We start from the raw sequence: 288,358 nt of genomic DNA on the forward strand, positions 1-288,358 counted from the left end.
GATACCGACTTGCAAAATAGGGATGGTACATTGTACAAGGCCATTTTGTGGTCACAAACAGCAAAACTGCGTTGTACATCTGGCCTTAGGTCCAGGCATGCACTTACATGTGTACCTGGACATGGCCAGTAGGCCATTCCGGCAGTGGCCAGGTGCACCAGATATGACGCTTTTCACACCGCTATGCAATTGCTATCAGTACAGAAATACAAGTACCATATTTTTATCTGAACATAAGTGATATCCAGCTTTATCTTAGCTTTCTCTGAACTACTGCTCACCTTGTTGGTCTCTCTGGGGATTTTGTAACGTATTCGCCATGGTTATCTACCCTACATCCCACTACTGGAGGTTCTTTGTTTCAAACATCATAATGCCCCTACCCTTCTAATCTAAGTAGGCTATATAGCCACTGACATGATAGTGGTTGGTTGGTTGGTTAGTTTTCATTATTGTTCTCAGCATAGTCATAAAAATAATATCAAACTACAGATCATTCATTCATTAAACAATACATATATTTCAGGAAAACAATATGACAAAATGAAGTTTAAAAACTTCATAAATCGCTGCTCCAATTAACACTTAAAAATATTTTAAAACAGATTCAACGTGCACACAAATTCCTGCATGACTAATCTCTTTAAAGATAAAAGCTGCAAAAAAATACGATACAATAGTACACCCATTCCCCAAACCCTGTGCCCAGCCAGATCCGAGGAAGCAAAGCATTTTTCCTGCAGGTTCATTGTTCCAAACAGGTATTGCTGAATCTCATGCAAAGCCACGACAATCAAGTCTTAAAGAGCGGTTTATATTCAGTTTACGCCATCCGCCTTAAAGCTGTACCATGAGGATAAAGCGATTGATAAATGTAATGGCTAATAATAGTCTGTAGCCACCTGATGATTTCTCCACTCACAGAATCATTGAGCATACAGCCCTGGCCCACACCTCCTGTGCAGGTTGCATCACAGGAGACAGGGTTATTCCCAAATTGGAATATAATGAGGTAGGTTTAATCCTTTACCCTTTATCCACAACCTCCAATGCCCAACCATCTGAAAAAGACCTTGCCCGGGCCATCAAAAACAGCTGAATCAGCACATCAATGGGTACTTATGCCTCACCCTCGATCAAGTCATAGTTAGGAATTATGAACTTTGAGGAATGAAGGACAGGAGAGGACCACATGACTCTTTATTTCCTCGTTTGGGCTGATTATGCTGTGCCCACCTCAAACTATCAATTGATGTTGGTGAGTGGCGTATCCTCTATAACAATGGATAGGATAAATTCTGCACCAAGTGGCATGATGATTTTCCCCTAACAGTGTAAGCTTTCTATTTTTAAAGGCCCTAGTCACCGATTATTTTACTAGTCACTTTCCTAGAAAGGGGAGGTGTATGGTGCAAATCTGGCATTTCCGCATGGTTGCATCAGATTTTTTGCTATTTTCTGGACCCTATTTTTGCTGACCTTAAGACTCTGTGCACTTTACCAAAGCTAAACAGTAGTAAAGTGACCGCTCTTTCCCTTTAAAGCAAGTGCTTAGCATTGGAACTTCACATTTGGTCTATTTACTTCCCTATAAGGCCATTGTATATAAGGCCTAAAGTGTACCTGTGGCCTGAAAAGATAAACATCATAAGTGGGTTGCAGTGTATTTATGCCACAAACAGAGATGCCAAAAATGTCTGCTAGGAGCATCACTGTGCCCAGACTGGGCTCAGCTTGAATACACCCAAGTAAATACATGGCAGAGAAACATTTATTTTCCATGTAGGCAAAGCCTATGTTCATGTATTCATAAATCACCCCTAAGATGTGCCTTATAGGCCCAGGCCCAGGAGGAAGAGTGCTGGTATATAAAAATAGGGCACATACATAGTTGGTGAGCCATCACTATGAAATAAAGCTGAAAAGCTGTTTTATTGTTTAGGTCTGTCTAGATCTTTCCCTAATGGGCTTACGCAGGATTAAAATCTTTTTTTCCAACCTTCACTTAGGAAAGTGCTAGGGCCATCTGACTTTTAAAATCTTACTTGATGGTGAAATCAGATTTTTGGTAATCTAAACAGAAATGTATCTTACTAAAAATGTACTTTAGTCTATCTAGCCAGAACTGGCTTAAACCCAGTTTTGGCACTCATCACACCTCTAGTGCTGGAATACAACCCCACCCCTAAAATTACCGCGACCCCCCATCCCCGCCCCTAAAACCTAAAACCACCCCAACCTCCCACCCCTGCCCCTAAAACTACCCAAACCCCCACCCCGCCCCTAAATTACCGCAACTCCCCACCCCACCCCTAAAACCACACCAACCCCCCCACCCCACCCCTAAAATTACCACGACCCCCACCCCGCCCATAAAACCTAAATCTGCCCGACACCCCATCCCCTACCTAAATTACCGCAACTCCCCACCCCCACCCCTAAAACCACCCCAAATCCCCACCCCGCCCCTAAAACCTAAACTACCCCAAATCCCCACCCCTAACACCTAAAACCACTCCAACCCCCCACCCCGCCCCTAAAACCTAAACTACCCCAACCCCCATCCCTAAAACCACCCCAACCCCCACCCCTAAAACCACCCCAAATCCCACCCCACCCCTAAAATTACCGCAACCCCCACTCCGCCCCTAAAACCACCCCAACCCCCACCCCAAAAGTAAAACTACCCCAACCCACACCGCACCCCGCCCCTAAAACCTAAAACCACCCCAACCCCCCACCCGCCGCTAAAATTACTGCGAACCCCCGCCCCTAAAACCTAAAACGACCCCAACCCCCACCCCGCCCCTAAAACCTAAACTACCCCAACCCCCCACCCCAAAAAGTAAAACTACCCCGACCCCCCACCCCCGCCCCTAAAACAAAAAATACCCTGACCCCCTCACCCCAGCCCCTAAAACTAAAAATGCCAGGCCCCTCCTCCCCAACCCCTAAAGCTAAACCACCCGACCCCCCACCCCCAAAAACTAAAAATACCCCAGCCACCAACCCCGCCACTAAAACTAAAAATCCCGCCCCTAAAACAGCCCCAGTCCCAGCCCCACTTACCTGATCACGTCGTCCTCCGAAGCCGACTCCCTTCTTCTGTGCCTTAACCACGCATGTGCGTGGTTCAGCACATGTGTGGTTAAGGCACCAAGCAAGGAAGTTGTGGTTAACGAAAGCGTTGTTCCGCTTTCGTTGTTCATGACTTCGTTGTTCGGGAGTTGTGGTTTAGGCTGCTTCCCGTACAATAGTCTACCTCTGAGCTGAGAATAAACCAGTGAGTGTTAACTGCTGACAATTTAGATATTTGGGAGTGGATATAAGCAGCTGGCAGAAAAAAGGGCAACATTTCCACTACCTCTTTTGACTTGGGGAGGCCAGGGAGGGCATTTTTCTATTCATTCCAAGAACCCAGTGTCCAGTCACAGTAGGAGGGGAAAACAGTTATGCAACTATCACATCTCCACAGCTGGAATACACATCCTTCGCTAGGACAATGGCTTGACTGTTGGCCCAGAAAAAGGCAAATGGGTGTTGACCACTAAGTGAAGATTAGTCATCTGGGAGTGGACAGGAACAGTTGGCAGAAAAAGGGGTGGTTTTAGCACTACGTGTTTTGACTTGGAAATGCCAGAAAGGGGTTCTCCTATTCATACCCACCACCCTCCAAAACAGTCAGGCTCCAACTTCAGTAGTAGAGAAAATCATTTTTGTCCCTGTCAGGTAGGGGAGTGTCCACAAAACTTTACAAAGGCTTGCCTGGTGCCAGCTAGGGCCTGCCATGGAGAATCAGGATACATTTTACAATAAAGCAAAGAAGAACTGCTGCAAAATGAGGTGGAGGCAACAAGGAAATATTTAGGATTTGGTGGTAGGTTTTCTTCAGTCACTGGCTAGTGCACAGGATAACAATGCCACCTCAACCACCACTTACTCAGAATGTTCCTGGAGCTGAGAAGGCTGCATCTGAAGACGAAGCAGGAGATGTTGGGATCCCTCAATTGTCATTTCATTACATTGACAAGACAATGAAATCAAATATATTTGCCTCTCCTCCAGAAGCAATACACATTTGGGAAGACACTGAACAGAAAGACCCTACAACAATGAAGGGGCAATTCTATTAATTCCTCTCAAATACCAGAACTAATTCTGTTAATTGAAGGAAGAACAGTCAGTCATATGCTATTCACCACAAATTAAACTATTAGCAAGTATTTAAATAACTTATCTTCTTTTTTATTGGATTTTAACAGAATAACTGCTGATGGAAAATAAAGGAATAGAAAAACACAAAAGTTAATCTAACAGCCAAAAAAACAACTAACATTCTGTGGGATCTGCAATAAACAAATCTCCATTTCAAAGTATTAGATCAAGCTATTCTGCATACTCAATGCCACTTAAACAGGGAAAGAAGATCAATTAGCTCCAAAATTAAAGAAGATGCTTCTTGTTGTAAATACACTCTTCTCTAAGGCCACTTGGGAAATTGGGTCACAGGCCCTCGCCTCATCAGAGGAGTATCTCATAGTGTTCTATAACATTAGGGTAATTGTTTCTGCCATTAACAATGCAGTTTTACCAAAATTGGTGTCAAATTTATGGAGACATCAGATTTGTCATTCAAAATCTATGGTTATTATTTTATCTTAAATTATAGACTCGTTTTCCTGTGATCTGTGAATGAACTTCGTTTCCTCCGGACATTACTGAAATTTTTTATCTTAGATGAAAAGGTTCATTTGCACACTGTAGCAAACTGTAGTAATGTCAAACTTATGGCAATGAAAACAGATGGGGAACTCAAATCTTGAGTGAACATAGGTGTTTGAAATCCTTTTGAAAAGGAACTCAAATCCTTATAAACAAGTGTTAAGTGAATAAGTGTGTGTGTGAAATGTAAATTTGAGAGAAAATGTAAGACATACAGCTGGCTGGAGAGAGGTAAATTACTGAGATACATCTGTCAGTTCCCTCTTATGACAAATACATTAAACCCTCCACATAAACATGTTGGAATTGAAGCCAGCCTTTGAAGGGTTACAAGTCGTCTTTTTAGGCCAAGTGCTCTGCTGTCCTCGTCATTCGCAGCTAGCTTTACCAGGTCTGGTCCTCTTTTCTACTGCAGCTCACTCACTGGAGGCCACATGTCCTTTAGCAAAGCAGGACTTGCTGACCATAATAGGGGAGAGATGTGCACTGATTGCAACTATCGATCAGCTTGACTACTTGGTTCCTGAGAAGCTAGCCTTTTCTCAACTAGACCTCTCCTCCAATAATCTGGAAATCTTAGCAGCTGCCAAGAAATACACCACCATGTTTTACTAGAAGAGTAAAAAGCTGTTTTTGCTATTTGGTCTTGCTTACAGTAATCAACTATCTAACTTGCTCTGCAGCTACTTAAGTGTTCTCTACCAAGCCCTTTGGGGAATCAGAGGTTTAGGTTAGCACATGGAAGGCTACTTTGGCTGCCATTTGCACCTGCACAAATATGCAGGAAGGTGTATTTTCCACTGTTAATGAGGCCAGAAAACTTAATCCGATTAATCTCCTGCATCCACACATGAGAGTGCCTACCATGAGATAACACCTCAAAGTTGTTCACGCACAAGCCCTTTGAGATGATGTTGGCATGTCATGGAGCTACTCTCATGGAAAACAGCCTTCAAGACTGCCAATACATCAGCAAGTCACATTATTAACCTCAATGCCTTATACGCTGCTCATTCACACACATTTTTCCAATAGGATAATGTTGCTTAGAAAATAGCTGCTCTTTATCTGGTTTTGATTGGCTGACTATGACTGGAAAGAGGAACTGTCACTCTAGTTTTCTAACAGCACCTGCAGTCTCTTCAGCCGAAGAGGTGTGGTACAACATTGGTGTCAGGTACGCTCTTCGCATTTTATCTGGATAGAAGAATGGATCCATGTTCTAGTGATCAGCTGTTCATCATCATCACCTTTGGTGGCCAAATGCAACCAAATCTGCATCCTAGATGTCTATTGATGAGCGTCTACATCTCTGAGTTTAATACTCTGTAGGGTAAATCCCTTCCTTTAAGTGTCTGAACGCATGTTTTCAGAGCCAAGGTGGAACCTGTGGCATTCTCAAGGCATGATCCTGTGAGGGAGATTTGCAAAGTAGCTGGCTGGGTCAACTAATATGCATTTTGCAACACTGGCGTAACACAAAATGATGGGCCCCCCTGCAGAATGTGAAGATGGGGAATTTACTATCCTACGTCTCACACATACTCATTGGGCTTGGGCTGAATGGAGGCCCCTGAAGGGTTGGTGGATCCATTGAAAGGTTGAGGCTCCTCCTGAGATGTAGGAGCTGTGGAGATTTGTGTTCTCCGCGTGTTCTGTAACCTTTTGATGCTCCACCCATGGTAAGTCTCAATTCAGCCAAGTGGGCCTGAAAAACTTTTTTAAGACTCTGGCTGCACAGTGCTGCTTTCTTTCCTTTCTTTTTTTGGGGTCTGGATAGACCTTAGCCTTAGATTTAATGTTTCCATTCATATCGAAAGAAAGGCAAAGTGCCAGCCCACCACAGTGATTTGTTGTTCTGTCTTTCACATATTGATCAGCCCAGATTATTGAACCATACAGCCAATGGTTCATTGTAACCATTAGCCATGATATTTGGACTTTATGTTTTACCAGCACGTATCTATTTCATTACAACTGTACTTGTATGAATTTGAAAGAGGGAAGAGTCATCTTTTTACATTGTGACTTGGGATCCAATGACAGAATGTCCATGGCACTGCAATGGAGGCACACAAGTACTGCCTTTTCCAGTTGCTGGTCTGAACCAACCAAGCCTGCCAACCACAACATGTGATCAACCACTCCCACAATGCTACTGCTGTTTTTCTCACTACCGCCCCCCTGTCACCCATTAAACGGAAAGCTTTGCTCAGCTGCATCTCCATGACTATATCAAGAAGCAGCTTCAGGCAATATCAGTTGTGATTCAATTGCCATACTCAAAATGGTGGATGGTAAGAACGAGGCATGCGTATAATCTTCCAGATGTTTGGCTAATACTCAGAAATTATTCAGATGATTGTTTAATAGAGGTTGACAGGCACAGCGGTGTTGACCGCTATGAAAGGCTGTGAACATTTCTACTAAACCGTAGACAGGTGGCTTGTGGGCCTGCGAATCTTTTATTACCCATTCACCATGGATGAACTAATGAGTTAGCATACCCAGCTACCCCCTACAATATGGCCCAGAAGGGGAGGCCGCCATTACCTCAGCCCTCAAAGCAAAGCCTTAATTTGCAAGTAGTTGACGCTCAAGCTCACCGACTGCATTGGGCTCCTATCCAAACTTGTGGTGAACTTTGGCAGGGGGTTGCTGTGCTGCAGACAATGACTGTTATTGACTGTGCACACCATCAACCCCAGGCATCTGTTCCCATAATCACTAAGAACAGTATTCTGCTGTCCCCTACATTCCCAGGGCCTTCAGATGGATGAAGTACCAGCTTCCAGGAGGTGCACAGTCCATGTGGGAACCAAGGATGGAGGTGGAAATGGAATCTGGTGAGGGCTTGCAAAGCCTGCCCTGGTTCCTTAATGTATAATTTACTTTGCATGTCTTCCTCTGGTGCACGCATTCCCTCTCCTATGCACCCAAACTCAATCACAAAGGTTGGTAAAGAGGGTGGAATTATGATGGGAGCAGTTGTATTTTGGCGTGCCTGAACGTCGTAACTGTTGCTGCCATGCACTTTCTAGGTTCCTGGGCCAGTGATGAGCTACTAAATCGATCCCCAACAGAAGTATTTGCATTCAATACACACAACTCAAAATCTGGGGCTGCAAACAAGCCACCAGAGGCGGTTCATTTAGGTATACTGTTGTGCAGTATCCAAAACAGTCTAGTAAGTGCACATCATAAATAACAGTCAAAACTCAACAAATGACAGCATTCTTCAAGTTTCAGGATAAAAAAAAAAATATAGCATAACATAGCTTCCTGAAATCCATGGCGTAAATCAATTGCTGCCAATATTTCAAAAATAGTTTAAAAATCAAAACATTAATGTTTTAATGTTTTCTGCTAATACATAATAACCGTTTTTTTTAAACTCTGCAGAGACACTGCTCGCACATTCATATGCAATCTTTTGGGAGGTAGGGGGTGAAGGGTCAGACCCCCTCAGATACTGTATTGGTTGTAGTGTTATTCACATGTTGATCATCCCACATTCATAAGCCACATCAGCCATTCTTTGAGTGTAACAGCCATTCATGATGTACAGTTTGTCCTCATCATCAGCATACGGGCCATTTAGTTGCCACAGCAGTAGTACACATAGGCATAGGTGTTCTAATTTTTTATACTATGGCCAGGGCCACTGGAATTATGCAACTGTGCAGGCGCAGCAATTTTTGCATAATAACAGGTTTGCCGCACTTGCCACATAATGCACCATCTACCATATAATCTACAGATTTTAACAAAAAACATGTTTCCAGCTCAAATGGTTAAAAAGTTACAAAAATGCAGCGCATGCATTTCTTCAGGCCCTTTGCAAAGTTATATATATATATTTTTGCTATATTATATACGTTTGGGTGTTAAACTGGCACTGAGATCCAGCAATGCCCAAACAATGTTAACAAGTTTGAAAATGACAGAATAATGAAGTAATAGTATCACAAAATGTGCCTCATTATGCCGCATAATTTGCCTTTTCTTGCCACATAACTAACACAACCCTGATGCATAATTTGGCCTGCCCCTGCCTCATAATTCCAGTGACCCTGATTATGGCTACCATTACAATGTATAGAGGACACAGCATCCATCAAGTACAATGAAGGTGCATGGATATCTATATAATCACTAACGGTGTGGGGTAGGCGGAACTGAGGGTAGGACTAGGTCAGTCTTCCTTCAGTGACCGGTATTAATTAAGTCGCTTTAGATCCTGAAGCGGGGAATCCATGGTTGGAAAATGTCCAAGCAAGGGGGTGCTGTGTTGTCCTACAGGGGGAGGGGGGATTTCCCTTACTGACTAGGTGGTCTCACACACATAATAGTGTCTTGCTTCATCATTTGACCACCTAGCCCCACCCAAGTAAGATGATACTACTTGGGCGGACTCAACCTCTTGGTTAAAAGAACCAGAGGGAGTGCTGAAATTAAACTGACTGGATAATTACAGAGATCCAGAAAGGGTGAATAATAAAATTACCAAACATGTCACCAGTAGCTACTGCTAGTTTTAATGGGGGTGCATGCTGGTAAGGCTAAGAACAGGGGGGGGAGGCTCGTTAGAGAATAATGTCTCTTGGAGTCTAAAAAGAAATACGTATGACCAACATGTTTCTGCCCTCACTAAGTGCTGGTAGGTCAGGGGCATTCGTCAGGGTCGGAGCACACGCAGTAAGTGGGGTGCTCAAAGTGAATAATGTATGTCCTACCTGAACAAGTAGTTCACGGAGGGGTAGGTCTATAATAGATGATACATAAACCACAAATTATTCAGAGTGAAAAAAGTGGCAAACCACTGCACACAACACAGCAATAGGTGATAATGTAAAAAAGCACTCACACACGCATGCAAATGTGACTTACCCCGGGTTTGGGGGCGATTTGCCTCTGGTCTGGCTAGTGCCGGGGGGGGTTCCCTTGTAGTCACACTCTGAGGAGATTAAAGGTTTAGCAAGGGGGAAAGAATGAAAGAAATAGAACGAGGGCGCACAGAGCGCTAAGGAAAGTAGGAGACAAAGGGAGAGAAGTAAAGGAAAAAAGAAGGGGACCAAGTTTAAGAAAAAAGGAGGACAAAAAATGAAAAAAGGGGGGTGGAGAGAGAGGGAGAAGAGGAGAGAAAGGAACCAAAAAGGTGAAAGCCAGGCCAGGGGGGAACTGAAAGCTACCAGAGAAAGGGATAACAGGTAACAGAGGAAAAGAGATCCAAGGGGCCAGGGAGGCCCACACTTACCACTCCAAAGGGAATACCATGGGGGGTACCTACATGCCAGAGCCAGGCCGCTCTGGTACTGACTGGAAGGCTGGCCTGGTATTTATGTAAAACAACTGCCAATCGGTATGAGGCTGGGGGCGGAAGCCGTCCCCCATAGGAATGTATATCAGGTGTACCTGGCGTCATTGTATGGAGGCGTCCCGACTCGTAAGAGGTTTTACTGCCACGCCCAAAAACCGGCGCGCCCTCTCGGGGGTTGCGCCGGATCGGGAACCAAGCGGGGCCCTAATAGGCCCTGGTGAAAGCGCGAACGCCCGCAGGACCTGTGGGTAATGGAGTCCCGCGGGGTGGGTCGCGCCTGGAAATAGTGTGGTTATGCAGGGCGCTTCCTCCGCGGCGCGGCTGGCGCACGCGGGAGAGCGTCCTGCAATGACGCGTCGCGGATAGCGCGTCGCGTCACTAAAGACCACGGGACTCTGGGAGATCGAGTCCTGTGAAAAGCGCCTGGTCATCCAAGAGGGATGACCAGGTGGGGGAGGTGAAGAAGGAGGTGAGGGGGTGGAGGGGGGGCCCAGAAAAACAAGAAAGGGGGAGCGAGGAAAAAGAAAGGCAAGAGGGGAAAAAGAAAAATGAGGCAAAAAAGACGAGAAGAAAGAAACGGACAAAACGGAGATATGAGCAGACCAAAGGAGGGAGAAGGGAAAGGGCAAGAAAAACGCTAGAAATGAGCAAGGGGGGGGGGGGATAGTGAACGTGAAGGAGGGGATAAAGCAAGGGAGGGGGTGAAGCCAGGGGGTCTGGATAGATAACAGAGGAAAAGAATAAAGAAAGGGAAGGAGCAAAGATGCTGGGGGCCATGGGGGGGAAGGGGAGGGTGTTAAGGGAAAGAAAGGGACACAGGATATGTATGGAGACGCAGGGATAGAAGAAAAAGAAAAAAGGGGAGGTAGAGGGGGGAAAAAAAGAAAAGGAGGAAGGGAGGGGAAAGGGGAGGAACAGGAGGCAAACAGTAAGAGAAGGGGGGAGAGAGAAGAGAACTAAAAAGATGCTGGAGACATACTAGAGGAGACTGAAGTGATGTGTGTAGATAGAGGAAAAAGGGGAACAGAAAAGGTGTAAGAAGGGGAGAGCAACAATAGCTTTAATATCTGGGGAGTCAGGGAAACTACTCAGGTAGGCGGGATTGCTATACTGGGTCAAAGACATAAAGGATGATACGTAGTGAATCCCACAGTGGGGCATTTCAGGGCCCGTGGAATGCGGGATCCGCAACGAAGTTATCTAATCCAAATTATGTGCTTAGAGGGGATTGTACGGGGTCTCCCATTGAAGGAAGGAAACCATGTTGGTGTCTGGTCGTCAGCCTAGGGCCGACCACTGGATGTTGTCATTCAATCCTATAGTATCCGTTCGCAGCCTCCATATCCATCTCTGTTCGTATAGTAGGAGTTTGTGTTTGGCATTGGTTGTTGTGGATTTTAATTGGTCCAATACCACCCACTGCATGCGATCGGGATGGTGATTACTGGAGATATAGTGCTCTGTGAGTCTTGTGGCATCTCTTTTGCAACGGATGGTGCTCCTATGCTCGCAGATGCGTGTGCCCACTCTTCTTGTCGTCATCCCAATGTATCTCTTATCACAGGGGCATGTGATCACCATGACCAAGCAAGTCAACGCCGTGTCCTCCGCCTGCTTCCTCACCCTCTGCAAGATCTTCCGCTGGATCCCCGCCGACACTAGAAAAACCGTGACCCACGCCCTCCTCACGAGCCGCCTGGACTACGGCAACACCCTCTACGCCGGGACCACAGCCAAAATCCAAAATCACCTGCAACGCATTCAAAACGCATCGGCACGCTTCATCCTCGACGTACCCCGCAACAGCCACATCTCCGCTCACCTGAGACACCTGCATTGGCTCCCAGTCAGCAAAAGGATCACCTTTCGACTTCTCACCCACGCACACAAAGCCCTCCACAACAAGGGACCGGAATACCTCAACCGACGCCTCAGCTTCTACGTCCCCACCCGCCTCCTCCGTTCCTCTGGTCTCACACTCGCTGCCGTCTCTCGCATCTGCCGCTCCACGGCGAGTGGGAGATCTTTTTCCTTCCTGGCGGCCAAGACCTGGAACTCCCTCCCCACCAGCCTCAGGACCACCCAGGACCACTCCACTTTCCGGAGACTCCTAAAAACCTGGCTATTCGAGCAGCAGTAATCCCCCCCCCCTTTCCCCTAGCGCCTTGAGACCCGCACGGGTGAGTAGCGCGCTTTATAAATGTTAATGATTTGATTTGATTTGATCATGTACACCACATTTTTGCTGTTGCAGTTCGTTAATTGTCTAAGTTCCCAGGGTGTTTGTAATCCCGGGTCTAGTGTGAGTTTTGTTTTGGTAAAGGCGCAAACACTGCAGCTACCGCATGGGAAGTGTCCTTTGGGGGGGAGGAAGGTCACAGAGGGTCTTTTGTCTGCTTGTGGTGGGGTTAACCTGTGGGCGGATATGTACGATCATATCCCGGATGCTTTTTGCCTTTCTGTAGGCATTCATTGGGATCTGAAAGGGAAGACCCCCAGAAGTGAGGATTTTCCAGTCTTCGTTTATTATTTTTTTGATCATATTGGACGCTGGGTTGAACGTGGTCACACAGATCAAAGGGTCTCCCTTATTGGTTCTGCTACTAGGGTGCAGTAGAGTCTCCCTAGGGCTCACACGGACACGTTTGTCGGCTCTCCTCAGTAGGTGATCCGGGTATCCTCTTGCTCGAAGTTTGTCAGTGAGTTGTTGAGCATGTTTTTTGTAGTCCGTTAGTTCGGTACAATTCCGCCGCAGGCGGAGAAACTGACCCACATGGATATCGGCTGCACCAGCTGCTGCTTTGTGGTAACCTATCTGGTCCCCCAGAGCATAGTCTGCCTCTCACTCAGCATACCGCCTCCACCTCCCAGTGTTGTGTAGCTCTTACTTCTGCCCACCATACACTTCGGATAATATTGCTCAGCAGTGGCTCAATGGTTCCATCAAGAAGGATCATCAGCCAATATGAGCTGCAATGTAATTGCTACACTCAGAATGGTGGAAGGGATGATATACAAACAATCTCATTGCTGGCTGGTCTAGTGCTGGGTCATTATTCTGATGATTGGTTAAAAGTAGTGTTATAGGTGTGATCTTTTTCTAAGTGTGGTGATAATGCAGTAGCCTCCAATGTGAGGAGTGTTACTTAGAATGGACCTAGTGATGGAACTCTGAATGTGTCAACAGACAGAACAGCAGCTATAAGGCTGGTGGTTTCCTTGTGGATGATGCTTGAAAAAAAATCCCTGGATCAACATCATCATGTACTGGAGTTGTAGTTTACAACACTGGTTCCAAGCTGTGAACTGGTCACACTCTGAACTACCAATTTCCTAATTTTAGAGCCCACCAAAAAAAGGCCCGTTTGGAAGCCTCAAAAGTTGAGGTTTGACTTCTGAATTTGTCACTTCTTCATTTTTGGTATCAGCAATCCAAGAAGGAGGTGCACTGTATATTAAGACAGCATTTTACATCCCAGTTCCTCTCACCGTTGTTGAGTAACGGATCGACTCATGCCTGGTCAAGCGTGGGAGCTTCTAAACTAGTGCCCCTGAAGAAAGTGAGGGTATCAGCCCCTGTTTCACCAACAGCGCGTGTGGATTCAGCTCGTGCACGGAGGGAACTGCTTTGAATCAAAATGGACTACAAGTAGTACAGATACATCACATGGTCAGTGCCACCCACACTGCGTTGCATCTTACTGTGGGCCAATCATGTGCGGTCTTTACACAATTCATACCGAGACAGGATACGTCACATATGGATATAGTTTTAGTATGGCGGATGTAATTCAATATTTAGGTACTGCTTTCCTCTTCTCTGTTGTGTACAGTTTATATTAACAATTGAGGCAACACTGGAAGAACACTGTTTTCTCGCTTGTGACAATTTAGCTTAACCCTGCGCACAGCAGCCAGTCAATTTTTTTTTTCCACAGTGCGGCTGTTGCACAGTTGATATCTTTACATGGATATCAAAGAACGATCAACTGTTATTCCCTTGTCTGTGGAATGAAGTTTATACAACCAATGGACTACTGAGAACACTCATGTAAATATTTGTCTAAATGTGAATAGAAAAAGAGATAGCTTTTCGTTTTTCTGCATTTCTGTACTCAGTATTATATTCCCATATCTCATCTCCTTCTTTCCTTTCCGAGAAAGGGAATCCTATTCAGCTTTGGATGTAATAGAGTCAATTATCTGATTCATATCTTAATCCATAGGGGCTGAAATATTCTCAGTGGTTAATAAATAAGCCATACTGTTATATCATTTATGATTGGAGGGTGGGATATACAAATATGAAAGCTTAGATGAAATATCTGTAGGGAATGCAAAAGGTGAACCTGTCAATGTGTTCAAGGTGTATATTCCAATGTAAGATAAGCATACGGTTCGCAGATTAATGTGGTGTTAGAGAAAAACAAATTATTTGCTAGAACTCAAGGAATATCTGAAAGAATAACAACTCTAAAAGCCTTAGGGAGGACATGCAAGTTTGGGGATCTCACTGATCCCTTAATTAGGGGTCTATTGGACAAGTGTACCAATAGACAAAGTGTACAAAACATGTTACTGTATAGAAGTCCTGATTTAAAGGAAGCATGGATGGAGAATACCACTAGCTGGATAAAGGGAAAGAGAGATGGCAAGAATGAGGAAACGTCTAAGAATCATTATGTGATCTTGCAGTAGACGGTGCTAATTGTTGCAGTGTACACGATTAGGGACATGATAACAAGGCCTCATCTGATTTAAAGGATAGCAGGGAAAACAAAAGCAAATGTTACAAATGTAGAAGTGAAGAAAACAAAGGCCCTCATTACAACCCTGGCGGTCGGTGTTATAGTGGCGGTAATACTGCCAACAGGCTCGCTGTAAAAAAAATATATATATATATTGGGGTTTGGACCATGGCGGTTACCGCCATCCAAAACTGCCGTTTTAACACACCGACCGCCAGGGTGGTAACGGGTGCTGGGCTGGAGACTGCGGTCTCCAGCCTGGCGGCCATCACATTCCCACCCTCGGGATTACGACCCGGCCTACCGCCAAGGTTTCTGTGGTTTCTGTACCGCCACAAAAACCATGGTGGTAGGCTCTATCAGTGCCAGGCGATCCGTTCCCTGGCACTGATAGGGGTCTCCCCCGAATCCCATACCCCTCCTCAAAGACCTCCCCCACCCACCCCCACCCGCTCCTGCCCCCGCACATATACACATCGACATGCGCACCCATATACACACATGCACACACGCATACCCACCACCGCCCATGCAAGCAGACATACATACCCACACGCCACAACATACACCAAAAGACCTTGACACACACATGCATCGACAACACACACACACATTCACTTTTTCATGCACGCATCCACCGTGACTCACACCCGCATGCACGCATCCCAAAACATAAACCCCCCCCCAATACACACAACACCCCCACCCCCCTCTCCGGTCCTCCGTCTGGAGAGGGTCCACGGCCCTGCTGGCAGCAGCTGCGTCCGTAGCAGAACACCGCCAGGCCGTATCATTGCTTATGATACAGTCGGTGATGTTTTGCTGGTGTAGCTGTACTGCTGGTAGCAGTGCCGTCTTACCGCCGACTGCCACCATGGTGGCCGGCGGTGGCCGGCTGGATTTCTGGCGGTATACCGCCGGCGGTCATAATACGCGTTGCCGGCTGGTAGCCGCGGCAGCGATATGTTGGCGCCCGTCGCCGTGGCGGTAGGCGGTCAATACCGCCAATCTTGTAATGAGGGCCAAAGTCTTAATTGATAGTAGAGAGAACAAAGAAGGCAATGAAAGGGTGTTACAAGTGTGGAAGTGAAAGACACAACTCAAATAGTCCAGGATGATGTAACATGCAAAAATGTAGCAAAAAGGGCCACTATACAAGGGTGTGCTAAGGAGTAAAGTTCAAAGAGTTGGAGTTGAGAGTGAAAGTAAAGTTGTTCTGAGTGTTAGGGGGTACATTAAAGTTGACAACCATGCCTGAGTGAAATTTTTCTTGGTGGAAAAATAGTGGTAATCGTGGATTCTGGTTCACCTTATACCATGATTGGTGTTAAGAATTGAGGAAAACAATTTGGCGATGAAAATATTGACTTACTTCCCCCAGAAATCACTGTGGGTTACGGGGAGCCAGGATCGAAGTACTTGGGTATATCAATCAATCAGTATTTGTAAAGCGCAGCAACTCACCCGTGAGGGTCTCAAGGCGCTGGGGGAGAGGAGAGGAGCCTCATCCGAAGAGCCACGTCTTGAGGTTCTTCCTGAAGATGGTGAGCAACGGGCTTTGTCTGAAGTGCAGGGGGAGGTTGTTCCAGCTCTTTGCTGCAGTGTAGGTGAAAGATTGTCCTCCAGCGGTGGTTTTGCGGATGCAAGGGACAGTGGCCAGGGCCATTTGGGTTGAGCGGAGGGATCTAGCGGGGGGTGTGGAAGGAGACGCGGTTGTTCAGGTAGGCTGGTCCTGGATTGTGTATGGCCATGTACATGTGGGTGATTCGCTTCTCGACCGGTTGCCAGTGGAGGGTTCTCAGATGTTGGGAGATGACGTTCTCAGCAAGGGAGGTCCAGGATGAGTCTGGCGACAAGGTTCTGGATGAGTTGAAGTATCTTGATGTTCCTAGTTGAGGTGCCGGAGTACGGAGCGTTTCCGTAGTCGAGCTTGCTTGTGACTAAGGCGTGGGTGACTGTCCTGCCACAGTCTGCTGGGATCCATCTGAAGATCTTCTGAAGTTTGCAGGGTCTGTGCCAGCAGGAGGAGGTGACAGAGTTTACCTGGCAGGTCATGGATAGGGAGGAGTTGAGGATGATTCCTAAGTTGCGGGCGTGCTTGGTCAGTGCAGGGGGGCGCTGAGGGATGTGGGCCACCAGGAGTCGTCCCAAGCTGAGGTTCCATTTCTGAAGATGATGAGCTCAGTTTTGTCGGAGTTGAGCTTCAGGCAGCTTTCCCTCATCCAGGTGGCAACGGCTTCTATTCCTGCGTGAAAGTTCCTTTTGGCCGTGTCCGGGTCTTCGGTGACAGAACTGATGAGTTGTGTGTCATCGGCATATGACACGATGTTCATACCGTGGCTTTTGGTGATGGCAGCAAGAGGAGCCATGTATACGTTGAACAGTGTGGGACTCAGTGAAGATCCTTGGGGGACTCCGCAGTTGACTCCTGTGGGTCTGCGTCCTCCTGGAGAGGAAGGAGAGGATCCATTCCAGGGCTCTTTTGCGTATTACTATGTCGTAAAGTCTGGTGCGCAGAGTGCTGTGGGAGACCATGGGCAAAGCTGCTGAGGGGTCGAGGAGTATGAGTGCTGCAGAGTGGCCACAGTCTAGGAGTAATCGGATGTCGTTGGTGGCTGCCAGGAGTGCTGTCTCTGTGCTGGGATTGCTGCGGAAGCCGGACTGGGAGCTGTCCAGGGAGTTGTTGGCCTCGATGAAATTCCGTTCTTAAAATTCAATTATGGGAGAGAGAAACGGTTGGAAAAATCTCTGTTGCCACACATGGAGACAATCTTTTAGGCTTATGACATGACATGGGCATTACATTGTGTTCTTGTGCTTTTGAGCAAATTTTATTTTTGGCTAACATTAATTTGGGAGAAGCAGTTTCCTGATGTATTTCAGAACGTGTTGGGTTTATTGAAGGGTTTTGAACACGGGATTACCTTGAAGAAGAATGCAATGCCATGTGTACATAAGGTAAGTCGTTTTCTGCATTTCATGTAGGGTCCTCTCAAGGATGAATTACAGAGAATACTAAGACTTGGTGCGATTGAGGAGACTGGGTCTTCTGAGTAGCTTGCTCGAATTCTACTGGCGCCCAAGGGTGGTAATGCCAAAATAAGAATGTGTGTAGCTCTATGTGATCTTAATAGACAGATTTGGGTGGACCGCTATCCCCTACCAATTATTTTGGAAATTCTCTCTATGCTCAAAGAGGCTGAGTTTTTCAGTGTGATAGATCTATCCTCGGTCCATCACCAGGTGCAATTACATGCTGAGTCTGGGCATCTTACCTTGCTTGGCACACCTTTGGGCACATACAGATTCATATGAATGCCCTTTTGGTTGGCTTCTGCTGAGGCATGTTTCCAAAGGGTGATGAAGATAGGATGCCAAAAAACCTATTCTTCTAAGATGACATCCATTTATCAGATAGGGATAAAAATGGAGCATGATGCACTTGTAAGAGAAGTGTTGAAAAGATTACAAGACGCTGGACTGACCCTCAAAAACAAGCATTGTATGTTTGGAGTGACTTTAGTCATGTATTTGGGCCAGACGATATCCAGTGAGGGGATAAGTACCAAGATGATATTGACTAAGAGCATTGTAGAGGCACCAGCATCAAAAGACTGATCAACTATGACCTTTCTTGGGTCTTGTTTTTCAGAAGAATGTGCCAAAGTGTTTGATTCCATTAAAAAGGTATTTGCACTATGCCAAATCTGGGACATTTAGATGCTTGCAACAAAACCATACTGTCTACTGGTGTTAGTCTTTGTGGATTAGGAATAATGCTGTCACAGATGGTGAATGGAGAGAAGAGAATGATTGTGTTTACTTCATGTTCGCTCAAAGGATCGGAAGAGAGATACTGTGTAAATAAGAGAGAGGCTTAGCTATTTCCTGGTCCATTCATCACTTCAAATTCTTTTTGTGGGGAATAATTTTCACGGTAAGGATAGATCATCATCATTTGGTGCAGATCTTCCTATGTAGGGAAGGTGGAAGTTTAACTCCCAGGATATGTAGGTGGTCAGAAGGGTTATCTGATTTTAACTTTGTTGTGGAATGTCTGCAGGGAGTAAGTAATCAGACTGTCTTTCTCATTGTATGGTGAATAATGCTATGGACTGTCATTGGCTAAGACAGCGGATACCTGTGTGGCAGCAACTGACTTAGTGAGATGGGTGAAGTGTCATCAATATGGAAGAATCAAAAACTGCAAGGGGCAATTCTAAAGAGTTGAAATTGGTGTGCGATTATGTGATGAATGGTTGATCTGACGTCTGTGATGTTTCTGATTCGGGAAAGGTATACTGGAATGTGCACAATTAACTGAGTTTGGTGGAGGGTGATCTCCTTAAAGGAGAAAGAATATTAGCACTGTTAGGCTTGAGAGAGAAAACAATTAATCTGGAACACGAGGGACATTTAGGAAGGAGTTTAACAAAAAACAGATTGTGTGAATGGTATTGGTGGCTTGGATTAGATCAAACAGAAGATTTTGTGAGAGGCTGTTGTAGGAGGCTGGCCTGGCTTATAGTAGGTACCTGATGGTACTTACACCTTGTGCCAGGTCCAGTTATCCCTTATTAGTAGATTAGTAGTGTTCTAGGAGCTTAGGCTGATAGAGGTAGCTATAGCAGAGCAGCTTAGGCTGAACTAGGAGACATGCAAAGCTCTTACTATACCACTTATCTCATATAAGTACTATATATCATAAGAAACACAATACTAAGGGTTACTAAAAATAAAGGTACTTTATTTTAGTGACAATGTGCCAAAAATATCACAGAGGATATACTCACTTAGGAGGTAAGTAAAATACACAAAATATACACACAAACCAAAATCAGGTAAGTAAAACAGTCAGAAAGTAGTGCAAACACTGTAGAATACAATAGGATGCAATAGGCCTTGGGGCAACACAAACCATATACTAAGAAAGTGGAAAGCGAACCACGTAGGGACCCCAGGCCTAGTTGAGTGTGTAGAGGGTCGCTGGGAGTGTAAGAAAACACTAAGGGTGTCCAAGATACCGCACCCCAAGACCATGAAAAGTAGGAGTAAAGTGCTACTACTTCCCCAGAAACACACTAAACTCGTGATAGAAGATTCTGCAAAGACCACAACAGACCGCAAAGCACTGAAGACGGATTCCTGGACCTGAGAACCTGTAAAGGAAGAGGACCAAGTCCAAGAGATTAAACCCCGGATGAAGGTGCAAAATGTCTGCCTCCGGGTGGAAGAAGCTGAAGATTCTGCAACAACGAAAGGTGCTAGGAACTTCTCCTTTTTGCATAAGATGTCCCAGTGCTGGAGGATGCAGAGTTGTTTCTTTGGAGAAAGACCGCAAACAAGCCTTGCTAGCTGCAAAGGTCGCGGTTGAAGAAAAAGGGTGCTGCCGAGGCCCAGGAAGGACCAGGATGTTGCCACTTGGGAGAGGAGACAGAGGGGGCCCTCAGCAACACAGAGAGTCCACGCACAAGAAGGCAGCACCTGCAGAAGTCCTTGAACACGGGTTCAAGAAGACTGAGCACAACGGTCGTCTCAACACTACAAAAGAGAGTTCCATGAAGCCGGTGGTCAACTCAGCGAGTTGAGCAATGCAGGATGGAGTGCTGGGGACCTGGGCTTGGCTGTGCACGAAGGATTCCTTGCAAAAGTGCACAGAAGCCCTAGCAGCAGCAGTTCACGCAGTACACAGGATTACTGTCTGAAGAGGGGAGACTTACCTCCTCCAAATTTGGACAGTTGGACCACTGGACAGTCTGGGTCACTTGGGTCCACCACCTGTGTTCCAGGGGCCACGCTCGTCAGGATGAGAGGGGTCCCAGAGTACCGGTGACGCTGAAGTTTGGTGCCTGCTGAAGTCGGGGGAAGACTCCATCAACCCACAGAAGATTTCTTCGTGGCTTCAAGTGGGGGATGAAGGCAGGCAGCCCCCAAAGCATGCACCACCAGTAAACAGTCGAGAAAGCCGGCACGATTAGGCGCTACAATGTCGACGGTAGTCTTCTTGCTACTTTGTTGCAGTTTTGCAGGCATCCTGGAGCAGTCAGCGGTCGATCCTTGGCAGAAGTCGAAGAGAGAGGTGCAGAGGAACTCTGGAGAATTCTTGCAAGTCGTTATCTGCGGAATAGCCCACAGAGGAGGATTGGCCACCTAGTCAGGTAAGCACCTATCAGGAGGGGACTCTGACATCACCTGCTGGCACTGGCCACTCAGAGGCCTCCAGAGTGCCCTCACACTTCTGAATCCAAGATGGCAGAGGTCTGGGACACACTGGAGGAGCTCTGGGCACCACCCCTGGGGTGGTGATGGACAGGGGAGTGGTCACTCCCCTTTCCTCTGTCCAGTTTCACGCCAGAGCAGGGTCTGGGGGATCTCTGAACCAGTGAAGACTGGCTTATGCAAGGAGGGCACCATATGTGCCCTTCAAAGCATTTCCAGAGGCTGGGGGAGGCTACTCCTCCCCAGCCCTTAACACTTATTTCCAAAGGGAGAGGGTGTAACACCATCTCTCAGAGGAAATTCTTTGCTCTGCCTTCCTGGGACTGGGCTGCCCAGACCCCAGGAGGGCAGAACCCTGTCTGGGGATTGGCAGCAGCGGAAGCTGCAGAATAAACCCCAGAGAGCTGGTTTAGCAGTACCTGGGGTCCATAGTGGAGCCCCGGGATGCATGGGATTATACTAGGGAATTATAAGGGTGTTCCAGTGTGCCAATTAGAATTGGTAAAATGGTCATTAGCCTATAGTGACCATTTTAAAGGCAGAGAGAGCATAAGCACTGAGGTTCTGATTAGCAGAGCCTCAGGGTTACACATTCAGGCCACAAACTATGAGCACTGGGGTCCTGGCTAGCAGGATCCCAGTGAGACAGGCAAAAACAAACTGACATACATGTACAAATGGGGGTAACATGCCAGGCAAGATGGTACTTTCCTACAGCTGTTGGCAATGTTCCATTAGTGAAAAAAACAAAGTGATGCGATCTACACCCCTAGTTCTGGTGGAAGTGCCATTAGAACCATGGACCAAATAAAGTTTAGACATTACTGGTCCATTCAAACTCCTTTCTTCAAGTGATTGATATGTTTTGATTAGTGGACTACACCTCCAAATGAGTGGTAAGCCAATCTGTACACTCAGTAAATATAAGAACATATATTGAGTTTCTTAAGGATACATTTGCTTGGGAAGGGATGCCAAATCCCATCTTAAATTATATTGGATTAAAGTTTGTTTTATAGGAGATGTGTGAGTTCTTAAAGGATTAGTCAATCTGAAAACTGAAATATATTCTCCACAAGCCAACAGGCTTGCTGAGAGAATGAACAGGATAGTAAGAGTGTGGAATAGAGAGTACCATTCAAGGATGTGTCATGTAAGACTTGGCTCTCTCCCAAAAATACTGCTAATAGTAGTATTGAAGTCTCCTTTTTCTGTCTTGAAAGAGAGATTATTAGATTCTTACCGTAGTCCTGCATGGCTAAAAACTGGGAAAAAAGACTGAAACCAACATTTTAGATTAACAAGGAATCATTTCCAGAGGGAAGAAATACTAGGAAAAGTATAAAGTGATGTTTGATAATCAGAATTCTGTGAAGCAAACTTCCTGGAAGATGGGTTTTGTGGTACTACTAGAGAAACCTAGACTGATTAAGAAAGACGTTTCTAAATTCATGGGCCCATTTATTATAAATTAAGAGAAATGTGGTTGTTTTAGATCAGGTGTCTCCAACAAGTAGATCGTGAGCTACCAATAGCTCCCAGACACCATCAGAGTAGCTCACAGCCTAGAGTTCATTTTTAAGCAAGCACAGGGTTACATTTTTCCTTCTAAAATTAAGGCAAGGCTGTGTCTATTTAACATTATTATCATCAGGCTGCAGATAGCAGGGCCTGGTAAGGAGCAGGGCTAAGGTCAGATTTATGACCTAGGTCACAGAAGTGAAGAATTGAAGCACTAAGCTATTTAACTCTTAAATAAAAGTCCCTGTCAGCTCAATATTGGAGGTAGGAACAACATTATGTTTCTCAATGCTTTTAAATCAGAGAAAATTAAAATGAAAAGTTAACAATCATAAAGTGATTGTTAACTTTTCATTTTAATTTTCTCATTTTTTTTCAAAGTGTTGCATTTACAAACAGCAGGTCTTTTTAATCCAGTGACCAGTGGAGCACTGTGCCATATTTATATCTGAAAAATACAGTCATTTTTTAAATGGGAGAAGATTATAGTGCAGAGAATATGTCCACATTATGAACATTTTTGTACTTTAAATGTCTCCAATTAAAAAAAATGGTTGTATGTTTGTGTTATATATGTAACGGTGCCTCATATGGTGAAAGGTATGTCCTGTGCCACAAGTACATACGACACAGTCTCTCAGTTACCCATACACGTATATCCCATTCATACGCATACATGTTCATACATCCACAAAGACCAAGCTCTCACTGACACACATGGCAGCCACTAGTCAAAGTATTTTGTTCAAAACATACTATCTGGCTCTATGAACAAAAGGTTTATAGTCAAGAAAGCTGGGCGTGAGGGTGTCTGGTGACAATGCACAACTTGTTTATCCTTCAGTAGCTTGCAATGATTTTCACTGATCAGATGTAGCTCTTGCTACAGAAAAGGATGGAGACCCCTGTTTTAGATAGTATAAATGCATGGCATATGTCCAGATGGGAAACAGCCATTAAAACGCGGTCATAACCAAGCATGACTAATATCACAAAGCCATTAACAGACATATGCCTTTACCACTTGTGGCTTTACCACAAATATACCTTTACCACCCATGCCTTTAAAGCGAATTTCGTTCTAAAGGCATGAATAGTATAGGCATATGCGGGGTAAAGGTTTTAATGGTATAATGGTAAGTATTATTTTTTTAAATTTTTCAAAGGCATGAATGGTAAAGGCACATGCGTGATAAAGATTTTACAAGTAAGTACAGGTAAGTATATATTTGTGTATATGGATGGTAAGGGCATGTTTAGGTTTTAGGATAGATATGGGTATTTGGGTGGTAAGGGTGTTTTAGGGTGGGTATGGGTTTTTGGATGGTAACGGCACGGATTATTGGTGAGATATATATATATATACACACACATATACAGATATATATATATATATACGCACACATATACATACATATATATACACACACACATATATATATATTTTTTTTATTACCTACTGGCAGTCGCCAGTATGTAGGTACGTAGGACCTAGTTTCCAGAGGAAGAGCGTTTATTCTTTTGCCAATAACTTTGGCGCCGTTTGACGAATCTTCACAAAGTTTTCAAAACGTATACTTCAGTGGGTTCAGCTGCTGTCTTGAAAGTTTCGGGGTGATCCGTCAAGCTGGGGCCAAGAAAAAGGGGAGTCCTAAAATGAGTTTTCCCCATGCATTTTCCCATCGGGATTTTGAACATGACTACAGCCCGAACAGCTGAATGGCATTACACGAAATTTGGCAGAAAGCTAGCTCTTGCTACAGAAAGCATGCTTTTTGGTGATTTGGTGTAAATCCGTTCAGACGTTTTGGAGTAATTAGAGATTTAAAAATATAGATGGCTAGGAACATGGATACTTCGCAGATCCAACTGTCCCCGTGCTGATATCTGATTCGCTGCCAACCCTTCAACAAGGAAGTGCTTGGCAGTCATCTTGGGACTCAGCTTCAGCTGAGTCCCACAGAAAAAGTAACAAGAAGAAGAAAAGGGGCCAGGGTAGGGTCAGCCTGAGCCCCTAGCCTTGGTCTAGGGGTCCCGTACAGACCCTGCCAGGGCAAAAAAGCATTTTTGTGAAAAAGATCTCGGAAAATCCATTTTCTAACTTTTTTTTTAAAAAGGGCGGTCTCCCACCCTTTTTGTTTATTTTGCCCCTGGGTGGGCCAGGTCCCCTGGGCATTGGGTGATTGAAAAAGTAGGGGGGAACACAGGGTCCAGCGCCTCCCCAAGGCTAAATGAAGGAGGTCCCCCCTCATGGAGGCAATAATAGCGCTCAGGACTAACCCTCCCCACCCCCCGCCCCCATGGCCTGCTCTTGCTATGTCCCAAGGTGCCCATCCCCGGGACATAGCTGTTTGCTCTAACTTGGCGGCAGCTTTGACTGCTCCCACCAAGTCAGAGCAAACAACTTCGCTCCCAGTAAGCGAGAGCTGTCAAGCAGCTCTAGCTTGCTGGGAGTGAAGGTTTTCTCTGTTTCCCTGCCTGCAGACATGCGGGCAGGGAAACAGAGGAAACTATTGCTGTCACAGTCAGGGAGTTGCATGTTTAGCAGTTCCCTGTCTGTGACAGCAATGCCGGCTCCCGCAGGAGACAAGGAGCCAGCTGGGACTGCGGGGCCTTGCGGCTCCAATTGCACACTGGGCGCCCTGGAGACGCACAGGAAAGATGACCGGGCCCAGGGCATGGGGTCCCCAGGGCTGAGATCAGCCTGGAGCCCCCTCCTCCATTTATTCAAGTTGGGTCCCAGGGGATGGGGCCCCCGGGGCCACAATTGGCCTAGGGATGGGAGCGTGTATCCTGCCTTTCCCATTGAATAGAGGTGGACCTAACGGGATGGGACCCCCGGGCCGAAATCGGCCAGGGTGGTGCACATGGCCCTCCTACCCATGGTTCTCACTTTAAATTATTAAGAGTATGCAAATGTGCATATCAACTTGAAGCTGGGCCCGCTTGGCCCTACACTGTCTACCTTGGCAATATGCATATGTCTTCCCAGCTTCCTAGAGGGCCCCCAGTGTGATTCCCACTGATTTTGATGGCGCATTCTCAATGCCAAGGAATAGGACGAGTTCTCCACAAAGCAAAGAAGAACTTACATCATATAGATAAGAGGTAGGACCCTGGTTTGATGGAGATTTACGTATTTGTAGTCTTGTTGGCCTCTCTATAGGAAGATTCATCTTATTATAGAATTCTGAAGAAAGATGCACAAGGAACAGTCACATTGCCAAACACACACAAGGTCACTGGTAACATTTTATTGTGCCCCATTACACAGCTGTAGTGTAGAATACATACTGGACATTTACCCAAGGAGGCAGAAAGAACTGCAGGTGGGTAGATAATTCATGCAAAGCTGTGGACTCTTGTTGAATTAAAGGGCAGGTGAGGGTCTTTTGTGGCAGAGTCACTCACACAACTACTGGCACACCCACAAAAACACCCACCCACTCACAGACGCACTCAGACACTCACCATCCACTCACAGACCCACTTACACACTCACCCACCCATTCACAGATCCATTCAGAGACTCATGCACCCACTCAAAGACTCACGCACCCACTTACATACCCACTCAGAGACTCACGCATCCACTCACAGACCCACTTACACACTCACCTACCCATTCACAGATCCATTCAGAGACTCATGCACCCACTCACAGACCTACTCAAAGACTCACGCACCCACTTACATACCCACTCAGAGACTCACGCATCCACTCACAGACCCACTCGGAAACTCATGCACTCACTCACAGACCCACTCAGAGACTCATGCACCCACTCATAGACCCACTCAGACACTCATGCACCCACTCACAGACCTACTCAAAGACTCACGCACCCACTTACATACCCACTCAGAGACTCACGCATCCACTCACAGACCCACTCAGAAACTCATGCACTCACTCACAGACCCACTCAGAGACTCATGCACCCACTCATAGACACACTCAGACACTCATGCACCCACTCAGACTCACACTCTCAAACCCACTCAGACTCACGCACAGACCCTCTTAGACACTTATGCAGCCACTCATAGACCCACTCAAGCATTCACGCATCCACTCACAGACCCACTCAGACTCACACACCCACTCACAGAGACACTGTCACACTTAGAGACACCCTTTCACACCTATTCTCGCACCCAGAGAGACAGGCCATGTGGCCTACTCCCACCGCACACAGCCAAAGGCCGTGTGCAGCATAGGGTTGGGTGGTTAAGGGGTGTGACCGCAGGGACTGGCCACTTGGGTAGATATTTCAGGCAAAGCAGTGGACTCTTGTTGGATAAAAGGGCAGGTAAGGTTCCTTTGTGGCAGAATCACTCACACAACTACTGACACATCCACACAGACACTCACACACTCACTCACAGAGGCACTCAGACACTAATTCACCCACTCACAGACCCACTCAGATTCACGCACCCACTCACAGACCCACTCAGAGACTCAAGCACCCACTCACAGACCCACTCAAGCACCCAGTCACAGACCCACTCAGAGACTCAAGCACCCACTCAAAGACCCACTCAGGCACTCACAGACCCACTCAGAGACTCAAGCACCCACTCACAGACCCACTCAGACACTCATGCATCCACTCACCGACCCACTCAGAGACTCAAGCACCCACTCACAGACCCACTCAAGCACCCAGTCACAGACCCACTCAGAGACTCAAGCACCCACTCAAAGACCCACTCAGGCACTCACAGACCCACTCAGAGACTCAAGCACCCACTCACAGACCCACTCAGACACTCATGCATCCACTCACCGACCCACTCAGAGACTCAAGCACCCACTCACAGACCCACTCGGGCACTCACAGACCCACTCAGACTCAAGCACCCACTCACAGACCCACTCAGACACTCATGCACCCACTCACAAACTCACTCAGAGACTCACGCACCCACTTACAGACCCACTCAGACTCACATACTCATTCACAGATCCACTTAGACACTCACGCACCCACTCACAGAACCACTAAGACATTCACGCACCTATTCACAGACCCACTCAGACTCTCATACATGCACTCACAGACCCACACAGACAATCCTACACTCACTCAGAGACAATCTCCACCCATTGTCACACCCAGAGACACCCTCTTATACCTACTCTCACACCCACTCTCACATAGATCCTCTCACACTCACTTTCACACCCAGACAGACACTCGCACACTCAATCTCACACCTATTCTCACAGCCAGAGAGATAGACCCTGCAGCCAAGTCCTGCCACACATAGCCAACAGCTGTGCGCAGCATAGGATTAGATGGTTGGCTCCAGGGACTGGCCGCATGCCAGGCCCTGCCGCCAACCCTTGCCACGCACGGCTGAAAGCCATGTGCAGCTGTGGTTGGATTAATGTATAGTAATGAAAATTACTTTAATTTAACAAAACCATAGAAAGTAAAAAAAAACAAAGGTTACAGGGACGCTATAGTTAGGAAACAATTTTAAAAAACATGGAAATTCACTTAAAAAAACAAAGGTTACAGGGCGTTATAGCTAGGCTCACATTTTGAACGTGCCAAACCACAGCAATTCACCAATTATAGTTGGAGTTATCTCAAGTAACTATTACTTGTGCCCTAAGGTAACTATAACTCGCGCCCCCGCCATGCACAGTTTTTTCCTCAAAACATTTACTGCAAATATTACATTGATATTATCAAGAATGTTGTCAAAGATACCATGAGTGCCATAATTTGTGGGGTAATTATCAGTGCATGGCAAGGGCGTGAGTTATAGTTACCTTAGGACACGTGTTATAGTTACTTGAGATAACTTGCTGAAGCATTTCATCTCTGTCCTCTGCATGCGTGCAGGGGACAGAGATGAAGGCTTTGGATTTTGACAGCGGGACCTGCTGTACAGGGGCAGCGGAGAGGCCATGCGGCCCCCAGCAAATAAATTGCATTTTGCCCCGGGGAGGTGGGCCCTGGGGCACAAGGGAGACCACAGGCCCCCTGCTTATTATTACCTGAACGCCTAGGGAAGGTGGTGGACCCTGGGGTAGTGGGAGGGGGCCAAGCACCCCCGCACATTACATAACAGCCCTGGCAAAGTGACGGTCCCAGGGTAGCAGGGGGCACAAGATCCCCTGCATAAAACTAGTAAGCCCTGGGGAGGTGGCGATACCCAGGGCAGCAGGAGGGGGCCAAGAGCTCACCCCCCCAACACACTTTTTTTTGTACAAAAGCCCCGAAGACTTGCCCCACCTGGGGGCATTATGGTAATGAAGCGTAGAAGTCTGTGCTTCTTTTTAAAAAATAAAATTACACCGGATCCACGATGCTCTATTGCTGTTCATAATCCCTATGGAAAAATGAATTAAGAAAATGTGTTTTGCCCCCTCCCCCCCCCCCCCAACAGAGGGATCACCCCAAAACGTTCCAGGCAGCAGCTGACAGGATTGACAAATTCTTTTGAAAAGCTTTGTGGCGACCGCCACTAGGTAATACCATAAAACATTTCTTACTCAGAAGAATCGCCGCACACCAAACTTTTCAGGAATATTGGCCACTTTATTCAATGCACAAATTATGGCAGCGCTTTTTCAATCCTTTCACCCTCATGTGTTTTGGCTTATGGTGAGCCTTAATCACAGGTGAGTTTAGTCTCTAATTACCAACGTGAACTATTGATTGATTTTTAAAGAGTCCCAGACCACGTAGTTATTTTGTGGCCTTAAAGTCATACCATCATCGGAGCGTGCATTCAAAGCGTATCTCCACATTCTGATTCAGAACTGCAGCATAATTCCCTTTCACTTTTCTTTCAAAGGCGCTGCAGTCATTCGTACCATTCTTTACTTTAAATGTGCCTTACTGGTTCAGCTCCTAAAATAGCCGTGTTGCCACAATATTTACTGTAGGAAAGCACCCTCTTTCTTGGCATGGTTACCCCCATTTCTGCTTGTTGTCAGTGTGTTTGACTGTGTTCACTGGGACCCTGCTAACCAGGTCCCCAGTGATTATGTTCTCTCCCTTCTAACATGGTAACTGGTACCATTTTTACCCTCATGTGAGTGCCTAGTACACAGTACCCAGGGCATTGAGGTACCAGGGGATCTCCATGGGCTGCAGCATGTATTATGCCACTCATGGGAGCCCATGCAAAGTGTTCTGCAGGCCTGCCATTGCAGCTTGCGTGAAAGGGTGCATGCACCCTTTTTCACTATAGGTCACTGCACCAGGTCACTGTAAGCCACCCATATGGCAGGCCCTCCTAGCATAGAGGGCAGGGTGCAAGTACCTGTATGTGAGGGCACCCCTGCACTAGCAGAGGTGCCCCTACAAACTCCAGTTCAATTTTTCTGGATTTCATGAGGGCGGGGACGCCATTTTATGCGTGTACTGGACATAGGTCACTACCTATGTCCAGCTACATAATGGTAACTCCAAACCTAGGCATGTTTGGTATCAAATATGTTGGAATCATAACCCAATACTTTTGCCAGTACTAGAAGAATCATTCCATGCACTCTGGGGGCTCCTTAGAGGACCCCCAGCATTGCTCCTACCAGCCTTCTGGGGTTTTCTGGGCAGCCCAAGCTTCTGTCACCCCTCAGACAGGGTTCTGCCCTCCTGCTGCCTGAACAGCTCAAACCCAGGAAGGCAGCACAAAGGATTTCCTTTGGAAGAGGGGGTAATACACTCTCCCTTTGGAAATAGGTGTTACATGGCTTGGGAGGGGTAGCCTCCCCAAGCCACTAGTATGCTTTGAAGGGCCATTTGGTGCCCTCCGTGCATAAACTAGTCTACACCGGTTCAGGGACCCCGAGTCCCTGCTTTGACACGCAACTGGGCAATGGAAAGGGGAGTGACTATTTCCCTCTCCATCACCGCCCTGGGGTGGTGCCCAGAGCTCCTCCAGAGAGTCCCTGGGTTCTGCCATCTTGAATCCAAGGTTGGCAGGGGGCTCTGGGAGCATTGGAGTGGCCAGGTCAGGCAGATGACATCAGAGCCCCCTCCTGATAGGACTCTACTGCAACCTTACTTTGACTTCTAGCCACTGGAATCACGACTGGACCCTCCACGAACCAACAATATGCATCCACAATGAAGACTCTGCTTGAAACATTGTTTCCATGGCTCCTTCCAGCTTCTGCAACATATTCCCAGCTGTGCATCCTCTGAGGGCAGCAAGTCTTCAGTCTGCATGAGAAGGAAGAAGGAATCTCCCTTGGAGTGGAGTCACCTCCCTGCATCTGCAGGCACCAACTGTAACAACGAATGGCTGCGTGGATCTCTTCTCATACTGAACTCTGTGGATCCTGCATCACAGGCGGTGGTTTGGAGTTGTCCTCTTGGTCCTCTCTGCCAGCTGTCCAACTTTGGTGGAGGTAAGCCCTTGCCTTCTTGCGCAGGACTGTACATCCATGCACCGCGTCTCTTGCAGCTGCCAAGGCTTGTTTGCATCTCCTCCAAGGGATCTTCAGGCTTCGTGTAGCTCAAGTTCCTGTGACGCAAAGTCCTCTGCGTGCTTCTTCTGCAGCATGGGACCCCTCTCCAGTAGTGCTGGGTGGGCTCCTCTGTGACTTCTGGTTCTTCATCCAGTGGGTCTCCTGTGGGGCTGCCTCTCCTTCTGTTGACTCTCTGCCTTGCGGAGGGTCCGCCTTGGACTCCCCCCATGGGTTGAGTCCTCCTGGACCTTTCAGGCCCCGGCAGCTCCTCTTTTGCTTCTCTGCAACTTCTGCCTTTGCCAAAGGCTTGTTGGAGGCTTTTCCATGCCACTGACTGACTGCAATCCTCCATCCGGTGTAGGACGATGACTGCATCCTCCAGGAACTCTTCACCTGCTCCAGGGCTGCATTCCTGACCATCTTTCTCTCACCGTCAACCAACCCCTGCATCCACAGCTGGGTGGGTAGTAGCTCCTACTCCTCCTGGGCTCCTCTGTGACTTCTGGACTTGATCCCCTTCTTCCACAGGTCTTCCTCTTCAGGAATCCACTGCTGGTTTCCTGCGGTCTTGTCTGGGTTTTGCAATTTCTTCATTTTCTTCCTTCTGGGTGGTTTGGGGAAAATCTAGTAATTTACTCCTTTTCTCCTGCTCGCTAGGGGGCACTGTGGTACTTACCTTTGGGGTTTCCTAGTACCTCCAGCTTCCCTCTACACATTCAACTTACCTAGATGGGGGTCCTGTGTTCGCATTCCATTTTTTTGCACTGTTTTCTATCACTTTCTATGCCTATTGCTAATATCTCGTGTACATATTTAGTGTGTATACTTACCTCCTATTGGAGGTTTGCCTATCTAGTGTTTTGGTACTGTGTTACTGTAATAAAGTCCCTTTATTTTCATAACACTGAGTGTTTTCTTTCATGTGTGTAAGTGCTTTGTGACTACAGTGGTATTGCATGAGCTTTGCATGTCTCCTAGATAAGCCTTGGCTGCTCATCCACAGCTACCTCTAGAGAGCCTGGCTTCTGGACACCGCCTACACTACACTAATAGGAGATGCCTGGACCTTGTATAAGATGTAAGTACCTTAGGTACCCACCACACACCAGGCCAGCTTCTTACATTGGTGGTGCAGCGGAGGGATAAGCACTTGACATTGCCTTACCACCCTGTCACTTGGTACTTTCCACAGGAAAGACCACTTACTGACTAGGGGTACACAAGGTACTTAGTGTCAGGGAACTAGTCTCTTACGTTTAGGTAAGCTAGAGGTCAAGGCAGAGCCCTTGCTCTAAACTTCTTTTGAGAGACTAGGGTTTAGGGTAGTTTAGGTCCACCTACAACATAACACACACAAAACCATATCTTCAGAGCAGACCACATCCCAGGCCATGGACTCACAATATGTGGGCCTCACTTTTCAAGAGTTGAGGGGGATGTGCTCAGATATTAACCTGAAGACAGGTAGGAACCCTAATAAGAGTCTGCTCTCTGGCCTGTTCCTCCAGGATGACCAGGGCCATACTGGTAACCAGGAGGCGGAAGAAGCAGACTCTAGTCCCCCAGTGTTAGAAAGACAGGATCTAGACACTGAGGAGGGTCAGCAGGGTCCCTCTGAGGATCACAAAGTCCCTAGTAAACCCTCTAGCCTAGATGGGAGCACTTCAGGTAGTGGGAAGGAAAGCCATAACAGTAGGGCTCCCTTTGTGCCCAGAGGTCTAGTTGAGAGGGTCACCAAGAAAAGGGACAGATCCTCCTCTGCCCACTCTCATTTCACCTTAGCCTCTGAGGGAACACTCTGCTCATCTCCAGGAGAAGGGGAGCTCAGACAGCTGAGACTGGAGGAGGCCAAGCTAAGGCTGCAGCAGCAGCTAGCCTTGGACAGGGAGGCCTTAGCACTGGAGAGACAGGGAGGAAGGGTTTGGGGTCACCACCCCATGGGAGAAGCACCTTTAGTTTCAGAGATCCTAGGGTAAAGGAAGACTCTTGACTCCAGAAACTTAAACAAGGTTGTTCCCCCCTACATGGTGGGGGATGACATTTACAAGTGGTTCACTGCTCTGTAGAGGGCTTCTAAGGTACAAAGGGTCCCTCAGAGACAGTGGGCTGCTATCCTGTGGCTCTCCTTCTCTGACAACGGAAGAGATAGACTTCTCACTGTCAGAGAAGAAGATGCTGACAACTATGCTGTTCTGAAGTCTGCACTCTTAGATGGGTTTGGTCTCACCACTCAACAATATAGGATCAAGTTCAGGGAGACCACTTTTGGTAGTGATTATGTAACTTCTAGTGTGTGAGGCTGCTCCTATTTCACCACCCCACCTAGTCCTTAGTAATTGTCTAAAATCTTAAAGATGGTTTGAAGGGGTTGTGCACCTGGGTGGGGTGAAAGGAGCATCGCCCATATATGCCAAGAAGCAAACACACCACCGGCAGCACAAACTCTGAATTAAACAGTTTTGACAAACAGCTTACAATTTCGCCATGAGGCAGCTGGTTACCCAATGTATGGGCACAGGAAAGACTCTGTGGAATAGGAATGACAGATAAAACACAAATTTCTGTGACTAAAAAGTCGGTGTATCTAAATTTACTAAGCCACTAATTAGCACTATCACGCCATCATTGCAAATGGCATCGCGTGGTTTTAGGCTCCATAATGACATGAAAAAAATCACATTACAACACTGGAACCCAGATCAGAAAAATGACTGTAACTTTAGACCCAGGTGACATCAAGAGAAATGACTGACATGAATGATTGTGAGCACTATGGCCAGCATATCTTCGCCAGTGTATATTCCATTTCAGAGTAGTGCTGTCAATCAATAACACCGGAAGCTGCTGCAGAGCATGCATTTCGAAGTTCTCGGGGGCTTTTGGTTAGTTGTTGGTCATTCTTTTCTTGCATAGGGTGGTGGTTTCACCTCTTAGGTTCAATCCACAGTTTTTCCAAAAAAGGTACTAGGTACAATAAATCTGTAGGTTCGGTCTATAATTTGTGTTAACCAAAAGTAGCATCCCTCCTAAGTCAATGAGGTTGACAAGTGTGCTCTACCATCATTCACGACCGTGGCTGGCAAACTTTTGGGCCGTGTTCGGCGTCACCTGGTAAAAAAAATGGGGTGTCCATACCAATAACGGGCGGTTTTACCACTGTAATATAGACTATTAAGAGTTATGGGTCTAGAAAGAGGAATAACATGCGACACACAGAATTACTGAACGGTTTGCTACATATTTTTTCAATTACGAAGCTCAATTTTGGCCATAAATCCCACCTTTATACTTATAGAGTATGTGTGAAGCAAGCCAGGTGGTGTTATCAGGTGCAGAATACCTCACAGTAATATCGGGTGGAATTTCACTCAGTCCAGCTACACACATGCTAACAGGCCGACTCGAGTGGGAGTGTCCAGATTTATTGAGACTTTATTTCAGCTGTCTCCCACCTAAAATTGCCTTTGATTCAATGTACGCCAATAGGGAAAATGAAATCCCCTCCCTCTTTCTAGTTTCAAAATGTTGGCATGTGTGCAACTTGTAATTGGGCGGAATAGTTAAACCTGGGAAATGCCAATAATGTCACTGATTCTAATAATGTCACCCTTTGTGGGCATGGCAGGACAGGGCAGCGTGATCAGAAAATGTGGTCTTTCGGGCAGTTCCATCTAGGTGGATCTCCACCCCTGGGATGTCGTGGCGGGAGGCGCAGTCCAGGCCCCTGGGGCTCTGTGTTGACTAGTGAGATGCCAGCGGTGTTTACCTGCCCTATTAAATCAGCCTGTTGCTGTCTACATCAGCCTGGTTATTGTCCCGCCCGAAGCATACAGTGTAACAAATTAAAGTGTTGACCTTGGCATCCTTTCACGATGATGTGTGAAGCGCCTGAAACAGCGTTTAACTCATACGGAAGCGAATTCTCATTCCCTCAACCTCTGGTGCTGCTTCTGCATTTCCTCCAGGGTCGGACTGGGGCAGAAAATAGACCCGAGCAGCACAATAAAAGTGACTCCAATCAGTGAATCAGCGAGGTAAAAGAGTTACGTAAATTCTGCAAATTGGGACAGTTTTAACGTGTAAAGGCACGCTGTGGAGGAGTTTTGCAAGGTTTGGGAGTCTGTGTGTATTTGTGCTTGCTGCATGCAACGTCTGTGCTAATAGCAGTGAAATGGACAGTTAAAGCCGGCCACCAGACCATAAAAAACATACCCAGATCTGTCCAAAAAAATGGTCCACATAACTGCCCTTCAGATTAACCGAGTAGGCGTGCGGGGTTGTCCCATATGCCAGCCCGGGCGAAACTGGTTTCTCCACAGTCTCCACTTCCAAGGCACCGTTCTCCACAAACGAAAGGAATACAAAGTGGCGCGAAGGCAGGTTGTTTCGAAAAATGTAATTCATGGTTAGGAGACATTTTAAGACACAGTACCTTTGGCCTAACAGTAGCGACAGACTTGTAAGGCGAGCAGGATGTACCTCGCCTCACACTCAATCTGCGGACGGGAGCTCTGCACTCCACTGCCCGTTCCACCTTAAAAGTATTCACTGGGAAAACACCGAAGGTCACGCCCACTAGCTTCCGATTGGTCTGCTGAGCGGAAGAGAACGGAGGGACCAGCTGCCATTGAATGAATAGCATGTGACGCAATGATACACAATTTAAGGCTGTTGCGCTGGAGCAAGTTTTTTCTCAGAAGGTGCAGGGGATCGGGTCTCGAGCAGGTGAGTGACTGGAGCAGGGATGTGAGACAGTCTATATTGCGTGTGCTTTTTTTCTCTCCAGATAATAACTAAACGAACACATCCTTTTTATGCGTTTGAAATGTGTGTTGTATGTAATCGAGTCCTTCTTTTCTTACAGGGAAGCGATAACTTTTTTCCCATTCACGTTCAACGTCATCTGTGATTTTTACGTCAAAAATGGCTTCAGAGGTAAGGGCTGTTCACCTTTTTCCAGTGTGTGAAGTTGGTGCTGTAATGTGCTTTTACATCTGATGATGAGAGCTGTAATAATAATGATTTGTTTTTATGGCACAGTGGTCACACAAGTTCAGCTATAACAAATATTCATTAACTGAGTAATATAATTCTTGCTAAACCCTCACATTCACCTTTTATTTTTAAAGAAAAAGAATATGATGGCAGTATTTGTAATAATTTATTGTAAGCACCGATGGCGTCACATTTGCCCCTCCACTCAACTCTAAAATGGAAAGGATGGCATGAGAGCTACTCGCTGGGACTGTGCAAAGGCCTGTAGAACTCTTGCAGTGTTCTGACCTTTAGCAGTGAAAAGCATTGAAGGGGTTAATCATTTAGATTTTTGCATGGTGTCCTCGCACAAACGGTTTGTGTGTATAACATGAGCAGAAGCAGTGTAACATCCAGGCCAACATTTCCACACTACAAAGAGAGAGATTTCGAAAAATACACTGGAGGAATTTATTACCCCCATTGAAGTACATTAAAGCACAGTCAATTTTATTAAATCGCGAGTCTCCCGCCGGAATAGGGTCTGTTCTCCTTTATGTTGTAAGGGTCTCTCCATAGGACAGTTACAGCATGTGTAGCAGCAGTGCAACTCTCCCTAATTTACTCAAAAGAGTTACTACAAAGGCAACAACCGTGCCATAGTAGGCAGGCCCTCTCAGCAGGAAGTTGCCTTTGCTGCAGGCATAATAACCTTGGGTGACAAGCATCCCTGCTAGGGGTTTCCAAAAGTTAAAGAGGGCCTTTCTGGGTGTCAATCTGAGCTTACGCTCATGGGATAACATAAGGAGGACTCTACTCAATGGGGCGTAGGGCTTCTGGAGCGAATGGAACCAAAAGAGGCTGCAGGAGGTGACCCACCAGTGACACACTTACATGTTGAGTGGCTCTTACAGGCCACAGAAGATGTGGGGGATGTGGTCAAAATGTAGTGAAAATGAGCCCTTGGGGAAGAAGCCTGCTCATTATCACTGACCCGGTTGGCATGTACATCGTAGGACGTCTGGCTTCCTAACGTCTGGGCGTGGGCTCACTAATACAAGCAGAGTTAGTCACCCAGTAAAGACGCAACATTTCCATGCTTATGTCTCTTGGAACTTGCTAACTGACAGAAGAGATTGTGAAGCCTCTAAATACTGTGCCAGGGCCAAAGAACTGTACTGACAATGAAGAAATGACAACCCCACTGTGCCAATCCCATGACAAAGAGTTCCTCCAACCATTCCAGAAACACTACACTTTCCCACCAATAACAAAATATGTTTTCCCCTACCTCACTAGTTGTGAGAATCTGGATGCCGTCACTGAGCCGCTGCTTGCACCATGACCTGTAGGCCCTGCACTCCGCGTCGCCTTGCTCACACTGCAGCCTTAGTATCCCGACAATGACGCTCTATGCTGACACCAGCACTGGTGTCTGCACCGTGGCCTGAGGACACTTCTCGTGAGGTACACAAAGCACCTTCCGCACCGCAGCCCCGGTCCACCGACGCCAGCACCATTGACTCCAGCATCGTCAACACACACCCCTGTCTGCACCGCAACCAGTGGGCTCTGCACGGAGCCCGCCCCGCACTGCCGCCTTGGGTCTACCGACGACATCGCCTCTGCAATGACAACGCCGCTGCCTGCACCGCGTCTTGAAGACACCGCTGCCCTGGTCTTACCGATGCAACCGGACGCCATCACCGAGCCAGTGCCTGCACTGTGACCTGTGGGCACCACACGTCGCATCGTCCTGCTTCGCACCGCGGCCCGACGCCATCAACACCAGCGCTCCTGACTTCGACATCGGCTTGGAGTTCAGTCTGCAACGCATGTGACTTCCAGGGACGGACGACCCCTGCACCGGCCTCCAGAAGTGATGTGGGCAGACGCCAGCGAACGCGGGACTCTGGATCTCATTCCAAGGATCACAACGTCCTACATTTCCAAGGTACTGTTTGCGAGTCTTCCCAACACCGTAGCTGGCCCGCGACAGGCCTGAACTGTTGGATTTGTTATTCACAATGCCATGATAGCCCTAGACGGAGCTATCGACTTCAAGGAAATGTATTTTTCAGTAATTCTTGCAAAAGTCAAATGTTTATTACTGTATGTTTTGGTTTTTCTTGTTTTGGTCTTGTTTTACACGGATAAATATTGGCTATTTTTCTAAAACTGGTGTGGTGTCCTTTTCCAGTGTTCTCACTGTTTTACTGTGTGTTATGTGCAAATGCTTTACACATTGCTTCTGAGATAAGCCTGACTGCTTCTGCCAAGCTACCAAGGGGGTGAGCAGGGGTTATCTGAGCTGGGTATTCCCCCTTACCCTGGCTAGAGTGAGGGTTCCTACATGGACAGGTTGTAAACTGACTGCCAACTAGAGATCCCATTTCTAACATTATACATTAAGATAGTTTATACAGCTGGAGACTTGGCCCCATATGATTGTATTTACAGAATCCTACAGTTCAGTTTTAAGGAGGATGTTAGCACGGAACCGAAAATGTACCACAGTTTCTCTTAGACATGCTGACCCTAAATAACTGCAATTCTACATAATAAATCCCACTCTCAGCACACCTCTATCTTCACCAAAAGTTACAATAAGCAAACAAACACACCATACCTCCTACCCAACTTCTATTCACCTCCAGCTACTCTCTGTATACTTACTGCTATAGTCTGCACACTTTCAACCACACGCCATGCAACTTGGAATGTGTTGCAGTTCATCAGGTCATTCCTGCCTCTTTTTATAGAGGTTATTAATATTGTTGTTTTTACTAACAGTATAGCTATCATATATATAACATTTCGAGACATTGATGTATTTGTCAAATGCATGAAACTATGCACAAGGACTCATCTAAAAGCCACATTGTGCAATAGCTCATGCTTATAGTGGCCATCCGAAAAACCTCAAATGGAGGTTTGGGGATATGTTAAGAGTCGAGCAGAACTGCTTTGAACCTGAGGACCTGGAAGAACAAATACAGGAAATATGAACCAGATTCTTATCTAGAGGTTACCCAGCGAAAGTGCTCCACAGTGCGATGGAAACAGTTAAGACTTGATCAAAAGATGAGTTACTGGTAATCCACAGAAAAGTGCAATCAGAAGAATATAAATTCCACACAATCATGGACTTTAATTGTAGGCACAAGGAACTTAAAGACATGTTTAGGAAAAAACTGAAGATACTAAAAGTGGATGAAACTCTAAATGAAGCCCTCACAGATCATCCCAGCATAACCTACAGAAAAGGCTCATCAATGGGGGATCTTTTGGCACAGAGCCTTCTCCTGCCGGAGAAATTGATTAGCACAATTTGGCTTACTCAACCGGGCTGTTGGAAATGTGCTAAATGTAGGACATGTGAGCATGGGATGAAAAGTACATACAAGCTCCACAATGGTAAACATGAGAAAATCGAGGAGTACATCACATGCAAAACAAAATTTGTGGTCTGTGTTTTGGAGTGCTCCTGTGGCAAACAGTATGTGGGAAGTACCAGTAACAAATTGAAATTGGGGATCATACAATATCTACGGGCAATAAAAAACTGTGACTTCTATCCCATAGAAAGAGAAGGGGGGTAATCATTTGCCTACAGGGCAGCTGTATTGTGGAATGCTCTTCCACTCAAGCTTTGGTCCAATAGTAACCTACTGAGCTTTAGAAAGCAATTAAAAACTCACCTATTCGTATAGGGCTGTTTCAACTCTCTAAGATAAACGTGGTTCCTGTGCTTTTTTAATAGAGCTGGGTTGCCCGTGAGTTGGGTAGCTGCTTGCACTTTACAAGAGCATTTAACATAGTCAAACATTTTTAGGAAGAGCATGAAGGAAATAGCAAAGAGCTCCAATATTTTGAGATCTAGCATATCAGAATGGAAGAAAGGGGTGGTGACAGAAAATGAACACTGAGAAAAATTAACGCCTGATTGATTATACTGATGGGAACAGAACCCACCCTGAGACATAATTTAGATGCTGAGTTGTGTATATACACTTATGATGCATTTATGTTTGATGATCATGTGGCACTGAATGAGATCTGGAAATGCCTCTATAGAAGGAACCATGGCAGTGTATCAGGAATTTGTACAGACACCAGAGACCAATTTTCTAGATTGTCATTATTACCTGACGATTTGCATTGAATTTACATCATTATGATTCGTATACATTAAATAAGATTGGCCCCTGTCTTGGACGTCCAGCACATCATCTCTCACCATGACTTGGTGGCTATGTCTTTTCTAGACAAATCGCATATAGACATCCTGGGATTAAGGGGAAGATAGTAATTGAGAACAAAGTGGTGCTGTTCACACATCCTGTCTTGTTAGAGATTGATAGAAAGCTGACAATAATTTTTGCTGAGAAAGGTTAATTGATGCATGATTTAAATACAAGTTTAATTGAGACTGATTGGTCTTGTTGTATGCACATTACAAACATGATATAGTAGGACATGTGTTCACGCATTTGATAGGACCACACTGTATGCCCACAATTGGAGAGTCATACAGGCATGCTGTAGAATTGTTACTGACAGAATAGTTTGACAACTGTACAACTTAAGCAGGACATGAGTGGTATCATCCCACCCTTCAACAGCTCTGTACTTTACATTTGATGACTTGATACACCTTTGCCAGCTAGAAGCTTGGTAGACACCTTAATTCAGGTAACGCCTTCAGTACTTTCACAGTTGTCCTTTAATTTCGTGAGCACGAGCACTTTTATAAATATTATAGGCACATCAATATGTGTGCAAGTAGCACTATTTGCACAACCCTCTCCATTTGTCCCTGGAATACTGTGTTCGATGGCATATGTTGCTGCAGATACACATGTTTGGCACAGTCCGCTGCCTGGTGTTGGGCTCGGAGTATTACAAGTTGTTTTTCTTCGAAGAAGTCTTTTTGGTCACGGGACCGAAGGACTCCTCCCTCCTCGGCTCCATTGCGCATGGGCGTCGACTCCATCTTAGATTGTTTTTTTCCGCTGTCGGGTTCGGACGTATTCCTTTTCGCTCCGTGTTTCGGTTCGGAAAGTTAGTCAGAATCTCGGAAGAAAGCGTCGGTATTGTTCCGTTCGGTATCGGGATAGTTAGGTACATCGACACCGATCATTGGAAGACTTTGGGGTAGTTTCGATCCCCCATCGGGGCCTGGTCGGCCCGACCGCGTGCGACATCGAAGCCGATGGAACGGACCCCGTTTCGTTTCTGCCCAAAATGTCACAGTAAGCATCCTTATACAGATCAGCACTTGGTCTGTAACTTGTGCTTGTCCCCCGAGCACAAGGAGGTTACCTGTGAAGCCTGTCGAGCCTTCCGGTCCAGAAAAACACTCCGGGACCGAAGAGCCAGGCGTCAACAAATGGCGTCCACGTCGACAAAACAACGTTTCGACGAGGAAGAGGAAACATTCTCGGTTCCGGAATCAGAATCCGGAGACTCCGACGTCGAACAACAGCAACAAACTGTGAGTAAGACGTCGAAAAGTAAATCCATCGACAAACCGAAAGCCCAAGGGACGCCACTGCCAACAGGCCATGGCTCGACCCATAAAACAGGCGACCCGTCGAAGGCGCCGAAAAAGGGCACGCCCATAGCGAAGACACCCGACTCCGGTCGAGGGACCGCCATGGAGCAACCTCGGAGCCGAGAAAGCGGCTCCGAGAGACAAAAACAAGATACCGGCACCGAAAAACATCGGCACCGAGAATCCATGCCGAAAGGAACAAAAATTCTGTCGGTGCCGAAACCGAAAAAAGATTCTCTCTCGGCGCCGAAAAATACCACACCTTCATCCTACTCAGAGGAACAAGGAATGAGTGGCCAAATGCACAAATTTGGACAAGAGCTCCAAAGTGTAGAATCGGACTACACACAAAAGAGACTGTACATCGAGCACGACACAGGGAAGATATCAACCCTTCCCCCAATCATGAGGAAAAGAAGGATCGGACTTCCAAAGGATGACGCACAACCACAAGCCAAAGTGGTTAAAAAAGTCACGCCTCCGCCCTCTCCACCACAGGCATCGCCGGCACAAACACCGCCACAAATGCACTCACCAGCGCAAACTACCATAAGTCATGACGATCAGGATCAAGACGCTTGGGACCTGTATGACACCCCAGTGCCGGACAATGATCCCGAGTCATACCCCACAAAGCCGTCACCGCCAGAGGACAGTACCTCATACTCGCAACTGGTGGCTAGGGCAGCAGAATTCCACAATGTCCAACTGCATTCCGATCCTATAGAGGATGATTTTTTATTTAACACCCTCTCGGCTACACACAGCCAATATCAATGTCTCCCAATGCTACCAGGGATGTTACGGCACGCAAAACAAATTTTTGAAGAGCCCGTAAAATCAAGAGCCATTACCCCAAGGGTGGATAAGAAATACAAACCACCACCCACAGACCCAGTGTTTATTACTTCGCAGTTACCACCTGACTCCGTGGTAGTAGGGGCAGCTCGCAAGAGAGCAAATTCACATACATCTGGCGACGCCCCACCTCCGGACAAAGAAAGCCGAAAATTTGATGCGGCAGGGAAAAGAGTAGCATCACAGGCAGCCAACCAGTGGCGCATCGCAAATTCACAAGCGCTGCTGGCCAGATATGACCGCGCACACTGGGACGAGATGCAACTTCTCGTAGACCATCTTCCCCAGGAATACCAAAAAAGGGCGCAGCAAATAGTGGAAGAGGGACAAACGATCTCAAACAATCAAATCCGCTCTTCACTAGACGCAGCCGATACTGCAGCAAGAACAGTCAACACTGCTGTCACCATAAGGAGACACGCTTGGCTACGCACTTCAGGCTTCAAACCTGAAATCCAGCAGGCTGTCCTTAATATGCCCTTCAACGAGAAACAACTTTTTGGCTCTGAAGTGGATACAGCCATTGAAAAACTTAAAAAGGACACAGACACGGCCAAGGCCATGGGCGCACTCTACTCCCCGCAGAGCAGAGGCTCTTTCAGAAAAACTCCATTTAGAGGGGGGTTTCGTGGCCAACCCACAGACACCACCAGCCAACAAACAAGAACCACACCATATCAGGGTTCCTTCCAAAGGGGAGGTTTCAGGGGATATCGGGGGGGGTCAATTCCCAAGGAGTAGGGGAAGATTCCAGACTCCAAAAACACCTCCACCTAAACAGTGACTTTCAAGTCACGCAACCCCTTCACTCAACACCAGTGGGGGGAAGACTAAGCCAATTCTACCAATCTTGGCAACAGATTACAACAGACAATTGGGTATTAGCAATAATCCAACATGGCTATTGCATAGACTTCCACAACTTCCCACCAAACATCCCCCCCAAAACACGCAAAATGTCACCACAACATTTAGAACTTTTAGGACTAGAAGTTCAAGCACTACTGCAAAAGGATGCAATAGAGTTAGTACCAGTACAACAAAAAAACACAGGAGTTTACTCCCTGTACTTTCTAATTCCAAAAAAAGACAAAACATTAAGACCAATATTAGATCTCAGGACACTAAATACCTACATCATATCGGACCATTTTCACATGGTCACACTACAAGACATCATTCCACTGCTCAAACAGCAAGATTACATGACCACATTAGACCTAAAGGATGCGTACTTTCATATACCAATACACCCTTCTCACAGAAAGTACCTACGGTTCGTATTCAAAGGAATACATTACCAATTCAAGGTGTTGCCATTCGGAATAACAACTGCACCAAGAGTGTTCACAAAATGTCTAGCAGTAGTAGCAGCACACATCAGGAGACAACAGATACATGTGTTCCCTTACCTAGACGATTGGCTAATCAAGACCAACACAGTAAAAAAATGCGCAAACGACACCACATTTGTCATACAAACCCTTCACAAACTGGGGTTTTCCATCAACTATACAAAATCACACCTAGAACCGTGTCAAACACAACAATATCTAGGAGCAACCATCAACACATCAAAAGGAATTGCCACTCCAAGTCCACAAAGAGTGCAGGCATTCCACAAGGTAATAAGTGCTATGTTTACAAACCAAAAGATACAAGCAAAATTTGTGCTAAAACTTCTAGGCATGATGTCATCATGCATAGCCATTGTCCCAAACGCAAGACTACACATGCGACCCTTACAACAGTGTCTAGCATCACAATGGTCACAAGCACAGGGTCAACTTCAAAATCTGGTGTTGGTAGACCGCCAAACATACCTCTCGCTTCTATGGTGGAACAGCAAAAATTTAAACAAAGGGCGGACATTTCAGGACCCAGTGCCTCAATACGTTATAACAACAGATGCTTCCATGACAGGGTGGGGAGCACACCTCAATCACCACAGCATTCAAGGACAATGGGATATACACGAAACAAAATTTCATATCAATTACCTAGAACTGTTAGCAGTATTTCTAGCGTTAAAAGCCTTCCAACCCATAATAACACACAAATACATTCTTGTCAAAACAGACAACATGACAACAATGTATTATTTAAACAAACAAGGAGGAACACACTCAACACAATTGTGCCTCCTAACACAAAAAATTTGGCAGTGGGCGATTCACAACAACATTCGCCTAATAGCACAATTTATTCCAGGAATACAAAACCAACTAGCAGACAACCTTTCGCGAGACCACCAACAAGTCCACGAATGGGAAATTCACCCCCAAGTTCTGAACAAGTACTTTCAAATTTGGGGAACACCCCAGATAGATTTGTTCGCAACAAAAGAAAACTCAAAATGCCAAAACTTCGCATCCAGGTACCCACACCGCGAATCACAAGGCAATGCTCTATGGATGAGTTGGTCAGGGATATTTGCGTACGCTTTTCCCCCTCTCCCTCTCCTTCCATATCTAGTAAACAAGTTGAGTCAAAACCAACTCAAACTCATACTGATAGCACCCACATGGGCAAGACAACCTTGGTATACAACTCTACTAGACCTTTCACTAGTACCGCATGTCAAACTACCCAACAGGCCAGATCTGTTAACAGAACACAAACAACAGATCAGGCATCCAAACCCAGCATCATTGAATCTGGCAATTTGGCTCCTGAAATCCTAGAATTCGGACACTTAGACCTCACACAAGAATGCATGGCGGTCATAAAACAAGCTAGAAAACCTTCCACTAGACACTGCTATGCATCTAAGTGGAAAAGATTTGTTTACTACTGCCATGCCAATCAAATACAACCATTACATGCCTCTACTAAAGACATAGTAGGATACTTACTACATTTGCAAAAAGCAAATCTCGCTTTTTCATCTATAAAAATACACCTCGCAGCAATATCTGCTTACCTACAAACTACTCATTCATCGTCTCTATTTAGAATACCAGTTATTAAAGCATTCATGGAAGGGCTAAAAAGAATTATACCACCAAGAACACCACCAGTTCCTTCATGGAATCTTAACATCGTCTTAACAAGACTCATGGGTCCACCTTTCGAACCCATGCATTCCTGTGAAATGCAATATCTAACCTGGAAGGTCGCATTTCTCATTGCAATCACATCCCTCAGAAGAGTAAGTGAAATACAGGCATTTACCATACAAGAACCATTTATTCAAATACACAACAATAAAATAGTTCTAAGAACAAATCCAAAATTTCTGCCAAAAGTAATCTCACCATTCCATTTAAATCAAACAGTAGAATTGCCAGTGTTCTTCCCACAACCAAATTCTGTGGCTGAAAGGGCACTACATACATTAGACATCAAAAGAGCACTAATGTATTACATTAACAGAACAAAGCTAATCAGGAAAACAAAACAACTGTTCATAGCTTTTCAAAAACCACACATAGGAAATCCAATCTCTAAACAAGGCATTGCTAGATGGATAGTCAGATGCATTCAAACATGCTATCTTAAAGCCAAAAGAGAATTGCCTATTACACTAAAGGCACACTCAACCAGAAAGAAAGGTGCTACAATGGCCTTTCTAGGAAACATTCCTATGAGTGAAATATGTAAGGCTGCAACCTGGTCTACGCCTCATACGTTTACTAAACACTACTGTGTAGACGTACTAAATGCACAACAAGCTACAGTGGGCCAAGCTGTACTAAGAACATTATTCCAAACTACTTCAACTCCTACAGGCTAAACCACCGCTTTTAGGGGAGGTAACTGCTTTATAGTCTATGCCAAACATGTGTATCTGCAGCAACATATGCCATCGAACTGAAAATGTCACTTACCCAGTGTACATCTGTTCGTGGCATTAGTCGCTGCAGATTCACATGTACCCTCCCACCTCCCCGGGAAGCCTGTAGCCGTTTAGAAGTAGATCATAAATCTTAAACATCTGAACATTTGTAAATAATTATTAGAAACTCTTAACGTACATACATATTCACTCCATTGCATGGGCACTATTTATACCAAACAACTCCATCCTCACCCTCTGCGGGGAAAACAATCTAAGATGGAGTCGACGCCCATGCGCAATGGAGCCGAGGAGGGAGGAGTCCTTCGGTCCCGTGACCAAAAAGACTTCTTCGAAGAAAAACAACTTGTAATACTCCGAGCCCAACACCAGGCAGCGGACTGTGCCAAACATGTGAATCTGCAGCGACTAATGCCACGAACAGATGTACACTGGGTAAGTGACATTTTCATTATGATTGATTAGCTCTTCATATGTATATCCTTTATAACTGTTTTATAGTTATTTTGAAATTTGTTTAAGATGCGATGAGATATGTCTGAAAATGGATTGCTTTCTACCCCTCCCGCAGTGATTATAATGGTGATATTGGTGGTATTTTCACCTGTTCTAGGACCTCTGTAGTGTGGGGTTTCACTATATTTGTCATGAAACTGTCTGCTTATGATTGTGTTACTGTGAAATTAAAATCCAGCACATGACTGACTTATCACTATTAATGTACTTTACAGCAACAATAGATTGAAGATGGGTTATGAATTTGACAATATGATGAAAGGGATATACATGTTCTAGTTGTTCTTTTTAACAGTGATGATGGACAGTAATGGTGTGAGCACTTCAAAAGGACTCTCTAGTTGGCGGGACTCTATGGGCCAGTAGAAGGCATAGCGCCAAAACGCGTCGACCATCCTTTTTATTTTCCACACTGTAGGTGAATGCAATTTAATAAAAGAAATTAGGTGAATCTCCGGTGACTGTGTTGCTCTTTTTCCTCACTGCGGAGAAATGGGAATTGTAATCTTTTGTGTTTTTGTGTATTTTTATATATGTATTGTGTGTGTGTGTGTGTGTGTGTGTGTGTGTATATATGTATATATATATATATAGTACATTTTTTGTCTGTTGGAGATTATAGTGCATTGTGATTGACACTCTGTACATCATGTATGGAGCTCCGTGGCATTGTACTTATTGGTCAGCAACACAGGCCTCTGACATGAGCCTCACCCCACAAAGCCTTCAACTTGGGTAATTGCTCACAGACTGGAAATGCGAGGAGTCTGCTTGACTACCTGAAGGCACCCTGGGCTATAAATGAGCTACTTACAATATGAAACTCATTATGAAAAATCTTTGCAAAAGCTTTTTTGTGCCATGAAGCCGTAAAGGTTGCTCAACTCTTCAGGCCCCAGCCTTTGCAGTCACTCTGAAATTAAAACTACCTTCCTGTGGTCTTCCCCATATTTTGGCTGATAAGTGGTTTGGGGGCCCAATATGTATTGTGACATGTATTTACTTCACCCATGTTTGGGGAATGAACTCATGCAAAAGGCTGCGCCTCATGCTAATGATTGCATGCCCTGCATACGATTTGTGCTGTGTGACACACATTTGAGCAGTTCCTTGGGCACGTAGTAGTGCAAATACTCGCTCCCTAGATTGTACTTTGGCCAAAAGTTGGCATCTGGCAATATCCGCTTTGCGTTCCTTTTATATAATAAACCCCATGGTGTCTGGCAAACTGAAATGAAGATGCGCCATGTGTACAAAGGCTATTGCATGTGTCACATCATTTGCCCGTATAACACCAGTCTTGCATATCTTCGTGGACTTGCTGCTAATCAGACTCAACGACACCAAGCAATGTGCATTTTGTCTCTGAAGAGCAACAGATGTGCCTAGCTGTTTCTTCTCCTCTTAAGTTCACCAGACATCCAAGCTCTGCACCCTGTGGGTTCCTGGTAACTTCATGTGGGGGTACAGGTGGGGGTATAGTGGCTGTGGGGTTGTTAGTTTATAGGGCCCATGGATAACCTATCCTATCCAAGTTTGATCAAAAGCTCCTACACCAATGGTCACTACTGAGACTACCTTAAATTTATGTTCTCAGCGTCTGCCTTGCCCCCCACTTTCTTTCTATTCCCGGTGCTGTAAAACAGCTTTTGCAGCGTCTAGCACTTAATCCGTTTTTGATGACATAGCATTGCCAAGCAGTGGATTTTTTGTGGATTTGCTGTAACGCCGTAAAATCGGCAATTAGGTTGAAAACAATGTATAAAGCCACAGGCCCATAGGACGTGCATATTCATAAATTGTGGCTGCTCTAAATTTAGCAGGTAAATGTTAATCCTCTCTCGAACCGCTTTAATGAATGGCTGCAGGTAAAAGTACACATTTCGATGTAGATATTTAAACATATCTGTAAATCAGTTTTTGTTGAAAGGGTACCATACAGCACATAAATCCATTGTAAAGAAAGATCTTTAATTTAGAGCACATTTAAGTTGATACACACTGAACAGATAGCATCTGGACCAGGGCTGCGGTCCAAGACAGGCAGAGTGACCAAAGTCCCTCCAGTTAATGGCACAAACTGCAGTCATGAGCTTTCTGTCCCAAACAAAAAGCGGTCATGTACCTTTGTCCAAAGAGAAGCTGAAGCACAGAATCATGCAGCGTTTGCAGTTTGGATAATGTTTCCACAACGTAACCTCTTTGCATTGTTCATCTAACTTTGATCCCACTAAGTATGAACTCGGCGATCTTTCCGACAAACCAGGAAAAAAAGAAGGGTGCTTTGGTGTAAGAAGACTAGCTTTACAAAAGCTGCACATTGAAAGTCTCTTCTCTTTGAAAACTAAAAGTACAATAGCACCACCGGTCTGCCTTCCCCTTCCTACTGCGCGTACCCCTAATTCCACCTTTGCATTTGCCCCGACCCCCATCACCACCCGCCCTATGGCAGTCTGCAGCAACTCTACCATACAAGTCTTACTTTTAAAAGTGTGAAAGATCTGCAACCAGACACAGAGGTAGTGACTGGAAGGCAGAGCTTGGCCATAGCTGTGCATGGCCTCAGTGGTGAGAGAGCACGTTTGACTGGGCAGCCTAACAAATCATATGCAGGCTGAAGGCGTAGACACCCATTTATGCCACTCAAACTGGCTTAATTTCTCTCCTTCTCTATCCCGGTCACCATGGTTAGTAAGTTGTGCTCCCTCGCAGTCAATTAGCTGAATACTAACAGGCTAGTACTGAAAAGTGACAGCAGGACTGTGTGTATTTAGGGAGATCCCATCTTCATATTGGCCATGCCGTACATTTGCACATTAGAACTGAAAGGGAAGATACCAAAGATAAATATTTGGTTTTCTGCTGCTTGGCATCTAAGCCTCAGCCAACAAGGCCAGTGCGCGTGACCCTCTCCCCAAACCCCTCATTCACAAAACAGTGAGTTGCAGAGGTGGGTTAGGGGGGCAAGAGAGCCTTCACACGCCGGGCGATGTGGTTACATGCACAGCAAGAATGAATGGTTTGGGTATCTCGCAATGTCTGAACTGTCATTCCAGAATATATTTTACACCCCGAGGCAATAAAGAACCTGGAATTCCAGTACAAGGGCAATGTGGAAGCGATTACTAGATGTTATAAGAGAAACACAACTTTGCCATACTGTGCAGCACCCTGTTTACAACCTCGGCCTTCTGTAAAAGAAGTACATGGCATGATAATGTTATGATGTAATGAGAATTTTTCTCCCTTTCGTTTTTTATTTTTTTTATTGAACCGCCACATTCACAAATGAGAACTTTACAGAATTAATTGAAGCTATTTTGTACACGACTAAAGAAACGTAGCAGAAAAGTGACGGATACCACCATAGCAGAAACCTACTATTTTATCTGCAGTATCCACAATAAACGTTTTGGAATGAAGGAACCGATGACAACTTATGGCACAATCCATCGTCACGTCGATGCAGGGGAGTTGATCCCCAAATGATCAGGGTTACCGCTACTTAGGAGAATTTATATTAATTGTGAAGTAGGGATAATGAGGATTATAGGAGTTCATCCTAGGATGGAGATTGGGCCAGGTGATTTAAAACATCTCCTTAAAAAATAAACTTTATTGAGAAATAAATCAATATTCTCCAGTTTTGGATTGGAGGGGAAGCAGTGGAGTTCTTTTTGGGGGACTCTTTAGAGTATTGGATAGCCTCTTGTTCCTGAGAGGATGTGTAGCTTGGAATTGGAGGTGTCAAGGAAGGCAATGAGCAGGAAAATAGCAAGTGAAGAATGTCAGAGAAAACAAAACACATTCTCATTGAATAGGTGTTAACCTGGACACAAACATTTGTTTGCTAGTGGACCAACTTCCTCTGTTGAACAGTGACAACAGCTGAGAGAATCTAACAGCTTAGCGGCACAGAGTTTCACAGTAGACTACGTATGCAAGAATAAGGCAGTTAAGGCCTTAAAGCAAGTTCAACAGTTGTAGTGGAGTTAATAATACTGAGTTTCCTGTTATTTAAAAGGGTACAGAATTAATGGGGGTTCCCGTTTTGAACATGGAAGATCCCGTGAGCCATGAAAAATGGCCCTGAGAATTAGTAATTACAGTTCCTATTCATCCACTAATTCCTTATTCTCCCCTACACCCCCCTTCTCCCCCCCCCCCCAGAAATTTCAGGTTCTCTCAGCAGCTGAAATCTAAAGAGGAAGCATGAGAGGTCCATGGTAACTCTATGGACCTCATACTTCCCTTCCGGAATGATAGGCCTCTAGTAATCAGGGCCTTAATTGGCACACAGAAACTGGTGGTAGTACCTTGATATTCGCAAGACTTAAGTTTTGATGGAGGCAATCTGTAATTGAGATGGAAAGATAATTCAAAACCCATAATGTGGGCAGACTCTATCGAACCAGCCCTAATAGCTTTTAGGAGTATTTCTGGACTTTGTTAGCCATTCTTTTCTTTCTTGTCTCCCATTGGATTGACATCAAAATCTCATCGGGCCCCTGGCTTGTTTCTGAAGGCCCAGTGTATTATGGTCGCTGTAGCTGTTAATTCTTCAGCACAAAACTTTACTGTCTTTGCATTTATTAGTGTGCAATAGATGTCCTTATATTTTGCTTTAATGCAACTCCTGATATGTATTTTGCTATACATTCCACACCAGACGAGGAAGGGAGGATACCAGCACGGTATCTTTCCTTTGCCTATCATCAGAATCCTATTCAAATTGAAAGAATGGGATATATATACTTCGATTGAGTCAGAGATCCCCTGGATGCATGATCGGCCAAGAACACACAGACTTACTGTAGTTCAGGAGATTATCAGATGCGAAGGCATTCTTTTGAGTTACGTTGAGGATGGAAGGATCAAAGATACTGAACAATCAAACATCCGGCCTATAAAGTGTATCCATGTATGCTGATAATTTGATCATTTTATTCCCTGTAAGTTAGCATTAACCTTAGAGTAGTGAGCAATGGCTCAGGTCAGCGGGCAGGAGAAACCTAACATATGCCTCTGAACAAGCTGAGGTTTGCAAAGATGAAGACTAATGGATCAACATTTAAGGCTTTTGTCATTGCGACAAATATCTTCTCAAAGTCCAGCCAAACTATGGTTTTGTATTGAAAAGCTCATGAGATGCTAGGAGAGACTTTTTAGATATTGATCACAAGGAGGCCCAATGCGATTGTCAAAGAAGTGGTCAGACACTAACATGGCACACAATATGAGCATTTCTTTAAAAATGACTCCTAAAGAAACCCGCCTGGTCCTGATACATGACCAGTAAGGCAAGTATTAGCTACTTGGCCAATGTTTTGTAGTCCAGGTTTAGCTGTGTGTGTGATATTTCTCAGGTATGACTTTGACTACCTTGCTGAAGGGCTCTGTGGCCACCCCCTTCGAGGCTACTGGGGGATACATTGTGCAGGTTGTGGACTCGAAGTCTGCTGCCTGCTCTTGAGTAATTAGCAGGTATTTCATCTAGGGACAGGATAGTCACAACAGTCGGTAAAACGATTCTAGGTTTCTTCAGGTGAATTTCAGCCTTGCATTCTCTTTGTAAACCTTCGACCCCCTGTCCCTTTCCTGAATGTTGATTATTTCTTCCGTTGAACTTCAGTTTGGGCATACAGCTTACCATAGACAGTTTGTACCTCCTTAGCTAAAGCGTTTGTCAAATGATGCTGCAAACCACTGGTGCCTTATTCTTGCCTTGTTTTAGTTTTGGCTCTTCTGGTTTTCCCTTCCCTCTGTTTGACATAAATCCTAAACTTTTTAACATAACATCATTCAAGTCTGGATATGTCCCTAAGCAGATGTCAGATGTCCAACCAACCTTAAAAAAATAGTTGCGTTTACTTGTGCTGTCCCACGATGAAGATGGCTGACCCTCGCAGTGAAGCTTGAAGGCATCTCAGATGTGATTTGTCTAATCTGAAATTGTCTTTGAAGAAGTACTTAATGATGTTCTCTCACCTCCCTTTATAGGGCTAGGTTAATAAAATATTCAAATACATTCTACCACCTGGAGCTCTGAGTTATTATATCTACTGCTGATACAGGTGCACGAATGACTGGGGATTCTTTTCAGATATGGCCGTAGAGGTCGAGATTAGATGAACAAGGTTTCTGGAGTCTGCTCTACAAGTGGAATTATAAAGATTTGAAAAGAATGTGATTTGCTGCTGTCAGATATGTTTAATTCTCGGAGCAAATTGTGAAATTCGTTTTGGCACTTAAGTTGTGTGGATGGAGCTTAGACTGTTCGTCCAAAAGTATTATGAACAATACACAGAATTATAGATATCATACCAGATCCACAATTCCACAGAAAATGATCAATGAAATGCAGGGCTGTCTGCTGCTTACTTGTTTACATTTAGCTACCTCGACCTTGATGGTTGGGTTTGAATTTAGAGTCAAACCAATAAGCCCCGTTTGGTTCCAATAGTCTACAAAATATCAGTTTGATGAGTTCTGGGCTGAACTTTACCAGGGTTGCCTGGCACATTTAACCCCTTCCTTGAGATCAAACATCTAAACATTATTTTGCCTGTTCTGGTTCTGAAGATCAGTCAAAAACATTATTCTGAATTAAAATAGCGCCTACCAGTGGTATCATGTCACCTGCCACTATTCTTGTTTTCCGTATCGAAAGCCCTATGTGTATCATGGCCTTACAGAAGACCACCATGGCTGTGTTCATTTGGTCATTATTGTCTTTAACTGGCTGGATCTCAGTGAGGATGGTGTCCACAGCAGTCTTCCTACTGCCTTGTGAGCACAGCTGAAAGCAAGCAGCAACAATGGAGAGGTCCAAGAGGACAAGGCACTGTGGGGGATCAGTGTATATTGAGCACTGCACATGCTTAGCGGTGCTCTTTAAGGAAAATCTCTAATGTACGGACCCAAGTTTGCAAAGTTGCACAACGCAGTATTCAGGAATTAAACAAAACACAGTAATAGCAGGAGTGTCACTAGTACGCGGAACTCGGAGAATAACACTGGATTTAGGGTTTGAGGTGAGTAGGGTACATGCCTTTGTGCTTCTGGATGGAGTAGTATCTCACAGGTGAGACTGGCTTGGAGCTCCTGGACAAGCAACAGAGCTTTGGCTCCTCCACTCGAGGGGGAATGGGGAATGTGGAGTCTCTACAGCAGTGTAGGAAGGATGCCTGTATGACAAACGTAGACAGAATGGTCTGGTCATCCACAGAAGGACCGCACTTCGGTGTTAGCTTGAGAACCAGCATTCAATTGAGTCAGAGTCTTCAGTGAGCAAGGGACAGATGTCAGAACTGCAGACAGGGCAGCAAGAGGGATTATCTGAGGCATCTAGAAGAATAGGAGCAAGTGCCATTGCATGCATGCACCAGGCTGAGACTTATATGAGTTCATTGCATTCTACCTAAGATTAAGGTAAAGGTTTTTGATTTAAAAAAAAAAGACTGCTTTACCTTAGAAAGGCAAACCAGGAAGCAAGGAGCCTTGTCGCGCCGGTTCCTTACTTGAAAGAGAGACAAGAACCTCTGTGTCTTTGGCATCCATCTGAAAATTTGAAGCCATAGTTGTGTCTGCAGGTAAATATTGAACAAAAGAAGCTAAAGTTATTAAGCCTGTGGAAGGCGCATTAAGAAGCCTACAAGAAGTCTCATAATGTCAGTCACAAATGATGGAATGGTGATGGGCTGGCCTCTGCTGAAAATATGCGATCTACATCTCTGCGAATATACATCCCCCATGAGGCAGTCAAAGGCCGATGACAGCTCCAGCAGCATCAGACATGGTCACAGAGGAAATCCATTTCCGTGTAGAGGAAAAGAGAAGTGCAAGTTCAGTCAAATGGCTCTGCACGGTTGTAATTAAAAATTAAAGTTTCCCCGTAGTGCGCTTGGAAACCTCTGTGAGTTCTAAAAATGTGTAGCTCTGTACCTTCGTGAGGTGGTAAACCTGCGGGTGTAGGTTTACAAACTGTTCTGTGAATCAGGCCCTGCACGATGATTTCTGTATCCCCGAGTAAGGGACGCCCATGCAAGAAAGAGTTGTGCTGACAGGGGAGTTTGTCCCATTTGGGGACCGGTCAGTACCTCAAAAAGTTGAGGGCTGGGGAAAAATCAGTCATATGTCAGACCTGAGCCTCCTTAATTTGGTATGCTGAAAATTCTACCTCAATACCGTTTACTATTTTCCCCCCCAACATTTTTGCATACCCTGAATTAATGTCCTGCGTCTGACGGAGTCAAAATTGAATTTCCCGTGTTCGCATGCTGTTCCTGTTCCATTACTTTGCATAATCTCTGGGGTCTCGTGACACTTCTTGCAGCACAGTGACCCAGGGGACCTTTGTCCGGTTCTCCGGTGGCCAGTGTCATGAGTGTAATTGCAGCATCGGGGGTGAACAAACATCCATGAAGAGGCCGCCGGCGGTATTTATCTTTCGAGATCAGGACTCGGTGTCCAAAACCGTGGCCTTCGATCAGCAGGTCAGAACCGCCCACATTTTATTCTGTGACCGAGGCCATCCAGGGCCGCAGCAATGACGTGCTGTCTTCACAAAGCGGCATTTTGCTTCCCACCTGCCCTGGCAATGGCATCATATCTGATGCGTCTAAGGGCAATCTCTCATTGCATCGCTGGGTCGTCTGCCACCTGCTCTGTCTGTGGCACGTCAGGTGGTGGGGTGATGATACCCTGCACTCGTACTCTGTCTTGTAACACATGAGTAATTTATTTAAACTGGTGTAACTGCAGGTCATTGTCGAAGAAGGTTATGGCACGGGGCACTGCCCATGGCACACTGGCACCCCTGTGGATACTCGTGCAAATCAAGCAGGCATAAAATAGCCTTGTAGAGAGACTGAGACAGTGGTTGAGACTTTAGCACTTAAGTGGCAAGAAAGGAGAGAGAAAGGAATACGGGGTAGCGAGGCATGTAGTGATGGCTGCAGTCCACGCTGTACCGGAGACCGCGGCCGTCCACCGTCAGGCAGCCGTCCGCATCAGTTGACATAATTTAATCAGAATCCCAGCGATGGCAAAATGGCGCCGCGCCTTGTCTTTTGACACCTGATGATATCACGGGAAATTACATCACAGGAAGTGATGTCACTCAACAGTGGACCCGATAGACTGCTGTTTTTTTTTTCGTTTTTAACAATCTTTATTGCAAATCGATGCTGCAAAATGGTATTAGATAGTGTTGTACACCCATTAGTTACTAGCAGTAGCAACCGCACGCGTAATCCATAAATGGTCACAAGTCAGATTGATTAAACCACGTGGGTTGTACGGCAGTACACAGGGGAGCAATAGCCACTATATCTGTCTGCCTTAAATAGCACGCCTGAACAAGATGAGGTTTTGGGCAGAATAGAAAAACTTTGTGACTCCCTGAGACTTACCAGGGGCGGCCACAGACAGGCTAAAGCATACGCTGCACTCATTCTAGTGCGTGCAAAAATCACCTGGGGAAATAACGTTAGTTACAAACTAACTGTGGATTGGACATAGTCGTTCTTGGATACAACCAGGCGGAGAAACCTCGCTGACACAATTATACCCAGAGGTTGAGCGTTGCGTCCACGGGCTCTCACCGTATAGGATGAGGGGGATGTTCAATACCAAGCAAGACTCATAACCACCCCACATTGTGCATGGCGCAGTTGAAAGGCTTGTGTGAGCTATTTGGGACCTGCAGTGGTGGACTATATTAAAGTCCTCCAAATTGTCCAATAAAGTGTGACAGAGCTCTTCACTTATTCCATGCCTGTTCATTTGTGATGGTTGTTTTTTGGATGAACAGTGCTGGTGATGGACAATACTCACAGCAGATATGTCTTATGGGAATTTAAAAAACATGAGTTACAATTTGTTGCTCCCCACTATGTATTTTAGCTTCAGTATTATCGTAGGCCATAACGGATATATATTGTAGTATATAACTATATAATTGCACTGCGAACCATGGGTCAGCCCTTCTTAGCTTACCTGCATATCAAAAGCAGTTTTCTGGTTCAGTTATTTGCGGGTTGTAAGCTGTGGATTGTGCTTGTGGGTGATGTGACTGTTTTCTGGGCTCTGTTGCCGGGGTGCGGGTGGTGCAGTTATCTAGGAAGAAACTACATTTTCAACTTCAACAGTCTTTGGAAGTGTATGTGGTCCTGGGTGCTTCTAATGTTGTCTAGTAGTTTGGGAGCTTGTACTGAGAAAGCAGTGCCTTCTACAGGGTTTTTATGGTATGGTGGTATGATGAGAAAGGTGCAAGCCTGTAGCATAGTGTTCTAGGAGGTTTGTTTTGCTTAATTTTAACTTGTAGGTATCCCTTTCCTTTGGAGCAATACAGAGTGCTTTGAACATTGCCCTTCTAGCTTTAGGTAGGCAGTGGAGCGATTGCAGGACTAGAAGGCTGCATTCTCTTGGGTGAAGGCAGGGAGTAAGCCTTCAGGCAGTATTTTTAGATATGTTGTACTTCCATATAAGGAATGCTGGTGCACCAGGGTGTAGGCTGTTGGCATAATCAAGCTTGGAGATTACAACTGTGAGGATGAGTTGAAGTTTATGTTGCAGTGCAAGGTATAGGAAGATACATCATAGTTTTTTTCATTTTGTAGAAGGCACTGTAGGAAGTTGGCTCTGTATATACTATTTCAAAGTAAGAAATAGTGTGCACAGAGTTCCCCGTAGAGGTAAGATAGTGGCAAAATTAGATAATTCTAATGCTCTATTTTGTGGTAGTGTGGTCGAGCAGTAGGCTTATCAGAGGGTAGTGTTAAGCATTTGTTGTACACACACAGGCAATAGATGAGGAACACACACTCAAAGACTTACTCCAGGCCAATAGGTTTTTATATTGAAAAATATATTTTCTTAGTTTATTTTAAGAACCACAGGTTCAAGGTTTACAGTTAATCCTTTAAGTGACTTCACTTAGATACTTTAGGAACTTTGAATGAAAACAACATCATGTACAGTCTTTGTAAAAATGGCAATAAGCTATTTTCAAAGTGGAAACAGAGCAGAAATCAACAGTTCCTGGGGGAGGTAAGTAAAGGTTAGATTAGGAGGTAAGTAAAACACTTACAAGTCTCAGTCCTAGGGCAAAGGCAGCCCACCGTTGGGGGTTCAAGGCAACCCCAAAGTTACCACACCAGCAGCTCAGGGCCAGTCGGGTGCAGAGATCAAAGAGGTGCCCAAAACACATAGGCGCCTATGGAGAACAGGGGTGCTCCGGTTCCAGTCTGCCAGCAGGTAAGTACCTGCGTCCTCGGGGGGCAGACCAGGGGGGTTTTGTAGAGCACTGGTGGGGACACAAGTAGGCACACAAAACACACCCTCATCGGCACAGGGGCGGCTGGGTGCAGTGTGCAAAGCAGGCATTGGATTTTAGATAGAAAACAATGGAGGGACCCGGGAGTCACTCTAGCGGTGGAGGCAGGCACAGGGGGGTCTTCTCCTCGGGACAGCCACCACCTGGGCAAGGCAGAGGGTTGCCTGGGGGTCACTCCTGCACTAAGGTTTGGTTCCTTCAGGTCCTGGGGGCTGCTGGTGCAGTGTTGGTTCCAGGAGTCAGGTCCCTTGTTACAGGCAGTCGCGGTCAGGGGGAGCCTCTGGATTCTCTCTGCAGGCATCGCTGTGGGGGCTCAGGAGGGTCGTCTCTGATTACTCACGGGCTCGCAGTCGCCGGGGAGTCCTCCCTGAGGTGTTTGTTCTCTGGATCTCGAGCCGGGGGCGTCGGGTGCAGAGTGTGAAGTCTCACGCTTCCGGCGGGAAACGTGCAGTCTTTGAAAGTTGCTTCTTTGTTGCAAAGAAGTAGCTGGTTTTGAACAGGGCCGCTTTTCACCGGAGTTTCTTGGTCCTTTAGTCCAGGGCAGTCCTCTGAGGCTTCAGAGGTCGCTGGTCCCTGTCGAATGCATCGCTGGTGCAGGTTTTTGAAGTTGGAGACAGGCCGGTAGGGCTGGGGCCAAAGCAGTTGTCGTCTTCCTCCTTCTCTGTAGGCTTGTAGGTCACCAGTCCCTCTTGTTTCTTCAGGTTGCAGGAATCTAATTTCCTAGGTTCTGGGGAGCCCCTAAATACTGAATTTAGGGGTGTGTTTAGGTCTGGGAGGGCAGTAGCCAATGGCTACTGCCCTTGAGGGTGGCTACAACCTCTTTGTGCCTCCTCCCTGTGGGGAGGGGGGCACATCCCTAATCCTATTGGGGGAATCCTCCAAACTCAAGATGGAGGATTTCTAAAGGCAGGGGTCACCTCAGCTCAGGACACCTTAGGGGCTGTCCTGACTGGTGGGTGACTCCTTGTTTTTCTCATTATCTCCCCAGGACTTGCCGCCAAAAGTGGGGGCTGTGTCCAGGGGGCGGGGATCTCCACTAGCTGGAGTGCCTTGGGGCATTGTAACACGAAGCTTGAGCCTTTGAGGCCCACTGCTAGGTGTTACAGGTCCTGCAGGGGGGAGGTGTTAAGCATCTCCACTCAGAGCAGGCTTTGTTTCTGGCCTCAGAGGGCACAAAGGCCCTCACCCCAGGGGGTCAGAAACTCGTCTCTCAGCAGCAGGCTGGCACAGACCAGTCAGTCCTGCACTGAAGGATTGGGTAAAATACAGGGGGGAATCTCTAAGATGCCCTCTGCATTTTTTAATAAATCCAACACTGGCATCAGTGTGGGTTTATTATTCTGAGAAGTTTGATACCAAACTTTCCAGTATTCAGTGTAGCCATTATGGAACTGTGGAGTTCGTTTCTGACAAACTCCCAGACCATATACTTAATATGGCCACACTGTACTTACAATGTCTAAGAATGGACTGAGACACTGTAGGGGCATATTGCTCATGCGGCTATGCCCTCACCTGTGGTATAGTGCACCCTGCCTTAGGGCTATAAGGCCTGCTAAAGTGGTGACTTACCTATGCCACAGGCGGCATTTTGTGTGCATGGCATCCTGAGGGGGTGCTATGTCGACTTTGCCTTTTTCTTCCCACCAACACACACAATCTGCAATGGCAGTGTGCATGTGGTAGGTGAGGGGTCCCTTAGGGTGGCACAACATATGCTGCAGCCCTTAGGGACCTTCCCTGGTCACAGGGCCCTTGGTACCACTGGTACCTTTTACAAGGGACTTATCTGTGTGCCAGGGGTGTGCCAATTGTGGAAACAATGGTACATTTTTATGGGCCTGGTTAGCAGGGTCCCAGCACACTTCTCAGTCAAGTCAGCATCCATATCAGGCAAAAAGTGGGGGGTAACTGCGACAGGGAGCCGTTTTCCTACAGGCACTCTTTGTGACATTGTTAACATGCAGTATCAAGGATATGGCTGAATCCATGGTTACTCCTAGGTTTTTAACTTCTCTTGATGTTGTTGGAAGGGCTTCAAGTTCTTTAGACCATATGGCGGTAGGCTGGTAGTTTTGCTATTGTATGCAAGTTATAAATCTCTATCTTTGTGATATTGGGCTTTAGATGGTTGTTATGTTATTATGTTTATTTTGTCCCTGCACTTACATTGTTACCCCAGTTATTCTGTTTTCTGATTCCTCCTAGGGACTAGTCCACACTGTAGAACTGTTGTACTCTTTCCTTTTTGGTATATAAAATATATGATTTTTGTTTTATGCTCTTATACCCACTAGAGAATGGTCAAAATTGTAAAACAATCCTTTGCAAAGCTGATAGATGGGTCGGTCTTTTTTTTAATGGAAATAAAACGGAAAACAGCACATGCAGCCATTTGAATGGGGCTGACATATGTTCATACTGAACATTTTAAACTTACAAAAACATTATCTGAGGTAGCCAGTTTACTAATGATGTTTTTAAATACGTTTTTCAGCTGTGCATTCATTATTATTATTATTATTACTACAAAAATAAATGACCACTAAACCAAGTGCTAAAAATGCATACAGGTACAGAGTTACAATGTTACTTGAGCACTTTATTAAAGCAACTTTGAAAAGCAAACAGAAAATAAATCACCACCTAACAGTGGACCCAAAGTACCAGGAGAATACATACCCAGAATTTAAAGTTAATGTAAAATATAAATAAAGCATACTTTGAACCTGCTTTTTCACTGAAGAGAAGAACTCTTTTTAGGCAAATGTGAACAAAGCACACAGGCTTTGTGCAGTCACTCGAAGACAAGGGAGTACGTGGGTTAAATGGGTTGACCCTTTGCCTCAAGCAGTGCCCTGCAAATGGATGGAAGCAAAATGTGAATTACAATTTAACAGACCAATGGTTGAGGCCCACAGACTATAAGACCCTCCCTCTATAATGTGCAACTTTAAAAAAAAAAAAAACGATAGTTTTGCCAGACATCTAAAGCTCCCTCAATGTCCAGACCTAAAAAACAAAACATGGGGCTACGGAAAATGCCAAACATGTAATGCACACACCACTGACGGGCTGCATCCTGAACTCTCAGCTCTGCAGTTTCACAGGTATCCTACCCTTCCCTTGTTGCTGGTAACTGATTTCACCCATGGGCACTGCCAAAACAGTTTTGAAAGACTCTGCGCTTCTCTTATACACTTATGCCACAGGGGCAGCGCTGCTCGTGGAACACTTTATGGTACGGCTTGTAATCAGTAAGTGTACCCAATGCCACCTGACTACTTCTATGGCTCAAGGCATCCAAACTCGTTTGTTTGCTTACTTCATCTTTGTGTGACGTTTTAAGTGCTTGGTTGATACGGGCATTATTACATTGTGTTTGCCTCTACTTGCCATGTGATGGCTAATTTTGTTGAGCGACCATTTAGGAAAAGTGCACAAGGAGGAGCGGCATTCAATGCAGTTTTTTTTTTTTCAATCTAATTGTTTGTATACTGACTCTGCCAAACATACTTCAAAAACTAGTTTGCTTTTGCAGAGCACAAACTCCGCTCAAGGGCATTAAGCACTTTAATAAGTTCAACTAAATCACACAAGGTCAGGTTCATGTTTGTCTTTGAAGGCAGGAAGAGATGAATGTGATGTGCCCACTATCGCAGGATAAGTGATGTTAATGCAAACGCTGTGGGCTGTACTCATTGGTCAGAGTGAGACCCCGGCCAGTCTCCACAGTTGCTCAGGATTCAACTGTACCTTGAGGAATTTAGGAGCGCCATCGCTCTCATCCCAGACCCCACCGTAAAGACTTCCAGTGACCTGAGGGATTGATTTTGGCTCCAAGATCCACTATCTGGAGACCTTTTAGTTGTTTTAAAGCTTAAGGATCGCCCTGTAGCTCCACCTTGCGACGGTGATGGGAACTTCTGTAAAAGAAAGTTATATAACATACACATGCCTGTCTCTATGACCATAGATATATTTTGTTTTTTTATACATTCGTTCGTATTATTTTTATTTGTTTCGGTCGCCAAAGAGGCCCAGACCTGGGAGCTGACCCCTTATGAGCCCTCCTGGCCCACTCCTCCCCTCCTGACGCTCAGAGCAATAAAAGAGGGGTGACCCACCCTCTCCACCTACTGTAGCTGCTTGAGCTCAGCTTCTATTTCCATCCTAGCAGGGGAGCAATACTAGGATGCTGTCCCCCTGTCTCCCCCTTCGTGCGACGTGTCCAGCCACATTACCTTTGGGTTCCAAGCCACTGGCCAGGTGTCCAGTTCATCGCTTCAACGTGTAACTATTGAGTTACTAGCCCTCTCTCTGACTGGCGGGCCCCCCTTGTTGCCTCTAGTTTGTGGTCGAGTTTACTTCCTGGATTCTACGTTTTGCTGATTTTCATTTAGTTGCCAGCAGTCGAAGAATGAGCTAACCCTGTTTGAAACCGAACATGTTTTTAAAAATGTTTTTCTTATTTTTTTTTGCTTGTTTGTTTCTTTGTTTTTTAAAGAGGAGAAGGCAGCTGGTGTGCCATGTCTATTGTGCCACATTATGTTTATGGCATTTGGTCTTCTGGAGGGCTGTGAGCAACACTTGGGTCTGTCATACATCATTATGATAGAAGCCGTCCCCTTTGTACTCAAGTACACACTCAAACCCTGCACTAAAAGGAGGGTAGTGTTTCTATGAGTGAAGCGAGTTGGGTCTATGTGAGTACCTGTGGAAATGTACTCTGAGGGGCCTGCCTGTCTGAGTGCAGGGTGAGGGCTGTGTCTCTGAGTGCAGGGTGAGGGCTGTGCGCCTGCGTGCAGGGTTTCAGTGTGTACTGGGAGTACAAAGGGAAGGGAGGGTTTCAATGAGTGCAGCAAGTTGTGTCTATGTGACTACCTGTGGGAGTGTGCTTTGAGGGGCCTGCCTGAGTGCAGGGTGAGAGCTGTGCGCCTGAGTGCAGGGTTTCAGTGTGTACTAGGAGTACAAAGGGAGGAGCGTGTTTCTATGAGTGTAGCGAATTGTGTCCGTTAGTTCCCGCAGGAGTGTACTGTGAGGGGCCTGCCTATCTGAGCGAGGGGTGCAGAGTGCTCGTTTGTAAGTGTAGGGCAGTGGTTTCCAAACTTTTTAATACCGCGCCCCCCCAATGGGAATAATTAAATCATCGGCCCACCTCAGAATTTTTCATAATTATTCTATTAAGGTGGCAATGTTTAAATATGTCTAGACTTAAACATTGAAGTAAAGTTTGTAACATTTAAAAAAACTGCAATAAACATTTTTTTTTACCTAAAACAAACACTATTATCTGCATAATCCTTCTTTTGGCCATACCCTTGTGCCCCCCCCCCCCCCCCCCCCACCCTCCGGGATCACTTGAGGCCCCCCAGTTTGAAGACCCCTGGTGCAGGGTGAGTATTGTGCGAAAGTGCAGGGTTCCAGTGTGTGACCGCAGGATAAGGGATGCACCTGCTTGAGTTCAGAGTGAGGGCATTTTCTGATTGCAGGTGTGGGTGTGCCTGTGTGAGCACAGGGTGGGCATCGGGACTGTATGACAGTATGAGTAATTTTCCTAATTGCAGGGTTTCAGTGTGTATTGTGAGTGCCAAGTTGGAGGGAGGCTTGTGTAGGTGAGGAGATGTGGGCATGTGTCTGAGTGCAGGTTTCAGTGTGTATTGGGAATGGTGTGTTTCTGTGTGTGTAGAGAGTTGTATCTGTGTAAGGTGATGGGTACATTTGTGTGAGTGTAGGTCGAGGGGCATGCCTGTGTGAGTGTGTGGTGTCCATATGTCAATGGAGGGTGCGTATGGTGCCTAAGTCCGGGGTTTGAGTGTGTATTCTTAGTGGAGAGGGAGGGGTATGCCTGCGTGAGTGCATGATAAATGTTGTGCGCTGTGTGTGTGTGCAGGGTGAGCTGGGTACAGCAAATGGGTGCAGGGTGAGTGGTATGTATGTGTGAACACAGGGCGCAGCACATTAAAGCAAGGCCTATTGGGATTGCCAGTGCTTGTTTTATATTTATATGCTGTTGTGTGGGCTTGTGTTTCCTCCACTGTGCTGAACACTTTATTTCCTGAATGTATTTCAGCTAATATGTTCAAGCCAGATGGCCTCTTTGCCTGAGTGGAGATCTAAATATTGTTTGCAGGCAGGTTTCCCGGATGCCTGCTGGGCAGCTGCTTCCTGGCTAATCCGAAGTTATTATGGTGGTGTTATTTGTCCAGATTCCAGTTTTACAGTAGTGGGACTGGTGTGAGGGCTTAATTGCTTGTTATGTTAAAGTTGTCCGGCAGGTGCTTGTGGTGGGAGTTCGACATAGGAGGCACTGGAAGAGGCAAGAAGAATTGCTTCCTCGAATGGGTATTCAGGGACACAATGAGATAAATTGTCTCTAGGCGCTTAGGAAACAAGGTAAGCATCCATAAAATAATATCACTTAGGTAACTTTCGTCGTGTTAAGTGGCATTTTAGGTAAAACACATATTAGCTTGTAATAGGAAGCATCACACTTGCAGAAAACTGTAGACTTTCAAATAATTCTTGAAAATACTTTTACAGATAATATTGTGTAATTGCTTTAACTTCTCAGTGATCTATGCGAGATGGCGGAACCATTAAGGGTCCTTATATATAAAATATTTACTAATTAACATTAGTGTCTAACTAGGTTTAGGAAGGGGCCATTGGCAAGGGCCTGGAGCAGTGCTTAATTTGTAAATAAAAACGTACCATGCCCAAAGTTCTCCTCTAAAACACGCGGCTGCTACAATTAAATATGGGAGCACGGAATACAGAGGGAGCATAATCCTGAAGCCATTTTGTGTCTCTTTAATCTAGTTACAGCCACTTCCTGCCCCTTCAGCTCATGCTTGCAGCTTTCTGCTTTCTCTCTTTGTGGCGCTTTTTCGTTTTTATCTTCTTCCATCTTTCCCATACATCTTTTGCTCGTAGTAAATGCTTGAGGCAGAAAAATAAGTACTGGTCCTCATAAATAAATGCCAGTACCGCGCACCGGAAACCACCGGCTCAAATTAAGCTCTGAGCCCTGGAGATATGGGAAGGTGAAGGGTTCCCAGAGGAGGTAAGAGATTATCCCAAATATGGTAGATGTGTGTCTGGGAGGGGTGGATTATTGGCTATCATACTGTGTTTGACATTTGCTTAGCGGAGGAGCCGCCCCGGCTAGATACCAAGGATGCTTATTCCTATCAGACCTTCTTTTTGTATGCCCTTGTGTCGGTGATCACCTAGGGCTCTGATAGATTCACAGCCATTATGGATGAGCGGGGGGACAGAGAGAGAATGTATATTTCACCCATGCATGGGAGAGAACCATCTCTTCCACTGTTCCATTGTTGTACAGATATCAAGTCGTAGGGGCCTTACCTGCTTCTGATTCAGCCTAGTGGCCAGTGGTATGACTTCTTTCCATGTGGAGCTCCGCACTAGGGAAGTTTCAACGCTGGAGGCCTCCCTGCTAATCTGGGCGGTAGACTAGACGAGTACCAGGACACTCCAGACGTGGATGATGCCTAGACATGTGAAATGAAGTAGAGTACTGCAGGACGATGTTTCAGATGCTCTTTATTTCAAGTCTAAGTCAATACACCTCAGCAACCACATTTGTCTCTCTTCCCAACCGCTCTCTCTTTTCAAATGCCTCATCAGAGCTCCATGGAAACTGTCAGGAGCATTCCTATAGAACCTCCATGTCACATTCCAGAGACAAGTGAGATAAAAATGTACATATATAAGGAGGTTACCACATATCTCCCTTTCCTTAACACAACAAAACTGAAGATCTCTATTACAAAAAACAAAGATTATAAGTAAAAACATTACACGTGATGAGACCAACACTTTTGAGAACATAACATATGTATAAAGTTTGAACTAATTAAATTCCCTTTTTTTAAAAATAAAATTCTCGAGAAACTTGGGCTTCCTACTCAACCTTGAGTTTCTTCTTAGCTCTTGACTAGTCCTCATACCATTTATATTACTGATGTTCTTCTAATTTTTTCTTACAATTACTTCCTGTTCCATTGATGCATCCATAGAAGTACCTACCCTAGGAGATACTTTCTCCACTCTTCCCAAATTCCATATCTTATGTTCCTCAGTCTTAACAGCATTTTCAAAGACCTTAATAACTTTCTGGCAAGCAAAACATTTTGAATGTGTCTTTGAAAGCCCCACCCAGGGATACTTAGGGCCAGATGTAGGTATATTCCAATTTGCGACTTGCAAATTGCGAGTCGCAAATTGAAATGTAGGATGGTGACCCTGACACCATCTGCGACTCGCAAGGGGGTTGCAAAGGCCCACCTCATTAATATTAATGAGGTGGGTCGCAATTTGCGACCCCCTTGAGACTTGCGGCACTCACAGGGATAGTGGCCTGCTGGAGACAGCAGACCACCATGTCTGTGACTGCTTTTAAATAAAGCAGTTTGTTTTTTTTGTAATGCAGCCCGTTTTTCTTAAAGGAAAATGAGATGCATTACAAAACTAAAAAATGAAACGTTTTCGTTTCATTTTTTCAGAGCAGGCAGTGGTCCATAGGACCACTGCCTGCTCTGGAGAAATGTTTTTAATGCCATTCACAAAGGGGAAGGGGTTTGAAATGGGTGCTAACTGCGATTGCTTTGCGACCGCGTTCGCGGTCACAAAGCAATCTGGCATTGCACTGCGACTCGCAATTAGGAAGGGGACTCCCCTTCCTAATTGTGACTCGCAAACCCGTTTTGCGATTCGGTAACCAGGTTACCGAATCGCAAAAGGGGTTTGGTGCATTGCCAAGTGCAGTTTGCACGTCGCAAACATGTGCAAACTGTTTGCTACATCTGGCCCCTAATCTTAACTATGTCACCAACCTGATTTATAGTTTTCTTAACTGCTTTTCGGTTATCAAATCTGTTTTCCCTTACGGACATCCCCATTCGCTCTCAATTTTCCTTTATTCTTTCATTCCTTTCTAGGTTGACTTTTTGTCCAGATTTTTCATTTACCCAGGGTGGACAAACTAATGTGTTAGGTTTCATCCTTTAAACAGTTTGAAAGGGGAAATGCCTGTGGTGGAGTGAGGCGTCAATCTATAGTTTTTTTTTTATCTTACACAGTAATTCTCTTCTCCAACACTCGTTGTTAACAATAACTGTATAGTTTATTTCAACACTCTGTTCAGCCATTCCACCATGCCATTAGTCTCTGGATGGTATAATGCAGACTTTTTGTTTTTAATACTTATGTCACCAAGGTATTGATCCATGTCATGTGATACCAGTTGGACTCCATTGTCAGAATGGAGGTGGGAAACCCCTCCCTTCCAAACACTATTTCAAGAAAATTCTTCACATCCTGTGTTTCTACTGAGTTGGTAATTCCCACCCCAGGCCACCTTGAGAACATGTCTATTAGAACAATTACATAGTTGTCCATATTAGAGTGTTTAATTGGATCTAGAATGTTTAAAGCAACCTCAAGCCATGTTTATATTGGTATATCTCTTATATTCATCGGTTGAACCCTGCACAAGAGTGTTTTGTCAGCATTAATACACTTAACACAATTTCTCACACACCTCTCCACTTGAACATCCGTGCCCAGCCACCAGTACATTGACCTTAGTCTCTCTTTCGTTTTAGAGAGGATGACTCTCGTGCCAATGATATAAGGCCTTCTCTTAGAGACACAGGAGGAATTTATCTAGACCCTCTCAAAACTATATCACCCTGTAAAGACAATTCATCCTTAACTTTCCAAAATCCACACAACTGGTCATTATGCTTATCACGTCCATTCCAAAAATTTATAATCTTCTCAATCACTTGTATCACTACATCTTTGCTTAATTCCTCCATCCACTCTTCTTCCTTCACAATCCCTTCTTTGATCAAACATGCTTAAAAATTCTCGCTTTCACATTAACTCTCCTCTTGTTCAGAAATACTGTCTTTGTCTACCAGATGTGTATAGCAGTCATCTATATTATTCATTGCTCCAGGCACGTATAAAATATCAAATTGAAACTCTTGTAATGTAACAGCCTACCATCTAATCCTCTCTGATACAACATCTAACCCTTTTCTCTCAAAAATTTCCCTAAGGGGCTTATGATCAATTTTCACTTGAAACATAGTGCCCCAAACAAATTTCCTAAGTTTTTGTATAGGCCAAACCACCGCCAGTGCTTCATTCTCAATGATTGAATAATTCTGTTCTGCTCCTTTCAATCCTCTTGAAATAAAAAGGGTTGTTCTTTGTAAATCATTGTGTTTCTGTCATAAGACTGCTCCAAGACTTTTCACACTGCCATCACACATTATGATTGTTTCTTGTCCCGGCTCAGAGGTTTGTAAACATGATGTTTTTCGCAAATCCCGATTTATTTCTTTGAATTCAGTTTCACATACTTAACACCACTTGAAAATGACTAGACGTCACATATTTTTTGTTTTCTCAGCAAACGTACTGATGAATTTATTATAGTACTCCGTCATTCCTAGGAATGTAATTACTTCTTCTTTAGAAGTTGGACTACACAAATCTTCAGTGGTTTCAAACAACTCGATTTTGGGCTCAGTACCCTCAAGAGTTATTTCATGTCCTAGGTAATTAAATCTATCCAGGTTGAACTGACACTTCTCAGATTTTAAAGCTAACCCATCTAGTCTCTGGAGCACATGATGTACACTCTCATTGTGTTCAGCTTTTCTAATTCAGTTTTCATTTTATCCTTGACCATCAAGGGTACACTTCTAACTTTGCTAACAACCGGTGTAGACCATTTCTTCAACTTTATTTTGTGTACATCATTTTTTAAGCAACCCAGTTTATCTTGGAATATGCCAGGAAATTAATATTCATAATGCGGTCTGCCAGTGAGTACTTTACCCTCATTGGCTGTTTTAGCTACTTGTAACTTTTTAACTCTGACAGAAGGACTCTCATTTGGGTCAAGACATAGCATTGAATTCCTTTAGTGAAACCAACTAATAAGTGAATCCCCTCTCATAGGAACGTAGACTTTCCCTACAAATGACAGGTCTTTGAACTGTATGGGACCATTGAAGTATCCAAGCAATTACTCCACAGAAGCCCCTTGGACGTATGTCAGGCTTGAATATTTTAACTTTACTTGCTAATTTATTCTCATACATTTCTTGGGAATCAGAGTAATTTTTGCTCCTGAATCAAACAACATGGAGACTGATTCTTCCTCTTGTACAATCTCCATTGGTCCACTCATGCCATCTTTGATTTGAAGAACAATCTCCTCACCTGATGTGTCATCTTGATCAACTGTGACTTCTTGAACCCTTTTTTTTTTAATTTCGAACTTCTGCAACATTTGGTTACATGACCATTCCTACCACAACTTCTGCAAACAGCTTTCCAGCCTACACAATCCTTGTAATTGGCAAAATGTCGAAACTCTCCACATCTGTAGCATTGCCCTTGATTTTTCTTTGTACCTTTCACATCCTTTACAGGAAAATTTGTCTTTTTCAAATCTGTACTTTGATCATATGTGTTGTGTTGTGCAACAGTTTGTACAGTATTATCTTTGTCACCTTTTTCTATTTCTTCTACACACGCTTTACTATGTTCACTAGTTTTTGCTATGGTGATTACTTCAGTGAGTGAAGGATTATCTATCTACCAGAATTACTCTTTGGCATTTTCTAAATTACAACCTAGCATGAACTGCTCCTGCAGTCGTTCTTCCGTGCTTCCACCAAAATTGCAAGTAGAGGCTAACTTGTGTGAAACAGTAATGTAATCTTCTACAGACTCACCAGGACTTTGTAATCGCTTACCAAACTGATATCCCTCTAAAACTGTCAATATTTTAGGTAAGTAGTGTAGATCTCATTTTCTAGGAGTATTTCATAGTCCTTTAAATCACGTGATTCCTTAGTTGTAAGCTCAGGTACATTTTCAAATACTTCTTGCGCTTCAGAACCTAAACAGTGCATCAGTAGCAACATTTTCCGTTCTGCACTCAGAGAAGTGCCACACACCTCGCATAAGTGCAAACACTGATTTCCATTTTTACAACGTACGGGGGGGGGGGGAGGGGTTCGCCGGGATACACTGAGAAACATGGAGGGGCTGTTACATTCTGCATGTTAAAAAAACAAAACAAAATCTTTAAAAAAGCACACTCAGAAGAAGATAGTTAATAATTCTCAGCGCTCAGGCGTAGGTAAGTATGTCACACAATATTGGTTTGCATTAAGATATGGCTTAGGAGAAAGAACGACAGATTTATGATCAAAATTGTTTCTACAGTAATGATGTGTGTATACAATCCTTTCTAAAATAATGGCTTGCGCACCGCCGCTTGGCACGTTAGAGAGACACAGAAGAGGTGTGCGCTATTGATTAACTCAAGTTATTTTCAGACTGGGGTGTGCATCACCACCAGACACGTCAGGATAATCCAAGCGCACCAAGCACACTGTAAATAATTTTTTTTAAAAATGGTGTCAGAACGAAAGCAGTGTTACTAAATACCAATCATGCACATCAGAAGTCAAAGGCTGGTATTACTCACAAAATAGTGGTGTCCGCATCCCCGCGCCACAGATGATGTGTGCGCTAATATGTCATTGACCACAAAACTGACACTGATCTAGTGTGCATACCAGGCAACTGCCAGGAGCATTCCAGTAGAACCCCCATGTCACATTCCAGACACAAGTGAGATAAATATATACATATATAAGAAAGAGGTCACCACACCGGGCCAAGAGCTCCTGTCCATGAATAGGGCCGTGGAGCTTCAGATAGGCCAAGGTGGTTCTAGGAAGAGATGGAAGGGAAGCAAGCTCTGTGCCCGCTAGGTGGCTCCACATCCGCGATGCAGGGGGCCACAAATGATTATTTGTTCAAGGTCGGTCCTGTTCCACCTGCGTACATTTATCGCAGCTAGCTGCAGCAGGTGTTTTAAGTGTGCGTCTCACTCGCCTACCTGGGGTCCTTGTGGGCTTGCATAAAGGTAGACCGGGTCTCGTATTGGTCATAATGGTTCCCATTGGAGATGGGCAAGCTCTCATATAAGTCTTACCATACTGCTCCTCCACATGCTACGGGTTTCGTGGGGAGTTTTGAGCAGAGGAAACAATCGTTTCAGTTCGTATCGTCCTTCCCCACTCCTTTCTCAGCATCCGTGGCAGGCACCGGCCCAGTCTGTATCTAAAGCACTGGCAGTCAAAAGGTGTCCCAGTAACGCCCCGCCTCCCCAGACCCTTCCATCTCCTCTCAGTTTAATGTCTCCTCTCCTTCCTCTGTGGCATCATCAGGGCCGTCTCTGAGTTTGACGATGACGAGGATGAAACCTTTAGTGAAGGCTCCGCTCTTAGAAAGTAGATGACACACTTGTTTATTTGTCCTCCCACCTTGAATTACCTCCTGACGAAGACCCACCCAATTCTAGTGGCAAGTGTTTGCACCAGTTTCACAGACCCTACTTCATGTGAGCGCAGCTTTTAACATAGTTTAATTGTGCATTAGAAGGTAAAGTCCGTAACTGTTAATGCACAGTTTTTTTACTGCCTACCTCCATGAGACTCACATGGTATGTTCATAGGTCTTCAAGCCACTTACTCCTACATTAATAGCTCTGCCAGCAGCTGCCTTTCAGCATCACCATAAGCGACCAAAAAAGGGCACAAGATTGTACTAGATGGCAAGCTTAGTTGCTAGGAAAAAAGGGAGCTCCCAATGGCAAAATATAATTTTTCTTTGTGCATGAATAATCCTAATGCAGTATCTCCTTTAGTCTGTGCCTGCTCAGGTGAAGTTTTATCAGATTACTTCAAATTGAAGTGGCAATTGTGTGACACAATGACCGAGGAACAGACATTCTAAGGAGTGTTATCTAGTATAGCTTGAAGAAAGGTGGCTTATAGAGCTCTGGATATTAAAACTAAGGTGTGCGTGGATATTAAAACTAAGCAGGTCTTTAGACTAGTTTGTTGCAATGGAAGCAGCACCAAAAAAACGTATTTCCGCCCACCCTCTCAGGCGTGCGATCCCTTTGTCTGATTTAGAAGTGGGCGAACTGCTGGATTTACAGGAATGGGGCCTTCACTGGCTTTTTTGGGTTTACAGCAGTGGAACCTCAATTGGCATTTCTGGGTTTACAACAGTGGAGCCTCCACTGACGGTTTTCGGGTTTATAGCAGTGGAACCACCACTAACTTTTCTGGGATTACAGATGTGGAGCCTTTCCTGGCTTTCCTGGCTTTTCTGGGTTGACAACAGTGGAGCCTCCACGGGCTTTTCTGGGTTTACAACAGTGGAGCCTCCACTGACGGTTTTCGGGTTTATAGCAGTGGAACCACCACTAGCTTTTCTGGGATTACAGATGTGGAGCCTTTCCTGGCTTTTCTGGGTTTACAACAGTGGAGCCTCCACAGGCTTTTCTGGGTTTACAACAGTGGAGCCTCCACTGGTTTTCTGGGTTTACCACAGTGGAGCCTTCACTGACTTTTATGGGTTTACCACAGTGGAGCCTCCACTGGCTTTTCTGGGTTTACCACAGTGAAGCCTTCACTGACTTTTCTGGGTTTACCACAGTGGAGCCTTCACTGACTTTTCTGGGTTTACCGCAGTGGAGCCTTCACTGACTTTTCTGGGTTTACAACAGTGGAGCCTCCACTGGCTTTTCTGGGTTTACCACAGTGGAGCCTTCACTGACTTTTCTGGGTTTACAACAGTGGAGCCTCCACTGGCTTTTCTGGGTTCACCACAGTGGAGCCTTCAATGGCTTTTCTGGGTTTACCACAGTGGAGCCTTCACTGACTTTTCTGGGTTTACAACTGTGGAGCCCCCACTGCCATTTCTGGGTTTACAACTGCAGAGCGTCCATCGGCTTTTCTGGGTTTACAACAGTGGAGCCTACACTGGTTTTGCTGTTAGAAACCTTTGACCCAGAGGTCCATTTGCCACAGGACGCCCGGGTCACAGTTATGGTAGCTCTGCCCTATTTAGAGCTAGCCTGATGCCACTGCTTTTTCCTGGCATGGAAGTCCAGGACAGGACAAATCAAACAATGTGCAGGCTTAACTTTTGATTCAGTCCATTACTAATATCATCCGTGGCAATTGTTGAGGATGCAAAGTACAGGTTTCAGGTAGGACTGAAGAATTCCTGTTGCTCTGTGGCATGAGGGAGTAAGGGTGTGCCCTGGGAGGGCTGCCAAGATCCTAAAAGCGGAGAGGTTGGTGGACACATGGGTGATGTAATGTTTCAGGGTGTTTTAAGGAAGTGATAAATTAAAAAACTAGCTGGTTATGAAAGAGCAAGTACAACACGTTATATCAGTGCAACTTGCATATGGATTTAGTTTAAAACATTGGAGATGAGTAGCAGGTACGTCTGCCTGCAGGCATTGTTCTCTCACACCCTGTGGGAAACAAATGCAGAGAACTGTGAACGTCTGAGAAGGAAATACAAAGTTAATCTGTTGGAGTTCCCCCGCCAACGTACACGATAGGGAAAACAGCCTCTACAAAGAAGTCTTTAAGCAATACCTTAACCACGCATTTAACTAGCTTGCAGGTTGATATTTGTACCTTTACCACGCATGCTTTTACCTGGCAGGTAAATATTTTGTCAATAATATAAGAATTATGTTATAAAAAAGGGTTTAGGTGCAGGTAGTGGTTAAGGGAGATAAGGGTAATTTTAGGGTTTATGGATGAGCAGTGCTAAAGGGAGATAAGGGTAATTTTAGGGTTTATGGATGAGCAGTGCTAAAGGGAGATAAGGGTAATTTTAGGGTTTATGGATGAGCAGTGCTAAAGGGAGGTAAGGGTAATTTTAGGGTTTTGGTGTGGACAGTGGTAAAGGATTTGAGATTTCCTCTGCATTGAAAAGGGAGGTGGTTCCCATTACCGCACACATTAGGGCACCCTCTCTAATGAATGCAAGGAATACCTTGCTTGGCGTGCTCCTGCACCCTCGGATTTAAAGGGAAACCAGGAAATTCCCTAGCTGACACTGCACAAATCGCATTTTGTTCCAGACTATTGCGTAGTATTGTCAGGGGAATTCCCAGAATGCTTTCCTTTGTCGGGGAGAGGGGGTATGCATGCAGTCCTAGGGAAGGTAATCCTTATGTACTGCAAGCCCTTGAGGGGATCCACTGGTAATCCCTTTCTGAGACTATGCACATGTGCAGTTCCTGGAAAGATGTACCTGGGTTTCCACAGGGGTGGGGGGCCTCCACAAATCACTCTTCCCACCAGGCCATCTTGCAGGACTGACAGGGAGAACAGGGACACGTGCTTCGCGATGCTGTTGTTCCCTATAAACTAGAGTGGGTTCAACCATACTCCAAGGAGCTCTTTGAATATTATTCCTAGTGGGATCTAAAAGATTAAAAATACCTTAAGGCCACCCCAGTTTCCCTTTTACTCACGGGTGCTTTTAGTATATTTAAAAAATGTTTGTGTGTATGTATGTGTTCTTGGAGGGGGTTAACTTTTCGTCAGCATGTTTAAGCCATCTGAATGGCCTGTCAAAAGGCCTCTTACCTTCTTTATGACAAACCCTATATATATAGATGCTGTACAAGTGTTGAGTAAGTTTTTTGTCTTTTGTTTTTTTGTCCCAGTCTTTATATGCCAGTTGGTGGGCTCTCGGGCAGGAAAGTAGATGGCAGCAGTTGGGGATCCCAAGATGCTGTCCCTGAGCCAGCCTCTGGGGATAGGGTCCCTGGGGTCATTGAATGGCTCTGGGAGGGAGGCCACACACCCCTTTCCCCATTTGCAAAGTGGCAGCCTCAGAGAATGAGGTGTCAGGCCTTCTGAGGCTTGGAGAGGGAGAACAAAAAAATCCCTTTTCTCTTTAATAAATTGTCAGGCCTGAGGCAGTGGGGTCGCAGGGATCTTTTAGTTGCTCGGGGAAGGGGACCATGCAACCCCTCCCCCTTTATTTTTTATGTGGCCTGGGGGATGGGTCTCTGGGGCCTTTTGAGGCCAAGGGGTAGGAGGAGGCCACATGCCCAGCCCCCCCTTTATTAAAATGTTGGGCCCAGGGGATGGGGTCCCCGGGGCCTCTTAGAGGCTCGGGGAGGGGTCCACACACTCCACTCTCCTCCCCCTAAATAATAAATGTGCTGCCTTCCGGGCCCTGGCCCTCCTCAGGGTGGTGTTTTTTAACACACGTTTTCATTTATTGTACTTCAGATTCGCGAATCTTCTATAAATTTATGTTACAAGTAAAAAAACAATGTTTTTTGCTCCAGGGCATTATTGTATCCCTACCCTGTTGCCTTTTTTTTGTATTTTTAAAAAAAAATGTTTTTACCTTTTTCCTAGAACTCTGGACTGAGTACCGAGTCCTAAGATGGCTGCCGCCATATTGTTGTTGATGTGGTGGCAAATAGATGTCATCATGAGATCTGTCGGCCCGCAGATCCTCTATTGTGCGATATATACAGTTATAATTATTTTGACCCTTAATTGCTCGAATAACTACTGAATGAATTGACTCCAAATTACAACAAGCATTTGCAATGCAATGGGTCTTGCGTTTGCTTGCGTTAGATCTATTAGCGTTGTAAACCCCTAACCAGACTTTTCTTGCCACATAAACTACTAATGAAAAGTAAAACAGTTTCATATACGCGAGCGGATTGTTGTGATGGTTGCACAGAAAAGGAAACAGAAGTTCGCTGGCAGTGAAACTTATAGGCAAAAGTGCATTAATCCATGTTACCAGCAAAAGTGCAATTATCCATGTAACAGGATCGATGTTATGCAAAACGCTCGACTTCTGCCCAGCGAGATTGCGCTGCGCAGGAAATGAAAAGATAAAGTACTCCTGAAACCAGCTGAAAACATGGAGCCTCGTATGTTTTCAGTAGTTTAACGGTGCGCTCAAGGAGGGCTAAACACCAGAAAAGGCATGACATATGCATGCCTTTTTACAAATGAAATCAATTCATTTTTAAAAGGCAAGCCGAAGAACTAATGAAAGTGGCGGGTGTGACATGGGCGTGGTTAGAAGTCCACAGAGAGGTTACAACATGGTCCAGAGCAATTGTGCGCGCTCAACCCTAAAAAGCAGTCTTTCTGGAATTAGATCTAGCTTTCTGCCAAATTTGGTGTGAATTCGTTCAGCTGTTTGGGCTGTAGGTGTGCCTAAAATTCTTATGGAAAAATGAATGCGGAAAACACATTTTGGGACTCCCTCTTCTCCTCGACCTCAACTTGATAAATCACCCAAAAACTTCCCATGCACAAACTGGAAAAAAGAGTACTTTTGAGGAAAGTTTTGTGAAGATTTGTCAAATGTCGCCAAACTTGTTAACCATACAAAAAAGCATTTCCTATGGAAACACGGTCCTAACTATACCTACCCAATGGTGACAAACACATATATATCTATAGATAGATAGATATGCAAAACATAAGAGAGCACTCTGGGTAGTTCTCAAGTTTAGTTTGAGAGCAGCTGCAGTATAGAGCACCCAACAATACCAGCAACACTCTAGATTTGCTCACCTCAAATGTCTGTTTTTCCAGCAAAGTTTTTAAGCATAGTGTTAGAAATGGGGTTTTTGGTTGGCAGTCAGGTTACCCTCTGTCCAAGCAAGAACCCTCACTCTAGTCAGGGTAAGTCACACACAATCCAAAATCAGCCTGTGCCCACCCTCTGGTAGCTTGGCACGAGCAGTCAGGCTTAACTAAGAAGGCAATGTGTAAAGTATTTGTGCAATAAATCATACAATACCATAATATAGCAACACAAAAATACACCACACAGTGTTTAGAAAAATATATAATATTTATCTGGGTATTTGCAGGTCAAAACGATCAAAGATGCAATATGAATTTGGAAAGATATCACTGAAAAGTGATATAAAGTGTCTTAAGTCTTTAAAAAGCAAACAAAGTCTCTTTCAAGCACAAAGTACCTGGTTTGGAGTGGAAAATCTCAGCAAAGGGCCGCAGAAGAAGAGGTACGTGGAAAAATGGTGTGTGCGTCGATTTCTCCCCAGCACACACGGACTTGCGTCATTATTTTTCACGCCGGGAAGTCGTGTGTCGTTTTCCGGTGCGCAGACAGTCTCTTTCTGTGGATCGCGGGGATTACCAGATGTCCTGGGTCTGTGCGTGGATTCTTCTGCTTGTTTTCCATCTGCGCGTCGTTCCGCGGGGCTGTGCGTCGAAGTTTCGCTCTCACGGCAGGCATCGCGTCGATTTCTCCTCTGGAAGTCGGGCGGCGTTGTCCTTGCGAGGCCGTGCGTCGAAGTTCTGGTCGTCCCGAAGGCGTCGCGTCGATCAGCGTCGGAGTGCAGCGTTTTTCTCGCTGCAGAACAAGCTGTGCGTCGAATATTTCGGCACACGAAGCGTCCAAGTGAAAAAGAGAAATCTTTTTGGTCATGAGACTTCAGGGAACAGGAGGCAAGCTCTATCCAAGCCCTTGGAGAGCACTTTTACAGCCAGACAAGAGTTCAGCAAGGCAGCAGGCCAACAGTAAGGCAGCAGTCCTTTGGAGAAAGCAGACAGGTGAGTCCTTTGAGCAGCCAGGCAGTTCTTCTTGGTAGGATGTAGTTTCTGGTTCAGGTTTCTTCTCCAGCAAGTGTCTGATGAGGTAGGGCAGAGGCCCTGTTTTATACTAAATTGTGCCTTTGAAGTGGGGGTGACTTCAAAGAGTGTCTAAGAAATGCACTAGATCCCCTTCCAGTTCAATCCTGTCTGTCAGGGTCCCAGTAGGGGGGGTGGCAGTCCTTTGTGTGAAGGCAGACCCTCCACTCTCCCAGCCCAGGAAGACCCATTCAAAATGCAGATGTATGCAAGTGAGGCTGAGTACCCTGTGTTTGGGGTGTGTCTGAGTGAATGCACAAGGAGCTGTCAACTAAACCTAGCCAGACGTGTATTGAAGAGCACAGAAAGATTTAAGTGCAAAGAAATGCTCACTTTCTAAAAGTGGCATTTCTAGACTAGTAATATTAAATCTGACTTCACCAGTCAGCAGGATTTTGTATTACCATTCTGGCCATACTAAATATGACCTTCCTGTTGCTTTCAGATCAGCAGCTGCCACTTCAACAATGTATGAGGGCAGCCCCAATGTTAGCCTATGAAGGGAGCAGGCCTCACAGTAGTGCAAAAACAAATTTAGGAGTTTTACACTACCAGGACATATAACTACACAGGTACATGTCCTGCCTTTTACCCACACAGCACCCTGCTCTAGGTGTTACCTAGGGCGCACATTAGGGGTGACTTATATGTAGAAAAAAGGGGAGTTCTAGGCTTGGCAAGTACTTTTAAATGCCAAGTCGAAGTGGCAGTGAAACTGCACACACAGGCCTTGCAATGGCAGGCCTGAGACAAGGTTAAGGGGCTACTGAAGTGGGTGGCACAACCAGTGCTGCAGGCCCACTAGCAGCATTTAATCTACAGGCCCTAGGCACATATAGTGCACTCTACTAGGGACTTATAAGTAAATTAAATAGCCAATCATGGATAAACCAATCAATAGTACAATTTACACAGAGAGCATATGCACTTTAGCACTGGTTAGCAGTGGTAAAGTGTCCAGAGGTCAAAAGCCAAAAACAACAGGTCAGAAAAAATAGGAGGAAGGAGGCAAAAAGTTTGGGGATGTCCCTGTCAAAAAGCCAGGTCCAACACATAGGATTAGCACAGTCCCATCCATGCCGAGCTAAAATATGACGAAGTCTTTTGCTATTCATACAGAGAAGTCTTTAAGCACAGGATTAGCACAGTGCCATCCTTGCCAACCTGTAAATGACAAAAGCCTTTCACCACTCCAGGCACAGTATTACAGCTCTGAATTGGTAAAATCCATTCAAGCCAACCTGGAATGAGCAAAAGCAACCCCTGACATATGTTTCTCTATCATTATAGCTCTTCAGAGAGGTTTAGCTGTGTTCAGACACAAGGAAGCACCCAGTATAAGTCAAAACAAAAGTACTTTCAGAGTTAGAGTGATGCATAAATTATGCAAAAGAGAAGAGAGAACTCTGGGTAGTTCCCAAGTTTAGCTGGAGAGCAGCTCCAGTGTAGAACACCCTTCATTTTGCATCTTAGCATAGAGTTTAGATGCCTGTCATGATGGTTACTCGAGTGGCCCTGCATGTGTAGTGTTTGCCAATGGAGAAGTACCAATCCCTGATCTTTCCCTTTTATGTTCCACCTCACAGGCCAGGCTAGGATGAAAGTTAGACGTCCGCAGCAGTTGATTATGGAGTTCAGTTTGCAAGGCGGAGTATTAGGAGTCTTGGACTGTTGAGTGGGATTTAGAAGGTGATGGGAAAGTTGTATGCACTGGTATAGGGACAGGGACAGTCTTCCCAGGAGATCATGACCTGAAGAACATTTTGGAACTGGAATGGAAACCGGAGGTAGAATCGACAAGCTCCTGACTTTTGTAAGTATTGTGGGTTGCATAGTCTATATTATGTATAGAATGATATGAAAAGCACATGCAACTTGCTTTAAAAAAAAAAAAAAAAAAAAAAGACGAACATGCACTTTTGCAGTGATGGTGCTTTTCTTTTGGCTAATTTATATTTGTAATTAATAGATTTGTAATTCATGTAGGTGGCTTCAGCAGAATAATACGATAATGTTTGTTGGAATTAGTTGGTGCTTAATTTGTTTAACAATGAGTGCCGGTGCCCAAAGCTCTGCTCAGAAGCCATGACTAGTGCAACTAAATGTCTGCACGCCAAACACTGCCAGGCACTCCCTGTCCCTTTCTCAAACAAATTCCTGTTTTCTCCCTTTATGACAGTTTCTCCATCTTTCTCTTCCTCCTTCATTTGTTTTTCCACCTCTTTGTCTCCGTGAATGTCTTGCACAGAAAAATAAGCACCAGTCCACAAAAAAGAGTGCTGGTGGCCCCCACCCACAACCACCAGTTCAAATTAAGCACTGAAATCAGTGAAGTTCCCTTTATTTGAGAGCACTTATCTCATGCCTGTGCCAAGGACCATATTTCACTTTGCAGATAACATCAACTATAACACAAGGATTTCTACATTGATAGAATGCATTTAGGTTCACATCATTTTGTTTTATTTTGTTACTCTAATGAAAGCAGATGGCTAATCATCTTTAAAAAAAAAATATTACTAAAGAAAATTAAAACACTTTTTTAGAAGACTGTAGCCTTATTATAACAATGTTTTCCCTCCTGTTTAGGGGAATAAATTATGGGGCGGGAGATTTGTTGGTGGCATCGACCCAATCATGGACATGTTCAACTCCTCGATTTCCTATGATAAGCGCATGTGGGAAGCAGATATCCAAGGAAGCCAAGCTTATGTGAAAGCACTGGAGAAGGCAGGGCTGGTGACCAAGGCTGAGATGGAACAAATTATTACTGGACTTGATCAGGTATTTTTTTCTTCCTGTTTGCTACTGTGGTTGTGAAAATGTTAATATTATGGATAATCATAGACTATTGCCCAAGAGTCACATTCACAACTTCTTCACAACCTTTGAATGCATTGTGGCCATGCTTCTTCTAATGTTGGAAAAGTTGTGGCAGCCCATTACCCAGCTGATATCTTCTTTAGGAAGTAGTTCTCTAGTTGTTCTATCACACAGCAGATCAGATTAGTTTGTGATGGATTTTGCTACAAAGTGGCCACAAAACTGCACAGTAAACAATTTAAGAGTGCACACAGTTGTGTTCTCTTGTCTAGACTCCTTTATGAGCATGTACATAGGCCAGAGAAGACACCTTCATGAACACTTCAGTTGTTACAGAACAAAGCAGACAAGTTAGTCATAGCTGCAGATGATCGGACCACATAAAATCTGCCCTGATGATCCCTGGCTTTGGCTGGACGGTAGCTTTCAAAATGTTGTGTCAGGCTAGTAAGGACTATAATGTCTGAGGCTTCGAAAGTAGATTAAAAAATACCCTTCTCTGCAGAGCCCTTGCATCCAAAGTCACAGGTGCGACAGTTGTATTGTTAACTAGTTGTAAACAGCTTTTACTGTTTAATTGTTAATAGCTTTGATTTCTTTCTTACACACTGGACCTCATTCCCACATTCACTTCTTGGAGCTCAGAGCAGATTACGGGCACCTGCAAAATCCCCAATATGTATAGGAATAACATTTAAATAAACATAATTCAGATAAAACTGAGCCAAAACCGAACATTCACCTTCGTCCTGGCCAGAAATGTTTTGGGAGAGAGGCTTCAGGGTTATGAATTTTATTGATTTGTGAAAAAACATTTCTATCATAGTAGGTGGATGAATGGTCCAATTGATCAGTGGTGGAGGTGATTGATAGTGAAATGGACAATACAGGAAGAGTACATTACATATGATTTACATTACTTCAATGTGTGCAGTCGGACTAAATAAATGTATTTGTTTTTTTTTTAAGATCATACAGGTGTAACAACCATCCATAACAGTTTACTTCTCTTGATTAAGACAGTTGAAAAATGTACAGTTTGTAAGAAATAGTGCTAGATTTGACATTATAAAGCAGTGATTGCATCATTAATTTTATTAACAATATGCTACAGTAAAATACATTTTCCTTGTAAAGCAAAAAGCTGAGCAAATTAATAATACTTGTATAAACTCTTGAATCATAAAAAGTGCACAGTGGACATACTTGTTCCCTATTGTGTATAGAACTCAGCACCTTCCCTTAGTCGGGTGAGTAAAGGCAATCCATTGTCAACATTGTGAGTCATTTCAGTTGATTAAAACAAATTGCATTTTTTGTTGACCCTTTGCAGCCTATTTTGTTCCTGATAAAATGACAGTATCTTCTTAAACACTTTCCTAGTAATCGCATCTTTCAACACAAGGGGCCAGATGTACAAGGCTTTTTTAGGTGGCTGACGGGCCTATTCACAGAGTCGGGCCGTTTGCGGCCAGAAAAAAGCATTTTTAAATGTACAAAGGCCCTGTATGCAATTCGGTAACCTATTACCGAAACACAAATAGGGTTTGCGATTCGGTACTAGGCAGGGGGGTGTTTAGGGCTGCCCTTCTTAATACTGACTCACAGTGGTATGTGTGAATGTTTTGCGACCGAAATGTGGTCGCAAAACTTTCACATTTTACCAGCAACTCCAAATTGGTGGTAACCCGAAGGGACCCCTTCCCCTTTGTGAATAGTTGTAAAAACATTTCGTAAGAGCAGGCAGCAGTCCCACAGACTATGCTTACACTTAAAAAATGAAAAGAAAACTTTTCATTTTCATTTTTTAAACGCATCCTGTTTTCCTTTAACCCCCTGGGTGCCTGGAGCGAGCTGGTCTTGTCCTGGCACACAGTTCCCGTGTGTAGGAGGCTGGCCTGGCTTATAGTGGGTACCTTGTGGTACTTACACCCTGTGTCAGGTCCAGTTATCCCTTATTAGTAGAATAGAGGTGTTTCTAGCAGCTTAGGCTGATAGAAGGTAGCTATGGCAAAGCAGCTCAGGCTAAACTAGGAGACATGCAAAGCTCCTACTATACCACTTATATCATATAGCACAATATCATAAGAAAACACAATACACAGGGTTACTAAAAATAAAGGTACTTTATTTTTATGACAATATGCCACAAGTATCTCAGTGAGTACCCTCAGTAAGAAGGTAAGTAATATACACAAGTTATATGTACACAAACCCAAAACAGGTAAGTAATAGTCAGAAAAGTAATGCAAACAGTGTAGAATTACAATAGGTTGCAATAGGAACACATAGGTATAGGGGCAACACAAACCATATACTCCAAAAGTGGAATGCGAACCACGAATGGACCCCAGACCTATGTGAGCTTGTACAGGGTCGCTGGGACTGTAAGAAAACAGTGAGGGTTACAAAAATAGCCCCAAGACCCTGAAAAGTAGGAGTAAAGTACACCTACTACCCCCAGAGAGCACAGAAGTTGTAATAGGGGGATTCTGCAGGAAGAACAAACACCAGCAATGCAACAACAGTGGATTTCCGTACCTGAGTACCTGTAAGACAAGGGGACCAAGTCCAATAGTCGCGACAGTGTCGAGAGTGGGCAGGAGCCCAGGAAAAAGGTACTTTATTTTTATGACAATATGCCTGGACCTGAGGACCTGCAAGGCAAGGGGACCAAGTCCAAGAGTCGCAATAGTGTCCGGGGGGGCAGGAGCCCAGGAAACCTCGGATGAAGGTGCAAAGAAGCTGCCTCCGGATGGAAGAAGCTTAGGATTCTGCAACAACGAAGAGAGCTAGGAACTTCTCCTTTGGAAGGAAGATGTCCCACGGCGTGCTTAAGGTTGCAGAAGTGTTCCCACGCAGAAATACTGCAAACAAGCCTTGCTGGCTGCAAGGGTCGCGGTAGAGATTTTTGGGTGCTGCTGGGGACCAGGAAGGACCATGATGTCGTCCCTTGGAGGAGGAGACAGAAGGGGCGCTCAGCAACTCGGAGAGCCCCCACAGAAGCAGGCAGCACCCCCAGAAGTACCCGAGCAGGTACTTAGAAGATTTGTGAACCGGAGCTGGCTCAGAGTCACAAAGGAGGGTCCCACGAGGTCGGAGTCCAACTCAGAGGGTTGAGCACTGTAGGACGGAGTGCTGGGGACCCAGGCTAGGCTGTGCACAAAGGAATCCTTGGAGAAGTGCACAGAAGCCGGAGCAGCTGCAAATCAGGCAGTACACAGGTTTGCAGTCTAGCTTGGGGAGGCAAGGACTTACCTCCACCAAACTTGGACTGAAGAATCACTGGACTGTGGGAGTCACTTGGACAGAGTCACTGCACCACCAGGAAACAGTCGAGAAAGCCGGCAGGATTAGGCGCTACAATGTTGCTGGTAGTCTTCTTGCTTCTTAGTTGCGGTTTTGCAGGCGTCCTGGAGCAGTCAGCGGTCGATCCTCGGCAGACACCTCAGAATCCAAGATGGCAGGGGTCAGGGACACACTGGAGGAGCTCTGGGCACCTCCCCTGGGAGGTACTGGTCAGGGGAGTGGTCACTCCCCTTTCCTTTGTCCAGTTTCGCGCCAGAGCAGGGCTGGGGGATCCCTGAATGTGTGTAGACTGGCTTATGCAGAGATGGGCACCATCTGTGTCCCTTCAAAGCATTTCCAGAGGCTGGGGGAGGCTACTCCTCCCCAGCCCTTCACACCTACTTCCAAAGGGAGAGGGTGTAACACCCTCTCTCAGAGGAAATCCTTTGTTCTGCCTTCCTGGGCTGGGGCTGCCCAGACCCCAGGAGGGCAGAAACCTGTCTGAGGGGTTGGCAGCAGCTGCAGTGGAAACCCTGGAAAGGCAGTTTGGCAGTACCCGGGTTCTGTGCTAGAGACCCGGGGGATCATGGAATTGTCCCCCCCGATACCAGAATGGTATTGGGGTGACAATTCCATGATCTTAGACATGTTACATGGCCATGTTCGGAGTTATCATTGTGACGCTATACATAGGTAGTGACCTATGTATAGTGCACACGTGTAATGGTGTCACCGCACTCACAAAGTCCGTGGAATTTGCCCTGAACGATGTGGGGGCACCTGGGCTAGTGCCAGGGTGCCCACACACTAAGTAACTTGGCACCCAACCTTCACCAAGTGAGGGTTAGAGATATAGGTGACTTGTAAGTTAGTTATATGCAGTGAAAAATGGCTGTGAAATAACGTGGATGTTATTTCACTCAGGCTGCAGTGGCAGGCCTGTGTAAGAACTGCCTGAGCTCCCTATGGGTGGCAAAAGAAATGCTGCAACACATAGGGATCTCCTGGAACCCCAATACCCTGGGTACCTAAGTACCATATACAAGGGAATTATATGGGTGTACCAGTGTGCCTATGAGAATTGTTAAATTTAGTCACTAGCCTGCAGTGACAAATTTAGAAAGCAGAGAGAGCATAAACACTGAGGTTCTGGTTAGCAGAGCCTCAGTGATACAGTTAGGCACCACACAGGGAACACATACAGGGCATACACTATGAGCACTGGGGTCCTGCCTAGCAGGATCTCAGTGACACAAGGGCTAAAACAACATACTTACAGTGAAAATTGGAGGTAACATGCCAGGCAAGATGGTACTTTCCTACACCGTGTGCCTGGGACGAGACCTGCACCCACCCCACGGGGGAGCGCTAGTGCTCGCTACCCCTGTGGACCTCCCTCCCACACCCCCTAGTTGGGGATGGAAGGGGAATCGCTTATAATATAATATATCATATAATATAATATATCATATAATATAATATATCATATAATATAATATAATATGATATAATAATATAATTAGGCCGATCTGCCCCTGAGGGGGCAGAAAACCCCTAGACACCAGGGATAATTATTTATTTATTTTTTATATATGTGGGGAGCGACCCCTTAGGCAAGGGTCACTCCCCAGGGGGGGCAAATTATTTTTAGGCCATTTCTGCCCCCCTCCCCCCACCTTAGGGCAGAAACCACTAGACACCAGGGATTTTATTTTTATGCTTACGCATAAGGGGAGTGGCTCCTTGGGCAAAGGCCGCTCCCCATGGGTGGCAAAATATTTTTAGGCCTTTCTGCTCCCCGGAGGCAGATCGGCCTAATATAATTAGTGTGATCTGCCCCCCAGGGGGGCAGAAACCTCTAGACACCAGGGGTATATATATATTTTATTTACTTTATGTTTTTATGTATAGAGAGCGACCCCTTAGGCAAGGGTCTCTCCCCTGGGGGGCAAATTGTATTTTGGCCATTTCTGCCCCCCTTGGGAGCAGATCAGCCTATTTTTGGAAGGCCCATCTGCCCCCAAGGGGGACAGAAAGCCCACCAGAGACCAAGGAATCTTTTTTTTCAAAATATGAGAGTGGGGGAGTGGCCATACCCCCACCCCCAAATAAATGGGGCGAACGTTGTTCGGCCCACCAATGGGCAGATTGGGCAATTACCCCCAATCCATACCCCGGGGGGAAGAAAGTCTACTAGATGCCAGGGAATTGAAAAAAACTAAATATAGTGGGATGGTGGCTACCAACCAGTATGGGCATGGTTATGCGCCCACCCCAACTGAAGGGGGTAACAGTCTTTCAGCTCTCCCCTGCACACTAAAACATCTTATCCCACGGCAAGGCAGAGGACATTTGATTATTTTGGGGTTTTGGTTTTACATATGGGCCATGAGAGCTTGGTAACTCTCAAAATCGTCCCACTTGGAATGGTGAGGGCTGCACTTTTTTGACTTTGGGACGCTGCCATGTAGAAAAACCCCAAGACCTAGACACATCTGAAAATTAAACATCTGGTTGATTCCAGGGTGGTGTGCTTCACATGCACCCCGCACCATTTTCTTACCCACAATGCCCTGCAAACCTCTAACTTTGCTGGAAATCACACATTTTCCCCACATTTTTGTGATGGAACCTTCCGGAATCTGCAGGAATCCACAAAATTCCTACCACCCAACATTGTCTCATCCATACCGATAAAAGTTCTTCTGCACTTGTAAGCCTAAAAATGTTTTTTTTCAAACTGCCCTTTTAGACCCGCTTTGGTTCCCCCTCAATTTCAACATGTTTTTGGCTCTTCCTTGTCACAGGCACTTGTCCCAGCTACACAAGTGAGGTATCATTTTTACTGGTAGACTGGGGGTAACGTTGGGTGAGAGGAAATTTGTCCCGGTGCAGTGATCCCACACAGAACTAAATTTGAGGTTTGCTGAGGATTCTGGGTAAGAAGACATTGGGATCAATGCAAGTCACACCTCCCTTGACTCCGTTGGGTGTCTAGTTTTCAGAAATGTCTGGGTTTGGTAGGTTTCCCTAGATCAGTGGTTCCCAACCTTTTGACTTCTGTGGACCCCCACTTTATCAGTTCTGGAACCCGGGGACCCCCACTGAATCATTATTGGAATCTGGGGACCCCCTACTGAGTCATTACTGAAAGCTGGGTACATAATCTGTTCATATTATTATATTTTCTGAACAGCTGCGGACCCCCTGAGGAGGCTTCGCGGACCCCCCAGGTGTCCCCGGACCACAGGTTGGGAACCACTGCCCTAGATGGCTGCTGAGCCCAGGACTAAAAACGCAAGTGCCCCCCGCAAAAAACAGGTTGTTTTGTATTTGATGTGTCCAGATAGTGTTTTGGGGCATTTCCTGTCGTGAGCACTAGGTCTACCCACACAAGTGAGGTACCATTTTTATCGGGAGACTTGGGGGAACGCTGGGTGGAAGAAAAATTGTAGCTCCTCTCAGATTCCAGAACTTTCTGTCACCGAAATGTGGGGAAAAAGTGTTTTTTTGGCCAGAGTTTGAGGTTTGCAAAGGATTCTGGGTAACAGAACCTGATGAGAGCCCCACAAGTCACCCCATCTTGGATTCCCCTAGGTGTTTAGTTTTCAAAAATGCACAGGTTTGGTAGGTTTCCTAGGTGCCGGCTGAGCTAGAGGCCAAAATCCACAGCTAGGCACTTTGCAAAAAAACACGTCAGATTTCAATGTAAAAATGAGATATGTCCATGTTGCGTTTCCTGTCGCAAGCATTAGGCCTACCCACGCAAATGAGGTACCATTTTTATCGGGAGACTTGGGGGAACACAGATTAGCAAAACAAGTGTTATTGCCCCTTGTCTTTCTCTACATTTTTTCCTTCCAAGTGTAAGATAGTGTGTAAAAAAGACGTGTATTTGAGAAATGCCCTGTAATTCCCATGCTAGTATGGGCACCCCGGAATTCAGAGATGTGCAAATAACCACTGCTTCTCAACACCTTATCTTGTGCCCATTTTGGAAACAAAGGTTTTCTTGATACATATTTTTCAATCTTTATATTTCAGCAAATGAATTGCTGTATACCCGGTATAGAATGAAAACCCATTTCAAGGTGCAGCTCATTTATTGGCTCTGGGTACCTAGGGTTCTTGATGAACCTACATGCCCTATATATCCCAGCAACCAGAAGAGTCCAGCAGACGTAATGGTATATTGCTTTAAAAAATCTGACATCGCAGGAAAAAGTTAGAGTAGAACGTAGAGAAAAATTGCTGGTTTTTTCACCTCAATTTCAATATGTTTTCATTTCAGCTGTTATTTTCTGTAGGAAACCCTTGTAGGATCTACACAAATTACCCCTTGCTGAATTCAGAATTTTGTCTACTTTTCAGAACTGTTTAGCTTTCCGGGATCCAGCATTGGTTTCACACCTATTTCTGTCACTAACTGGAAGGAGTCTCCTTCAGGGGAACCCACAAACTTTGGGTACCTCTAGAATCCCTAGTATGTTGGGTAAAAAGGACGTAAATTTGGCATAGGTAGCTTATGTATGTGGACAAAACGTTATGAGGGTCTAAGCGCGAACTGTTCCAAATAGCCAAAAAAAAGGCCTTGCACCTGAGGGGGAAAAGACGTGGCAGTGAAGGGGTTAAGGAAAACAGGCTGCATTTAAAAAAAATGCATTATTTAAAACCAATCACAGACATGGTAGTCTGCTGACCCCAGCAGGCCACCATCCCTATGATTTTTGTGATCCACAATGGGTCGCAAAGCAAGACCTACCTCAAGAATAATAATGAGGTAGGTCTATTTGCATCCCAATGTGACTCACACAGTGTGTTAAACACACATTGGTGCATGGGTTTTTGTGATTACCAAATAGTGAATCTAAAAGATTTGGTAATCGCAAAGTCAAACCTATCTACATTTGGCCCCAGTTCCTTTTTTTAGAAGCATTGTTCAATTTGCAGTTTGCCTCATTTAAGTTTTTATAGATCAAATCTGTTTATTAATTTCCAAGTATAAAACATTGCATACAAACCACATCTCGGTGTGCCATTAGGCTCATAGTTAGCTTACTTCATGCGAAACAATAAGAAAAAAACAAAAACTATTAAATACAAAATACAACAGTATTTCCCCACGACTGGCTATTAGTGCAAAAATCAGACAATCTCAGGCTCCTTTACAATATAATCTTGGTCATGTGTGGACCTCCCCTTTAAAGTTCGCTCTCTATACTCAAGTCAAATTCAAGACTCTCAAATAGGTTGGGCATGTCAATTCAGAAAACTCCCCAGATAGAATACGCAAGTATGGTTGCCAGAGTTCTTTAAAGTCCCCACTCCCATGCAGCGAGGCCAGGGTAAGCTTTTCCATAGCGAGGATAAACCAGAGCTTATGTAACCATGAAGTCGTTGTCGGGATCTGCTCAGACCCCCAACCGGAGAGCAACAATTGTATTGCGGCATTTAAAGCTAAAGCCATCTGTCGTCCCCTCAGTGACCTCAAAGGAAAGGTGATAGGGTTGGGAAGGCCCAGCAAAATGTATGCAGGGAATCGGGGAATCTGAGTGTCAAAAGCCATGTCAACAGTGTCCAGTATATATTTCCAGTACCGGTGTAGCTTGGGACAGTGCCATAATAAATGCACAAGCAACCCTCCACCCCCCCCACCCCCACACCCCTTCCAACATAGACTGGATTTAGTGGGATCCCAAGCATGTATCCTTGTTGGGGTGTAATACCAGGAGGTGGCCATTTTATAAGCTGTCTCTGTACCTGCTGCGTTATAAGCTGTGTGGTGCGCTCTATTAAAAACACTCTCCCACTCATCCTCCGATAACTCTCTCCCCAACTCCTTCTCCCATCTCAGTTGACCCTTAGTCTTGGGCAGGAGGGCCTCCCCCCGCAAGAGGGCATAGAGTTCAGAAACCACTCGCTTATCACCCTTTTTCGTGAGAATACATTTTTCAAACGGTGTTAACGGCCTGTCAATTAATGCTCTATTGGCTGGTTGCAGGGCCCAATGTCGAATTTGATAGTACATCATCCTATCCGCCTCGGTCAAACCATATGTCTCCCTAAGCTGGTCAAAGGGGATAACTCCCTGCTCATCAAATAAGTATCCCACCCTTTTACAACCTCCCTCATACCATTGACGTAATGCTTCCGGCTGTAGTCGTGGACCAAAATCGGGATTCGCACATAGGGGGGTCATTGGGGACGGAAAGGTCGTCAAGCCCCCTCTGCCAGCGACCCAGTCCCACACCCTCATCGAAACCTCCGTGACCGGGGATATGTACAGCCCTCATGCTCTATGACGACGCCTAAGCCAGGGTTCCTTCCATATGTGAGAGCCGGCCACCGCCTGATCCATGAAACACCAATGCTTCTCGGAAGACGGACGGCTCCATTCCAAGAGGAAACGCAATTGTGAAGCTTGAAAATACCGAAGGAGGCAGGGGACCGCCAACCCACCCTGCCGCTTAGGACGATACAGTACCAGTCGAGGTAGTCGCGCCGCCTTCCCCTCCCATATGAATCTTAGAACCGCCGATTGGAGGGTCGCTAACGTTCGTGGCGGAGGCTCCAGAGGAAGCGTTTGAAACAAATACAATATACGCGGTATGATGGTCATCTTAACTGCTGACACTCTACCCAGCCAGGACAATTTAAGTCTCCCCCATGTCTCTAGGTCGCGCTGCACCTCCCGGGTCAATTTCGCGTAATTCAACGACACCGTGCGGGCAACTGTGGAACCCAACTCCATGCCCAGGTATGGGAGCCCCGAGGGAGACCATATGAAATGGAATCGGGCCATCAGGTCCCGTTCATGCTCAGCACTGATAAACTTGCCCATAGCCTGCAACTTTAGCATGTTAATTCGGAACCCCGAGACCCAACCAAATTCCTCTAAGACATCCATTAGCTCCGGCAGCGAGGTCATAGGCTCCGCCAAGGTAAGGATGACGTCATCCGCGTATAAAGATATTAGATGCTCGTCCCCTCCAAATCTCACACCCATAATCCGTGGTTTGTCCCGGAGCCTCTGTGCCATAGGCTCCATGTAAAGCGCGAACAGGAGGGGCGAGAGCGGACAGCCCTGCCTAGTCCCCCTCTGGACTGCAAAGGGCAAAGAGAGCATCCCATTAACTCGCACCGCTGCTCGAGGCGCCTGATAAATGCAGCGAATCCATGCCATAAAGCCCGGACCCAGTCCGAAGCGCTCAAGCACCTCAAACAGGTACGGCCAGGAAACCCTGTTGAACGCCTTTTTGGCATCAATAGACAGAAAGAGCGCTTCCCTATGAGAGCGCTCCGTTTTATCCAGTAGATGGAGCAATCTCTTGGTATTATCGCTACACTGCCTGTGCGGTATAAACCCTGCCTGATCAGGATCCACCAGGCCCGGCATATAATAATTGAGGCGGTGTGCCAAGATACCGATATTCAGGAGGGAAATCAGCCTGTAGGAGGTGCACTCCCCAGGGTCCTTCCCCGGTTTCGGGATAACCACGATAGTGGCATCCAACATGCTAGACGTGAGGGTGCCCGTTTGACGAAAGGAATTAAAGAGTCGCACTAGGACGGGTGCGAGTTCCACACAGAAGGTTTTTATAAAAAAGCGCAGAAAAACCGTCAGGGCCAGGTGACTTCCCAGTCTGCAGTCTAGCAATTGCCGATATAACCTCCTCTGCCCTTATAGGTCGGTCTAACGAGTTTGCCTCTTTTACTGTCAAGGAAGTAATAGCTATATCCTGTAAAAAAGATTCTGGTGTTGAGACGCCAGGCTCCTCAGCCCTATATAGGCCTTCATAAAATTCCGCAAAGGCCTCTGCTGTTTGATCGCTCATATGGGCTTCTGCTCCCGAGGGGGAGCGGACCATTTTTATCAGTGACGCTGCCCGCTGCGCTCTCAACCTATGTGCCAGCAGCCTCCCGCACTTGTTACTTCCTAAATAATACTTTTGTTTAAGGCGGATTACCGCATATTCTGCCCTGTCCCAGTCCAGCCTCCTCAGCTGCTTCCTCAATTTCTCGAGCTCATGCCATATTCTAGGAGCACCAGTATGTTTATGTGAACGCTCCAAAACCCTCACTCGCTGCTCTAGCTCCTCCCTAAGTTGTCTCCTTGCCCTATTGTCCCTAGAAGAAAGCGACATCACCTCACCCCTCAGAACAGCCTTCAGTGCCTCCCACAATGTTGCAGTACTTATGGCCCCATCATCGTTAAACCTAAGATATTCGATAATTGCCCTTCGGATCGCCTCTACTGTTCAATTGTTCTGGAGCATCGAGTCCATGAGTCGCCACCCCGGTGTACCCACCCGCACCACGTCCATGTGAATCTCAACTGAAACTGGGGCATGATCCGACAGGGCCCATGGCTCAATCGCTGAATTTCTAACCGGGGGGAGAAGCTCCTGAGTTGCCAGGAAAAGGTCCAACCAAGCATATGTTTTGGTTGCCGATGAATAAAAGGAATAGTCCCTCAACGAGGGGTGCGCACTCCTCCACACATCCACCAGGCCACACTCACTCAGCCACTGCCGACCAGCATGCGACAAAGACCCTGTCTGCCCATACCGTTGGCCTGATCGGTCCAGATCCCCGTCCATCACCATATTAAAGTCGCCCTCCAGCAATACGGCTCCATCCGGGGATTGGAGCAACGGAGTCAAAACTTGTCTTAGGAAGGTTTCTTGTTGGGAATTAGGCGCGTATAGTGAAACGATCGTAAAAGAAAAACCGCCCAATCTAAACCTCATGGCTAAAAGCCTCCCCGGGACCTCATGCAATTGTGATACCACTTCCCCAGGGAAGGAGCGCGAGAGGAGTATCGCCACCCCTGCATGCTTTGATGGTAGAGAAGACCAAAACTGCCTGGGGAACCACTTCGCATACGATAGGTGTCCTTATGGACCAGGTGCATCTCCTGGAGGAGACATATATGACTCGCAGATCCCTCCAAGGCAGACAGGATGGCAAGCCTCTTGGTGGGGTTATTGAGCCCCCTGACATTTAAGCTTATACATTTAATGGTCATAACCCATGCGGAGGGGATCAAGCAAAGGAGCAGAATAGCACCAGGGGACCACCCCCACATAGAACTCTAGACCACTTAAAACCCCCAGGTCCAGGAGCCAGGAGTGTCACCACAGAGAGCCAGTATCACAGGGAAACCCAGCAACAAATAACTAGCAAGCACAACAGGTGCCTACAACACAATAGTCCTCGATCATTGAACTCCACGAGGTAAAGTCTCCACGGGGCAGTATATCCACCCATGCCAAGTAACCAGGTCCATCGCCTCCGCCGCCCGACCCTTTCCGACAGTCAGCATGCTGTTAGCAGCGCTGCCCAAAGCAAACCCAGACACCCCCGAGCCTCCTCTTAGGACGATGTTCCGGTGGCCACATTGTTCAAGGCGGATTCTCTCTCCGATCTCAGCTCCGAGGCCGTTGGGCGCTGCACCTTCATTCTCTTCTCTTTTCTCCACCAACGAGGGAGACCCCCCGACGGAAGAGCCGCCTTCTCACAGGCCTCTCGGCCTATATCCTCCAGGCCCAAGAAACGGCTAGCCTCCGGGATGGATTTCACCTGCCGAAGCTGCTCCTCCCAGCAGAAGACCAAGCGGAACGGGCGGCCCCAGGAATACGACACGTTATGCGCTCTCAAGTGATCCGTGATCGGTTTGAATTCTCTCTGCCTCTGCAGGGTCCGCACAGATAGATCGTGGAATAGCTGTAGATCATGCCCTCGAAAGGCTACGTGCTGAAGATTGCGGGCCCGCTGTAGAATCTTTTCTTTAAGAACAAAGTTATGGAGGCAAGCTAGAATGTCTGGGGGGCGACCTCCGGGGCCCCCAGCACGCCCAACCCAATGGACCCGATCCAGGACGACCTCCTGCGTCTCCTCCGGGCCCAGCAAGGAGCGGAACAAGTCCACCACGTAGGCTCCGATGTCCTCCTTTTCCGCGCCAACCGGGGCCCCTCTAATACGAATATTTTGTCGCCTCTACCAGTTTTTCAAGTCCTCAACCGCCATCTGGAGGAGGTCCTGCTGCTCACGGAGGCGGACTACCTCTTGCTGCAGTCCCGCCCCCTCCTCGCCACGAGGGATCTCATTATCTTCTAGCTGTGACACACGTTCACCCAAAGAGGAAACCTCACCTCGCAGCTCCCTCACCTTCTGTGAGATGTCCCTGCGTAGCTCCTGAATGTCGCCCCGGAGCGAATCAAACAGGGAGGTCAAAAAGCCCTTCGTGACCGGAGAGCTCTCCTCTGAGTCCATCTCCGCCTGCCTCTCTGGGGCCCTCGTCCCAGACACCTCCTCCGGCGCAGTCCCCGATGTCAGGCGCGTTCCGGCAAGCATGTCCCTCACTGAGCGCTTGCGTTTTGATTTTGCCATCGCCATTTCGCAAAGACCTGATCACGACTCTCCAGCTCAGTCCCACAGGGCCCCCAAAGTCTCCGTCCAATGCCGCTCCGCTGCTGCCTCCCCTTTAGGGACCGCACCTGGCCCAGACGACAGGAGTCACTGCTCGCAAACTTGTTCAGGAGTCCATCAGTCGCGAGCAGCAATGCAGGGCCTGCCACCGGGCCCTCAGCCTCCGTCAGGGTCCCGCGCTCCACCAGGCCTCAATCAGCCAGTCCGCAGCTAGGAGCTCCAGCCCTGGGCCCCCGAGCCAAAGGCACAGGCCGGGGCCCCCACTCCTCCAGGGCGCCCAGTCAGCCGAGGGCCAGCACCCGCGACACAAATCCACTGTTCAGGGGCCCGAAGCAAGCCCCCGGGCCCTCCTGCCCCCCCGGCGCCAAACTCCAAAGGCCGCCGGAGGAGAGCACATCCTGCAGCCCAGGCCGCCTCCTCTGCCGAGCCGCGACCACGCCCCAGCACCAAGGCCGAGCCCTGCTCTCCCGCGGGAGCCGCCGAAACCCGGTCCGGGTCGCCGCCGAACGGCGAGTGCCCCGAGGGTGCTTCACAGCTCGGGGGAGCCTCCAGGCTTCCCCCAGGCAGGCCGCGCGGCGCTTATGCTGATCGAGGCGGCGGAGCGCTAAAGGATCCGTCCTAGCGCTCCGCCATCTTGGACACGCCCCTCATTTAAGTTTTTAGATGGATAGTTGGACCATTTTTCCTCACTCTGAATATTGAAAATTTCCTTTATCATTTAGGACCATTGACAATAAATGACACAGAGTACCAATAGTTGCATTCTTCATGGAACACCAGTCTTAGGAATGGCACCATATGGTTTAAATTTCTAGTGTCCAATGTAAGTCCAGAAAGGCATGACCCATTCCAGTTTTTTGTGATAGATACATGTCATACTCTGTTGAATTCATTTAACATATTCAGTGGTTATTCTGAAAATCTGGCATGAATTAGACATTTCTGAACCTGTGTACGGGGGCCACCTCAATCAGGGGGGCCCTGCTTAAGGCGACGGCGCTGGGCCGAGGAACGTGGGGGGTGAGGGTCGGGGGGGCGATGGGGGGGGGCGGGGGGATTGCGCGGCAGGCTCCCCGGCCCGCGATTAACAATATTTTGTTAATGAAAAAACGGCCGGGGGTTTACGACCCCCTAATCCCACAGCGAAGTGCATCTAAACTTTAATTTAATGTTGCGCGGGTGGGGGTGATGAGTGGTGTTTGGCGATACCCGGCCATAAGTTGGACGCAGCTGCACTAAAGGCAATGCGCACTCTGTCATCATTGAGTGCCAGGGCTTGAGTCACTGCACGTTTACCAGTAGTAGAATTGTATTCTTGCCCTCGATGAGGTTTAGAGATAGAAAATTGAGCAGAGAAGACATCCAGTCCCATACAGCAGCATGTGCGTAATTGTAGACTCCTATGCTTTTTTTAAACCTGTTTATCATGAAAGTCCATGAGCCTCTTGCTGAGGACTTTCCCTTCAGGTTATTTATTTTCTAGATTGTTGGAGTGTTCAGCCATCTGTTTCAGAACTTCATGAAGGGTGTTAACACTGCTCGCCAGTATTACTGATTCGTTAGCGCGTCGTGTGAATGTCACTTATTTTTTAACATCCTTCATTTAATAAATAGGAGAGGACTGGGAACAAAAAGCATCTGTTTTTACTCCTTCATCCATCTGAAATGTGAGGTTTAAATGGAGCACGCTCAGTATGTGTGAGCTCTACTCAAGGGGATTTGTAAGGAAACAAGGATTAATGCTTTGGTCTCCGTGTAGAGCAGTATTCTGTATGCAAAGTCCCTTATGATAAAATACTTCCATTTACGAGGGCCACTCAGTTATTCTTTTCCGGAGGAAGGCAGTTTTCCCGTTCATAGAATGTATTTGTGAAATTCCCTTCCCTAATGCGATTATTACTTGCCGTAGTGATTTACCCATCCCTAGGGAATTATTTGTACAGAAGTTTTGGAGAATTCATCCCTACTAAGGGGGTTGTGAAGAAAGCGTGATTCATGCGGTTTATTATCGGGACTCCATTAGGATGAGTGAATGGCACAGTGGCCCACAATGTGATGCAGTCATGCTGTTTGATATGTTGGAGTTGTAGGATGGGTTTAAGTATAATTTAGTGAATACAGTAGATTACCATTAATAAGTGAAGGGGGCAGCTGAGGGCTGTTCTTTTGTGGGTCTTTCAGTAGACCCTTTTTCAGGTTCTGTGGTTGGAAGGAGTGTCGTGGGGATTTGTGGTGGTAGGGATGCCAGCTTTAATGGGCATCTACAGACATCCTTTACCATGGACACGCTTCACCAGAGGCTGCCCAGGCCATAGGCTCCTCTGCGAGGTGAAGCTCAGAGGGTGAGTGGGAGGGCAGTCAGGGTGATCATCAGGGCAGTCATGCAAGGGCTCTTGGGCCAGGACAGATAATGTCACAGCCCTGGGTCACAGTCAAGAGTCCTTGGAGCAAATCCTGAGAAAGGCCCTTCCTAGGCTTGCCTTGTGATGTAGAGCAATGTGGACAATGACATAGCAGTGTGCGATTTACATACCGTGGGGACAGCGGTGACACTGGCAGATTAGTATTTGCTTTACGTACTTGGACATTATTACAGTATAGATCTGTAGCTGAAGCCATAGCCTGTAGGGTCAGTAGCCCAAGGATAATTAATAATCTGCACCGGTCCTACCATTCTGTGCAACATTTCCGACATCTGAGACTACTCAGCAAGCTCCTGTACACAGTGAGCAGACTCTTGGCAGAATGTAACACTCGCTGCCTTGTTTGAGCATCTAATCCCTGACAGAGCGGTACAAGAGCAGATGTCTGGCACATTTCAGCTGAGCCCTTGGCACGCTGATAGGGTGAGCAACATTCTGAAAACGTGTAGCACAATCGTACACTAGAATTATTAGCACCCGGTGACTGTAGCGTAGAATATTTGAACAACAATTGAATGCATTACCGATTGTACATTGGAATGTCATGGCTGCCTCCTAGCATGTTCTGGCATCAGTGCTCCTGTCACATTTGTCTGGCAGAAACTACCTGATTTGTCATTTGTTAGCAAATTAACAGTGTTGAACATCAAGTCTTATCCTGGCAAAATGTTTAGAACTGATCTTATTTCTTCAGGCATATGAATTCTAATTTACATTTTTCAGTGTGGAACAGTCCTCTTTCTTTTGTGAATCAATTATATTTGCTGCCTGTGCACCCAATGTTTTGTTTCCTCAGCACACCCTTTCTCACAAGCATATATGTGATTTTTCTACTGTGGAGAATTAGTGACCCTTGACAGTGTGGTAAAATCTGCAGTTTTGGAGCAGTCTATTACACCCCCTGCAAAGGTGTGTGTAAATCATATGGTGTGTTGCCTATAAATGTGAAAAAAGCTGCAGATAACTCCTGTTGTCCTCACGAGCTCTGCATCCTCCAATGTCGGCTTCTAAGGCACGAGACCACATCTCCTCCAGAGCCTTCATAAAATTACCTTAACTGTTTGGTGCAACTTGGAATCAAAACAGTGGTGTAGCTTTCATTAGTGCAGCGGGTGCAATAGCACCAGGATGTGTCAAGGGTGTAACTGGTCCACAGCACCACTTGTATGGCTGTCTACTATTACTCAGCCCTGTTTCTTTGTACTCAATGGTAGCGCTTCTAACTGGATCATACTTTTGGCACAGGTTCAATAGGATAAGAGTGATTTGTTTGTGATGGTAGCTCACGCGCACTGTTAGTTCATTTGCAGTCCTCCAGGTGTGCTTGCTGCCCTGACAGATGGCAGTGATGGGATGATGCTTGGGGAGCCAGTGGAATCCAAAACTGGAATTGTTTCTTGTTTCAACCAGCCGCTTGATGCACCTATTTCACTTCACTTGTTGGCACTGCACCTTCCAGTAATGTCCTTTCTCTTGGAGGGAAACAAAGGGCTTTTGTGTGCCTGGGATCTGGCCAATCTAATTATCTCTCTCTGTAGCAGCTCGGTATGTAACTGTCAGCACCAGCTGGAGCCGGAAGGGGATTATCAGCAGAAGAAAAATTATTAGCCTTTTGATTCACAGAGTCAGACAGCCAGAGGTTCTCCCGGCAAAGGTCAGAAGTCAATTTTGTAGAAAGAAGGCTGGACTCACATGGATACCCTAATGTGCACAGGTTTCTAGTAGTAGCTGCATGGTAATTTCTTACAATAAACACAAGCAGGTGCTCAGCTGAGCTGATAGTAACAAACAAGCAGTGGCAATGCCAATAGATCTGGCTTTAAAGGAATGTTGTATGATAATGTGAAGCATTACAAGTAAATAACATGGGGCCAGATAAATATTTATGTGGAAGCAAAGGACTGCAGAATAATATTGGTGTAGGTTAAAGGGTCAGGTGACAGTTGCACTGTCAAGCCTGGTCTTAAAAATCCATGTAGGTTAATGACTGCCGTCCTCTCATCTGCGCTGCTGCCAGAGAAAAACAACATCAATTATCTAGTTATCAAAGACACTTTATTAACATTCCAATGTCATGTGTGTGCCCCTGAAAGTCCTGCCTCAGCCAGCTGTATGAATAAACACAATGATGAAAGCTGCATGTAGGGCAATGTTTGTGGAAGCATGCAACTTCTGCCCAATCAAAACTTGTAGTCTTGGCTCTCAAGCCAGACCCCTCTCTAGTGATGATTACATAATTGTCCAGCGACTGCTGTGCTGTCAAGCCAGACCATAAAAAGTAAACATTTTTCAGCTGAGCAAGTTCATGTTGACTTTACACACCTCAGGAGCCAAGATGAAAGGCAGATCTACGTCAGAGACTGGTACTTCCTGTGGGCAATGTTAGCCTGAGCAAGAAAACAAGGCTCAAGAAGGTTACAATTCCATTACTTACTACAAGTTTGTGTATTTTACATTTCCACACTATCCATCACAAACATACACCGGTATGTTGGAGTTTAAAATATAAAGGGCATATGCTGGGTATAGACTCAAGACATAAATGGGTATTAAAACAGTGTTTTAATAACAGTTAAAGGTCAGTCGCCATGCCATAAAAGTTAAGTGCCCCTGACTTCTGACTTGCGTAAAGACTGTGGACCCTCTACCTGTTGAAGGGCGCCAGGTGAATATATCGAGTTGGGTCTTAAGCATAGAATGTCAGGGAAGCACGAAGAGCAGATGGAGATCAGTCATCTTCCGCAAGGGTAATCACGGAGCCGGGAATGAGGTATTTTATCAGTTCTGATATTAGGAGTATAATACGTCGGGTGGTACAGAAAAGTGCATGCTACTTAATGAGCACCATTCTGCTTAGTTTCATTGAATTTCAGTGCCTGTGAGGCTGATGCATTCAGTATTAATAAAAGTGCCAGAAAGGTGGTGCTCCCAGAGTTTATTCAAATTGTATAAGCAGTGAAGTGACCCTAGCGGAGTCAATCCATGGATTACAGCGACACACCTCGCAGCACTGTAAATTAACATGTTCTCGAACTAATTTGACCTTACTCCTATCATGGACATTGGAAGAGTTTTGAAAGATTTTTGTGGCTATTGCATCATTTGGCTGGGGCATCATACTGGCCTAAGCCAGATATGGAAATCATTAACAATGTGAACACTGCAATGATTTGTTGAGCAACAGAAAAGATTAATTGGAAGGAAAGATAATGGTTGCTTATGAAGATCGGCGTTGTGCTGATATTCTGACAGGTTTTGGGTTTACCTCGGAAGGAATTCATTATGTTTTCCGTCACATGCTGTGAACAGTTTCAAGCCTTCGGCTTCCCAGTTGTTTTGCACACAAGAGAACTGACAGAGCCATTCATCCCTGATTGCCCATTTTGGGAGATCTGATATTTTATCTCAATTCCGGACCCATGCAACTTAGTCTACTTCTTCCCCCATTTAAACAATTCTAGCTAGAGCAGTTCTGGGATATGGGTTCTGTCCCCTTTCTATTGCACCAGTGCAATATAAAATCCTGCCACCTTTGTACATTCTAAAAGCTGAATTGTTCGGAATCTAGGTTGATATTTTAAATAAAATGATCACCGATAACATTTAAAGAACAGATACAAAGAAAGCCATTAAACACCTGTTGCCTTGCCTTCCCAATAACTTTTCTTTACTTCCTCATCTCTTTCTGTTCCCCGCCGCTCCTGCCCTAGCCCTGTGTTTAGAGCTCCTCCTGCACCGCCCGCAGATAAATCCTGCTCGATTCAGCAGGCTGACGCCCTCGACCTGTTTGGTCTCACTGTCCTAACCCGCTAACTACAGAGATCCAGCGCACTCCCAGCGTCACCTTGCTGTTGCGGTGTTTGGTGAAGGATCCATGCTAAATTTGGAGACACCCTGAAGTTAAATCAGTCCCCCAGAGGTGAAAGATTTGCCTCAGTTCCCTTCCTGATAATGAAGGCCCCGTCAGTGGACCCCTCATTCCAATTATGTTATCTCTCAGCCTTTGACTCTCTGTACTTCTAAATAAAATTGGTGTATTTGTTTTCCGTAGGCCTTGGCTACATTTTGATTATGCTAGAGTAATCCGAGTAATTTGGTAATTTCATGTTACTCTTTTGATGTGAAATTAGCAAACATTCTGCCATTCATGTAATGATTAATAATGTGGCAGAAAAATCCTACCACAAGAAGCACAGGAACAACAAACTTAGCAAGTATGAGCGGCTGCTCCTGTTTATGTTCTGTTGCATTTAGCACTATTTTCCTTGTGCCTAATACATCCTCGGATCCGCAATGCTTACTTGGTTCTGTGAGAGTCAGAGAGGGAGTATTTTGTGCTAAACAATAACTGCCAGTGCTAGGTTACACTCCTTGCATAATTCTACAGAATCGTGTGTAATTCTGCTGTAATTTTGCGTAATTAGATTAATGGAAATTAGCATAGGAAGAGCAAGCAGATGGACTGAATTATTGTAATGTTTGGGCATTGAAAATATTTACCACATCCTACAGGAAAACACACATACATGCAAAAGTCTCTAGTGATGTGACTTCCACTTTTGATGTTTGCAGATCTCTGAAGAATGGTCCAAAGGAACATTTGTGGTGACCAAAGGCGACGAGGATATCCATACAGCCAATGAACGTCGGTTAAAGGTAGGTTGAGAATGTGGATTTTGAGTGGGTCATACTTACGGAAGGTCTTCAGGACCACTGATGAGCATGTAGTATAATTCCCTACATTTCAGATCTATGTGTGTGTGTCCTCCTTTTAACTATACATAATAGAGAACCAGCAGCAATTAAAAAATGGCTTCAGCTGCCGCAGAAAATGAGCTCTGCCGAGCCACATCCTGAGAGGCTCACCTCCATTGTTTGCAGCCGGACCTCTGATGCCTCTTAAGAACCTTCTGTTCCTCATTAGGAGTTGCCAGCATCATTAAGAGAGGCAGCTGTCTGTCACTTGGCAACAGGGGCAACCTGGCCAGTCTGCTATGCTTTTAGGGTGAAACAGAAAACGACACACAGAACATACAGCTGCATATGGGTAGGTGGCAACAGCCTGATATGTTCAGTTTCGGCATTCTTCTTGAAATCATTGAACACTCGAGTATCACTCTCACGGAACACCTCCAACAACAACAACTTATTGTTGATACCTTACCATCAATAATCAAGCTTCACTCTCATTGACATCCCACAGAACACCTCAGTGAAAGAAAGGATGGCTCAGTGAAAGGGTAAATGGAGGGGTGTATGAGTGGCTGGATGGGACGAAGTGGACGTATGGGTGTAAGGATGGATGGCTGATAGAAAGGGTGGATAGATGGATGAGCCAAAGGGAAGATGATGGATGGGGTGAAAGGATGGATAGATGAAGCGAAAGGGTGGATGGATGAGCGAAAGGATGGATGGATGGATGGATGGATGACTGAATGGATAAATGAAAGGAGGGGGTGGATAAGTGAAAAGGTGAATGATTGAGTGGATGGATTTGTTTGATGGACAGGTGTCCCTGAAGCAGTGGCAGCTCTCCTTTATGGGCTCCACAGCTACACTACACCCTCCTTGTTTTGTGGTCCATTTTATTCTTTCAAGAGTGAGTAATTATTCATTTTTGGTATAATAAAAATAAAATGCAGACCCCCTTCTAGTCCACCAACAAACTGAGGCAGCTAGTGACATCGTTTGATTGCTGACACAGGTGCATGAAGGTGCCTGCGTCGGCCATCAGAGATACTGTTCAGAGCTGGTGAAATCCCAGCACTGTGAACGTGACTGTGTGTGAGTTAAAGTGAGAGAGAGTCAGGTTTACATAAATTATCATTGACTTCCTGCAGTATCCGCGGGCCACAACTCTTTTTTCATCCCTAACTATCAACTTTCGAGTTTCACACTAATTGTCATGTCTGTGGTGTCCGCAGGCAACCAATCGATGTTGATGCCTAACCAGTAACAATCGAGCTTCACTCTCATTCTCATTGATCTTTCACTGATGGCTTCAGTGGGAAAAAACTCATTGTTGATATCTACTTGTCAACAATCCAGCTTCACTCTCCTTCTTACTGATGTTCCTTAGAACGCCTTTGTGGGCAATAACTCTTTGATAACTACCTCTATGCAATTTTATGTATTGTAAACCAGCTGTCTCTAATTGTAGAGAGTAATAAGGTGCTGGGTTCTAACAGCAGGTCAAGGAAGTTTATTCTCGAGTGCTCTTGGCCTTGCCCCATACTCTCAAGGAGCCACATCCTAGATTCCTCCTACATCCCAATGTACCAAGCTTTAGAATCCATTGCACAGGAGAAGCAAAGACATCCCACACTCTAGATCAGTGGTTCCCAACCTTTTGATTTCTGTGGACCCCCACTTTAACATTAATGGAACCCAGGGACCCCCACTGAAACATCTTTAGAATCTGGGGACCCCCGCCTGAGTCATTACTGGAAGCTGGGTACCTAATTTGTCAATATTTGTTAATATTTTTTAATTTTCTAGGCTCACGCGGACCCCCTGAGTAGGCTTTGCGGACCCCCAGGGGTCCCTGGACCACAGGTTGGGAACCACTGCTCTAGATGCCTTCAGGATAATCTCTTCTATCTGGGAGAAGTTTTCATTTAGCCAAAGGATCACTTATGTCCCCAGTCCACTTCAGCTGCTGCCCCGTAATATCGCCAGGGCCTTCACAACAAATGTTTGTCGTAATGCACATGGTTGTTAAGATGGGAGCTAGCATGCATCATTGAGGCACAGCATACCTCATGGGTTCATAATGCTTTGTATTAAAATAAGTCTTTGTTTAGCACCATCATGGAGGAGGCAGTGTACAATCGAACTACAGGGATAGTTTTCCATCCATGTAAACATTTCCTTATGTTAACAGTATTGTAGATGAGGTAGTGTACAATTAACAATACAAGTAGCGAGTTGTGGTGGTAAATTTAGATTGGAGAGTACAGACAATGTTTAGGACGAAGACGCTAATGATAACTATTTTTGGACAGCTGAGTGGAGAGGACAGTGTCTTAGATAGTTGTGTTTATGGGAAGGTACAATATAGGCTAGGAAAGAACACTCAAATTTACTGTTACACTTACTTTGACCACGTTCAAGAATCAGAACAGGTAGTTTCTCCCAGGAGAAATGATTTCTTCTTCAATTTCAGCTAAACACTATTGAAACTCACATAGACATGAAATATTTTTTTATCATTCAATTGGACTGTCATTATGACCGCCAGTGTGGATGATCAAAATATCTTACTTTGGAGCTATATCCTTTTTTTTTTGGGTCCAAAATAAAGCTACACTCACAAAATAACAGATTAAAACATCAGTCCAGTGTACTGTAAATTGAGTACTGATACCTTTAGTACAGTGCGTCTAAAAACAATAATTGGTAAATTGCAACTGCAATTATACTTATAAACTAAAATAACTAATATTAAAACATTGCTCTTGATTTGGTATTTTTATAAAAGAGATTCGGCACTGCAAAATTAATATGTGGTAAGCAGCGCTTGCAAGTTTTTGTTTTGTTCAGTATAAGAATATGGATGCACGACTATATGGTATTTGGTTGCCCTTCTTGGTGTGACAGGGTTTCAGGGACCAGGGCCTCATGCTGAAGAGAGAACAGTCCAGTGAGAGTCAAGAGGATGGAGAGTCAGACCGTGCAATCCTAAAATGAAGTTAGCAGAAGAGGAATGCACACACTGGGGATGAATGTGGTGATGACACACAAATTATTGTTAAAACTTACTACAAATTATTATCTGTTTAACAGGAGCTGATTGGTGAGGCCGCTGGAAAGCTGCACACGGGGCGGAGCAGGAATGATCAAGTATAGTTGATTCCTATGCACTTTTTACAACTGTGCTTTTTACATGTAAAATGTATATTTGGTATCTAAAATGGGAAGTGGCTAACAGAACATTCATTACAACTAAAAAATGTGCCTTGCAAGCCACCACCTTATTTATTTGAATAACAATGAATGAAGGGAATCAAGGCCTGCATGAAAGTGCATTTAAGAAACTCAGTGCACTCGGAGGGGGTCAAGGCCAAGATGGCAGCTAAGGCAGACATCTTTCATTGAGTTCCATCTGAGCCTGGCATTATCCAGAGACATCTTGGGTCCCTTTGACCACATCAGCACTGTTGGGGGCCCCGGATTGCCCTCCCCATCTCACCTGACTATGAACAATGTTGCTGTTCGGCAGCGGGCTGTTCAGAGCAGGAGCCATTAAGTTAGCTGTAGACTCTGGTGAGCTCACTGCGCCGACTTTACTGCTGGGTCACATGAGGCAATGTCGTGCATCGGCCCGACCACATTGCAGAGGTGATTTCCTCATCCTCTGTGCCCCCCTCTCCTGATGTGAAATCAGGGCGAAGGGCCTCTTTGCTCACATCTGTTCTGCGGACCCACTTGGGTTGTATGTCCATGCCCCGGCAGCCGACGAGACGGGGCTCATTGCGGAGAAAGCAGCTCAGACCACATTAAGACATCGCAAGGGCAGCAGCACCTTCAACGATCTCAGGATGCCCCTGATCGGGGGGTATGGGACAACAGCAGTGTGCGCTCGCCCTTGCAGCACCGGACAGCTACAGCAGGAAGGAGACCGAATCTTAGCAGCCTGCAGCAGTGACAGTTCATAAAAGGAGCAGAACGTTCTGAAGTGATTGCTGCTCCTACTCAATACAGCGATGTGGTGGGCTGCCCCGTTGAGGTGGCATATGCTGCGGTTGAACTTTTCCTTGGGTGAGTCTGGGCCACAAGAGAGTGGACTGATTGAACTTCTGCAGGATTGAGGCTGCATTAAGATGGAGACAACCTCCCTATGGAATCTTTGCACTTCTCCCTGGCAGGGCCCTGTGTGCTGGGGACGAGGTGTCCTCTGAAATGCCTAAATGGTGCCGGGTCAGTTGTCTGCTGTCGGCTCTCCTTGAGGCTTCCTCGTGTTCCTGATTTGTGGGAGGTTCCCCCCCCCAGCTCCTCGATATGCCTTCCCCACACTGCCACTGGCTGATGTCCTGTTTTTTGACCTGTGTGGACACCTTAGCCAACTCTGTCAGGACTGCCCCTGGGATACTTGGCTCTCCTGGAGAACTAACCGGATTGCACACCTGGGGAGGTCGCAGTGCGCCAATCTGGGTAAACTGATCTTTGAGCAGGCGGTTTTCTTGTAACGAGTGCTCCATAGGCCTCTCATCCTTGTGGATTGGACCTGAGGCAGAGCCCCTCCCCAAGCCTGGTGTGCGACATCACTGTGGGGCGCTGAGCATCACGTCTCCTTCATCTGTCGGTGGCACCTCCTTGCAGTGGTGCACACCTGGACTTGGACACATTGTGCACTCAGACATTATTGGTTGGCCTGCGAGAGAGTGAGTCCACCTCCTGTCCTACTACCAGCCCTATGAGGTCGTCCCATCATGGTGAAGCCCAAGCTGTGCAAGACTCCCGCTCTGACGGCGGTGTCAGGCTCTGGCCCCTGATGCTGTAGGCGTGGAAGGAGATGGTGCATAATGGCACCTTGAGGACACCCTTGATCGGCATTCCATCCATTCTGAACACATCTTACAGGCCATACTGGACATTAAGACTGTGCTTGAATCTAAAATTGACTCAGTGTCCCTGGACATCAGATTACTGTGCATGGATCACCGTAAACTGGCTGAGCAGGTGTGTGACACTGAATCCGCCTTGACGAGCATACGTCCCACAGTACAAGACCTATAATCCCAGGACCAAGAGATGAAGGCTGACATTGTATCCTTGCAGCGCAAAGCAGAAGACACAGAGAATCACTCCAGATGCAATGATGTGCGCTTCGTAGGCTTCCCTGAACATGCTGAGAGACCCGATTCCAATTAGCTTTATTTCGGTAATACAAAAAAAAACATAAAAGCACATCCCACAGTATACATATCATCATAAAGAGACCCAGTATGGAACTTTTCCTAGGGGCTCTCTGAGACGGTACTAGCCAGGCTGATTTAAGAAATTCTTCCCCATTGAATAGGCCCACCATGTACTGGGTAAACATCCACAACCGCCTGACTCCTCAGTTATAGTGATAGAGAGCTGCTTCTTCAGCTTTTCAGTGCTAAAGATCCCCTCCGCTTTGAGAGCTCAGAAATTACCACCTATCCAGATTACACCGCGGAGGTACAACGCCAGCGCGCCTCATACACGGTGGTGAAAACTCAGCTGGGCACATCAGTATTTGCCTATGCCTTGCTGTTCCCTGCTAAACTTTGCATCCCAGATGGTGATTGAACCCACTTTTTCTGGACTCCTGAAGACACTTGGACCTGGCAACACGATAAAGGTTTGGCGGTTGAAAATGCTGCCCTGACCTAGGATCATGGGGACTGACTCGCACCACGCGATAGAGACATAGACCTTGCAAATCCCACTCCTCTCCATCCTCTGCAGAAGCAGCCTGTGAACATATACGAGAAGTCAAGGGCTTTCTTCACCATCTACATAACCCTTTTGATGCCTTGACATCTGAGAATACCACTGATACAGCCTCAGACTGTGATGATACAGTGGTCTCTACAGGGATCATTGGTGACGCCCTGCACGGCTGATGACTTGGGAATTCCTCCTGTTGTTTCCTCCTGTGATTAAGCTGGATGTGCCTTCACCTGAGCGGGCTTTGGCGGACTACTAGAGGTGTAGGTGGAGGTGGGGCGGGGAGGTAAGCGGATGTGGATCATTGGGGACCTCTATATGTAGTACCAGTTACCTGATGATCTACTACCGTCGTACCCACGCCCTAGCATATTGTAATGGACCTATTGACAGTGTTGCGTCAAATTTTGCCTTGCTTCGCTATGTGCCCTCTGACTGGCGGGGTTGGGGCAGTAACTGCAATGATGTGTTCGCTGACAGTACCCCAGGGTTGGATAACCCTGTTTGCTGTGGCCTGCTCCCTTTGTTATTGTCTCCATGGCCTCACCTAACACACACATGACCCTCCGCTATAACTTTATGACCTGGAATGTACGAGGTCTGACTGCCTTGGCCAAGCTGTATCGCGTACACACGTATCTTAGGTGACGCCATATACAGGTGGCGCTCTTCCAGGAGACACATTTGACCAAGATGAAACTCCTTAAACTGCATGCGAAATGGAAGGGGCAGGTTTATGGCACCACATGTCACCTTTTTTCACAGGGGGTTCTAATTTGGGTTGTAACAGCAGTTCCCATTGTTTCAAATAACCGCCTGACTGATCCTGATGGCAGGTATGTTGTTGTGAATTGAAAGTTAGTCGCTAGACCCCTGGCATTGTTGGCTGTTTATACCCCCAGTGCAGGTCATTCAGCCTACATGGATGGACTCGCACTGTCCTTGCTGCACGAGCCGCACACCCCCACCTTGTGGGAGGGTGACTTCAATTGTGACCTTAATGTGGATGTGGACCACTCGGTTCCTCCCCTGCCGCAGAACGTCTACCCACCTAGGAGACTGGTTGACCTATCATGGAGCATGTAATGTGTGGCGCCTTCAGCATCCAGTAGATTGCGAGTACTCCTTTTATTCCCCTGTACACAACATACATACCAGTATAGATTTATTTATTTGCAGCAACCCTTTTGTCACCATAACCCTGCACACAGAATTCCTCGTATGTACACTTTCTGATCATTGCCCACTACTGCCCTCCCTGCAATGGGCCGCTCCCACCCCAAAATTCTGAGATGGCGGTTGAAGACGTACTCCCTCATTGATCCCCCATTTCGGGACCCCCCCCCCCCCCATAGGCTCATTGCAGACTCACGACCACGTGATCCTCGACACAGAAACAGGCTGACATTAATGCGACCTTTGTGGGTTTCTGTAGCTCTCTTTCCGTGCCCGTCCCAGGCCCTTCTGAACCCGCCCTGCGTACCTATCTTCAAGAGCTGCCACTTCCAGTGCTGAATGCAGCTCAAATAGCTGATCTTGATGCTTCCTTTCAGCTGGGCGAGATACATCTAGCCATTTCACAGATAGTGCACGGCAAAATGCCAGGTACCAACAGCCTCTCAATAGAATATTACTCGACCTAGAGCAGTGTCTTGACCTCTAATCTATCAGAGGTTTACAGTCCTGCCCATGACGTTGGGTACCTCCTCAACGCACTCCACAAGGCTCTCATCGTGGTTCTTCCCAAGCTGGACCGCGACTTCTTGGATGTACGCTCATACCATCTGCTTTCCCTGTTAAATTTGGACTGTAAAATTTTATGGAAAGTACTTGTGAATAGACTGTTGCCACTGCTTGGCACTCTTGTGCATGACAATCAGTCAGGCTTTATCCCGGGATGCAGCACTTTTCTTAACATCCATTGCTTGTTATGGCTACTCCGAGTGGATCTGGACACCACTGGGGTTCCAGTGGCAATGTCTCTTGACACTGGAAAAAGCCTTTGACACCTTAGGGTGGGCGGTACCTGTTTGCTACACTCGAGGTCATGCGGGTTGGAATGGGCTACTTGCGGTGGCTAAAGACCCTCTGTGGGTACCCCAGTGCTAGAGTCAAGATGGGCAAGTACGTCTCTGATGTCTTTGATGTATGTAGGGGCACCCGGGCTGCCCGTTATCCTCTTTACTCTTTGCCCTGACCGTGAAGCCACTGGCCTGCCAGCTACGTATGCAGGCAGAGCAATGGGGAGTTAGAGTGCATGGGAGGTACTGCATGATATTGTCAAATGCGCCCGATGCGCTGATATAGTTACAGGATCTCGACGTTGAGCTGCCAGTAGTGATGTCACTGCTAGAGGAATTTAGAATTAAGCCTGGTCTCCAGGTCAGCTGGGCAAAGTCCTGTCTATTCCTCCTCCGACCGGTCTCTGAACCCGAGAGAGGCGCTCTTCAGGTTGTGCATCTGCAACAGCAGTGCAGCACATATAAGTAGAGGAATACAGATCTATCACTCAGATATGGACCTTCTGGAAGGGAATTTATAGGGCCCTTTGTTCTGCACGTGGATCACTCTCATTCTGGAATCTCTGACTCGCTGGTAGGACGTGTGACCATCTCAAATATGCTAATATTACTCTGCTTCTTGTATTACTTATTGGCCCTCCCACTTGTGCCCCCTTCGTGCTTCTTTGCTGATCTTAAATCGCTACTCGTGGATTAACCTGGATCAGAAGCAGACGCTTGGTGGCTTTAGATGGGCTGTGTAACACCTTGCAGGAGGGTGGGCTTGGTGCACCTAATTTTGAACTATAATTTGCTGCTGCCCAGCTACAGTGGCCCTTGAGTTGGCTCGGCCCTCTGTGGGGAGTGTCTGGGGGGAGAGGGGGTCTTGCGTCTTTTTTATCTACACATGGTTCTCTGCCCCTGAACCCGGTGTGCCTCAGGAGACGCCGCAGATGAGTGTCCGGATGCTGCTGGCTGAAATGTATTTAGGGCCGCACCGTTCCTCCTCCATGCTTGCCGTTAATCCCGATGTGGCAGTGGCCGGCTCTCTGAGACTTTTCCCATCATCACGATGTGGCCAGTTGAAAGAAGCAAGTGTAATGTAAATGGGAGATTTTTACGACAAAGGTGTGTTTTGTCCGTTTGCTGAGTTCGGTGCATGATTTAATATCCGAGCAGGACTGACTTATGAGGCTGTGCACCACACACTGACATCAACCTGGGGCCAAGAGCCGATGGGACTTGTGACTGCGCTCAATACTATGCTAGCAGACAGGGGCACCCCTCTCCTTGTTCCAACTGTATGTGGCTCTCTTGGGAAGGGGCGAAAGCTATTCACTAAATATAGAAACTGCTGGCCAGTAGACTTCCACCTTCCCGTGGCTGATAAACAGTGGACACACGCCCTAAGCATAGTTAAGAATGTCTCCTGGTTTTGTTTCACCCAATTTATTTTTCTTACACTCCACCGCTTAGCACACATGTTTTCTGCCTCCAGCTCAAGCTTCCCGCGATGCGGTGTCCTGGAAGTGGGATGTTTCCATATGGTGTGGGATTGTCCGCGAGGGCCCTGTGTATGGAAGAGGTGACGTGGTACACCTCTGCTCTGGTGGATACTGTGTTCTCCCCCTCCCCAAGGTACTGCTTACTAGATACCCGCCTGAGAGCCAAAGGTGACAAATACCTCCACAGGTTTATCAACTTGATGTTTGTGCTGTGCAAGAGCCAGATTGCAATGGTTTGGAAGTTACCGGCAGCACCAGACACTTCTTTTTGACTCTGCACCTTATGGCTTTGGGCGAAGGGTGAGGTGGTGGTGCTATGCGACCCCCGGAGGAGAGGGGCTGAGCGTGGTCTAACGACTTTGATGTTGTTTACATTCTGGCCACTTTCTTGCAACTAAATTATCCCTTGTTAAGCAGAGAGCAGGGGCCCACGACGGAGGGTGTGTTTGTATTGTTATTAAAATGCTAATAAAGAAATGTAAAAAAAAGAAGCTACGTTCACTCAGAGGTTTCACATAATGTTACTAAAAAAAATCTCTAAGGATATTTACGTTTAAGGTATGAGCATGAAAAAAAGCATTATAGCTACTTTCTGTGAGTGTGTGTTTGCCCACGGGCCAGAATGATGTGCCAGAAAGGCAAACCGGTGTGAATATTAGCATTGTGGCAGTAGTGCCATAGTCTGGTATGATTGATGATACTGTCCGGAGGCTTATTGGTGAGAGCCTGATGGTAAATGACAGAATGTGCTTAAGATGAGAATGTTTTTGGTTGTTTGTTTTCAGAAGCGGACCCAAGTGTATGTATCCATGGGCTTTAGCCATGTTGTCAGGAACAGGAAACCGCAGAGAATGTGGTCTTCCCTAAATCAGCTGACAAAGAGATGTGCACCTTGGATGCACAGCAATACCTTTGGGGATCCAAGAAATGGATGGATTAGTATTAGACTCAAGCAACTGGCAGATTGATTCCCAGGAACTCAATGGACACTTCATCGCTGTGCAGCTTACTAGAATCAGTTGGAGGTGACAAGGAGCCAAGTAATAAAAACTCGGCTCCTTGATCGCCTGGTAAGACAGTAGTAAACCGTATTTAGCAGATCACCACTTTAGTGCCACAGGATTCAAGAGGGGTCTACCTGGGCCTTCACCCTGTTATCTAGGGTGCGGACCAACTTAGATTTGTTGTGTAACTATAAAGTATCCTTGCTTTTCCCACAAGAAGCCCTAGAGTGACAGGATGTGTGGTGAGAGATAGTCCCTACAGCAGCCCACAGACTAGTTTTTTGTCACAATAGCCCTAATGAAGGTGTCATAACACCCTAAATTTGATAGGGAGAGTCAATATTGCATCAACTGTAGGGTGATTCAGGTGACAATTAATTGAAATCTTCATCCTGCAGTGTTAAGAGACCTGTTGGTGTAATATTGACTGTGAAGTATGTCAGCCTACATGATTGTATCTCAGAATATTGGGTGCTCTATATCATGCTACAAAAATATTGTACCAAGAATATTGACAACCAAAATATCACCAAGGTAAGTATATATAGGTAAGTATAGATTTACTGTTCTCAATAACACACCTATGGACCTTGCAGATATAAATTGTCAAACTACATATATGTGGAGTTTTGTAAGGAAACCTATACTTACCTACATATACTGTACCAATATTTTTATTGTTGATATTTTAGCTACAATATTTCTGTAGCATCATATTTTGTACTTGATGTGCCACTACTACTTTATCAGCTCCATGAGTGAATACAGTATCCCCGAGTTGAGCTGTTTAGATGGCTCGATGTCAGTATGGTAATATGATGTTATCTGTCAGTGCAGCTGCCAATGCCAGAAGCCTGGTGGGCATGTCCTCTGCTGGCCATTGGTAGAAACATTTGCAGTTACACCGTCTTCTGAATAGAGCAGCACCAGAGCCTGACTAGTTTTTCTCTCCCATGCCACATAGCCTTCAGTTTCTATCTGAACCCAGGGCTTGCAATATTACAGCTCTGAGTGACCAATGATAAGCTACAATCTGGCACTTTAAGTGCAACCTTCTTTCTAAGCGGAAGAAGAATCACTTGATGGAAAGAAATAAAACAAAAAAAAAAGCCAAAATGCTCAAGGAACACAATTATATTTCTTTTTTGATTGATTACAAGATGCAATAACCTTATTACCCTCCAGGGCAATCCTGCTCATTTAGCCAGGTCTCCTGAAAAATGAAAAGCTGCATTGCTTAATGTCACTCTGTAGTTAAACAAACTATTGAAATACATAAATGTATCCTTGACAACAACTTAGTTATTCTATTAATCACTGAAACATGGTCAGTCTGATCATGGGATAATTGAAGCCAGTCCGGGTAATTACAGTGTTTTTTTTTCCGTTCAAACAAGCATGGTGATAAATATGGTGAAGGCATTGCTATCATTGCTGAATTTACCTTTGCAGTTTCCATCCTTTCCTTTCCCTCTTCTCTTGCAAGTTCCAAAGTACTGCTGATTAATATAAAGTTCAAAGCACCAGTTACTTTTTCTAGTATGTTAATGTTCCATGTCTCAAGTAATGGTTCAGCCTTCATGCATGACTTTTCTGAAGCCATCCCTTAATTTAGCACGGTGCCTTCATAACTAATCATTGCAGATTTTAATCTTTAGATAAATCATTAGATCCTCATGTCTGCAACATTTTAGAGCTGGTACTGTTGGCGCATCAGACCTTAATAAGTAAACTTACAAGGGAGACCCGAATAGGTCGATGAACCATTTGACTCGCTTCAAGGTTTTCCCACCATATAACCCGTACATGCAGATCAATAACAATCAATAACATTAGTAATCAATAAGGGTCAGTAATTGTCACACCCCATGTCCTTACAGTTATGAATAATCACACCTTTATATAAAAGTTAAAATATTTATTTCTCTATCTTAACAATGCTAATGTCACGCAAGATAATCTCAAAATCAAATGATAAATATACAGGAACAACACTTGATGTCCAAAGCGACGGAAGAATCACAATCTAATCGAGGCTTGAGCAACTACACACTCCAAGGTTACAGTACAAATTAATAGCAGGAATAAAGGTGCAAACGATATTACATACATTTAGAATCAGCAAAGAAAAGTCATCAGTTGTGATTACATATAGCGAATTTCATCAGTGAGAACCCTAACTAACATCAGATTAGAATTAGGATGTTGGGCATCATGCACACAATTTAATCAACACAATTTGGAAAACATCTGACTACTGCTCTATCAAAATAGTACGGTTGGTACCTAGAAACAGAAGCAAATAGACACAGCAGTCAATATCATAGTCAATATACCTATCCTCAGTTTGGATCAACAAGCTGTGACAGTCTTCGTCAGGACATCAGTTCGGTCAGCTAGACATCAGGATTCAGCATCAAAGTTCAGGAACGGCAAAATCTTTTAAGCAGTAAAGTTAAGCACATTTCTTCTCAAGACGCTCAAGAAAATAATAGCTTTTCGGCAAGATAGAAAGTGGGCAAATGGGATGTCTTCTTTTTGTGCAGTCTGGCTAAGTTAGATTTCAAAAAATTACCTCCCAAGTCCCTTTTTGTCAAGGGATCGCATGTTCACACTTTGTGCAAAAAAATTAAAACTTAAAATCTACATTTTTATTCTGTTCACATGTCAATGATTGGCTCCTTTCGTACTGTTCTCATCATCCGACTCGTCGGGTAACAATATTGCAGCTTACACTCCAGTCAGTGTCTTCATTGTACTCTCCTGAGAAGGTCAGTCTTACACACATTACACTAAACAATGTTGCATTAGCAAGAGCAGCATCTTCTAGCAAGCAGTTCTCATGGGAAAGCCTTTTAGCTACGAGCACATTAGGTCAGCTCAGTGGAAAATCACAATTTAATTCTCTAAGCAGATATTTTATTAAATGCCTAAGAAATACAGCTTGACATGAGGCCATGCAACTAGGCCAAGACCTCCGCTAAGTTAAGGCCTACAATTACTAAAGCTAATACATAATGAATAACCCTATATATGACATATTGCTACGTTTATCAAACCTAAGCTCAACATTTCATATTAATAAGCCATTAATAAGTACACTTCATGAACATTGGCTGTTAACATTGGCGGCCACTAATGTGGTCACACTTAAAAATGCGTGCATTATTTTCCTCTAGTTTATTACAATTTCTAAGCAAATTCAACACTCAAAATACATAAATAATTATTAATAATGTCATTAAAAACTCGGTGGTAGCAATACCTACCTCTGATGACTAAATGTGTATTCACACTAAGCCTTCTTTCACAAATGTTAGCATCAGCTAAAATTCTGTAATTTCAGCCCCTTCAAATCTTTGTTCCCTTTTTGAATTTTCCCTAAAAAAAATTCTCTCTTCTTTTTTTTTTCCCTCCTCTGATCATCCCTTTTCTTCTTTAATTTGATCCTTTTACACAGTTTACATATTCCCCATATTCCAATTCAGCAAACCACAATAATCCGTATCCCCTGTATTATTTTCAATAATATCCCTTTCCCAATGTTGCTGAGCCAATTTCCCACTGAAGCAAATCCATTGCCAACTTTCTTCCAAACACCTGGTTCTTTCAACTCTTTCAAATCAGCACTTCCATTAGTCAGATTAGTAAGTAAGCTTCTAATTTCTTTACTGTTGTCAGGAATGAACGAACAGCAATGCATAGAACATTTTGCAAACATCGCCATCCTTTGCTAAAATAATATCTAACGCAAGGCAGTTTTGAAGAGTCATAGCTCTTTCAGCAGCTAATTAAGTATCTATCAGTAGTATGGCTTCTGAAAAAGTTGTCAGCATGTTATCCACAATAGTAGACAACTTTCAAATCTTTATCGAATTCAGAGCAACTCCTAATGAAGGTATTATTGCTCCAAATTTATCTCCCACTATATCATAACGAGACTCACTTGTCTGTCTAATATGAAGTTACTGAGTCACTTTCGGAAATTTCTTTAAGTCGTCAAGTTGAAAAATCTTTGCGAAAACTATCCCAAAATAACATGTCCCGTACCATCCTCTTGGAAGACGGTAATAAGCATTAGGACCACAGATGTAATATATCCAAGGAATTGCTGGATCCTGTCCGTTTACTCTGAAACAAAAACACAGTGTCAGTGTGAGATTTAGGCCTATATACACAAAGCTTGCCTACGTGTTGCGCATCCAAAGCTAATTTCCCTAGTGTTTTTATTGCACTATAAGCTTAGTCATTCGTGAAAGTTCTTTTCTGTAAACCTTTTTCTAATTTCTCCTTCATTGCCTTTCTCCAGTCATCAGTGTGATCTGAGAAGCTTTTTTTCTAAAGGTGTAAGCAAGCATGTTAGGTTATTTCTGTGCGCGTAAGCTGTGCCAAAAGTTAATGTAGGGTCAAAGAAACCTCTAACCAATACTATGTCATTATCCTTAGCTACTCTACTCAGATACCTAATTATGGGGACAAACGAAAACACCACATCGTGGTTGGAGTAGAAGTACTGAATGCCATCCTGATTATAGAATTTTGTTAGTAACAGACTACAACTTATCCCATACGTTAGAGGCAAACTTTGATAAGTAACTCCCTCTACTGATGAAGGAATCTGCGTACACACAACAATTCTTTGCATCCATTGTCTCAACATACTCACTCAAAAAGCGATGGAAGACATTAGAAGAAAGTTCCCCTCTGGCATTACTACCTACATGCAGATCTTCCCATCTAACCTAAACTTCTCTATAGCCGTTAATGCAGTAGTTGTCTCTAAAGCTGAAGTATGTTTGGCTTCTCTTTTGTCAAGAACAGTCAGACCCACAATCTCTATTACAAACAATATCCCACACATAATTGCCAAACCAATGGTCATGTATTTACAGCACCTGTTCTTCCTACCTTGCTGGCTAATGTTACTCATGATCTATAAAGAATCAGAAAGCAGAAGAGAAAATTAGAAAATGAAGCAAAAATCAAAAACAAAAATCTTATTTCAGCAGTTGTTTACAGCTCTCAGTCTCACTTCCAGGATCCTTTGTCAAAAAGCGGCTTAGCAGCTTGTCAAAATCAGGTTTTCAAAAGTAAAATAAGGTTATCAAAGTCTTTTCCAGTAACTTTCAACAGTCTCTTTTCTTTTTGCACCTCTTTCAGATTATCCCAACAGTTCAGATCATTAGCTCCCTTCAAGTGACAAAATATTGACCTGGAATTTCTCGATCAAAACAAAAAGACCAAAGTTCTTTATGCCATTCACAAGTAGTTGCATACGCCCATTCAGGACCTGCGTACTTTCCACTTGCTATTCTCTTACCTTTTCAACTTTTGTTCTCAATTCAGTTCTCAGTCAGTCAGATGTTGTATCTATTTTTTCCTCTATTATTGTTTCAACAACTGCTTCTTTTCTATTTGCTTGTCACTTATATCCTTTCAGTGGACCTTTGGTCAATGCTCTTTTCAGTGTTGAACTTGTAACTTCCCCTTGCTCTGTGATGTTTTCTCTTGACTGACCTGCAACTGGTTCTGGAGGAGTCAGATCGCATAGGCTTTGATCCGCCTCAACTCCTTCTCCCTCGGGATCTGGCAACTGCTCTATTTGTCCCTCAAAATCATCTACTTCTGGGAAAGCCTTCCTCTGACGAGGCTCTCCTGCTGCTGGCTCACTGTCACCCTCCTGGAGGTCTTCTCCTTTGTCTCTCACAGGAGTGACTGAACCGTCCTCAACGGACTCAGATCCGGCCTCAGTTCCTCTTCCGGTTCTGAGACTTGTTTGGTAGTTGTTGGTACTCTCAACAACTTTTCTTCATTGTCCAAAGGACATGCCACTTTCTTCCTGTGGCTTGCGTGGATCCAGTTCGGAACTCCAGCGCACTTCACAGCTGTGGTTGTCATCAGAACTACCTGGAACGGACCCTTCCAATGAGGCTCCAAACATGTTTTTCTCATGTGTTTCCGGACTACAACTCAGTCACTAGCTCTCAGGTTGTACCCTGGGTCATGGATCGGTGGCAGCGTGGCGGCCTTCACCTGCTGAGAGAAAGAGCGAACCACATCAGCTAGACCTTTGCAGAAGTCCAACACCATATCATCTGTAATGTTGACAAGTGCATTGGCAAGCACCGCTGGCAACCTCATGGCTCGGGCCATGAGGATCTCATGCAGCGACAATCCTGTCTTCCTGTCAGGTGTGCTTCTCATTGTCATCAGAACTAAAGGCAGTGCGTCAGGCCATTTCAGATTTGTGGACACACACATCTTTGCAACTCTTGACTTCAAAGTACCATTCATCTGTTCCACTAGTCCTGATGCTTCAGGGCGGTAACTACAATGCAACTTACGCTCAATGTTCAATGCTGCACACAGTAATTTAATTACTTCATAATTTGAAGTGACTTCCCTCATCTGATTCTAAAGAGATCGGAAACCGAAAACGTGGTATCAGTTTCCTAAGCAGTAATTTCGCTACTGTGCGGCTGTCATTTCTTCGTGTAGGGTACTCTTCAATCCAGTGACTAAAGATGCAAACAATAACTAACACATATCTCAAACCTCCACACACAAGCATCTCTATAAAATCCATTTGCATTCTGCTGAGTGGACCTCCTGCTCTTCCAGTGTGACTCAAATTAAACACTGTCCCTTTTCCCGCGCTCGCTTGTTGGCAAATGACTCAACTATGGCAAACTGCTTTAGCAACTGGTCTAAACCTTGGGTTGAACCAATTGTGCTTGAACAAACGAATCATGGCATCCCTCCCAACATGTGCTTGACCATGATGATACCTAGCCATTTGAGACAACAGACTATTGGGCAAAACTGATTGACCCTATTCTGAAACCCACAATTCATCCTGTCTCTGTACACATTTCATTTTGCTCCATGAATGTTTTTCCTTCCTGCCACTATTCTTCTTCAATGTTTTCAATTCTTCCAAAGTATCAATTACTTTCAATGCAAAACTTGGACATGTTTCATCTACTTCGGGGTAACAATTCCCACATATCTTTGAACAATATACAGTTCAATGCACAAAACCTTGCAACTTGATCCGCATATCCGTTTCCCATTGACACAAAGTCTTGCGACTTCAGATGTGCACTGCATTTCACCACAGCAATCTTTGGACGGCATACAACAATTCTTTAATCCTTTCACCATTTCTCTTCTTCAACCAGAAGAAACCTCTGTGTGACCACAGTTGGCCAAAATCATGGACTATCCCAAATCCATACTGGCTATCTCTATAGATTGTAACTTTCAGCTGAGCAGAAACATGACAAGCTCTAGTAAGGGCTACCAATTCCGCTACCTGTGCAGAATATACTCCTCAAAGCCAAGACGCTTCCAGTATACCCGTAATTGTGCACACGGAATATTCTGCTCTCAGTGTCCCTGTATTGCCTCTTAGACAAGACCCATCAACAAAGATAATTTGGTCATTTTATTCCAATCTGGTGTCTTTAATATCGGGCCTCGGTTTTGTGCACAGATCAGTTACTTCAAGGCAATCATGCTCAAAGACCTCCAATTTCTCAATTTCAACATTTTCATTTGGAAGCAAGGTTGCTGGGCTCAGCACTGTACATCTTTTCGATTACACATTTGGTGACGCTACAATATTTGATTTGTCTCATCTCTGGTCAACCTTGCAACTGTCAGGTATTGGGTTTTCGTCTTTGTGAGTAGGATATCAGTGGAGTGAGGGACCATAATAGTTAAGGGGTGTCCCATCACAATGCCTTCACACTGTGTGAGGCTTTGTCCAACCGCTGCAACTGCACGCAAACAGCCTGGTAAAGCTGCTGCGACTGGGTCCAAAGTAGCTGAAAAATATACTGCTGGGTGGTTCACACGTCCATGGACCTGCGTCAAGACAGACAAAGAACATGCATCACGCTCATGACAAAACAACGTGCAAGATTTAGTGTAGTCATGCATGCCCAAAGCCGGAGCCTTGCACAGACTCTCTCTCAGCTCAGGAAACACTTTCATGCAAGCCTGGTCTAACACTATGGGATCAGTGACCTCCTTGTGGGTCAGCTTCTGCAAGGGCTTGGAAATGACTGAAAAATTGGGAATACATTGGTGACAGTAGCCTCCCTCTGTGTGGTCGGGGGACTCATCTGCAATATTGTCGTGACCCTTTTTCTGGATATTTTCCTTGACCCCTTCTCAATCTGATGACCCAAATATTTCACCTCTTTCTGACAGTATTGTAATTTAAGTGGAGACACTTTATGACCATTCTTTCCCAAATGGTTAAGCAATGCAATTGTGTCATACTTGCACTCGTCCCTTGTTTTGGACGCAGTCAGTAAGTCATCAAGGTACTGTACCAAAGTCAATTGGAAAGGCAATTCCAACGACTCCAAATTATTTTTCAAGATCTGATTGAATATGTAAGGTGACTCTGAAAACCCTTAAGGAATTTGACATCAACAGTAAATTCTGTCTAAAAATTTGAAACAAAAGAGAAATTGGATGTCCTCATGAAGAGGCACAGAAAAGAAAGCTTGTGACATATCAATGACAGTGAACCACTCAGCATCACATGGAATCTGAAACATTATCACAGCTGGATTTGGCACCACGGGGCAACATTTCATCACAATGTCATTTATTTTCAAAATTGGACAATTCAAACATGGCATGTTCAATCCCATTATCAGTGAATTACATGGGCTTCTCAACACTTTCTTCAACATCCTTTGTTCCACAAATTCTGCAATTATCTGAGCAGACTTCATAAGCACATCTTGTGGCATGTGGTACTGGGGTATGTGAGGAAAATTTTCATTCGGCTTCACAGAAACTTTAACTGGCTCAACTCTCTTTATCATACCTATTGCTTTCCCTGCCAGGTCCCACACCTAGGGCCATATGTCTGAACACATTTTGCCATAGACACAGAATGGGTAAAAGCCTTTGCTACATCTGGCCCCTTCTCTTTAACTGTTCCCTGTAAATCAGGGTGAAGCTCCTTTACTGTAAACACTGAAAAGAAATCAATCAGAGGGTATTCCTCATTTGTGGTTTCACAGTCTGTCTCTGGAACTGGGTCATCCTCATCAATACTATTCATCTGTATCTTGATTCTGTCATTTGAACAAGTAATCGAGCACCTTGTTTTACATAGGAAGTCTCTTCCCAGTAGGGATACCGGACTTGAATCACAGGCGACAAATTTGTGCGAGCCCTGGAAGTTGCCAATTTTAACCTGTACTGGATCTGTAATTGGTTTGGTCAAATACTGATTCACTACTCCTACAATCTGGACTGTTTTCCCTGAAAGGGGCAAATTCTGGACTTCAGCACTTCTTACTGTGGAGCGCGTAGCTCCTGGGTCAACCAAGAATGAGACTCGGTGACCCATTACTCTTCCTGATCTACTTCTAAGGAAGCTGCAAGCACACATTCCTCCTCATCCGAGCTCTCACTCACCCAATCACCGTTTATTCCATTTTCACTACGTAACAGGAATTATAGTACTATGTTATTACTTTGGTTGGCCTCTGATCTGTGACCTGTTGAGGAAGCATCACCTGCTGCTGTTCCATTGGGGCTTGAGGTACATGGGAACCTGCTGTTGCATCAGCTGCAACTGTGTCATTTGTGCCTGTGGCATTTGCACCTGCTGCATGGGTTGAAAATTGTATTTGATTCACATTATTTTGGAAACTCCGATTAGGACCCCTCATTCTCGGTCCTCACATGGTTTGAAACAAATTGATGTCATTAGTTTGCTGAATGACACCTTCCTGCACCATCATCGAACACTCCGGTTTCCAGTGTCCAACCGTTCCGCAAGTGTGAGAAGGCAATAAGTCCTTCATTCCCTGCACATCATTCTGAACCCCTCCAGTACCCAAGTCTGGACCACGGTTTACATTACCTCCACAACCTTTACCTCTCATCTGATTTTGAAAATACCATGTTTCCCTGCTGTAGCTGTTGTGGAGAATTTCTCTGTATCCCTGTTTTTGCAGCTTTAATCTGCATCACTATCGCCTTCTCTTTCAGCTTCCTCTTCTTCAATTCAGTCTCGTCACTACAGTATTTTGCGTACTGCAACACCTCATCAATCGGCTTTGCTTGCCAGCACCTCAAATGACTCCTAATTATCTGGCTAATTTCAGGTCTCAGTCCTTCCACAAAGCTGAACACAAAATGAATCATGCCTTTTGGCTCAATTGTTTCTGTACCACTGTCATGCTTGAACACATGCACCAATCTCTCGTAGTACACATGTATCAACTCTTTTGCTTCCTGAGCGGTCCTGTCTATTCTCTGCCAGTCATTGTTTTTGGGTGAAATCCTCGTTTTCAGGAATTCAATCACCTTGTAATATTTCATTACTTCAGGAGACGGCACATCCGTAACCTGATCTCTCTCTGGTTCTTTTGTCGGCCAATATACACTCCTCTTCCACTCCATCCACAGATCAGCTGGAACTACTATCTCCAATAGAGTGTTCAAGTCCTCCCACAGGCACTTTGCAAGTTTCACAACCCTGTCTGTTTGCTGGTACCATGGCTACTAACTCCCAGATCGCTAATATCTCAATCTGGGATAATCATTTGTAAATGACAGAATGTCACTTCTGCTCCAAGGGACATGAACAAAATTCCCTCGGGGAATCTCTCTCATTGGCAAACATTTTACCGGATCCTTGTCCTGCTGCACATTTACAGTCACCTCCGCAGAATCTCTTTTTCTCTTATCTCTTTACCCATCTGCCTTCCCATTTGTGTAATGCTCCCCAGCTCTGAGCATTACGAAGTAACTTCTTAAGGTGTGCTTTCATTCCGGCAGATCTCATATGTTCAAAATCTTGAGCCTCAAAATCTAGCCTGTAGCTCCTTTTCAAATGTTTTGTTTTCCTTATTCCTATGCCGTATTTCTTTGCCAGGTCTGATAACTTTTGATACACATTGCTCACTTCCTTTGTAATCTTCGGGCACAGGTATCTCAACTCTGCTTCTGTGTAGGACTCTAACCTGTTCACACCCATAGTTCCCTCAATGAGCTTACCCCCTTCCATGCTTAGTCTAGTGTAGTTCAAGTACTCTTCTCCCTTCAGAGCACTCTGCGGGGTATTCAGCTTGTCTAACCATTCAATCAATTGCTGGGCAGTCAAATCTTGCAACAAAATGTTGTTAGCCTGGACAGGTGGTACCTGTTGCACAACTGTATTCGGGGTCTGCGGTGTCAACAATTTCAAACCCTGACTAATGTTCGACCCTATCTCGGTATCCAGAGGAACTCCGAATGGACTAAGGTCTAGCAATGATCTAGATCTGTCAAAGGTTTTTCCCCACAGGAGAGGCTATTTGAATATTCTCAAGTCCTCCCCTCGTTGAATTCTGACATAGGGCTCCCTGTCCAATTTCACTGGGGTTCTCTTGTGCGAACAATGGCACAATCGGACCTATGGTAACAGGTACAGGTAGAGCATCTGGGCTTGGTCTAACACCTAGGTTCTGTGGTTGCCTAGTTCCCATATTCTGGCTCCTTAGTACAGACATATCTGTCCTGGTCCTTGTTATCGGAGTGTATTTTGGCATTACCTGTGGCTGCACTATTAAATTTGTGGCAGTTTCCACAATGGGCACATCAGGGTAAATTCTCTGGATCTTTGGCTGTGGCACCTGAGTTTGTACTACTGGAGTAGTAGGTGCGTTAAAACTACTCTGCATCGGGCTCTGTGTCGGGCTAGGATTAACCTGCACCGGACTAGCTTTCCCATCAACCTGTGTCTGAACTGAAGGGTCAGCACTGGTACTCGGACCACTCTCATGTACTGCATATGGTGGTGGACGATTTCTCAATAACTGCAAAATAAACTCATCATCTGACTCTTCCTTCTAGTAGCTTTCCATCCTTCCTTCTCACCATCTTGCGTAATTGCTGGGAATAACTTAATCCCCTGCAAAGTCAGATTTCTGTTGCTGTTGCTGTATGGCTACTAATTCCCAGATCGCTAATGCCTCAAACTGTGCTGGTTTCGGCGGGGGTTTCAGATCATACAGCACCCTCCTCAGATTCTCTAAACTCCTCAAATTGAATGTTCTATTAGCAGGAAACGCTAGGCTCCCTTCTTTCTCTGTCACTTTGAACCATTGCTTTAGCCAAAGACATGGCGCAGCGCCCTTTGCTTCGAATACAATGTAAGCTGGTGTGCCTTCTGGCAGTGCTGTATCCCAGATACTTGTTGTAATGTACGTATCTCCCCTTAAAGCACTCTTTAAAGCTTTGAAAAATTTAATCTTTTCTACCTTTGTGTTATTCAAAATCAAATCAGGAAGTGACTTTTAATCCCAGTATTCTCTTCAACCAATTGCGCTTCACAGACGGCTGACAATCCGTGCGCGACCCTTCACACTAACCAACCTTTCCCAGCGCGGCTCCAATGATGTCATACTCACACATACAAATCTTTTAAGCAGTAAAGTTAAGTGGGTTGCTGCCAGGCTTTACGAGCACCACTATCACTGATTTCCACATGGAGCTCAGGAGCGATCCATGAGATACCGCCTCCTCGTCAACCTTCAACAATCTAGGTGCCAATTGGGCCCGGTGTGTGGCATAGAACTCAATTGGAAAGCCATCTGTGGCTGCCACATTCCCCTGCACAATCTGTGCTATCACTCCCTTTATGTCCTCCAAGGTTAATGGGTTATTCAGCTTCTGCCAGTGTAAAGGGGCAATCGTTGGGGTTCTCATCCTTGCTAGATATTCAGGGACAATGTCCGTTGCTATCCCCGAGGCCTCTCCATATAATGTAGTAGCCACCTTAGGACCAATTTGAACACATCCCATTCAATCAGGGCATCTAAAGCAGATCCCTCATTTTCCTGGAAGTACCGCTCTATGGCTTTGTCTATCTGTGCACAAAACCCTGCGTCGTTTAGGGCAGTTGTGGCTAGGCACCAAGTAGGGATTTTTTGCCTAACTCTCCCCGACCCAAATGGCAATGGGTTGTGGTCTGAGATGGTGCGCCCTTAGTATTCCGCTTGGGTGAACTGCTGGACCAAGTTGGGGGAGCTAAACACAATGTCTAGTCTGGAGTGTATTACATGTACTGCCGAATAAAGAGAGTATTCCCTCTCCTCAGGGTGTAACAGCCTCCATACCTCCCCACCTACATGTTGTGTGCCCATGTGTGTAACTGTTGAGAAACTGCACAGGACTGTGCCCCGTTAGCGGTGGCGTGGACACACTGTGAGATCCAAGACCCCATTAAAGTTTCCACACCAGAACGTGGATGCGGCAGGATCAGCCAAAAGGGTGGGTGTCAGGGATACTAAGAAGTACACCTGTACTGTGTTCGAGATTGACCGCCACCAGTGATACTTTTTTTTTTTTTTTTTAAATATTTCTATTGATTTTATGTTTCAGACATGCAATACAAACCGTTCAGTTTTCAACGACAGGATCACTCAGTGCATTATCTAATGTCAAAACCATTTAACAATTGCAAACCCCCCCAGAAAACACAAAACAACATGGAGCCCTTCCAGTTCAGCCGCATCCTTTTTAGCTGCACTTGCCATGAGTTTATCATTTGTTCTCTATCTTTTAAGGTGTTCGTATGTGACCAGTGTGGGCCCTATTTTGCTGAGTAAAGGTTTCCTGGCCGCCTAATGGGGGTACCAGGCAGATTAGTAAGCACAGATGCCTACCCGGGTGATGCTGCGCCCCATGTGTCGTTGGTAATCTTGTGTTGGGGAGCTGGTGGGTTGTTACTACATGAGGAGGTAGGGAGTGAAGTATATGCACTGTAGTGTCTGGGCTCCCGGTGGGTTATGTCTCTGTGGCGGCAGAAGCAGAGAGATTTATATTGTAGTTATTGCAAGTATGCGTTCCCTGGTTCATGGGGGCATCTCGTCATTTTTGGCCTCCAATTTGGTTACCAGATTTTCCCAGGTGGTGCACCCTGTGTGTAGTCGCCCCTCGCGCACCATCCTTTTTAGTACCTGATATTCAGTGCAAGCCCAACGTAATATTAGAAAATGCCAAGATTTACGATCGGGAGCTTTGGGGGCTTTTCAGTGTATCGCTATTAATCTTTTGTACATTAAATAGGCTAGGTCTACAAACTTGTGCAGGTATCTTTGTTTTTTTGGTCTTTTTCTCAGACCCAATAGGCAGGATCCGGGGTCTGCTGTCAACAAGAGCCCCGTTAACTCGGATATCTCACCTACCACCTCCGCCCAGGCAGTTTGTATATTGGGACAGTCCCATACCATGTGATAGAAGGGTGCTGACGGTGTTTTGCATCTAGGGCATACTGGCTCAGAATTGGGGAACGTTCGCTTTATCCTGGCTGGGGATAGATATGTTTGATGCGTGAAATTGAATTGGGTGTACCTAAATCTGGGATTCCTTGACACGCCGCGGGCGTGGGACAAGGCTTTTGGCCAGTCCACTTGTGGAATCGGAGCGGGGAGTACAGCATTCCATCTCATCCAGGCCTTCCCCGCCTGTGGCTCGGGAGCTTTATTGAGAGTTCTGTAAAGGCTGGATATTATTTTTATTTGGTCATTATGTTGAAAGAGGTGGTGGACCACAGGGGAGACCGCCGGTTCCGAGACATCTGCCCCCCCATTTTTTTCTAATTTCGTGGCATATAGCGTGGGATGTCAGGAACTGGCCGGGGCTTATCTCTGTGAGGGCCTGGAGAGCCTCGAATGACATTAGCTTGCCATCTTCGAAACAGTCTCCCACTGTCTGTACTCCTGCTTCACTCCACGCCCGCACAGCTCGCATTCCGGCCGTGGTCCCCGCCAATAGATAATTCTGTGGTATGTGTGGGGAGTAAGGGAGCTTATCCTCTCCTTTTTGCACAAATGTAGCCCAGCATGCGTGCGCAACTGCAAGCAGTGGGTTGACCTGTTCTGTCCTGGGGAGCTTAGATGTCAGCCATCTTATCAGGGGGGTCTACTTCAGCCGGGGCTCCAGGCACGTGGATTCTGCATGTTCTGGTCTGTGGATCCAATTCTGGACCCACTGAAGTTGTGCAGCTGCATAGTATCGTTCAAAGTTAGGGGCTCCCAGGCCGCCACTGTCCACCGGTTGTTGCAGCGTGGTTAGAGCCACCCGTGCTCTGCCGCCGCCCCAGATAAGCTGCAACAAAGCTGTGTTTAAATTGCTAAAAAAGCTTTTGGGAATAGTTATCGGTAAGGCCGCAAAATAGTATAGCAGCCTAGGTAGAATCAGCATGTTGGGGATCGCCACCTTACCTGGCGGCGAAAGCGGAAGCTTGTTCCAGAACTGTAATGAGCCTTTTATGGAGGTTAACGCCCTCCCCAGATTCCCATCTCTTAGATCTTCTGTGTCGTGGTATATGTTTATCCCAAGATATTTAAATGTAGCCGGACACCACTTAAGGCGCCCTCTCTGAGGAGCATCCTGATTATTGGGTGTCCTCTTAACCAGGGGAAACGCACAGGACTTTTCCCAATTCACCACAAGGCCTGACAAGTCTCCAAACTCAGCCAGTAAGGATATTACTGAGGGAATAACTGCACGGCCGTCCCTGATGTATATTAAGGCATCATCTGCGTATAGTTAAATCGTGTGATGTAGCCCGCTTCTGATTATTCCCCATTCATGTTCCATGAGACGTATTCTTGCCGCTAGCGGTTCCATAGCTATTGCAAACAATAGCGGGGATAGGGGGCAGCCCTGCCGTGTGCCCCAGGAAATCGAGAAGCTATCAGAGATCACCCCGCCCGTCCTCACCCTCGCGCTTGGATTGGAGTACAGTGTCCGGACCCTGCGAATATAATTGGGGCCTATTCCCATGCGAGCCATTGTGGCCAGTAGGTAATCCTACTCAAGCATGTCAAAGGCCTTTTCGATATCTAATAATAGCACCATTTCCTCTTGTGCGTCACGGGGAGTGTCCCCCATTATGCCCAGTAGTCTGCGAATATTTAGGAAGGTGTTGCGCTTAGGGATGAAACCATTTTGGTCTGCATGTACCAGTAAGTGCATGAGGGGAGATAATCTGTTAGCTAATATTTTGCCTAATATTTTGCAATCAGTGTTTAGAAGCGATAGTGGTCTATAGGATTTGACATCCGTGGGGTCCCGGCCCTGTTTAGGGAGTACAACAATCATAGCTTCCCTTTGGGATAAGGGCAAGCTTCCATTAGTCCACGCTTCTGTGAACACTCCCAGCAGGTGGGGTTTCAGGCAGGATGAGTGGGCTTTATAATATTCCGGAGGGAGGCCGTCTGCCCCAGGCGCTTTATTCCTGGGCAGCTGTGCAAGGGCTAGCTCTATTTCATCTATTGTCATGGGGGTTTCAATTATATCTCTATCTGTTTGTGGTAGTTGGGGCAGGAGAGAATCGGCGAGAAAAGCCTCGAGTTGTGTAGCAGTGCATGAGGTACGTTTGGTGTATAGGTTTGAGTAGTATTTCCTAAATGTTTCGTTTATTTCTACTTGTGTGGTCGCCATATCCTGTGCGCCCACTCGGATGGCACCTATTGGAGCTTGTTGTCTATCTTCGTGGAGCAGCCATGCTAACATTCTGCTTGATCTATCCCCTTCCATTTGCAACCTGGTTAAGTAATAGTTGTAGTCATGGCAGCGGAGTCTGCTATCTGCGTCATTATATTTTGAGCGTTTTTATTTTAGGACAATATTAGAAATTTCCCCTAGTGCTACCGCTATTTCCGCCCTGAGTTCCTTCTCTAGTTTGCCAATCTCTGCCTGTAACGAGCGTCTCACTCCCCACGTGGTGGATATGCATACTCCGCGCGCTACTACTTTGTGGGCGTCCCACTCTATTGCCCGAGTTGTTGCGGACATAGCATTTATACACCAATACTGGCTTATAGATTCTTTCAGTGATTCAGCAAATACTTGGTCCTGTAATGCCTCCGCCTGGAACCTCCAAGTGGGGACTGCCTGACTTGTTCTTCCCCAATTCAGTGTTACTCTCAATGGCGCATGATCCGACAGTGTCTTTGCTAGGTATTCCGATTCGCTGACCAATGCTCCTATTTCGCGAGTGCCTCATATTATGTCTATTCTAGTGTGGGTGTTGTGTGGTGCTGAGTAAAATGAATATTCTCTTTGTTCTGGGTGGCCTAGTCGCCATATGTCGTAAAGCCTCATAACGCTTGCCCAGTCTTGCAGGGGACTTGTGGGTTTCCTGTTGGTTAGTGAGCTGGTAGAGGCACTAGTTCTATCCAGTACTGCAGATGGGGTACTATTGAAGTCACCACCCCAGAGGGCTAGGGTCATGGGGTGGGACAGTAGTGTTGGAGTGAGGGTAGTGAGAAAACCCGTAATGCCACTATTTGGGGCGTATATGCCGATCACTGCTATTTGTCTGCCGTCTAGTCTGCCCTCTACCACCACATATCTCCCTCCTTGATCTATCCTGTGTGTCGACAAGAGAAATGGGACTCCTGCTGCTATCCAGACCAACACTCCCCTCGCAAAGGCCGAGTACGTTGTGCCTATCAGCAGGCCTCCCCATTTTGTGCGCAAGTCACGTAAGTCCCCCTCTAACATGTGTGTCTCTTGTAGAATGGCAATGTGCACTCCTAGTCGTTTGAGTCGAGCGTGCACTCTAGCCCGTTTACTCAGCGCCCCCAGGCCCCTAATATTCCAAGTGACTATAATATACTGGTTTTTGATATTGTTACTTGAAGGCATCATTTGGGGCTTTGGGGGTATGTTTCTTGGTTCTAGGGTTGGCCCACTTGGTCACTGCCTTTCTGTAGCTGGTATTTAAATATGGCGGGTGCAACTGTTAATTTTGTGCTTTGAGTGGTTCCGGTACATGTGTTTCTACTAAACTATTAACCCCAACTCCCCTTATTGAATCCCCGTTACTACTTCTAACTATCGTGAAACTACTAAACTTAACAACACGTGTGATAACCCATATCCGGTTGGATTTGCATAGTGGGATTCTCATATCGTCCAGATGTGGCTCTTATAAGGGGCTCACATCTTTCCGCAGACTTAGGTGGTCATTCTGACCCTGGCGGTCTTTGACCGCCAGGGCGGAGGACCGCGGGAGCACCGCCGACAGGCCGGCGGTGCTCCAATGGGGATTCCGACCGCGGCGGTAAAGCCGCGGTCGGACCGGCACCACTGGCGGGCTCCCGCCAGTGTACCGCCGCCCCATTGAATCCTCCACGGCGGCGCAGCTTGCTGCACCGCCGCGGGGATTCCGACCCCCCCTACCGCCATCCAGATCCCGGCGGTCCGACCGCCGGGATCCGGATGGCGGTAGGGGGGGTCGCGGGGCCCCTGGGGGCCCCTGCAGTGCCCATGCCACTGGCATGGGCATTGCAGGGGCCCCCGTAAGAGGGCCCCTACATGTATTTCACTGTCTGCTGCGCAGACAGTGAAATACGCGACGGGTGCAACTGCACCCGTCGCACAGCTTCCACTCCGCCGGCTCGATTCCGAGCCGGCTTCATCGTGGAAGCCTCTTTCCCGCTGGGCTGGCGGGGGGTCTGAAGGCGACCGCCCGCCAGCCCAGCGGGAAAGTCAGAATTACCGCGGCGGTCTTTCGACCGCGGAACGGTAATCTGACGGCGGGACTTTGGCGGGCGGCCTCCGCCGCCCGCCAAGGTCAGAATGAGGGCCTTAGTCTGCTAATACCATTGGGCGCCCCTCGAAACGTATGATTATTCCCTCCAACTCCGCTCCGCCAACCATGGTCCGCCCGCAGATGACCCCATTAATCCAGCTTAATATTTATATCAAAGATACACATCATTGGAGGCGCATTGTCCCCACGCCTCGCCGGCACCACAGCGTCTCTTGAAGTTTCAGGTTTCAAGCATCATCGCTAGCGGCCTCTCAGGGTGGATGTCTGTAGCTTAAAGTTCGTCAGCGGATCTGGGGGTGACCTTTGGCCCACCTAGTTCTCCTATTATTGTAGATGTGGAGCTGGCCGTGTCTGAGTCCGATCCCAGCTCTGGAGGTTTCCTAGCAATTGCACAGTTGCTTTGCATATGTAGCGGCGTCTCCTTCAGCACTTTTGCTCTTTCTTCTGCTGCCTGCCAGTCGTTAGGCTGGCCCCTGGTTCGTCTTTTGGATCGGTTTCTTGCAGCAGCAGGAGTTTGCCATTTCTCATCCCCTTCCGTGTCTTCCCGAGGGTGAGCTAGGCCCTTGGCGTGTAGCCATGTCCAAGCATCCTCGGGGTTTGTGAATATGTGGGTGCGGTCCTCCGCTACTACCCTTAGTTTCGCAGGAAAGAGCAAAGCATATTTTATGTTGTGTTCTCGTAGGCGTTGTTTAATTTTGACGAAAGAGTTGCATTGGTTCTGCACCTCCTGTGTGAAGTCTGGGTATGCGTTAATAGTCGAGTCTTCATACTTAAATGGGCCTTTGCTGCGAAATTGTTGCAATATTGCATCCCGGTCTCTATAGTTCAGGAATCTAGCAATCAGTGGTCTAGGGGGCCGGCCAGGGGCCGGGGGTCTACCCGGGATTCTGTAAGCCCTTTCAACTGAGAAAAACCTGGATGGAGCCCCGTTTAACACCTCCTTTATTAGCCATTGTTCTAGGGGGATTTCCGATTCCAGTTGTTGCATACTTTCTGGAAAGCCCAGAAACCTCACGTTGTTGCGGCTCGCCCTGCTCTCCATTTCCTCCGATCTCCTCCAGAGTACCTTCAACTCCGCATCCATGCGCTGGATCTGTTTTTGGTTTCCTGGCGCCATTGGGATTAAGTCGGATATTTCAGCTTCGGCTGTTTTCACTCTTTCAGCTAGGCTTCGATGGTCCACCCGTAGGAGGTTCAAGTCTTGTGTAACTGCGTCAATTCTATTTTCTAGAGATGACTTAGTATCCAAGATCGCCTGTAATACTTTCTCAAACTGAGCAGAATGCGTCATGAGCGTGTTTTCCAGTGACTGTAGGGATGGGTTAGATTGTTGGTCGGCAGGTGTTGAACCATGGGTGCTTCGGTCCATATTCTTAGCTGATTTGGCTCTGCCGGCCATTTTGGCTGTCCCGAGATCTCTTCCTAGTCTGCAGTGATTTTGCGCTATTTGGCACTTTTAGTTCAGTAAGTTAAACTTTTGTTGAGTGTCCTCGATGTGGCGTACACATGCAGCGTTGAGAGCGTGGGGCTGGCCAGCAGTGCCAATGGAGAGCGTAGTCCTATTTATGTGTGCTCATTGCCTGTAGCCGTACGTTCGTTGACAGGTGCAGCGGCCGCTGGATTTCGCGACAGTCCGGCGTTGAGTCCCCATGGGACCATCCGCGGGGCGCCTCAATGTATGTGGGGAGCGTAACAGCTGGAGGAGAGCGCTCTCGCCCTCATAGGTGGCGGCGGGGCCTGGTGCCGAAGGTTTCCCCAGAGAAAGGGGGAACGTGATTGAAGGCCGAGGCAGGCGGCGTAATGGGCCGAGGAGTGGGGCGGATGTCAGAGGCCGCGGGTAGATTCCACGCAGTGCAGGGCGATTTAAGCAAGTGCCAACCGCAGGGGCACTGGTGCGACCCTAGCGCCCCCAGCATGCACCAGCCGTCTGTGCAGCGTAGGCTGTCCGGCCCGAGCTTATGGAGGCCTGCAGCGCTTATTGGTCTAGCACACTTTTTCTTTTAAGGTTCAAGCGCTTGTCTCCATCTCAGGGGGCGCGGGTGGGTTGCGATGATGATGGGGCAGCGAGGGGGAGGGTTGGTTGGGGGTTCAGGAGTGTCCCCTCTGCGTGGGTCGAGTTGGTCCCCCCAGATTTCCCCCCTTGCTGCAAGGTGCAGGCTCCTGTCCAAAGGCCACTGCTCCCTCCTGAGCTGTTGGCTGTAAAGTGCTTTATTTCAGGGCAGGAGTGCCCTTCTTTTATTTTTGACTGTGTTTCCTCGCGACTCGCTGCTGCGGTGTTCAAAATGGCGTCTCTGCTCCCCCCGGGCCAGCTCCAGCCGCCCACGCCTCGGGGTGCAGTGCGGGGGACCCTGTTGACTCGCGCGGTCGTTTTCTTTCATCACACGCGGCCGCGAGTGTGGAGTGCAGGGGCCGGCCGCGCGAAGCAGAAGCGCGTCTGGAGCTGCCGAAGCAGCTCCACTCACCGGTCCCAGCGTCCGACACAGGTCCCCGCGATCCAGCCTCGGCTCCGCCGCACCCTGCGGGCCGCGCCCGGTCCACAGCAAGAGCCCCGGTTCCCCTCAATCGGGTTGCCGCCCCAGCTGCTGCAGCAACGCTGCGAGGGGCGCCCTTCAGGATGATTTGGCCGAGCCGGGGACGGAGCGCTCGGATCAAGCGACCTTCCCGGCCGCCATTTTGGCTCCTCCCCCCCGCACCAGTGATACTGATGTCCCGTTCAACACCCCCACCACCACAAGGCCGCCCTTAGGGTTTATTGTACTATGGGAGACTATGAATTGGACACCAGGGGATACCCACACCAGTACTCTTCTGGCATAGCCCGCATAGGTCATGACAAAAACCCCACTCCACCCATTCCTGCACAGTTAGGAAAGTTCCCCCTCTGTGAGGTGTGTCTCCTGCAGACATACAAAGCATACCTGGCATCTCCTTTAGTAAGCGTAGATCCTGTTGTGCTTAATATATGTACCCATGCCTCTCATGTTCCACGTGAGCAGTCTATAGTCTTGTGACGCCATGTTAAATCTGTATGCCTGATCCCCCGAGAACAATTAGTATAGCGGAACAAGAGCGGGGACCGTCACACATAACAGCACACACAAGGAATCATACAAAATATTTCCCCTGAGCTCCCCTTCCCAGGCCGTTGCACAAAAGTGCTGCATCTGTCAACAACCCATACACAATACTATTAACCAAAATAAGGTTCCTGCGGTTGGCGTGCAGTGTTGCATGGCAAGTACTAAGAACACTGAGGTGTCCCATGCCTCCCTTTGTGCCTCCCCAGTGTGATATCCTCCCCAACCTATTAGTTCAACATATCTGGTTCCCATCACCACAGCCGTGGGCGTCGGTGGCATCCACCACCTCAAGAAGCATAAAGTATAAAGCATTATAGGTGATCCGCCATCATTGGGGTTCCCTGGGACCCCTTTATAAAGCCTCTGGGATCTCATCCAGAGGGAGCCATACAGTGATGGCGCCGCAGTGGTGTCTGAAGTGACAGAGCCAGGGATCCCCCTCTCTAGTTCAGCACCACTTGCATTCTCATGTGCTGCCTGTTCCTTGGACGGCCGCGTCCGAAGCCTAAGGGCCAATTAGTTAATCAGTGTCTTCATGCCTCATCTGTCTGAGCCTGGTCCAATGGTTGACACTCTCCCCTGGCCTCCAGCCACTCCCAGGTCCCTTGCTCCGATTGAAAGAGAAACACCTTCGCTCCCTCTAGGACCCTGAGTTTAGCCAGGAATATTAAAGCATATTTATTTAAGCCCCAGTTGTCTGAGGCTTTGCTTCGCTGAGTAATACGAGGCTCTCTGTTTCTGTACATCCACCGTATAGTCTAGGAAAATAGTGACTGTGGCTTACCACCTGCCAGAGGCCTTTGATGCGGGCAATTTGCAGAATGTAATCCCGGTCATGTAAATTGGAAAAACGTGCCACTACAGGTGTGGGGTGCACCAGGCTGGGGGCCTAGGGGACCCTGATGGATACTCAGTGTGCCTGCTCCACAGAAAACAAAATGGATGTCCCACCTCTGAAGACAGTTTGTGCCAACCATTGTTCCATGTACAGGTCCATGCTCGGGCCCTCGATTCTCTCAGGTATTCTCACCCTCCCCAATATTATTGTGGTGTGATCGGCCCGCTGCATCGTCCCCTCTGTGCTAAAGCAAGTATCCCTCCTGTTGCAGGGCCACAGTTTGTGCCTGCTTTCTGGCCACAGTGGACTGCAGCTCACCCATTATGGTCTTATGTTTGGCCACCTTCACCTTCACTTTATTGTGTTCCTCTTGCATGATGCCAATGTCTGATCAGTGTGTCCAATTTCGATTCCAGAGACATTTTCAAATTTTGCACAGCAACAAAGAGCTTTGTAAAGCCTATGTTCTGCATTGAGAGGCGCCTGGCTGGGGCACAGCTCCCACCCATGAAGGAGGGGGCTGGTAGGCTCTCCCCTGCTTTGGATTCCTTCTGCTTCATCAACATAGCGTTGCAAGGATTGTCCAGGATGCAGCCAGACTATGGGGGTCATTCTGACCCCCGCCGGCGGCGGAAGCCGGGACCGCCAGAAGACCGTACCGCGGTCAAAAGACCGCGGCGGTCATTCTGACTTTCCCGCTGGGCTGGCGGGTGACCGCCAAAATGCCGCCCGCCCGCCCAGCGGGAAAGCACCAGCAACGAGGATGCCGGCCCTGAATGGAGCCGGCGGAGTTGCTGGTGTGCGACGGGTGCAGTTGCACCCGTCGCGATTTTCAGTGTCTGCCAAGCAGACACTGAAAATCTCAATGGGGCCCTGTTAGGGGGCCCCTGCAGTGCCCATGCCAGTGGCATGGGCACTCCAGGGGCCCCATGACACCCGTTCCCGCCATCCTGTTTCTGGCGGTGAAAACCGCCAGAAACAGGATGGCGGGAAGGGGGTCGGAATCCCCATGGCAGCGCTGCTTGCAGCGCCGCCGTGGAGGATTCCCTGGGGCAGCGGGAACGGTTTCTGACCGCGGCTTTTCCGCCGCGGTCAGAATGCCCCTGGAAGCACTGCCAGCCTGTTGGCGGTGCTTCCGCGGCACTCTGCCCTGGCGGTTTACAACCGCCAGGGTCAGAATGACCGCCTATGTCTCCAGGCCGCTTCCCACTTCCTCAATGGGTGTCCCTCTCTATCCCCAGCAACTCCAGCACACGCTCCGAAATAAAGGTGAGACCCCAGGCCTCCAGCTTAACTAAGGCAGGGAGGTACGAGCTGGCAGTGCCAGAGTGGGTGTCAAAGACCGATAACTATCTCTGCTTTAGTCCAGCTAGCCACTCAGTCACACAAGCTTCAGTCTCTTGAGGGCCATGACAGAAGAGATAGTACACAGACACCAGCAGGCACATGTTGTCCATGCCACGGTACTGCAGACAAAGCTGCACAGATTAGTCATTGCTCTTGACTGTGTTCATCACTCAGGTTGCAAGTCTATGTTGGACGGACCAGGGAAAGTTCTATAGTCCTTTTCGAACAGGCCACTCCTCCTGCATGATTGGCCCTGTCCTTCCATCTCTCTCAGGCAAGGTTCCTTGGGTCCAGGAGAAGTCAGCAATTCTTCCTTCAGATTGGACTCCAGGTTATGTGCCTTCACATGCTTCTAAGTCATTACAGTTTGATCAAAAATATCACAGTACACAAATATCCCAGCAAAAATATTGTGGTAAGAGTATAGAGTTTAGACACTAATAATGTAAACTACACTCACTTTGCTGCTTGCTGGAATAGGAAGGTCTGAACTATACCTCTCAGGCTTCATGCTCAAAGGGGAGGAAGATGAGGAGGACAAGACCCCGCCCAGAGCCACACAAAGTTCTTTCACGTCTCCAGCTGCGTGGGATGCTCACTTTGTACCTGCTGGCATAGGATGGTCTGAATAACACCTCCTGTACTCATATCCTCAAGGGGGAGAAGGACAAGACCCCACTTAGCTCTGTAAACAACGTCACATTTCCAGCTTCACAGGATTCCCACTTTGTTGCCTGTTGGGTCTGGACTACACATGTCATGCTTATCTGCTTAAGGGGGGATGAGGAGGACAAGAGCCTGCCTAGCGCTATATAGTGCTTTCACATCTCCCACTGCATGGGACTTGTGCGGGAAGCAGCAGGGCTGTGCTCCAAGAAAGACTAGGCCTGTCCACACCTGTCTGAGCCTAGAGGAACCCTCTTATTTAATCTTTGGGGGAAAAGGAAAGCTACAATTGTTTCATTGGAAATTAAAGATTGATCTTCTACTTCTTCAATTTTCAGCTTCTTAACTAATGTTGTGGGCCCCATAAATGATGAAAGAGCTACAGTTGAACAGGTATTCATTTATAAAGACACACTATGGTTCCTTAGTGGTTCCAGGTATCCCCTCTAGTTCAGAAGACCTGAGGGTAGTTTACTAACCTTGGTATCTGTGTCAATAAATTGTACCATATCCGCATTAGCTACGGAATCCTCTGATTTTCAAGCTATTTTACTTGAATTCAAAAATAAAAAAATCTGTTAGCGGTTAAACTTAACAATGAGACCCCTCCCCTCATCAAAAAAACTGTATTTGTTATTTTAAATCTTTATGCACTTCTCTGGAAGAATTTAGGTGCACATGTAATTTCCCTTTATTTTTAATGATTATGGGTGATTTTAATAAACACTTGTGTCAAAAGATTTGCCTTGTCAGTTATAACTCTGTGCTGCTTATTTTGCTTCCGTCATGATGCATGTGGGGAAGCCTTTCACACATTAACGAACAATGTTAATCGTTATTATTCCCTTGAGTTTATTAAGACACGTAATACATTAGTTTATATTTTTATTTCTGAAGGGCTCCGAAATATATGTGTTAAATTTCAAATTATTGTGAACGCCCTGGTTGATCACATCCCCTTTATATTGCCCTTGATTGGTCTAATTTTAAAGCTAAAGGTTCTTCGAAATACCCAATGGTTGAAAGGACTGTTGACAGTGGTTCCAGAATCCATTGGCCTCTGGTAAATCCTACCTCTTTAACTAATCTGATAACCAGTTGATATACGGACGTACTTTGTCCAGATATAAAAGCTAATCATCTATTAATGTTATAATTTTTTGCATCAAATCATACTCTATAAAACAACAATTACAAGTAATACACATGTACCAACAAATGGCTTGACATTGCTTGCTCTCTTTCACTCTGTAATCTCCATTTTAAATGTAAGCAGACTTTGATTATAAATAAGTTATTAAGTCCAGGAAAACAGAACTTAGAAGGGAGGCTTGGGACGAATTAGAGGCCAAATGTGCCCTAAACGACCAGGGGTTTTATTGAAGAGTCATCAATTCTCCCTTTTTAGGAGAGAATAATCCGCCTCAGCTTGTCTGTTTGATTCAAGCAGCTGATTAGGTTGTATGTTTTAGTAGGATATATTTGGCTAAGGATACCGCTTGTGTCTCTTCATTTGTTGATTCTCTTCCTTCCGAGCTATCTGTTGCTACTCCTCGCCTCTTTACTTTAGAAGGAGAACCAAAGCTGTTAATAATAGTCCCAAATTGACAGCACTGGGACCTGATTGGGTCCCTATGGACCGATACATGCATAATAATGACTTTGAGCCCCACTTTTAACATAGAAATTAAATACTGCTCCTCATAGTTACCTTCCAGGATGTTGGTCTCAGTCCATTACAGTACAGACGTTCAAGAAAGGTAATAAAGGTGCTCCTGCTTATCAACCAATATCTTTAATCAAATTTGTAGTCAAAGTGGCTGGAAGAGTTTTGATGGAATGGCTGTCTACTTAGGCATAAGAAAATAATATATTTGACTTTCAATATGGGTTTTGATCAGGCTTAGGCACCATACTGCAAGTATCTGGGGTTATGAAAAGGTGTCTGATCTACAACATGAAGATAACAGATTTTTTGACACCTTTTAGCTCTCCCTCATTATAGTTCTAGTTTTATTTGCCATGAAGAGCTTGGCCAAATTTATATGGGGTATGGTGTAAGACAAAGGCAGCTGTTAATAAAGCATTTCTAAAGGCTTAGGCTCTGATTACAAGTTTGGCGGATGGGAACACCTGTCTGCCAAACTCCCGACAGGGTGGCCGCTACTGAAGTGGCGACCTCCCCACTGGACCTATCATGACTCTCCCGCTGGGCTGACCGGCAGAAACCAAGGATCAAACAAGATGCCAAATGGGTTAGGGCAACCTTTCTTGATTTTAAAACTATACTAAGGGAGGAATTTGAGTTAATGAAACCCACTGTTAGACAGGATATGCTTTTATTTATTGTGCCTTACATTATTCAACTACATAACCCCAGACAAAGGTTATTAATAACTCGTTTTAGATTAAGTACAGTTCCTTTTCTTTCATGTTTTACCAAGTAATGGGTCATTTCTAAAGAACGACAATCTTGCCCCTGTGAACATATTGAGTCGGGTGTTCTTGCATTTTACTTTATTTTGTCACTTGTCAGTTTTTTAGGCATATTCATAAACAGTATTTGATACCTTTGTTAAAACGTTCAGTTTTGTTCTTGTTGAGCTGCTCTCTTATACCTCCAAATGCATACAGATGGTAATATGTGATAGTACATGTTTTGGGATTTCCAACTTCTTAAATGCTGCAGTATATATTTGGAAATCAGTAGAGCAATAACATGTTTGTTTTATTGGATGAATGCCAGTTTTAGTTGTAGATATTTGCTTTTTATATTCTGCAGTAATGTTTTGTATTTCATGTATTTGTATCTTTTCTTATCTATATGGTTTTTAACAAAAAATAAAGGTTACAATTGATTGATTAAGCTTCAAAAATATTGCATACAAAATATTGTGGTTCTAAATATTGGAATTATATAGGTAGTATACATGTTTAAATATATTTATAAATATAATAACTTAACAATAATATATATTTATGTAGCAACACATATAGAATTTTTTTCCCTATTTTGAAACATATAATGTTTGAATATAAATGTAAATAAAGACATATATATTTATTTAATATATGATATGTAACTAGGTTATTATTTTAAAACATTAAAGCAAATATTAATAGTAGCTAGTTTTAAAATCACCAAATATATATAATGTACATTTATAATAAGATTAAACGCTATTACAAATCTACAGTATGATTACAAAACAAAGATTGCATATTCAAAACACATTTAAATTATCTTAAATTTCTAAAAAATAACAGTACTAAGTTTCATTAAAAAATACTGTAAATTGAAATCACCAAAACATGAAAACAAAAAGACTTAAAATAAAGACATAAGAAATAATAAACAATAAATATTAATCTCCATTAAAATTAAAATAAAACCAAAAGCATAAATAAAGCCAATCCAAAATATATGGAAGTATAATTTTCATCTTCAAACAAAAATCATGTTCAGAAACTATTGCACTTTAGAAGGACAACAATTACTACTCCCACTCCAACCCAAAATACTGAAGCGAAAGTGTTGGAGTTTGGAGGTGTCATATTTACTCTTACCACTCCAACCTAAGCAATTTTAAGGAAAGTATTGGACTTTGCAGGGGTGGGCGTCCAACCTAAGCAAGAGTAAAGAAAATCTTGGAATTTGAAGGGGTTACATTTACTATTCTGGACTTTGTAGGGTGTCAGATGTACTATTCCTACTCCAACGTAAGTAACTGTATGGAAAGCACTGGACTTTGGAGGGGTCATATTTACCATTCCCACTCCAACTTACGCAGTAATATGGAAAGTGTTGGACTTTTTTTTTGTTGAGAGGGGCAGATTTGCTGTTCCCACTCCAACTAAAATAACAGTCAGGAAAGTGTTGAAAAAATACATAATTACTGTAAAATATATCTTAAACATTTCACCATTTAAAAATGAATAAAAAAAATATGAATTTTTATTTAAAAAAAGCAAATTCTATAAGTAACAAAAAACTTATCTAAATTACTTCAAAATATTTTTCAAAAAGTTATTTTTAAATTACCAATTTGAAGATTATTTACCAATCAAACAAATGTACAGTAAAGATTATTCCTATTCTACTACCCTATAATCCCCAAAACCCACAAATGTGAAACGTGTAAATCAATCACAGCAAAAACGTTTGCAAATAGTAAATCTTTGAAAAAAATTATAACAGAGAAGGAAATACATGAATTTAATTAGTTCAGTTTGCATAATTAAAAAATGTAAATATCAATTTAAAATAAAATATCAAATTTGAGGCAAAAAAAGCATTACCAAATTTTAAATAGATTAAAATATTAATCTGAATGTTTAAGTAAGTGATAATTAACCAATTGGAAAAAATAAATACTATTTTAGTGATAGACACTAAGGGGCTGATTATAAGTTTGGTGGATGGAAACATCCGTCTGCCAAACTCCCTATGGGGAGGTCACTGCAGTGCAGGCGACCTCCCCGCTAGCCCCATTACGGGACTTACCCACTGTGCTGACCGGTCAGCCCAGTGGGAAAGGTGCGGCATAATAGAGCCAGCGGCAATGCTGTCTCATGCAGGGGGCACCAGAACCCTCAAAAGGTACACTGACTGCACAGCAGATAGTACGCATTTCGAGAGTGCTGGGCACAGGGACCCCTGCACTACCCATGCCATGCCATGGGCATGGGCAGTGCAGGGGCCTTTGGACCGCCAGCCTCATAAAAAGGCCTTAAATCATGCTACAGTTAAATACTTTACAGAATTATTAATTGAGTTAACTAATTAAAATGGTATAAAAAATGTAAATATATAAATATTTCCCTCCCTACTTCTCTACAAACCCCAACAGGCCACCATTAATTATCAAAAAATAAAAGGAACTCAAAACAACAGTTTAAAAATATTAGCAAAACAAAAAAACACCAAACAAATGCAGCAACTAAAATTTGCATATTAATAATTTAAAACACAATCATAAAACATTAAAAATAATAATATAAACTGTATCAAAAAAACTGTATTAAACGCTTAAACAATAAATCTTACCTGCAATATTCTGTAGCACATTTTTTTATGGTATTTGCGCCTATGATATTTTTGGGATGATATCAGCTTTGTGCGCTCCCTTTCCTTGGGGGAATGGCTGTCTGGAAGACACCAGCCCTTGGCTGTACAGTCATTCAAGTACTATTAGGTGAATCCCCTTTTACCTCAAAGAGAACTTGGAACTGGAACAGCAAGCAGTCAGCTGCTCCCACTTTTATTCAGAGTTGGCAGAAAAGGTATGATTCCCAGTTTGTCTTTTCAGAACCGGTTGGGTTTGGTTCTCTTTTCATTTGGCACTTGCGTTCACTCACACACCCATGCATTGCACACCTTTCCAGCAGAAATATGCAACAGAACAACTATAGCCTAAACCACTACTGCTAAGCAACTAAAAAGTCTCTACAACTAAGTACTGAACAACTACTGTCTAAACAACAATTGTGCCTGAATAACAATTGCCTGAACAACTAATTTTGATATATATTCTGAACAACTAATAAATCATAAAAAAAAAAAAAAGAAAACCTTACCTTAAAATTAGTTGTTCAGGCAATTGTTATTCAGGCACAATTGTTGTTTAGACAGTAGTTGTTCAGTACTTAGTTGTAGAGACTTTTTAGTTGTTTAGCAGTAGTGGTTCAGGCAAGTAGTGGTTTAGACCTAGTTGTTCAGGATGTTTACCTTCCAGCAGCATACATGCACATGCTCAGACTCATGGGATCTTTGCACTAGGATTCTGGGTTCAAGGTGGGCAGTGGAACTTTGGGTGAGTGGAACAGTAGATTCACCCTCAAACAACACATCTAAAAAGTCCTGGTCAGCTCATAATCACTACAAAACATAGTCTGCTGCTGCCGCCATTGTGCTACATGTGTGAAACCCATGACCGGGGCAGCAGTCCATCTGTCATTATGAGGGGTTCCCCTAGGGCTCATCTCATTGTCCAAGAGAAATCCAGAACCTTTCTTAAGTCAAGGGCCAGTCTATTTCTCGGTTTACACACTGGTTAACTGTGAGACTAAAGCCAAAATCCAAAACCCCAAAACCTAGGATAGCAGATACTACATTCAAACACACAAGGCAGGGGACACTGCTGTGCACCATGCAGGAGACATTCCTGTCCTAACAGAGACTGATCCTTGAACTTCTGAAATGAAGTGTTAGTGCGTACTACCTCTCCTGCCAGTCTGACTCCTTGGCTGTTGCTGGGGTTCCACATGCACTATTTTTCCTGTAATCCACAGTTCTAGTAAATGAATCTACAGACTTACTGAAAGTTGAATTCTGAAGTTGTTTTCGGCCGGCGACAGCATTGAGCACATGCATACAGGTGGCCAGGGTACCTGACTAATGCTAATGCTTTGTTATTTAAATTTTAAAATTGTTATTTATTGTGTATCAATCTTTTTAGCATCTGTCTATCTAACAATTGTGTGTTTCCTTTACTTATCTAATTTATTTAGCAGACATAGTGCTGTCCCTGTGCATTCACCTTTCAGTGCACCATCACTTCATCTGGCTGCACTATGAACATTGCTCTCCTAGTTGCAATGTAACAGTGCATGGGAGCTGACATTGCTGTAGTGTCTTGACTGCATGCACCATTTGTGTTCTGTATGGGAATGTACACCGAAAAACAACCTCCCCTTACTCCCATTGTGGCAAAGCTCACACGATATGGAAGCATAATTTTTAGCCAGACTGATCCTTTTGTGAAATAAAATGTGCTTTCAGATATTTGTCTGAAAGTAGTAAAAACTACCATAGGATCATTATAAATTTTAAGAAGTCATAACATTACGTTATACATTTGTCTAGCTCAGACACTTTCTCTCAGCACCTCGTTTGTGGATAAACCACCTATATGGCTCAGTAGTAAGTAGCTGCTACTCAGCTTAAAAGCGTCTCACAAAGAGCACTGTGACTGTGAATGAGCGTTTCTGATGAAGGTTTTCTTTCAGGTGGTAACAGACATGAGGTTGTGGCTCCGAGGCTCATGTTCCGTTCTGGCCATTCACCTGATGCAGTTGATCCGGGCTATGATCGATCGCGCAGCGATGTAAGTTTCTTCTTTTCAGACTGTAAGAGAAGAATTGTTTTGCCATTTTCACTGCATGTGGTAGTTCTAGACTCCTTTTGATTCTTTCACTCCCTTATATTTCTCCTCTGTCCTGAAACTGTGCTGTCCGGTCCCTATTCCCTCCTCTTTGCTTCAATCTAGAAAGCTGAGTTGAAGACCTTATGTAGGGCGACAACTCATAATACTCTGCTGAAGTGTTGCTGAGATCAAAGTTGAGCATTCTTTAGTGCCTTAGGGTCTTAAATTTCCTGAAAATTATAAACAGTTTGCCAGATTTGTTTGAAATTGGTTAATTTGAGTTGTGAATCTAGCTGCCTTTGGGTTCTGGACTGCTCTATGATATTCCCTCATATGGACTTTACTTTTTTATTTGTGTTCTGCCCATGTGCTTTTTAGGTCAAGCGCACACGCGCTTCCGACCTGTTGTCTTTCTTTAGGGGTTTTGATCATGCCCATGTCACGCCCATCACTTTCATTCGTTATTGGGCTTGCCTTTTAAAATGCTCTTGATTTCATTTTTGAAAGGCATGCATACGTCAGTCATGCCTTTTCCGGTGTTAAACTCTCCACAAGCGCACTGGCCAAAAACTGAAAGCATACGAGGCTCCATGTTTTCCGCATGGTTTCTGGACTACTTTTACTTTTTATTTCCTACACAGCACGATCTCGCTGGGCAGTAATCGAGCGCTTTGCATGACACCCAGTCTACTTCTATTCTTTATCCAAGCGCCTCAGCGAATTCAAGGTTTTACACGATCACGCTTGTTTTTTTTTATTTTTTTTTATTATTATTATTTTTTGTACTTTTCCCATGTCCCTATCCCAACCCACACCCACCTCTCCCCTTGAGATTTGCGGCAGCCGGCGCTGCACATACACATTGCCACACGTCCTCTAGTGTGATCATGCTTTGTTTGCCGTCAATTTTATTTTGAGTCAGCCCAAAACTCTTTGCCTGAGCACCAGTTACGTTTCTAAAAGTTGTATTCATTTTTTAAGGTACAGGGATCTTTTGTGATTTGCTCAGAATCACAGGATGTTGATTGGATGCCGAGACTCAAACTTGGTTCGCCCACCTCTAAAGGAGGTGACTCTGACCTAAGCGCCACATCCTGTTTCCAAGTTACAGTGAGAGCTAGCCTGTCCACATAAAAAAAAATGAGCGTAATTCTATAACCTACAAACCTAAAGAAACAAAGATAAAATATACGCTGTTCCACCTGGGCATTTTGCTTCTGTTTTGCTGGCATGTTAGGTGTACAGAACAACGGACTTGAAGAAGAAATTGCCTAGTGTGCACCTGCGTATCCTCATTCAGTACTATAAAGATAGGTTTCCTTTGAAAGTGGACCCAGCAGACAATATTTTACTACCAGCAGTGTTCACAAATCTTTCTTTCTATGAATCTGTTTTCCCACACCCATGCAGACGACAAACCGCTGGCAGTTAATACACTGATGTGACATGGCATTCTGCACCCAGTCTGTGATATGTGAGAGAGGCCCTGCCCCCACGACAAACACCCCAGTCTGACACTGCTCCCTGCTCTCAGCTGTGGGCTTTCATCAGGTTTTGCACATCCTTACATTTTCCTCCCACTTCGTCAGTAAGATTATGATATCCCAAACTGCATCCATCACTTTAGACATTTGCTCTCTGTGGCCTCTCAATGCTCGCACACTGCTTGAGTGCCCAGCCTATACCCTCTCCTTTGCAGGCCGTGCCACGGGTGACCCTCCGCTGAAAGCTGCCATCCTTGAGCCCTTTCGGATTTGTAATCAGTGTTAACTGCAGGGTTAACCGAGCAACCCATTTCTTCCTGAGTCTACAGTGGTTTTAAAAATATTGTTTCTGCCAAGGGCTCATCTAAAATAATATTATATGCCAAGTGACATGTGACACTTTCAGAATATTCAGTTTTTTGGGGGTGTATTTGACTTTGCATTCTGGGACATGTAGTTTCACATCTTCCAGCTGGCTCTGGGAGACAATCAGTGCAAGACCCTCAGAGTGAGAGATATAAGATTGTATGTTTCAGTGCTTTGATGACTCAGTCAAGAATGAGAGCCAGAGCTGTCTTTCACAACGGGTAATGTGGAGACTGGGATGCTGGTAAAAAAGGTGTTGTCACTTTTGTAGTGGGCAAGAACAAGCACTTTGTCAGTTGTTTCTATTCAATTGAAAACTGGTGTGGTGCCAGCAGTATGTGTCTCGTAGAGGTGACTCACAGACCGAACAGTGCAGAACAGCAGGGTTGACCAATTAATGTGGCAAAAGAAGTCCAGTTACAAGTTTGCAATGCCAATAGCTCCAACTCAAGTAAATACGAGACCTATTGCATTGCAAATGCTTGTTCTACATTGTTCCGTTTTTGCAACTCAGTCTTTTTATGTTGCTCAGATCTACGTTGGACCCTTCATTTGAAGCTTACTGTCCTGAGGCTGATTGGTTTATTTGTATTTGGGCCACACCACTAAATATATTGAATATTTCTTTTGGAGTGAGTCAACGAGGACTGCTGGCCTATCGTGCTCAGATGGGTGAACTGGCAGAGGCAGCAAATACGGTGTGGAATGTGGCTGGGGATGACCTGCTTCATAGCTTGTATTGAAATGGGATTTGCATATGCATGGACTTTAGTCTGCAGTGGTGTATTCTAATTTTATGAGCAGTGTAATCAGCTTGGTCCACCTATGATTTAGGCTTCATGACTATATCTGAGGATTGTAGCTGCTCAAGAATAACATGTCGAACATCTCTCTTGGAAGAGGAAATCAATAGGAACAAGCCCAAGTATTCACCTAGTCACTAAATCTAGGGACATTGGAAAATACAGGGATGACTGCACGAGAAGAGAGCCACAGAAGGGTTTGCCTTGATGCAGGATGTTGATGGCCATATGGGAATGAAGCCTATGATGTCTTTTCCCATAACATTTAATTTATGTTTTTTATGTCTAAGCCACTAAAATGGATTCAGCAACAAAAATCTGTACTTTTGAACTTTGAAGTTTTAACCTAAAGTAGTAAGCACAAGTAGGATCCTCTTCAAAATTATTTTGGACTTGCCCATCAATCACTTAATTGGTTATAAAAGCTAACTGGTGTAACATTGTCATATTAAAAGAAGTTAATGTATTTAACACAAAAAAGTCGCAGCTCTGTGGCTCTCCAGAATCTCCATTTGACAACCCCACCAAGGCTTTCAGATGGATGGGAATAAACTCATGGGAAATTATCTACCCACCGACAGAGTTTAAACAAGCCTAGCTGCAGGTTAATGAAACACACAAAAGGTGATGGCAGGAATGCATGAAAAAAGGCAAAACCCCTGGCAGTTGCTCTGTATACCATTCCATCGCTCATTGTGTTCCTCTATAGAGGAAAGCCCTGTATATTCCTTATTGACCCTCAACCTCATGGAACAGTCCATCTAGAAACACCAGCAGAGGCCTCCTGCAGACAGGAACACAAAGAGCTCCAGATTCAAGAGAGCCATCTTGCACGACCACCACTGCTAACTTAATTGTCAATCACTCTTTCCAGACCACAAATGGAAAACATAGAACTGATCTACTCTGCTGTTCTACATGTGCCAAGCTCTAAAATAAGACAGTAGGCTTCTTAAAAATCTTACACAAGAAGAAAATTGCAAAAGGCATGAGGCTAACCCATCAGGTTGTATCTATCTTTCGAGGAGGATTTTACAAATGGCTATATGAAACAAGGATGATTATAATCCAAAATAGTCACAGACATGTTTCCTGCTTTGGAGCAAATTTTCACATTATGTGGAGTCATAAATTAAAACTCTGGGCCTGATCGAATTTGGTGGTCTGACAGTAAGACCGCTGTGGTGGCGGCCGCCAAAAGACCACCATGTTGGCAGTCATCTGACCAACATATGAAGAGGCACACAGCTCAGACCGCCAAAAAACAGCCAATTTCTTGAAACCTCCAGAGCACTGGAGGACAGGAAAAAGGCGGATTAAACCACCAGCACCACCAGCCCGATAGAAATCACTGACCTAATTACGATCCACAAATCACAAGAGCGGTTCTCCCATGGCAGAAAACAGTTGGCTGTGTGAACCGCGGCAGTGTGAAATCACATCAGTCAGAACACTGCACCACATTGGATAGTTCGAATACCCCACACCTGATACACATCCACACACCTACACACTGCACTATAAAACACACCCTACACAACCCACACTCCTTTGCAACTAGCAAACCAGTCACAGCCAGACACTAGCAAATACATTTATATCTAGTTAAACAAACAATAGGCACCCCTACACATTACACTCAACAACCGTCACCCACTCACATCACAGCGCCCACACCTCATCACTAACATTTTTCATCCTTTTTTCACTACCTTACCATCTTTACTACCACTACAATTTCCCCACAAAAACATCCATGTTCCACAGATGATGAATTAAGGGTCATGGTGGACGAAATTGTCAGGGTAGAGCCATATCTATCCGGAGCACAGGTCCAGCAAACATCAAAGGATAGGCGACAAGGTGAATGCAGTAGGCAGTTACCCACGCGCAAGGGAGGACATCAGGAAGAGGTGGAACGACCTCAGGGGTAAGGTACGTTCCATGGCCGCCAGGCACCAGCTGACGGTCCTCAAGACTGACGGTGGTCTCCCACCTCCTCCCCCACAGTTCATATCATGCGAGGAGAAGGTCTTGGACATCCTGCATCCTGAGGGCCTGACAGGAATACCTGGGGGAGTGGAGTCGGGTAAGTCACAACAACATTCATGTTTCCAAACACTCTTGTCTTGCATGCACACTCATCACCTTTCCCCACCCCCAGTGACCAAACCACCCACCATACCCTGCTCCAAAGCTCCTAACAGCCATCACTGCCCTGCCACATGTCAGGTAAACTCACCTTGGGCCACAGTGTTTGGGAAGGGCATGTGAAGTAATGGGAACTGACAGCACTAAGACTCCCAGAAGGCAATGTTGCACCATGAACAAAACCAGATCAGTGCACTAAATGTGAAATGTAGTGCATGTGAAACTAACAATCAAAGTAATCCATCCTGAATCGTCCACCATTTAACAGTTCATGGCAATGACAGCTATGCAGTGGCCCAGTACCATTACAAGCAAATCACATTGTGTTCCATACCAAACTAATACCCTAATGATGTCATATACCCACCTGGGGGGGGGGACACCTGAATGGCAAACTGGATTCACTTGCAGTACATCCCAATAGAGGCCCAGGTCAAAATGTCACACCTATATTGTGTGACAGCTCTGACACCATCCTGCATTGCTCAGCTTCTAGTTGATTCAGTGAAGCAATACACCTTACCTGGAGAGGAATGTACATTGTCATGGCTGCACTCAGACAAGATATTAGGGTATTATCAGCCAACTAAACACCAACATACTCCAAGAGCATGGAGCATGCTGTAAGCAATTGCATATCACTGTGTCCCACATTGAACTAACCCAGATTAAATAGCAACAGTCATTGTCATGTCAGGGGATCATGTAAAGGCAGTGTGTTCATCTTGCATACCATGTTTAGTACTCTAATTTATACATCACTAGTTCCATCACTTACAACAACTGTGTGTTCAACTTCTCCTATAGGTAACCTTGCCTTCCCCAACATGGAGAGGACACCCAAGACTGACACTACCCCTCTGGATAAACGCCTCAGTCATTAAAACACCCCTGGATATCTGGACACTGAGGACGAAGCCGGCCCATCAGGGAAACATCAGGGAAACATGGTCAGTCAACAACTGTCAGACTCACCCTGCTCACAACGACTCCTCCCAGCCCTGTTGCAACTACATCACAGGCAACCATTCACCCCCAAACCTGTGTCCCAAGGACAGTCTCATCTAATGTGTGCCCCCCAGTACAGGTACCGGAGTTTCCTAATGTCACCCCTGTTAATGATGGTCCTGCCACCAGTGGGAGTGGGCACACTGTGCCAGGGGCATAGGCACGTGGGGATAGGGTGTGTGGGAGGGATGGTATGGACCACAGAATTGGGGCTTCAAGCAACACAGCTGACCAGGAGACCATCTCCAAAGTCTTGGGAATCTACCAAAATTCCCAAGGCACGATGGGCCAGGTACTGACCATGGTGGGGGAGATCAGACAGGTGCAGAGGGTCAACCACCAGGAAGCTATGCAGCAGTTGCAGGCCCAAAATGCCATCCCGGCTTCCATTGCTGGGGTGCTGAGGGACGTGAACACTGCCCTGAGTAGGTTTGGCTCCCAGTATCAGGCCTCTTTCACTAGCAATAAGACATCAGGCCCCTCGACGTCTGTGGCTGCTAGTGGAATCGAGGCCCTGCCAGGGGAAGGGAATGCCTCAGACACTCCACCCTCTGCAGCAGAAGAACCCCCTGCAAATGTGGACGTCCACCCAGACATCCAGGAGGAGCTGATGCCAAGACTAAACTCACTGCCAGGAAGTGAACCACCCTTGATTGGTCCCCTTTGTGTGCCACTAACATGCCCTGTTGACTCTTCTGATACCTAACTCCATTTTCCTATGGTGCAAGGACACTGGACTTGAGTCTCCAAATGGTGTAGCAGCTACCCTGATGATTTCATCCCCTATGGCTGAACAATTCACTGTAAACTTTTCTTAATTCTAGTTTCAAATCACTCCTTTTATTATGCACTCCCCAATAAATACCACTTACCCACAGATCCTGTGTAAGTGTGATGTATCAACCATATACAACTGCCATGCATGACAACCAATGCACCAAATTGTTCCTCTCCAATTTTATACCTTGTTACGGTCATCACACATGTACTGGACAACCAGGATACATATTGCTTTGAGATTGTGACATAGACATGACGAAAGTCACCTGTACATCTCCACGTATGTTTTTTGGAGAATGGTAATCAGCACATTGTGAAGTCATGCTGTGGACTGCCGTTTTTCAGCTTAGGTGTCATTTACTACCAACCCACAGAATACAGAAAAGTTAGGGGCATGTCAGTCTATCACCATCCCAGAAGGCAGACAGATTTGTTAAATGTATCATCAGTTAAAGTCTTATCACATACCTATACCATATCCTTCCAAAACAACATACCCCATGAAACAGATAGAGGTCAGTACTAATCTCCCCAGTCATGGAACCTTCCACTTACCATGGTCAGGTATCTGTAGGCCTGCCACTCACCTCTGTCAGTCTTCAGAGACATGCACATTGGTCTGCAATGAGGAAACACACTGACAGCTATGCACAAGTTAGGTCACATACAACATAAACCATAATGATGGTAGAGGGTCTGGATACCACATTATGCCATGTGTTAGACACAAATGGACACACACATGGCACCATTTGAGCCACCTCCAATACCAAACAGTTTTTTTTGTGGAAAATGACACTTCCAAACCACTGTCCTGACAGTCTGGACATAGAACTCATACTGTTCAGCATTAGATTTGTGGAGTACCTGCTTTAATCCATGTCCACTTCTCATGTCGGTCTGCAAATCCCATCTGCCTGTGACACTGTCTGAGATTGCCAAATGAGGATGAGCCAAACAGGCAATCTGCAAATCTGTGATTGACAAAGATACGTTATAGGCCAGAGTGAAACACACATATCACATTTTCAATTCGTAACTACAAATGTGACTTTAATTGTGCATTTGATAATCAATGTACATAACAGTTCTGTACACAACTCAAAGTAACATTCTGCAGGCATAGCCCAGTCACAGGCTTTGGAGCCACTTAAGACCACACTGATGGTGATAAAAATAACATTTCATGGTATGCATAACCTCAGCAATACCCCATGGAATCACTATTGTAACATCACACCACATACCTTGAGTCAGTTGAAGTACTGATTGATTACATCTGTCCTGACGTCTCCAGCTTCATCTTCATCATGCTCATCCTAACTTGGCAAATCTGCATTTCCACCAACAGGATCTGCTGGCTTTCCCCTCATCTGGTATGAATGGTATATAATGTCTCAGGGCAAGGTTGTGGTGCATGCAGCAGGTAACAATTATTTGACATACCTTCTACAGTGAGTAGAGGAGGGCTCCTCCAGATTTGTCTGTGCTGCAAAATCTTGCCTTCTGGAGCCCAAAAGTCTGCTTTACGACACGCCTTGTCCTTCCGTGGGGCTCATTGAAGCAGACTTCCCCTGGCATGGTTGGGTACCTCACTGGTATCAATAACCAAGGACGGTTTGGGTAGCCAGAGTCCTCTGTAAGGTATAATAACACCAATCCTAGCTTTAATCTTGGACATTCACACAAATGGTAGCTGGAAAATAGGTACAGACACACATGACATATGACTTACCAACCAGCCAGGCCATCTCTGTGTTTAGTCGTGTCACCAGCAGTGGGATTTCGCTGTTCCGCTTGATTAAGGAATCATGGATTGATCCTGCATACCTTGCACAAACTTGGGAAATGTATAGGTCAGCCAAACAGACTACTTGGATGTTTATGATGTGGTAGTTTTTCCTGTTCCTACATACCTGTTCGCTAGCACTTGGGGGGGACCGAGGCTACATGGGTGCCATCTATGGCTCCAACCACATGTGGAATGTGTCCCAAAGCATAGAAATCTGACTTTACATGGGCCAAATCCTCACATTGGGGAAATCTGATGTAGCTGTCCAGGTATTTTAACAATGCAGACAGTACAGCCTTCAAAAACAGACTAAACATGGGTCATCTCTGTAGTTAGTGGCACTGTATTCTGAAAGAACCCAGTGGCCAGGACGTGCAGCACTGACATGACTTGAACGATGGGAGGTATGCTATTAGGATTGCGAATGTCCGGCATCAGATCTGGCTCCAACTGGCGACATAGATCCATAATTGTATGCCTATCCAGGCTATATATTTGGATTATATGTCGCACCTCCATGGCCTGCAGGTCTGCTAGTGGGCGTTACACTGGGTTGTCTTGCTCTCCTCAAGCCAGGGTAACTATGTGGTACAACACCAGAATGTATGTGAATGACTCAATCTATACATCATAAGAATGATCACAACAACGTCACACATATATCTAACTCATGTCACATGAAACAGTGAATATGTGGTACTCAGGACAGAGTAAGGCAAATAAAGCATACCCAATTCAAATCCACTAAACCCTTGCATGTTTTCTAAATGGAGATACATGTCACTGACAGTGAAAGTTACATCAACTTAGTAGACCTGTAACACATTTGTTGCACCTATACCCTCTTCATATTGTCATCTACTAATGACATCCGCATTGATACTTGTAAACAGTGAGCCAGCACTTAACACATTGTCACAGATATAAGTTTTCATAAATGACGCAGCTTTTATAAATTCATCATACATATATGAGCCCTAAAATGGCAGCTGCCTGACCTACTGTACAGGACAGCAGGAAGTTACCTGACTCCGCCGGCATATGTTGTCACGGTGGTAGGAGGTTACAGCCGTGGTGGACATTGCCATTGGAACACATTGCTGCCTTTGGCGGACTTGGGCCAATGGCGACGTCCGCTGGCAGTGACAGTCCTGTATGTGGCGGACGTGACCGCCATCTTCTTCACAATCCCTCACTTGACTCCTGACCCTGCTGCCAGCAAGACTTTCACGACCTGAGCTGCTGTGTACTGCCTCTGGGAGCAATCATGCCACATCCTGCAGGTGACAGGGCCCCTGCCTTCACTCTGTAAGAGCTGAACAAGCTTGTGGAGGAGGTCCCACCCCTGTATGGACAGCTCTATGGTGCACCTGAGGAGCAGGTGAGTCCAATGCAGTACCGATGGGTGAAAGGTAGAGATTATGATGATGTAGATGGAATGAAGGATTGAGCTATCATGTGTGGGCAGATGGTTATGTGCACATGTGCATAGAAAGACTGTTTCCCCTGATACATAATAGGTAGTGTGTGATGTATGTACCCTGATCCACATATGTACATTACAGCATTAACATCTATGTTGGTGTGACAATTAGTTGTAGAGATGTACCATTTTAAGGGAAAACTTGTGGTCTAGTCATATGTTTCTAGACAAAACCTGGTACTGGGTATGCATGTTGTATGCCTGACTAAACTTCACACGTGGCTTGACTGCAGAGGGTCACTTGAAAAAGAGTTTAAAGTGTGACGAAGGGTATGTTTGGCTACTTGCACTAACTTGATTGTGCACCATACTTGTTTTGGGATGAAGCATGTGTACATGACTTTCTCCTCTTGTCTGTGTCATCCATGCAGGTCAACGCCCATCAGAGAAAGGGGATCTAGCGTGCCATTGTGAAGGAAGTGCGGATCCTGGGGTCCACAGACAGGGAAGCACCCACTGTAGAAAGCTGTGGGAGAACCTGAGAGGATGGGGCTGTAAGACTGCGGAGGCCCAGCTGGGGATGTCCTCCCAAGGAGGAAGAGCTGCCCATAAGACCTTGACCCTGCTAATGGCCGGCATATTGTCAGTGGCCTACCCTGAGTTGGATGAGCATTTGAGGGCAGCACAGCAGCCACAAGGGGGTGAGTACTGACTACATTCATGTACATTCCTCTGCAAGGTCAGTGTATAATGTGAAAGACTCTAACCTGTGACAATGTGTAAGTGCAAAAGGTTAAATGTCCTCTAGGAACACCTAGATGTAGAGTCCTCAACATTGGTACAAAGGTGTACACATTATATTGTGTATCAGGACATATTACTCACTTATGGCATCCCTTCTGTGCAGTAGCATATGATGATGCACATGTGACTCTGTCATATGTGTACCACTATACTGCTCTTAATACCCTGCTGGTTGTTCCTTGCCACCTACAGATCCATAGTCCCACCATCCTGATGGTAAGTTGTTCTGGTCTTTGCCCTCTGTCCATTCAAATGCCCCTTGATACACCCCTAAGTGCAACATAGAGTCTGACAAGTTGAGAACATGACTATTAATCCTGAGGTTTCCAATGAGTGTCAACTTATCGTGAGGCTGTGATTTCACATGCCAGACTTGCTACACTTACTAAGACCTGTTAGGAGGTGCCCCATTGGTAAATGAGGAATAAACATTGTCACCTGTGATGTTTCATCAGAATGACATCCTGCATGTACTAAACCATGATAGTATAACTAGACTCCTAGTGCAACCCATATCATTGATGTGAGAGCTCAGAATAATAGTACAGTGTACATGTTCCCTGGACGGTGATTGGCTACAAGGCAATTTCCTATTCCAGTGTGTTGTGGGCACGCTAAATAGGCCACAATGTCTTAGCAATAGGTGCAATAGATACAGTTTACACTGGTTTGTACAATAGGTACAGTGTACGTTGGTTTGTAGCCAACATAAAGTATAAATAGTTAGGTTCAGCCAAATATCAACATTGTGATGCAACTTAAAAAAACTTACTTTTGCTATTGTGGTATGTTTTGAAGGCTTTTGGAATGGGATCCTATTGTTTGTACTGACTTAATTGGGTTGCAGCTGTGGTAGTTCACCTTCACATGTTGGAATGGTATGTGTAGTCGGTCATTTGGCTTGCCTCAAGGTGTATGTCTCTGTCAAGCTAAGCTCAGAAGTGTTTTGTGGCTTTTTGATGTTCATATTCAGATGTATATGTCTGAAGTGTTGATAGTGATGTTGCCACTTGTATGATGGCCTATTGTTGTTGGCACTCATCATGATTAGTTGTACTGTATGTAGCCTTCATGCGCATGACAGGTGTATATTGTATTTAAGGTGTTGGTATGGTACCTGGGGTTGTCTGTGGGTAAATCCTGTGTGCTAAGTTGGCCCCTACAAGTGTGCATGACTTTGTTTACAGGTAGAGAAATACTGAGATGAGTAGCTCCACAAAGTATGTATCATCCTTTCCTACATGACTGTTGGGACATGTGTTGGTGGCATGTGTTAAGACTCTATCATACTCCAATTTGTGGAAAGGTAAATATCGTTTTTGCATGTTTGCAAATGTCAACTGTGGACTCTGTGACATGGAATGGTTTTGTCTTGTATGCAACATTCTGTCTTGTGTTTGGCATTTGGTACATTACCTGGTACATTACGTCAGCTAAAAATATAGGTATGTGTGGATTTTGTGTATGCGCTATGTTGAAAAGAATGTCACCACTCTTTCCCATTGCGTGGTTGTTGGTTGACTATGTTGCTGTAGATAGGGACTCAGATTCATGTTGGCAAGTCAGGTTGTCATGGAATGGTTATTGTGATAGCCCAACTGATATGATGGTATAGTAGGTGTTTGTAATAGGTTGCTTAGCTGATGTGTGACATTGTTGCAATGTAGGGGTGTAGGTAGGATCTAGTTCTGGCATGATGTTGGCACTAACCTGGTTCTACCTGGGGGTGTAGTACTAGTGGTTGTAATATGATTGATGTGTATAGTGTGATGTTAGTGAAAAGAATATGATGACCCTACCTCTCTTTCTGTTTTCCAGCATCAGCATCGGTAGGCGAAGGAGACGGGGCACAGCCGAGTGGGGAAGCTGCTGGCAACTAGACCTCAAGATACCGATACTGAGGGACCCAGTGGCCACGGGGGAGAAAGGATCCACGTCTTTATATTTGGAATCCTCTTCCAGAGGACACTCCCTGGCGGTGGCGGGCCCACCTGGGACCAACCCAGCACCATCTTTGTCTGCCACCCCCTTTCTACCACTGCCCTCCCTATAGCTCCCCACCCAGTTGGCTGTGCCCGCCCACCCAAGAGGATGGGTGTCTCCTTTGCTGCAGGCACCTCTGCCCCAGCCCTGTTGGCCCTGCTGCCCTCAGTGAGGAGGCTATTGACCTCACGAGGTCCATCTTTGTGGGTCAGTCGACCATCGTGAATGCCATCCACGGACTAGCAACTCAAATCCAACAGAGTAATGCGTTCCTGGAGGGCATTCATGGTGCACTGGCTGGCCTACAGAGATCCTTTCAGGCTCTGGCCTCCACATTGATGGCAGTCAGTCACTCTTTGTCTACCGTCCTCCCTCCACGTTCCTCTTCCCAATCCCAAGCCCCTCTTCCCAGACCAAGTCAAAGCACACAGACTGACAGGCATGCATCCACCTCAACATCCAAGGGTAGCTCAGACAGACATAAGCACCACAAGACACACCACCGGCAACAACACACAAGCAACATTCAGATGCACACACAGCAACAGTCACAACCTGCCCTGATACCCCCAGCATCACAGACAGCGCACCTGACAGACCTACAGACACCACACCAACATTCACCGATGCAGCCACTACACCTATTCTACCCATGGACAGCATAACAGCAGACCCTCATGGCATCTACCCCAATCACCACACCTGCAGACACCACAGCCACTGACACTCCTACATGCAGCACATCTACAATACCTGCAGTCACCTACACACCATGGCATCCCCCAGCGCCTCCACCCCCTCTCATCCCAAGACACATAAATGCCCTCACTCACCCACCCAACAGACACTCAGCACACACATGCATACCTCTCTCAAACATACACCCAAGACATCCACACCAACACCTCAAACAACTATTCCCTCTCCCTCCACACCCAAACCCTTTTGCTATGACCATCCCTGTGTGTCATAAAAAAGCCTTCCTTTCGGAGTTTGCCCTTTTTCCTACTCCTCTCCCCCCTGTGAGACCCCTAAACATTGTTACCCTCCCCAAGTCTGTCCTTTTCACCTCCAAGGCCTCCCCTTATCTCCTGCAACTACCCATTCCCCTGCCAAGAAGCCTACCCCTCCCAGAAAAATCCAATCCTCCCACAGCCTAAGCTTACCCCACCCCCCCAAGCCGCATCCCAAAGGCCCACCTCACAAACCTAGGCGCGAATGCCCCCCTCTGCCACTCCCTCACCCAGATAACCCCTGAGGTGCCTGCCTGCCTTCTTGGTGCCCCTACCTTTAGAGGTCACATGGCAGTCAGGAGTCCAGTTCGGGGCACACATATGTGCACTGTGTGCATACAGACTTTTATATGTGGACTGGCCTATGGCCTTTGAGTTTCACAATTCAGATATTTTTTAATATATTTAAAACCAACCGGTTGTTGGTTTAGTTGTTACATCTTTTTCATGCACTTTTCCTAGTATGGAGTTGTTCTAGGCTGACATTGGTTGTGCGTCAGTATTTGTGTGTGTGTGTGTTGTGCTTGTGCTACCTGTATTGTTTGGGCAGTATGTGAAGTTCTGTGCCTTGCTTTTTTCCCACAATGATAGGGTGTGTGTTGAGCATGTCAGTTTTTCCATTCAGAAGATGCAGAACAGTGGACTTCTAATGACTCACCTGCCACGAGGCCTCATTCTTCTAAATCCCTTGGTCCAGCAAGAAAATTCCAATTAATGAGGTCATGCTTTTTGGGATGTAACAGCAAACCACACAGTGCTCTAACTAAATCCAAACAACATGTACAATTGTCACCAGCATAGGGTCGGACCCCAAGACCCAATTGTTTCGACTTTTAGCTCCAACCAGATTTAATAGAACAAGAAGACAAACTTTGGCACAGATCCCTGTCAAAAGCAGCATTGCTTTGCCCATATTGCCTTTGGCAGTGCTGTCCAACACGAGCTGCTACTTAAGATCAGTCTAATATGCAGCAGCCAAACATTTACTAGCAATGCATTACCTGATCAAGGAGGAGCAATGTATTAGGGTTAATGGAGACCTGGATTTACAAATATGCAGTTATCCTGCTTGCCACCATAATTTCATCAGATTTTCAAAACATTACAGAAAACTGATCAGAAGGCATGAGAGAGATATTGACGATCATCTATTAAAAATCACTAGCATCCTCTGAAATTTTAAACTCCATTTAAATTTAGTCTGAACATATGGTTCACATTTCCTTGTTGCCTAATTCTTCATTCTTCATATTAATTTATTGCAAACCAGGCTATAATATTTCATTCATCAAGCATATTTTGGAAGTAGCCTTGTCTAACCAATTCCAAGCAAACAGTTTCTTGAGTATTATAGGCCCCTCCAATCTCTGAACTGACATTCTGACCAACAAAAAAGCTCTTGGACTGGTGGAGAACATAGAGGTGTTAAAAATTCTCTTTTCTGTCCCATAAAGTAATCCATTGTCATCTCTCCTCTTCAGCTTTAACATGAGACCACTGGTTCAGATAATTGTTCCATACATCTACAGATGGCATACAGCTCCACAACTTGTTAAGCACCCACAGAGACCATTGCAAAAACGTAACCAACTGCCTAAAACACAAATACCTGTGGATGAAGGTTAGCAACCTCTCCCTTAATTTTTCAAAGACTGAAAACCTTGCAGTGGATGAATCAGGACTGCAACCTGCCATTCTGGCCTTTAGTACCCTAGTGCTATTGGAATACATGGTGCCCCCTTCTTTCTGATGAGTTACTCAGAGGCAGGTCCATCTGGGTGATTGGAGAACAGCTCTGAACGTCAGCCAGAACTAAGGTGCCAAACAAGAAATATCCGAAAATTATATTCTTCAAAGAACCCTGTCCTGTCTATCATGATACTCCTGGAACTATTTCCCTCCTTAAAAGGACAAGGCTCCTTTAATTTCAGCTTGACCCATGCCGATTCCTAGACCTACATACCAATGACAGATCCAGTTCCATGATGAAACCTTTGTTTTTTACTTTTTATGAAGGGCTGAGTTTTAGTATGGTTTAGTTGCAGATAGTTGTTGTGCATCCTGTTTTCTACCTTGTATAACAGCAGAGGCTAATGTATACGATGTTGAGGCTCTTGCGAGACTCTAATATACAACGGGGTGTTATCTGCATAAGATTTTGTGGTTTGCACCAGTATCGAATTGCAGGCGTAAACTTATATGAAATTACGCTGGGCACAAGCTGGAGCCCTGTAGAACACTAATGACTGCTTCCCTTAGCTGAGAGAAGAAGGCTGGACTAAGTTTTACTTGCTTGGTTCTAGTAATAAAGAAGAAACAGGATTGTACTTGACTCGGTTTCATAGGGAAGCTGTAGATTTTATATTGGTTAGAATGAATAGGAGCAATGCTGATAGAGGAAACAAAAAGAAAAGGTAAGATAGTCCTGTTGAAGAAAGAGGGTTTCAATTTCAAAGGTGGGATGTCATACAGGAGGTAGAGAGGATGACTAGAGAGAGATGGTTGTGGAGGGCGCCTGATACTACACCCTTCCATGACCTAACTGGCCCAAACCCAAAATACTCTACTGCAAGATATCCTTACCTTTTTTCCTTTTACCTTTTACCTGGATGCCACAGTGGATTACCCAGGGAGCAGGGTTTAAGCAGGAGGAGGGAGAAGATCTCTAAATATTTTGTGAGGGTCTCACAGGCACTCTTAGTTACAGAGGGCCTGATTCTAACTTTGGAGGACGGTGTTAAACCGTCCCAAAAGTGGCGGATATGCCACCTACCGTATTACGAGTTCCATAGGATATAATGGACTCGTAATACGGTAGGTGGTATATCCGCCACTTTTGGGACGGTTTAACACCGTCCTCCAAAGTTAGAATCAGGCCCAGAGTCTGTTGTGACCAATGTGGTCACCCATTCCAGGAAATCTCAGTTTGGTGGTGGAAGGTGGTGAGGACTGAGTTGAGCGCCTGAAATCACAAATGGAAAGAACACGGGGGAAAATAAATTATTCACAAAGGTCCTCTCCTGGGGTAAAACCAGGGTGTTTTTAAATCAACAAACCAATGTACAAATTACATAGACAATCAGAAGTCATTCACCCTTCTCTTCAGGTTACTGAATGTTTTCTGCACCTCGAGCAGTGATACAGGGAGGCCAATGGGGCGGAAAAGGGGAACAGGGTTGCATTCCTCCAGGTTCCCCCATTAATTATTAAAGAGGGTTGGGAGGGACTGGCTCAGATTTCACTGATGACGTGTGTGTTTATGAAAGATGTATTCTAACATGAGGCCGATTTTGAGGTCTTGAGAAGGATTTGAAACCTATTTGATCAATGTAATGTGAGAAACATTTAAAGAATGTTGTTAGGTTATGCTTCTGACTGTTTTCTTCGCATGATATGTATCATTTCTCTTTGCAGAGAAATTGATATCCTCTTTCCTGGATATACCCATTTGCAAAGAGCTCAGCCAATCAGATGGAGTCACTGGATCCTGAGGTACGAATGGATAAATGATGATATTCATCTTTATATCGTGGGACTTGGTTGATAAGGTCTGGCTTAGCATCTTTGTGACTACCGTGGACTATTTTTGCATGGTGACTAGAAAGTGTTCTTTTTGAAATATGAAATCAGAACCTTCTCTCCATCTATTGGTTAGGTGGCTCTCCTTTCAGTCCTTGACTGTAGTGTCCTGACAGTACTCAGGGCAGCCTTTCTATGGTCATGATGTTCCAGACCTGCATGTACCAACAATGTGTTCTAGATGGTTGTTCTTTCTGTTTCCAATTAAAGCCCAGTGAAAATTTCGCAACCCCCAAAAAGTTCCACATTAGTGGCCTGTCTTCTTTTAATGATTGTACCAATATTGAGAATGTAAACCAAACACAATTGGTGTTGTCTAATTTGCTACAGGGTATGACAAAAGTCACCTGGGAGCAAAACCTCTCCCGCATAACAGGCCAATATTAGGCGTGAAGTGAGAAGGTATCATCAGGTAACAATACCAATAGAATATGACGTTATGATGAACTTTCCTACCCTGAATGCTAGAGTCCCCCTTCACCGTAACCTACCAAATGTGTGAGAATTTCTTTCCCCAGGGTTTTGACCCCAGTCCTCTTTGAGGTCATACCATTATGGAGGTTGTGTCTGTTATAATCTATATAATAGTCAATTTGCCCCGAGAATCCACTACTGAGACTATAAAATGAACATTTCAATAATGTGCACTTACTCATGGCTGTTGTCTTCACTACAGGATATATCATCCATTGTCTCAGTTGGCCATTATTGAGGTGTTCCTCTTCTTGTAGCCTAAACTCTGCCTAACAGGATTCAAAGATCTAATTAAACCTCCTCTAAACATGTCGGAGATCATAATGCGTGCCTCCATCATGCCTCTGGCGAAGGGTCTCTTTTTTGCAAGGGAAAAGATGGGCTTCAGTGGATTGCAGTGTATTTAAAGAGAGCTGTGGTTAAACCAAATTGCCGTGGGGCCATTTCCCCGACTTTCGGTATAGTACCCATCAGAATAGTAAGATACACATTGGGAGGTCTAAATGTTTATGTTTTTGATTTCCAAGGGAAATCCTTGAAGAACCCCCCACTATTGCTCATTCAATATTTGTCCATATACTGTCTGTTTCACAAAGTAACCAGTCGGCATGCACTCGCAGTTGCACTGCTCTGTAATTATTGGGAAATCTGGATGGCACAGACCTCTCTCCTCCCTTGGTGTTTGACATAATTTAATAGATTAGTGTGGTCAAGATCCATGCCAAATAAATTTATCATGGGTTTGCTTGAGATTCTCAAAGACTCATTGTTCCACAATGACTAGTAGGTTATGAAATGGGTATAATACCCACAGTAAACTATTCATTTTCATGACAATAATTAGTTCTAGCCACAGGAGATAAAGAGGTGACCATCTTCTGAAGTCATTCCAAAATGTTTACTATTTTGCTCTTGGGTTTCAAACCTTAAATATATAAAGAAACAGTGTTAATCATGTTTGAAATCTAAGTACCAGATCTCAAGTCTTATAAAAAAAAAAATAACTTGGATTGTAGGGACATATCTAACTCTAACTCTCAGCAGCATACAGGTACAGTTCCAGAAATGTCATGTTCAGACTAACCCTTTACCCCTCCTCCTTACCTCCAAAACAACTGGTGTAGAACCCTTAACAAAACTCACAAAATTCAACAGAAATCCATAACAGTAGTACCCAATCATATACCAAATCTTAGTTGTAACATCTAATGCATTGGAAGGTGAGTCAAGGTAAGCCCTCTTCTTGCTGGTATAAATCTGAAACATCCTCCTTCATTTCAGGAAACCAGGGGTGTAAGAGAGGCATGGCCAAGGTCAGGCTTTAATAGAAAAGTTAGTTAATATTAAACTCAGCCTCCCTTTAGTCACTCCGGTGGATCTGAAGTATCACACAGGCATCTCAACAGAAGTGAAAAAAGTCAAAACACAGTGGGGCCATTCTTGTCAACATTATCCTTTCAGTGTGCTTGGCTGCACTGCAACTAATGACAGATTGCTTCTGTTTGAAGAGAACCCACTGCCATGGGACTTCAAACTCTTGCATCCTGTTTTTGGGGTTTCTTTTGGTTGTGTCTCTTTCACTTCACTCAACTGTTTCCCAGCGATCTGACTTCTCCCAACTAGGATCTCCATTGTTTGATGAATAGCCAGTCTGCCACCACCATCTCCCATCTCCCATCCCCACCTCATGCTGGATCCCCATCAGTCTCGCTGCATCGTCCCCCAGTCTTTTCTTGGAATGTTCTAATGGAAGGCAGGACAGGAATGTCCATCAATACTTTATATTGTGAGTCTTCAGTGCCAGTAGAGTCATTGTTGGAACAAAGAGTATCAATTTTGGAGCCTAGCTCAGAATTTAATTCCTATATTTGTGTGTGTATTTTATATTTATTGAGTGCATGCTTGCCAAAGCCTCATAGCAATAAAAGAAAGAAAAAAGAAGATACTGTAGGATATGTTGGCTTCTATTTCCCCATGTAGCTAAGCTTTCAAGGTGTCCAAAATAGAAACAGGATCTTCTGTGGTGAGGGTCATTGCTTCAGCAAATGTACAGTACCATTTCTACCTCCTGCGGTCTGTATTTACGATGCATGCCAATCAAGGTAGTCCTGAGCAAAGGGAAAAGTTGTAATCTATAGTAGTGGTTCTCAAACGTATGCCTCCTGAGGACCCCCACTGAATCACTGCTGGAAATTGGGGACCCCCAAGCAATTTGTGTGATTTAAATGTCAAACATTAAAGCAGTAATTTCCCCAAAAATACACAAACCAGTACACACCAAACAAATACTCGAATTACTAAAAATATAATTATTTTATATTGAAAAAAAGCAAAAATCGAACAATTTCATTTGGAAGGTTGACACTGCATCTCGGGGACTAACTTTTCAATGTTTGATTTTATTTAGAAAGCTGAATCTTCAGGTCAGATTCTACATTTCCCAAGAGATTTCTGTTTTTACTTTTTAGGGACCTAAGATCTGAGAAAGTTTTTTTCACATAAACATATGGTGAGGAAAGGAAATAAAACCATAAGTGCCTCTCATCTCTCCTTAGCCTCTCAGTCACATGTAATTCATTTGTTTAATAGCCCCTCTGTAGGGTGTCTGAGCACTTTACAGGGGACAACAAGGTGTAGGATTCACATCATCCACACTGTTAGCCATTTTCAAAGAGTGCTTGGTCTGTAGAAGCACTAACTCAGGATTCAGAACATAACACAGTGGTTAGCAGTGACGTTAATAATAATAATGTATTTCTGTGCAAGCAAACCTTTTTGTTGCAGAATAAGGAAAATGAAAGACTGAGAAAAAAACATTACTTTCTAATTTGTGCCATGCAATTGGCATGCAGCTCCTTAATGGCAGTTCATAGCTCACTGTGCTAGATTATGATTGTAACTTATGAACTGCACAGTAACAAACGAATCTGTGTGACAAAAGCAGTAACACGCTGTGCTATGCATTGTGCATTATGCTATGTTCTTTACATTGTACACGTTCTTTGCAGCAGACATATTAACCATCTGTACTAAGTTACATGAGTCAAAACTACCCCTAGACAAAATTCCCATCTCTCTCCAAGATACATTAATCACCAGAGTTATCTTGACGCTTTGCCCGAAAGCTGCTGGATGTACAAGGAACTTTGCAGTGCTTTTAAAACTGCTGCACAAAGGAAGTAATAACTATAAAAACACGCAGGTGTTGTGAGAGGCCCCAGCTGGAGAAGCGCCTTCCTGCTGGCCCAGGCCTGTCACAGATCCCTAGGGGGGCCACAGACCACAGGTTGGGAACCGCTGATCTATAGCGATCTACTTCCTTCTGTGTTTACTTCTTCAGAAACATGGAAACAAAACCATGGATAAGGTTCCACCCCACACATCATTGTGGTAGGTGCAGCGCTGTAGGGAGGAGTCAGTCGTCCTGGAACAGTTCATAGTTGTGCACACCTTTAGGGCCTACACTGCATCACTTCAGTCAGGACTTCAAAGTGATACCCTTTGAGAGTCCAGCGTTCAGTTCAAATGCTACTCAGCCCCCCTGCGCAGCAGCACACCTCCAGGTTTAACAAATGCGCCACCTCATAAGGGGGTGTTTCCGCTTGGGGCCCCACCACTTGTGCATAGGACTGCCAACATTTCAGGCATTTTGTAAAAGGTATGAAGAACAACTCTGCTGCTGCTCTTGTTAACCGCTAGGATGCTCAATTAGGACTGTGATTGAATGGGAATGTTCCCATTTCTGCAGATTTTAAATTTGCTGTTAACACCCAATGTGTGTTGCCGCAATGCTACAAGACTGATGCAGTTTTCCTAGATTACAAGACAAAACATCTGGGTCTTGTTACCACAAGCTGAGGTCTGGTTGAGCGCCAGGCAAATGAAAATGCAAAACATTCTGGCCACATAGTTACTCCAATTGATTCGCCACATATTTTGTACAAAATCTGGAAGTGCTACTGTGAAGAGGCGTTTTGCCACTAAAGGTTACTACCTCAATATCTTGCATAAATCTCAATCTGAGCATGTGGATGTTTTTGGGAGAATGAAGTTTAAACTATCAAAGCCCAGCTTTTAAATATATGTCACAAATTTACATCTGTGCCAAAACACTTATAAAAGAAAGGAATGAAGTGTAAAACAAAATATTTTCTATGGCAGAAATGGATCCATAAATTGTTTTAACCGGCATATGTCTATCCCTTTGTTTGATAGACTTGTTCATGTGAGATTCTCTTAACCTGATTTTACATCTTTCTACAGTTGTAATCTGGATTCAGTTTGTTTCAGCATAGCCTGCAATTCAACCCCGCCAATTCTTTGTGGCTTGTCGAATGTATCAGTGTGGCACAGTGCAAAGAGACAGGTTACAAGGGTCTGCAGCAATCTTACCTGAACAGCAATATGTATGAGGCTGAATTATTTCTGTGATTCCATAAACCCACTGTGAATGCAAGGAAGGAGGTCTGCAAGGCATAGCAGACATATCCCTGCATTCTCCATCACAATGTACCAATAACATTCTGGTGCCTTTGCTTTGAGTAACGGCAGCACTATGCCAAACAAAATAGCACATTGTAAAATGGACTTTGGTGGAGCTTGCAGTAGGCCATAGGTCCACTGTCTGATGCCCAAAGCAGCCACAAACACGGTTGAAGTTGTCCTCACTGACAAATTCCACTTTGGTTATCAACTGACAATTGCCAGTCAGTCACCAGTGCTGTAGGTGCCAAAGTGGACCAAATCATTTAAACTTTTTGTTGTGAATCGCAAAAAAGACGTAAATGCCCTCTTGCTGTATCCTTTTATTTGAGATTTGCATGGATTTGTCACTTGCATTCTACTTTGATACATTAAGTTTTTACGTTTTTTCCCTCACTATCAGGCCACTCAATGCAGACTTTGGGAGGGAAAACATACTTGACACTGATATATTGAGCCTGTCTTCGGTTAAAATGTATGATGGATTCAACTTTTCATTAATTGAAGTCTTCTCTTATAAATGTGTGTTGAAAATTATAGCAACATCAGTGGAACAGAATAGGCACATTGTAGTCCAAATGAAAGGCCAAATGTATCATTTATCTGGAAGCAATTAACTAATTGCAAGTTTTTGCGAATCGCAATTTGTTAATCGCTGTTTGAATGAATGAAACTCCAAGAGTTTCATTTAGCGATTCCCAATGGCTCGCAAATTTACCTATCTCCTTAATATTCATGAGGTAGGTCACAATTTGCAACCCATTGTGAATAGCCACAATCACAGGGATGGTGGCCTGCTGGGCTCATGTCTGTGATTCCTTTTAAATAAAGCAATCTTCTTTTTTTTTAAATGCAGTCCTTTTTCCTTAAAGGAAAACGAGATGCGTTTAAAGAAGAAAAATGAAAAGTTTTTTCATTTTTTTAAACGTAGGCAGTGCTTCGTGTGACCACTGCCTGCTCTTAAAAAAATGTTTTTGCATGTATTTACAAAGGAGAAAGGGTCCCTTGGAATGGATTACCACCTACTTGGAGTAGGTGGTGAAATGTGAAAGTTGTGAAACTGCATTTCGGTCACAAAACATTCCTACATACCACTGTGATTCGGTATCAGAAAGGAATGCCCTTGACACGCCCCTTCCTAGTACCGATTCGGTATGTAGTCTCAATTCCAAATTGCAAATTCATACATACCAGAATGCATTTTTGCGGTCGCAAACAGTCCGATTGGGCCGTTTTCAGGCCAGAAGTATCATGCATTTTTGTGGTCGCAGAGTGAAATTCATTTATCAAAATAAAAAGGATAATTAGAATTATAAAGTAATGATTGTTATTTAAAATTATTTTGTAGCATCCAGTCAAATAATGGTGCTTTCCTGTTTAATCAAAACTGAATTTAAAAGTGTAAAAAATAAAAGGCTGTTCTGCTCCAGAAGTTGCTTATCTTCCTGTTTTTCTGTGTTTGGTATAGCCATGCTGTTGCATTGTCCAGAGACGCAGAGAGACTGAAAGAACTACAGAGAAGGGTGAATGTTTTGCCTTTGGGAAGGTAAATGTTATGTTTGTTCTGCTATGGTTTGTTTTGTTACCTAGTGATACAAAACTTTGGTGGCATGTTAATATGTGCATAACAAGGCTATTTATCAAATATAATATGCATTCTGAAACACTCTACCCCTCCAAATGTTGTGTTTGTTATTTCAGTGGCTAAATATGCTACTATTGTTAGAAAATATTTCAAGTCACCAAGGAGTGTTGTGTTCACGTAGTATGTAGTGAGTTCATGGGATGATTTCCATTTTCAGGACACTGATCTATAAAATAATGTTCATGTATATGAGGCAATATCTCCATGACCAGAAATAGGGGTCTTTAGTTTGTTTTTAGGATTCGGTTTATTGTCTTCTAATCCACTCATAAAGTCAAACCACCTTGTTCAAAATAAATTGTCTTCAAAGTATTAATTATTCTTTTTGTTCTTTTATAGTGGTGCCATAGCTGGCAACCCACTGGGTGTGGACAGACAACTTCTTTGCAAAGGTAAGATCGGAAAAACATGAGTGGAGCTTCAAAGCAAAGGCCAACCACCCAGCTTCCTATGATTCGTCTATAGGACAGCCAACATAAAATGTGGCATTCCCTAAGACTCTGACTTGCCACTAACATTATTTAACATTTACATGGTTATCTTACACTACTACAAAATAGCATATCACATTTATGCTCCACATCATAGTTACTGACAAACATAGTAACTGTTGTAACATTTCACACTGCCCCTGTCAGGTTCACCTCTAGATGAAAATCCAGCATCTGGCACCTGTCAACTCCACCCCTTTTAATTTGTCTTGATCGAAGAGTTGGCCCCACTCTAATATCTGTGGATTAACACCCATTATTTGCGAGTAGTCTCTGATAGTGATTTATCATTGACCTGCCCCCTTCCTCCCACACACACACACACACTGCCCCTAAAATACCCTAATTGACTCGAAATAAAATAAATGGCGACTTTCAGAACTCTCTGCCTAGTGCATATGGTACTCGAGTCGATCAAAAGATTACCGTTCAAGTTTGTTCGCCCCTACCGACCAATCAGAAGCCTGGGGTCTGAAAATAGATGCCTCATTTACTCTCTGATCCAAAGCAGGAGATTTGGCGGACAGACATTTCATGTTCAAGGCTGCTGCACTTCATAGAACTCCATCTGAGACTTCAGACTGATTTTGTCAAGTTCAAGAAATGGTTAAAGACCCCCCTTTCTGTAAGACAGTTAAACCAAGACCAACATGACTTATACACCTTTGGCTTTCTGAACTGTGTCCTTTTATGTCTTTGTCTTTGTTTTGGGACTTATTCAATGGAAAGCATCCCCTCTGGCTTTCTCTTTCCTAATTTACATCTTGGCTCTACATCACCAGGTTTTGCAAATCATTATCCTGCTACCCACTTTTCTCTAATTGTATCTGCTAAACGAAGGTCACAGAGGCCACCAGAGATTAGTAGAGCTTTACGAAACCCCTTACTATAATAAAGTAAAATAAACAATTAACCTAACTCCAGGTCTAGTAATGCTTGTGTGCGTGCTGTGAAAGCATTGAACACAAATTTTGAAAAATTAATTTCAATAAAAATCTAAATATATCCTTTTAAATTTGAAGAACTGAGCTGTTTAAGCATTGCTATACATAAAAAAAGGTTGTGCTTAGTGTCTGACAAAAATTGAATTTTCTATGTTGTAGAAAGTAATACATGTTTTTGCAGTGACAATATTAGTACAGAAATGTTTGAGTTGAGCATATAGACAATATGGGGGTCATTCTGACCCCGGCCGGCGGCAGAAGCCGCCGGCCTGGCTGGGACCGCCAGAATACCGCTGCGCGGTCAAAAGACCGCAGCGGGTATTCTGGGTTTCCCGCTGGGCTGGCGGGCGACCGCCAGAAGGCCGCCCGCCAGCCCAGCGGGAAACACCCTTCCATGAGGATGCCGGCTCCGAATGGAGCCGGCGGAGTGGAAGGGGTGCGACGGGTGCAGTTGCACCCGTCGCGATTTTCAGTGTCTGCATGGCAGACACTGAAAATCATGGTGGGACCCTGTTACGGGGGCCCCTGCAGTGCCCAGGGGCCCCACGACACCCCTTACCGCCATCCTGTTCCTGGCGGCCACGACCGCCAGGAACAGGATGGCGGTAATGGGGGTCGGAATCCCCATGGCGGCGCAGCAAGCTGCGCCGCCATGGAGGATTCCCCAGGGCAGCGGAAAACCGGCGGTACACCGCCGGTTTTCCGTTTCTGACCGCGGCTGTACTGCCGCGGTCAGAATGCCCATGGGAGCACCGCCAGCCTGTTGGCGGTGCTCCCGCGGTCGTTGACCCTGGCGGTTTTTACCGCCAGGGTCAGAATGGCCCCCTATATTTGCTTACGTGGCCAAAGAAGCAATAAATATTTTAACAAACAGTGTCCACTAAAAAGCCTATTGAAGTTCAGAGGTCTCATACAAGAACTGTCTAAGAACATCAAATTAGTGGTGTTTTTAAAAACAGTCTGTTTTCTCTTGGTTATACTTCGCGTCAAGTTTTCAGTCCTGAAGGTGATATTAATCTGGTTCTTTACAACCCTAGTAACCTCTCAGCTAGATTATGCAATCCTCTTTAGCAGCTTTCACAAAACCGTGTGCTGAGTTACTTTTTTAGGGTATAGCCTGCATAGCATGCGCTAGCGCATGCATATTGCTTGTGAGATGCTGTAGTAGTTAGAAAAGGGCTCGGAGCCCCGCCCATGTCACGTCACTGTCTTTCATTGGTTCATGGGCTTGTCTTTTAAAATCTGCTTGCTTTTATTAGTGGAAGGCATGCATGCGTCATGCCTTTTCCGGTGGTTATCCCTCCTCAAGCGCAGCGAGCAAGTACTGAATACATAAGAGGCTGTTTTCCATCCGGTTTGTGGACTACTTTTTCTCTTTTTTCGCAGCACGATCTCGCTTGCCAGAAGTCGAGCGCTTTGCATGACATCGACCCTGAGACCATTACTATTTCCATTTTTTTTAGCAGCGCAATCGCGCTCGTTTTTTTTTCTTTCCATTTAATGAGGCAAGAAACGTCCGGTTGGGAGTTTACAGCTGCTAATAGCTCTAACTCGGAAAAATGCGAGACCCGTTGCATTGCAAATGCTTGATGTAATTCTCTGCTGTTACCTTGGCACCTCTTAGTTGAGAGTGTATCACCAGGAGTGTGCGTGACAGTTTTTGACAGTGCTTGCGCATCCTTCTTTCCCATTGTAGGCATGCTGATTATATGCTGAAGGGGTATGAGAGTCCTCACAGAACCAATATTGGCAAGGATTAGCAAGCTTGGAAATCGGGAAGATCTGTGTGTTTCCCTTGTGCAGCAAGGAATTTGTAGAAAACATTAAAGAGCATCCTTTCTTTTACTTCAATGAGCTCAAGTAAATGGGTACAAAAAGTTCTTGCGCACCATGATTATTTATAACTAGGTTGAAAGTTTGATGACAGTATGTTATATAACAACAATAACAATAAAATGTATAAAGAACACAGCTGTATCCGAAGAGGCTCCCTGGCGCTACCAGCTTTAAAATAAAACAAGGAGTTGATCAAAACCCAGAACGGAAGGCCTGAGAGCTCTTGAGAAGTTTCCAGAAAACTGATTCAGAGGGCGTGGAGCGCAGAGTCGAAGGCAAAGAGTTTCAGAGTTTGGGGGTTAAGAAGGAAAAGGAACGACCACCTCTTCTTGCCTTGCAGATGCTCGGAACATGTAGAAGTTTTTGTCCATTGGAGCGTAGTGCTCTCTCCTGATGGTAGGGATGCAATCTTTTTCTTAGATAGGAGGGCCTTTTTAGTAGTACGCTCTGTAGGCAAATTTTAGGGTTTTAAATTTGATGCAGCTGAAAATGGGCAGCTAGTGAAGACTGCGCAAGGGGGCCACAACAGAGGAGCGGAGTGGAATCTTCAGAATCATCCGGGTTGCAGCATTCTGAATAATCTGCAGGCGGTGAAGCAGTTACGATGGAAGACCTAAATAGAGGCTATTAGCATAATGAAGTTTTGAGGTTACCAGAGCATGAATTACAGATTTACGTTTTTTCTCAGGAATCAAGTGGATCACCTTCGTAACAGGTTTTAGCATGAGGAAACAGCTGGCCTGACACAGCTCTAACCTGAAGTTCAAAAGATAAGTTGGAGTCAAATTAGACCTCAATATTTCTTACCACAGATGAAGGGGTTTGGGGGGGGGGGGACCTAGCTCAGAAGGCCTCCAGTTGTAGGGATCTGGGTGACTCAGTACCAAATAAGAATATCTCTGTGAGGCAGCTCACATTCATCCATTCACCGACAGTCCTCAGACATCCCTTGAATGCAGTCAATGCTCCCACCTCCTTCTCCTGGAATGAGAGCATCAACTGTGTGTTGTTGGTGTCGGCATTAATACTGGTCTGCACTTTATGTTGAAGTTTAGGATATTAATTCGAGCCTTTGGGCTTGGTCACAGCAGATAAAGTGGCAAGATCTTTTCCATGATCAGTGCAGTTGCCCATATCAAGGCTTTGTATAGTGTTAAGTTTAAAGTGACATTCATCTGGAATCTGCCTAGTAGTTAAACATAACCTGAAATTTGAAGACTTTTTGATTTAAAAAAAACATAATCAAGGATTGTCTTTGATGCCCCTGGCCTCGAGTGGGCGGGGGGGCTGTGAACTACTGAGACTGATAGATGCCAAATCCACCTTCACAGATGCTTCAGCCAGGTTGCCACCAGCAGTAGGGTTTCCACCCGACCGCCTGAGAAGTATGCAGTCTCTGTTTCTCGGTTGATCATTCTGTTGATGACTTCACAAAATAGAATTGTGCCTGCTTACTTTTTTCACTTATGCCTACTACACAAAATCATACTCTTTTGGGGCTTACAAGTGGGGACATCAACATAGAGCCTAGTAGGCATAGTTCAAAAGCTGATAGAACATACATCTGAGACAAAGGTTAGCTGCACTGGCAGCAATATTGGTGAAACTCCACATTTCAATACATTGAATGAGAAAAATGACCCCAGGGTTAGAAAGCTGAATGATGGGTGTAATCAGCAGTTGCAGAGAAGGTGCACATAAAACTGACCAGAAAAGATGGCAAACGTACAGCAGACCTAGCAGGTTGGACAGTGATGATGCAAAAGCTTTCAGACTCTCGAGGTGAGAGACCGGTATGAAGAAGATAGCTCACAAGATGAGGCAGGTAGGATTTGAAGCAAGGTTAGAAGAAGGAATAGGGAAATAGACGTGATGTAGATCCCAACAAGAGTGAGGGAAAGGGACAGGAGAATACCAGTGTGTAGAGAAACCCAAAGAAGGGGAGGAAAAAAGTGCAAACTTAATAATAACCAGCAAAAACAACACACTAACGGCCTGATTTAGATTTCAGTAGGTGGGTTACTCCGTCACAACAGTGACGGATATCCCGTCTGCCGAAATAAAAATCCCATGATTTCCTACGGGATTTATATTTGGGTAGATGGGATAGCCATCATCGTTGTGACAGAGTAACCCATTCGCTGACATCTAAATCAGGCCCTAAGGGTAAAAGGAGGCAGAGCCTGCACTTGTATAGTCAGGACAAGATCCAAGGGAAGGACCTTGAAACATTGATAAATGTAAGAACCGGAAACAGACACTGTCCATAAGGGTCGCTACACACTAGGCAATGGGGGGATGGGAAGCGGGATACCTTGCCGGACCTCCAAAAAGGAAAAATAAAATGAATGTGTAAAATATTGTTAAAATTATAACTATGTACATGTAAACTTACATCAGTTTCTTTGTAAGTACTGTTATTTAATGCCCAAGTGGAAAATCTTTTAGGGTGTTTATAGTTGAGCAGTTACCTGTAATAAGTTCAGTTTATGGGTGGGTGAGAGCAGGCTGCGAGTGAAAAAGACACCGTGAAATCTTGGCGAGGCCTCTGACAGGAATCATTGTTTTTTATGGTTGCCGAGTTCCCAGCAGAGATGCTCAAATTTCTATAGAGCAAATATAGCTTGGTTTTCTGGTTTGCAGACATACAGAACTACATGGATGAACTGAATGGTCATAATCTTAGCCTGAGTATGACTTTTTTTGTTTTTTCTGGTGAATAGCAAGTTATTACAGGGGATTTTGTTTGTTTGTTTTTTTTCAACTGAGTTTGCACACTGGATGGGAAATTACAACTAGAGCACAGCTTTTTCCTGGTAATATGCTGTAAGTAGGACCGATTGTACCCGATTTTTCACTTGGCATTAAAATGAAGGTTAGAGAAAGCTGTGCACATATTTATGTTACTGTCAACAGCCAAAGGTGGCAGTGGTGAGGATAAAGGGAAAGAGACTATGATGTGGTATAAAATCAGTTCAGATGCAAAGAAATCCAGAGAAGGTGTGTTTTTAGCATCTTTCTGAAGATGAGTACACTAGGGGCAAAGCAGATATGCAACGCTGTAAATTTTGGTGGTGGCAACCAAAAGAATAATTTTGAAGCCCTAAAGAGCATTCACAAAACCATTTGCACACCTAAGTTCAACTGAGCACACAAATTACGCAATTTATTAGTGTGCATTAATGATTCTAATTCACCAAATGTACATCTACCCTGTAAATCAGTTTACTCAAACATAATATTACACTAGTGTGTTGTAATATTATGCAGTAGTAAATCTGCTTACAGAAGTGGGGAGTAAGAGTTCTAGGTTGTAAGTGCTTTGCAAAATGGGTATACACCCACAGTGATTGAGTTTGAGGATTTTCACAACTGTGTGCAAGACACATTCCTACCCTGTATATGATCAGCAATTTATCCTGGTGAAGGACAGGAGTAAATTTGTTTCCAGGGATGGTTATATCCCCAAAACATGAAGGGTGTCGGGAGGGATTAGAAAGCTCATTTTCACTTGCTCTCTGTTTACCTATGGCAACTAACTGGCACCCGGCAAGCTTCTAGTAGTTCACGGTCTACCCATTTGAGACCGCTGAGCTAAGACATGTACTCCAGACCTGGAGTCATCAGTTAGTGTGAGTGGTTTCCTAAATTAATATGTACCTCTACATGATGTTTTGTTGCATGTGGTTTTAGTTACATTTACTATATATGCTTTTATAGACTAGTAGGAAATGAGTGTAAGACTTCAGTGAAGACTTTGGCAGATCGCTTAAGGTAGCATTGCAGGCTACAGTAATCAGCATCTGGGAACTTAAAGGAAATTACTTTAGTAGAAGATAAAGGATTCCGTTTTCATTGAAGGATATAAATTACCCTAGCTGTGCAGCAATGGACTTATCTAGACATATCTTAAAAGGCGGGAACTGGCAGTTAGCACTCTCAGTCCATTTTCACATAATTTACTTTGAATGAGACTCAGGTAGTGAAACTCACTCATACAAAAGTTTAAAAAAACAGGTAGTCAAAAGCAAAACATCCCAGGGGACTAACTTGGAGGAGCTCATTTACTACAAAAGCCTATCCAGTTCACTAGGTTATTGAGAAACAGTTTCGTTCCTCAGATGTTTTCTAGAAAGGAAATTAAACATAATTCAGATTTTGAACAGCAGTTTAATCCCCTTGCCTTCCAGCAAATCATAGCACCTTTATAGTGCTCAGTGATTTCAAATGCAGAATGCATCAATGTACAATCCATTCATACTGGTAATACTTTGGAAACCTCTCACAAAGTGTCAATTATATAAGTAACTACAAAAAGTATAGATCGGTTGGTTGCTGTGAAACATCATCATTCGCCTTTCAAGAGTCATGACCATAGTTACTCTCAGTAATTACACATAATTTGTCTTAAACATCACAGAGCTTCTGTGTGAAGATACCTTGAGGCCCAGTGGATTTAGTATTGTTTTCTAAATCAGAATGCATTATTGTACAATTAGTTCAGAATGGTAACACAATGACAACCATTCAGAGTTTTGACTTCATAAAGAGAACAATTACATGTACAAATTAAGTATCAAACTTTAGATTCTGGGTGTCAAGTTCAAAATACTTACTCATTTTTTTGTGTCTTTAACATTGCATTGCAGAACTTCATTTTGATTCCATCAGCTTAAATAGCATGGACGCAACCAGTGATCGAGACTTTGTAGGTAGGAGTGACTCATTAACTTCATGTGGCAATAATCATAATGTTAGTGGTTAAAAGGCCTTTGACCACTCTTGGATATGTTTTGGAATGTGTATGCTTTTGATTGTGTTTATGTGTAGGAGTATGTACAGTCAAGCTAGGATACATTTCTAGAGCCGGAATCTAAAATGCCCATGATATGGGTGAAGTGTTCTAGATACATGTCATAAATATTTTGTTCAAGAATGCCATTGTTTACATCAAGGTCTTTAACAGTAGGGCCACCGCAGGGAATGGTGGTGGGCTGGCAGCCTTAAATTGGCAGTCAGGACAAAGACATTTCCAGTAGCGTCCCAGCCACCATAGTGAAGGTCTTTGCTGATATGACAGGAGTTAAAGCCGATCCTGAGTTTAGTGCTGGGCTTGTGTGGGCAGGATGACTTCAGCTCCATATAGGTGCGACTGAACAAAGGCAGTCCTGCAGGGGCATCTCTTTCTAAGACATCTTCAGAATTGCTCTCTGGGTAAACCATGTGTTTTTTAGCAAACAGACCAAACACACTATGCTTGTCTGGAAAGTGACAGTTTGTCAAATATTTGATGTAAAAGGCTGATTATCTTCTAGATAAGACACTAATCCAAAATGCTGAGCTTGTTCATAGTTTGATTTGTAAAGTCTCGCCCACCAAAATATTTTTATTTTAGGTTTGAGATATGTGGTGATTAGCCATCACTCCATCATTGTGCCTGCTCTCGTGGTGTTCTCAGAGGCCTTTTATATAAGCAGAGAGATCATCGAGGTGATGTAAAGACTTTGCCCAACCTTAGTCAGAAATGAGTTGCAGTATAGACTTCTCAGGTTAAAACCAGCCTTTGAGAATTGTGCTTTAAAGTGGTTAAGTCCACAGAGTTAAACCGGTTTTATTTAGGGTTCTTGTGTAACCTTCGGTAGGTAGGGCAGATCCTTAAGGGATTAATTGTGAGATGTGTTGTATTTACCAGCACAAGCAAACAATTATTCAGCTAAGGGAGAACATACTTAAAGGTCCAAACCAAGCTTTTTATTAAAAAGACCATACTTTGGAAAGCAAGATATTTAAAATGGTAAGAATAGATTCAGGGGATAAAAGGTTACAGCAGAATTAAATTGATAAAAATTAGAGCAAAATCGCTTTGGGAGGGGGTTTGGTAATGAAGCAGTAAGAAAATATCCTAAACATCCCCATGACCAACAGTGCATTGAGATTGTTCATTGGAGCGGAAGAAGTAAAACACATGGATGCTTTACAAAGCCAAAGCATACAGGTGGAGCAGGTGGTTTCCTTAATTTGTTGCACACTTCTCCTATGACAGACAAATTATTGAAAAGTTCCAAGGAGTTTTTAAATTGTGTATTCTACATTCACATTAGGGTGAGTTTGACAATGCTCCTCCCCTCTAGAAAATGGTTGTAAGGTATCTCAAAAACACAAAGGTCTGCTCTGTTCTCCTGGAGAGAATTCTTGCTGAACAGCTGACCCACTCCTGATTTCACACAACTCCTCAGACTCAAACTCAACAGTTCTTCTGGGTTGGATTTTCAATATGTAGGCCACGAGATTCACGGTTCTCTGTGGTCATCACCTTCCTCTATGTCCAAGATGTTTGCATATTCCCATTTCATAACCTTTTGAAGCAAACTTCTTAGAACAAGCAGTTATCCCAAGGAAAAAGGTCCAAATATCCAAGGATTCACTTCAGCGGTAGGACCAAAAATCCTCTTGTGCTCTCCTTGCAGGTAGTTAAAGTTCTTCATTGCTAAGGGTAGGGAGGTGCCCCATCTTAATATTCTGTGTTCCAAGTAAATACTGAAGTGCCAGTGGGCTATACGGGTCCTTGTCAAAAATATTTCTTTATTGATGCAACAATATCAGAAAGCAGGAGTACATACTTCATCAAATAGGCCATTAATAAGGAGCTTCTAATATAGGGTAGCATATCTCCGACCAGTTAAGTGATAGCCTTTGGCAGGACCATAGCAAATGAAGTAGGTTGCATTTACATGATCCAAATCTCTTGCAGAGATCATTTAGGGATAATGTTGCCCTATGGAGTTATACAGATAAGTAATACAAGTAACATAGCACACCATAGTATGTGTATTTAAGTTGTGACTCTCTAAGGGGCTTATGCATGTTAAGTAGGGAGGCCCAGTGTCCGGGTGTATAGTCTAATTGTAATATAGTCTGCTATTTGATTTCTCACTGTGTCATGTTCCACTGTCTTTGATTAGATGTCGATCAGGAGAGTGTAAATCCAAGAAATCATCCTTCTGAATGTCCCCCACTTTGTAACTCTGGAGAGGATTGGGAATTGTTGGTGGGCAGTCTGTCTACTACCATACCTGCCTCTCTCATGAGTTGTCAGTATGTCCATCCCTGGGTTAGAGTAAAGTGAAATTCCAGGCGGAGGTCTTCAAACAAGTTAAGTGAGTCTCTCTGTACCAATAGTGAGTGTGCCCTGTGACCCCCTTGCTTGCCACCCAAAGGTGGAACTCTGAACACTAGTGCTGCGTTATTCCATACTTGGGCCCGATAGAGGACTACGTACCTTGATTTGTTTATGTGCTGTGTTCCAAGAGGCCAGAATAGTGTGGACTGTCAGCTGGGGGTAATTAAAACCCTTGTCTTTTATAATTCAGGCAAGTATAGCCAGGGAGATTACTTCTGTTCTTTGGCTATCCACCTGGAAGGGTTTCTGCGGTCACATGCCAAGTGTGATAGTTGGGATAATTGGTGTGCCATGCTGTACAATAACATGTTTTGGAGCCTCGGGCTGCCAGATGTGGCTGCTTTGTGTAATTTGGAGGGACAAACTCTCAGTTTCCTTCCTAACGCATTTTTTTTTAAATTTGTTTATTGATTTTATACACAACAAAACAACTATACAGTAACTTTCATATTGATTCTCACCCCATATTCTCCAATCCCTCCCCCGACCACACATGTGCATCATCTAGTACAGTACATATAGTACAGAAACATGACCACACATGCATTTGAGCAGTGTTCCTTTCAGCAACGCCGGGTTATTCCCCACCCCCCCCCCCCCCATATGATTGAGTCACATCCAATGACGCTATCTGTGGCATTCATGTGGGTCCCTGGCTCCAGTTGCCCCATATTTTTTCAGACTTCCGTTTGCCCCGTATAGACAACACAAAATGTTGATTCCCTTCGATTATAAAGTGTTGTAACTTGGAAGGGACTGGAAGGGGCAGCATGCCCAGCAAGTAGTTGTATCTAGGAACCAGTTTCATTTTGACCACCTGCATCCACTCCCACAAGGACATTTGCAGAGATGAACACCATAGGAATTTATTATTAGGTTTCTTAATCAGAGGTAGGATATTGTCTATAACCTTACTGTGGTATATGCTTTGCTTATATCCCAAATTTAAAACCAGAGACGATGCAGAAAGTTTTTAAGAGCTGTTACTTTGGGAATGGATATACCTGGGTCCTTAAGTTTGGATTGGTGTGTGGCCGTATCCTCCTCTTTTCTCCCTTCTGCTTGTCTGACCACTGCTACCAAAGCTTCTAGTGCAAGGAGGAATGAGGGGTTGGGGGTGAAAGTTGAGCCTTGCCTTCTTCCCCGGCATGTAGGGAAGACTTCCAACACAATGAACACAGGTTCTTAAACAGAAACTAGCATCCAATTGGTGAGTAGCCCTCAATACATTTATAAAATGTTCCCAAAGATTCTACACTTTCCTTTATATCAGAATGATGTAGTTCTTTGAGACTTAAGTGGCACCAAAATGCACATTGTTTACTTTGTGTTTCTAAATCCAATGTAGGACGAGACAAATCTGATGCCAAGGAGCATTTTTCCAGATCCCCTCCACTTCATAACAACTAGTTCAGCCCACAATAAAGTTATTTCATTATCATCTACCAGGGCTCTCCCATAAAAGTCTGGCAACCTAGCAGTTATCTCTTTAGAGAGAAAAAACTTTGTGTCCTGTCTTGTTAATTCTTAAATATGTACGCAGTGCTCCCAAGCCGCTCTTCCTTCCTGCATTTGAGGAAGACAGTCAAAAGGTATGATGAAAATATAGCTACTCTGGCATAAGTATGAAGCATGTGCGAAATATTTTTTAACTGAATTAAGCATGTCACCTGGCCAGTTTAGCCCGATTAGGTGCAAAATATCCCATGTGTCAAAAGCCATAAAACTAGAATAGTAACTTTGAGTCTAATTGCAGATTTGTGTGTTTTTCAAAGCTGAGATCCAAATTAAAAGTGAAGCACTTGAAAATACCTTTGGAGCCTAATTATAATTTGGACAAAGTGGTAGTCATGTGCTTTCTCACACCTTGTGAAAACACTGCGCCTAGTTTTACAAGTGATTAAACCAAGCCAGTAAAATCATGTGAGGCTACTGAGCATAGGTGGTAAAAGGAAGTGCGAATGGGCATGAACTTGCCCCCGGAATAGGGACATTGCATGCAGTTTGGGTCTGATAAGTATGTGTCCACAGGTTATTCCTCATTCTGGGGGCAACTACTCATAACTCTGGATTTTTGGAGGGATATACTGGCAGAAACTTTATTCTCAGCCACATGACATCCCCGTACGTAAATCCAGCCATCTAGTTATAGGTGACATGGTGCCTACATCGAATGCTGCCAGTTAGTTACTAGAGCACATAGCAGATTGAAAGGGGAAACCATGGGTATGTTTTATTGTAGAATTTTTTTTTCCTAACAGGACTCTCAGAAGGATAGGCCATGATACGCTGGTAGTGTTGACTTATAAGGAGAGAGTTAGTAATATTTTCAAAGGCCTCATTGGTAGCCTAGCGTGCTGACAGACTCAGAGCAAGTTTACTGTAAGTGGATTTGTTTTGACAGAACATTTGGTTTTAAATAGCAAATGTGAAGGGATGTGTAACTGTTGACAGATAACATTACACAGAAGAGAGCAAACATCCATAGTTTCACATAGAAAAACAAGTTAAAATACTTAAACTAGACTGATTTGCTCAAAGTGGAATTACCAGGCACCTAAGTAAGTGTTGCAGTGCATGTAAAATGAACATTCCAGTCCATGTATATGAATGTATGCTTGTCCAGGATTGTTTGATTACTCAATGACTTACTGCTACATGTTATCTTTTTCGTTTCTCTGAAATTCCTGCAGCTGAGTTTCTTTTCTGGGCTTCCATGTGCATGACCCACATGAGCAAGATGTCTGAAGATCTCATCATCTACAGTACAAAGGAATTCGGCTTTGTGACTCTTTCTGATGCATATAGGTACCTGGAGGTTGTGTGAGCATATGTCTGGGGACAAAATACAATTACTGGGGCCAGATATTAGGAATAGGGCTCAAGGGGCTATCCATGGAGACTGGAGACTAAGCACAAGGGTTGGTCACTGGGAACTGGTGACTAGGTTAAGGGCCGGAGACTAGTGCCAATCACTGGTGGCTGGAGATTAGGAGCAACCAATTGGGCACTGATAACAAAGGACTATGAGCAGTCGCTGGAGACTGGGGGCAAGGGGTTAAAGGAGTCACTGTGGACTGAGGATGAGGAGTAATCACTTAGGACTAGTGACTGGGGTCTAGAGGCACTCACTGGGGGATGGGCACATAGGGCAATCACTGGGTTCTGACAACAAAGGGACTGGAAGCAATTACGAGGGACTGATGAAAAAGACTAATCATTGGTTACTGGGGACAAGGGCATGGATGTCATTTAGGGGTTACCAGGGGCTCGCAGCCGCGACCCATGGCTTGTCCTTTGCTACCCCTGGCATTGCCTTTGTGACCCCTGGCCTCAGAGGAGTCAAATTCAGTGCCAAGGACATAGGGGGAAGCTTGTCCTTACAGATGTCAGTTAGAGCTCCACTGCCTTTGTTTTCGGTCAATTATTTATTTTTAATAATATATTAATCAGTGTTAGTGTAATAAAAATGGAATACTATTAGTTGTTTTCTTATCAGACCACTCACATATTTTCGCCGCTGCGCTGCTCTTCTGGCTCCTCTGCAGGCACAGGCTCCTAGCCTGCCCTGTGGCCAATCCGAATGCTGCTGTCATGCTGCTGGCAGCATGAAAGCAGCGCTCGGATTGGCCGGAGCGCCCTGGCTTGGCGCTCAGAGGCAGATGGGGGCCTCTGCCTGCTCTCTCCAACCCAAGACGGCCGTCCAAACACACTTACACACTGAGGTGAGTGCTGTGCACTCCGCCTCCATCCCTGTCATTGCCCGTAGCCCGGCCCCCAGAAAAATAAAAACAATAATAAACACTGTTTATTATCGTTTTTATTTTGCAATTTGCAGCTGCTGCTGATGGTGGGGGGGAGGGGTGCTTCTCAGCCATAGCAGAGGAGCCGCCACTGCCAAATGATGCAGTGATGGCATATGATGTCTCCTAACTGTAGTCTGTGAGTGCTGGTGGAAATACCTTAAATCTGTGTTACACTTTGGCAAACACAAAACATTGCATTTAAGGACAAATAAAAGCATTCTTGAGTGCAACACAAATGCACTACAGCCATGGTTTGGGAAGGAACAGGTGACTGCTTAACTCTCGGACCTACTGTCTGATGAGTACTTTTAAGCAGCCTCTTAAGTGAAGCAAGTTTGTGTGGTTTGGCTCAGCCTCAACTCAGCAGATTTGAATGTGCATGACATAGGGCCCTCTGGACCACTGGCTCAGTATGGCCTACCCTTCTTCTTCCAGTTTCCATGATGGCCACTACAAAATGGTGCCAGGCACAATTTAAAGCTTAGACTCTGGGTTGACTGAGATTCAGGGAATAGGTGGGAGCTGCATAGACCTAGTTCCACCTGAGAACACTGCAGCTGTCTGTAGCTTCTTAGGTTTCCTTCTTGCCCCGCAGAATTAGTCACCATTGCAGGATAACAAGTTTCAAGATTGATAAAGCATGGGCCTGTCTGACCTAATGGATGTGAGCCTGTGGGAGGCTAAAGGACAAGCAGCCAGATCAGTAGGTGTCTGACAGGAAGTGAAGGTATTGCCTGGGGCAATAGAGGGAAGAGGCCAGCATGAGACACTCTGACTCGCATCTCAAACATATCCTCTCTTAAACATATCATTAAATGCATACATTGATCAATGCACTGCCTGAGCAACCAGTCTGATTTTCAAGTGTAGCCCTTCCCGCTTTAAAAAGGTCCTCTTAAAACATACAACAGTGTTTCAATATACTTAATAATTGAAATGCCCTTTGTCAGAACAATTCTGGAGATACTGATGTATGATCCTTCTGTTAATTGAAGTATTGTACCATATGACCTGGAATTTTCAAATGGGGACCAAGTTGTTAGTTTTATATAGTAGGAATTAATATAAATGAGAAATCAGCAGCAAGTGAGATTTGTGCCTTCTTATGTAGATTCAATTGTTTGCAAGGGATTTAGATTTTTTATTTATTTATAGCTTTCAATGTGCATCAACGTCAATCTAGGTTCTTTTTCAGTTGACTATACCTTTTATAAGGGAGGTTCTGTGGAGGGGTTTCCTGACATTCAGAGATACTTGTAGAAGAGATTTTGGGTGGCAAATTTTCCAGCAAAGAAGGGAGGATGTGGGTTGAGGGGTTGTCCTGTAGGCCAATTCCAGCTGTTGTTTGAGTTTGTAACAACTGAATATACCTTCCCCACCGAACAGTGAGAAGATTCTCATTCTGGCACTCCAGATGGCAGTCCTTGGATTTTAATGATCCATGCTGAATGTAATTATTTTTTTCTTAGCACGGGGAGTAGCTTGATGCCGCAGAAGAAGAATCCAGACAGCTTGGAACTAATTCGCAGCAAGACCGGGCGTGTTTTCGGCCGGGTATGTTGTACGCTGATATATCATAAGTGAGACTAAAGCTTTAGGGTCGGCAAACAACCAAAACCTGCTGCCACATTTGCTGCTCCTATAGTCCTCATCTCTTCAGATGACACCAACAATGAAATAATCTGTTTAAAGAAAATTGTTGACCCCCAAGAATAAGTAATCCAGTTTTTATTTATTGGCCCCTCTCACGTACTACAATAGAGTACAATATGAAGAATATATATACTAATGTTCCTAGGAACCAATTTTTCTTAAGTGATCTATTTAGTAAACCGATAGTTATCTCAGAGATCAGAATTTTATTTTGGGCTTTATTATATGTTTTAAGTTTTGTATTTTGTTATGTAGCACTCCTGAATTTATTTGCCCCTGCCTAAGAAATTATTCCTCTTTTGGGGCCATTTTGAAAATAGAGTGTTATTTCAGTAAATTAAGGTCTCAAGTAATGTAATTGTTTTTATTATTCTATGATGTAGTTTATTGTTAGGTTTTAAAATGGAATCTATTTTTTGTATGTTTGTTTTGCCTTGCCGGCATAAGGCCAAACAATTCATTTTTAAATCTTTATGGGGGGTCGCAGAGAGCCAGCCCCAAGATAGCTGCTACCTTGGGAGACTGCATGGACACATCCTTAAATCCATGGTAATCCACTTTTTCGATAGCATGTGTGGCTGTTGTTCCACATGCAGCGCATAAGTCCTCCGCCATCTAGTGTTGGGCTTGGAGTGTTGCAAGTTGTTTTTGTTCGAATAATTTTTTCGAGTCACGAGATCGAGTTACTCCTTCTCTAAGTGATAGTGCCCATGGGCATCGAGTCGTTTGTTAGATTGTTTTCTCTCCACCGTGGGGTTCGGACATGTTTTCCTCTGCCTCCGGTATTCCTCGGCTCGATCCGTACGGAACTCTTCTCTTCTGTCTTTCAACTATGGTATTGTATTTCGATTGTGGTTTTTACAGTCTAATGCACTCGACCCATATTTCTGCGTCGGGGTCGGTTTACTGCCCTTCGGGGCGCCAGAGTCATTCTCAGGCCTACTCCTCCTCCTGTTAGAATATGAAAGGCTGATGGAACGGACTCTATTTCAGTTTTGCCCTCGATGCCACTTCAAATTCCCACACACCAACCAACACCTGGTGTGTAACTTGTGCTTGTCCCCGGAACATAAGAAGGAGCACTGCGGCGCATGTCGGTCTTTTGAATTCAAAAAGACCCTCCAGGACCAAAGAGCACGTTGGTTGGAGATGGCGTCGAAGACACCCGACGACACTCCAGATATTTTTGGAGAAGAAGCACAGGAGGAGATCGGACACAAAGTGGCTCTTTCCATGGAAGATTCAGAGTCTGATGTTGAATCTGACATCGAAAGTCAGCCACTCACCTCAGCACAAGCCGTGAGTACATCAGCCCTGACCTCCCATCGAACAACTCTCAAAAAACAATACAACAGGTCGTCGGTCCACCACTGCCTTCCGGCCATGGTCAGCTCTGAAAGTTACATTTGGATGCTCCGCCTTCCAGCTCAGCACCAAAAATGGTCAAGACCAAGCAGTGTTCAGCGTTGACCTTCGGTTTGATAGCATCCCACACAGGTTGGGGATTGAGTCGACCATTTCGTCTCTGAAAAACAAATCTTCTACATCCATTTCGGAGCCAACCTCTTCCACTCGACATAAGACTTCAACTCCGAAAACTTCAGAACCGAAGATGCTATCTTCCAAAGACTCCACTCATTCCTCCGAGGCAGCTTTACCAGTGGAGCCAATTCTTGAAATTATGGACGCTCGTCGGCGCCAGCTCCAGATACAAAAGGGACAGGGAAAATAATTGCTTCTCCCTCTGTCCCAGTAAAGAGGAGACTTACTTTTCAAGAGACATTGGACACTGCTCCGCTTCCTAAAAAAGTTTCAAACGACAAAGACAAGCCCCTAGGGCAACCTCAGCCTTCTCCACCTCACTCTCCTATACTTCCTCCTACACCTCCACCACTTCCACAGTCTCCTCCACCTATGGTTGAGCCACACTTTTCTCCACAGGGCTCACCACAACCTCAGGGAGTTGATTTAGGTGAAATTCCACATGATTTTGACCCATGGGATCCATATGATCCAGATCCCATAATACCCAATGACCCTGACTTGTAACCGGCACGCCCTTCACGTCCTGAAGATGCAACTTCGTACCAACAGGTCATTGCACGAACAGCTGCATTCTATAACGTGCAAATGCATACTGACCCTATTGAAGAGAATTTCCTCTTCGATACACTCACCAACACATACAAAGAAAGTCAATTCTTGCCCATGTTGCCAGGTATGCTTAGACATGCCACAGATATTTTTAAAGAACCTTTTAGGTCCAGAGGCATTACCCCAAGGGTCAACAACAAAATCTAAAATACCCTCTGATCCTACATTTATTCAGTCAAAAATACCTCCTGACTTTATAGTGGTCACCATAGCACAGAAACATGCTATTAGCCAGTCAACAGGAGATGCTGCTCCCACTGATAAAGAGAGCAAAAAACTTGATGCAGCAGGGAAAAAAGTGGCTGCGCAAGCTGCCAATCATTGGTGCATTGCCAATTCACAGGCACTTTTGACAAGATATGACAGGGCCCACTGGGACAAGATGGAGGATCTTCTCCAGTACCTCCACAGGAACATCAGAAAAGGGGACAGGAAATAGTTTCAGAAGGCCAAACAATTTCTAATAACTCAATTAGGTGTGCCACCGATGCAGTAGATACTCCAGCATGTGGTATTAATACCATTGTATTTATAAGAAGACATGCTTGGCTCAGATGCTCAGGCTTCAAGCCAGAAATACAACAGGCAATTGTCAGAGAACACCTGTTTGACCCAGAGGTTGACACCACCATAGAAAAGCTTAAAAAGTATTCTGATACAGCAAAGCTATGGGGGCCCTACTTACCCCCCCACATAGGGGTAATTTTCACCAGCCACAATTTAGGGGAGACTTCAGAACATCATCTACTGAGCCTTCCACATCCCAAAACCAACAAGGCACACACTTCTATAATAGTTTCCTTTAGAGGCTCCTACAGCGATGCAAAAAATAGAGGTATAGGTAAGGCGTCCACCTCTAGAGGTTCTGTCTCAAATACACGCCAGTGACTACTTACACATTACATCAGCCCACACCTCTCCTGTAGGGGGAAGATTACTCCATTTCTATCCCCAATTGTTCAATATCACCACAGATCAGTCGGGTTCTATCAATTATCCAACATGGTTACTGTCTAGAACTCATCTTCACTTCACAAATATTCCCCCTCGAACTCACAAACTTTCACACTCCCATCTTACTCTTCTAAAAGAAGAAGTACAATCCCTTCTTCTCAAAGAGGCTGTAGGGCTGGTTCCACTAGCACATCAAGGGTTAGGAGTATATTCTCTATACTTTGTCATACCAAAAAAAGATGGGTCACTAAGACCAATTCTATATCTCAGGCCTCTCAATCTATTCATTCTCTCAGAGCATTTACATATGGTCACTCTTCAAGATGTCATTCCATTATTACAGCTAGGTGACTTGATGACAGCTTTAGATCTGAAAGACGCATACTTTCACATGCCCATTCATCCAGCACATCGCAAATATCTCTCATTTGTCATTGCGGTAAAACACTATCAATTCAACGTTTTACCATTTGGGGTAACAGCCGCTCCCAAGGTATTCACAAAATATCTAGCGGTAGTTTCCACATTGCTCAGAAGACAACACATCCATGTCTTTCCTTACCCAAATGACTGACTCATCAAGCCAGAAAAAAATCCAACAATGTCAGCATCATACTCGGTACACAGCAGACCTTCTCCACACCTTCGGATTCACAATCATCTTTCTCAACTCCCACCTGCAGGCTTCACAGACAACGCCTTATCTCTGAGCAGTTCTCAATGCTTACTTAGGATTGGCATATCCTGGCCCAACTCAAATTCAAGCTTTCCAAACTCTTCTTTCTCAATTACAAGAAAACCACACTTACACAGTGAGAACACTGATGCAACTACTAGAGATTATAGTGTCCTGCATTGCCATCGTTCCTCATGCCAGACTACACATGCGTCCCTTACAGCAGTGTCTATCACGTCAATGGTCTCAGTCACAGGGTCATCTCCAGGATATAGTGTTGTTCAACTGCCAGACTCACCGCTCTCTGCAATGGTGGAATCCCACCAACCTTTCCAAGGGGCGGCCCTTTCAAGACCCTGTAAGTCACTCTTACTACTGATGCATCACAGACAGGTTGGGCAGCTCATCTCAACAACCTTACAATGCAAGGCATATGGGGTCCGATTCAGCAAATCTCTCACATCAACTATTTGGAGTTACAAGCAGTCTTTCTAGCACTCAAAGCCTTTCTGCCACAACTCTCCCACAAAGTGGTTGTGCTTCATACAGACAACATGACAGCCATGTATTATCTACAGAAACGGGGAGGAACACATTTGTCTCAATTGTCCCTTCTTGCTCAGAGAATTTGGAAATGGATAATTCACCACCACATTCACTTACTGGCAGAATATCTCCCAGGAGTAGTCAACCAGTTTGCTGACCTCTTCAGCAGGATGCAGCAACATGTCCACGAATGGGAACTCCACCCACAACTTTGCATCCAGATACCCACACCCTCTGTCCAAGGGCAATGCTGGATGAATTGGTCAGGGATATTTGCTTATGCTTTTCCGCCTCTCCCACTCATTCTGTCTCTAGTTTGCAGATGAGGCAAACATCACTCACAATGGTCGTTGTAGTTCCCACCTGGGCATTTCAACCTTCGTTCACAACATTATAGGATCTGTCTGTAGTTCATCATGAGAAACTCTCTAGCAGGCCAGACCTTCTGACTCAAAGGCAAGGTCAAATCAGACATCCAGACCCCAAAACACTCAATCTTGCAATACGGCTCCTGAAGTCTTAAAGTTTAGTTATTTGAATCTCCCCTCAGAATGTATGGAAATTCTTACAGGGGCACGTAAACCTACAACTAGACAGTGGTATGCTGCAAAATGGAAATGTTTTGTCTGCTACTGTCAACCTAAACACATTGATCCACTCAAAGCCTCGGTTCAAGACATTATTTGTTATCTGCTACATTTACAAAAGGCAGATTTAGCATAATCATCCATTAGACTTCGTTTGGCAGCTATAGCTGCTTACCTCCAAAATAGGCAACATATCACTTTATTCAGAATTCCAGTCAGCAAAGCCTTCATGGAAGGCCTCAAAAGAGTCATTCCACCCAAGGTTTCTCCAGCCCCATCATGGAACCTTAATGTTGTACTTACTAGACTCATGGGCCCACCCTTTAAGCCTATGCATTCCTGTTCTTTGCAATTTCTTTCATGGAATGTAGCCTTTGTAGTAGCTATCACTTCTCTAAGAAGTGTAAGTGAAATACAGGCTCTAACTCTAGATGACCCATTCTTCCAGTTACACAAAGATAGGGTAGTTCTTAGGACAAACCCTAAATTCCTTCCAAACGTTGTTTCACCATTTCACATTAATAAATCAATTGAGTTACCTGTCTTTTTCCCACAGCCAGACTCATTTGCAGTGCACTTCACACACTAGATGATAAAAGGGCTCTTATGTATTATATTGATAGGACTAAAAACTTAAGGAAATTGAAACAACTGTTTGTAGCATTTTCTGTGCTCCATAAAGGCAATCCAGTATCCAAAACAGGCATAGCCAGAAGGATAGTCAAATGTATTCAAACTTGCTATCTCAAAGCCAAAAGGCAGTTAGTTACCTTTTACTCCCAGAGCACATTCTACCAGAAAAAAGGGTGCTTCTATGTCTTTTTTAGGTATCATTCTAATAGCTGACATTTGTAAGGCTGCTACTTGGTCTACACCACATACATTTACTAAACATTATTGTGTAGACGTTTTAGCAACAGGCTAATGTTGGCCAAGCGGTGCTCAGGACACTTTTCCAAACTACTCCAACTCCTACAGGCTAGCCACCGCTTGTTTGGAGGGTACTGCTTTACAGTTTATGCAAAGCATGGGTATCTACAGCCACACATGCCATCAAACAGAGAATGTTACTTACCCTGTAGACGTCTGTTCATGGACATGTAGTGCTGTAGATTCACATGCACCCTCACTCCTCCCCGGAAGCCAAGTGGTTGTTGTAGTAGCATGCTTATGTAAATATTGTATATATGTATATACACTGCATGGACATCTCTTTTCTTTATTCTCTATATATATACTCCTTACCTCACCCACCTGCGGGAAAACAATCTAACAAAGGATTCAATGCCCAGGTGCAGTATCACGAAGAAGAGGAGTCACTCGATCTTATGACTCTAAAACATTATTCGAACAAAAACTGCTTGCAACACTCTGAGCCCAACACTAGATGGTGGAGGACTTTTGCAAAGCATGTGAATCTACAGCACTACACTCCACAAACAGATGTCTACTGGGTAAGTAAAATCTTTCTGACAGGCGTTATGTGTAGAAAAGAATTTGCTGACCTTAACCGTGATGTGCAGCTATGCATCGCAATCATTTTGATTGTTCATCAGATGCCATTGCCCCAACCAGTAGAAAATCTAGTCCCACACCGGTTGGTCATTGCAGTGCGCGTCGCTTGTGGCCTACTCAGGAGCTCCATGGCCCTCCCAAGGGTGGTGGATTAAGTAGCTGACCTGGCACCAAAATGTAGTGTAGGAAATACCAGCTGCCAGACACTATGAAGGAGGTGAGGTGTGCGGTTCCGTCCTTGGGCCCACTGACATGGAGAGCTTTTTACATCAAGATCAGAGGATTGTGCGAGGCACGGCACCCATTCCGGCTGCCATGATGGCATGTGTTGTGGCACCTGGTATGCAATAGTTTGCCTTTTGCAACAGTCTGCCTTTTAAGGGTCTTCTATGGGTGTGGAGATTGACTAGGCTACACAGCACCGGAGGCTGGTAGAGGGCATGCTGCTGGTAGTCTTGCTTGAAGTGATGGCCACCCTGTTGGTACCTTAAGTGCTATTTGCTTAAGCACTATTACACTATATCATCAAGGTACTCTCGATGTAAAATGCTAGATTGGGCCTAACATGAACAAAAGACTTATAATGAAGGAAAGTAATGCACGAACCCTAGGAAGTCGAGCCATTGAGCTCCAGTGTCTGACTAGCACTTATTTGGATGTTTTGCTTTACACTGACTGGGCCATAAGGACATTAACTGGCTTCTAGGAGGCATTCACACCTATTTGAGGGGAATACCTGGTGATGGGTGTTACTGTATTACTGTCACAGACAACTGGGAATATCCCTCGACCAGTGAAGGTCCTCACACGGATCATTTGAAAGAATGTCTGGATAAACACGCTGAACTAATCAACAGGAGAGAAATGCATACATTGGATATAAAGGATCATGCAGGGATGAGAGATGAAAAACTCCCTAAAATGGAGAGGGTACTAGAGGTGATCCAAGCCAAAAATAAGGACATGGTAGTGAAGTCCCTTTGCAATAACATTCAGATCATTCGTGTTCCAGAATCCACAAACATCAGCAGGATGGAGACATGTGGAAAATCTGTTCAGCACGCTTTTAGATAGAACGCACCACTTGGCGGTCTTCATAGTGGTGCAGGGAAGCCTGTGTTTAGGCCAGTGCCAGGTACCCCTGCAACCCCATCCCTGGAGACCCATAATGGTCCTCATACTAAATAATAGGAATCATACTGCAGTAATGTGCATGGCCGGCGAGAAGATGATTCTTTTCCCCTACTTCACAATTGCTCACAAGTGAAAAGGAGGGCTACACTTAATGAAGAAGAGGCTACAGCACTAGGCTGATACCATGCCATGCTATACCTGGCAAAGCTGAAGGTCATCTATAAATGTAAAGCACACATTTTTACTAACCCTCAAGACCATAAAGTTCATTAAGGTCAACAAGATGCCTGGCTCTATACGCGAAGCAAGACTCAAAGGGGGAGGGCAACATCCATGGTTAATGTTCTGGCAGTACTGCCTGATAAATGAGTATGGTGTGATAAAAACTGTACCTGAAAGGGTATGCTTGGGAGCCCTTGGTGGACACCCCTCTATTTTATAGGATCTTGCTTCATAAGGTTTTGTTCAAGTATAAAACTTTGCCAGACAAAATAGACAATCTGGTGTTTGTCATAATGTTCCTAAATGACATTCATTATATCCCTTTAAAGATTTTCCCTTTCGAAGGGGGGCTTGGTAACATTTGATGTTAGGTATGAATGGAAAAGGAGAAGGATGATGTGTGAGGCAGAGGGTAGGTTTGATAATTTAATATCTTCTAAGTTTTAAACTCTTATCCCAGTGACTCCTCATTCTCAATCTTGTGTTTCTGTCTGGTGACCTACGTTTACCACTGCAAGAAAAAAAATACAGTTACGTGGCATTCTGGTTCTCTTGTATCTAATGTCTTGCCCTAGAAGCCATCCATTGATGGTTTTAATGGTAAGCTTATTTTCGCAACCTAATCCTATTGTTTAGAAGCTGTACCTTGAAAAATTCAGTGATCCACTGTCTGCTTATAATGTTTCTTTGCATGTGGCTTTTAATACTACCTGCATGTAAAGACCTTGTGTACTAAGAGGTTTACAATTTCATTTCTCTTGCATTATGCTTCTTTGTTTTTTATGTTTAGTGCTCAGGATTTCTTATGACTTTGAAAGGCCTTCCAAGCACCTACAATAAAGATTTACAGGTATGGAGATGCTCTGTTTGAATTGAATATGTTAAGGGAAATTTATTGTTCAGGAATTTTTGATGCAATACTTGCAGTGTTGTACGCATGGGGAAGGTGACTAGTTTACAGAGAGATAGTGAAATGTTGTGGTGGGTTTAATGCAAAAATTCTATACGACATATCTTCTCCCTTTAACAAAACAAGAAGAAAACACAACTAGAATAACTGGAAAACCATACATAGAACAATAGATTCAGAAGACTATTGTTAAAGGAGCAAACAAAGCAAAACTATTAACCATGTCAGTTTAGTTTAAAGTCCTTCATTACTTTGGACTTTTTTTCGCATTCCTAGATAACTTAGTGTTCAGAGCTGTCCATTGCATTTCCCAGAAGACCCCCATGAATGTTCCCTTTGCAAGGTTCACCTCATATTTATTTTTACCACACTCTTAACTAACTTCTGCCACTTGTAGACACCCAGCTCATTTCACAATTCTTTTTCCAAATTCCACACATTACCATCTGACAATTCAACCACAAAGTTCACGATTCCCTTTACTTGCAAAGGAGCTGAAACCTGCAACATTCTCTTCCTCACAACACGTCCTAACTTGAACCTAACCCAATCTTTCCTGCAAACCTTGTTCAACAAATAATTTACACTTCATTCCCACGTCACCCTCAGCCTTATTAAACTTCAATTTCTGTATCCATCCCAGCCTTAATGTAGAACAAATCTCTCTCTCTCTCTCTCATTCATTTGTATGGTGTCTCACCAGTAACACTGTTACACGTAGCCCTGTAAGCCCACACTAGTCTCTTCACTGCTCCAATCACCACCCCCACCTAGTGCTAACAGCAAGCCGTATTTCAATACTTTGTTCCATCTCTCCACTACAGAATTTCCCTGTGTATAATAAATGGATGTCCTTATGTAACGTATATTGAGTTTTTGCAAGAGACGTCATCTCCTTTTACACCAACTGAACCCTGCTGTCTGTAACAATTTATATTCAGACACCTTCCCTAACAAAAACCTCCCTGAAAAACTCAGTAATATTCTTGGTCTCAATATGTTTCACAAGCATAATTTCTGGCCAACGTGAAATTAAATCAACAGCCACCAATACAAACATGGCTCCTGAGCCCTGCGTAGCAAAAGGGGCCATAATATCCAAAACAACTTTTGCTCAAGGACCTTCACCCTTGTTAATAACGTGAGAGTGATATGACATCACTGTTTGCTACTTACCGCTCCAGGCACAATTCACACACTGCCTTACTACTTCCTCAGCATTGCGATCCAAACTCACCCACCAAAAATACTTCCTGATTCTTCTTTTGACCGCACTCATCCCTTCATGACCAAACCTTAAAACCTCTTCCCTAAGTTTTGAGGACACCAACAATGCATCATTTCTCCTTGGAATCCCATCATTAATATATAACTCGTCCTTAACAGCCTCATAAGGCTTCAACTCATTCTCCAAATTTCTCTTGTATGGCCAACCTTGTTACACAAATCACATCACTTTTTCCACTCCGTCTGAGTCTAGGGTCATAAGTATGAATTTTAGGAATTGCGAATCCTAATTGCGATTCTTTGCGAATTGCAATTAGGACATTGCTATCCCTAATCTACAGACATGTACAACTTGTAAATAGCAAATCCTAACGGGTCGCAATAGACCTACCTCATGAATATTAATAAGGTAGGTCACAATTTGTGACCGATTAGGAATTGAACCATCACAGGGAATGTGGCCTGCTGGTGTCAGCAGACCATCATGTCTGTGATTGCTTTTTTACTAAAGCAATATTTTTTTTTAAATGCAGCCCATTTTCCTTCATGGAAAATGGGATGCTTTTGAAAAAATAAAATGAAACATTAAAGTAACAGTAGGACCACTTGCTTGACCCTTGGACCACTGCCTGCTCCTGAAAAATATTTGTTTCAACATGTACAAAGGAAAGGGTTCTCGTGGGGATCCCTTCCCATTTGTGAATGGTAACCACCTCCCTTAAGGCATCAGTAAAGAAATTAATGTTTTGCAACCGTCATTCAGTCTCAAAACATTAATACATACCACTGCGATTAGGTATTAGAAAGGAACACCCAAAACACGCCATTTCCAAATATCGAATTGTTAAACACAAATTGCTATTCGGCAGCATGTTACTAAATCACAGTTTGTGTTTTGTGCATATGCAAAAGCATTCTGTGAATCGGTCCGTTTCTGACTTCAAAAGAGCTTTTGTGCATATGCCCCTTAGTTTCTTCTTCCTAATTTCCTTGAAGCATACTTGAAGCTGCAACATCAGCCAGACTGGTAACCACACACTCTTCTTTCGTTTCATCAATGCAGCCACTGGCCAACATGACAATCCACCATAGCATTCTCGATACGTGGCACATAGTCCTCATCAAAATTGTAATCTAGCAACCTAAAAAACCATCAAGCAATGCGAGGAGTAGCTCTTCCTGTTCCTTTTGTTGTATACACATCCACCAAGCGTTTGTGATCTGTGCTTATTGTAAACTTGCCTCCCCACACATACTGCCTGAAATGTGAAATTCCCCAGTAACAAGCCAGTGCCTCTTTTTCTACAACAGAGTAATTCTGCTCAGCCTGCTCTAATGTTCGGGATACATAGGCCACAATCACATTTTTGCCCTTATCATTTGGCATAAAAACAGCACCCGAACTGTAATTGCTTGCATGGATCATTATGATCGTGGACAACTTAGTATGAAATGGCTTGAAACATGGAGCAGGTGAAATTTTAATCTTCAGCATCATAAAGTCATCTTCACACTATCCACACCGTTCAACTATAACAGCTTTTTTCAGAAGCCTTCGCATATTGTTGGCCTTATCAGAAAATCTGGCAATAAAGTTTGCATAGTATTCTGCCATCCCCAAGAATGAACAATGTTTTTCCTTGTCTTTGGGAATTGGGGCATTCTGAATTGCCCTCACCAAACTGTCCTTTGGTCTTATCCCATTACAATCTGATGATATGTTGAGGACCAATCTAGAGACATACATACTGTTGCCCCATCCAAGTGCTCAGCATTTCATTGATACTGCGAAGAGGGTGGTGATCAATCAAAATGTTCCTGTTTAAATCTCCTAAATCCATACACATTTCAAACCCCCCACCAGCCTTACAAGCCATCACTATAGGCGTCAACCATTCCAACACCTCTAATGGCTCTATTATTCCTTGCTTACATAACCTTTCCAGCTCCATCCTTAATTCCTCCCTCAAAGTTAGCAGCACAGGATTCATGTTGTGCAGTCGCCTTGACATCCTTGCACAGTCTTATCCTACTTTTGAAGTTCATCAACAAATCAACTGTGTGGCAAAACACTTCAAGATATCTAATCTTCCACAATTCAAGTTTGTCTCCACTTTCACCAGTCTCCACACACAATATTTGGTCAGGATTATAGGAATCTAAAATAATTTCCAATTCTCTTTGCTGTGGCCAACCAAGCAAGCTTCCGCCATCCTTGGCCACATATATCTTAGATTGAGCACTGTGGCCTTTGGAATTTACATTGGCTTCAAAACAACCAATTAGCTTAATCTTTCTTCCACCATACGCCATCAGTCTTACATTAGACGGCATCAATATCTCGTCTTCATACAATTGCGTTTGATCTTCTACTATAGTATATCGTGCGCCGGAGTCTGCCATTGTCTTAACAAACTTGCCATTCATGTCTGCTTCACACAAAGGAGCAGCCCAGTCACCTCTTACATCACACACCTGCATGATATACACTTCGCTTGCACTAGAATCATAATTTCTTTAAACTGAATCTAACTGTGGTTGTACTGTGTTGCATTTCTTTCCATACTAGGATTTTGTGTGTAAGCTCCTCTAAAACATCCGTGTGTAATGTCCCTTCTGTTTTCACCTTCTGCATAACTGTCCCAGCCCTTGCCACATTTTGACATTAGCAACATGACATTTTATCCCAAACTTTCAACACATCTTTGTGTTGCCATGGTCGACCACACAGTCCTCTTACTCCTGTACTCTGGTCTTTTCCAATTTGTTATCTTTGCTTCTAACTGCAGTACCACCTGCACCAAACTCAAATTGTTTTGTCATCTGACATATACTTTAATTTCTTGGCTATTTCCACTGCCTTGTCCAATGTAAGTGCCTTAGTCATCAATAACTTTTCTTCAGTGCTTTTTGTCAGATAATGTGAATACCAGTGGATCCCTCAACATTTCACCATGAAATGTCTTGTAATTGCAGGATGCTGCTAATCACTGCAACCCTGGCACAAAGTCATCCATGGACTCTTCTGGCAAATACCCATGCATTAAGAATCTATGTATCGCCACAACTTTTTCGTCTTTTCATACTTAGCATCCAACATCTTTATGGTCTCTTCATATTCATCCATTTCCTCATATTCCTCATCATCCTCTTTCAGTGACGGCAAATGCTTCAGTATTTCTCTACCTTCTGCTCCCAACCAATGTTTGAGTAGAACTAGCTTCCTTTTCTCTGTGAAAATGTCACACCCATAGCTACCAGGTAAGCTAGGAAACCTTCTTTACTTGGATCCGTTCTTTATTGGGTAGACCGGGTGACTGTAAAAATGGTGCAAGAGCAGTTACCCCATTCATAATGAGTAACGAGATCTATCCTTATATTACCATGTAGAGTCAAACGTTCACTTACTGTGTACACAATATATTCATAAAAACATAAAAGCAAGGGGGCTGTGTGGAATGCCAAGAATCACACAATATCTCTTCTGTGTGCTGGGTTCTAGGAGTTCTTTCTTGGAGAATATGTGTAACCGCTTATTAGCCTTTCACTGCTCTTCAGTCCTGGGCGTCTTCGTAAACAAACATGGGCTGCAGGGAGGATGTGTGTTAGCTGAAAACGAAGCAACGCCAATCTACGGTTTGACAAGCCCAGCTCTCCAGATGTTTGTTTGTCCGCTCGCCAACACTGAAATGTCATACTGGGTTTAATGGAAAGATTCTTTATTTTCCAGTAGAAATGCAAACAGGACTGGCACCTCTCCGCCCTGTCAACCACCAACCGCCTGTTGCAGGTTTGCACTCTCACCTCAGCCCCCCTCTACGTTATACATTACCTGCATGACGAAAGCGCGGATACCACAGATAGTCTCTCCCAACTGGCTCTTTGAGTTGTCACCACAGTTTGCTATTGACCTTTTTTCAAAACGTGGGTTTCAAACCCGACAAGAGGAGAAAAGAAAGGGTGAGAAAGACTTGTTGATGTCAACAGTCTGTTTAGTTTAATTGGATTGATTTACAGGAGCCACCCACTGAAGAGGAAAGAGAGTTCTCGTTACCCAGTCCTGGATCTCCCACACTACCTAACCTGTCAGTTTACCTCACTGTTTGTTTGCTATCTTACCTCTGCACCTCCTTCCTCTGCTTCTCTCTATCTTGTCCCTGATTCTCACTAACTCCCTTTCTCTACCACTGCTTATTATTCTCTATTATTACATTCTGTCCCTCTCCCTGGACCTCCTTCTGTAGTGCAACTCACCCTCTCTACTTCACCTCTATCTCTCTATATAGTTATGTATCTCTCTCCCTCACTTTTCTGCTGCTCCCTATACCTCACAACTCTCTCAAATTCCCTTTCCCTCTTTAGCACTGTATCAGCTTCACTTCCCTTTTCTACCTTGTATCTGTCCCTCTACTTCACCTCTCTCTCTACAAACATCTCTCTACCCTCATCTTTCTTTCTGTTTTTCTCTCTGCTTTCTTTACCTGACCTGTCTTTCCATACCCCACTGTTCATTTTGCCTTACTGTCTGTCTTTCTCTTGACTCTGTACCCTGGAGCTCTCTCTATTTCCCCCACTACTTCACCTATCTACCTGCCTACCCTATCCCTCTCGAACTCACATTTCAGGCTTACCTCACCCTTTATCTCTGTGAACCTCAATTCGTCCCTCTCTCTACATTTCATTTTCCATATCTCTTGTTCACAATAACTCTTTTTCTTCCTCTGAAATCACACTAATCTCTTTCTCTACCTATGTCTTTCTTTCTGCCTATATCACTTTTCTTTCTTCTCCTTATGTCTCTCTACCTCACCTGTCTCTCTACGTCATCTTTGTTTCTACCTAACTTCTCCCTCTACTTCATTTTTCGCTATACTGTTCTTTTTCCTTATTTTTCTTACTTATGTGTCCTGAATTCTCCCATTTCTCTTACTCAGCAGATTCGGAGGTCAATGTCTGATCAGGGAAGTGTAGACAGAAATAGGAAGTACAATGCGAGGGAAGAGAATTAATCAGATTTTACATAATGGAAAGGTAAAAAGTCTTGGGGTAGTGCTGTGATTTTTCCCGGTTGTAGCAAGAATACCTGTTGTGAAGGGGGATTCATTTGTCATTAGGAATATTCAGCAATTGAATCTATAATTTCAAGCTCTTTGTGCATGTTTTATGTAAGTATTAGGCACTAGACAATTAAATAGCCACCAAGCTAAATTTACAGTGTCATTCCTATAATTAGAGTAATAGGCTGCTTCTATACAGAACTATGGGGGTCCGGTGACCGCCAGAGCCAACGACCGCGGAAGCACCGCCAACAGGCTGGCGGTGCTTCCTGGGCCATTCTGACCGCGGCGGTAAAGCCGTGGTCAAAAAAGGGGAACCAGCGGTTTCCCGCCGGTTTTCCCCTGGCCCAGGGAATCCGCCATGGCGGCGCTGCTTGCCCGCCATCCCGTTCCTGGCGGTTTCTACCGCCAGGAACAGGATGGCGGGAACGGGTGTCGTGGGGCCCCCTAACAGGGCCCCATAAAGATTTTCAGTGTCTGCTTTGCAGACACTGAAAATCGCGACGGGTGCCACTGCACCCGTCGCACCCCTTCAACTCCGCCGGCTCCATTCGGAGCCGGCTTCATTGTTGAAGGGGCTTTCCCGCTGGGCTGGCGGGCGGCCTTCTGGCGGTCGCCCGCCGGCCCAGCGGGAAAGTCAGAATGACCGCCGCAGTCATTTGACCGCGGTACGGTCTTTTGGCGGTTCCCGCCAGGCGGGTGGCTTCCGCCGCCCGCCGGGGTCGGAATGACCCCCTATATGTGCAGTGGTGCTGTTGGAAGACAAAAACATTTAGCTTCAAACACGAAAAGGACTTGCTTTCAGTGCTTGTTCAAGATGTCTTTTGGTACTATTTGGCTACTGAACCTTGGTACTATTTGGCCACTTGGGCAAACTGAGCTTTTGGCTGTATTTGTTGGGCCCCCATTTTTAAAAGATTGACATATAACTCAGTATTGTTTGGCATCATAAAGACTTGAATTAGCTGAAATTTGGTAATAGATTGAAAGTTGTTCCAAACATAAGACCCCAAAATATATTTGATTGGGCCGTACACACCCTTAAGATGTCACTGTAAATGAAAGAATCTTTTTGGGAAGTTCATCCATCTTATTTGGATAAGAAACCATTTATTGGGTAAGGATTGCTAAACTAGGCAGGCATTTATGAAATGCCTCAGAGAATGCGTAAAAATACATAAAAAAGGAAAATTGGAGAGAAAGAGGAAGTTGTGTTCTTCTATGGAATCAGAACTCAACCTATAGAGGGACTGGTGGCAGTTCTTAGGAGGTGTGCACAGGGTAGCGAAATAACCTTGATACAGACACATGTAGGAACGGGCCACAAGAATTCTCACTTCTATTTATTTATCGCTTCAGCTGCCTCTGGGTGCATGTGCCATGGGGATGTCCCCCACGCAGGTGTCTGATGGATAACTACATTCCTCCCCACTTTGGATCATGTGTCCCTTTTGTCCACTCGACAAACTACTTTTCAATGACATCCATTGCGTCCTGCCGCTCCAGTTATTTTTAGCTTGCAGCCAGAGGTAGTAAGGCACCCTAATGTGTCTCAGGGCAATTAGTTTTACCACTTCGTCAATGTGTAACTTGACTGCATAGCAAAGACCATTAAACACGTTCAAACTCCTTGATGATGTTTTCCACTTGACAGTCGTAAATCTGCCTCACGAAGAAGACCACCCCCGCTCCCTCAGCTGTGTAACAGCCGGTGAACGAGCCCGTTTCTTCGCTGGTGACATGAAATTTGCTTTTGACAGCCTGCGGACCATGGCACATTTTTCTCTTGTATGTCTTAGGTGGGGCAACGGTTCATGCCGACTGTAAGCATAGATTCTAATGCAGTGTGAACTTAATGGGGTTGGGGCAATTTAGAGCTTAAAACTGGCTATAGTACATCAAATTCACCTATGGCCCAGAGTGTCTCTTGAGTGTTGTCCCCATAAACTCCACCTCACACATCAGTTGTGTTCAGTGCTTAATTGGAGGCAGTGATTTCCGGTGGTCAGCACCACCATTTAATGATCAGCACCAGCACTTATGACAGTCTGCAACATAGTGGTGCTGGCTTTCTGATACTTAAGTAGTTATTTTATAATTAAATATACAATAAAAATGAACAACACCTGTCATCCAAGCCAATGTTATAGCGTTGGCTGGCCTGAATAATCTGAATTGTCCCACTTGTAGGATTGTGATGGTTAGTACTTGTGTTGATACTGTCATTAGCCGCGCTGGCAGAGGCAAAGAGTGGTGCAAGCTGCAGTGTCCTCCTGAGAAGCGCCCTGCAACTTACTTTTTTTTTTTTTTTTTACAAATTAGGCATTTTTTGTGCTCTTTTCATCCTTATCCCCTTTCTGGCAAAGGGAACCAAGAAATTTCTTCTTCATCTGACACCCTCCCACCCCAAAAGGGAGTTGGGGGGCCTGTCTTTGTCTGCAGTTCAGCGTTGCTTGTGATGGTGTACAGTGGTGGGGAATGTGCTTGTCCGTTGATTGGATCATCACTCTTCCTTGATGCCTCCTTGCAAAGTGGTTCAGTTTGCCCCATTTGGAGCTGGACAATGAATGGCCGGGTGCAGTGCTAGGCCACAGTTACCGTGCTGGTTTCAAGAGGCACATGGTACTGCAGCAGTTTGAGGTGGTCATTTACACTCTACGGGATCAGCAACCTTCTCACTGTGTTGTGGTGCGGGCAGATATTATTTCAGGGATGCCCTTGACAGTGTGGCACCCATCTGCTCTGCTGTTTTTCAAGAGCTAATGAGAGCGAGCTTACACCAGCATGTGCTCCAGCTTCAACCCTGGTTCACAAAGGATCAGCCAGCATAGTACTGATGATCTGCACCCCAGAATTAGTTGAGCCTAGACTTCTTTCACAGAGTGGTCAGTGGTGCAGATGCTGCCCATTTCTTGTTGCAAAGCATCCCTTGGTTCTACTCAGCCACTGCAACTGAGCACCAAATTCCCTACTTCCTCCTTCACGCTGGGTGCTGGCTTGGGGACTCTAGGTTTCTGCCTATAAATTTGCTGCACTGAGAATTGGTAGTATTTGTATAGAATTTAAAGAATAAAGTAAAGTGCATTGTTTAACATTGTCACAGAGATATTTCTTTGGCTGTTTATACCCACAGTCACCCAACGGGTCAGATACCAGATGATGGGCCACATTTAGCCTAAAGCAAATCAAATAGTACCTTGATTGGGAATTTATCACATACTTAAAGTAACTTTCAATTACAGATGGCATGTTACATAACTGCCTTTCATAAAAATTATACCCCACCCCACATGTTATGGAAGGAGCCCTCAAAAAGCTTAGCCACTTAATTGCGGGGCACCTATCTAAAGACTGACAATCCTTCACAATGGCTTTTGTTAGGCCCGCCTCTGGTTTCCCCCATGTTGCTGTCCATAAGATTGCCCCCTTAATCTTCATCACATCCTCTATATTTGATGTCCCCAACTTCTCATGGCATACAAAAGCAGAACATGACTGTTGCCGACAATCTAAAAACTGTTTCAAGTGCTCTGATGCACTGTTGGTTTCTAACCTTGATTATGTTATCCCATGATAAAGATTTATCCAGTGTGACCCCAAGTATTTAAAAGTGGTAACTGAACTCAGCGTAGTACCCGCAATATAGTGCTTCCTAGGTTTGGAGATTTGTGGGCCAAATCTCATAATGTAGGATTCAGACAAATTGTTGATAACCCCAAATTAGTCATTAATTTAAAGAGTCCAATATATGTTGCAGCCCATTTGCAGTCCTGGCCAGCGGGACTGCGTCATCTGCATATAGCAGTACAGGAAGTCACCACCTTGCTGCAGAAGAATGTCCTCTACTTTGTTTGTGTAATGAAAACAGGAAAGGCGCCAACACACACCCTTGGCACACACCCCGGTTTATATAAAATGGATCAGTTAGTTCCGCACTTTGACCATAATGCATTTAACTCAATAAGTTGACCAACAGCTTCTCTATCCTTTTCTCTTGCATCAACATCCACAACTTAGATATGCCAACATTATCAGATGCAGAGCTGAGGTCCATGAATGCCAGATAGATGGGATACTTTTTTATGTAGACATATTTACTGACTATCAACTCTACCATTCTGACTTGATCTGACAGTATTCCTCTCTCCTCCATCCAAGCCTCTAGTTAATCCAGCAGAACTCTCCCCTGAATGTTTACCAGAGTCCAGGACGGAGATTACATTGCAACAGGTTGGATCATTCCTGTCTCCCTTCTTAAAGATAGGTATTATAATTGCCCTTGATTATGAGCTAGGTAATCTATAGAGGAATGTCCCCCTAAACACCCTTGTAAGTAATGGGTCCCACAGTGGAATATTTCCCTTTAATATATCCACTGATACACCATCAGGGCCTGGTGTCTTATTGCTGAGGCTCCTATTATTTTGCACGTTTCACTGCAGTAATCTCAATGGGACTAATTTTAGTTGTCTCCCTGTAGCTGATAGGGCTGCTCACCTCTCATTCAGCAAGCGTGAAGAGTAAAACACCTTAAAGTTTTTAACCCGGGTTTAAGGTGGGATCAGATTCTCTACCTTGGACGTATGAGCTTCAGCCAAAAAAAGGGGGCATTCATCACCTTCCAAACACTTTGCTGATCTCTAGTCTAAATCGCTATCAGGAAAGCCTTCGATGCTTCATCGCTGATAACAGGCTTTGCGGGCAGAAAAACTTTATATGCTTTCCTGCGGGACTATATTTTTAATAGTGAATGCATCTCCCTTTTTAAGACCCTTGAGAGGCTACAATGTGCTTGTCAACAAAAATGGTCAACACTTACGTGAAATATCCTCAGGTAGGGCGGACCTAACTAGCTCACCTATATACTCAAAAGAAGAAATAATTTCTGCTGGACTAGAATCCTCCTCAAGACATCTCATCATAGGGCCAGTTACACAGTTGAAAACTGTGCCCAAAACCATATCATTATCAATATCTGCCAATTTTCTTGTCAGCCTTAAAATGGCAGTTAAGGGCTTGTAGTAACTAATACTGATGGGTAGCACTTTATATAATGTAACATGAAACAATAGATCATATGATAACAGAATATAGTCTATAACACTATTAAAACCCCCATCCGCATAGGTGGGTAACCCAATTTCATTTGGGTGTTTGAGATCCACCGCATATTCCAGGTTGTGTTTTTGTAAGAGTATTAAGAATATCTCCATAAGTGTTGTGATCAAAGTGCACACCATCGTCGCCCCTCCCATCAAGAAAATCACAGATTGATTCACGGTATTTTTTACACAGCTAAATATTAAAGTCTCCCGCCTATAGTATCCTTGGCATACAATTATTTTTAAGAACTTGTCCAGGTCATGGTACAGTGTCTCAATTACATCTTTAGATCGTTGATTACATTTTTTATAATAAAAACGTATAAGCAAAGCATCCATTCCATACCCTAAATGAATATACAACATCTGATGATACTGCAGCAGGAATTAATGCTGACCACAGTATGAGGATGGGTCCCTTTCACTTTTTGCCTATCACTCCCAGATTGTACTCCATAACTTGTTGATCATCAATCTGTATCTTAATGCTAATGGTGCAAATGACTTAAGTAGTATGATGTCATATCAGTTTTTTAGATGTCACCCCGCCCCATGCCATAACACCGTCAGCCACTGAATTCCTCCCAAAATAGTAATTTGGGTGATAAAAGTATCCAGTTGGAACCACTTTGATCTTACTAATATCTCTTGCAGAGAGGATGCCTTGTGATGAAAGGACTTGGCTGCTGCTGGATCTCTGAAGTTTATTACGACACTTTCTCCATCCTCCATCTTCCTATTGTGGCCCAACCAAGAGACCCTTCTCAGCATAATGATGATGTTGATTTAGGCCAAGCCTTGAAGTAATTCAATTGGTTACCTTAATTTTAAGATCGGGCCACCCTTCTACCTAGTTTGGGTCTTGTAGCTCTACTTTTTAAAACAATCACATATGGTGTTGCAGTTAGAGGCAGCTGTAACACTATCTGGTTTCCAACATACGCCTGTTATTTTTTCCCTGCCTTGCCATTGATTTCTGCAAGAGGTTTGCATCTTGCCCCAATAATTGTCTACATCTGAAGCAGTAAGGACATCTGAGGCTGTATTAAATTGGATTCTCCCCCTGCCCCTCATAGATAGTTGACCGGTGCTGTACTAGATTTATGGGTCTCTTTCATTTTTCAATCATTTTGTTGACTGGACAGTTCTCCCTCTTGGATTGTTTCAAGAAATCAGTCATACTCCACTCTAGGCTGCTAAGTGTATTTAACATAGGGTCACACAACACTTTGACAATGCATTCCAGACTATTCACCCTGTCCAATAATTGAGAAATTAGGGCAGCAAACTCATGGCCCAAAATAGACTTATGAGCTGCATTTTCTGTGTTAGTACACATATGGACTTTTGGATGTAACAGGTGCTTTGGGGGCTTTATTTAGTAGTCGAGGCAGTTGGGTGGGCTATCTTTTTATTTCTTTGCTGGTGGGTTAGAGTAGATGGGGGAGGGATTTTATCTGGGCTGATAGTTAAAGCATCAGAATGTATGCAGAAATTCAATGCTGCTCTTAGTCCAGATCCCTTTCAGGGTCCTTCTACCCTGTTGTCTGACTGCTGCCCAGACTCTTCACTTAGACTACAGTTTGCTTCCACTAATCCCCTCAAAGGAACTGGGACAATAATTGGGTGTTGTGTAGAAGTTTGCACAGCCCCCCAGTGCGTCTTACACCAGTAGTATCTCTGAATTTATTCCCCCAAAGCACTCATCAGAAAATTTGTAATTGATGCAATAACAGTCTTGCTCCTCCCCACGCTGACTTAGTTTCCTCTTATCCATTTTTTGGTGGTGATGCCTCAGAGGTAGATTTATGGAACCTTAACACAGCCTTTATGTGGTAAGAGGACTCTGCCTTGTAGAGCCAAGAGATGTGGCCCGCCCCTCCTGGGATCTGGCGGTCTTCGCCTGAGCGCAGCCCGGGCATGTCTCGCACTGCTGGAAGAATCACTATCTTATGAGGATCCTCTTGGTTCTGACAGACTGGAGTCACAGGTAAGTGCCCCACGCTGCAGAAGAATCACCATCTTATGAGGAGCCTCCTGGCCCCTGCACATCCGCAGTGGCCTCTGGACTTTCTGGTCTCCACGGGCTGGTGTCACAGTTTGCAGGTTCCTTGATCACATGTGGGCCTTGAAATGATCCTCATGACCAGTGTGGTGTCTCGTGGGAGGTATGCGCATTGTAGTGGGTGCACATCACTTGATGCAGACACAGAAAGTACTGGTGTGGGATGGGGCATGTGTGGTCTCACTTCCACTTATCCCTTCAGTAGCGCTGGCCTCTGGCGGTACGTGATGTAGTGATTTTGCCCCCATGCACTCAATATACTTCAGAAGAGAAGCAAAATAAAAGGGGAGCGGGAAGGATAAGCTTCCTAGAATGTATCTTTTGTCCCAGAGCATAATTCTGTTTAAATTAATTTTTGTCTGTTTTTTCACATAGGAAGATAAAGAGGCCATGTTTGATGTTTTCGATACCATCTGCGCAGTACTTCAGGTGGCAACTGGAGTAATTTCGACACTACTGGTTAGAGAAAAACAAAATTACATTTACATTGTTCATGTGTGTATTAAATTCAGTGTGTAACAGATTTCTAACTAGTGCTGTTGTTTGTGTAGATAAACAAAGAGGCCATGGAGAAAGCTCTCAGTCCAGATATGCTGGCCACAGACATTGCCTATTACTTAGTTAGAAAAGGGGTGAGTATTTGAAAGCAATCTGATTGTATTTTAATGTTTATTTCATGAAGAGCTTGGTCAAGTTCGGTGTAACCCCTTATTATATGTACGTAAACAGTCATCTCTTAATATGAAAGGGGATCGCCAAGGAGGCTTGTGTTTCTGAACCATCTTTGTGACCTCACCAGAGCTATTTATTAATTTGTTGAATCCAGGTGACGTAGACCTTTTTTACTTGGGTACTTTGTCCACCATCATACTTCATGCTGCTATATATTTAATCTGGATAGCAACTGCATCCTCAGTGATTAGGGGTGGTGTTGATGGTTGTGATCCACAGAATATTTTATCTGGGCATTTGTTAAAGTGCTGCTAATCACCCTGTGGTAATCCGAGGGCACTTTAGGTATAGGTATGTAAAGAGGAATGAGAATTGCATTGTAATATGGTTGAAAAAAACCAGTGTAGAAGAAGTAGTTTATCATACAGCAGCCATGCACAGTATCTAGGACGATGTCTACTCAGGGCCGGCTTTAGGACTGGTGGCGCCCTGTGCAACAGTTTATTGTGGCGCCCCTCCCCCCCACCCCCATGACATCCTCCTCGGTTTCACTCACTACCACCGGCAAATGTGCCCCTCATTTCTCCATCACTCCCCTTTTACATACATTCATGTTCTTTAAAGCACTTGTAAAGGCTGGCATTACTAATCCACTCAGCTAGCCGCATAAAATATATACAAAAATAAGAGCCCCTAGCGCCATTCTAACGCCACATTATTGTAAATTTTTTCTTCCCTTGGTTACAGTGGGCCTCTGGGTGCTTTGCAAGATTAGCGTCAACATTTTTTACGCTAATCCTGCAAAGCGCTTGACTAACGTAAAAAATTCTGTCGCTAGTCCTCTAACTAACACCATGGTGTGCCATATTTTAAATATGACGCACGTATGGTGGCATTAGGGGGCGCTAAGGGATGCAAGAAAAGTGGCGCTGCACTGTATGCAGCGCCACTTTTCTTAAATATGCCCCATAGTTCTGTTTTTTGCAGCAGGCATATTAACCCTCTATGCTACATTATATTGAGTCAAAGCTGCCAATAGGCAAAACTCCGATCTCTCCCTTTAGCAGGAACATTAATCACAAGATTTTCTTGACATTTTAATTGTTTCTTGAAGGCTAAAAGCACAAGGAACTTTTCAGGAGGTGCTTTTAAATCGCAAGTTTCGTAAGTAATTGCTAAACACAGCTCCCCCCTGAGGCCAGCGCCCGGTGCAGTCGCACCGCTCGCACTGCCCAAAAGCTGGCCCTTTGTCCACTGGAGAAAACCTATCATCAAATATGTCCTAAACAAGATCACAAAGTTTTAAAAAGAGCAAGAGTCCTGAGGGTCTAGGTGGAAAGGTAAATCCTGCCTTAGGCATCTAAGCTGGTGGGGGCTGTCAGGGGGAGGCTATGATTATCCAAATTCCAAGGACAAGAGAAAAGTCTTTAATGAGCTTCAGAGTTTGAAGTTATTTTCCAGTCCAACGTTAAGAGTTGGAGAATCCAAGGGGGGTTGGTAGGGAGGACAAAACATGGACAGACTGACCACCAAATCTCCTATAGGTGATCGGCCATGTCAACAATAGGCACCGTTGAAGATCTGAGCATTCTGGTTCGTTGGTAAGGAACAAATAGTGTTGTATTGTTGTCCTGTAATTGCTCATGGAGAACATTATGTGTGAGGCACACTGTTTTAATGCTCACTCTTCTTTTCACTCTTAGTAGAATTATTTTAGGGCTGGGGTGATATAGTTGTGTAATTTCAGGCCAAGCAGTTTTGTGAGAGGTATGCTGGGAAAATCAGTATATAGGCGGTTGCATTAATCCAGGCATGACCTGACCACAGTGAGGATTAAAGTGATTTTTAGAGACTAGTGGAGCAGCGCTATTACCCATTTGAGCAAGCCAGGATAGTAGAAAGCTGTCTTGGAGGCCATATCTGGGGGGTAAATGATATCTCTCTTTCAAAGAGCACACCCAAATTGTGTTCTTTGTTTACAAGTATGGAGGTGGCTGAGTTAATCTTACAAAGTAACGTGGAGGATTTTTTTAATTTCACCATTCAAACAAGACAGTTATTCTGCATCCATAGATGAACCCGATAGAGGCAAAGGTTAAGAAGGTTGTCAGGTTTGAGGTGGAACTGTGTGTCATCTGCATACAAACATTATCATGTGAAAGTCCAACATCTCAGCCAGGGGTGCACTGTAAGTGTTAAATAGCACGTGTACTAGGGTAGATTTCTGACAGATGCTGCATGTGATGCTTGCTGTTCTACAAAGTTATGTTTCTAATTTAATGAGAACAGTTTTGTAGGAAAATGTGAACCATGACAGCCCACTTTCCTGATGTTCACCAGTGTAGACTTTCTTTTTGTTTGCACCTTGTGGTCTCTGGTTTCAAAAGTGGCTGAGTGATCTTATAGTTTCAATGCATAAGGGTATCCCTATTCCTGAGGATAGAGAAGTCCTTTCCTTTTGTGCTCTCTGAACTTCTCTGGCATCTGAAGCCTGACTGAAAGTCACTTAGAGTGCAGTAGGTCTCCATGAGGAAGGACATTGGTAGGTAACAGCGCTTTACAACACAAGAAAGGTCTGCAGCGGTTCTGTAGTCAGCATCTCTTTGACCCCCAGGTTGAGGTGATGCTGGAAAATATTTTTTAAAAAGGACAAGGTGATCACAAAGACATTGGGTTCCCTGCAAAAACCACCTGCAACTACCAGTTTTCTTTTAAACAAAACAATTGCCCAAGGGTGGAGCCAAAACTACGCCTCTATCAAAAGAATCAGCATATCTTCCACCAACTGGTAGGCACAGGGTACACCAGGGGTGCATACAGAGGAAACATCAGGGGAAAGGTAGAGGTAGCTCCAGAAAAGGAGCATCTGTCTCTAAGTAGTGATGCACCCTACAACCCCCATCAGAGGCCACCCATGGAGGTAGATTACAAGAATTCCTGTCTTGCTGGGAGGAAACCACATCAGACTAGTAGATTCTAGTGGTGGGTCACCACAGCTACTGCGTCAGACTTCCCAAACTACCCTTCCCCCACCCACATTCCACCACACACACACACGTCCTCAGCTGAGACAATCACTGGCTCCTCCAAAGGGAGGAATATAGAGAGTGCCCTCATGCCGTCAAGGGGAAACAGTGTACTTGCTCATTCCCATAAAGGATGGCTCCCTCTGGCCTCTCAGCAGATACAGGCTGTCAGAACATTTCCATATGACAACCTTGCAGGATGCCAATCCTCTGCTCCAACGGGTGAGTGAGTACACGATGGCGTGGAGCCTTAAGGGCTCCTACTTCAACATACATATCCTTTCAGACCACCATCAGTACCTGCTGTTTGTGGTAAGTGAACATCACTACTAGTTTACAGTACTTCCTTTCAGAGTCACTATGGCTCCAAGGGTCTTCACAAACTTTCTAGTGCTGGTGGCTGCTCATCTGCAAAGGGGGACACTCATGTCTTCGTCATCTTGCTGATTGACTGATCAGGAGCAGCTGCAGACAGTAATATCTAGCACACACTCAAGCAGTGATTTTCCTGCTACATTGCTTGAGATTCATCGTAAATACTACCAAGTCCCATAGACGATCTAAACGGATCCCATCCTTCCTGGGATTTGTGATGAATGCAGTTACATGCAAAGCCTACTCAAACGACCAGGCATAATGGATTTGCACATCTCTGCTTACTGTACAACAGGCTCCACATGCACTGCATAAAAGATTGCCTTGTGACACAATGGTCACAAGCAGAGGGTCATAGGGAAAATCTAGTGTTGGTGAAGGCCAACATTCACTGTTTCTAGTGTCTGTAAAACAGCAACAACGTGATGTGGGAAAAGCCCTTTTCAGGTCGACCTTTGCAAGTGACCATTACCACAGAAGCCTCCCACATGGGCTGGGGAGCACATCTTGGCACCATGTCTCTGCAGGGGTGTTGGCCTCTGAACACTGGGTCTACCACATTAATAATCTAGAACTACTAGATGTACATGTAGCTCTCAAAGCCTTTGAAGTCACTTTCAGAACTGGTGCAGGGGATTTAACTCTTGGCAATTCACATTTAGCTTTTAGCGGAATAACTTCGGGGATTGGGGAGCATTTTTGCAGAGCTACTCAGCAGGACTGATCAAAACCTTCATGAGTGGGAACTCCACCTGCAAGTCCTACTCAGGTACTTCCAGAATTGAGGCACCCCGCAAATAGACTTGTTCACCACCCTCGAAAACATGAAATCCCAAATCTTTGTGGCCCCCCACCTGGTTCAGACAGTCCTGGTAGTCCGTGATCCTTGGAATGTCCATCAACCCCCAGGAGAAGTTTATGCTCAGGCCAAACCTTCTCACCCAGCGATAAGGCATATCAGACACCCAGACTCTAGGCAGCTCAATCTGGTGATCTGGCACTTGAGATCATGGAGTCTGGATATCTAAACCTCCTCCAGAAACATGGCCATACTGCAGAAAAGACACAGGCGCATCATATGAGCCTCTTACATGGCAAAGTGGATAAGGATTGCCTATTATTGCCTTCCCAAAAATGTAGACCTTGGAAGCCTAACATCCATGATATTATCTACTGTTTTACATTTGCAGAGATCAGAAGTTGCCTAGATATCAATACACCTAACACCTCCCTACTGTAGCAAATTAAATGCAAAACAGAGAACATTCATCACTTTTTAGAATCACCTTAGTCAAGGCTTTAATGGAGGGTCTTAAGAGAGTCCTATCTCCTCGAATATCTACTGCCTCACAGGGCACATGGGGCCATCCTTCAAACCTTTACACTCATGTCCCTTACAGTTCCTTATCTGTACGGTAGCCTTTCTTAGTGACCATTACTTCCCGCAGGCACATTAGTGAGCAGCAAGTACTCACCTTACAAGAACCATTCTTTCAGGTTCACAAAGGTAGGGCGATTCCGCGAACCAATCCCAAATTCCACCCTTTCACCTTAATCATAGCATAGACCTTCCAGTCTGCTTTCCACAAACAGATTAAGAAGTGGAAAGAGTAGATGTCAAAAATGCTCTTATGTACTACTTTGACAGGACCAAGCCTGTTTGCAAGTCTGATCAGCTCTTTGGGCCTGATTTAGATATTGATCCATCACAACGGTGACGTGTATCCTTTCTGCCGCAATTTAAATCCCGTAGGAAATAATGGGATTTAGATTTCGGCAAATGGGATATCTGTCACTGTTGTGAGGGCATAACCCGTCCGCCAATATCTAAATCAGGCTCTTTGTTTTGTAGACTTAACAAAACATTACTAGGGTCATTCCATCTCTAAAGCAGGCTGTAAGAAAGCAGTGACTCGAATTGGACACCACACTGGGTATAAGGGAAGGTGACGTTTCTATTTTCTCAGTATCATGCAAATAAGTTTTCTGTCAAATGTCCAAGCCAAGAATAACTTCATTGTTTCTTTCTTCAGATAACAAGTCAAAGGGTTTGGAGATCATCTTTTCTTCTGCGTTTCTGGGCTGTGACCCTTAGTAGAATAATAAATGAGTCTGAGAGATCAATTCTCATCCCTTTATCTTAATCTTTCACCAACACCCTTGTGTTTCACTCGGTGTTAGTTTGAGTGGCTGTGCTCTCTAGTTTGCTTCCACCTCCCTCCCTCTAACAGACACTGGTACGCACTATAGGGAAAGGACTCTCCAGCCCTCTTACCTGGTTCGCTTTACCACCCTTGTAAGCATGTACAAACAGGTGACTGCCACACTTACCTTAAGCCATGACCCAAAAGTCGAATCGCAGCATTCAGGTCCCCAAGGCCTCTCTCCCGGTCACAGATCTGGGTTTCCACTGGGCTTGGCTCTTCCCCGCTTAGCTGGCTATTGGCGGCCCGGCCTCCAGCCCCTTGTTCTCTGCCTTCTGTGATTACCCACCTCTGATGGTTCCATCGGTCTCGTCCTCCCTGTTCGGGATGCTCACTTCCTCCTTTCTGTTTTCTGAACGTTCGTACCAACACAGCTGTTCTGCCTAAACTTCAGGGGTCTCACTCCTCCTCCTAACTCCTGATTCACTGAGTAGGCTGATGGTATCCCTGCAGTCTGGTGCACTGCCTGTCAATTCCTATAGACTTCCCATGGTCGCATGTTGGAATCCACATCACACAGGCATAGCAAGATGGATAGTCAAGTGCATACTAACTTGCTACCACAAAGCTACACAGCTATCCCCCAGGGCATACTCCACCCATAAAAAAGGGTCAGTCATGCACTTTCTTAAGGAGTATTCTGCTAGCTCACATCTGGCAAAGGGACACCTAGTCAACTGCACAATTCTACTAACAACTGCATTGTGTACGTTCTATCCCACCACCAGGCTGTGGTGGCCAAAGAACATTGTTGAAGACATCTTCGTCTACTCACTACCCGCTGTTTATGGTGTACACTGCTTTATGCAGAGTATGTGTATCTACAGCCAAACATGCTACAAACAGAAAGTTACTTACAGTGTAAGAGTTGCCCAGGATGCAACATTTCCCATCACAAAGTATAGTTTCTACTAGGAATGGGCATGCTCCCTGTTGGTATTGCAAAGTAGGCAAAATCATGGACAATCGCAAGTATTTGTGGTCTACACTCTGCTTCTCAACTGTCCTGTGCCCAAAACCCAGCTGCTGCCAGATGTATTGTGGGCTGTAGCAAGAGAATGCCCAGTCCCCTTGTTTCCTGTGTCTAATATTGGGCCTACATTACCATCTGTGGTGATTCCCACAAACACATAGAACAGGGGTCTCCAACCTCTTCTTTGGTGAGAGCTACTTCTGATCAATGAATATTTTCTTGAGCTATGCATGGATATTATCACTGTTTCAACATGATTACAACTGAGACCATCACATTTAGGATTAATGTTGATAACCATCCTCTACAGCTCTGCACTCGAGCACCTACGCTTTGGTTTCTGGTAACATTCTTCTTTCTTGGCCCAGCACTCTCACAGATGTGACTGACAGAGCCTTGCCTGCAACATGACTAATCTTGATGCATCTTTGCTAGAATAAGGTTGTTTTGTTAAAAGCCCTTCATCCCCACATATTGTGTGTTTATGTGTTAGTGTGGGATCCTGTCATTGGTTTGGCTGGGTAGGACTTACAGCATCTTGTCATGAGCAGTGCCCCCTTCATCAACATGTCCCAACCCTCTGTAGAACCTACTGGGCAGTGCTTCACTTCCAAAAGCTAGATCCAGGGAGTTGAAGAGCTACCTGTAGCTCCTGGCCAACTCGCTGGTGACCCCTGACAGAACGATTAGCTCCTCAGACCCTGTTGCACTACATGTCATTGCTGAGCCACTCTATTGCCCGCATACTGTGAAAGGTGAGCAACTTTCCTAGGTACAGTTAAGAGGCAGAGGTACCACAATGTCAAATACAGTGAAAAGGTCAGTAGAGCCGTATTCTTCATTGTGGAGAGGCAAAGGTTCACTAAGACCAGGTAGACAAAGAACAACAATGAATGTTAGACGTATCTATGATTATTGGGCTGTGTGTAGTGGAACTTCAGTTATGCGGATCGCCATGTAAGTGTATTGGTTTTTTTACCTATATAGATTGAGTCAGTCTCTGCTGGCCTCCATGTGTATGAGAGATCATGTTCCACAATACAGACCTTAGTGTTGGCCGTACCCTCGCATGTGGTCATCTTCATCCTAGGTTTACATAGATTTTCTGGACCTAGAGAACTAGCTGGGGGCACTACAATATATATACTTTGTTTGTTTTAACAAACACACATACAAAGCCTGTCTGCACACCTTTCCCAGGCTTGATAGCCCATCCCTCTTATGAGTCTACAACAATGCAGACATGCCTAAGTCATTTAGAACCTAAGAGTGGGTGCATGCTCTCCTATGCAGCCCATGAAACATGTAGCATGATTCCCAATATGTAGGAAACATGCTGCATTTAGATGAGTGACAAGTCAGCCTTTAGCGATATATCTAAATGTTAACATTTTGAGTAAATAGCTTTAATTGGACTCGGTGCGGTCGCACTTCTCGTTCAATGGGTTGGGTTTCTAAGACACTACGGGCATCCTATTTTGAAATTAAGTCCTTCCAAAATGTAGTCATTATGCTAAATTGTTTGCAGGCTTCCCCAGAGTGTGTGGAATATTATTGAGAACATCCAGGAGAAACAAGTGATATATTCTTATTCAGAGGACAGTAAAGCCACCATTATTGTGTATTATCATTACTTACAGCACAACCATTTGGCTATAATTCCTCCTAAAAGATTGCTTAAAATTATTGGCAAAATAAGCAATGCAGGTGCACTTGCCTAAATAATTGTCCCCTCACAGGAGCTCTTCAGTGATCTGCCCATTACATAATCAAGAAAATCAAGCTGATAGATTCCCACCCTCAGACAAGATAAATGCCAGTCTAATATCTGCAGACTGAGCCCCCTAGGTATCAGTACGAATACCACTGTTTAATAGTGTGTTGGACTTACTACGAACCTATGCACTTTCAAGTATCTGATTTTGAAAAGTAAATGTTAAGCTCCCAGAGGCAGCCATGCCCTCCAAAATATTTAGACACAACTTACAGTTGCTGATTTTTTTTTTATCTGCTATCTCACTGGCTACCATCATAGTGGCAAAAATGTTGAAATACACATTGATTACACCACTATTTCAAAAGCCCCAAAGAGACATGGCCAATTTCTGGTCTATATCAAATATTCCTTACCAGGCTAAGCTCTTTGACATATGATTCTAATGCAGTTACAAGATTTTATAGTGCCTCTTAGATCTAGTGAGTCAGTGCCAATCATATATTTGACTTAGAACGTTCAGCCAGTCTGTCCTTCTTGGCTGATTTTAGAATGGGGACAAAAAACATTAGCATCAAAACTCTACTCTTGTTAGACCTGTCTGTGGCCTTTAACACCATCAGCCACATAGTGATACTAGCCTGCTTGTGCCAAGCTACTGTCAGAGAAACTGCATTTTCCTGATGTTAGATCATTCTGTCCTCCTGATTCTAACCATTTTCAATAACAACAGTTAGGTCTCAACCTTAGCACCTGACTTGTAGTATACCAAGATGTCAGCATCTCACTTTCCTCATTTTACTTGATTATTTTTATTGCACCTTTTGGTGATATCACTCAAGAATAGGCACTTTCTGGCCTTTTATAACTATGCTGATGAAACCCAGGTCATAATGAGACATCAAGGATCAGGTGGGACTGTCTGTTTAGACATTAATCACAGAGTGAGGGAGAACCATCTAAAGCATATTTAACTGTGACACAACTTGCCAAAAGGTTAAAAAGATTGTTCACGTCACTCTCATCACAGAAAGAACTGCATTGGCTTCCCATCAAGGCCTGAGTCATCTTTAGACCAGATAAATCACATCAAAACCTATCCAAATCAATACAACTACAATATACTTACATACCCGGCAGAAGCACTCTCCATCTCTGGTAGGCAACACCACTTGAGGAGCCAACACATCACCAAACTGGAGACGAAGAACTGCAAGGAGGAAATGACCAGAAAACCATCTACATACTCAAACCTGGAACAACAACCTAATTGATATCAGAAAGCTCAGACCATCTGCAGTTCAGAAGCAAGAAGAGTCACCTGTTGATAGAAATGTACCACCCTATATGACAGACCACAGCTATGTGCCTCACTGTAATTGATTTCAAACTCCTATGTCCTTTACCCCATTTATCACTCTAATGCTCCTGAAGTAGGATCACAAATGCCACCATTTACTAGCATTCAACATACATAGGCGGTCATTATGAACATGGTGGTTCGGCCCGCCATGCCGGCAGTGATGGCTGAAGCCGCCAGACGGCATGGCGGGCCGAACCGCCACATAATGAAATGGATGACGGCCGCCAGCGGCAGCCGTCACCCACCGCAATGCTCCCACTGCCAGGCAACCTGGCGGCGGGATGAAACACCATCCGCCAGGAAGTTGCGCTACCCTGCGGATAATGTTTCAAATGCCGCCAGCCTATCCCACCAGGAAAAGGCTGGCAGAGGGCGTGCCCCGGGACACCCCTGGGGGCCTCTGCACAGCCCATGCACTTTGCATGGGCAGTGTAGGGGCCCCCATTCAGGCCCCCGTCGCGCATGTCACTGCCCGATTTACGGGCAGTGACATACGCGACGGGTGCTGCTGCACCTGCCCCACACCAATATTGGCGGCGGCTCCTCATGGAGCCGCCCTCAATGTTGCGGCTGTGTTCCCCGCCAGGCCGGCGAGCAGAGACACTGTCTCCGCCCGCCGGCCTGGCGGGGAAAACATTATACGGCCGGCAGGAGGCTGGTGGTCGATGGAAAGACCACCAGCCTGAACACAGCAGGAAATCCCGCTGTGTTCAAAATGACCGCCATAGTCTTTAAAACCAGAGTTCTTAGTTAGCTCTCACACAAGTCTTTAGATCTCTGACATTTGGTCTGTTACGGTGGCCTACATTCTACAGATGGAAAAATATAGCAAAACATTTTGGAACTATGTTTGACCAAGATCTGTCATTTATTCCACACATTAGGTCAGTGGTTCCTTTTAGAAACATGAAGTTGGTTCTGCATAAACACATCAAGACTTCAGGGAGACAGTTATAAAAATAGCAAAGGAAAAGGAAGGCATTAATATTTAGCTCACAACTAGCAGGGTTCAGGCTGAGACACAAGGAATAACACAAGCAAAGCAGGATCTGTAGCAATTGCTGGAGAGATAAAGAAACAGGTAGAACATCAAAAGCTGATTTAACATAGCAGAATTAGGAGAACAAAGCAGTCACTAATTGTCAAAGCAGTGACTAGAAAACCCAGCTGCAAGTAGAAGACAAGTGAATCTAGGGTCTTCATAGCCATATCCAGATAGGGTGGAGTTGGATCTAAAGCACAAAAACTGAGATGAATCAAGGTCACGTCTCCACATCTCATACATAAGGAAAGCTCACATATACCAAAACACAACGGAGGAACAGAGTCAGGAACACCAATTAAACATGCAATGGATTTGGTTACAGATAATGACAGAAAACATGCAAAAGAATATGTTACAGGCTGCTCTCTGCTTTATTCCAGAGGAATCATGGACCTAACACTCACTTGTGAACATATGACCCCCTGCAGGAAGCAGAACACCTGCTGATGATCCAGTAGCCTCCTGGGAAAAGGGATGTGAACAAACAAAAATGTAACATTAAAAAGGCAAAACAATAATGCACAATTTAGTTCCCCTGTAGAGAAAAAGGTCAAATTTACTTCTGAGATATTGACCTTTCTGAAGACAGTTCATTCCCGCCACCCTAATTCTAATAGCCTACTTATGGAGACGATGCAACTGCCTCAGGCATTTAGGGCAACAAACCCACCATATTGGTTTCACTTAACAAAGGAAGGAGTGGTATTGAACTCTAGACCGATCTAAGATGCGTATGGTGAAATGTATGGTGAGGGATAAATATTAGGGTACTATGAGAAATTGGGTTAATGGTTGAGGGGGTTAAACCCTACTCGCAGCAACCAAAATCCTTGGCAGTGTGAGGCACAAGCAAACCCCAAATTAACCTGTACTCAAAACCTTCTGGTAGCTCGGTACACAGCAGTCAGGCCTAACCGGGGGAAATGTGTAAAGTATTTATGCAGCACTTCAAACACTAATAAAGTGAAAACAAAATCCAAGACAAATCCCACACCAATGGCGATTCTCAGAGGTTCACTGCATAGAGAATCGGGATTTTATTAAAGACAAGGAGGCTAGCATTATGCATAAAGCCTTTTATTCACCACTCCTGTGCAGCTCCTTTAAAGACTTTTAGAACCAAATGATAACAATAACACAGACCCATAACAGTCCATATAGTCCCACAGCAACAGTCATCTTCCTCTTTTTTGTTTTCCCAATATGTTCATCCTCCTTTTTCCACTTTCCTAAATTTCCCCTTCTGGAAGGATAAGCGCTCCAACTTCTTATACGTCTAGAATAAAAAGAAAAAATGATGTTAGAAATTCAACTTCTATCATATAATAAAATCATATTTAGCATATAAAACCGAATCTAAAACAAAAAACTTGCTAAAATCATATTTAACACTTCACATAAACAGAATATCCTTCAAATTATAATCTCTCTTACTTTACAATCTCCCATGGGTGGGAGAGGAGGGATAATGCTAGCCTCCTTGGCCTTAATAAAATCCTGATTCTCTATGTAGTGAATCTCTGAGAATCACCATTTTATGTCAAGACAGGAGGCTAGCATTATGCATGTTTATAGCCTTAGAACCCGCCGTAGCGGGCTCTACCGGCTATTAAAGGCCCCCTCCCGGGTTAAAGGCCCGAGCCGAAGGCAAGGGCCCTTAACAAAGGAGAGGGCCTTTAATAGCCGGTAGAGCCCGCTAGGGCGGGTTCTAAGGCTGTTAGAACATTCTGCCACTCAGGGCAGAATGTTCTATTAAATAAAACCAATTCCTCATGGAGCCCGAGGGGATTAAAATCCCCTCGGGCTCCGTGAGGCTTTGTTCACAGCACTTGCTGTGAACAAAGCGAACATTGGAATGTTGGCGCTGCAGGCTTTTACCGGCCAGTAAAAGTCCGGAGCACTGTTTTCAATGGAGCTGCCAATGTTCCAATGTTCTAATAAAGCTTCAATTGCTAAAACTGCAACATACTCATTAAGTTTAAAATAGAATTTCCTAAATATCTCCTCACTTGACCAATCAGCTGCTTTCATAATTTCCTCCAACTTTCCAACTATTAATAAAGTTTTAGAAGCCATAGCACCCCTTACAGAATGTGCTGTATATTTGTTCAAGTCTATACCAGCCTCACTCATCACATTTTTCACCCATCTAGCAATTGAAGCAATAGAAACTTCCTTAAATGGTTTCAAGTAGGAAATTAAAAGTTGATTTCTTCCATCTGATCTATGCTCACACATCCTATGCTACCTCATACTCCTTTATACAGCTTACTACACATAATTCTGGATGTTCATCAAACCTTGGATAAAATGTATTTTCCGTCATAGTCTTTGTTCTATTTCTTACCTCAAATAATACTCCTTGCGGCTGATAAAATCTACGAGAAATCTCTAGAGCTTTGACATCTGAGACTCCTTTAAAAGATATCATGCATAATAATGTTGCCACTTTCCCTGCCTGCAGCTTACTCGTCAAATAATTATTTGATGGCCATTTCCTAAACAAATCAAATATCATCCTAACATCCCATAAAGTAGTATATATATTTTTGGTGGTCTTTTCAATCTCATACCTTTCAGGATTTTACATATCAAGGTACTCCTTCCAATAGAAGAACCATCAATCAAACAATGTCCTGCTGCAATTGCCGACCTATAACAATTTATTGTTCTATAAGACAAGCCTTTTCTGAACAATTCTGCTAAGAAGTTAGCTACCATAACTTAATTCGTCTCCACGGGATCCAGATTCCTCTCAGTGTACTAACATAACCAAACCTTCCATGCACTCCTATATCTTCTCCATGTTCCTGGAGCCCATGACTCGTATAATAACTGAAGCCTCTCCAGATAGCCCTCTGAAGCATTCATTTCTCCTGAGATCTTCCAAACTAGAAGGTTGAGCATCCCTGTTTCTATCAAAGAATGCTCTTGATCATTTACATCTTTTAAAAGACCCTTGGATGCCTCTATCATGATTGGATCCTCTACTGCTAATTCCATAACCGAAGGGAACCACACTTGTGTTGTCCAAAATAGAGTCACTAGTACCCACTGACATCTCTGTCTCCTCACCTGCACGACAACTCTCTGAATCATACAAAAAGGAGGAAAGGCATAGCCCAGAAACTTGCTCCAATCCAGACTGAAAGCATCCACTGCCTTCGCCCCCGGATCTGGACTCCAACTCACATAACTCTCCAACTGATTCATTAACCGCGATGCAAAAAGATCTATTTCCAGAGGTCCTCAGATTCTGTCTATCTTTTGAAATACATAAGGCATGATTTTCCATTTGCTGTAATCCCAAATATAGAGGGAACCCCAATCTGCTCTTGTATTCACTTCTCCCGGTAAATAGTGTGCTGTCACCTGTATCTTTTGTTCCATGCAAAATTCCCAAAAATTCTTTGCTAACTCCGAAAGCCTCTTTGACCTGTTGCCTCCTAACTTGTTTATATATGTCACAGCTGAAATGTTGTTCATTTTCAAAAGAATTGAACATCCTTTCAATTGATCTCTGAAACTTCAAATTGCTAATTCTCCTGCTCTCAGTTCCAAACAATTTATGTGATCCTCCCTTTCTTTGATGTTCCATTTTCCTCCTGTCAGTTGCCTTCCCATTACTGCACCCAACCTAACGTACTTGCATCTGTTTCCAGAACATACTCCGGTGTTGAACCAAATATGGCTCTCCCATTCCAAGCCTGCAGATTCTTTAATCCACCAATTTAATTCTTCCACTGCATCCTCTGAAATGTTTACAATATCCCCATACCATTAACCCTGAGCTAATGCTAGATGTTTGATTCTCTGGAGTGCCCTGTAATGTAATGGGCCCTGGGAAATTTGCTTGAATTGAAAATGATAGCAAACCAATTGTCCTTGCCAATTCCCTTAAAGTAATGGTTTTCCTCCGCAAGACATTTTTTATCTCCCTTTTTATTAATGTAATCTTTCTTTCTGGCAATTGTAATTGACTTTCCACCGTATCTATTACAAACCCTTAAAATTCTATCCTCTGTGGTGGTGCAAGAACTGACTTCTCCTGGTTTATTATGAAACCCAAATCCTCCAGAACACCTACACTTTATCTTCACATGTTCCAAAAGTAAAGTACTCTCTTGACTCATAATCAAGATATCGTCCAAATAGATAATCAATCTCACACTTTGTAAAACACCAAGGTGCTGAAGATAGTCCAAAAGGACGACAAGTGAATTGGAATAATTGTCCTTCCCACCTGAACTGTAAAAACTTCTGGTTTTGTGATTTCATGGGAATCATAAAATAAGCATCTTTTAGGTCTATTTTTGCTAACCAATCTCATTCTTGGAGAATCGCTCTCAGAACATGAATGCCTTCCATTTTGAAATGTCTGTACAGCACAAATTTGTTTAAATTTCTCAAATTTATCACTGGTCTCCAACCCTTGTCCTTCTTTTCCACTACAAACAAGGTACTCACAAATACTTTCTCTGAATCGTCCACCTTCACAATTGCTCCTTTTTTCAACATCCCATGAATTTCCTGTATCACTACCTCTCTTACTTCCTTTTGGAAACATATTTCCCTTGGTTCTATTTCTTGATATGGATATTCCTGAAGTTCTATTGTTTAACCTTTCACTTTATCTAGAACCCAACCATCATTTGTTATTTTTTTCCAATTGTTTATAAACATTTGTATTCTCCCTGCGATTCTTCCCAGGGAAAAAACAGTTCCAGTCCTCATACTCACCTTGTCCTGAATGAGATCCTGAGTTGTTAACTTGAGCACGTCCACGACCTGCTCTGCCTCTACCTCCTCTGCCTCTTTGTGGATAGAATGAATTGGTTGAATAACTGCTCCTAAACGATTCTCGTCCATATAAATTCCCATCTCCAAATACTTTCCTCATAGAAGTATGAGCTGTATCTAAGGCCGTAAACATATGTACATATTTGCTTAACGCCTTCATCATGCCTTCTCCAAAAAGCAGTCCTTTTGATTCCTCAGAAGACTCCTTCTTTGCTAACTCTCCCGATTTTGGTCTTATTTTAACAATATCTCCCTTCTTTTCTTATGAATAAGGCCTGTATTAGCATTTCCTAAAAAACAAGTTGCTCTTTGGCTCCAACCTCTCAACAAATTAATATCTAAATCTGAGCCTTTCACATACGACTCCTCCACCATATAAAAAATTCTGGCTAATGGACCCAACACATCTAGTAACTTATCTTGACGCTGATCTTTCCAAACCTTTCCGTGGGTCCCGTCCGAGTTCAAACAGGTAAGTAATCAAATCTGGATCCAGGTTCAGAGTCATTGAATCTTTTTCTCCAATCACTGGGCATGAACATTCTGCCCTCATGACATTTCTTTCATTCCTCTCCAAAGGTTTTCTAATTTTTTGTCTTACATATTCAGCAACATGACGCATAGACCACCATTTCGCACTACGCAGATGTTTCACATCAGAAGGCTTGAATAAAGTATGACCCAAAGGATCGTGTACTTGTTTTTTCTGTCCTGTTCCCACTTTATCTAGAATATCAAATTCATCTATATCATTCTCATCATTCATATCTAATATTTACTCATCATATTCATCAGAATATTCCTTGTTTTTCTAGCTGGATTTACCAACCATTTCCTTTGCAGGGCTGACCTGCCTTTCCATTGTGTCAAAGTTTTCCTCCAAAAACACGCGCTTGATACTCTGTAATCATTTGTCTGTAATGGCCCTCCGAAAGCCTGAGGGCCGTTGCCGAGCAACAGCACCACGCAACGTGAACACGTCGCTCGTTAAGCAAAAGAGTTCAATTTCCTTCTAAAAACAAACTAAAAGTGTCTGAAGCACGCTAATGCGTGCGCACCATCAACTGTGTACACGTTTCTGTTACAGAAACAGAGCACGCGTCTCATATACTGCACATGCATCTCGATACTGAAGTTATTTTTCTCCCACGCTCCACTTTGCACGAGCGACGTGTCCGCTGTCAAACACCGTCTTCACGCGAGCAGCTCACGCTCGCAAATATGTAAGAATTAACCGTTTTCCTTCACATCAAAGGTAAATTCAAAACCCTTTTCTTTTTTTTTGTTACTGAAAGCGCTCATACTTGTAATGGACAATATTAAATCAATCAATCAATCAATCAATCACAGTATTTATAAAGCGCACTACGTACCCGTTAGGGTTTCAAGGTGCTGGGGGGGGGGGGGGGGGAGGTGGGGGTAATGCTATTGGTCGAAGAGCCAGGTCTTGAGGAGTCTCCTGAAGGGGAGAAGGTCCTGGGTCTGTCGCAGGGGGGTCAGGAGGGAGTTCCAGGTCTTGGCGGCGAGGTAGGAGAAGGATCTGCCGCCGGATGTCTTGCGTTGGAAGCGGGGGACGATGGCGAGGGAGAGATTGGCAGAGCGGAGTTGGCGGGAGGGGACGTAGAAGTTGAGTCTGTCGTTCAGGTAGGCGGGTCCGGCGTTGTAGAGTGCCTTGTGAGCGTGGGTGAGGAGTTTGAAGGTGATCCTCTTGTCCACGGGGAGCCAGTGGAGGTCCCTCAGGTGGTGGGAGATGTGGCATCGCCGGGGTACGTCGAGGACCAGTCGGGCGGAGGCGTTTTGGATGCGTTGGAGTCGTCTGATGTCTTTTGCAGGGATGCCTGTGTAGAGTGCGTTGCCGTAGTCAAGTCTACTGCTGACGAGGGCCTGGGTCACTGTTTTTTCTGGTTTCCGTCGGGATCCATTTGTAGATTCTACGGAGCATGCGGAGGGTGTTGTAGCTAAAGACAAACTAAACAATATTAATACACATACGAGTCTTCAAACACCCTATGTACCCAAAAATTGGGTAAAAACCTTCTAATTACTCCCATAACTACCTCATAAATACATCAACATCATTTTAAAACAATAATCCAACAATCATAGAAAAATAAATAATAAGACTACTTATCTGCAAAGAAGCAGCAGACAAAAGAGGAAGACGACTGTTGCTGTGGGACTATATGGACTGTTACGGTTCTATGTTATTGTTACATCATTTGGTTCTAAAAGTCTTTAAAGGAGCTGCACAGCAGTTATGAATAAAAGGCTTTATGCATAATGCTAGCCTCCTGCCTTGACATAAAATTTAGATAAATAGCGCAGAATTTATTTAATTAATGAATCAAGACCAAAATGACAAAACTCCATTCAGTACAACTGGAAATATGCAATTTTAAAGATCTAAGTGAAAATAGCTCCCGAAAGCCCAAAGCGACACTCACAGCTATCTGGTCATGCGACACCGGGAGATAGTCACATGTTTAAGCAAACTGTGATAGAGCACGGGTCAGATAGAGGGCCCTTGTTAGTCCTGCTGAAAAGATACGTTCTGATTCCAGCACAAACGGTCCTGTTCATGGTGGAGTGTGCTGCAAAGAGGTAGGAAGTGTTGTGGACGTTCCTCGTTATAGCACACAATGCAGGCTGGGTGTCGCAGATGGTTGTCGCTGTAGCACAAAGATACTGTTGTCGTCGAAGGCGGTCTGGCTGAAACTCCGCGATAGCACTCCCCATGCGCGCTCAGTGCTGTAGCACACAGGGTCAGGTGGACTGAACTTCACATTGGCAGGCGGTGAGAGCAATAGGGTGTTGGTGCCAGCAGGTCCATTTGCAGCCCAAAAATTTCAGTTCAGTTCCACTGAGGCCACACCAAGGATCCATGATCTGAGGAGCTCCACTTGGGGGCTAGGAACGTGGTCCAGCTGGATCTGGGTGCTGGTTCAGGTGGTTGGGAGCCTCTAATGTTCTTGTGGCTCTGAACAGGAGGCCAGCAGACTAGCCCTTGGAGTCACTCTTGGAGGCCTAGGTTCAGGTTCAGGTCCAATCCCTCTGACTCAGGCAGGAGGGCAGCAGTCCAGCAGAGTGTCAGTCCTCTCAGTCTTTCTTCTGTCAGTTTCCATAGGCCCAGAAGTGTACTGAAGAGTTGGTGCCTGAGGTCCAGTATTTATACCAGGTGCCTCTTTATAAGTGGGAGAAGCTTCTGGAGCTTCCCATTTGAAAGTTGCAGCTTAATAAATGCAATAAGGTAACTCCAATGTTATCCTATGAGAGAGGTGGGTTTTGCAGTCGTGAAAAACAAATTTAAGATTTTTTCACTACTGGGATATATCAACCATAAAAGTGCACGTCCTACTTTTTAAATACACTGCGCCCTGCCCTTTGGGCTGTCCAGGGCCTACCCTAGGGGTGACATATGTATTAAAAATGAAGGTTTGGACCTGGCAAAAGGTTTATTTTTCCAGGTTGAAATGGCAGTTTAAAACTGCACGCACAGGCTGCAATGGCAGGCGTGACATATTTTTAAAGGGCCACCTACATGGATGAAACAAGCGCTGCAGGGCCACTAGCAGCATATAGTTTACTGGCCTTTGGCACACATAGTACCACTTTACTAGGGATTTACAAGTTAATTAATTATGCCAATTGGGTCTAAGCCAATTCTACCACGTTTTAAAGAGAGAGCACAAGCACTTTAGCACTGGTTAGCAGTGGTTATGTCATTGTTATGTTAATGTGTATAGCGTACTAATCACCCAAAAGGGTACCCAGACATTTGGGCAGGTGTGTTGGTGTGTGGTCCCCAAGGTGCCTATACGAAGAGCCAGGTCTTCAGTTTCTTGTGGAACTCAAGAAGTGAGGAGGGGGCTGTGATGTGCTGAGGGAGTTTGTTCCATGTCTTGGGTACTATGTAGGAGAATGAGCGACCTCCAGTTTTGCTTTTGCGGATGTAGGGAGTGTGTGTGAGTGAGGAAAAACGTAGGTGCCTGGTGGCTTGGTGAAAGTGTATATGGCTGTTCAGGTATTCAGGTCCTGTGTTGTGTAGGCTTTGTATGTGTGCATGAGAAGTTTGAATTGGCGGCGCTTGTGAATAGGGAAACAGTGAAGCTTCCTGACGTGCAGTGTGAGGTGGGTGCAGCATGGAAAGTAGAGTATGAGTCTTGCGGCAGTGTTCTGGATGGTCTGAAGTCTGTGTAGGTATTTTAAAGGAGATTCTGGTGTAGAGTGTTGCCATAGTCCAGCCTGCTGGTGATGAGTGCTTGCGTGACAGTCCATCTGGTGTTCTGAGGCAACCATTTAAAAATCTTTTGCACCATGCGCAGGGTGTGAAAACAGGAGGTACACGCTGTATTGACTTGAGCTGTCATGTTGGGCTTGTTATCTAGGATGATCCCCAGATTTCCTTTGTGGTCTGTGGGTGAAGTTGTGGGTGTTTGTCCTAGCTCTGGAGGCCACCAGCTGGAGTCCCATCTGTAGGTCTTGTTGCCGAAGACCAGTACTTCGGTCTTGTCCAGGTTGACCTTTAGGCAGTTGGTTTGCATCCAGTCTGCTGCCATGGTTATACAATGGGTGAAGTTGTTTCTTGTGGCAGTTTTCTTATTCATCAGGGAGAGGATGAGTTTGGTGTCATCGGGGTAGGAGATGACTGTGATGTCCTGTGATCAGATGATTTTGGCAAGTGGTGTCATGTATATGTTAAAAAGGGTAGGGCTCAGTGGCAAGCCCTGTGGGACTACGCATATCAGTTTCCTGGTCTGTGATGTGAAGGATGTGCAGAGTCCTAAGGTCTACAAAAGCAAGTCAGCAAAACAGAAGATTTGAAGGCAAATAGTTAGAGGGATGACCCTGCCAAAGACGCCAATTCTAACACTTACCTTTCAATGTTCAGTATATCATGTTTCTCAATCATTGTTCCACATCTACAGTAAAACAACATAGATATATATCATAAGACTTCTTGTATTTTGCGACACTTTCTAGCAGTTTACTGCAGTGCCAAAATAACGATCTTACAAAGTGTCCAAGATAAACAAGTTAACTATTTTGTTTTTACGTGCTCTGCAATCTTTATTCCAGAGTACACTAAGGAGATGATTTTTCTTACCAGTTTACAGGTTGAATTAGATATCCATGCACCGCACACAAAGTTACTGGCTTAAACTATAATTTCTCAGATGTTCTAGCAATATATGCAGTCAGGAAAGTAAAAGTGTAATTGCCTGTGAAAAATACACTCAAGCTTCATATGTGCTTTGTTAACGATAAAATAAGCCTGAATGCCCTTATATGATGTAATGTAGTGGCCTCTTAATCTCAGACCAGTTCGAGGTGTTTCTTCTTTAAGGGGGATGCTTCAGGAAAATTGACCATTAATGCGACCCTTTCCTAGTAAGGATCTCAGCGGGAAGGAGCAGAGGGTGATATTTGTGGTTGCAGATCTAAGTCAGCAATGAAAGCAATGCCAGTTAGTCAAAGCAACCAGACAGCACACAAATACACTTCTACTGATTCCCAGTGAAATACAAAGACATTTGTAATAGTGCAGCCTGACATGAACATAGATTAAGCTTCCAATGAACCACACCTGCAGAACATAAACAAGCACCTCTCCTACTACTTGTTGAATTTATTCTTGTCTTTGACCTGTACAATGCTCCACTACCTTTTGGCTAGAATGCCAAACAGAATAGTATTGAGGACAGTGCTATTCTCACTGCTGATGGAACTAGGATTATGGAACATAAAATAGCACAAACTGCTATTATTTTATAAACATTACTAGACTCACACCAACCTCGAATCAAAAAAACAAACAGCCACCCTAGCCAGAATGATCCCAGCTCAGTGCTGGACTCTCGCAACGCCCTGTACCAGGGGTTTCCCAAAAGGCTGACCAAATGCCTCCATAAACACAGGTAAGACCACAGGGGCAGTGACTAAAATGCCAAAAAGTTGTCATGTACCACACACTCTGTTCATATTGTATTGACTCGCAGACAATGAACAGGTGGGTTCGAAAATCATTGCACTTGTAGATAGGTATGTTTTGGGTAGAGCACCTGCTCTTCCCAAAACGTTTTTCAAACAAGACCTTGAGTTTAGTTCCAGAATCCGAAAGAGCAGGCTGCACCTTGTAAAGCCAAAGGTCTGCTGCTACAGTGATTTCCCCAGGAAATTATGTCAACAACCAAGTCTGCTTTGGTTGCATGAAAGACTGGAGGCCTAGCTTTGTTTACATTCTTTTTATTATAAGGAAGCTTGTTTAAATGACTCAAACCTCAAATAAATCATACTGTTATTTCAGTCCGACTTTTATTTTAAGCATTACTCTTGTTAAGTATTATGTACTTTTTTCATTGCAGATGCCATTCCGACAAGCTCATGGAGTCTCTGGGAAGGCAGTTCACTTGGCTGAGACGAAGGGTATTTCTGTCAAGTACCTCTCTTTGGAGGACCTCAGGGGCATTAGGTTTGTGCTTCCAGATATTCTATCAGGGAAACTGTATGAATTAGCACTGTTGGAAGAAATGTGTTGAAGAATGGTAGGTATAAGTTGGTATAATAAATTAACGTTTTAGAAGCTCATACCTCTAATGTGCCCCTTGATGTGATTGAAGATGGCACTGATCTAGTAAACAAGAGGAGTATACTGGTGCACCATACATTACTAGGGGCCAGATGTATGAAGCATTTTTTGCTGTTGCAAACAGCCCGATTCGCAGAATCGGTGTGTTAGTGATCGCAAAATCGGCTTTTCTTATTAATATGCCTTAAATTGCGATTCAATAACAAGTTACCTAATCGCAGTTTGAGCTTGCGACCCATACCTATTCAGTAGTCAGAAGAGGCTAGCTTAGTGGGACTCACACTTTCAGTTTTTAAAAAAAAAATAGATCCCTTTTTACTTTAAGTAAATTAGGTTATGTTAAAAATGTTAAGTAAAATAGATTTTAAATAAAACATTTTTAATACAAACAATCACAGTCACAGTGGTTTGCTGATCGGAGCAGATCAAGATCCCTGTGATGGCTTGGATTCTTAGTGGGCTGCAATATTCAGCCTACCTCATTAATGTTCATGACTTAGGTCGAATTGGGACCCTAAAGGAATCAGTCATTTGCAAAATGACCTATTAATACATAGGTCGGTTTGCAAATGACCACACTTGTCACAAAAATACTGGTCCAAGACAGAAGTTGCGACCAGTATTTTGCGACCAGTGCTATATACATCTGGCCCTAAGTGACTGTGATGTGTGAATAACCCAATATGATATAATACTGAACTCTTTGAGCTAGTCACAGATGATGTCTGAATGCACAGTTACCTGCCACAGTAAACAGTATATCGCTTAATTTCTCCACCTTAATATTATTGTAGACATAAAATGTAAATCACTAAGTTTTTTACTCAATATAACTACACAGACAAAAATAGTTATGACACACAAGTTAACTAATTCAGAAAAACGTTATAATTGTGACATATTAAAAGAGACATTTTAAATTATGGTCCTTAACAACATTTACATAAATATAAGCCTAATTTCATAATTCATATCATTAAATTGCAACAAGTCTAAAAAAACTCCCCTCCACAAAACTCCCCTCTTCATTTGGAAGCATCAGTGTGTGAAGCATTGCAGGACAGGTGTCCAAATTATCTGGCAGGACCATTTTTATCCTGATTTCCTCTGCAGTTGCCCATTCTAAGAGATCCTTCTAATAGAATGCCATCGTTGAGCGGGGTGGCTTAAGACACTGAATGGCATGGCAATACAGTGCTTTGCCAACACCAGTCCCAGCAAAGGAAATTTATATTTGATCCTTGATCTCATTGTCTCAGCAACAATATTAAGAAGACTGGGCCTTGAATGAGGCAAGGAGTGTATGTTAGGGCAGAAGTACTGTTGGTTTACAGCTGTGCTGCTGCTCTGCCAAACTTTAAATGACCCCTGTAATGGGTTTGTAAGAAAACTGGGGCTCTTGCCCCCATTTGAACCCCTAGATGCTGTTTTATTCGACTCTTTATAGTACACTGAGACCTGCTAACCAGGCCTCAGTGTATGTGTTCTCTCTCTAAATTGCCATGTTGACATGGTGAATTCCTGATTGGTAAAATGTTACCCCTTTTGTAAGCTCCTATTAAATGAAACCCAGGGCATAAATGGTAAAGGGGTTCCCAGGGCTGCAGCATAAGGTTGTGTCACCCTGGAGGAGGACCCAGGCAAACGAACGATGGCAGGCCTGCCATTCCGAATTACAAGAGTGCTACAAACTGCTTGAGTTCGATTGTGCCCTCACCAGGAGTGGCACAGTACCATGCACTGCATTACAGGTACGTCAGACACCTCTAAGGAAGGCCTCTGTAGCCCAGGAGGCAGGGTGCATTATATTTGAGGTGCAGGCATGTAAGCACAAGAACCCTGTCCTTTGAGGTATACTATAAGTGCAGGCCAGTCCATAGGATGACATGGGACTTGAGTCCTGGTTGACCAGGGCTGCTAGCTCCATTATGGTACTGCCTAGATATGTCGCGTTTAGTGTCAAACAATGTGCCTTCTCTTCCTCCATGTCAGAACAGCTGGCATGCACATAGGTAGCGCATTAGAGGTTTTCCACCTGTTTGCCATCCTCCTGTGTGCTCTGGCCGAGCATCCCGCACTTTCCCACGCTTGCTGCTGCCAAGACAGAGTTCGGACCTGCCAGGCCACCTGGGCGCTCCCAGAGGTCAGACCAAGGGCTGAGGCTGGCAGGAGGTCACACCTCCTGCCACAAAGCCCCTGCCCCCCCCACCCCCAACCCCCCCCAACCCCAGCTGGAGCAGTAAATAGACCTATCATGGCGGTGAGCTTCAAAGGCTGCACTGCCCCTGATAGCCATCTGTGCTGTCCTACCCCCGTCCACAGGTACATTTGCATGTAGACAATAGGAAATTGGGTATGCAGGACTGGGCACACCCCCAGCAAGATACATCTCTAGGGTGAGCAGCCTGGTCTGTGCACTAAACTGTGATTTCTGCCATCTTAGGAGTGACAGAATAGAGGGTTCTGGGTAGCTGTTAGTCCCACTGCATGTGGTCACCTCAGGGTCCGATTAGCTGTAGGAGCTAGCTGCCCATTGGCCACTAGTCTCCACACCCCTAACTCCCTTAAATCCAGGATTTAAGGGACACCCCTGACAGCAGAACCTCAGATCTGATCGACCAACTTCAAAGAAGGACCAGAAGAAGCTCTGTGTCACTGACAACCGGACTCTGCCCACTGCTCTGAAGCAAACAAGGGAAACTATGTCCCTGAGGCAACAGACTGGGAACTGCGTGATCGACCTTCGTCCTTGGCTGAAACTCACCACTCCCGACCAGAGGGACACCTGTGGAAGCCCGAAGCACCTTCAATCTCCCCTGGACTGGTGGCATGAGCCCCATGAAAACTGCAGGGAAAAACGGCTGTAGAATCAGACGTTTCATCGACCATCGGGCCCGCCATGGGATTGTCAACAACAAGGTGGTTCAGTGTCTTCTGAGAGTCGTAGTCCAGCCGGGCTCCAAGATGCAGGTGACTACCTCACTCCCTTGGTGTCCGGTAACTTCCCAAAGGATTCCAAGACTTGTTGGTTGCCAGTCTGGTAACTAACCCCTTCACTCAACGCTGCAGTGCAAAGCATGCAGTCTGCATCCCACATCTGCAACCCAGCCCCAGCTGAGATTTTGCATCTCCCTGACAGCATCATCGTGCCAGTGCTAAAATCGGCAGCAGTACGAGCCCCGTTCAGTACCACTAGCTTAACTCTGCAAGGGTTCCCCCCAGCTCGACTCCGCACCCCCCCAACCCCTCACCCCTCCCCAAGTGGTTGTTAGTCACCCTTGGCATCCCTGCTGTTGACTACAACGCAAGTCCCTTTCAGCTCCATGGACAGCCGGGACAACTCTGCACCTGGGCTCCAAGGGCCAGGTAAAACTGCTCTGACTATCATGATCTGGTCCCAGGGACTGCACTAGCTTAACCCCTCAAGCGTTCCATGCAACTCGTCTTTTAAGTGCATTTTTGCAACATATTACATTTTCCCATTTACTTCAATGCAATGTCTAAATGCCATTTCTTCAGTGATTTTGTATTGATCTAAAATCGATATCTCCAGTTCTCCCAAACCTATACTGTTTGTTTTGTGTCTAAATTTATATAAAAATATGCTCTATTTTTTTTTGGTGTCCATTTTTTTTTTCAAGTCATTTCAATTACATATCATCCATGTTTGTGCTGTGAAATGCTTAACACATGTTCCTCTAAGTAAAGCCTGACTGCTCTTTGCCATACTACCAGGAGTGAGCTAAGGATTTAATAGTGTGAACCCAAGGACCATCTCTTGGGTATTGTGAGAGTATTACATGGTGAGGACTAATCCCAACACCACATAATACTCCACTTTCCTACAGGGTAGTACCACACCCGGTAAATACTGATGACAAAAGGTGCAGTGTTATTCTTTCTTTTATAGTTCTGCACTTCAGAATGGGGTAACAACTGCAGTAATACTACTTTTCCTCGTTCCTTAATGAGCAAATCTGAATATTCTGTTTTTCTCTGTACAGACTTGAACTTTCACCAGCTAAAATGTATTTGAGGCAAAAAAGCCACATGCAAAATTTGAATCTGTTAATTCTGATTCATGTGCAAAGTGTTAAAAACTTTACACCCGAATTGGGGTTACTGGTCAGCAAGAGTGATAACCGTACTCTAATCAGAATTCTCTGAGTCTGATACAGTTGTAACTTTTAATTTCCACAAGGCACAACACTTCTGGGGTATCCTCTGGCAGGACAGCAGCTGGTCCTGTAGGAATTCTAGGATATTATAGCCATACTTTTTTACAAAGTTCATGTCAGACATGATAGAATCTCCATTGTCAAGGTTTCTCTGATCCTCAGTTTTGGTATTTTTTCTTTCTGGTCTTTGAATCAGCATGTTTCTGGTATGAATTGGGTTTCTTGGTTGTATTCAAAGAATGATTGTTTATTTGGCACTTTTATTTCTTCCCCTACTCATAGTAAGTGGTTTGTTTGAAGGATTTGATTTTATCTTCTATTGTCTTCCTGACTTACTTTGTAAATAGGCACATCAGATGGTTTGCTCTCTACCCTATATAGTTCAGATGTCCATTCATCTTTTACTTTGTTTCTTCCATAAACCATGAAACAGTACTGTATTTCATACTTGCAGAGCTTGTTTCTTAATCCACTGATCATGTCTTGACCTATTCTGATTGGCATTCAACCCTAAGACGTTGTTGATCAACTCGAAGTCCATAAAAAACTGTGAGGCAAAACTCAATATCTCCAACCACTGGAAGGCTCTGCGACAAAACTGATCCAATTTGAAGGGTCAGTCCTGGTCAAGAAGCTGCAGGAGTCATTTCCAGGGTCAGTTAATGTTGCGCTCCAAGTCTTTAAATAAGTCAAGTAAAAAACATAAAAAATCCAAGAGGTGATTAGCCCCTTCTTGCTAGACACATACCCTGAGAAGGTGCAAAGGCGGCACTGTGATTCTTGATCTCGCTTCCTAAGTCGATTGGCATCAGATCCAATCCCCCAACTTGTCCTGGCACAACCCGAGTTTCCGGGGTCATCTACGACACTGAGGCAGATCAATGAGTTCAGAACACTTTGGATCCTTACCGCCTCCATCTGGCGTGCCTTAGAGCCCCATGTATCCGAGAGGCATCCATTAAGGGTAGCGCTGGCTGGTTCTACCTCGGCTCTAGTTGGGCCCTCCAGATCCACCATTGGGCATCCTCCAGCCCCTATTGCAACTCCACCTCTGGTGTCATGCTTAATGCCAATTTGAGGAGCTTCAACTCCAGTGACAACCCCATTGATGCCTGAGGACGAGGTTCCCATTGTGCTCTCTGATGCCGAACCCCACCGCTAAGACTTCGACCACGGTGGTGCTCGGTTTCTGTTGAGGTGCCACCTCCTTCACTTGACTTGCCATGCCACAAAGAAGTGCACATACACTGCATTCCTTATTTGGCACATATTTAGACAATGATCACAACGCGGATTATGAAATTGGGCAGCTGTACCACAAGGAGAATTGGTATGATACCCTTTAAGAGGCCAGTGGACTTGATACTTCTCTAACCCTCTGGTTCTGCCACTGAGGAGAGCGCTTCTTACACCCTGGTTATTCTAGGTTCCCACCCTAGAGGTCAAAACCAAGGATTTAACAGAAGTGCCCAAGCTGGAGCAACCATCTACTGAGTCCTTCTTGCCCTTTAATGAAATACTTACAGATACCCTTTTAGGGGCTTGGGCCAAATCTTGCTCTCCCCACTGTCAATTGCCCGATTCTGATATGCCACAGCCCTGTCCCGAGTGACTCTGCGTTTTTGTCTCAGATGTTGCATACCACTTTCACTCCATTTCTTTGTGGATGGTGATAGATGTGTTCTTGTGAACAGAAGATCTGCATCACTTTAGTAGTACTGTTGGTGAAAATTGTATAAATATAGAGCAGTGAGCCATATGTGTCCAGTTGCATCCAACTAGGTTTTCATTCTGTCACAGGTGTAGCTGTTAAATATTTGTGTTGTTTAAATATTTCGGTTGTAACCTGCTTCAGTGCTAAACACTCAGTTTTATGAGTTGGTGAATTCTTTTCTGCTACATGCACATCCCTTTTTATAAAAGTGACTGGTCTTGCTTCCTTTTTTACTCCATACAATTCTGCACCTAGTCCATCTTGAACAGCATCATCACAAAGAATGTTCATCTTTTCACCTGTAGGAATGATAAAGTCTGCTGTTGCAGAATCCCTTTTAGTAACTATTTCTTCCGCAACTTCTTCAACTAGTAGCCAGGACTGATGATTTTCATCCAGTCCTATTCTCACACAGACCATTGTACTTGTCTTCGGTATAGCAGCTTCGGGCTCTGTGGAGTTGGAAGGGGCCCCTCCAGGTTCTGCGCCTGCAGTTTCAGCCTCTGTTCCAAGGGACACCCAGGGATCCATACATTGTCAGGAGGCTTTCTGCCTCTGGACATGACTGGAATATCATGGTATTTTCCTGGTGGTTCAACATCTGGTGGGCTCTCTGAACGCCAGAATAGACAAACTTGGCCGACAGTGCTTAGTCGATCACAAATGACTTCTCCATCTGGAGGTGGCACAAGGTCTCTTTAAGCAGTGGGGAGAGCCTTGGTTAGATCTGTTTGCCTCCGCCGAGAACGTGCAATTTCAACAGTATTGCACATTGGATTTTCCAATGCGGAAATCACTCTGCAACGCTTTTCGTCTAGAGTTGAACACAGTCCTCCTGTACGCCTTTCTGCCTATACCACTTCTTCCCAGAGTTCTCAAGAAGATCTCGGGCCCAAGTAATCCTTGTGGCTCCGGACTGGGCACAAAGAGTATGGTATCCCGAGCTACTGAGCATGGCCATCCATCTTCCGATCAGACTGCCCCTTCGGGAGGATCTTCTGTCGCAGCAGCAGGGGATGGTTCTCCACCTGAACCTGTCCAGTCTCCACCTTCTTGTGTGGAGATTGAGCAGCGGCAGTTGACAGCTTTTGACCTTACGCCCAGAGTCTGTAACGTAATCTTGCAGCCAAGGGTACCTCCTCCAAAAAGGTATACGCCTGTTGTTGGAAGACATTTGTGGCATGGTGCACAGACAAGTCTGTTGACCCCCTTTCTGCCCCTCTTTCTGAGGTCCTATTGTTACCCTTTCTGTTGCTCAGCAAGGCTTTGCTATGGGTAATCTCAAAGGTTATCTGTCTGCCATTTCTGCTTTTTTGAGGTTGCCTTATCACCCCTCTTTTTTGTCTCCTATTGTAAATGGGCTCCTTAAAAGCCTTATTTGTATGTTTCTTCCATCTCCGTTCATTATGTCCCAGTGGGATTAGAATTTGCTTTTGCCATTTCTGATGTGTGCTCCTTTTGAGCTTCTCCGCTTTGAAAACCTTCATTGTGGCGATTACATCTGCCCATAGGCTCAGTTAGGTGCAGGCTTTGTCATCTAAGCCGCCCTACCTTTCCATCTATCCTGATAAACTGGTGTCTCGCAGTGTGGACTCCTTTTTGCCAAAAGTAGTTACACCCTTTCATGTAATTCATCACCTTGCCTACTTTTTTACACCCCCTCACATTCTTCTAAGGAAGAGGATAGACTCCATCGTCTGGACCCAAAAAGATTGTTGGCCTTCTACCTTGATCATACAAAAGTTCTGTGTGGATGATCAACTTTTTGTTGATTATATGGGTGTGAAGAAACGTCGGACAGTGCAGAAGAGAATCATCTCCAGATAGGTTGTTCTCTGCATTAGAATGTGCTACGCACTGGCTAAGAAGCAATCCCCTGAGGGTTTGCGTGCTCATTCTACCAGATCTAAAGCTGTGACCACAATGTTAGCACGTGGAGTTCCAGTCCTTGACATCTGTCAGGCTGCGACAGGGGCATCTCTGCACACGTTTACCAAATACTACTGCCTGGACAGTCAGGTCCATAGGGACGGGCACTTTGTCCGTTCAGTCCTGCAGGACTTTCTAGTATGATTTTAGTTTGCAGACCCACCTCCGGGGATGGTGTTGCTTGGGTATCTATTCCAAGGTAAGGAGTCTGCAACTAGATGTCTCTGTCAGATGAATAGGTCACTTACCTTTGGTAACGCCTTATCTGATAAAGACAATATCTAGTTGCAGATTTCTAACCGACCCACCCATCCTTCCTCCTCTGCGAACTGATTTCTAGGGTCGTGGACTCCCTTTATAGGGCACTAGTTTTGACTCACCAGTGGTCGGTGTTCTTCATGGCTCTGCACTTCTGATTTAGATACTCGTGAAAAAAACTGCTGCGGTGTCACTTATATAGGGCCTGCGATGTCATATTCAACACAGATGACACTGATTGACGCACCTAACAGTGGGCAGGGGGGTACAGCTCGAGAAAAATCTCTGATCCAGACTGACGCCTGGGGAAATTGTAGGGTAAAGAATCTGCAACTAGATATTGCCTCTATCAGATAAGGTGTTACCAAAGGTAAGTAACTTGTCAATTAAAGTTGTGTTTTGGAAATGTCCAGATAGACATCTGTTTTAACACCAGCTTAACACCAAAACCTGAAGCTATTATCAAACGTACCTGTTGATACACAGATGGGAATTTACAAACTCTCTGACTAATTTTGGAACAGAATGACATGCAGTGAGCATTCACATCACCTATCCTAGTGCTACTAGAATCAAGACACTCCCTCTGCCCCTCCGCCCCAACTCCTAAGTAAAGACATCCTATGGGGAACAGCGCCAAAAATCATAGCCAGCTGTTGAAAGTAGGCAAAACAGATTACCTAAATATAAAAGCTGGTCACTCATTTGCTGTGCGTTTTATATGCAACATAATCAGAATTAGATTTTGCTGCAACCTACAGATTTAAGGAAGTTAATAGAAGGCAAAAATATGTAAAATAGAAGGTTCCATCTGTAGGTGTTGATGTAAAGCAGTGTATGCTTAATAATAAAAATATCTATATATATCAAGAACTCCTCACCTTAATATATCTGTGACCCCACATAAGTATATCTAGTCTGCTGTAGTTATGAAATACATTGCATAATACTTTACATTTATTGAATTGTTCTATAAAAGGTTTTAATGAATCTAAACAATTCCAAGAATGTAAGAAGACAATATTATGTCCTTTCTAAAAATCATATTATTCCAAGAAGATAATAAGCTTAGCTTAGAGCACAGTTCCTTTTCTTCTTTCCCATTCTCCTTTTTTCTTTCTCTCTCTTCCATTATGTACTGCAGCAGCAAAATCTTAAATAAAGGCTTTGACCTAAAAATATAAAATTACAGATCATACAAAAGAATTGGCGTCAATGTGTTGTCTGTTTTTTGTCATCACAGCCCGCTGTTTGAGAGTGACGTGTCTCAGGTGTGGAACTACACCAACAGTGTGGAGCAGTACACCGCAGCAGGCGGAACCGCTAAAAGTAGTGTGAACTTGCAGATTGAGCAGCTGAGAGCTTGGATGAAGAAAAGCAAGGATTGATGTGCCTCTGAATGTACCACTCATATCTACATGTAGTAAAAAAACATGATCATGCTGACGTTTGCACTCTGTTCTCCACCGTTTCTATTCTTCCTCACTCAGTCGTCATCACTCAGTGCTTATGCAGGAGGCAGGAGGTCCCCCGTAACTCTGCCCCTGGTGTTGCCGATACCTTGGGCACCCATAACCAGAAGCCAAAGATTCTCACTGTCTTGACATTAGTTCTCTGAGTAGAAATGTGTTTGCTTTATGCAACAGGTATGCAATAAAGCTAAAGTCCACAAAGGTAATCATTTATATATTGTGCTTCATGCTTCACTTCTGCAATTTTAAACTGCTTTATATTACAGATGTTGCCATTACCCAGTTTAATTCAATGAAACTTGTCAGATTGATAGAAATCAGAGTTTTGCTTGATGGGATTCAAATTTGTGACCTTCATGTCACTGCAAATGACAGCATACATTAATCCACTTCATAGTTTCAAAGTTTGTAAAGAGAAACAGAAGGTGTATTTTTGGGGTGGGGATAATGTAGTCTTGTATTATACCTGCATTTATGTTGCTCTTGATAGCCCTCCCAAGGCACTGAAGCATTTTGCAGGTGGGTAGCATAGTAATCCGAAGGAAGTGTTTTAGTATGTCGTATGCAAGAAGTGTTTTGGTGTCGTCAGATGACCAAATTGGTGTTCTTATCTTGTCGTATCACATGTTGCTGCACATGAGAGCATAGTGGCACAAAGAGGACGAGGAATAGACCGTTTAAGCTGTATGACATTGCTGTGCTTAGTTGGAAGGGTATTGACTGTGAGTATGGACTACTTGGGAAGTGTCTTGATGTTCTGATTGATGTGGAGCGGCTTACTTTTGTGTTTCCAGAATGCCATCACTGCTATAATGTACCTGCACTTTTTCATCAGGTGGGGCGAAGGAGAGTGCGAGATAGCTGTGCATGTGATTGTGCCTACCATTCTCGTGAGAGAGTTTTAGTTCTGGTTCTTGGGCGCGTGTAGTCCACACATGTTGCTCATTTACATAATCATTGAAGTACTTGACAATAAACAGTAGGGGGGAAACAAGCATGATCCCCAATTTCAGTGAGTAAGGTTTCTCATGCATCTTATTAAAGTAATTGTGGTGTTCTAGCCATTTGCCCCATATCTTGGTGTGCTTCCTCTGGCAGCTCCTGGCCCTCAACACCATTTCTTCCGTTGTAATGCAATAGTCCATAACTCTAGTCCATCCTTGTGCCGATGGGGCCCCAGTTACACACCAGTGTCTGGCGATATCCATCTTGGGCCACCTGTAGTTCCACAGTAACAAAAGTTCTAATGGAGCATGGACCCCCCATTCATCAGTAATAACCAATAACATCATCTTTGGTTTGAGGTGAACTCCCGTCCTATCACTTCTCCTAGGATACAGGCTATTATCTAGCCAATACTGGGATAGTACTGAATATTCCCAAATCATGTGGAGGTAAGTACCGTTGTATACTTTGCATCATTGGCACTGTGGGTTTGGGACTCAGCCAATCTTCCACACTCTTTCTGGGATACAGTAGAACGTCTGGATTTATTTGAATTAGACGAGTATGAGGCAGAATGGCATTGCTAGGGCTCTTGCTGCCACCATCCATTTTTCCTATATGCTCCTCCCATCTGGATCGTTATTATTAGGGAACAATATATATCCTCAAAATACTCTTGGTCCCCAATTTCTCGATAAATAATTTGGCTCGTAGTGGACTGTATTCGGGGACTGTCTTTAGTTTTTAGCCTTTAGATATACTTATGAGATGCCATTCACTAAATCCAGCTAATCTCGTTGTATGGGAAACCACTAATCGCTCCATAATGAGGTAATACAAGTCAGAGTGTCATGCCATTTAATGTGCTTCAGTGTCTCATACCAACGGGTATCCTCGTAACCAAGGACAAGGGATGGGGCACCTTAGCGCCACATAATAAGCCTTCATCTCATGTGTTTCAAGCAATTACAAGCCGTAGTGCAGAGTCGTGTCTATCACCAAACAGCCAGTAATTCACCAGAACCAGATGAGATGTCCAATAATACAACTGGAGATCTGCCCAAGCTGGAGAATTCTCCATAGATTTCCATGAGGCGTGGACCAGATTCTTCCTGCTGTCCTCTTGTCTGTTATTCCATGGGAAACTGGACTTGCACTCGGTGCTACTCCGTCACTGGCTCAATCACTAGAGTGAATGATAAAAGTGAGAGTGGACAACCCTGACGAATGATTCTCTCCATCAAGAACGGGTCCAATAGAGCACTATTAATTCTCACCAGCGCCCATGGAACGCTATAGAGCCTCATTATTGCTCAACAACTTGGTCCAGTATTCCTGCATCTCAATATGTGGAGCATGCATGTCCAATGTACTGTATCAAAGGCCTTTTCTACATCTAATAGAATTAACTTACTCTCCGTCTTCAATTGTCCCACATGCACCGTTATGACATGGAGGCATCTTAGACTGTGTCTCATACTTCTGTTTGACATAAATGTTGGTCAACATGCATGAAAATGCAAATACATTTTGATAGTCTGTTTGCCAACACCTTAGCCAAAATTTTAGTCTCTGTAATAATGAGGGAGATTGGACGGTAGGACACATTCTGCTCCTGTGCTTTTTAAGTTTGGGTATTACCAAAATCACAGCTACTCAGTGATCATAGGGCAGTATGCTATTTTGATGGACTTCTTCAAATAGAGCTTGAATGTGAGTGGATAAAAGTGAGGAGAACCTTTTAAAAAAAAAAAAAAAAACTCAATAAGAAGGCCATTAGGACCAGAAATTTACCAGCTGGCATTGCTGTAATGGCTTGCTGGATTTTATCCTCAGTGATCGGACAGTTCATTGTGGCGATTAATATCTGATACGGTGCGAATTGGATGGGATTTCACAATGAGGTTATTTCTCTCTTTGGGGTGGCAAGTGTTGCACATATAGCCATTTATAATAAATCATCAGGGTCAGCTTTTGGGCAGTGCGACCGGTGCAGCCGCTTACCTGGAAGGGGAGGGGCACGGACCTCTGGGTGTTAAGCTGTGTTTAGCCATAACCTAAGATTTAAAAGCACCTGTGAGTAACTTGTATGACCAGCTTTCCGGCAGCAATAGAAATGTAAAAATATCTCTTGTTTTAATGTCCTGCTAAAGAGATGGATCAGAGTTTTGTCTAGTGGTAGTTTTGACGCACCATAAAGTAGCACAGAGGGTTAATAGGCCTGCCTCAAAGAACAGATCTTATTTTATGTGGATAGCGGAGTGGATTAGTAACGCAAGCCTTTACCAGCATTTTGAAAAAATGAAATATATGTGAGAGAGGGGCTCTGGAGAGATGAGGGACACTTGCCGAGTGGTAGTGAGGGAATCCAAGGAGGAGGTCATGGGGGTGAGGGGCAAAAAAGATTGTCACACCAGCCCTGTAAGTCATAAGTGCATCTGAAATGTCTATTGCCACAGTCACCAGCTGTCTAGACAAGTTTTGAATTGATGTAATAAATCTAATTCACTGCTCCTTGGGAGTGAGCCATTGTGACAATTTTCTCGACTTGTCCCTCATTGAATATATGCTGCTTGGGGCACCCAACCGCACCACCCCTGCCTCCCCAAACATCTTTTCTTTGAGTTCTGTTCTAAAACACTCACGTTTTGGTCACACGTTTGAATCTCTCTGCTCCTCCAAGGCCCCCCTGACCTGTAATTACAGTTTTAAATGCTTCCCATAGAGTGACCGCAGAGGGGAATGATTGAATTTTAAGCTCAAAGTATCCTGCAACCCTGTCATGGAGTAAATGTGCAAATGGTTTGTCTGTCAGCCTCCATGCACCCTTATGACACGCCCCCCCCCCATCCTGCTATGTTCGAGCCATGCAATGTTAATTGTATCGGTGAATGATCCCATAATCCCTGGGTTAAAATTAAAGTGCTGTGTTCCTCTGTCATGTCACTTGCAGGGAGGAACAAATAAGGTGTGAGGATGTTCTGTGGGAAAGGGAATAATAATATGCAAATTGCTTTGTGGTGTGAAAGCTACACCAAGTTTCCACCAGTCCTTTAGCCTCAGGCCAGAAAAGCCATAGCAACAGACCAGGTCAATGTTGTGGAGTTGCGTGTGTCTAGCATCTTATTCAACACAATTAAAATCCCATATAGTTACCAATATCCCTACTGGGGAGTCGACCAGCAATGGTGCAAGTTCCCAAAAAGTAGTTTCTGCTAGTGCAGAGGAGATGTATATACACTCATAATAGTCCATGGGTGTCCTGCAACCAAATCCTGTTTGCAAAGCCAGTGTAATCATCTTTTGGATATGGACGAATCTGACCATTAATGAAAATAATTTTATAAGCAAGATCGCAACACCCTGTGCGCCAAGAGCGAACTCTGTATGATAGACTGTGCTGTAATCTTGTCTCCCACGAAAAGCCCGTTAGTACCAAACAGGTGGGTTTCCTGAATCAGCACCACAGCCAGTGTATACCGTTTTTCATGTACAGCACAACTGCTCCCCTTTTAATTTTATTATTTAACCCATAACATTCCAGGAGAGTATTTGAACCATCTCCCGTGTGCTGCTATCCACTGTATTGGACATCATTGACAATGCGTGCATGTTGATGGCCTGTCTGTAATCTTTGTAGAAGATGCTGAAAAACTCAAGAAACCTACTGTGATCCCGACTTCCCCTCACCCTGCCTACACTTCTAATTCTGAAGCATCTGTCACCCCAAATCATAAGAACTAGTAACTTTTTTAAACTTGAAAAAGAAGAACAAGCATATAGATAATTGTCGACCCCTTCAACAGCATTGAAGCGCCAATTGAATTGCTTACGCATTTGGAAAGAATATATGGGCCTTTTTTCAGACGATCAGCGTAAAGTAGATGACCAGCAGAACTAATGATGCCTACACCATGTTGTACATGAATGTTGAAATGACTATTTAATTTTGTTGGGTATTCTTTATACCAACTAGGCCAGGAAAGTTTGGCTAGCTCCCAGTATCATCCCATTTGCAATGGTGAACAGCTGCACTTTTTAGGCTGCCACCCCGAAAAGCCTACCAGACCCAGACAGTTCTGAGAACTAGACAACTGGGAAAGTCCAGGGTGGTGTGCTTCGCAACGATCCCACACCATTTTCTTACCCACAATGCCCTGCAAACCTCAAATGTTGACTAGAAACATACATTTTTCCTCACATTTCTGCGATGGATACTTCCGGAATCTGCAGAAATCCAAAACATTCCTACCACCGCTGGTGTGGTTGGGCCTAGTGCCAGTGACCAAGCTCCCATTGTCCTTTTGCTTGATAAGTTCCTGCCACTGGCACTAGGCCAAGCCACACAAGTGGTGCAGCATTTCTATTGGCACAAGTGGGTCAATGCTGGCTGGTAGTCACTTTGTGGATTCCTGCGGATTCCAGATGTTTCCATCACAGAAATGTTAAGAAAATGCGTGGGTTCAGGCAAAGTTTGAGGTTTGCAGGGCATTGTGGGGGGATGGGATCCATGCAAGTCACCCCTCCCTGGATTTCCCTAGGTGTCTAGTTTTAAAAAATGTACAGGTGCTGGCTGAGTTAGGGCCTAAAAACTATAGCTACCCACTTTGCAAAACAGGGGTCAGTTTTGATTGGCATAAATTGAGGTATCCATGTTGCATTTTGGGCTATTTCCTGTTGTGGGCACAAGGCCTACCCACACAAGTGAGGTACGATTTTCTTCAAAAAGATGTAGGAGAATGCTAGGTGGAAGGAAGTTTGTGGCTCTGTGCAGATTCAAGAACTTTCCATCAAAGAAATTTGAGGAAAATGTGTTTTTAGTCAATATTGGGGATTGCAAGGGATTCTGGGTAAAATAGCCTGGTGAGAGCCCCACAAGTCACCCTGTCCTGGATTCCCCTAGGTGTATAGTCTTTAAAAATGTACATGTTTGCTAGGTTTCCCTAGGTGCCAGCTGAGGTAGGGCCCAAAAAACACAGCTTTTGTTATACTTCTCTTAGACTGCTATACTACAAACTGTACAAGAACACTGTATTTGCAATCAGGTGTAGAAGCAGAGCATTGATGACTCACTCTCAAACACTAAAGCAGTTTGGTGTACATGAAGATCTTTTGTTACCAAGAATGATCTTAAAAGAACCCCGTGCTTGGCACAGTGCTACGATACATACTGGCAGCTTGGACTTGTTCTGTGTAGTTAGACACAGAGCAGCACTGTGCTTACAGTTTGTGCAAGAAAGTGGAAAATTGATTTAGAATGGATCTGAATCTGTGGGACTGTAACTTTAAAAAGTCAAGTTGCATTTGTAAATATTTAAGAGCATGGCAAGACGTACTTCTTCAATCAGGGGTTACTAGGTCCAGACTGTAACAATCATTGCGTTTTACTGCTGGTATCCAGGGCCCTAACCTTACTATTGAGCCCAAAACTGAGCACGAAGTGCATTGTTACAGCAGAAGCCAAACAGTCCAAGGCTACACGGGGATGCAGTGTGAGATATACATTAACAATGCAGTGAAACATATAATAACCATCAATAATCCGTTGTGCTGCAAGTTTTTTAACTTAAAGAAGTGGCACAGCAAGCCGTGCACTCCGTCTGGACATATCCTTGGCCACATAAGGCATTATGGTGTGATGGTAGGAATGCTCACAAATAGTCTAACCACTGGCCATCGCTATGAACAGCACTGCAACCCATTGCCCTTCTGGCCATACACATGACTAGACATGGGTCCCCTGCTCGCTGCAGCACAGAATCCAAGCCATACCTCGCGGACGAGGCCTGATAAGGCTGAGCCTGGTCTGGCGTTGCTTGTGATCCCTTCGCAAGGGGGGGCTGGCCTGGCTGGACTGTTCCCAGAGGTCTGTACTGAGCTGCAGAAGGAAGGCCTCTGTCTACAGAGGCACAGCGAGTGTAAAACAACGGTTTGGAATGCCAGTGGGTTAGGTTTTTGGCAGGTATTCCTCCCATCACCTTTGTTTAAGTGCCAAAGCCCAACTTATCTTTTTGGAGAAACAGGTCAGACCTGCCAAGCCTCCGGCAGGTGTTATCACCAAGCTCACTGCTCCCAAACTTCAAGAGATGGGTGGAGCATAAATGAATGCGTACACAACATTCAGCCTAGTGTTTCTACAATTTTGGTAAAACTCAATAACATGATTAGAGCAGCGTAACAATAATACCACAGTCAAATATTTGTTGCGGTCCCTAGCTTTCAGATGGAGCGCATCAACTTTACTTAGACATTGCAGAAACGAAAAAGCTTGCAGCCAAAAGACCCCCGTCAACACTGCACCTCTGATGAGATCCTTTATATGAGAAGGTTGAGATCCGTAGTGAGATCTACAGTGCATGACTAGCCAAGATGAATGCCTCTAGATGAATTGCTTCTAGTTCTCGTTCAGCAGAAAAAGTTTCCAGAATTTTCTTATAATAATGGGGAAAAGATTTGAAGGTGCTCATGCTCTCCGCAGGGTGCCCTTCCAGCAGTTCTTTATAACAATATATCAGTGTAGCCCGATCCCGTTTCAGCGACCCAAACTGTTATTTTAGTCACATTTTCCCTTACGGTTAAGACAGTGCTAAGGACCCGACAGCAACTTTCATGATCCTCATGATGTTGGGAACTACCAACGTGTATCAATTCTCCACTGTTCCTCCACTTTGCCGGAGAACACTATTATAAATTAACTGTAATCTTTCATTAAGGACATTTACTACTGAATTCCAAACCGTGAGAATTTTGGCTAGGGAGAGTCAATCCTGATCTTTGATTCTGATGAGCTCTACAGACTTGTGAACAAGATTTGTGTCACACTGTTGGCCAACCATTTCAGCTAACTAGGCATAAGTAACTTGGCATTACATGCAGCCAGACCCCTCAATTGGATCAAGCCAAGAAAGGGTAACTGGAGCTAAATATCTTGCTAACGATTACTTTGTTGGCTATTTACATGGCTACTTTGCAAGGTCACAGAGTGTGCAGCAAGAAAATTTAGTTTCAGTCAAGCAATGTAGAAAAAAATTTGAAAAATTATATTTTAACACAAAAAATAAATCTCATAATGTAAAGAATACACTTAAAGGCACATATATCAGTACAGCTAGTTAGGCTCTAACAATGTGCAGCAAACTACAGTTTGTAATTGTGCCTTAAGAAGAACTATGACATTGCTGGTATATCGACAAACGAGTACCAAGAGAGATTATTCTTATCAAAATTTGTGGACCTGGCAGGGAGTGAGTGCCAAATCTGAAGGTGTGTCTCCTTTAAAAATGTCCCAGACAGCCAGAGCAGAGATCATTTTCACTGGATGTTATTTCTGAGAGGAAGGAGAAGAAATGCTAGACTACAGATAGCCAGCATGTGAATTGGAATCTTGTCCTGTAGTTGTGCTTTTGAGAAGAGTTTGCTTTCTAGGCAAGGCACAGAGTGTATGCATACAGCACACAGGTGGGTCTCCAGAAATCTTTCTGAAGGTGCTTAGCCATTGATGTATAGTATCACACCCTTTGGGGGGTCACATGACTAGCAGGGCCTCCTGGGCCAAAACAGTTATGGTTGGGGTTGCTTGCCTCTAGTCACAAGAGGCCCATCCTACATATGGCTCTGCAAACTGGGAAGGTATACCCCTTCTGAACCCGACTCTCAGGCTAGTGACGGCAAGCAGTCAAAGGATTTACAGTGAAGAAGTGTGGTTGCCAAGTGCTCAGCACTCAATCAGTCATACCACAGACACAATAGTGCACTGTCCAGCCCAGTGCTCTTCTTTTAGTAAAACCAACACACACATTTTTTTAATCACAGACCTGCCAACTTCCACAAAAAATCTCAGTGTGAAGAGGGGATAGGGCATTGGAGGGGCATTGCCTTCTGCTGAGAAGCACCTAAGAGGTCCCAAAGCCCCTTCTCTAAAAAAAAAGAACCCTTTCTGAGGCTGTTGTCGATGTCCTGGGGTGTTTTCATATACATTAATGGACATTGCCATTTAAAAGCCTCCAAAAACAAGATGAAAACCACTGTTTACAGTCATTTTCAGCTCATGTTCCCTGCCACAGTGTGATATTGGCTCCTCACCTGGTGACTGTGTGATGGGAGCCAATATTGTGTGTCACAATGTGGGACCGTGTGAGCTGGCAGGTCTGTAATCACTACAAGGTTGTATACTACGAGTGCCTCCGGATTATCTACACAGAAATCAGTAGACTAGATCACAGCCCAGGTACAGACTCACTGAAGATGAGTAGCTTCCATATTTTCTGTGACCCATTAGACCGTATTTCCTTTATTAGATAGTGAGATTATTTTTTAAGCATGCATCCCACAGAAATCTACAGTAAAGTTAACAGTCAATGTTCAGGTAAAGGTTTTGACTCAGATGTGGAGGCGCTTGGTAGGCCTAAGCATGAGCATGTGGACCACCACCACACCGATGGGCCAGACAGCCCCGTCTCCTCTTCGTGCAGGATCAGTTGCAGGCACAGCGGCTCTGGAGAAGTCTGCTCTGATCAAGTAGTGGCTTCTATTCACTGGTTCATGGCACGGGTCTCCGGTCTTGGTACTCTAAGAGTAGAGCAAGTGTAACTCCATAGCCCTCCTCTGGTGGCTGTTGCTGTAATAGGCATACTAGTGGGTAGGGTTGGGGCAAGTCCGTGAGATGGTTCAGTTCAGATTGCTTAAACAGAAACACCCGGATAGACCTTCAAACTCTCCCAGTAACAGTCCACTTTCCTGAGAGACCCTCTTCTGGGCTCAGCATCTCAGCTTCTCTCTGCTCAGGCACTCTGCCGTTGTGGGATCAGACATGCATCTTCCCCTTATCAATGGTACAGGCATGCCCAATGACATAGGCTGATGCACAGCTGACCTAGCAAGATGCAAAGAGTTCAGGTGATGTCTCCTTCCCGCTAGGGCACCATTTGCTCATAAGACACCAGCCCTGGGGCCATATTACATACAGTGCCATAGAGGTACAATAGGCTTGTGCCCCTGTTTTTTGCATTATCGGGGTACTGTAGTATTAAAGAATTTGAATGTGGGTGGGTCATAGTTTGAGAACGGCAGAGACTACTCTGTCTCCACTGAGTACAAACTTCTCCAGCGGCCCGATTGAGTAATTATTGGCTAGACACCTTGTGTACTTAAATGGGCTATATTTGTCACATTTATACAAAATGGTAAATATGTTTATATAATGGCACAAGAACTCTGTCAACCTAGATCAGAAAGATCTTGAATGATGTCATATATGTAATGCAAATTTGCTCACATTCGCTTATTTAGGGCCTGATTTAGATCTTGGCGAAATCGGTCCTGCTGTTGATTTTCGGTCGGATTTCCCACCCGCCATATTTAGATGTTAGTGGTCCCATAGGCAATAGACCACTTGAGTCCTGCCGGCTCTGCCAGAAATCTCCACTCATGTCGACAGCGCAATTGGATGCAGTGGCTGGCGGTGGGACTCCAGCCACTTTTCCCACCAAGCAGATTATGATGTGCCTTACCGCCAAGCCAACTGTGGGGGTGTTACCTCCACACCTGAGCTGGCAGATTGGAAAGGAAATGAGGTAAACACCTACCTCTTTTCCTATTTACACTTTTGTTTTTGACTGAACAAGACCTGGCTATTGCTGTTGCCACTGGACCCAGACCATAGAGGAAACACAACCCTGTTGTTGCCGGACTCGAAGGTCAGCATTCCATTTCACTAGTGAATGTTGTTAAGTCACTTGAGATCAGCTCAGAGCCAGTGCAATAATATACATGTATATGTCTGTAACACATCTGTGTCTGACATTATTGAAGACACAACCGTATATAAAATAAATTGATGGCATACACAATTTTTATTTTGGTGTAAGTATTCATTTTCAAATGAATGCTTGCACCAAAATAAATAGAATATCACAATATTAAAGTGTGTCCATGTGTGCACTTTGCAGTGGGACCTGTAAGCGAAAAATAGTGCTTCCAGTCGTGAATGTGAGTCAGTACATGCACATCACTGGAACAGTGGCCCTGCACCCTGTCTCGCCAGCTTTTACATGGCAGTGCAAACTATGTAAAACCTGGTGGAGACGGGGGTCATAACCCCTAGGGCAGCGTTGCATGAACCGCTGCCTGGGTGGATTAGGACCGCCAGTCCCTCCAGTGGATGGAAACTGGCTGTGCTTGTTGTCTGACCGTGGCCCAACCGCCATGGTCATAATGTGGCGGGCTGACCGCCGCCAAATTGGTCGGACCACTGCTTTGGCAGTGGTCAGACCGCCACTGCGGCCCTGGCTGTCTGAAGACCGCCAGGGTCGTAATGACCACCTATATCTAATTTTAATAGCGTATATGCAGAGCCAGCTTCCTACAGCCAGCCCATGGAATCTCCCACTATGAACGTGACAAAGCATTTGCAATATCATTGTCCACCCCATGCACATGCTTTACCATGAAACAAATATCCTTTTTCAAGCATTCAAGAACAAAGACCCTTAGCAGCTTCTTGGCTAACTGCCTGTTCACCATCTGTACTACGGCCATGTTATCAACCCTACATTGTTTTGTTGGCAATCTCTGAACCCCACATCGAGACTGCCACCACCAGTGGAAAAAACTCATGAAAAGAAATACTGATACCCCCATGCTTCCACGCCACAGGCCATTCCTCCGTGCACCTGCGCCCCCTGCCAGTACAAACTGAATCCCACACCACCTGCCACAGCAGAATAAATATGGCCATTCCACTTGAATTCATATAGTGTGCACAATGGAATACAGTTGAATGAGTCCAAAAAAGAAACACCACATTCCAAGTGCTCCCTCACACTTACGGACAACCTCATGTGATGGTGTGGAAGAGACAAACCAGACAACGCCATTCCTAGTCGGCAACAACAATTCCTGCCAGCTCTTACAACCCTGCATGTGAAATTTAGATGACCTAGGAACACCTGTATGTCCTTGACCATGACTTTTGCTTTTCCCAACATGGTGTCTAACTGCTGCACCTTCAGCTTTTTGTCAGTGGGTAACCGTGCTTCCATGTTCTTGGAATTCACTGCATGTGGTCCCACTATTTTTTCCTTCCTGAGCTCTTGTAAACATTCCAGCAACCGTTGACAATCGGCAGAGCTGGGCAGCTGATAGAAAAATTAATCCAGATAGTGGCTAACCTCCTCATGCCTGGTACACCAAGTGAACAACCGTTGTAGGAAGGAACTGAAAAGTTTTCACAGAGCACATAAAATAGAACACCCCATTGGTAAGGCTTTGTCCATGTAGCTCTACCCGTCAAACTGAATCCCAAGCAATTGAAAGTCATGTGGGTGCACTGGCAACAACCAGAAGGCCGATTTAATGTCACTCTTTGCCATCTTTGCTCCTACTCCCACCTGTTCAGTGATATTGCCACATTCACTGAAGAATAAGACACCACAATCAAGTCCTCAGCTATTAAATAGTTTACTGATTGCCCTTTGGGCCAGGACAAGTGTTGGATCATTCAAAACTGCCCCTGCTCCTTTTCAGGGACCACCCGCTACTGGGAACATGATTAGCTCAGCCATCAGCCAATCATCATATGGACCCACGATTCTACCTTCCTGAATTTCCCTGCCCAATTTGTCCCGCAGTACTTGCGGATGTTCCCTGATCGATTTGAGATTTTCTGCTCAATGCCGCACTCTCAGCCCCTCATACCTCAGACTGAACCTCCAACAAAACCCCTCCCTCAGCACTGCTGCATCCTCTGTCTGATCATAAAATTGCAGCCAAAAATCCAACCTGTCCATTTTAACTAGTGTGTGAGCCATTCACCCCAGGTCCCTGTGCTCCCCTTACTCCCCTATAACCAGTTGCTGATGCGGGCTGGAACATACCTGAACCTCCTTGATTTTGCTGCCAATGTCCTGTGTACCCCTCTGTATGCTCCCTTGCTGTCCCCCTGCTGTGACAAAACATCATATGAGGGTATCTCTCCCTCTGCATTTTGAACAGTCATGCAGTCATATTCATCCTCCTTCGACCTTTCTTTGGCCCTTAATTTCCTAGGCAACAGCTTAAACATTTCCACATATTCCCCTTTCCATAATTTTTCCTGTGGACAGCACGAGGTGCACCCCCAATAGTTTTGTCACCCCCATCTACGGCAATTTCTTTATTTTCAACTCTTTGGTTTCCTTACCCTCTGATTTTTCTGTCTACCTACCTTTTCCTTCTCTCTCTCTTTCTCCAGCACAGCACTTTTTTTTTCAATGCATGTCATATTTATTTAAACATGGGACATATTGATTTCAACATGTGCATTATTTTTTTACTGTATGCCACACTTTTCATACAGAGTTTCATAATATCTGAAAGGATTGTCTTATTCATTTTAATGCACATTGTATTAATTTTGACATGGGCCATATTAATCTCAACAGGTGGCAAATTTATTTTCCAAATGCGCCATCTTGATTTCAATCCTTTTCATATTCATTTCACCGTATATTAGATTCACTTCAAAATGTGTCATTGTTTTCACTGTAATCCATTGTGTTTCAGCAAATATATTTATTTCAGTCTAGGTCATTTTAAGGCATGCCATATTCTTTCTGTCAAAGGTTGTATTACTTTCAATGCATGCCATATTCATTTCACTGCATATCATACTCATAACAGCATAGGCCATATTTAGTTTAATGCATGTCATATTCCTTTAAAGAGGTTTCATACTCATTTCAAAATATATCATAATAAATTCAATGCATATAATATTTATTTCAGTGTGGCCAATATTAATTTCAAAGCATGTCATATTCATTTAAGAAAATATCATACTGATTTTATCAATGGTCATATTCATTTTAATGTGTTATATATACATATATATATTTTATTTGTGGGCAAGGCAGCATTACATCTTAAACAGAGAAAGAAAAATCCAACATCAAGAATGTACAGGACCATGGAAAATAGAGAGAGGAAGCGGGGGAGCTGATATTGGTGTATAGCCGTTTATCCTTCCTATCGAACACCGCCGCTTCAATTGTAGCCATATCATTTGGGCTGCCCGTAGAACCTTGAATCTTGATTTCTTATAGTAGCTTGGTTCTATGTGCCTCTGGAGCTAGCCTTGAGCCTCCGAGCCCAGCATCATTTCATAGATGGAGGGAGACTCTGCATAAGAACACCCCTCCATTTCTCCAGTAATCAATAAATTAATCTTCTGCAGAGCACATGCATAATAGTATAACGTAAAATGGGGGACAGTCCACCCGCCCCGGATCTTGGCAGAGCCATATATTTAGTATATCCCCACATGAAGTTGCTAGTAATACTCTCCAGCTTGGCCAGCCAGCTCTTGGTGAACTCCAGGGGGATAGCACAGAAAAGATATAGGGGCTCATTCTGACCCCGGCTGTCTCAGACCGCCGGGGCCAGGGTCGGTGGGAGCACCGCCGACAGACCGGCGGTGCCCCGCAGGGCATTCTGACCGCGGCGGTTCGGCCGCGGTCAGACAAGGAAAACCGGCGGTCTCCCGCCGGTTTTCCGCTGCCCTTGGAATCCCCCATGGGGGATTCTGACACCCCCTACCGCCATCCTGTTCCTGGCGGTTCGCCCGCCAGGAACAGGATGGCGGTAGGGGGTGCCGCGGCGCCCCCGTAAGAGGGCCCCACTGTGTATTTCAGTGTCTGCAAAGCAGACACTGAAATACGCGACGGGTGCAAACTGCACCCGTCGCACCCCTGCAACTACGCCGGCGTCCTCGTTGCAGGGGCATTTCCTCTGGGCCGGCGGGCGCTCTTTTGGAGAGCGCCCGCCGGCCCAGAGGAAATGTCTGAATGGCCGCCGCGGTCATTTGGCGGCTCCCTCCAGGCGGGCGGCTCCCGCCGCCCGCCGGGCTCAGAATGAGCCCCATAATACTTGGGCAAAATTTTCATTTTTATTATGTTGCAACATCCCAGAAGAGGCAAATGTAAGTGATTTATCCTATCTAATCTTTCTTAATTTTAGCCAACATCGGGGCCATATTTTGCTCCACTAATTGACTTACTGCACCAGTTATTCTTATCCCCAAATATACGGCGTTAGATATGACCCGCTTATCCCTGATAATAGTCTGGGCTGAATGTATAACCAGAGTCTTGTCCTTATTTAATTTATAGCCGGAATATGTTCCAAACACCTCAACCAGCTTTTCAATTTCCTTAACTGCTTCCTCCGGGTTGGTTGTGGCTACTGCCACATCATCCACATATGCCAGCACCTTATAGCTCTCCCCACAGAAATGACTGGATTAATATCTACACACTCCTCCAGTTTACTTACGAAGGGGTCTATATACAACGCGAACAGTAGCGGAAAGCAAGGGAAACTCTGCCTTGTTCCTCTAGAAATAGATATTAAGTCAGATTCTAGGCCAGCCAAGCTTACCCGGGCTTTGGTGGCTTTATACAAACCTTTATTAGCTGTTAAAAAAATCTCTCCAATCCCCTTCAATTTCAGAACCTCCCATAAAAAAAGCCCACGACACACGATCAAATGCCTTCTCAACGTCTAACAAAATCAGGCCGAATGATGTTGGATGTACTTCCGCAGGATCAAACAGGGATATAGTACTTCTGATATGGTCTACTGTCCCTCTCCCTGGGATAAACCTGTATTGTCTCCTACATACTAACAGAGCAATAACCCTTGCTAGTCTACTTGCTAGAATCTTGGCATATATTTTCCTATCACAGTTCCACAGTGATATTGATCTTTACGACCGAGGATCACTTGGAGCTTTATCTTTTTTTTTTCAAACTACTATGGTGGCTAATTCCCTAGAGGGTGGGATCCGCCCTTGCTGAGCCATTAAAAACATTGATAACATATTTTTTCGTAGTTCTTGCAAAAATACATTAAAAAGCTCAAGTGGCAAAGCATTTGGCCCTGGAGCTTTCTCTAAGGCCAAAGATTTCATGGCCTCATAAATTTCATCCAATGTAATTGGGGCATCTCATAGGTTTTGCTCCTCCTGAGTAAGTCTGCCTGTTTGCGCCCCTCCCCACCAAGAACTCCGCGGACCTCCCATAACTCCCAACTACTTGTTGTAGATCAGAATAAAACTCCTCATAAAAATCTCTAAACACTTTTATAATTTCCTCCGGTTTGTCCACCTTACATCCATAAGAATCCTCAATCTCTGCTATGTCCCTGTCTAAGACCTTCTGCCTAACTTGCTTGGCTAAGATTTTTCCCCGTAGTCTCCCCGAACTCATAGCATTCAGCTCTGGACATCTGGTACTTCACTGCTGCTGCCTTACTAAAGTGCTAATTGACCTTTGCCTTCAGTATTGATACCTTGGCTTGAGGTGAACTGACCTCCCGACATACCCAGCTACAGACTCCCCCTGCCCTCAGATTTGAACGCATTGTACACGCCAGCTCTAGGAGTACAGATCAAAGCTGGCGTGTACAATGCGTTCTAATCTGAGGGCATGGGGAGTCTGTAGCTGGGTAAGTCGGGAGGTTGGGAGAGAAGAGCACAGTATGACCGACTCATTCGAACGCCATCTTGCCTCCCATCCAAATCCCCAGCACAACACTTTTATCTGTGCCTTTGTCCAACACGCCCCAATGCTCCCCTGACAAAGTCCCTGACTGTGTGCTGGACCCACCTTCTCCCTGCATGCTTTCTGATTTGCTTGTTTGTGCTCCATTCCCCTTTGTCTTTCGTCTTATCTTCCGTGCCTACCCCAGTATCCTCATCATACCTTCATTTCCTTAACTGTGTACCTTCATTGTCCCGTTATTGCCATGCATCACCCCTGTCTACACCATACCGCAGCAGTCACAGTTGTCCCTTTTACTTTACCTGGCGTTAAGGTCGGTACCCACTCTATAACTGTTTTCCTCATATTGTCATCTGCCACCTCAACAGCCACCGCCCACCTAGCATGTGGTGGAATCTTAAACTGATAGGGTACAATAAGCCCTGCCTCAGGGTAAAATTCTACCTGATTCTACCTGGCCCTGCAGAGCCGTCACAAGCCCTCCCAGACGCTCCGTTGACACAGGCCGTGATGACCTGTATATCTGTTCTCCTGAAGATGCTCTGCATCTGCTTGTGTGGAGCACTGACAACGCCTCACCAGAATTTGTGTCAGCCAACGTCTTGTCCAATTACGCTGTCCAACTGACCGCTCTGTGCCATGCTTTCAATTGTCCTAGAAGTAGTTGAGTTGCATTGTGCTCCCCTGAGTCTGCCGTTCTGTTGTGTCTTGCTACCTACAAAAAAAGAGAAGAGGCCCAGTGTACTGAGCCCTTGTGCTCTTAAATCCCGCCCCCCTCTTCCTGGGGTTCCTCTGCCATCTACACTGCTGCCGTCAGCCTCCACTGCTTGAAAACAGTCCCCACACTCAACTCCATGCTCAAGGGTGTCCCTGCCCTGGAATGCCATTTGACCCTACTACGCCTGCGTACTGATCCTCCCTGTGCCTGCGCCTCCCTCGACCCATGCAAGAGTACACCGCCTGGGTCTACACCTACCCGACTCCAGCTGCCCCTCCTGACCACAACTTGGCTGATCCCCATCCTCTACGACCCCCATTCCTTTGCCCTCACGGCAAGCAAAAAGCACGGCTGCTAATACGAGGGACAGGCCACGCTTTGTCACGTGGACCAAGGCCTGATCCGTGTGGTCCTTATATGCCCCCTTCACACCAGATCCTCTCTGGTCTCGAACTTCATCCACCCCCCCCATGTGACTATTCCTGGCCACTGTGACCTCAACCCCTGTGGCATCCTATCCAACAAATTCCACTTCTCCTGCCCAACCCACCCGCCTCACAATCTAGCTGTGTGTTGGACAAAACCTCTTGGACCTGCCCCTCACAACCGTTATGTGCCTCTATGTTCCAATGTATGGGGTCAACAGCCACCTGTCTCTCCCTGCACTGAGGACACTCTTTGGGTACTTTTGTGGCCCTTCCCTGCTCCCCCCATCCACCTCCAGCTATTCCCTGGATTGCCTTGCTTATCCTGGGTTTCTAGGCTGCTGTCCTACGTTGGCCATACCGTGCAGCTGGCTTTTCCACATACAGGAAGCTCGATAGGGCTTTGGGGGACAGCCCCCGGCAGGCAGGCTGTCCCCCGGGGGTATTGGGAGGAGGTAGCACAGTCTAGACGACTGGGCTATGTTTGGGCTACATCCTTTAACAAATGTTGCCCAAGGGATTTATAGACAGCCATGTTGTGAGGGCTAGCCACCATTTTGTGTGAGAATGCACAGTGGCAGCCCTGTTAGGTAGCTGAGGGATAAAATTTGTATTTGGTAGGTAGGAAAGTTCTAGGATCAGTGAGGTAAAAAGTGTATCAACGGGATAGGATCACGAGCTCAGATACAGAGCAGTAGCCGAATGCGAGATTCGTATAATTATCGGCGATGTTGTCAGCTGAAGGCAAGTTAAGGAGGCCACGAGGCTGCTGGCAAAGGCCAGCCACCTCGATTTGTTGGCGGGCAGTGGCGCGCAACATCGCCCAGAGAGGCGTACGTCATGTGATGTGGCGGCATCGGTGATCGTTTGCTCACCGTCCTGTAATCAAAAAGAAAACCAGGAGGTACAGGCGCGTATGCGGAGCGACCAAGGCCAAAGGCATGTGTAGGGGGGTGGGAGGGGCTGCAGTGTATAATCGGCAGGAGGTTTGGGATGGGGTCTGGAATGACGGCAGGCCCGGGGAGGAGAGAGAGAGACAGGAGGAGCTCGAAGAAAGTTGAAGCGAGGAATTAGAACGGGTGGCAAGGCAACTGGAGGGAGGACAAGGGAGGAATTTGAAGCTCCGCAGCTTGTGAAGGCAGTTGAAAGCATTCCAGTAATAAATGACTCTGCCCAGTCACAAGCTGAGCAAGAAAAAAGAAAGGCATTGCTGGGGCCTAACACGTGGTAAGAGCAGGTTAGTCCTGCTGAACTATTGTCAGGACAGAAGAGTAGTTTGGAGCAGGGAGGGGGCAACGGGGGGGGGAGCCTGAGGAAGTTATAGTGCATATAGGTATAGGCCCAAGGGAGCTGGGTTGCAGACATGGATTTGGATTATCCTGAGGATAGCCCGGAGGAAGGGAAAATAGTGGAGATGGAGAGTGTGAAGGAGGAAGGTCATGGGGAGGTGTGGGAGCGGGGGGATGCAGCTAACGTTTGTAGTAGTAAGCTGCAGGGCAAAAAAGGTCAACAGAAATGACGAAGCGGAGGATGGCATCATGGACACTGGCAAGGTGGCATGCTTTGATGCGGGCGCCGACCTTGATGCCAGGTAAACAGAAGCGGGGCTGGAATTGGGAGCAAAAAGGAATTGATGTTGGATGCGGGCGGATTTTGAATAAGATACAGTTCAGGAAAGGTACATACGTCAAGGATACAGGTGTGGGGCCTGAAAACGGAGGCCAGAGCAAGACTTTATGGGTAAAGGATTCCGAAGCCCAGGTGGATGGGAAAAAAGGGGACATGGGCATAGTAGAGGGTCAGGGGAGAGAGGAAGTAGGAAAGGACGTACATGATAAGGTGAAGAAGGTAAGAAAAGCAAGGAGTTGAGAGCAAAAAAAAACTCACATAAATAGGGGTCACTAAACCTTTGGGAGCACAGTTGATGCCAGCCACTGAGGAGAAGATTTGGAAAGGGAAGTATCTGGAGATATTGAAACTGTTACATAGGGAATTTAGGGCAAAAGAAGGCTGAAAGGAGGAGAAATATGAACTGGCAAAATGCCTACGGGTGCCAGTAACCATAGAAAACTGGACATCGGCCTTCCTGATATACGCAAGTGTATATTGTGAAAAATATCTTGAGAAGAGCGAAGCTCTGCTCAAGTACATTAGAAAGGCTCAGCTCTCATTTGGTGGGAATGCACGGGCTCAGTACAACAAGAAGGTTAGGGTGCGAATGGCAGCTGACCCAGAAGCAAAATGGGGGGAAATAGATACAGATTTGTGGCAGCAGACAATAGGCCCAGCAAAGTTCGGTAAGATGGGTTTTTACAGCCAGTGGGCTGCCAATACATTACAAGCCCTTTCAACAACATCCCACCTGGGAAGGGGTGGGGTCAGGAACCAAAAATCAAGGCGGGATCTTGGGGGGATGCTGGGATTCTACTAAAGGACTCTGCACAAGGGAGTACTGTAAGTTTCGCCATGAGTGCTCAAAGTGTGGGGGCATGCACGCATTGGTACAGTGCTACAGTAACCAGAGAGCAGCCCTAGGGAGACAGTCAGGGCAGTACAATAGCGAGGGACAACAGCTAGCAGCTACACAAGGGTGGCAACAGGGAGGTCAAGGGAACTTTAGAGAGGGGAGAGGAGGTCAGGGGTCTGGAGGGAAGGGCTGTTACTCCGGTTAAGGTACACAGGCAACTTCACTGGTTGTGGATATACCCTAAAAAGGGGGAAGCTGCTCAGTTGGCAGAGGGTTTTACACAGGGTTTTAAGTTGGGTTACGAAGGGCCAAGACAGAGGCAGTGGGCTGTGAATCTGAAATATGCAAAGACACATCCGCAGACCGTGAGGGCAAAGCTAGCAAAAGAAGTTGCTGAAGGCAGGATGGCAGGACCTTTTCAGGATTAGCCGATTTACAGTCTGATTATTTCTCCCATTAAGGTGGTGCCCAAAAAGAACAAAGACAGAATAGGTTCATACAACACCTTTCCTGGCCAGAAGGGTGGTCAGTAAACAATTTCATCCCAGGCGAGGTGGAGTCTGTATCATACTCCTCAGTGGACATGGCTATGGCATTAGTGGGGCAAGCGGGAGAAGGCCAACTGATGGCAAAATGTGAGATCAATTCAGCCTTTTGGTTTCTCCTGGTTCACCTGTACGACTTTCAGTTGTTAAGCTTACAGTTTGAAGGCTTTACCTATGGGGTGTGCGATATCATGTGCACTTTTGGAGTGCTTCAGCTCATTCTTGGAATGGCTGTTTACACACAGTACTGGTCACAAAGAAGTAACACATTACTTAGATGATTTTTGTCACACCTTCTGGATTCATGGGCTGCCAGAAATCGCTGGATAGCTTTCAGGGGCTCATTAAGGATGTAGGAGTGCCTTTGGCACTGGAGAAGACAGTGGGTCACACCACATCCATTTTCTTTTTGGGCATTGAGTTGGATTCAGTGACCATGAAAGCCTGCCTGCCAGTTGAGAAGAAAGTAGAGATGCAATGGTTGGGCAATATGCTGGCTAGACAGAAGGTCATGGTGAGGGAAGTGCAAGTGTTATTGGGCCACCTGAATTTAATGTGCAGAGTAGGTAGTGCTGGAAGAATCTTTTGCAGGCGGCCCGAGCTGGCATTGTCGGGACTGTCATTGCCTTATCATCACCTAAGGTTATTGGCAGTGGGAAGAAGGATTTGCGCATGTGTCAAGTATTTCTGGACACATTCAATGGCATTATCATGTGTACACTGTTGGAAATGGAGTGGGAGGCACAGATACTTTTGGATGCCTTAGGCGGAATTGGTTTTGGCATTTATTGGCAAGGAAAGTGATGTGCGGAGGAGAGGCCACTGGGGTGGAAAGGGGGAGGTTGAAGTATTGCCATTTTGGAGCTATTCCCACTAGTGGTGGCAGTATATTTGTTGAGTTCCTTCCTGCAGCACAAGAGAGTACTTTTTCATGTTGACAATTTGCCAGTGGTACAGGTTGTTAATAGCCAATCAGCTAGGGACCAGCAGGTTCTGAAATTACTGAGTGTGTTTGTCTTAGTGTGCCTGCGATATGAAATGATGTTCAAAGTGAAACGTGCCCAGTGTGGACAATGACATTGCGGACGTTTTGTCTCGTTCACAGTGGGGGGGGTTCCATTGGCTTGCCACAGAAGCAGACAGGCAATGGAGCCGCATGCCACACCATTTATGGAATGTAGGTGAGAAAGGATGCTGCAGCTGGTGGTAGGGCCATTGGCGCGGTCCACAAGGAAGTCTTATGAACAGGCTTGGATCGAATTCATTAGGTCTGGAGCAGTCAGGAGAGATGTAGGTGGGAATAGAGTGGAAAATGTGGTTCAATTTATTTTAGGTCTCATAGCGAAAGAGCAGTCAAAAGTAACTATTGCATGTAAATTAGCGGGCAAGGCTTTCATGGGCAAACTATTGTGGGGCTATGCGCCATCGGCAGGAGAGTTGGATGCACGCAAATTGGAAGGCTGGATAAGGGAGCAAGCCCATGTTAGTCCGGCAAGGAGACCCCTGACTTTGAATTTGTTGAGGAAAGTGCTGGCAAAAATACAGCAGATTTTTTTTTCAGAGCAAGAGTACATAATTTTTGCAACATTGATGGTGTGGATGTTTTTTGGAGCATTTAGAGTGTCGAAAATGCTGGGATCCAATCAAAGGAAGGGGTTGCTGTGGGAAGATGTCTTCATCCAGTCACAAGGGGTGTCAATATTAGTGAGGTCTTCCAAGAGAGATCAGAGGGCGTAGAGGATGTATGTATTACTGCCAGGGCAGGAAGATAGAGGAGTCTGCTCCTTCAATGGGGGTTGAGATTGGGAAGGCTGAAGTCTGAGGAGGTAGGTGTAGTGTTTTCGCACACGAACGGCAAGAGAGTTACAGCCTTTCAGCTGTTAACTATTTTAAGGAAAGCTGTAACATGCTTGAGAATAGCAGCACTGGAATTCGGGACCCATTATTTTAGAATGGGAGCAGCTACAAAGGCGGGGAGGCATGGGTGGTTCTCTGGAGTGAATAAAGCAGCTGGGAAGGTGGTCTTCTGAGTGCTTTTAGAGGTATGTGAGTTAAATCTTAGGGAGGGTAAAATTTCAGAGGCATTACTAGGTGCTAACATATGTTTCTTTTGTATGTTCAGTGCTGGGCCCTTTATTTACAAAATTAAGTGTGTGGATGGTGGGACATTCGTTCATCAGACGGGTGGCGCAAGACGCCAGGACTTCAAACATAGTTAATTTGGGGTTGAGTAAAGCATCCGGTATGGTCACATGGCATGGGAAAGGGGGCATGAAGTGGAAGGAATTATTGCTGTTTTTGAATACATTACAAAAGGGTGCCTTGTGCCCAGATCTATTGATTATTCATTTGGAAGAAAATGACCTAATACAATAAAAAGGTTTAGCACTGGTGAAATTGATGAAAAAGGTCTTGTTGGATATAAAACATCAGTGGTCAGGTTGCTTTCCGGTATGGACAAATTTTCTACCTAGGAGGGTATGGAGGGGTGCTTACAAGCCAGCAGCTATAAGTAGAGCTCGTAGAAAGCTCAATAGGGAAATAAGGAGTTTCTGTAGGGAACGGGATATAGGATTCATAGCGCACACAGACATACAATATGATACAGCAAACTTTTTTCATGGGAACGGTTTTCATTTGTCAAGATTTGGCACAAGGCTATACCTATTGGAGATTAGGGATTTTGTAGCAAGGACTCTAAAAAGTGTAGCATAGGGTGGGTTAGAGGAGGGGGAGGGGCAGAAAACAGGCCAAGGATGCCCATTTTCTGGTGGTGGATGCCCAGAAGGTTGGAGGAGCCTTTACAGAGGGTCAGTGGAGTTTACAGAGGGGAACCAGGCCCTACATGCTAAACCGAAAGAGAGCAGATATTAAGGTTAATTCCACAGGAAGTTGGCATTTAGGAATGTGTACAAGTTTAAAGTTAAGCAGGGGAAGTCCAAGTGTAATGAGTAACAGAAGTTAGTAGTTCATTGGGTAGTTACAAGGTTAAAGGGGAGGGTGATATTTGAGGGGTGGGGGGAAGGTGATAGGCAGATGTTGACTGAATAGTGAGGTATATAGTTTTGTAAGGCGGTATGCCAAAGGCTGAACTGTGATGTGCACCTGTTTCAGTAAAGCAGCCTTTTGCTCACACAATTCGGAGTCAGAGGTGTGTCTGGGCTCATTTGACCCAAGGACTGTTTTTTGCCCCAGGGTCTTCCAACTGACTTCTCAACCACTCCCCCACCCACCCTCATTTCCCATCAGTTTATTTGCATCCCTGCGGGCCGCTTGCCCATTTGGGAAGCCTCCTGCGCTATATGCATGTCCCAGATGTGCCCACCCATGGAGCTAAGTTCCCACTTCCTCGCACACCAATTTTGCTTTGTTCTGGGCTGCTCTGACTTCCTAATTGCCTTCTGCATTGCCCTCCTGTCGGTACTGCCCGTGGTAGTTAGCACGCCAGAACTGTGGCTGCTACACAGTCTGATGCCCTTCTCGGCGGATGACTGGAGCCAGAGGTAGTGTTCTCAACCAAGAGGTCCAGACGCACCCCTTCACGTAGTAAGTGGAGCAACTGCTGTACCTTATCTTCTGTCATCACCAAAAAAACAGGACCCTCCACAACAACTGGGCTGCCGCTGCGTCACCTAGCCATAAAATGGTGGGTGGCAGCTCAAAATGTCCAACTAGAAACCACTTGGGCTACTTCTATCAATGGAAGGTAGGCCAGAAGGTGCATAGTCCTCTGGACTGCACCATTCCTTCAATAATCCCTGGGGGCAGATCTCCCCCTGGTAGGCTGCCTCCCCAAGCCCGTATTCTGTAGCAGAAGACTCTTCAATCAGATCTGGAAAATAAATGTTTCCAGATACACCTGGAATAAAAGACCAAAGAGTGAAACAGATGTGTAAGGTCAGTATTAGCAACACTATTGGTCTGTCATTCTAGCCATGTTCTCAGCATTCTGTCTCCCGAGTATTACTTAATTAGTAAAAAATTAAAAATTAAAACCAAACAAAAAACGTATGTATAAGTGGCCTGTCAGGACCTGTGCCATAAACTTCTAGCTGCGTTTCCGCGCCTCTGCTTATCCGTTAGCGCAGGCTCCGATACATCACTCCCGGGATCCAATTTTGCACTTGGCCCATTCAGTCACTGATCTTTGCAAGCCCCACTAGCTGTTCTCACGGTTGGTATCTGATCTCTGGCCCCTCTGCACCCTTTGTTATCCGCTTTTGATGCTTAACTCAGGACATCTTGTAAGTTTGTAGGCGGGGTATCCCTGAGTCATGTGACTTAGTGGACACTGTTATTGCAGGGGAAGCCACACCCTGTACATGTGCAGGTGATTGGCTTTCCGACTCCTACTTTGAGAGGATGTTCTTGTTAAAGATCCCACCTTACCTTGAAGCGGCTCGGATACACCCGTTCCTGGAACCATCTGGACTTCTAGTGGCGGTACAGCTGCACCGACAGGCCTTGCTGGTTAAAAACAAAAGGTTAGCTTCTTTTCCTGCATCATGTTGTATACCGACAAAGAAAATCGAGAAAACTCGATTTTTGGTGAAACATTTGGTGCATCGCCATTGGTTCGAGGAGAGGAAGATACTAACGACACAAGGAGATTTTGTGCAAAGACTTGAGAAGGCAACACGTTTTTTGTTAGACATTTCACCAGTTTGGTAGGTGAAAAAACTTGTGTTAAAGATTATTGCTGAATCCTGATGGACAATTACCTTGGAAAACCCAGTTGTTACCAAACATCTCATTATGAAACAGTGAGAGAAAAAGACTGAGAACTCTAAGGGCTCTTGTAATACAATAAATCTAGAGTGTAAGTTAATTGCTCTTGTATATGATATTAAGGATATTTTTCTTTAACCTGTATTATCTCAGTAGAGAAGATAAATGCTAACTGTTGGTTTATATTGCGACTACATATGAAAGTAATCTCTGTTAAGTTCAAGCAAGTATAACTAGTAAGAAATAAGAAGAAAGAGCTCAAACGCGTCCCCATGAAATAAGGTATCCCACATCAAAACCACCCTTCTCCTGGCCTGGTAGGCATCCTCAATTGTGATCCTCAAGTGGAGAACGTACTTGGAAAGGGGATAGATCAGAATTACATTGCTCCTGCAACTCCTGGGCAACTTAAACAGGTTAGTGGCCTTGACAAAAAGCCAAGTCCTCATTTAGCCCGAGCAAAATTAATCGGGGGCTGAAAAGCATTGATGTCAGACCTATTGCAGATTCCCTGGAATCTGATAAACCCTCCTTGTCTGACCCTGGCTGAAATGCAGGACCAGCTCCACTCTGCAACAGGAGAATGTTGAGTTGCAAGAGAGTTAGACGAGTATCACTTAAGAGGAGCTATTAAGGGATTTTCTCCTTCAAGATAATCACAGATCTCCACTTGAGCATGATTCCATCCAGCTCAATTTCAATATTCCACAGACACTGTGGGTAAGACTCATTCTCCATTGAATACCACTAGTTCTCTGTCAGGTCTTCTGATTAATATTCGTCACCACCCCTCCTCCTGTCCCTCCAGTACCACTGGAAATGTTTAATGGATACAGTTCAAAAGTTTCCGTTTTCATGAATCACTGTCAGCTGCACTATTTTTTAAGGCAACTGCATTCCCAGATGATTCAGCCAAAGTAGCCTTCGTTCTCTGCTATCTGGAGGGGAATGCAGTGCTCTGGTAAGTACCTCTAGTAGCGAAAAATGATCTGGTAATATACAACTATGATTCCTTCGAGGAAGCTGTTGGAAATGGCCCTTTTTGTAGGGCTATTCCCAAAAGTTTTGCCTCTGAACTACTGTTTTTCACTGTGCTAAATTTCGGCTTTGCTGGCTTTAGGACTCTGGGCACTTTACCATTGTGGACCAGTGCTATAGTGCAAGTGCTCTCTGTCTAAATGGTATTGGTGATTGGTTCATCCATGATTGGTATATTTGATTTACTAGTAAGCCCCTAGTATAGTGCACTATGTGTGCCCAGGGCCTGTAAAACAAATGCTACTCGTGGGCCTGCAGCACTGATTTTGCCACCCACATGAGTAGCCCTGTAAACAGTTCTCAGACCTGCCACTGCAGTGTCTGTGTGGGCGGATTTAAACTGCCATTTCGACCCTGCAAGCACACCCACTTGCTAGGCCCAAACCTTCTCTTTTACTACATGTAAGTCACCTCCTAAGGTAGGCCCAAGGCGCCTCATTTTCAGGGTGTAGGTGGGACATGTACCGGTGTGTTTTACATATCCTAATAGTGAAATACTCCTAAATTCGGTTTAAACTGTTGCAAGGACTATCTCTCCCATAGGGTAACATGGGGATTGCCTTGAAATATCTTTTAGGTGTAATCTCCCATTTGGAGCAGATAGAGATGTGGAGTTTGGGGTCTCTGAACTCCCAATTTAAAAATGCATCTCTTGGTAAAGTTGGTTTTTAAATTGCAAGTTTGAAAATGCCACTTTTGGAAAGTGGGCATTTTCTTGCTTAACCATTATGTGCCTCTGCCTGGCTGACGAATACACGTTTTGGTCAGGATGAAAATTGAGCTTTTTGTGAATTCACGCTAGACAGTCACACAAAGGGAGCAGAGGTGTGCCCTGCATATCCTAATGGGTCTTTCTGAGCTGGAGTGGTTAGAGGAGCTGATACTTGCATCTGAATAGGGCTCTGCCTGTCCTTACACAAAGCAGTCTCCAACCCCTGGGGTGTGTCTTGGGCCAGGGCAGAAAAGGCAGGGTCTTGTGTACTCCAAAGACTTTTCTTTGAAGTTTGCCTACTTAAAAACAGAAATGGGTATAAGAACTGGACCTGTGACACCACAAAGTTAGGACCCTTCTGGACAGAGGACATTCTGCCAGAAAAAAGAGCTGGCTGCTGAAAGGGAAACTGCCACTCTGCCTGTTGCTTTGCTGTGCTTGCCTGCTGCTTGGTGCTTCTGTCCTGGGAATGAAAGGACTGGACCTCTGCTTTCTACATCCTGCTTCAAAAGTTTCTCCAAGGGCTTGGACTGAGCTTGCCTCCTGTTAAGAAGTCTCAGGGACATCAAAAACTTAACCTGCCAGCACCTTCGCTCTCCCGCGGAGGGTCCTGACTTGCCGAAGTGGTGCCAAATCCAGTCCCTGGGCCCTTGGGAAGGAGTTTTGGTGCAATTAAGAAGAAGCCAAGTGCATCGACTCCAGAGCGACTCCGGAACCGGCGCAGCTGTCCGACTCTGCACTGCTGCTTACCCCAGAGTGTGGTCCCTGCTGACTGCAACTACCGTAACCAATGCCACAGGCCCATTGCAGCTGCAGCACCTCCAAAGTGCCACCACAGCATGAGTCCTGAGTGCTGTGTCACCAACGTCCGTGACACCTGACTCCGACTCCACCGCAGCACCTGCGGCCTATGGTGTGATTGCGACACTGTGAAGTCGATGCCTCACGTCTTGACCTGCTGGATTAATCGACCCAGCCTTGTCTTAAGGAATCAACACCTCCTCCCCTGCAACCGTATGGAACCAACGCCTCACCTCCCATACCTAGCAGTAAGGAACCTCCACCTCACCTCCCTGGTAGCAGTAAGGAACCAACGCTGCACTGGCTACAGCGATGCCTCACCTCCCCGACTCCATGCAACATCTTTGTTTCCTCGTTTTCCAAGGTACTGTTGGCTGGGTTCGTGTAACTCTGTGACTGGCCCGCACTCCCTCCCGAGTGGCATTGCACTGTTGGGAATGACTCTGTCAAGATGCCGCGATACCCCTAGTTGGAGCTATTGTGGTTCTAAGCGCTTTCCTAAGATTTCATCTTTGAAAATTTGTTTCTTTACTTGTGTATGTTGGATTTTTGTTGTTTTGGTCTTGTTTTACTCAGATAAACATTGGCTAGTTTTCTAAACTGGTGTGGAGTACTTTTGTGGTATTTTACTGTGTTACTGTGTGTGTGTGTGTGTACAAATACTTTACACATTGCCTCTGAGATAAGCCTAACTGCTAGTGCCAAGCTTCTAGGGGATGAGCAGGGGTTATCCTAGCTGTGTGACTCACTTACCCTCACTAGTGTGAGAGTCCCTACTTGGACAGGGTGCAAACCACTGCCAACTACAGACCGTATTTCTATCAGAAGCAATGAGAAAATTCTTCACCAAACACACATGCAGGCAGTGGACAATGAGCTTTTGAGTCTTAGACAAGAGTATTGACTTACTGACCTATTTGTCAGATTTCAACAGGTTAGTAGCCAACAGAACTGGCCCAAAGAAAAGAGAAGCTTCTTATTTTACAAGGCAGTTAGTGAGGAGCTAAAAGATGCCTTACTTCAAATTGCTGATCCCCCAAGGATTGTGAAGACCTAATCACCCTTGTAAAAATTGACAACCGCCAAGGAGAAAGATGGGGAGATAGTACTAGATTCAATCTGAATGTTGTAGTTGTTAAACAAGAAAAGAGACTTTCTATTCCTAAAGACAAAAATGAGGTAAAGCTCATGTAGGTTGTCTCAGGGCCCCACTGGCCTCATACGAGAAGGAGGCACAAGCAAAATGTATGTTTGTTCTGTGAAAGGGCTGGGCATTTTGACTGAACTTGCCAAGCAAATCATAAAACCTCAAGGCAGTGACAGTTACACAAGATCTAGCCTCTGATATGTCAGAAAACTACCAACCTCTGTAGAATATGTAGTGTCCTCCCCAGCCCGGACCCTTATTAGGTCATAAGCGTTAAAAACCACACCTTAACACCTCCCAGCAAGTAACATAATTCCTCTGTTGAGTCCGACTAGAACCGCAAGAGTTCTAGTGCACATAGTCTCACGACACTACATCTCCCCCTTTGGTAAATAAAAGTATAAACAACAATCATTATATTTCTTCAATAAGCTGTCAAGGCGTTCGCACTAGTTGGCCGGATCGAGTGGTATGAGGTGGTTGAGGTGCACTCTGGTTATGCACCGATGGCACAGGTTCTGATGCTTGATCTGGACTGTTAGGCGGGATCGCCTCATTCACAATTGCAGGAGCTGACAAATGTCAACGTAGGTGCTTAAAATACGACGAGTCCCATGAGTTGGGCTTTCCAGGACGGTGCACTTTCACCATGTGTCCTTTGTGCATCACAGTCCTCAGCGGATCGACAGCAAACAGTGTCTGTTTTCCAGTTTCATTTCTGCTTGACCAAGACCCAGTCACCTTCATTGAAGACTGTTTCCTGAGCTCGTCAGCACCAATTTGCATGTTTTCATTCCGCTCTTTCGAGAAGTATCTGTGACACGAACCTTATCAGCATTCAAAGATCAGTTCACTGTCCACTGTGGCAGTTTGGTTCCTATGGCTCTCCCAAATAGCAAGGTGTCAGGACTCTCACAATTTGTGGAGTGGGGAGTTGAACTATAAGCACAGTGGGCACGACAAAGTGCCTGATTTAACATGACCCCCTCCATCGATGCTCGGTGAATTACGCTTTTGAGGGTACCCACAAATCGTTCCACAACACCATTGGCTTGGGGCCATAGAGGTGTACTCTTTTGATGCTTGACATTTAGTCTGACTAGAAACACCTTGACTTTCTTGCTATTGAACGGTGGACCTCTGTCAGATTTGAGAATGGCAGTGATTCCGCATGCTGCAAAGATGTCATCTAGCTGCTCGATGACCTTGTCATGGGTTGTTGATGTTAACTTCTCTACTAAAGGAAAGCGTGAATACTCATCACTGACTACCATGAGATGATGTCTGTTTCCTAAGGGCCCAAAGAAATCAACTGCAACTCTTTTCTAAGGCTGTGCAGGACAGTCAGACATTGTCATAGATGCTGTGTCAATTTGGGAGAAAGGCAGTTGCAAAGATGGCACTGTTTTAGTTTCCTCTCAACTCGCTTGTCTAGGTGCAGGAGCCACACTTGGTCTCTTAGGGCTTTTTTGGTGGCTACAATGCCATGATGTCCGTCATGGGTTAGTTCAGTGACTTGCTTCTTAGGCTCTCGGGTATGATGATTCCCAAGCCTCTCAATACAACACCATCCCTGATCACGGAAAGTTCATACAGTACATTTTTTAATTTTTTTTAATTAAACATCGTCAGCAAAAGGTTGAGTGCTCCTCTTCCACAATTGAGTTGAAATGATGTCTTTGAGCATTTTCTTATTAGCAGTAGTAGCAGCAATATTCTGTTCAATGGATAGGGGTGCTGACGTGCTGGACCTCACAATGAAGTTAATGTACTCCTTAGCTGTTTTGGGTGTTGCACTGTGATGATGTAGAGGTACTTGTAAAAAGTAATCAGCAGGGTTCTGATCTTTATCAGACTTGTGTACAATTGCATAGTTGTACTCTTGCAGTTGCAACCCCCACCTCTCAATGCAAGGGGGCATCTTGGCTTTCGGGTTTCCAAATAAAGTGAGCAGCAGTTGGTGGTCTGTTACAATAGTGAAATGTTTTCCGTATAGAAACACATGAAAATAGTTGCAGGCCCACACTACAGCCAGACTCCCCTTCTCCGACTGAGATTAGGCACATTCTGTGTCAGACAGGCTTCTACTGGCATATGCCACAATGTGTGTCTGAGCATTCGGATGACTATTATGTTGCGCATCAGGCTTGCCTTCACTGTGACCTCAGTATGTAACTTGGGGGTCAAAATAAACCCCGCAGTTGCATTCTCAATCACATGTTTTATTCTTTTGAAGCTTTTATCGCATTCAGCAGACAACTGGAAAGGGACATTTTGTTTTGTCAAGTCTCTCAATAAGGCATTCACTGTAGCAAAGTCACAAATGTACCTTGAGCAATAACTGGTCATGCCCAAGAAGGATTGCGGTACGGGGACATCTTGTAGGGCGCAAGTAGCTGACAGTGCTTGCACTTTATCTGGGGCAGGAGTCATTCCTCCATCAGAGAGTATGTGTTCAAAGAATTTAAGTTTGGTCTTGTGAAACTCACATTTTGCTGCATTCGGCGTGGGACCTGCATGAGCAAGTAATTGGCACACTTGGGTGTGAGCCTTGTCATACTCCTTTTGCGTTGCTCTAAATGTCAGAATGTCATCAATGTAATTAAAGCATGTGTGACAGATTGAACTGTTCATCGTATAACATACTGAAATATTTCTGCAGCTGATGACACTCCAAAATTCAACCTTTTCTATCTGAACAAACCAACATGAGTCAAAAAAGTAGTGATGTACCTACAGTTCTCTTTCAACTTGAGTTGATGATATGTTTAGGTCAAGAAAGGAGAAGACTTTGGCACCGTTCATTTGCATGATTATGCTTTGTCGCTGTGAATGACCTTCGACTCTGCAACGGTTTAGAAGCAGCCCATGTGTATACCTTCATATTTGATGGGTTGAGGCGTGGCATAGGACACAGGCTACTGAACGTCTCGACTGGTTTGATGTTAATCGACACACCACTGTCTATGATAAAGGTTATGGGGCAACCATTGACCTTTATTGTAATCTTGGGTCAGTGTCCAAATTAATTCTGTTGTTTTATTTGATGGTTTGCCTTCGTCTTTTTTTCTTCCTTGCAAGCAGTTAAACCGGCATGCCAGTGTCATTCCTTGGTTGATACCATCATCACACATCTATTTTCTGTATTGGTGCTTGATAATGATGTTGAAGAGCCTTTGTAGGATGAGCTTGACAATGTTCAACTTTGTCTGGTTTCCACTTGTCGTAACTGATGTTGCGTTTTGGCTTTGTTAGGGTGGCAACAGTGCTTCTGGAACCTTCTGGTATCCATTTTCTTTTCTCACTGTGATACATTTGGCTTCTCATTTGCTTTGAAAACCGATATGAAGTGGTTTTCTTTCCCACAACTTATGTCTGTCCTATGGCTGGACATTTACCTTCATTGGGAAATGAAATCCCACATCAGAAACACTACTTTGTTTTTTGAAGACGCTGATTTGCGTGCATTTACCTTGTACTTGTGCTTGCTTTTCATGACCAGTGCTGATTCATTTTTTGCTGTTTCCGCTTCCATATCAGCAGCTTGTCGATCTGTTCTTTCATTGGCTCTTGCAGCCATTAGTGTTTTATCTCAGTCTTGTTCTCAACATTTGTCTTCTTAAACATTCTAAAATACAGCTATCGTATGGCTTCTTCTTCATTAAATTCACTAAACTTACAGTGTTTTATAAGCACAGCAAGTCCTTCAAATGCTTGATTGAAAATGTACCTTTCATGGTCGACATTTGGCATCAGATTGAACTTGGTACCCAATGCTTCTTCTCTGATAGCACAAAATTGCGTCAGTCTTCGGGATTTTCTTCAGCACTCCTTTTACTCCATCACCGGCAAGCTTCTTTAAATACTTAATGAGTTTCTTTTCATCTACTTCTTCTAGGTTATCTAGGAAGTCATTGACCATCTCGATCCATGTGGTTCAACTGGCACCAATGTTTTGCTTCTTGGTGGTGTTGAATGGCATGGTGGTCTCGGAAGCACAGCTGCATCATACTTTGTGTTCTTTTCTGTAGCCACTGAAAATATTCCCAGTTCCAATGACTTTTGTTGTACTGGATGCCACTCGACACCATGTGCATGTACTGGCCTCTCAACCAGGCCCGTGTCATCGCACCTGATTCAAGGTCTTGTGGCACTTCGCTTGCTCCTGCTGGTAAGTACGTTTGTACTTTCGTACCTAGTTATCACTGCCTTTAGCATTTGCTATCATGGATGAAGGTTCTGTGTTAATGTGACACAGTATTTCTTCTTTCAGCCTTACCAAGGGATTCTGGTGGGCTTTTCAAATGCACTTCTCTGCAGGGCCTTCAACTTCTTAGAGCCGTATATGGATTGGATCGGGACTTTGACTCCACACACACCAACTTTGAATGCTTTGCATCGATTTGGAAGCTTGTGGCATGCATGAAAAGTTTGCTGTATTATTGCAAACACTCAGGGAGAGCAGTCTTTTTTCTTGAGGGCATGTATCCCCTACTCGTCACCAGTTGTAGGATCCTCCCCACGCAAATGACCACGCTACACACAAAGCTCTGTAACACGTCTTTATTCCTCAGCATAGATCACATACTGCACTCTACGTCATAACCATTAATAACCACACATAACACCTACCAGCAAGTTACGTAATTCCTCTGTTGAGTCCACCCAGAACCGGAAGGGTCTAGCGCACATAGTCTCACGACATTACAGAAGACGAAGGTGTTTTACCGATCATTAAATTATTCACCGTCTCCCATAGCTGTGTAGGTTTGGTCAGGGCAGCCTCTAAACTTAATACCAGTGATTTCAATATTTTCTCAACAGCGTAGTAAAATATTATATTTGATGATAGACTGTGGAGGAACTGAGAATTTCTTGGATACATCCTTGGCCAAGATCATAGAAATTCCATGTGTCAGAAAAGAAACCCCAGAACCAGTTCATGCGGTAAATGGCTTGGAACTGTCTCCCGGGCTCATCATTTACCAAACACAAGATCTGACCATGCTTTGTGATAACAGCCATGTCAATCAATTTCAAAGTAATTGATACTCCCCTTTTGGAGGCATTTTAGGTGTTCCTTAGCTTCAGTTGCACAAACCCCAGTAGAGATTGAAAAAAAAAAGATTTTTGAACTCTGGATCTGCTTTTTGCACCAAGTTTTGCTATCTGGAGCTCCCAGGGGAAATAACACCTTTAAGTTGCACTATGAATGACAACCCAGTAGCTAACAACTCCCCAGACTGGTGTGCTGACTTTAGAGATGTCTTCAGTAAGGGGAAGGCTGAGAAACTTCCACCTCATCGCAGTTACAACTCCCATATAGACCTTATGCCAGGGGCCACCCCACCTTCCAGCGGCATCTATACCTTGACTGAGTCTGAAAATCAGAATTTAAAGGCTTATTCGGATGAATTACTAACTAGCGGCTTCACTCAACACCTCGTTGGTATCATCCACCTATCCTTGCCTTCATTGATTACAAAGCATTAGAACATTGGAATGCTGTGGGCTCCATTGAAAACAATGGAGTGCTGCGGGCTTTTACTGGCCGGTAAAAGCCCGCAGCGCCAACATTCCAATGTTCGCTTTGTTCACAGCAACAGCTGTGAACAAAGCCTCACGGAGCCCAAGGGGATTTTAATCCCCTCGGGCTCCGTGAGCAATTCGTTTTTTTTAATAGAACATTCTGCCCTGAGTGGCAGAATGTTCTAATAGCCTTAGAACCAGCTGTAGCGGGCTCTACCGGCTATTAAAGGCCCTTTCCCTTGTTAAATGCCCTCTCCTTCGGCTCGGGCATTTAACGCGGGAGCAGGCCTTTAATAGCCGGTAGAGCCCTCTATGGCGGGTTCTAAGGCTATATTAAACCGAGTTACTATTAAGAATCACTACTGGCTTTACCCTGATTCTGGTTCTCTTAGATCAGGATCAGAATTCCACCATTTTCAGTAAAATAGATTTGCACAAGCATACCGCTTATCAGAGTCCATGAGAGAGATTAGCGGAAGACTGCATTTCCCACAAATAACAGTCTCTACCAGTACTGCATTATGCCTTTCAGACTCTGCAGTGCTTCTGCTGCTTTCTATTCTTTTTTATAATTGAGTATTTGAAATAATTCCTGGACATTTGCATGGCTATCTATGTTGACATTCTGATTTTCTCTCAGAACGAACAGATACCCGTATGTCAGGTACGAGCTGTGTTGCAGCATTTGCTGGAAAACCACTTCTTTGCAAATCTGGAGAAATGCACCTTCGTGCCACAAAAGTGGAATTCTCACGCTTGCTCATCACATCTTGAGTGTAAGTTCATTGCTCATGTATGTGATATTAAGGATAGTTTTCTTTAACCTGTATTATTGAAATAGTGAAGTTGAACGCTAATTGTTGGTTTATATAGTGACTGCAGGTGAAGGTAATCTCTGGTAAAAGGAACCTACCATCACAGTTCCACCGAGAATAACTAGCGAGATATAAGAAGAAAGAGCCCAAGTGAGTACTTAGGAAATAAGATACCATCCAACAGCAAACTCCCCTTTCCTCGGCTTCACAAGCATACTCAAAAATGGCAATTGTTCTGAGAAATTGAATAGTTTGGAGTTAAGTCGTTCCCGCAACTCCTGGACAACCTAAAGAGGTTAGGCTTTGACATGGCCAAAGGTGTTCTTAGGAGCCCACCGTAGGCTGTGAGGTATGCAGAGGTTTCCAAATACCAAGGATACCTAGTCTTCAGTACACTTCATGCCTATTTCTTCAACCAATGTACACTTCATCTGCCTTTATCTCACTCTTGCGGGTTCTTTTTATCCCTGATTTTTGCCTTTGTCAATCATCCTATTTCCCTTTCTTCCTTTCCTTGTTTAATCTCTTCTGCCTTTCTCTCTCTCTTGCTCTGAGTCAAAGTATGATGAGGACAAAAAAGTCCCGGTCCCCAAAAATGAGTGGCAGTACCTACAACCTGCATGAATTAGGCACTGCACCCCAGTTCTCTACTCATACTGTTCGAATATCAACTTGCCACATAATTCATTTTCTGAAGCATAGTTTGCATATTTTGCAGTAACACTGACCACTACAAGGATTGTTGTGGGTATCCCCCAGAAAAACACAGGGAAAAATGGCAAAATGTTGCATTCTCCAAGACATTTCCATGATATACTCAATTGCATTAGCTTTTAAAGCATAGAAAATGATGACCTTCCAGTGCTCCAGGATACCCAGTCATTCCCACAGACATTCTTACGGAGAACACACAAAAATAAGATGTAAAGCATGAAACATGAATTTAAATATAACTTCACATATCCACTTGTTAAGCACAGCCAAGAAACTAAGAGCACAATGAAAGGCCATGTCAAGGGATGTGAGCATCCTTCACCCCAATATGCGGCACGGCAGGGCCGGCTTAAGCGCTGGTGGTGCCCAGTGCAACAATATTTTGACCTTTTTCTCCACAGATTCACTCACAATCTCTCACAACAGTGCCCCTCATCTCTCCATAGCCCTTCTCTCACATGTTTTTAATTTGTTTTATGGTGCCTCTCATACCACTGTAGAGCGTCAGAGTACTTTACAACACACACACATATACAGAGACAATAAATCATACATTTGTAAATCCATGTATAGAAAATGTTACATAAGACAAAGGTGACTACTGTTGTATAGCCTGTGCTTAGTCTCCATTTTAGATTTCCTTTTTAACAAAGAATCTGTTCTGAACCTCTGCCACAGTGTGATAAGGATAGCATTTTATTATATAAACAGCATCCATGCTAGGCTACGTGAAGGGAGCACCTCGTGCTGAGGTTATTATGGAACCGCTGTGAACTGTGACTGAGAAGTAGCCCTGCTGACTCTGACCTTCATCCTGTGAAGGAAGATAGTCTGCATGCTTACGCTGGCTTCTATTAGTGACAGGAGTAAAGTAACATTAGTAACAATTAACATGGTTGAAATATTTGTATTTTTCACCATTCCAATAATGCTTATTACAACGATCATCTGCTTATTCATCGCAGCTCATGATTATTGCACGACTGCCGATATACTTCAGCGTGAGAGAACTATTTATTTTGTCTGTCCCCTTCGTGCTTCATGGCAGCCATGGTGCTCATGACGCTCACAGGCACAACAGCATGAACTCAATTGGCGGTATAAAAGTGCTGGTCATATTGTTCACAGTTACCTAATCAGAATATTTTCTCCCCTTAAAAAACTTCAAAATGGTGAATGCTTTACTAAAACAGAAATCCTCAAAAGTGAAAGAGGGTCTCCCGGCATTACGGGAGAGCCGATACTACAAAATTCACTACACTCTGGAAACTCGATCCATAATGCTTTTTAAGTATTACTTTTCAAAACATTTTTTCTCATAGCTCAGCCTGTGGTGGTCCTAGGACAATGGGATGACCACCAAAACGTTAACAACAATGAGCTCTGTCTACATTATCTTTGTGTCCCCACACTAGGTTAGTGGAGACCCCAGAATAATAACCCCTCCCACCATTCAGTATTTGTTTAGCTTTTCTCATGGCTGGAACTCCAGTTTTCTCCATGACAAAAGCGACTGGTGACACCCTCTGAAGTTATTCTGCGAACGTCTCTACTAACGGGGTCCTCTTTAAATGGATTGTTTTGCGTTTCAATCTCAACATTCCACACCTTAGGTGGAGACAGGATCACGAAGTAGAAACTGCTGAAGCATTTCTGCTGCAATGGCACTCAGTTCTAGTGTATGCTTTTTCCCCATTTGCAGTGATTCTGAGAATCCTGATTCACATAAGAAGGGATTTAGCTTTTCTGGTGTTGATAAACCTATTTTGGCCTTCCCAGGCATGGTTCCCTCAACATCTGAAAGTCTGTATAATTCTCAAGAATCTTCCCTATTTATTTCTCTCCTACTCATAAATCCCCAGGATCAGCCACAATTCAGTTCTCCAAGGCCATCTCCATTTCATGGTATGGAGAATTTCAGGTCATCCTGGCATGTGTTTGGATGTTTATGTGAGCATTGTCAGATATCAACAATTCCTTTGCTCCTTTCCCTAAATTCAGCTATAAGTATGTCAGGCCTACCTGGTTAGCTAGCATATGGAAGCAGACATTGATCTCATATCTGCACCTCTGGTAGAAGTGGTCATTTTTCTAATATGCCTTTTTGTTTAGGTAAAGTTTATAGAACTCTTAACTTTTATTGAGCTTCCATTTTTGCAGGTCACATCCTAGTAAAAGGAAAGCTGGTAGGTAATAATTTCTTGATGTAGAGAGCCTTGAAGTCAATCCAACTTAAAATTCCACTAAAACCATAGTATTCAATTCTCTGGGATGTAAAGGTAGTATTAAAATTAAAGTTATCATGGCTTAACAATGAGTTTCTTTTTTGAAAGCCATTATCAGCTCAATTAACCATGCGTTTTACTTATCTTTCCGTAGAGTTTGTGATGTAAAGTCTTTAGATGTTGATAACAGATCCTTTTCTCCAAGGGTGTGACATTGTAAATCACAAGACACACTACATCCAGTTCCTCTTCAATTTTTAACTGCCTTTTCAAAATTTAAAAAAGTTATGTGTTGATTCATATCTTCATTGTTATGAAGCGAACACTGTTGCTTTTCATCCTCCTTGAGCTTCCCAGTTAATGACTTCATATCAAAAACCGTTTACCTTCTAACCTTGCTAGATGGGTCAGATGGATCAGGCAGAAGCAGGTTGTTGTATTCCAGAAGAATAAGGAGAATACATATGATGAGATACCTCCAGGAACTGGTTTATTTGAAAAAAAGTAACCAATTAAAAGCCTATGAAGATCAGGCAGGAGCCCTTTGAAAATGCTGCCGCCCAAATGAGCAGTCGAGAAAGAATGCCCACAGGACAACTGCAGAAACCAGGGCAACAGAACCATAACACATCACAGTTAAAAGTACACAAAAATTATTAAAGAAACATACCAATGCCAATACACTATGAATTGTTAAAGAAACGTACCTATGTGAATACACTTTTATCTGAGATAAATTATGGACACATGAAGAAATAAAACCAGAAATACAACACTGGTATAAATGTTTCTTTGTTTGGTGCCCTTTGAGTAAGAGGGGCTATGGCGTCCAAAGCTTATATTTCAGCAGGACATTTAGAGGACATTTCGAAAGTAGCAGATTGGTCAGGGGAATCTACCTCTGAAAATGTTTATAAACACATCAATCTTATGACTGCCGTGCCATTGCAAAGCCATAACTTGATATAATTGAGCCTCCAGTCTTAAAAGAAAATAGAAATCTCCCCCACTAAAGTGACAGGAAATTTAGATTCGATGAAGGACACGGAGCCTAAGATTTTCTCTCTCACCTCTCCCATGTGTTACAACTTACTTTTTCTTCCGGTGTAACTTCAAGACTACGTTCCTGGAGAAGTTCATTATTTCATATAAGACTGCATTTCTTCTCGCCAGAAGTGGTACTAATCAGAGACTATGAACTTTGTTTACATTTCAACAGGTTCATGAAGTTTGCTTATTATCATATGGTCGCTGATTGGTGAACTCCTTATGAGGTCACTGGCACTCTGCACTGCTGACCTCTTTATGCATCTCCTTTTCAATTTTAATCATCCATGTCATATGTAAAATATTATTTTAGCTGCTAGAGTTATATCATTAAGGGAATCATTGCCTAGATGTCTTTAATAAAATCCAAACCACCTGTCACTTTAGTGGGAGAGATTCCTGTTGTCAGTGCTTCTCCCACTCCGCTGTTCCATGGAATACAAGGCTGGTCATCTGTGCATGGAATGGGATGTGTAGGACAGGTTGCTGTACAAAAACTCAATAGCCCTGGGGAGTCCAGGGCAGGGGTGATTGGTCGAGGTCTGGCGAAGGCTCTGCTAGTTTTTAATGCTAATTCTGTGGGAGAGCATGTTGTTACATATTATTACAGATTTATTTTTTCAATAAATTGTATCACCTTGTTGTGGCTTGAATTGTTGCTGTGCATTCTCTCCTTAGTTACCAGTTCACTGCTGCTCTGCTAGTGTGTGTGTGTGAGGTCACGGAATGTTGATGAGTGTCTGGATGGTGTGAATGGTCATTTGGTGGTCAGTTGGTGAGAGTGGGCTGAGCAGTGAGGATGCTGCTCCTGGTGGGGCATTACCTGTAACCAAGCTGAACAAACCTACATCTTATAATCTACAAAGGACCCATCTTTAATTACAACACTGGCGACAATTGAAGAAAGAATTTACGCGTGGGAGGAAATTGAAGAGAAACTGACCCTACAGAAAAAGCTAAAAGAAGATTAAGAGAAAAGGAAATTTAAGCCTGAAGTGAGGAAAAATGTCCTGGAAGCCCCACTAGTGTCTTTCTCATCAGACAGCCAACAGTAAGTCTTGGGCATTTGGCTTCATTTTAAAAGTGTATGCTGATTTATTGTGACTTCATTGTCAACATTTTTGGAGTTGGCATATACCACATTTCATTGCTTTGGCAAGACATGCCAGTGGGGTGTGAACCTGCAGCACAGATTAACAAAGAATAAGGCATTTCTGATGTGAAGTTAACTGGCATCAGCCACTTGAAAAAACAAAGTGCAGCTTTATTGGCATACGTTATTAGTATGAACCAGCATGGAGGCAGCATTTCATAAAACATCACAGCGATGGTGTATGTTGGGGGGATTTGACCCCATTACAGTGATGGCTCATGCTGTTCTTCACCACTCTGGCAAAACAAGCTCAATTTACCTTGGGAAACGATGCAACGCATCTGCAGCCATCTTGCTCAATTGGGATGTTTTCAGTGTGCTACTATGGCCTATAAGGTGTACTTTTAACACTATAGCAAAGTTCCTGTCATCAGTTCTTCAAGATTTGTGGCAGCAGCTACTGTCTAGTCACTGCTCCATGAGAAAGGAATACACAGTGATAGAAACACCTTGGGACCTTTTGTCTATTATCTTCAATTAGCAGCAAACTTAACAATGAGGAAGTTCTTACTTAAAAATTTGACATTTGTTTTCAATGTACTTGCAAGTATACAAGACTGTCCAGTGTAAGGTACCCAGTGTAAGGTACCCGATAGTAGAGTACAAACTTGTGTGCGAAATTTCCACAGGAAAGGTGATGCATCCATTGGAAAAGTTCTAAGTGTTCCTGAGAAGCGTCCAAGTGTTAAAGGGTGGAGAGAGGTTTCAGGTCAGAAGTCGCTCACCGTGGACATTAAGGGCCTCATTACGACCCTGGCGGTCCAATGACTGCCAGGGTTGCTGTGGTGGTCGGACTGCCACATTATGACTGTGGCGGTAGTGCTGCAGTCGGACCACCAACACTGCAACTTTTCGTCAGCACGACTGTGTGGTGGTGCTGGCAGTCCTAATCCCCCAGGGCGGGATCCTCTTCTCCACCAGTGGTTTCATGGCAGTAACCCTGCCATGAAAAGACTGGCGGAGATGGGGTGCAGGGTGCCCCCGGCCAGCCCTGTCACCCTTCTTTGCTGATAATGAACACTGAGATGGGTGCTGCTGCACCCTACGCACTACAGCATCACCGCCGGCTATATTATGAGCCAGAGACAATACTGTAGCTGGTTTCCCGCTGGGCCAGCAGGAAACTTGTAATGGGCCAGGCAGGAAGGCTGCCACACTGGCGGTAACCTACCCGTCAGGACTTCGGCAGGCGGGCTTTTCCGTCTGCTGAAGTCATAATAAGGCCCTAAGTGTTATTCCTGGACATAATTCTGTGCCATCTATAATGTGTTTATAATGTCATACCAGTTTATCTCTGTGTGCTGTTCTTAATTTGCTGCTGTGTTTTAACTACTCCCTAAGTGTGCTTTGTTTAATGCAAGTCTGTGGCCTTGCTGATTTTACTGTCTGAGGGTATTTCCATCTGTGCCATGCTGAATTTGCTGCTTAAGTGGACTTGATGCATGTGTAAATTGTTAGAATGCACAATATTTGTCTGAATGCTTTAATCTGAATTAACATTGAGTTGCAGAGTCAAGTACCCTAGTGGTTCACTGCAGGGGCGTGTAACCTAATGTTCCATTGCAGGGCTGTGTACCCTAGCGTTGCAAGGTTGTGTACCCTGGCGTTGCATTGCAGGGTTGTGTACCCTAATGTTGCGCTGCAGGGTCGTGTACCCTAATGTTGCGTTGCAGGGCTGTGTACCCTAGTGTTGCAGGGTTGTGTACTCTAGTGTTGCATTGCAGGGCTAAGTACCCTAGTGTGAATTGCAGGGTCGTGTACCCTAGTGTTACATTGCAGGGTTGAGGATGCAAATGTTGCATTGCAGGGTTGAGTATTCTAGTGTTGTGTTGCAGGGTTGTGCACCCTAGTGTTGATTGCAGGGTCATGTATACTAGTGTTGTATTGCAGGGTTGAGTACCCTAATGTTGCGTTGCAGGGTTCTGTGCCCTAATGTTGCGTAGCAGGGCCATGTACCCTAGTGTTGCAGGGTCAAGTACTGTAGTGTTGCATTGCAAGGTTGTATAACCTTGTGTTGCATTGCAGGGTCATGTACCCTTGTGTTGCATTGCAGGGTTGTGTACCTTAGTGTTGTAGGGTTGCGTACCCTTGTGTTGATGTGTGGTGTTGTGATAATGAGTATGTTGCACCCCTTATTATAGTGTGTTGCAGAAGGGGTGAGTGTAATTGAATTGTATTATGTGATTATTATTGAATTGGTACTACCATCTATTGGTCCTTATGTTAAAGGACAATGTTATTTTCATCATTTCTTTTCTCTGGGGAGAGCAGATGGGTTATGACTTGGATTGTTGCTATGCATTCTCTCCTTAGTTACCAGTTCCCTGCTGCTCAGCCAGTGCCTGGTTGGTATGAATGGTCAGTTAGTGAGCGTGGGCTGAGCAGCAAGGATGCTGCTCCTGGTGGGGCATTACCTGTAACCAAGCTGAATAAACCTACATCCTATAATCTACAAAGCATCCATCTTTACAACACATCTACCATGATGTCATATGGACAAATGTTATTTCATGTCCTGTGGTGCCATATTGGTCAAGTCCCATGTAGAGTCACTTCATGTGAAACATCATCAGACTTAAAGGGCATTATGGTTGGCTATCACTCTCCAAGTCATTGGGAAAGGTTAAGGTATAGAGCAGTGTCTGCCGTATAGTTGTGTGTAGAGTTTGGCAGAGATCACAAAGGCCACAGTATATTAGTGCTGGAGGTGTGCGCTGGTTGAGTCATTAGTGTTTTGGGGCACAAGTCATAGTTGCACGCCTCTGTCTCGAGCTCTATCCTGTTGAACATCATTTCTTCAAAGATCAAAGTGAGTGGCATCTGTGGGGCACAACAAGCCCATCCTTTTTTTTTTTTTTTATATCTAACTGCAACAATTCCCGTAATTTTTGTTAAAAGGCAACTGTCCCAGAACGGTGATTCTGACAATTGAGCTGCCTCAGCTGAAGTGGAAAAGAAGGAGTTTTCTGTGCTGTTAAGCTGAGACAGGCACCAATAGCTATACAAGAAACAAGCCTTCTTGATAGGTGTCTTCTCTCTGAAAGAAATGGAAATGTGTGCAATTGGTTATCAGCAACTGTAAAGGTGGCTTGGAAGCCGACATTGACTTTAATTGATGTTGTCACATGAAGCTTGGTGATGACAAAGATTTATGTTTTTTGAGAGCTTGTTGTATTCATGGTTTTAGTTTAAATTTACTTTATTCATTATGTGTTTATTTAACCATATTTGTATTCTTTTGACTGTGATGCATCATGATTCTGTTGCCCTGGTTTCTGCTGTTCCTCTGTCATGATTCCAGACTGGACCTCTGACTTGGACGGCAGCATTTGCCAAGGGCTCCTGCCTGCTCTTTATGGGCCTTTATATATGATTATTTATTTTCTCAAATAAACCTTCTTTTGGAGCATCTCTTTGGATCTAGGCCCCTTATTACCTGGCATACCATATATTTTTGGCTACAAGAAAAGAAAACTGCATATTTTGCCCACCGAGGATATTTTACTGCAAGTTGACGACAGGAGAAACATTTCATTTTGTAATAAAGGAGAGATTGCAGCTCTTTCAAATTAAATGTGTGGCACAGGCCAGTTGGGAACTTTAGCCATACTAATTTAAAAGATGCACTTACTGCCTTAACATCTTTTCACTCAGTGCACCATTAAAAAAAATTCTACCTATTGTGTCAAGAATTTTAGATTCTACTAAGGACACGGAGGCGAGGATTATGCTTTTCCTTCTTTGCTGTTTATTGTTCCGAAACACACAACAGCCAATCAAATAAACCTTTGAATTTTACCACATGACTCTGGCTTAACTGGATCCAATGCTCGAATCAACAGGACCTGAGCAGCAAGAACTCAACAGACGACCAACAGGGTCCAGAAATCCCAATCAAGGAGAAAGCGCATTCTTTCATCCATTCTTTTGTTCAGAATCTGGAAAAGAAATAGAAGAGGACCTGGTAATACCTAACCTCTGATATATAAGTCATCATAATTAACTACACAATCTGGGAGGGGAAAAAATCATCAGTACATTTAATGTTGTTTTACTACAAAAGTTGATTGTATAATGTCAATGATAAATGGATAGGTGGGATAATCCTTGCCTCCGTGTCCTTAATAGAATCTAAAATTCTTGATGCAATAGCTAGATAATTTTGTATTCTATGTCAGGACCGGAGGCTTCAGATTATGCTTGTTTAAAGCTGTTGTAAAACTAAGGAAGCAACATCTAGAATGGGTTTATAATAAATGGTTTTAAATGTGGAATCAGTAGACCAGTCTGCTGCCTTCATGATGTCTTGTAACTGTGAACCTAAGGAGTATGACTTAGAAGGCCTGGCTCCTCTCACTGAGTGTGCGCCAAAAATAGACATGCCTATCCCCACTTCTGCCAAAATCCATTTCACCGAGCCTGCTAATGTGGCAGCAGACACTGGATGAAAGAGTTTCTGAAGGGCAATCAGGAGTTGACCACCATTAGACTGTCTAAATTATCTTGTGTGATCTTCATATTTCTTTAGGCAATTCGCAACACAAAGTTTCTTGTTTTCACAGAAACGTGGATAAGTGATCTGTTTAGAAAAATACTTTGTGTGCTTCAAGATGGAAAACGTGACCCCATCCTGGGAAAATACATGACCTGAGAGGTCCAGAGCCTTGACGTCAGACACTTTCCTGCAGGACAGGATGGCATAATAAAAGTGTTAATTTGGCTGAAAGCTGTATTCTAGACATATTAGCGTTACAGGCCAACGATGTGATGTCCCACTGAACTGAATATCTAGGAAGGGGGTATTAGCGAGGCAAATACCTCTCCTGACTCCACTTACCAGGGAATGTTCTCTGATAGGTTTACCATCTAAAGAAACAGGACCTGCAGAGATGGCAGATTGCTAGTTGTTGACTGAACAATAGCTAAGTCCACTGGAGGCCATTTCTGCTAAGAAGTTGATGACAAAGGTAACAGGGCCCCCCAGGGGATCCACAGTCTGTGATTTGCACCAACCCAGCCATTTTCGCCATGCTGAGGCATATCTCTTGTGAGTGTATAACAGGGTGACAGTAATGGAGGCTCACATTTGATAATATAAGAGTTGTGATTTATTGTATTAAGAGGGTAGTACAGTTCTGTAAGTTCTATTCCTTGTTCTCTATTTCGTCCTTTTCTTCACACGTAGTCTTCACTCTCTGTTTTCTTCTTTCCCCTGATGGTGACTCAGGAGGAGCATGGAAAGATAAACAACACAAGAACGTTGGTTGGTAGGTAAGTAGTACAGTGACAATTTTCATTTCTTTATCTCTCTTCTTTCCTATTCTGTCTGGCTCTCCTCTCTTTCTTTCCTTTTCTTTTCTTCTTTCTTTTTCTTGATTTTTCTTTTGTTTTCCTGTGTTATGTCCTCTTTCCCGGATTTTCTTTTTACATATCTGGTTAATTTTCTTATGTCTCTGGCTGGAATTTCTTTCTCTCGCTCTCTCTTTTTCCTCTCTCTCTTTTGGTATTTTTTTCTCCCATACAGGTATTCTACTTGCTCTTATCATCTAACCATAGAAGCCTTGACTCCCGTGAGTATCAGAGAAAAAATAAACAAACCATATCTGCTTGTAAACTGAATTATTGGTAAAAAAAAAATTATATATATATATATATATTCAGCATGGATAATAGATAAGCCAAAAATATCAATGAATAGCAAAGTTCCCCTTTTAAAAAAAACAAAAATCTCCGCTCTTTTCTCACCCCGCGCCCCCCCTTCTCTTGGTCCTCAGATTATACCTGGCTAGGCCACGCTCCTCCGAGAGCGTGGCCGGTCTGTATAATTCGCCTCCTCCTGTTTGTCCCACTGGGCATCAGGAAGTCTTCTTGTGGTTGTCTCTTCCGGTGTACGGGATCCTGCGTGGCCTTCTCTCTGATGCTCCGTTCCAATCGCGGCTGTCTCTCTGTCAGCAGTATCCGAGGAATCTGTCTCCAACTCAGATGAAGAAGCGATGGGTTTACAAACCCCTCCCTCGTCTAAACGCGCGTCCTCATTGCCAGCCAGGAAATTCTCTTCCGGATCACTCGCTTACAGGGCAGTGGTGGGCCGTATCCGTAATGATCAGCCCGGCACAGAGTGGATTCAGACCAAGATGTGGAGATGAAGTTAATAGCTTGTTCTGAAAGGTTCAGCACAAACCATCTTGTCCGGAAATGCGCCAAGCCATGAGTTGAAGTTTGCCCTGTTGAAGAAGAGAATGCCTGTTGCCCAACGGGTCTTTCAAAAGATCTGGTACCGAGGGTATTAACACTGGGCAATCTAGAGACATCTCTAACAGAATAGGGAACTAGGGTTGAGCTCTCCAAAGCGGTGTGATCAGAATCAGTTCTGCTTGTTGAGGGAAGGCTTGAGCTTTTACCCTCTGGATAATAAGGAATGTGGGAAAGGTAGTAGAGCAGATGACCCCTCCATTGTTGAATAAAGGCATCCGTGGTGCTGGCCAGGGGATCCGGTCTCCAAGAGAGGAACCAGGGCAGATGGTGAGACAGGCAAGATGCAAATAGATATGTGTGACAAGGTCCCCACCAATTCTGAAGAGCTTGGAAGACAGAAAAGAGAATTTTCCATTCGCTGGAGTCTCTGAGGTACCTCGAGTTCCAGTCCGCCACCACATTGCACTGACCTGGGAGGTATTCCGCTGTCACTGAGATGTGATGTTGGAGGCAGTAGTGCCAAAAGCTCTTTGCGATCTCTGTCAGGATACGGGAGCGTGTTCCCCCAAGTCTGTTGATATAGTGGACCGCTGAGATGTTGTCCATCCTCAGCAGAACGCAGCATTTGGAGAGAGGAGCCAATGTCTGGATTGCGAAAGAACCGGCCTAAAGCTCTGAGCAGTTGATGTGCAACTAGGATTCCTCTCGGGACCATCAGCCCCCAGTGGAGATGTTGCCGCATCTGGCACCATGTTGTGTAGGTTCTCATTATCCTAATGAGGCTACTGGATTTGGGCAGCAAAATCACATAGATTGTGGGGTACTAAATACAATTCTACACCATGTGACGCCTGTCGGCCTAATCCGGGTTTTCCGGCTAATTAGCAGCGCCTCATCTCAACCCAAGAGCAAGGATGATTGTGGCAACCAGGTGCATGACAAGAAAGACTCCTCAGTGAAATCGTGGTTGATCAGATCTCGTCCCTTTCTCTCAGTTACATTAGTTTCACACAGGCAAAGACAACAAGAGGCAGAATATAGTTTAATAAGAGTTTATTAAAGTAACTGCATCTTAGATAAAATGGCATGTATTGCAATAACTAGGATTATAAAACACAATAAAAGCAAGAGTGTGACAAGGAGAGTGAAACACAAAAACAGTCGCACCATACTGTCACTAGGAGTGATATATAGTTCTACTACCTAACTTATGTTAGAGCACAGCATATTAAGCCTAAACCGCCTTTCAGGTTTCCCCCTTGGGAGAACATCATCCCTCCTACCCGAGTAAGGAAGCATGTAGAGTGACATGCTAGAGAGAGAGACACCGGCCCCATCTAGGCCAGGGGTTCATCAGTCTAAGCAAGCAGCTGTAGCGAGGCAATTCGCAATCAGCATGCAGTCATGGTTATCTGGCTGGAATCTCCCTTTAACGTGTATGGGACAAAAGAGTGTTTTTATAATAAAGAAGTTGACATTCCAAGAAATGGTCCCCACCTATGAGTGTGTATGTTTCTGTGAATGTTGGAGACACAGCGCACCACTTTTGCCGGCAACCCTATCTGACTGTAGCTTTGAAGAAAGCACAAAGTGAAATGAATGTCCTACTGAGAACGTAATGCTTTCCTAGGCGAAAGAACAATTAGAGAGAGAGAAATAAAACAACACCCCAAATGTGGCTATTGCTAGAAAAATAAAGTAATGCTGAATAAAATGTAACTTGGCTAAAGGGCACAACGGCAGGCCTAGTTTGCTAAAAGAAGGTGTCTAAAATATGGCTGAAATTACTATACAACAGCCCCAACCCCAAACGACTGACGTCTGATTCCAGTACGACATCCGGTTGGGAACTGAAGATAGCCCTGCGGTTCGAAGCCGACATGTGTTCTAACCACCATTGAAGTTCGGCTCTTGTCTCGGTGTTGAGAGATGAGGTCGGAGTACCCTACTCCCTTCTGGAGGTATTGAATCTTTAATCGTTTAAGTGCTCTGTACTGCAGAGGGGCAGGAAAGATCTCTGGGATCGAGGATACCAGGAGACCTACAGTCCTGGCTAGGGAGCTGATGGAACTCTGGTCCTTGTGTAGGACAGAATGTAATTCTTTCCAAACTGTTTTCACTTTCTGAGTTGGAAGAGATAGAAGGGAGGACAGAGAGTTGATCTGGAAGCCTAGAAACTGTATGCAGCGGGAGGGAGAAAGGAGCGATTTATTTTCGTTGATAAAGAAGCCCAGAATTTGTAACAGTTGAACTGCCCAATCCAGATGGGTCAAGAGAGTATGCAGCTGTTGGGCCATTATGAGGAAGTCATCTAAGTAAATTGTGAGATGGCCGCCCTTGAGTGGAGAGACTCCACCACTGGGTGCATTAACTTGGTAAAACACCATGGGGGGGGAGATAGACCGAAAGGAAGAACCTTGAAATGAAACCACTGGTCACTCCATTGAAATAGTAGGAATTTTCTGTGGGGATGCCAAATTGGAATCAAGAGATACGCGTCCTTCACATCCAGGCGGACCATCCAATCGTCTTCCCGAAGGATATCCCTCAAAAGATGGATTCCCTCCATTTTTAAATGGCGGTAGAGAATCCAACTGTTGAAGTCTCTCAGGTTTATAACCAGTCGAGAGCCTCCTCCTTTTTTCGTTACAACAAAAATATTGATGCAGAAACTGGAAGCTTCTGGGAGACAGGGACTTTTCGTATCTTTTATAAGAAGCTGATCTACCTCTTGTTGGATAAAGGTTTGATCTGCTTGGGAAAAATGGGGAGGAGTTGGACTGAGATTTTGTTGGGAAACACCATAGAATCCTAGTATGAAACTCCTTACTGTCTCTAATATCCACGGGTCTGAGGTCAGAAGAAACCAGTTGTTCAGGAAAAACCATGTCCTGCCCCCCAAAATCACAGATGTTGGCAAAATCAAGCTTATCTTGGGTATTCGCTCCAGAATTATACCCGGCGTGGACTCGGAAAGAGGCTCTGTTGTAACGGGGACGACCCACACGATTTCTGGCAGGGTAGAAGGTATCTTTGCCCTGGTTGCAGTAGCCATGACCTTAGGCAGAGGTGGAGGGGAGGGGGCTGCGGTTGGTGAAGCGGTCGGGCATTCGCCCTCTAAAATGACTGGCCTTGGCAAAAAGGCGTTGGCTCAATACCTTTTGAATGGATCTCTGAGCCTTGTCTAAGGTTGTAAAGGTGTGTACAAATTTCCCTAGATCCTTCACAAATTTGTTGCCAAAGAGTATTCCATTGGCTAAGGGTAGGCTAGTTCGGTCAACTTGGGGTCTATGTGCTTGAGGACCAATCTTCTGCACTTCACAGATAATGCACAGTTTGTGTTGCCTGTAAGGCATAGAGCGAATTGTGCCCAGCCTGCTAGTGTGTAAGGGTCGACAGGTGTATCAGATTGTTTGGCCGTCACTGCCATGTCCAGGATCTTACATAAGGGAACAGAAATAACTAACAGTTTATCCTGGCAGGCTTTTCAGGATCTGTCAATCCCCTTCCTAGGGTCCTTGGAAGAATGTTTGAGGAAAGTGACCAGGTTTGCATCCAGCTCTGGGGTCTCAGCGACCTTGTGTGGAATGTCAGGGTGTGGGCATTCCTAACTAAGTCTGTTTCGGATTTCTTTGTTGAATGCTTTGCGTAGTCTGTTGTGAGCAGAGTCAGCTACAGGGGGAAGGGGTGACTAGTCTGAAGAACGTGGGTGGACAGTACTCTCTGGGTCGAAGTCAAGAGAGGACCCTTGAGGAGCGGGGAGTTTGAGGGGGAAGGGGTGCGCCCTGTGAGTCATGTCTATGACATTTGGGGGCTATGTATGAGCCTGAGTCTGAATTTTTGGAGTTTGAGGCCTCCGTGTCGCTGTCTGGTTGTAGACCTTCAGGGAGGGCAGAGCTGGTAGATGCTTTGGGTGTGGAATAAGCATGGTCTGAGGTGAAGGCCTGGGAGATACGTGCATGGTCATGTCGTGGGGCCAGTCAGAGGGATGGGGAACTTTGCCTCCCCGTTGAGAAAGGGGGGAGGGGTGACTGGGTTAGCGTCATAAGGAAGTACTGAAAGCGCATATCTTTTTAATTGGTGCACTATAAGCTAAAGTAGGGTGTATGGGAGATGTTTTCAAACTGCCCAGGGGGAAGTTCACCAATGCTGGCAGTGGGCTCTCACTTGCTGAGCCGAAGCATGGAGCTTGCGTCCCGATATTCCCTGGGGACACGCCTGCTGTGAGGAGAACATGCAGGGCGAGCTAGAAATAGGGCTAAGCAGTCCTCGCACTAGCGCGCATCGTCTCCGGC

General features: G+C 44.7%; 1 protein-coding gene across 1 annotated transcript; it reads left to right on the forward strand.

The window, feature by feature from the left end:
* The first annotated feature begins 35,569 nt into the window (after positions 1 to 35,569).
* On the forward strand, positions 35,570 to 237,529 carry ASL (argininosuccinate lyase). Its single transcript, XM_069226880.1, has 17 exons — positions 35,570 to 35,695; positions 35,835 to 35,905; positions 80,197 to 80,391; positions 101,145 to 101,228; positions 104,358 to 104,414; positions 143,032 to 143,129; positions 160,190 to 160,267; positions 166,779 to 166,856; positions 167,295 to 167,347; positions 174,876 to 174,938; positions 180,100 to 180,214; positions 182,682 to 182,766; positions 191,444 to 191,503; positions 205,390 to 205,473; positions 205,566 to 205,646; positions 227,549 to 227,655; positions 237,095 to 237,529. Exons 2-17 carry the CDS (start codon positions 35,894 to 35,896, stop codon positions 237,237 to 237,239), a joined length of 1,395 nt encoding a protein of 464 aa, XP_069082981.1. The 5' UTR covers positions 35,570 to 35,695; positions 35,835 to 35,893; the 3' UTR covers positions 237,240 to 237,529.
* Positions 237,530 to 288,358: the final 50,829 nt, after the last annotated feature.

Source organism: Pleurodeles waltl, chromosome 3_2, assembly GCF_031143425.1.
Source record: "Pleurodeles waltl isolate 20211129_DDA chromosome 3_2, aPleWal1.hap1.20221129, whole genome shotgun sequence".
NCBI classification, from domain to species: domain Eukaryota; kingdom Metazoa; phylum Chordata; class Amphibia; order Caudata; family Salamandridae; genus Pleurodeles; species Pleurodeles waltl.

What these genes read in the sequence shown, in the direction of transcription:
- ASL (XM_069226880.1), top strand. An exon ending in ATGATCGATCGCGCAGCGAT is followed by an intron (nt 143,130 to 160,189) that starts GTAAGTTTCTTC and finishes TTCTCTTTGCAG; the next exon opens with AGAAATTGATATCCTCTTTC. An exon ending in CCGGGCGTGTTTTCGGCCGG is followed by an intron (nt 182,767 to 191,443) that starts GTATGTTGTACG and finishes TTTTATGTTTAG; the next exon opens with TGCTCAGGATTTCTTATGAC.